Source organism: Diplotaxodon limnothrissa, linkage group LG2, assembly GCF_057381915.1.
Source record: "Diplotaxodon limnothrissa isolate DT_005_m linkage group LG2, D_limnothrissa_male_GT1.1, whole genome shotgun sequence".
Lineage (NCBI taxonomy): Eukaryota > Metazoa > Chordata > Actinopteri > Cichliformes > Cichlidae > Diplotaxodon > Diplotaxodon limnothrissa.
The window spans coordinates 6378193-6666550 of record NC_140597.1 but is presented as its reverse complement, the minus strand read 5'-3'; the positions used below and the strand labels follow the sequence as shown (position 1 = coordinate 6666550).

Genomic DNA, 288358 nt, shown 5'->3' with positions numbered 1-288358 from the left:
ACTATTTCTAATGAAAAAATTCTCTAAAGTTAGTGACTTGAATTAGTAGAGGTGAGACGAGCAGATGGCAGAAGCCTGTGCTGACACATCTGTCAATCAAAATGAGGATCAGAGGATGATGGAACATAAATATATAAACTTAAACTAAAAGAGACAATACAGCTTGACATTAAGGTAGTATTGTATAAAAACGAAACCTTGAACTTTAGTGAAGTCAAACAGCTGTCTGTTAAACAACGTGTTGGTAACCAAATGTTTCTACTTACTGTGACACATCTGGCACATTCTCTCACTTTGTGTCGGATGTGCAACCTCGCAAGTCACAGACCACTTTACACAGAGACAGTCTGAAACCCATTCTCAATGTCTGTGACCTTCATAGACTTTAATTATAGTCACATACATGCTCAGCATTAATGTTTGAGAGCAAAAGAAGGCGAGGGCTCAAAGTGCTGAATCAAAGGACAAACTATCCAGTGTAGGGCTTGATGAGAAACAGAATGTTCATGTGGAGTTGGGCGATTTTCTCCATAGTCCAATCATCTTATCGTCACCCTGCGAGATTGCCAATACCCAATACGATCACCTCTGCTCCCCACCGTGTTTTCTACACACACTCAGAACAGGGTCTTCCACATACACATTGATGAGAGAATCACTACTGTCTCTCCAAACATGCGATTACATTTCGTTTAAATGCAAATTTAACCCAACACACATAAATTCCCTCCGCCTGTTTTCTCTCATTTTGTGATGGATCAATATAGTCACTCTCCAATCGTACAATAATTTTGCAGAAGTTTGACCTTTAACAGTGTGTTTGTGTGAATGTTTTAAGTGATGGTTATATTAAGGGATACAGACCATGTTGTAGCAAATTAAATTTAACATTAATTAAATTACACGCATTTGCTACATTATATGCAAAACTAGTTAAATACACAATTAATTGACAACATTTGGTTCTCAGTTCTGCTGACAGGGGTCTTCTTTTGATTCTACATACCCATCTGAAATCTACAAGGGATTGTTCATTCAAATCCTTAGCTCCAAAACAAAGTATTCTTTAAAAAACAACTTAAAACTCATCTGTTCAGATAGGCATTAGGTAGTGTTTTGTTTTCTGTGTTGTTTTACTGGTTTGTGTTTGTTCATTTTTGTCCTTGCATGAACTGTTTTTATTGATACCTGTGTAAAGCAAATTATGACTGGATTCTTGTCTTCAAAAGCACTATATAAATACATTTTCCTTACTTTTTTATGTTTTATTTGGCAAGCTGGAAAGCTTGGCAACCACTCTGACCATAGCCAAACCCCTAATTTATCTTCTATTTGCACAAAAGGTACAACAGTACAGCAAGTCCTCAAGGGACCGGGCTGAATCTATTCCTCTTTACCTCAAGCTTTCAGTACAACTCCAGGTCATTCCACTTTCAGAAATACTATGTTCAGTGGTTGAGTGTATAAGTGATGGGCAGGAGGATTAAAGAACACTAGCAAATGATTTTGTGGAGTGGTCAAGCAGAAATAATCTGCTTCTGAATGTGAACAAGAAAAGACAGATCCTGACTAATTTCACAGCTACATGGCCAACCCTGGTCTACCCTGGGAAGCGATGCTTAAGTGAGGTGATGGAGGAGTACAGGCTAAACTAGAAGACCAACAGAAAGGCTGTATATAATATAATATAAGGGGAAGAAGAGGCTACATTTGCTGGTGACATTGAGATCTTTCAAGATATGCATAAGAGTGAATTAACTGATCAGGAAGAACAACTTTTTGACCATCCAAATTGTTTTCCATTATGGCCAATCCTAACTACCATCTGCACCACTTACTGGACAAGCCATGGAGTGCTGTCTGATTAGTAAGGACCAATACAGAAAATCTTTCTTACCTACTTTAAAATGCAATACATCCTTGTAGCAGAAAAACACCTGTTTCTCATACTGACAATTTTGTTTTTATGTTTTTAGCCCTGCCCTGTCACAGCACTTTGCACTTTATTATCCTGAGAAACAATTTTTGCCCTTTAAACCATTTTGTTTTGCTTTCTGTTTTCACAAAATGTTTCACTTTTACATTAAAAATCCAGATTTCATCCTTGAAATCATAAAAATAAAAAAAATCATCATTAAAAAAACTTGCAACTATTTCAGGTAAAACACCCAAACGTGCTACACGATGTGACATGACCTTTGCACGTGTTCACAAATTAGACACTACAAGTATAATGAGCAAAATAAACACACAAAAACAGTTTTGTATGAGAACCTCAGTTTCATTACACTGCAAAAACACACACAGTACTCAGTGAGTAGTAATAAATGCATTCTTATTAACTTTGAAATATAAAGATATAAATATACAATTATTAAGTCTGAAATTATGCAAATAAGTAAATATGATCATTTATCAGTTTCTATTACTGATGATAGGCAAGCAGAGACCCCCCCCTCCCAAATAAATAAATTAATAAATTAATAAATAATAATACACACAAAAACAAAAACATCTTCCTCCAATAAGATCATTTTGATTAGATTAAAACATAGCATTTGTGCAGCCTGTCTGCACTCTTCATGGATATCTTCACCTTTCTGCACTCCTTCCTGAAAAACATTTTACTTTTGGTTAAATATCTACTATATTACCAAATATTACTTATTATTAGCTGAAAATGACAAGTGGTAGAAGAATTTTTCAAACTTTTCCTTTATGAAAAACAGCAATAAAACACGTCAGTACACATTAACCTGTATCAAAAGCTAAAATGATTATTCTGCAGAAAAATATCTTTCATCAGTGTTAAAGTAATTAATATTTCTGCTGCATATGATTAAAATGGAGCTCATTTGAAGTACTTTGTTTAGTTTAATATCGTATTCTATAAAGCACAGGCTTGTCCTGTTGCTGTTCTTTTTTTTCTTTTTTTTCGACTGGGGAAAATAAAATGGAAATAATCAGAATGCCTTGGAACACGAGGAAACATGGAGACCCCAGGAAGGATTTTAAGGGATTTGCAGAGGCACCGAAAAGGTATGAGGAAGAAGTGGAAACACATGGAAACACAGCTTGAACGAGTAGACATAGCAAGGGGGAAGCAAAACTGAACAGACACCGATCAAGAGACTGTCAAAATAAAAACACCAAGTGCCACAATGACTGAGACCCAGATAAGGACAACTCAATTTGAGTCTAACTGTAAAACTGCAACTTAAACCATCTTTATAATGCAAAAATTCACAAAAAAACATAAATGCAGATCATCTGAATTAAAAAGCTTGAACGGTGAGTGACATGGTGAACTGTCTATATCTACAGGGGGATTAAAGGCTGGTTGGACATTTTACATTCTTATAGATTTTAATCTGAAAGTGTTGCTCAGCCTGCACCTGCTCAAATTGCCTGATTTGTTAGAGCAAACATGATCAGAGCTGTTCTTCTCTACATCACATATGTTGGCTAAGATGGTTAACAAGAGGAAACTTCCATGAAGAAACCTAATTGAAGCTGGTGTCCTTGTTAATGTTAGCTGTGTTTCCATAGAAGTGCTCTAGTAAAGAAACTCAGAGCAGTGAAAGCAGACCACTGGCAGGTTTTGTCCTCAAAATCTTTTTAAGGACTCCATGTCCATATATGTTAAGCTTTCAGCTAATAGCTCTTTAGAAAACATATATTTTACTGGGTTTTCTTGGTAATTGTATTTATTTATTAATTCATTGATTTGTTAAGACATAACTTAAAAGCTGTTCTTTGCTCTTATATATACAGAACACGGGTTCATGGATTAACATATACAGACAACATTTCTCTGAAAATGGTCAGCCCTAAGGAATGAACTGAAAATGAGCCAAAAAAAGCAAAAAATGTCTAAAGAAAAGGTTTAAAAGAGCCTCAGAAAGCCTGGACAGCTATTGTTTAAGATCACTTTCAAAAATTAGAATAAAGTTTTTCTCTTTGGAATAAAAAGAAAAAGAAATGAGGAGTTTTGACACAGAACTGTACATATATAGATGCAATAATAGTATTGGTACACTAAAGGCATTATACTAAAACAAACTGTCCAGCCATGCAACCCACAGATTGCCGTAGTGTGTGGCGCTCACTTTAAGCAGTTATTCTGAAACTCCTCTCATCCACTCCATAACTCCACAGTTGAGAGAGAGTCCCAACTTAATTTGAACACAGTACAAAGAAGCAGCAGACCAGTGGACCATAAAGCTTTTAGGGAGGGATGTTAGGAAGAAGAAAAATACGAAAGGCTATATAAATAAATAAAAGAGAGTAGTGGAACATCGGCAAATGAAAGCCCCTATGGTCTTGTCTGTAAGTCCAGCGGTACATTTTGAGGTTCCTGACTGGCAGCGAGGTGCCTAGAGCAGAGCTTCAAAGGCCTGTTACCGGGAAAGCAGTGCGTTGCAGCACTGTGCCCAAATGAGCGACTTCAATATGAGCATCAAGAGACCCAAGAAAAACCCATCAAAACAAAACGAAAGAGGGAGTACATTGTGAAGCACAATTGAGTTAGCAAGTCAAAACCATAGAGGCTCGAACAATCTGTCTGTGGCTTGTGTGTTGTTTTCTGTCAGCAGTTCTTGAAAATCGATCCTATTATATATTGATGTGTGACTATATTCAGTGAATTAGAAGACAAAACGACTCCTGAAACCAGTATGATTTTGTCCCCTTCAGAGGGCAAAGATGAATACATCTAATAATTTCAAAGAATTGATGGAAAGGAATTTGAGAACTAAATGTATTTTTCATCTTTGGATCATTTAATTGGGGGATACAGTGGCCCTCTAATCCTATTTAATCATCTCAATTGAAACTGCTCAATGCCACGGTGTATATTTGTTGAGCTGCACTGGGAATACTGTGATAGACAGAGTGGTGCACTTTCTGTCAGTTTATTTTGCCTTTACTTTTCTTCTGCTCTTTTAATGGAGCATGTAATTCTGTTCCAAGTTGTGCATTGTTCAAGATAAGACATTAATCATTTTCCGACATGCAATGCATTCATTTCATTATTTAATGATTTGAATTGAAAATATCGTTAAAATTAGATTAGCAGGGCAACCAAGTGTGGGCAGCACACGACTGTTATGAATCTTTGTATGTATATAAATTAACCTTTTTAATTACATATATTTCAGTAAATGGTTGGCATTATAATGTACTACTTGGAGCTATAGATCCCAACTAAAACAAGTGTGGGTACAAGAGAACCTACGTTAACCTATGTTTTTTTTTAAAGATGAAAGAGAAAGACTGAGACTTTGATCAGTCTCAAAGTTTAAGCTTGTTTCTGCAAAATAGTATCACTGCATACCTTGATAATCATCATATTTTCCCCACAAACGAAAAGGTAAGTGTCTGGCACTGACACACCTGAGCAATACCCGCAAGGCGCCTCAGGCAGTTCACCAGTAATGTAAATATCAGGTTGGAAATATGCACTTCAATTAAAATGCCCCCTGCTGAGATCTGATACGTAAAAATGTAACCACCCAAAGTTGTATAAAAAGTTTAATTTCATTTAGTTTAATTTATGATTTCATAAATCTATATTATTTTAAAATATCCTGTATATTATTTAAAAAGCAGCATAACAAATCAATGCAATACATAAATAATTATAAACTTTAATAAGCCTCATGCTGAGTGTTTCATATGTTGTAAACTTGTTTTTTTGGAAATTGGATGAGATGACTGAGAGCTGGATCTGACTATGAAACCACGGACGCTGTACGACAAGTTTTTAGTCAAAGAGCATAACCTGGATGATCCCCCTTTCTGATTTTAACAATGACCATTGTTTACAATGATTGCATTTTGCCCAGTATGACTAGCAGCGGTCCATAATCTCCTCAGGAAGGTCCCGGTAAGTCCTATTGTAAACAACCAGAAGTTCTTTAAGCAGGCACGAAAACTGTCATCTTCTGGCTATCAAAAATTATTTAGGTTTCAGGCATTTCCATAGTTTGACTTTCATGGGTATCAACGTCCATCTGTTTTAATGTCTATGGAAAAAACAAACAAACAAAACAAAAATGAACAAAAACAAAAAAACAAAACCACTTGACCTTGTTCAAGTCATGTGAAAGAGAAAATGTTCATAGGATTCGATGCTGTAAAAAACTAAGTACACCCAATGATTCGGTAGCTTGTAGAACCACCTTCAGCTGCAATCTTGTAGTAATTGTTTTCTGTCTCTCACATTGGTTTGGAGGAATTCTATCCCACTCTTCTTTGCAGTGTTTCTCTCTTAAGGTTTCACCACAACATTTCAGTCTGCCTGAGGTTTGGACTTTGACTGGGTCACTGCAACAGTTTTTTTCCCTGGTCATTCTGTTGTAGGATTGGTGTTGTGCTTGGGATCATTGTCCTGGACAACCTTTAGTTGTTGGTCTTGAATGTGAGTCTCAATTACTTTGGTATACAAAGGTGGTTCATAGTACTCAGGTCCTGTGACTGCAAAACAAGCCCCAAATCATCACCTTTCCATGACTATTCTTTGTGGTACTGATATGCTGTGTGTGGTTTTGGTCAAACCACCCTCTGCATTTTGACCAAATGTATCCACTCTGGCGTCTGTCCAAAGGACATTGTTCCAGAGGTCTTGTGGTTTTGTTCGGATGAACCTTCAGAAACCCGAGCTAGCCATCGTCTTTTTAGAGAGGAAATGACTTATTCTGGCAACCCTTCCGAACAAGCAATATTAATACATAGTAAAGAAATTCTTTTTTTTGGCTTTTTTTTTTTTTTTTTTTTGGCCTTTTCTCTGAGCGTTGCATAGTCTGACCTGGAGGCGAATTTGCTGGGTTGTCCACTCCAAGGAATACGTTGACCTGAATGCTCCAGACCAGCAAACTACCAAAACTTTTGTTTATGGAGGTCGTCACACTTGATTAACTGATTATTGGTTAATCAAGTGCGTTTGATAAGCAGCACCTGACTGCTACTTCCCCTCTTAATAGCTGTGAAGGATAAAGAGTGCACTTATTTTTATTTTTATTCCACAGGACTGTATGTTAAATGGCAACCAAAAGGGTAAAAACATGACCAGCCACTCTTGTTAATGTGCCCCTACCCTTTACCTTACACTGCATTTTATTGTACAAAAACATAAGTAAAATACCTGAAAGAATAAATCTGGTAATGATCCTTATTTTTGATAGTTTTGGCAAATCCCATGATCCGACCGGCTCTAAAAAAGATTGATAGTACACAGTCAAGTCATTTTTAGTTATACAACTCAATATCGCAAATCTCAATTTCACCTTAGAGGGCTTTACAATCAGTATATTATACAACACCATCCATCTTTAGCCCCCGGTGGCACAGAGGCTATTTTAAAATAAAGTAGTTTTCTGGAAACTCACAAAGTTACTGTTTAGAGGTTAATAAGAACTACACACTCCACATTTGACAGACATCCATAGCTTATATGACACGTTTCACTAAGAAATGGAGGGTTGTAGCAATAATGTAACACAAACTTCTACAAATATTAAGAATGACCATACACTGGTAAAATGATTGTATTTACAGCACTTTTCTAGTTTTATTAACCATTATAAAGCCACGTCCGCGTACATGCAGACTGAAGGAGCCAAAGATCACATGACCAGCATTCAAAGATGACCCTCTCCAGACCTACAGCCACAATTTGTGGTATGCTATTTACCAAATAGGTTAAGTTAATACTAAACCTTTGATCCTGACCAATGTGACAGTGCAAAATTTCAGTTGTTTTGATCACCCACAAAGAATCATAAAAAGAGTTTCTTTGTGCCCATTTAATAGGACACCTACAGGAGGAAGGTGGAGCAGAAGTTGGAGAGGAACAATATGAGGGAGGTCTGGAATGGTGTGAAAACCATCACAGGCCACAACACCAAGAAAAGCACAGTGGGGGGGACTGTGGAGAAGGCAAACGAACTCAACAACTTCTTCAACAGGTTTGACCAGCCCACAACCCCCCCACCCTCACCCTCACCTTCACTACAGAGTCCTCTCCCCACTCTCCTGCCTCCCTCGCTTCCCCCCCTTCCTGACACCATGACACCCCCCTCCTCCAATCCCTCTCTCAGCAGCAAGACATCTCCCCCCCTCCCCTCCTCCCAAACATCTCCCAGTGTCACAGTGGATCAGGTCAGGAGGCAACTGAGGAAGCTTCGCCCCAGAAAGGCAGCAGGCCCAGACAAGGTGTGTCCTAGGATGCTTAAGGCGTGTGCTGCTGAACTTGGGGAGCCGCTACAACGAGTCTTCAACCTCAGTCTGCGACTGGGGAGAGTGCCCGCCCTATGGAAGACATCCTGCATCGTCCCGGTCCCCAAAAAGAACCGGCCCAATGAGCTGAATGACTTCCGACCGGTGGCACTGACGTCACATCTTATGAAGACTCTAGAGCGGCTCTTCCTCAACCTCCTCCGACCACAGGTACAACATGCCCAGGACCCACTACAGTTTGCATACAAGGTGGGTGTCGGAGTGGAGGATGCCATCCTGTACCTCCTACACAGAGCCCACTCACACCTGGATGGGGGAAAAGGCACGGTCAGGATCCTGTTTCTTGACTTTTCCAGTGCCTTTAATACCATCCGGCCCTGTATGCTTCAGGAAAAACTGAACAGGATGGAGGTGGACCCCTGCCTGGTGGCTTGGATCTCTGACTACCTCACCGACAGACCACAGTACGTCAGGCTGAAGGACATCACGTCTGACACAGTGGTCAGCAGCACAGGAGCACCACAGGGAACTGTGCTGTCCCCTCTTCTCTTCACCCTGTACACCTCTGACTTCTGCTACAACTCTGAATTATGCCATATTCAGAAGTTTGCAGATGACACGGCCATCATGGGGTGTATCTGGGATGATCAGGAAGAGGAGTACAGAAGTCTGGTGAGGAACTTTGTCGCATGGAGTCACACAAACCACCTGCAACTCAACACCTCAAAGACTAAGGAACTGGTTGTGGACTTCGGGAGGTCCAGAGAAGGTCCACTGCCAGTTCAGATAGAGGGGGAGGAGGTGGAGGTGGTCAACAAGTACAAGTACCTCGGGCTGTGGGTGGACAATAAACTGGACTGGTCATGCAACACAGAGCACCTGTATAAAAAAGCCCAAAGCCGACTGTACTTCCTCAGGAGGCTGAGGTCTTTTTAACATCTGCAGGAAGCTCCTGAGGATGTTTTACCAGTCAGTGGTTGCTGGAGTACTTTTCTATGCTGTGGTGTGCTGGGGGAGCAGCACAGCAAAGAGGGACTCATCCAGGCTGGAGAAACTGATCAGGAGGGCTAGCTCTGTGGTCGGCATGAAGCTGGACACTCTGGTGACAGTGGCAGAGAAAAGGACATTAAAGAAACTGCTGGACATTATGAACAATGCTGGGCATCCTCTGCACACGGCCATAAACAACCAGAAGAGTCTGTTCAGTGACAGGTTGCTTCTCCCCAAGACAAGAACTAACAGACTTAAAAACTCCTTTGTCCCACACGCCATCAGACTGTTTAACTCCTCTCTGGAGGGGAGAGGGAGGGGAAACAGGAGGACAAAGGAGGGGGGAACAACTAAGCTGTAGTGCCTCTTCACCTCACTGTACAATACCTTGTGCAATACTTTTTGTAAATAGTCAACAGTGCAATAGACTCAATACTTGAAATGTGCAATTCACTTGTATTTTTATTTTTTATTCCTATTTATTCTATTTATCCCCTTTGTATATTTTATTTATATTTGTCTCTGTATTTATATATGTGTGTGTGTGTGTGTGTGTGTGTGTGTGTGTGTGTGTGTGTGTGTGTGTGTGTGTGTGTGTGTGTGTGTGTGTGTGTGTGTATATATATATATAACAGTTCTGTAACTAACTTCGGTCGTTGCTGTGCTTTTTTTGGAAGTCGAATTTCCCAGAGGAACCCACCCGAGGGATTAATAAAGTTCGATCTTATCTTATCTTATCTTATCTTAATATTCTTTCTGGAAAATTATAAACATAACGATGGGATTCATTTTCCCTCCAAACTCATCAGTATGCTCCTCTTTCAGCTGTCACTCGTTCCCTGAACAGAAACTCATGTGCATGTGAGAAACAGAGCCTGGACCAGAGCTATGAACATGCAGTGACAGTGTGAGCTGTCTTATTTTAAAACTGGCTTTTACTTCCGCAATTTCAAAGAAAAACTACAAACACCCTTCAGAAAATTCACAACTCTGACCAGACTGCTGGAGCTAATAGCTAATTACCAACTCTAAAGCAACAGACAGGTTTCTGTCTTGGAATAATGAACATTTTATCCTCATACTGGAGGCTCTCAGTCAGCTGTTGTTGTTGTTGTTTTCTGCCTCCTGCCTGTCTGTGTATCTTAGTGAGAAACCTATCTATAGACTCGGGCTGAAAGGGTAGTATTGTCAAACAGCACTGACAAATGAACAAATAAGTTGTTTCTTTTGATTTTTTCCAATCAACTAAAGGAAATAATATAGTCAGTCTTATCCTTGAAATTCAATAGCATTATACAGCACACATTTCTAGGGTGAGCCAGCTTTAGCTCTCGTGTATTATCTAATAAAGCAGCTACTGTAGCATCAGTAGCTCATCAAGGAGCTAGGAATTGAAACTGACAATAAACTACTGCTGTTTGCAGAAACAGAGGTAAGGTGAATTATTATTTTCAGAGAATTATGTTTTTTCCACTTTTGATGTTAAGGTGGATTTATCAAATATGATCCTTCGACAGGGGTGTGCTGTCTGATATTAAAGTGGGATCAGATCAGCAAAACTCAAGAGGCAAATAATAATCAGAAGTGGGATAGCAAAACTTCAGAATACCCTTTGATCATCAGACTCACACAGGGCTCCACACTTCAGAAATTCATTAGCTATGCTAGTAAGAGAAGATTCCAGATGTGACCCTGGATTATTGCTTTTGAATTTAAAACACCGACTGACTGTCAGACCAGTGACCGCAGGAAGCCATACCTTCAAAGTGCATCACAGCTTACATGCTTAAACAAAACTACCAAGACATGTAGAAAGATAACCTTGTGACTGCCCCCGTCTCACTATCAGGAGATATTAGGACAACACTAAAGTTAAAACTCTTTGTTGCACCCTAGAGCAAGGGTTTGATCTGGCCTTGGCAATGAAAAAGGGGCATGCACAAGGAGAAAGATAATGCCTTAATAATAAAAGGTGAAGTCCTTGCCGTCACTCTCCAGCACATTCATCTGCACAGATATTAGAGCACAAAATCCTTTAAGAGAACCAAAAGAAGCAAACTTAATTCATTTTTCCCCAGCTCGCCTTCTCTCTTATGAACTCATTTAACAGTTCATATCTAAACACTGACTAAATAACTTGTCTCATAATCATTTATGCAATAAATCATCTTGATCTATTAATTTAATGCACTTCAAAATAAAATAAAAAACATTTAAATAAAGCAACAACGCAGAATGACCTTTTTTATAACTGTTGATATAGACAGTGTCTCATTTAATGCCTTTCCAACTAATGTGTTTCCATCTTAAAACAGCAATTCAGCATACTGCTTGTTAGCTAGGGCCTTTTTGCCTGTGCTTAGGTACTGAACGAATCTGATTTTTGTTAAAGCATGAAGCACATGTTAAAACGATGAGTTTTCTAAGTAATCAAAGCCTTGAGTTAGGAAGAATCATATTTCCAAAAAGAAATCAAATAATTATCTCTCAGCACCCGCTACCTGCCCATGTCCTGTCCATGAAAATTAAAGAGAAAAGCTGAGGCAGGGATCAACTTTCAAATGTTTCCATTCATTCTTACACCTCCCGTGCTTTTCACCATTCAAACCGTCATCATTCAGATACTTTTCATGTTTCTCTGAGTGAAAATTTCAGTGTGATAATGTACAGTGTCAGCAAGTTGTCAGACGTCTGTTTTGACCAAAGAAGAAGGAAAAGGGAAGTACTGCCTGAGGCCTTTGGGGGTCTTTCCTAACCTTTTCCCAGGAAACTAACAGCTCCTTTGGAGCGAGGGACTTTGATGCTGACTGCAGTCTTTGGAGAATGTCATCTCTAATTACTTCTGAAATCCATCTCCACCTCCCGCCGCCCCAAAACCTGCCACCTGTATGCACTCCCTGTGTTTGTCAGCTAAAGTCCCGTCCTTGACTACTGTACGTGCCGCAGATTAAGCTGCCTGCTGTTTGTGAAAGTGCAGGGTGGGTTGTTTTTTTTATTTAAACTGTAATGCAGTCATTAGTTTGGCCTGTTAGCTGGCAGCATACTGTCATGCACAAATATTATATAGCATTTTATATGACTTTAATACTCCTATGTTTATTGCTGGTTTATTTCACATTAAATGTTGAATATGCTGGTCATAATTTACTTTTAGGTTAACTTTGAGCAGATAAACTAATGAATTTAACAGGAACTGGTGGGGACCAGAGGCAGAGTACTGGACTTATATTCAATCGGCAGGCAGAGAAACGACACCAAATGACATGAATTTCACTCAACATCTGCTGGACTTTTGAACGACCCCCTATGAGCAAGCACTTGGAGGCAGTGGAAAGGAGAAACTCCCTTCTAACAGGAAGAAACCTCTGGCAGAACCAGATTCATGGACGGGCAGCTATCTGCCATCTCGGTGAAGTGAGGGAGAAAGGACAAACGACACACTGTGGAAAAGAGTCAGAGATTAATAATTAGTAATGATTGTGATAGGAATTGATTAAATGCAATGCTGTTAATGTTTTGTTAAAACATCTTCTGTGGCCATGTATAAATAAATTACTCTGTCTACGTGAAATAGCTACTAAGTGAAGATGTCCCTGGTAATGAATTTAGTTGTTGAATGATTGTGAAAAGAAAACAGACTAATCAACCTGTCTGAAAGTAAGAAAAAAGTGAAAAAAGAAATACTTCAAACCATTAATTGAATCCCTTAATAACTAGATTAGCATTATAAATTCAGCTAAAACCTGGAATAAATGTGAACTGCATGTAGCAAAGAAAGTTGAGGTTGACTATAAACAGTGTTGAGCACAATGCATTACAAAGCAACACATATACTATACTTCATTCAGTAATCACATTATAGTTACAATTATGACATTAATTGAGTTACAAAGGTCGTTCAGTTATCTGCTCAGTAAGAAATCAGCTGATTTGAGGAGCTGAGAAATGGGCATTACTTTTGCTTTTATTGCACGAAAGGACAACAGAGTGATGGGAACATGCAAACTGCACCCAGGACAGAAGCAGCCTTACTGCTGCCAACACAGCACAGCTCTTTGCAAGCATCTGCACAAACAACATTCTAATACAAAGCAAGCAAAGAAGTTAGAGTAGTGTTATAGCTAAGTGTATGCTGACCTGAACCAAGCAGTCAAAACCTGATCTTCAGCAGGTAACAAAGGGAGTGATGAGCAGTCAGGATTGTAGCATTGTTGCCTCTTTTTCTGGCAATACCTGTTACAACATTAGTTGCTGTGGAGTTCTTTTTGGGCTGGTATTAAACTTTGCTGGCTTTATGTTCATTCAAAAAAAACAAAAACAAAAAAAAACAACCACTCATAGAAAAATCTTTTGTGTCCTCACTAGGATAAGCATTTGTGCCAGTCTGTGGGACTATAGTCTGGCTTTAGTATTGTTAACTTATAACTTTAAAGTAATGGATTTGTACTTTTATAGTACTTTTCTACCCTATCAGAGCACTGACAGACACAAAAAGTGATGATGCACTGGGGGATAGGGGTCATTTGGGTGTATTCTGTGTCTTGCCCAAAGATACTTCAATATGCAGATTGGAAGAGTCGGGAATCAAACTGATCTGACCTTCCATTTAGAAGACAACCCACTCTACCTCTTGAGTCATAACCATCCCTGTGAAGAGTAATGTAACAAATAATGTTCCTGAGGGAATAATTAAGTTATACAATGCATTACTTTGTAGAAAAATAGCTGTGCTTAATAAATACATTATATTTTTTGGTAATGACTCCATCACTGCAACATATCTGAATATCATTACCAAAGTGTTGTTGACAGTTATGCATGTTCCTCACTCATCTCCTGCCTTAACTGGTCGATACATTTTTATCTTACATAGTTTTAACCGTCAGTAATATTCCTATATGAAACCTAATAAATTCTGTAGTAAAAGTAGAACTTGCAAACACAAAAAGTAAAGCCCAAACAAAAACAACTACAAAACGTATGAATTAATTCAAAAAGTGATGAGCTGGGGTAAAACAACATGACCTCATCAATGCTGACTGTCATGCTAACATTTTAATGAAAGTAATTTATTCAGTTATTAAAAAATATGCAAAACTGAAGATCACCTGAGGAAATTAAGTTCATTCATACATGGCTCCATTTTCAATCAATCACTGTTGTAATTTTTTTTTTTCAACGATAAGCTAGAACAGATGTATGACAACTAATTAACATTTAATAAAAATGATAACCTGCGAAGCCGTTCTTTATAATGAAATGCAATTATGACACCCCCACCTTATCCAGTCCAAAATGCAGCTCATAATCATAACAGCATCAGTATAATGAGCTCATATTATTCTATACACTGTAGTCAGTTCACACAAATTCATAAGGAAGCTACTTCCTTTGTTATACTTCAGTCTTTCTCCTAACTTAATTTACAGAATTTTATCAGCGTGTGAAGTGAGTTGGTAGTGACAAACTGTCACTAATACCTTTGTCTGTCAGTTGAATTTAATTCCCCATTAAAGTGACTAAGTGTGAATTGCCCCGCTATAGACCCCAAAGGCTCATTGTTCACAGCCGGTCTCATTAAATCTGTCAAATGCCCATTTCCGTGCACAGTTTCCTGCCCTCATATTTTAATGAATAGCAGAAAGATTACAATAGTGTACGGTTATAGATGGTTGTGATGTAGGGTGAAACCAGGGGTCTATACAAATAACTTCATCATTAGGGCTTGGTGGTTACTGCATGGGGAAAATGTGAGACTTGAATGAGATGTTTTGCACCTTTTTTCTTCAGTGGATCTCCAAAATCAAACTGTACACAGTAAACCGCATGAAAGGACAAGACCTTTTATTTTTATGTCCACATTTAACTATATATTTCAAACTGTGTCTCACAACTGGTTACCAATTCATCATGTGCCACATACCTACATAGCCATGCACTGCATTTAAATTGTTGACCCTGTGCAAACTATACTTCACCCGAAACATAATGTCTCACAATATAAACTGTTAATGGTTATTGCACTGCTCACAACAGGTGAGAAGCTTTATGCTTCAAACAAGGTCTAATGACCCCATAAGGACAAGACAAAGTAAAAATTACTAAAATGAGTGCAGAATAATACGGCATATGAGGCTATATCACTGGTTTGGGAAATATACATTTATATAGATTATACATGTGAGGCAAGGGCAATGTTTCCATATGCAAATCTACCGTGGTTACAGTACATCCCATTATACATGATAAAACCAAATAATGTATTCATTACATCAGCTCAAACTTCTTTCCATCATTTAGTTGAAGTCCTGGAAAAAAACATTAATTCTTACATGTTCAATGTTAGGGCTGCACGATTTTGCATAAAATGAGAATCACGATTTTTTGGCTTAGAATTGAGATCACGATTCTCTCACGATTTTCTTTTCCAGTATAAATATTTATTGCACTTATTAACTGCACATCAACTTCGTAACAGTTGAGACTGAACATAAAAACAATAAATAAACATAAAAACAACAAATGTCTCACGTTTTGTTGTTGCTGCAAAATGTTGTACTGCTTGAAATTCAGTCTCCACCGTTGCTCGACACTGCGTGAATAGAGCAGGTAGTGCAACAATAGAAAAATAGTTGCGGACGGCACTGTGTAGCGTTTGTCTAGGGTGTTGATCATTTTCCTAAATCCCTCGTTTTGCACAGTGTTGATGGGAGCCATATCTTTGGTCAGGTGATAAGTGATAGCCTCCGTAATTTCTTTGTGCCTGCGGGAGTTCGACGGGTATAGGGAAGCGCTGTATAAGGTTCCCGTTACTGATGTTTGGGTGGTTGACCGGGACGGATTTTCTCCTGTCACTTTCTCCTCATCCCTGACATGCTCTCCGTTGTTTTTTCCCTGCTAATTTTAGCATCACACGGCACAGCTTCTGTACCACGTGGTATAAGGCTCCGCCCTTGTCATTTGTTGAACAGGAAGAGTGAGCGCTTGTTTTCATGCAGATTACGTCCCGGATCAAAATGCCGGGACGTCGTGGTCGTTTTATTTATTTTTTATTTTTTTGGAAATGAGATCGTACATAAGTATGAATCGAGATCGCGATTTTCTAACGATTAATCGTGCAGCCCTATTCAATGTGATTAATATCAATACAAATTAATACATATTTTAAAAGCAATATTAGCAATATAGGTAGATATTAATGTTTTTATATAAATACATTAACCAATTTTGATAAATAACCATTAAATGTGTTGACAGACTTGGAGATCAGCTCGCAACCAGTTAGCAACCCCTTGAAAACCTCAGATTGCTAGGAAAATACACGTATTAAACAACCAGTGGGTTAGTGGTTGCAAGATGAAATCAGCCACAAAGACGGTGCTGCACCAAAAACTTCCCTGGCTAATTGCCATGGTAACCAACTTTTCACTTTTGCTATTGTTTAGCCTTGAAGTTGGTGAGTATCTGCAGATAGCCTCTTCCATGCAAAAAAAAGACTACCAGAATATCAACCTCACGAGTTAACCCACTGGTAAGGACTTGGACTAATTGGTTTGCAGAAACCCAACATTCAAAATAAGAGATATGACTGCAAAGATTACTTGTAAATAGTGTTCTCCAGAATTTTTGAAAAAAAATTAAATTAAATTAAAAACGTTCCACATTGTACACCAAATGTACTTAGGTGGAAATAATATTCCTGTGCAACAAACCCATACAGTCTGTGTGCAAAATATTACAGTTAATAAAGTAATAAATTATATGGCATAAGTTAAATAACAATAATGTAATAAGATTTGTGATCAAATATCATGAGCCAATATGTAGCAGGCTAACTAATCTAAAGAACAACAGAATGCATTTCAACACAACGTAACCTTCAAAATACTCCTGAAAATCAGCCAATGTAGCAGATGGCAGGCATGATCCAAACAGCAAGAGCAAATAGAGCCAGAGGCTAGTGTGTATTTGTGTATTCTATTCTTACTCAGATGTGATGTTAGACTTTTGTCATCCTCCACTACTCTTTATGTGAAGTTAACTACTGTAGTAGTCCTCTGTGACTGTGAAAGAGTCTCTACTTTCACCTTTTACGCAGCTCCTCTCTCTGTGTACAACTCCACAGGGACTACTTGTGGTGGAGGAGATTGCTGCCTTTGGCCCCTACTTTATTTAAGCTCATGGTTCAATTGCGAAACTTGAGGGCATAAATTTTCTTTTAAGCCATTAAAAAGGCAAATTCGCTTCCTGTTTTTCTCCTCTCCGTGCTCCATTAACTTTATATATACAATGCTCCAAGCCTAAAGAATCCTATCTAATGACCATAGGCACAGTGTTTGGGATGTGCATTCTCACTGTAATCTTCAAACATGGAAAATACTAATAAATATTCTTGAAGCTTCTGTTGAATCCCTGGCTAAAGTTATTCAGTACTGCTGGCCCATAAATATTTTTCTTCTTGACAACACTCTTGGTTGCATACCACTTTCTAGTAGGACCATCAATAAACAACATTGGCCTTGTGCAGGGGGCAGAGTTACAGTTTATTTGTCGACTTCCCACCACAGATGTGAGGCTTCACAGTCCTTTTTGAACGAGACATAAATCTAACAGACACTATAAGGTTGGAAGTGGAGATCATTAACGGCTTGTGCCGAGTGTCAAGTTTACCCGAGAAATCTTCACCTCCAAGGGAGACTTGGCCACAGTGTGCTTTTTTGTTGAGCAGCATTTGTACCCTGTTGCTGCTGGCAGGGGACTAATATCTTGTTCTTGGCACGGCTGCATCCAGATTTTTATGAGGTCTTCAGCCTGCGAAGGCAACATCCCGCTGAACTGAAAATTACCTGCTAATGCACATTGGCTAATTTGGATCTGGGGAGAAGGGAATTATGCCGCAATCAGCTTCAATCTAAACCTCGCTATGTGTGCAAAATGATTGTACAGTATGGGCAGCTAATGGCAATTTACAGCACTACCAATATAATATCATTCTCCCCCCCACCCCATTTTTTTTTTTAAACCAGCAGGAACAGATGCCATGCACATGTGCAACTGTGTGGATGCCAATTTAACTATACTATCATAAATGACACTAAATATATTTATATATATTTTATATTTGCATCTGATGGGATATAAGTCTTTAAAAGAAGAATACTTCTTTAACATCCACACACTGGGTACTAAATGTTCACCAGATGTTGCTCCGTTCTACTCAATACATTTACTGTACCACACAGCAGTGTAACTAAAGGTGAAAATATCAGGCATTTTCAATCAGCTTAATGATAGCATATGGAATAGAAATTAAAATCAAAACACATACAAGCTGAATTGTTGCTTAGAGCTTTATAGACTTTCAGATTGGGGTTGTTTTCACCTCAACTGTGGCCCTTGAAGGAATCAATATGCACTTACCCAAGGACACCCTAACCTGTTATGCACGAGTACAGGGATAAGATGTGAAACAGGGTCTAAGCAGACAAGTCCAGTAACATTAAAAACAAGCCTTTCAGCTTCTTTTAAGTCTACCTTTATTACAATATGCATTAAATTTGATGCTAGTGGCTCAAATATATAAATGTATTTTTTTCCTGAAAACATGCTAACATAGATGGGAGTTTATATTAGTCCAAACTAATTAAAATACTAATAATATTATTATGTTTTTAAATAGGTTTACTATTTAACAAAGGCTCCTACAGAAACTGTACTATTAGCCAATTTGTTAAGTGGGGAAAAAATTGTAATAGATTTTGGGTGTTAGCGCAAACATACAGTCAAAAACACACACATGCACAAACACAAAATTCAGTGCACTGTTTTTGTTTTCATGGAAATTAAGAGTGGACCTCAGCCATCCCAACAACAGACTGTTCTCTCTGTTGAGGTCAGGAAAGCGATTCCGCTCCCTGAAGACCAACACAGAGAGACTGAGGAGGAGCTTCTTCCCGCAGGCGATACGGTCTCTCAATCACACCACCACACAGTACTGACCCACACATATGGTTCTTACACACACACTGGACTTTCTGGACTTTGTTTTTGCACACATTGTTTTTTTGCACAACACTGGTCACTATATTCTTCATTTCCGGTTAATACTTGTACAGCTGCTGTTATTGTGTATATATTTATTTAGATTTAGATTTCTTCATACATTCTTATATAGTTCTACATTGTGTATTGTGTATTTTGTTGTACAGTTATTTTATTTTCAACTTTAATTTATATATTTTATCTTATTCTTCCCAGTTAAATTTACCCTTCATTCTAATTTGTGTTGTACAGTTATTTCATTTTTAACCTTAATTTATATTTTATTCCTTCCTAGTTAAATTTACCCTTTTTAATTTTTCATATTTATTTCCTATCTTATTCATAGCCTTTTCCTTTTTTGTTTTCTTTAGGTCACGAGCAGTTGTCCAAGCATTTCACTACATATCGTACTGTGTATGACTGTGTACGTGACAAATAAAATTTGAATTTGAATTTGAGTGGAAGTAGCAGCTAGGTGCTGTTAATGAAATGCATTTGACTAATTGATCATTAGCAAGCATGACCATCTATATAAAAGCAGAGGTTTTGTCAGTTTATTGGTCTGGAGCATTTAGGTGTGTTTTAAAACAAAACTACATCTTCCCTAGAGGTGGCATCCCAAAAATTTTCTTTCAAGGTCACAAAAACTGCAAAAGACTAGACATGACCCAAATCACTCCACCCTTTACAGGCCACAGTTAGCATTTTAAATGTCCATTACTCTACAATAAAAGAGGAATAAAAGGCAATACATGGCTTGCACAGCTTAGGTTTCCAAAGTTTCAAGACTCATGGAACAGTGTACTTTAGACAGATCCTTTAGAGACCAAAGTGGATTTGGAGAAAACCACCTCATACCAACTACCAAGTATGGAAGTAGACGACTCATGATTTGGTGCTTGTTTTGCAGGACCTGGGCACCTTGCAGTCATCAAGTCAACCATGAACTCCTCTGTATATCAAAGCATTCTAGAGTCAAATGTAAGACCATGATAATCCAAGCACCAGCAAATCTGCAGATTTGAACGTATAAACATGTTATCAGTTGACTGTTCAAGCGTTTAGAGGGATTCTGTGACCTGCCATCATACACATCAGGACTGACATTAATAAATATCATTGTGTGTTCAGTTTATGTTGAAAAGCACTCAGCTATAATACTCTGCATGTTGAAAAACCATCAGGAAATGACGGTCTACAGATGTGGAAAGTCTATTATAGAATTCCTTGTCCTGAGCAGTCGTAAAGCTGCTGCAGGTAAAATTACTGTGATAAAAGTATGCTCTCCCATTATTAGAAAAAAGAGACAGACAAAAAAGAGAGAATTTACTTTATTTTTTAAATATACACATATATTTCATAACAAACGGGCAAACCAGGGATATTCCAAATCAACAAAGCAATTAAATATAATCATGACAAAAACTGATTATGCAAGTACTGAAACATACAAAATGTGCTTAAATCAAAAATAAATAAACTATTTATATATCAATTTAGTGCATTTTCCCTTATGGCCAGAAATGACTAAATTTGCAAATCATTCCATTAAATTTAAATCCTAAAGGTGACAAGGTGCTTTATATTGTAAGGTAAAGCCACTACAAGAACCCAGAGCCCCATCTATAAGCTTAATAGTTAGCGCTATAAACCATTACATGTCTTAGTGATTTGGGTTTCAGTGATGAGCTTCTTAGTGGAGATCCCCTAATTGATGATGATATGTATGAAGGACATGATGAGACAGACAAGGAAAATGCAGTAATCTTTGGGTTATAACTACTTTTGTAATTTTGCACAAGAAAAGATTAAGATATGACAGAACTCTCTTCCTTCAACAAAGATGATCTTAACGAAACTCTCCAAACCAGATGAATACAAAGTAACATTTTTATTTTCCCAAATGTTTGGAAAGACAAGCTGTCATATACATTCAGCCCAAAACAGTAGTGTGTTTACTGCAGACCTCATTACTGAGTACCTGTTGACATCCTGATGGGTACTGCAGCCATGTGCTTTAATGACTTTACAATGTTTCATGGTAATGTTTCATTGCTTTGAGATTGCTTATGTTGTAAGTTGGGAGTATCAGGTTGTAAGTGTGAAAAATACTAATTAATATTATAATACAGCATCAACACCTTTGTGTTTTTGCAGGTCTCTCTACAGAGGCTTTATTAAAGGTTTGAGAGACTGTAGTGTGGAGAAACACAATTAAACAGGCCAGAAAATTAGTTCTGAAACCCAGAAATTTCAGCAACTGGCAAAGCAACTCTAGAGTTATTGGTATTGATCCAAAGTCTGTGTTAGCTCTTGACAGTAATATTATTATCGTTGTTTTTTCTACATTGTTTACATAGAGCATTTAAAAAAAAAATTTGTTATGCCATTTAATAAACTGATTAAAGAATAACTGCAAAATCCTTCGACACTCCATGGAGAACCTTAAAGAAAAGAAAAAAAACTTTAAACTGGCGTGCCACCCACTTTTTTTAATCCATCAGAGAGAACAATGGATCCACATTTAATTTACTTCTCTTATTTTGAAAGTTCAGTCAGTGCTGACAACTAACAGTGCCCTTTGCTGATAATTTTCTTCCCAGATGTCTAGCGATTGTAGCAAGCATTGACCTCATCCAGCTGTTTTATTTAAAAAAAAAAATCATATAAAAGAACTGCACTACAGTGACCACCAGGCCAACAGTAGTCTCTGTTCTGCTGTGGAGAGCGCCACTCCAACCAGACTCTGCAGCAACTTCAAGCTTCATATGCCGAGCTAGCCTTCAGAGCATGACAGTGACAAACGCTGTCAACTGCATTTGAAGACTTTGAAGTTGGAATCAAACTGAAAGATGTGGGACTCACTGAAGAGGCAGCTGTTCCCATGGGAGTGCTTCCTTTTGAGTACACACACACACACACACACATACACACGCAGAGCACATGTGACTGGACATTGGCCTTGGCAGCGATCCCCACAGAAATCTGATGTTTATGTTGTTCCTTTCCCACATCGCAAAAGTATGACATCATAATTGGTCACTTGCAATGTTGAACCTGGACCAACATTAATTATGACAATCCAGGAACAACACCAGCACGAGGATATCAGACACACACACATAAATATCATCTATTTCTGGCAGTTTTGCAGCATGAAAGAAAATTATTCAAATCTACACCAACATGTAATGGGTTGTTGCTTTGCTTATGCTCCACCTACCTAAAAATGTTTTCATATTTGAGTGTCTTTGCATAATCTTGCAGACAAACATAGAGAAGTATGGAAATGATTGCATTCATCACATGAAGCCTTTGATCATAACGAGATGATGACATGATTAAAAAAATATAAATCAATTCACAATAAGGCGTTGCATTTAAAAGTTATCTTCATATTTATTCATACCCATCAAAGAGGTCAAGCAATTATTATAAAATCTTCATCTTAATGAATTCTGTCACCATCTCTTGCAATGCAGTCACTCCATACACATATTTTATGCATGAGCGCTGATATTTTGACAGCTATTAGCAGAGGTGATGTACGTACTTTACCCTGTAACTACAGATGACTTCTGGGAGTTCTCTTCATTAAAATGAGCCTGTGAGGGGAAATGCTGCTCGGTGCTCAGGAGATGCTCCACGTGGATGTTAAATAATATTGTTTTATTATTGTATCTTGCCACTGAATTATTTTGACACATTTCTTGTGACGGCACAGTTGTTATTGCTGACATCCATACCAGTAAAAACGTATTTTAGCTGGACTGGATTGTAAATAATTATTTGGTTGTTGAGGATAATTGTCACTTTTTTTGTACAGCTGACTCCCATCAGCAATTAACAGCACTTAAGGCCAGAGAAAAGTGAGTCTAGTGCCAGAGAGACTTGTTAGTTTTTGCAGCTAGTGAGCTGTGTATGTGGTGGCTGATTGCTCCTGCTCTGTGGAGAGGAGTGTGTTTTATTGTCCAACCATTTTTTTTTTTAACTTTTCAGTTTATTGACCAACTCCTAGGCTTTGTTGTTTTCCTTCTTTAAAAGGTGAGAGTGGTTTTTCTGTCTCTTTTAGTTTGGTTAGTAATAGGGACATTAATAAAACCCTTTAATTTAATCATTTTGCCTCCCTGACTCCTTTTATTTCAACCCAGACACCTTTTGTTACTTTCCCTCATCCCCTGGACTTTTTAGGGGAACAGAATCAAAAACAGCATTTTTATGTAAAAGGTGTGTTCTTCTATCTGATGGGGGAGGAGTAGAAAGTTTCTAAATAACAGGAATTGAGATTCATAGCAATGTCCACATCACATTGGCTAATTAAAAGATCAAAGTGATGTCATCATGAACCATTTGCAGGTTTCTGGATGCTGTTGAAATGGCCAGTGTAATGAATAATTTCATTGCCTTGGTCTTTACTTGCATCATCTGACATTCTTTCCAAAGCGCCTTTAAAGTAAGGGAGGGTATTTTTGGGGAGGCGGGAAACCTCAGGAAGGAGATGATTGTATTTCCTCTTTGCATCTATTGGATATGATCTTCCCCAAAAAAATGTTTGACGTGCTAAAGCTTCTGTGTAAGATACCCGCTGAATCTCCGGTTAAACTAATCCACCCACTAATCTCCTGTACCAAAATGTCCCAAATTCATCAGAACACTGTAACTGCTTCAAGTTTTGCTTAAGTCATTATGATGTCTGATTTCAAGCCTTTGCACCCTGGGAACGGCTGTCCTTGCATGCATGTTCTGACAAAGAAAAATGACTCAATTAAAATCCGTGGTTTGTACTCTATAGAGCTATTAATATCTGCTGACCTGAAATTCTCCAATGGGTTAAGTGAATGTTTGTTAGAGTGGGACACAGTTCAAAGCAGGAGTCATTGCCTTTGAGAAGTGTAATTATGGTGCTTAACATTATTACGGTTTAAAAGTACAGCTTGCCAGCCTGATCCCATGTGGTCATTTTAAGCACTAAAGATATTCTAACAATAACAAATGGTCATTAGTGGGGTCTAAGATATGACATACAGCCTTTGTAATTTGGTGGAAACTTGTGAAACTTCAGCTATTCAACCAGCTAAACAGGTATTATTTTGTCAGATCTAACAGCAGATTTACAGAAACTGCACATCAATGTCTAACTGAACTGTGTTTCAAATCAGAACCTCTTTATATTGGATGTTTTGACACAGGTGTTGACAATTAAACCTTAATGATGGCTGTGGTCCGTTTAGGCAACATGCCAGTGAGCCAGCAAGCATGAGGCTCTAATTTTGAAATGCAGCCACTAAAAATGTTATCGGTTCCACCTGTGTTTGACAAGCCAGACTGTCCGCTGTGAGAAAAATAAATGGCTGGCCCATCAAACATCTGTTCTGCTAAGGCAGTCAACCAGTTTAAGTCTACCACAGGAGCATAATATGGCTGAAATTAATACAAAACAAAAGTAATTGAACATGAGGATGTTCTGAAGACAAAAAAGTTTATTTTTATTATTTCTGTGTTAACATCCAACACCAAGTCTTAAAGTCCTGGTTAAGTTAAATAATATCTTTAAAAACATCCTTAGTGTTTAATAATACTTCCTAGATATGAGGTAAATGTGCACATCATAAAGCTCCCATACAAAGCTTTTACTAGTTCTGTAACATTTCGAGTCCTTACCAACCTTATATGGAAGCTGTGTGCTATGCAGATTATCTTTTATCCACTCCTATAATAACTCCACAGATCATTATCACTCGATTCTGCACCTCTACAGTCTTTCATCTCATAGAATTGGTTTTATTTTAAATGAGCATAAATTAAAATTAAAATCATGTGTTTTAACACATCCGATTTTAACGTGAGTGAAGCCTGGAAAAAAAAAAAAAAAGTGCCACATGTGGCAAGAACAAAGCAAAAGGTTTCTCATGACTAGCACACCAAATTAGCACTAAAAAGGAAACTGAATATTTCCTCACACTCAAATTCGTACTGGATCTAATATTTCTCCCGTTCACTGTTCTCGCAACACAGGAAGCTGGAACCGCAACTTATGTATGAAATGCTGTCTGTACTATATTTCGAGCAATTACATCCCTGACTAACAAAGCAGATTTACATTTAGAAGAAAAACTATTTGCACTTGTACACTTTATCATTTCTAGGTTGGTTCAGTAATGTTGGAGTTGAGTGGCAACCCTGACACTCCTGCTCTGCTGATGATCAATTCAATTTTTATCCAATATAATACCAGGCACAATGAGATTTCATAATGGCTCTATCAGACTAGCATTAAAATAGGATGGCATGCTCCAATGGTGATTGCAGTCAAATTTGTTTGCCAGTTGCCTAGTTTAGGCCACCACTTTTGATCGTAAGGTGGTGTATAGGTCACTTGGTTAGGCGCAATCTGTTTACAAGCAGTTGACATCTAACTGACTGCAACCACTCTCAATGAGATTGGCAAAGGTTTGCAAATACTACAATTTTTTTATGAAGACAGATTTCCAACACGCTACAATCAATCTGAGTCAGTCTGCAGTGATGAATGTAACTCCTCTGCAATGCATCTCTTTGCAATAAGAGACTCAACTCAACTGATTGACAGCCAATGGTTTTCTGGTCATTTTGTAGTTAAATTGCCATCATGTACAAACTAAATCGCTATTTATGGAGGACATTCTGTTTCACATCAATGAGGACATCGAAGGCAAACTAGTAATGTGACTTTCTGTTTAACCTGAATTTCTGTACATTTAAATAGCAAGAGATTTGTGACTCTTGAACGCTTATCACAGTTCATCACTCTTTCATCAAGAACATGTTGTATTTACTTGACAGCTTGACCCCGGATGGTAATAAGATTCCATTTTACTGCCATTTTATCACCATTTTGATACCCTAAAAATCACTTTGAAGACAGCAACTGATTGAGTGGTCACAGACCTGGTCCCTCTCTTTAAAGCAACGATTTCAAATACAATGAAATCACAAATTCATTGCACGCAGTCACAATAATATTTCTCATAGTCAAACAATGTTCCCTCTAATTTTTCACGTGTCTGAGCGAACACACAAACTCCCTGAGTGGTTCCTTGGACCACTGTGAGCAACAGCAGACACTGTGGCCACGCCAGCATCGAATCCATCCAAGTTACATGGTTTATTAAAATAATCAAATTACGGGGCGGGGGTCACGTGATGCGTCGAGCTGAGCAGACGTGAGTTTATGAGCTCTGCACTGGACAGCTGTAAAATATTGGTATTTTAGCTCATTTTTGCCAACAAGTTGCCTCGAATATCTATATAATGTCTCTAGACGAGTTTTTCGCACACCCTGGATCAAGCAAAAAGAGAGAAATGAGCAAACGTGGAGTCAAAGCAAAAGCTAGCAGTGACCTGGTAGCTAGCAATTGCCCCGAAAAGGAGACCATGTGCGACGCTGAGGATGCACTAAGTACACTGCGGGATGACGTGATTGTGGACAAGGTGACTTCTAACATATCTAAGTATATGGATATCAAGATATCCGAAGTCATAAAGCCAATAAACGAGCTCACTGAGAAATTCGACAATCTGATAGAAAGAATGGAAACAGTGGAGCAGCGGGTCTCGGACTTGGAAGATGTCACGGCTACAAATGAGCCACGTATTGCCGCTCTCGAGACCCAGCTTAAGAAGGCCATGGAGCGTCTGGAAAGCTTTGAGAATCAGAGCCGGCGGCAGAACGTGAGGATTGTCGGGTTAAAGGAAGGCGCGGAGGGTAGAGCACCAGTGGACTTTTTTTAAAAATGGATACCAGAAGTCCTGGGCCTTCAACAGGGTGCCATTACAGTCGACAGAGCCCATCGCACTGGACCACCTATGAGGCTTACCGGCACGGAGGGACCGCGTGCAGTACTGGTCCGGCTTCATTACTACACCGATACACAGAGGATTCTCCAGGCTGCCAGGGCTAAAGGTACCGTAAACACAGAGGCAGGAAAAGTATCCTTCTATCAGGATTTCTCCGCCGAGGTGGCTCGAAAGAGAAAGGAGTCGGCGAATGCGCGTAAAGCTCTCCGAGAGGCGGGGATCAAATATTCCTTCCTTTATCCAGCCATCATTAAAATATTTAACCCCGATGGCACCAGCATCTCCCTCGCGACCACCCAGGACGTCAAGGACTATGTGAGCAAATTGCCAAGACCTAAATAAACTGTTGGTGCACGACAGCGTCATTGTAACGTAAGTTACAAACTCGAGGCTTACAGCATTATAGTATTGATAATGAGCTAAGGTATAGAGACTTTGATTTTTGACATAGACTCCAGTGCAGGGATGTTACGCGTTTGTGGCCCCCCACAGCTGTACTTTAGAGTAGGGTACATCTAGATGTGTAATTTATTTTTTGTTATTTTGTGTTATTTGTGTTGGGGAGGGTTGAGGTTTCCAGGCTTTGTGTTCAGGTTTTGCTGGGAACCAGTGTTCTTGTTTTATGCTCAATTATTTTGTGTGTTTTTGTGTGGTGAAAAAAAAGTCCATTTTAAATTCTCTGAAGAAAGATTTGACTCACATTGCTTTTTTGCAAGAAACCCATTTGACAGATGATGAACACAGAAAATACTGTAGAGAATGGGTTGGTCAAATTTTTTTCTCATCCTACTCCACAAATAAAAGGGGGGTTATTACCCTTATACACAAAAATCTTCCCTTCAACATTATAGCCACTCACAAGGACAATGAAGGAAGATATATATTGGTTAAAGGGATGTTGCATGGGGAAACTGTTCTCCTAGGTAATATATATGCGCCGAATGCACAGGATGGCGAATTTTATACGGTATTATTTAGTCAATTAGTGGACATGGACTGTGCTAATATAATATTAGCGGGTGACTTTAACTGTGTTTTATGCCCTAAAATGGATAAATTTCCCCCACAATCTATCTTGACCAAAAACTCCAAAGCCCTTTGGCAAATTATAAATGAGCTTGACCTTATAGATGTCTGGCGACACTATAATCCACTATCTAAGGAGTACACTTTCCATTCTAACCCTCACTTGTCAGCATCTTGTATAGATTATATTTTTATGTCCAAGTGTATCAGTCAGTTAGTTCAGCAGGTAAATATTGGTCATATAGGTCTCTCTGACCATGCTCCTGTTGTCTTAACCATTCAACCCATGAGACATATTGAGCGCTCTAGGTCTTGGAAGATGAGCACACTGTCTCTTTTGGATGAGAAATTTATACATTTCATAACAGAGCAAACAACAGTATTCTTAGAAATAAATGATAAAGAGGAGATAGACATGAGAACTTTATGGGATAGCTATAAGGCTTACATGAGAGGGATGATTATTTCATACACAAGTCATAAAAGGAAGCAACGATTAATAAGGCAGTTAGAGATCGAGAATAATATCAAAAAGCTGGAGAAACAATACTATGTAACAAAATCAGCTGAAACATTAAGTGAGCTTAATATTGCCAGGACATCTTTGCGTAATTTGATAATGCGAAAGGCTGAAAGAGATGTCCTACTTGCCAGACAACGGCTTTTTGAATCAGCTAGTAAGCCTAACCGCTTTCTGGCTCGTCTTGCAAGGAATACTCCATCAAGTTCCTTTATCACAGCTATTGTGGATGTGAATGGTGAAAGACAAGTAGGAAACCGTCAGATTAATGAGTGCTTCAGAGAATTCTATACAAACCTATATCAATCTGAGATGGACATAACAAGGCTTAACTCAGGCTTCTTCCTAAACGACTTAGTATTCCCTCAGCTTTCTGAAGATCAGGTAAGCCTGCTGGAGTCACCCATAACAATGATAGAGGTGGATAAAGCTATATCTGCACTCCAGTCAGGGAAATGTCCTGGGGCAGATGGTTTCCCAGTAGAATTTTTTAAGGTAATGAAAATGAAGTTAAATAGTTTATTATTAAGGGTTTTTAATAAAGCATTTGAAGAATCGAAACTCCCAGAATCTATGTACCAGGCTAATATAACATTGATAGCTAAAAAAGATAAAAATCCAGAGTCATGCTCATCTTACAGGCCTATTAGCCTTCTTGGTGCTGATAATAAGATACTTTCAAAGATACTGGCTCTTAGGCTAGAAAAAGTAATGTGCTCTATCGTGCATGCTGATCAGACAGGTTTTATTAAGGGGAGGAATTCTTATAATAATACTCGACGCCTATTTAATATTATTCATTTTTTAAATTTTCATCAGATCCCTGGGGTTGTTGTTTCTATGGATGCCGAAAAGGCATTTGATAGAATTGAATGGGAATATATGTTTGAAATAATGAGAAGATTTGGGTTTGGAAAAAACTTTCTGGGGTGGATCAAAATTATATACAAATCGCCAATAGCATCTGTGTTAACTAACGGCTTGTTATCTTCCCCATTTTCACTGAGCAGAGGTACAGCACAAGGTAGCCCATTGTCACCACTATTATTTGCTTTGGCCATCGAGCCCTTGGCCATGGCCATTAGACAAAATCCAAGTGTTCTTGGAGTTAAAATTGGGGATAGACAACATAAAATTCTGCTTTATGCAGACGATATTCTTCTGACTCTGACTGACCCGGTTAACTCTTTACCCGTTCTTATTAGGTGCATCAAGGACTTTGGTCTTATATCTGGATACAAAGTAAATTTTGATAAATCTGTTATAATGACTTTGTGTAGTGGAGGGGATAATGAACCTTTATATGTTAAACCCTTTCATTGGGCACCATCAGGTTTTGTATATTTGGGAGTTAAAGTTACACCAAATGTTGGACACTTATATAGAGAAAATATTAATGGAATGGTTCAAGATCTTCGGGAGATGCTGACAAGATGGAGATCACTTCCGATATCATTTTTGGGAAGAATAAATCTCATTAAAATGGTAATCCTACCGAAAATATTATATCCCACAGGCATGTTGTTTGCAATCTTGAAATCAGAAGATATTAAAGTAATTAACAAGGCTATGGTGGATTTCATTTGGGCAGGAAGAAAACCCAAAATTAAATTGGAGACACTACAGTTACCGAAAGATCTGGGCGGGTGGGGAGTGCCAAACATAGAAAATTATGTCCTCTCAATACAAGCGAGGATTCTTTCTTCCTGGATACATGAACATTCTGATCTGCCATGGCTAAATATTGAGGAAGTATTATGTAAACCATCCTCACCTGTTAACTTCTTAGGGAAACGTCTAAATGACTTACCTCACGTAATAAAGCATAACCCACTGATATATAATGCTATGTGGACGTGGGGAAAACTGAGAAAAATTTTTAACAGTAGTCTTCCGTTTAATATCTTGTCAACGTTTATAAATAATCCAGACCTTCTGCCACAAAACATAGGGTCAAGCTTTGTGGGATGGCATAAAGTAGGTGTAAAGAGGTTTTATGACGTCTTTAAACATGGTGAGTTTAAATCATTTGAATCCTTGAAGTCCCAGTATTCTATGTCAAAGACTGAGTTTTATAAGTATTTGCAATTGAGAAATTATGTGTTAAAAAATGCTAAAACATTACGAATCTCAACTGCCTCTTTTCGGTTGGAGAAATTTTTTCTGGATAATAGGGAGCATAAACATTTTGTATCAAAGTTTTATTCCGAGATTTATGCCCTAATCGTGGATAAACTGGCATGGTTGAGAAAATCTTGGGGGACGCTGCTTAAATGTCAAATAGATATACAGGCATGGGACAAAATCTTGCTCCTTCCATCCAAAATCTCTGTTTGTAACCGATTTAAAGAACTGCAGTACAAAATTTTGCACAATGTGTATATTTCTCCATATATTTATAGTAAGTATAATATGGGAATATCTCCAAACTGTCTCAAGTGTAAGGTCAGAGTGGGCACTAGATTCCACTGCTTGTGGGAATGTGCTATTATTCAGTCATTTTGGAAAGAGGTCTGCGCCAATATTAGTACAGCCATTGGTCATCAGGTGACAGAAAACCCATTAATGTGTATATTGGGATATATTCCTGTCTCACTGGTACAACATGAGCATGTAATTCAGTCACTGTTAATGTTGGCCAGGAAAAGCATTATGTTGAGATGGGTGGGGGCTGAGCCTCCCTCCATTTCTCTATGGAAGTCGCTCATCATTGAAGTTATGACTCTGATCAGGCTGGGACATTATATTGATGGGAGCTCCCGAATTTTTGTGGACAAATGGAAGAGACCACTGGAAGCACTGGGAGTAACCTATAAACTGGATCCTAGAGGACAACAGTTATGGACATAATGTTGTAATATTCTAGTGCTGTGTAGTGTTATTATTTTGGATGTGAACCAGTCTTATATTTGTTGGGGAAAAAAAGTTAAATAAAAGTTAAAAAAATAAAATAAAATAAAAAAAATCAAATTACAGCATTTACATTTATGTTAGACTACTTTTAATTAACTGTTTTAGCCCACTTACAATGAAAATTTAAAAAAAAAATCTTGTTCATGACCTGTGTAGTATGTTAACACTATTGGAAGTAAAAGTAACTTGAACCCCAATTTTGAAAACAACTTTCTTTCTTTTCTTTTCTTTTTTTGTTTTTGATGTTTTTAACGAACACCTTTTATTGCTTGTAATGCACAGACACACCAACAGAGGGCAGTAATATCTCTTCAACATACATTGTAAAATTACTATTACAACACTCCCACTTAATTTTACCATGGAGTTCACTTACTTGACTGCCATTGCTTATTTCTTTCAAAAAACAACATTATGCACCTATATCACGGTGTTACTAGAAAATAAACATTTTCTCTTTTGTTTTGAACTCACACAAAAAATGTACTGTGTCCATCTTAGACAAAACTATTATTCTTCATTACAGTTAAATGCTCACCATCTTAACATAAGCATAGTATAGGCATGTTAAGCATATGATAACCCTTTTAAACTGAACACAGTCCAATCTTCCCTCTGAGATACTCAAACTTTTGTCTAGGCAGCGGTTTGGTTAACATATCAGCCTTCATGTTTTCTGTACAGCAGTACTTCAGCTGGATTTGTCCATTTTGCACACATTCACGAATGTAGTGGTAACGAATGTCTATGTGCTTTGTTCTTGCATGATCGACTGGATTTTTTGCGATTGCAATTGCTCCTTGATTGTCCTCCAGGATCACTGTTGCTGTGGTTTCCATTCCAAACTCAGTTAGTAGTCGTCTTAACCAAACTCCTTCTTGTGCAGCTTGGCTCAAAGCAATATACTCAGCCTCTGCAGTTGAAAGTGCAACTGTTGCTTGTTTCTTGCTAAGCCAACTGACTGCACCTCCTGCAAGTAGAAAGATGTTTCCAGTTGTAGAACGTCAATCGTCCTGATCACCTGCCCAATCAGCATCTGAATACCCAACCAAGGTTTCTGTTCTTTGATATTTGAGCCCCATGTTTAGAGTTCCTTTCAAATATCTCAGGATTCTTTTCACAGCTGTCAGGTGTGTAGTGTTTGGATTTGCATTGAACCTTGACACCACACTCACTGCTTGTGCAATATCTGGTCGTGTGGCCATGGCAGCATACAATAAACTTCCAACCATTGACTGATACATGCTTGGGTTTACAGGTTGACTGACATCATCACTCTTTCTTAATTTGACATTTGTGTCAGCTGGAGTTGCTACTGGATTGGCACTGTCCATTCCATACTTTTGTAGTATGTTTTCAATATACTGCCTCTGATGAAGCATAACATGGTTTTTGTCCTTGTCTTGGACCACTGAGATGCCCAGAATGTAGGATAGCTCACCCATGTCCTTCATTTTGTAGTGTTTCTTCAGAGTGTCCTTTAAGGTCTTCATGCTCTCTGCTGATTCTGTAATCAAAATCAGATCATCAACATACACAGCCAATATTTCCAACTCCTGACCTGTTCTAACAAACACACACTGATCTGAAGTACTCTGTGTAAAACCAATACTTTTCATGAACTCTGTAAAAGCTTTGCTCCAGCAACGTGGAGACTGCTTCAGTCCATATATTGACTTGTTTAGTTTGCACACTAGATGTTCCTGCCCAGGTTTGATGTAACCCTCTGGCTGCTCCATGTAGATTTCCTCTTCCAGGTGTCCATTCAAGAATGCAGTCACAACATCCATTTGATGCACATTTAGATTGTTTTGCACAGCAAATGACAACAATGTACGAATTGAACCAAATCGTACAACTGGAGAGAATGTTTCATCATAGTCTGCACCATAAATCTGTGAATAGCCTTTGGCAACAAGTCTGCACTTGTATCTTTCCACTTGTCCATCACTGTGATGCTTAACTTTAAAGACCCATTTTGATCCAACTGCTTTGCGATCCTTTGGTAGATCCACTAAATCCCATGTGCCATTTTCTAGCAGTGACTCATATTCCAAATCAGCTGCTTCTTTCCACTCCTTTGCATTTGGACTTGACATAGCCTCTTCTAGTGTATTTGGTTCTGTGACACAACAGATGTTTGCATAATGATCAACTGTAGCTGCATCAGCAAACTCCTCAAATCCATATCTCTTTGGAGGTCTTCTGATCCGCTGATCTCCTTTTGCAGCCTCACTGGTGACAGTCTCCTCAGTACTTGTTTGTCTTTCACCCGTGTGTAGTGTCACCTCATTCCCCAAACCGAGATCTTTTTCACTTTGTTTGCATTTAAACTCTGTTTCATTGAAGACCACATCTCGTCGAATCAGTATTTTTCCTTTTTCCTCATCCCACAGTCGGTAGCCTTTTGCATTGGTTGCATATCCCAGGAAACGGACTTTCACTGCCTTTTTGTCCAGCTTCTTTCTCTCTGTGTCTGGAACATGAGCATAAGCAACACAACCAAATACTTTCATATGGCTAATGTCTGGGGTTTTTTCATACCATCTCTGATAGGGTGTTTCGTTCTTTAAAGCAGATGTTGGGAGCCTATTCTGTGTGTAAGCTGCAGTAGCAACAGCTTCTGCCCAGAATGTGTTTGGCAACTTTGCATGTGATAGCATGCTTCTAGCTGATTCCACTAGAGTTCTGTTTTTTCTTTCTGCAACACCATTTTGCTGTGGTGTGTGTGTTACAGTCATTTCATGGTGGATGCCTTGAGCTTTCAAATATTCTTGAAACTCTTTAGATGTGTATTCCCCACCATTGTCAGTTCTGAGTCTTATTACTCCCTGTCCACATTCATTTGAGAAGATTCTTTCAAACTCTTTGAACTTGCTCAGGACTTCCGTTTTTTCTCTTATGAAATACACTTTACAACATCTGGAGTAGTCATCAATGAAAGTCACAAAGTACTTTTTTCCTCCAAGTGACTCAGTTTGAAAAGGACCAGAAACGTCACTATGCACTAATTGCAACTTACGTTTTGTTCGTATTTCTCCCACTGATTTGTAAGGTTTTCTTGATAATTTGCCCTCAACACAAGCTTCACAAAAAATGTCCTCCTCTTCATTTGTAAAGCTAACCCCTTTTACCAAGTTTTTGACTTTTTTCAGATTTGTAGTGTGACCTAGACGCTGATGCCACATACTTGCTGGAACTGAAGCAGTTGACGCTCCATGACAGGTTGTGCAGTTTCCCTCAATATCCAGCTGATACAATCGGTCAGATCTTTGTGTTCCCATTCCATGGAGAGCTCCATTCTTTCCTCTTATGTAGCAATGAGTCCTTTTGAACTTCACTGTGTTTCCCTTCTTGGCAGCAGCTCCCACTGAGAAAAGGTTCATTGATAATTTGGGAACATACAGCACATCATACATTGTGACATCTTTTCCATTACTAACTCTGAATGACATTTTCATTGTTATGTTGCCCAGACCTAAAGCCTCAACTACTCTGCCATCACCGAGTTTCACTGTTTGTGGTTCTGAAAACTCTTGGTAGTTTTGTAGAGCTTCTTTATTCCATGTCATGTGTTTTGATGCTCCTGAATCAATTAACCATTCTTCTTGTTGTGCATCACTTTTACATGACTCATTTACAACAAAAGCTCCCTCATATGAGTCCTCTTTGTCCTTATACACCACGCTTTTAGCCTTGTGGGCCTTGTATTTTTTTTTAATGCTTGGACAATCACGCTTGATATGTCCTTCCTTCCCACATTTGTAACATCTCCATGAGTCGGAGCTGTTTGCTCCCACTGTTTTTGATCCACTCTGTTCATTTCTATGCATCTGAGATGACATCGCTGATACACTACTGGACACAGTGGTGTTGTCAGTAAGCACTCGCTTTTGTTCCTCATTTATCAAGGCTTGTTGAACAAACTGTAGTGTCAGACTGTCCATCTTTGTCTCCAAAGCAGTAACAACAGTTGCATAGCTGGGTGGCAAACTACCTAGAAGGGTGACAATTTGATCTTCCTCTTCAATTACAGAACCTATTGCCCCTAGCTGATCAGTAAGTTCCTTCATCCTCTTTAAATGATCATTGAGATGTTCTCCTTCCTTCATTCCACACCGGAAATACTTCTTCTTCAGAAATAGCTTGTTAGCAACAGTATCTCTTTCAAACTGTGCTTTTAGCATCTCCCATGCTTCTTTGGGGGTCTTACAGTTTGTTATCAAGTACAATTGGGGTGTACTTACATTCAGTACCAGCACTGAAAATGCCTTTTCTTTCTTCCGTTCAAATTCAGCTCGCGCTTGGGCATTAGCATCCGCAGCTAACTGCTCCGTCTCCTGTACCATACCCCACAGTCCTTTTGCCTTCAACAGGTGCTCCAGTTGAAATTTCCACGTTGCCCAATTCTCCGGTCCACTCAGCTTGTCAATAAACAGTCTATCTTCCATTGTGAATCCCACAATTCTGTTTATGACTCCCAAAAGAAAACGTGTTAGCAGCTTCCCTTGGCGACCTCTGGGCCCATAACCTGATGTTTTTAACGAACACCTTTTATTGCTTGTAATGCACAGACACACCAACAGAGGGCAGTAATATCTCTTCAACATACATTGTAAAATTACTATTACAACAGTTTTGTTATAAAGCTGTGACTTATGTATTATGAGTCTGTGGTCTGGGAGAGAGTCCTGTAACTCTCTGTCTGCAAAATACAGGATATAATGACCAATGTTGGGCAATTAATTATATAGTTACTACTTCAAAAAAGTAACTGAGTTTTGCAAACAACAACGTTTTTTGCAGCTGTTTACCTAAAAATGAAGCCAAGGCAGTTTTTAAAATAAACAACTATTTACAGAACAATCAGCTGTTCTGCATAACATTTGATGCCACACAAATTATTTGTGCCACTCCAAAAAATTATTTCTGTCCACTATGAGATAAAGGAGAACAACAGCCTGATACCTGCAGGCCTGACAACAGGAGAGGTATCACTCCTGTAACACCTGTAACATTCAGCAGTCGCCTCATTGTTCTGACACACACAACAAAACTATTGACTACACTACACACTAACTATCTCTCACATCTCAAAACACCACCGTCACTCCTAAAACTTCCCCCCTTCCTAAACATCTAAATGCCATGCTGCCATATCATTTTTTGATTGGTCAACATGGTACATTTTTCGACCAATACGAAAGGGTGGGGGGTTTTTTTGGTTTTGTTTTTGCTCACAGGCGGAGAGTGCTTTCAAGCGCTTATCTTATAAAACGCAGTTTTTACCGTTTCTTCCTGCAGTAATATTTAACAACGATAGTATTCAGGAAGAAAACCAAACATTGCAGATATTTTTATCATAAGTCTGGTTTTACATGGCCTATCAACACAATTTAAAAACTGGTATAAAGTCCACACTTTTCCCGTCAGTTGTTCTGTCTGTCCTGCTCACATCTCCAATGGTTGTACACATTGTCATTAACGTGGCTTCACTCCACATCAGCCACGCCGCTTTGCTAGCTAAAACACCGGTCTCGGCACATAAGGACGCTGTCATAGCCTGTAAACGACGTTGATTAGCTGCGTATATACGAATGTATATTGGCTGGACTATGGGATAAGGTGGCATCGTTCTAATCCCATACGGGAGCAGCCTGTCACTTACTGACTAACACTGCAAGACAGAATTGTTAAAGTATTAATTTTAATTTCAATTCAGGTTAGATTATTTTGTGTGTGTGTGTGTGTGTGTGTGTGTGTGTGTGACGCAGATTTTCTGTAAATTTGTCTCTAACCACTTGTTTTCCTTAATGTCACTGTAGTATAACTTATATTGACTTCTATTAGGGTTACGCTTGTTTCTTCTTTCTGAACTGAGTGGTTTGTCATATTTCAGGCCTGCTTCCAGAACAAAATGATTTGGTAAGCAACAGAAGTTGTTGAATGAACAGTTTACTAGGGATACCCTTGGAAAAACTTGCAGTCTCTTCTAATGGTAGTAAAACCACTTCTTTATTGACATACACTGAGGCATCAAAACTCGTCATTAAGGGTACAGGGGAGGCTGTCAAATGTCATCTTTATGGGAAAAGAGTTAAAACTAATGATTACCAGAAAGGTCAGAAGAGGAAAAGAGAAGAACAAAGAATAGTTCTTGTGTCTTAGTAGCTTTACTCAGCATACAAACTCACCTCTAATAAGTTCAGTGTGTCTCAAGCTAACTGCTCTGACAATGTTCCTGGTAGTTAAGACTGATCTATAAAAGAGCTTTCATGCACTTTTAATGAACAAAGAGACAGAAAATGAGTAGAAAGAGAATTGACAAAAACAAATGCACCAAAGCTTATAGAGTGATGACAACAGACCCATTAGCCTTTGCGGGAGCTCTGTAAATGATACTAAAAGCTACTTGGGGAGCAGTTTACTTTTCCATTCTTCAAAAGGTCAAGTTGAAAATTGGTTTAGTTTAAATCATTAGAAAACAACTAAGAACATCTATGAGGTTTTGTGCTGCACTTATAGTGAATCAAGTTATCATGTTAATCACAAATTACAAATAATACCAATCTGTAACTAAAGATGGGTACAAAGTTATTTTCCCCCTAGGAAAAGAGGTAGTGTGGTTCAAAGATCCCATTTTGTGTTTATACAGTGATTCAAGCCTCTTGTCATTCACAGTGAAAGACAGTTAATGAATAAAACAGTAATGCAAACATGACTAAAGCTCTTGGCAAGCAACCAGGAGGATGGTTGGGAGAAGAGCTGGAAGGCTGTTGTTTTTAAAGTCTTAGGAAATACCACCACTCAGCTGCAGCAGATATGGTTTCCCACACATCCCTTACAACATACCAACCCCCCGACCCTCAGCATCAGGCGACATCAAGTGCCTGTTCACCAAATCAGGCTGAAGTCATGTTACTCATCTACAAATATCTAGAATGTAGTAGTGTCTAACTGTGCCTTCCACACTGATATATGAAGCTTTTAAGTTGCTTTAACAAAGTGTGTGTATATAATAAAAGCAACAACAAGATCTCAGCTTTATTTAATCAAAACAGCAGTCACCCTCTTCTCCAACTGTATTGTTTGCAAATGTTTCTGCTGATAACTGTTTGACAAATTTACCCATTGCCCCAAATGTTATACAAGTACAAAATCAAATTACTGAAGTAATATAATAAGAATTATTGGATTATTTCACCACACTAATGCACTCACCTCATGCCTATTGCAGTTCACCTAAACAGCAACAGTTGTGAAACACTGTGTAGAAGAGCCATATCGTTTAGCCCTCCCTGTTGCCGTCCTTTAACAAAGTTCATCTATTTCCAATATTATTTGCAATCACATATAAAAAGCCAAAGCGGTTTGAACACAGCCAAAAGAGAGAGGATGTTACTGCGAAATCAATGGACAGGGCTTTATTGCTTCAACATATGGGAGTTTGGGAGTTAAATCTTGCTTGGTTGCTGATTGAATTTTACAGCTAGAGCCTTCAGGAGAGTGCTGAATGGTAATTACCCCAATGTAGGAACAACCAGAGTGGAAAGAAGTGCTAAAAAAGGCAATGAGAATGAATAGCAGCAGGCCAATCCTTGGGTGTATCCCATCTGCTTTGAAATGTGGCAAGTTTAAAAAAGGACAGGGGAAGCTATAAAGGACAAAACTGCAATGGAGACCCATCGTGGCTTTGGTTCTTAATGGGGTTTTAGAGTCTTTGTGAGGCAGAAAGCTTAACTTTTTTTGTTCACAGTTCACAGGGGCTGGGAGATTCCCAATTTTCCCAGCAATTCTAACAGTTTAACTGTCCAGTTAATACCTTAGAATACAGCCAGACCTATGAATAATGCCATACAACCTGCAAACTAATCCCAAGAATCTAAAGTTGTGAACCCTTTCCTCCATTTTCCTCTTTATGTCTCATGCAATGTTTTTTAAATGGGAAAGTATAGAGTCTGCACAAAATCAATGCTGACAAATTTAAAGACAAGTGGGAAAGACATTTGTTATTGCAAATTTGCTCTTCCTGTGTTCATCATAAGTTATATACACTGTATTTGCTATTTCTATTTAACCAGGAACAATCAAAAGAAAGAAAACCATAGGCTTTAAAATTAAAAACAAACAGCAACAACCAAAAAAAAACAGCAGATTTATCAGTAATGAAGGTCACTGGCTGCAGCCATAATTCTCTCCTAAAACTGAGGGCAGCACTGTTAGATTCTTAATAGGCATTTGAAGCTTTGGTCTCAGTTAATATTCAAGAAGTGTCAGTTTAAACTAACCAATACACCAATTACGAAGCAAAATAGTGTAGTAAATAAAAGTTCATTTTCAAAACATCAAGGTTATTGAGATGTCAGCATATTAGTTAAAGTGGTGGGACACAAGGACTCAGATTGTTTTGTTTTAATCAGCCTCGAAGATGCTTCCAGATGACAATCTAACCCTTTGGATGATAATCTAAAGCTTTTATATCAAACAAATGGTTTGAGGTAGTGATTTCTCCATTTAGATACCAAATCAAATAAGAGTTATAAACAAAATTTAAGGTTTAAGACTTTTCCTGCTCCAAAGAGGTGTGGAACAAATTTGTATTTGGATAAGTGCTGCCTGAATTTAGCACCTGGAGCATTACCTTTGCCTTGAAAAATGACCAACTGATTTGTCTGCCGATTCTTTAAGTACAAGATCATCAAGGTGATAAGAATGGGAGTCACAGATGCAATCCAGACCTATTGCACTCGAAGCAAGGGAAGACTTGATTCTCTTCAAGACCCAAGAGCACCAACCATTTAAGGATTAGAAGTAGGATTTGTATTTTTCTTGCACTTAATTTGTACTGTGACATCATGGGCAACTGAGGGAGAACATTTAATGCAAATGACCCAAAGTGCTTGGGCACAGTAGTCAAATAAATAGTTACTAAAAAAACAATGATCAAAACAATTGGCAATAAATTCTCTGACACATGATATCAGTTATCTAATTGCCAGGCTGTGTTATACATAGTTGTGATTATGTTTTTTTAAAATTATGGTATTGATATCTGCCATTTATTATCTAGTTGAAAAACTTTTTAAATACACTAACATCCCACATATTTTTTTTTTCCAGCTGCTCTCTTATTAGCAAGGAGTCACCATAGCAAAATATTCTTTTCTTTGATTTGGCACAGATTTTTATGTCAGCCACCCTTCCTGAGCCACTAAATCTTTGTTTAATTTATCAGTCATCCAAGTAAAAAGTTTATTTAAGTAATTAAGAATTTCATGTTTTACACTAACAGGAGATATCTGGTGTGAAATCAAATATAAAAGAAATAAATGTTAAAGCACAGGCAAAATTAGTTCTAAGGGAATTATGCAACACTTGGCCTTAATGAAAACATCGAATTTAATGTTGACTTTCAGCCTTGGAAGGATCAGTTGTACAGGGACCAGAATGTTCATACAGTTCAAAATTAGAACTTTATTTGATTTTTTTTTTTTTTTTTTTGGTCATCGTTTCATCTTACAAACAACATGCTGGTTGACTCACACACACCAAATGTATCACTATGCCAAACTGATCAACTCACTTGGCAAAGAAAGACGATTGACTATTCAAAGTTGTTGTTGTTGTTTTAATGCAAACGTAATAGTGGCAACTGTTTTCTCACAATTCATTAGTAATATGTGCTTTGATTTATAAATAAAATAATTTATGTTATGATGGTTCCTGAAGTACAGACAGTGTTCTTTGGTGTGAGTGTTGTGAGGAGGCTGGCCATGTAAACATCAGACACCAGTTATGCCCAAATCTTCTCTCAAAAGGCAATGGTTGGGGAAAGTTGGGGGTTTTTTTCTGTTTTTTAAAATCGTAGTTCTCCTTCACCGTTATTCTGTTATCTTTTGTTTTCTGCCCTTGTTGAATCCCATGTCATTGCATATAGCCTGGTTAAAGATGGATGAACCTCCTGTGAAAAAGCAACTTTGAAGACGTATACCTCGCCTTAACTTAGAGTCAGACCTGGCTGAAATGCAGCAGTGTGGGATTACACAGGTCAGGTTGTGCTCTGGTACTGATGAGCACTGTGGAGACTATTTAGCGTACCCACTGGTATCTCCTAATACCAAATTCAGCCATGCACCCTGCATGGCTGTCCACAGAGAAAGACAATTTAACTCATAGGTTTCTCCTTACTTTAAAGGAAGCAGTTGTTAGCTATTCATCTCCTCTCAGTTGCAGTTGCCTGCCAATTGAGTTCTCAGTGATAGTATGTTTTGCTTTCAGGCCTATCAACTCAACTGGCACCCAGGCAGTTTGTGACTGGTATTACTCTGCGTGATCACAGCCTGACTCACACAGAGTGGAAGATCAGGATTCACACTGGGTAAACCACAGGGTGCAATAGTATTACAGTACTTGAAAAGTCTGGACATGCATGCAACATCTTAATTGTGCAGAAGTGTAGTCATGAATTTTGTGTGGATGTTTTTAATGTAATTTAAAGTTTATCAACAAAATGAACCCATGCACTCTGATAAAGTTGACTTTTGCTATTAAACACAGAAAGCTCTCAGATTCTCTTCTGATGGCTGCTCACCACTTGAGGTTTGCCCAAGCAGCAAAAGCAGCAAGGTCTTTAAACCGTTTGTTAACTTTCTATTCATTTCCCTTTTATATATGATGGTGGAATAGTGCACCATAACAGTGCTGACAGATTTAATCAAAACTGAAGAAAACTCAAGTAAAAAAAGTTTGTGTTTTTGTCAGATTATATTAGTTTAATCCTGTTGTATAAAGATCTGTTACATGATCAACTTTTAATGGGCACAAGAAGAAAAAATGCCTGTTTAAGTTGTTTAAGATGTTATAAGATGTTTAAGTTTGTCCAAAACACAAACGTTCTCTTTAAAAAAAATGCAATGAAGAAGAACCTGCTATCAAACTAAGCTATGAAGTCTTATTTATTCGCCTTGAGTCATGCGAATAAAAACAGCTTTCAACAATTGGTTTTGATGGAGCAGTCAAGGTCCTAGCACTGAAGGTCTCCACACATCACATTATAAACCTCAAGGTTCTTAAATGTGGCCATAGCTTTCATTTTCAGACAACTGCATTGAAGGGAAAAAGAAATGATTGTCGGCGCCCACTTCACAATGCAGCACATAATGTGTCACAGGGAATATGAGTGGTCCCCAGTCTGCAATTTTCCCATGATCCTTATCTTTATTAGCTCATTATTTTCAGCAGAGCCAGCAGAGGCTGCTGATCTGTGGCATTTATGCAGGCAAGCAGAAACAGCCAATTAGTAAGTGCTTATCTCATCACAGATATGGGGGTGCAATAAGAATTAAATAGCAGGGTAAAATTTTGATATAAACACAACTTTAATTGAGCTACTAATATATATGCATATTGGTAACATGAGGTATTGTAGCACCACATTACCACATTTTACCACTGGCTACTTAGCCAGCAAAGCTGATGTCAAATATCTTGGCATATTATAGGATGTGATACAGCTTGCTTTTGGTGAAGGGCTTTGATAGAGGTATTAGTGATGAGAAGTTGCATGGCCTCTCAGAAAGTTACATAGACCAATAGAGAGTTGCACTTTCACTGCATACCGCACTGGCATTAAGGCAACCATGAATTTGTTTTGAGAAGTTGAATTTAAGATTCATCACATTACCGTTGGTATCAGTGAATACTTGTTCTGTCTCATTCCATTTTTTAAAGCCAAGCATAACTTACAAAATCTTCAATCAATGTGTTTTTGGTACATTCACAAGAGGGTTGTAGCAGATTGGAGGATAACACTTTATATAATGTCACTCTGGAAAGCTACACAGTGCAGAATTGCACTTGTTATTTTTCTCAGTATTACTCATGTATGGCCTGCAAAATTGGGGGTCGGGGGGGGGGGGGGGGGGTGGTTCAGAAATTTCCCTCAAAATGCTGAAGATTTGCCTCAAGCCTAAACTGCGGGGAAGTTAAAATGTAAGGAAACCAATGCTGAACAATAATGATATTATTCAGGCTCAAACACTGATAAGGCAGTTTAAAAGCCATGCAGCCTCATGTGGAGTATTACATGGCAAACCCTGAGAACAAATGACATTCCTTGCAAACGAATAACTAGACAGAATAGAGTTCATACATACTTCACAAACCACCTCTAATATTCTGCTTTCTAATCCCAATTAGACAAACCAGAGCCCAGGCATATTATGTGATCCAGAAGCTGCGGCTGTGAGAGCGTGTGGTTCTCTGTGTTAGCACTATGATTACCTGATTCATCTAGGGTGTACTCTCTCCAAGTGTCTGCTGGAATAGGTGCTAGTTCTCCATAACACTAAGTTAGAACAAAAATCCATCCATAAGAAAATGGCAGATTTTTATCTAGCAGGATAGCGGTTTGCACTTATAATGCAGCATAGTAACTGCAACTCTGGGTTCTCAAGCATCTTTGCTATCTTGGTTAAGATATCAGACCCGCTCTGATACTCTACTTTTATTCCCGACTACACAAACATTTTTTTGACAATGGCCTTTTTTTGTAGTTTTACCTCCATATACCACCACAGTGGATTTTAAAATCAATCAAGATGTGATAGAATTATAGATTAACAACAATATTCCATTAACCATTTAGGATTTACAGCCATTTAATGCATAGTTTCAATTTCTTTCAAATTTTCAGAGGAACAAAAGAAACAGCTTAACGACTAGTTTAATTGTAAGATGAGGTCTTTTTAATCACATAACAACTTAAGCTGATGAATATTTTGATATTGCAATATTTTGTTCAACATATATTTGGTAGCTTATGACTGGAACTCTTAATATGAGGCCTGAAGAGATGTCAATACTAGTGAAAGAGGCCATCATTTGGCTGCAGGAGTGGCAAAATCAGCAATCTGATATATTCTTTAAAATAATGAATGCACTGGAGAGCTCAGCAACACCAAAAAGCGCAAAAGTCTACAGAAGACAAGTAAAGTGGATGATTGCAAATTCTTTTTGCGTTTAGGAAAGACCTCTTCACATGATCTAATCAAATCAAGAACACTCTCGAGGAGGTAAATGTATCATTGTCAAAGTCTACAATCAAGAGAAACCTTCAGAGGGTGCAAACCACTGGTTACACTGGAGAAAAGGAAGGCTAGATTAGACTTTACTAGAAAACATCTAGGAGTCTGCACAGCTCTGGAAAAAAAGTCTTTTGACAGATGAAACCAAAATTAACTTGCACCAGAGAGAGAAAAGTATGGAGAAGGAGAGAAACAGCTCGTGATCTGAAGTATAGAACATTATCTGACAAACACGGTAAAGGCAATGTTATGGCACTGGCATGTACGGCTGTCAGCAGAATCTCATCTGTAGTGTTCATAGACGTTTTGACTGCTGAGAGAAGCGGCAGGATGAATTCTGAAGTGGGTACTGAGCTACACTCTGTGCTCAGATTCGGCTAAATGCTGCACAACTGATCAGACAGCACTTCACAGTGCAAATGGATAATGACCCACACTGCAAAAGCAACTTAAGGGAAAGAAATTGGATATTTTGAATGGCCAAGTCTATCACCTTTATGGTAGATTTTTGTTCTGTTTTCACTGTTTTTTTTTTCACTGTTTTCACTGAGATTTGAATTTGAATCCTAATCAATAAAATCAATCAAATCAATCTATCAATCAAATCAATCACCTCATCTAAACCCAGTAAAGCATACTTTTCACTTAGTGAAAGCAAAAAGTGAAGGCAGATGTAATAAAGGCCTAGCAGAGCATCTCAGGGGATGAAACACAGCACTTGTGATGTTACTCCATATGATGTGAGCTAGATAAATTAGAGACTTCACAAAGTCACGACTGCAAATGATTATGCAATTATTAAAACAATGCTTTGATTTAAATTATGTTAGTTTGCCCAGTTACTTATGAGCCTCTGAAAATAGGGGAAAATGTATAAAAATGTCTGTATAACCTAAACAGTTAATACTTTTCTTATTAAATCCCTTGAATTAAAGCTGAAAGTCTGCAATAGTGTAACAGAAGTAAAACTCCAAAAAATGAATAAAATAAAACACAAGTTTTAGAAGGCCCGTTTTAGAACACAATATTCTGTCTACGAAATTTGTCCAAATTGCTGGTTTTCTATCACATGCACCTCTGCAATGGGACAGTTTCACTCCTACTTAAATCAGTTCAATTAATGCTTTCTAACTAGATGGCGTAACGTCTCAAGCTTTACTTAGCTATATGGCATGGTGTTTTGAATCCATCTGAGTGCAAACAAAACATGGGGGACTCACAGCTCAATACTCAAATACCTTGTATGCAAGTTTAAGAGCACCAGAACTGCTGCAGTAAAGTGTCATGGCATTTAGGGCTAAGAGCATTTCCTGTAAATTTCTTGGCTCTCTTAATTAACTGCTTGAGAGAATTTACATTCCTCTTAGAGCCAAACATAAGCAATGTCTGGGCTTGTTATTTGGGCAATTCTGTGATACACAGCGTAATTGGAGGATTCAACCCATTTGCAAACATAGGAGTACTTCAAGAACAATCTCTCTATGGAAATTCATATGCAACCTCCATTTCTGCAAAGTAAAATCGAATGATTCACTGGTTGATTTGGCATTCATCTCATTAAATGTTGTGGAGCATCTGAGGCTAGAGAGTTTCCTTGACATCTGTCTTTGAGGGATTTTCATGCTAAACTGGCCATGAGACATTGTAGAATGTATTTAATTGATTCATTGTTACGGTCGCTGACCTCTAGTGGCTCTCCCTCTGTCGAAGAGTTGTTTTTCTCCTTTTCTTGTGTTGCAGGTCTGCCTCATGAGCCGCAGCTGAGGTGTGTTTCAGCTCGTCAGCCACGGCATATAGTCTGCCGTCCTAAACTGCCACACCCCCTGCTTTTTTCCCCATGTTTGCCAGAGCTGTGAGCTGTAGAGTTTTGGGCAGCGGGCCTTAGTGTGTATGTGTGTGAGAACTTACCCTCTGTGAACTTTGGTTTTTCTTTCTTTTATTGTAAGCAAAGGTGTACCCTTATTGTGTTAATTAGTTTGTCATTGTGGAAGCAGGTAGGGGTTCTCTGCCATTTTTGTTTCAACTGTTTTCTCCTGGTTTGGTTAGACAGGGAGCTCAGCCATTGTATTTTGTTTTTGGTTAGTGAGTACTTGGTTTTGATTTCTAGCTAAAGGGGGGTGTTTTGTTTATTGTTCTGGCCTTGGAGACCCTGAAGAAAAGAGCTTCCCTGTGTTTTCGTACTGTAGTAGTTTTAGGCAATACATCTTGTATACTGACATCTATTTCTCCAGTAGTTCATGTGTTCCCTTTCACTTTGTGTTACCCCTCACTCCAGTCGACACTTCGTTCTTAAGTGGGGCGTAACATAAGTGGGGGCTCGTCCGGGATTATTTGGGTTATGGCACAGTTTAGCCTGGGTGATTTTATAGCTAGGCCTGCATTGGACCAGCTTGATGCATGTCGGAAGGAGGATTTGTGTGCTGTTGCCGCGCATTATGAAATCCTTGTGGCCAAGTCCATGAAGAAGAGCGAGTTAAAGACTCTTGTTGTCAGTGGGTTGGTTGGGAAAGGCGTGTTCCCCTTAGAGGTGGTCTCGGGGGATGCCGCGTCATTCCTCGAAACCTCTGGTCATCCTCAGGTTTGTGCTGAGGAGGGGGCGGGGACACCTACGGTGGTCAAACCAGGTGAGGGAAAGCCACCAACCTCTCTTCCACGGTTTGAGCCCTTCTCTGTCGAATCTAGTAATCCCAGTGTTAGTGCACGCGTAAAGGTACGTTTAGTTCGTCTTGAACTTGAGGCCAAAGAAAGGGAACGTAAGGATGAGCTTGAGTTCAAGTTAAAGTGTCGGGAGCTAGAAGCTGAGACATCTATTAGGTTGCGTCAACTGGAGTTGCAAGCTAACAAATTGTCTCCTGAGCCTTCTGCTCCACCTACAGTGAAGGATGAAGACAACAATAGCAATCCTTCAGATAATTCTCCCCCTGCTCCTGCACCTCCGGCATTTGATGTGGGCAAAAACATTGCCCTAGTTCCACCATTCAGGGAGACTGAGGTGGAGGCCTATTTTAATGCTTTTGAGCGCATTGCTATGGCTTTACATTGGCCCAAGGAGGTTTGGTCCCTTTTGCTTCAGTGCAAATTAATTGGTAAGGCACAGGAAGTATGCGCAGCTCTCACTATCGAGGACAGTCTTGTGTATGACAATGTCAAAAGCGCTATACTCAGAGCCTATGAGTTGGTGCCTGAAGCCTACAGGCAGCGTTTCAGAACCCTGAGGAAATCCGCTGCTCAAACATTCCTTGAGTTCGCAAGGGAAAAAGGGACACTATTTGATAGGTGGTGTCAAGCAAGCAAAGTGTCAGAGTTTAACGCATTGCGTGAACTGGTATTGTTGGAGGAATTCAAAAACTGTGTTCCTGATCGTACAGTGCTGTACCTGAATGAACAAAAAGTGGCCACTTTGCAGGAGGCAGCTATCCTGGCAGAAGAATTTGCTTTAACGCACAAAAGCGTGTTTGTGGGTAAATCCGAATCACACTATCATGAACGACTGGAAAAGGACACAAAGCCTCAACAACCTAGGGGTTCCTTGGGTTCCAAGTCTGATAGACAATGTTTCTACTGTCACAAAGTGGGGCATATAGTTTCTGAGTGTTTGGCTCTTAAACGTAAACAAGTGCCCCAGCAATTAAAACAAGCCAAAGGGGTTGGCCTAGTCAAGTCGCTGAGCTCCCCCTCCCATGTGACCATGAGTGAACCTGATAAGTGTTTTAAACCCTTCATTTTCGATGGTTTTGTCTCCTTAACAGGGTTTCCTGGGGATCAAAAGCCCGTGAGAATACTGAGGGACACGGGTGGCTCGCAGTCATTTCTATTGGCCGACGTTTTGCCAGTCAGTGATGAGTCATCTTGTAACGCTAGTACAATAGTGCAAGGTATTGGGATGGCCTACATACCTGCACCATTACATTGTGTTCATGTGCAGTCGAGGTTAGCCTCTGGTTTGTTCAAGGTTGCAGTAAGAAACTCATTTCCTATTCAGGGTGTTGAGTTTATAATGGGAAATGATATTGCTGGGGACAAAGTACTCCCTGTTCCTGAAGTGGTGGATAAACCCAGCTGTATCCCGGAAGAGGACGAGCTGTTGAAATCCCACCCTGATGTGTTTTCTGTCAGTGTTCTTACCAGGTCGCAAGCTCGGAAGCTGGAGGAAGTGAACCTGAGTGAGACTGTTCTTGGATCTGTTCTAACTGGGGACAGAGAGCCAGCTGCTAGCCCTTCTAAACCAGCGCTCGATGAACAGGGTCTGGCTACTCTGTCTGAGGTTCTTCCTTTGCCGGTCTCACGTGAGTGTTTGAGCCAGGCTCAGGAAAAGAATGAGTCACTCGCTAACTGTTTTAAAGAGGTAAGCGAGTTAGCAAACAATAAAAAGGCACACAGGTTTTATCTTGAGGATGGGTTACTGCTAAGAAAATGGGTCTCAAGACCTGCATTACAGCAGGAAGGAGGTGATGAGGGTTGGGGGGTGGTACGCCAAATAGTCATTCCTAGGGATTACCGGGGTGGCATATTGCAGCTTGCGCATGAACACCCATGGTCAGGTCATTTAGGTATTACTAAAACCTATGACCGCGTTCTTCAGCACTTTTTCTGGCCAGGTCTGAAGAAAGACGTTGCCAAGTTCTGCAAAACATGCCAGGTTTGCCAAATTGTGGGTAAACCTAATCAGATGGTGCCACCTGCTCCTCTTAAACCCATCCCGGTAGTTGGGGAGCCTTTTGAGCGTGTTTTAGTGGACTGTGTGGGTTCTCTACCCAGAACAAAAATGGGTAATCAGTTCCTCTTGACAATCATGTGTGCCACAACCCGTTTTCCTGAAGCCATACCACTTCAAAAAATCACCGCTCCCACTGTGATTAAGGCTCTACTTAAATTCTTTTCAACATTCGGTCTGCCAAGAATTGTTCAGACCGACCAAGGCAGCAATTTCCAGTCAAAACTGTTCAAGCAGACATTACAATCACTTGGTATCAGACACATCCCTTCCAGCCCTTACCATCCCCAGTCACAAGGTGCACTAGAAAGATGGCACCAGACCATAAAGTTGATGATGCGAAAATATTGTCTGGTGACTGACAAGAACTGGGATGAGGGACTGCCATTCCTACTGTTTGCAGCTCGTGAAGCAAAACAGGAGTCCCTTGGTTTCAGCCCTGCTGAATTAGTTTTTGGGCACAGTGTGAGAGGGCCTCTAAAAGCCCTGAAAGAACAGTTTTTGTCTGATGTGCAGCCGCAATCAAATGTGCTTGAGTTTGTCACGCAGTGTCGGGAACGTTTGTACCATGCTTGTGCAATAGCTAAGAAGTCTCTGTCAGCAGCCCAAGGGAAAATGAAGCGGCAGTATGACCGGAAGGCAGTGCAGCGTTCTTTTAAACCTGGTGATCAGGTACTCGTGTTGGTGCCCACATCTGGTCCGTCTCTGTCAGCCCAATTTGCGGGACCATATGTGGTAGAGAGCAAAGTCAATGACACAGACTACATCGTTCGCACTCCGGATAGGAGGCGTAAAACACGGCTCTGCCATATAAACATGCTGAAACTGTTTCACTCTAGGGAAGACGATCGCGAGGGCTCCATCTCACTCATTTCTGTGCCCATAAACCATGATGATGGTTTGGTGAAGGGTAGTGAAGGTCAGCAGAGCGGCAGGCTTGCAAACTCAGAGGTTCTTGGTGCCTTAGACACGTACCTCTCCTATCTTCCTCATGACGAGAGAGACGATGTGAAGGATCTGATCCAAGCGCACCCTAGTCTGTTTGGGGATGTACCGTCTAAAACCCCAGTGTTAAAGCACGACATTGACGTGGGTGATGCGTGCCCTATTAAGCAACACGCATACCGGTGCCCCCCACTCAAGAGGGAATTAATGAAAAACGAGGTACAGTACCTGCTTGGAAATGGTTTGGCGATACCTAGCCATAGCTCTTGGAGCTCTCCATGTCTGCTGACACCAAAGTCAGATGGTTCTCCTCGTTTTTGTACTGATTTTAGGAGAGTAAATGCAGTCACAGTCCCTGACTCATACCCATTGCCTCGCATGGAAGACTGCATAGACAGTATTGGAGCCGCCACCTACATAACAAAGCTAGATCTGTTAAAAGGGTACTGGCAGGTTCCTCTAACTAGCAGAGCCTCTGATATTTCAGCATTTGTTACTCCAGACTATTTCTTGCAGTACACAGTGATGGCGTTTGGCATGCGGAATGCACCAGCCACTTTCCAACGACTTATGAACCTTGTGTTAGTAGACATTCACAGTTGTAATGTGTATTTGGATGACATTGTGGTATATTCTTCTTGCTGGACTGATCACGTGAGTACTCTGAGGGATGTTTTTGCTCGTTTATCCCAGGCTTCCCTAACTCTGAACCTGGCAAAGTGTGAATTTGCCAAGGCGGTAGTGACATACCTCGGAAAACAAGTGGGACATGGCCAGGTGCGCCCCGTGAATGCAAAGGTGGAGGCTGTACTGAGCTACCCGGTGCCCACCACCAGACGGGAGCTCAGACGCTTCTTAGGTCTGGTGGGCTACTACAGGTGTTTCTGCCGGAACTTTTCAACAGTGGTGGCTCCCCTGACTCGTCTGTGCAGTCCAAAGGAACCCTTCGTATGGACTGCTGAGTGCCAACATGCATTTGACTGTGCCAAGTCTCTCCTTTGCAGTGCCCCTGTACTGGCTGCTCCCGACTTCAGCAAGGCCTTCAAGCTGGAAGTGGATGCAAGCGCTACCGGCGCGGGAGCAGTACTGTTACAGGATGGAGTTGCTGGCATCAGTCACCCGGTTTCCTACTTCTCAGCTAAGTTCAAGCCTCATCAACTCAACTATTCCACCATTGAGAAGGAAACCCTAGCCATGTTGCTTGCTCTGCAGCATTTTGACGTGTACGTGGGGTCAACCACCACCCCTGTCATGGTCTATACTGACCATAACCCTCTGGTATTTCTAAAGCACATGTACAATCATAACCAAAGATTGATGAGATGGGCGTTGCTTGCTCAGGAGTATAACATAGACATCCGACATCAGAGAGGTGTGGACAACGTGGTGGCTGACGCACTGTCCAGGACCCAGTATTAACCCCTTAACCCCAGTAACGGACTTGGTGGCAGTTGTTAAAGGTGTCTGTTTACTGTATGTGATATTTTATGTGGGGGGGTGTTACGGTCGCTGACCTCTAGTGGCTCTCCCTCTGTCGAAGAGTTGTTTTTCTCCTTTTCTTGTGTTGCAGGTCTGCCTCATGAGCCGCAGCTGAGGTGTGTTTCAGCTCGTCAGCCACGGCATATAGTCTGCCGTCCTAAACTGCCACACCCCCTGCTTTTTTCCCCATGTTTGCCAGAGCTGTGAGCTGTAGAGTTTTGGGCAGCGGGCCTTAGTGTGTATGTGTGTGAGAACTTACCCTCTGTGAACTTTGGTTTTTCTTTCTTTTATTGTAAGCAAAGGTGTACCCTTATTGTGTTAATTAGTTTGTCATTGTGGAAGCAGGTAGGGGTTCTCTGCCATTTTTGTTTCAACTGTTTTCTCCTGGTTTGGTTAGACAGGGAGCTCAGCCATTGTATTTTGTTTTTGGTTAGTGAGTACTTGGTTTTGATTTCTAGCTAAAGGGGGGTGTTTTGTTTATTGTTCTGGCCTTGGAGACCCTGAAGAAAAGAGCTTCCCTGTGTTTTCGTACTGTAGTAGTTTTAGGCAATACATCTTGTATACTGACATCTATTTCTCCAGTAGTTCATGTGTTCCCTTTCACTTTGTGTTACCCCTCACTCCAGTCGACACTTCGTTCTTAAGTGGGGCGTAACATAAGTGGGGGCTCGTCCGGGATTATTTGGGTTATGGCACAGTTTAGCCTGGGTGATTTTATAGCTAGGCCTGCATTGGACCAGCTTGATGCATGTCGGAAGGAGGATTTGTGTGCTGTTGCCGCGCATTATGAAATCCTTGTGGCCAAGTCCATGAAGAAGAGCGAGTTAAAGACTCTTGTTGTCAGTGGGTTGGTTGGGAAAGGCGTGTTCCCCTTAGAGGTGGTCTCGGGGGATGCCGCGTCATTCCTCGAAACCTCTGGTCATCCTCAGGTTTGTGCTGAGGAGGGGGCGGGGACACCTACGGTGGTCAAACCAGGTGAGGGAAAGCCACCAACCTCTCTTCCACGGTTTGAGCCCTTCTCTGTCGAATCTAGTAATCCCAGTGTTAGTGCACGCGTAAAGGTACGTGGGGGGCGTAACATTCATCATGACTTTTCCTAAATGACTGAAACAAAGTACCATAAAATGTGCAATATGTCTAATATTTCAGACAACGCACACTACATATTAACCAAGAGCTAAAACTTTAGTTGGTGGAGTTTTATTTTGGAAGTTAACACTTTATTACCGTGAAGTCTTTATTACTTTGAATAGGGGCAAAATCATTTTAAATTTAGTTAATTTACATAAATCAGTGAAACCAAAGTTTGTTATTAGATCACTTTGTCATCATCAAAATACAAATTTATCACTTATCACAGCCCCAGATACCATTTTGTGGGGTTCCGAGCATTCGTAGTAATCAGCAGTGAATAATCAAAGCTCACTCCACTGCGTAACAAGGACTTGTGACTGGTTTTAGAACTACAACTACCATACATTTCAGCTGCATGGAAAACAGAAGGTCTCCCACCTTTTTCACTCAGTATTAGAAATTTTCACCCAGGCGGTGGCACGTTGTTGCAGTGGTTAGCAATGTCACCTCTCGGCAAGAGGGTTCCTGATTTTAACCTCCTGGACGGCTAGAGCTTTCGTGTGTGCAGTTTTGACGTTCTCTCTGTGCATGTCAGGGAATCCAGCTTCCTCTCAAAGTCAAAGATGTGCTTGTTAGGTTAATTTGGGAGGTACGGACATGAGTGTGTAGTTGCTTGTCTTGCTGCATTAGCCATGTGATGGGCTAGTGACCTGTCCAGGTTGTCTCACCCAGTGTCAGCTGGGATAGCTTCCAGGCCCTCATGAGCCTTAGCTGTATAAGCAATGAAGAAAATGGCTGGGTGGCTGGAGTTGTTCATGTTTATGAATAAACCAAACAAACTGCATCTCTGGATTCTCTGCTCTATTTGCAAGTTGAGATGAGGTAAATTATAGACTTGGTATATTTTTACAAGAAGCACTAACCATTTTAGGGATTCCCTTATAGACACCACTCAGGGTTTTTATAACGGCTATTGCCAACAAGTGACAACGAGTAAAATCATTCAGGTAAACTCAATGTACTGCATGCAGCTCTGAATAAGGAATGTGTGCAATCAAACAACTTTTTGCATGTCAAATGATGACTATAGCAAGAGCTGCCAATTGGCACTTGGGAAGGAATACACTCATGAGGGAGACACTCTGTCCCTATGTGTTTGGCCTGTGATTGGCTGGCATCAGTTTGACATGTCTTATTACTGGCACATCTGGGGAGCTGGCAGCATTGCGCAGACCCTGCCAAAAGATTATCGTAAACAGATCTCTGAGCCAGAATGGTGACACAACTGGATACAGCAGTAGATGGGTTTATTTATTCACCATGCACATGGCTGTATGTTTATATTCAGTGAGAATCAGCTCTGAAACCTTTAGAGAAACAAATTGGAATCTCGGCAAGATAACCTTTTTTGGGATTAAAAAAAAACCCCAACAAACACAAAGATGCCACGGGTTAAAAGTTTCACTCAATTATGTAAGGGCTAGTATTCATTTTTTTGTTAATCTTTTGATATGTGTGGGAGGTGAGGAAAGAGGATTGGTTATATAAATAGATAAATACTGATATAACAGTCAAGGACAGGAGCTGTTGTTTTCAAAATTCAGGTAAATTAGAAACATGTTGTCTAGTGTCATTTAGGCTACGTTCACACTGCAGGTCTTAATGCTCAATTCCGATTTTTTGATCAAATCCGATTTTTTTGTCTGCTCGTTCACACTACAAATAAAATGCGACAGCAAACGCTCTCTAGTGTGAACGCTCAAAGCGGCCCGCATGCGCAAAAGAAGATGTCACACACAACGCGCTCTGTTTAGACCCAGAGCAACAGTATTGTTTGACTGATGGCCCTTAATATAAAGACTTCGGTCTTCACGTTTCCCAATTTTTGCTTTAAGTTATTTTGTTATTTACATAATAATGTAAATAACCTAATAATTATCCTTATTGCTGTTTAAGAGAGGAGCGGTGCTTCAAAGGATAGCTGTAGATTTCTGTCAGAATCTGCAGATTATACAGTACAAATAAAATGTTTACGTTGTCTTCCCAACAGTTTCACTGACATCTACACTGGATGGCCAGGAAGCGTTCGCGATGTCTTCTCGGGCGCTTCTCTGGCGCTGATAATTGGCTTCAGTCTTGTGTCGGTGACGTAAAAGGCGGATTTAATGCGACTTGACCGTTCAAACAGCAGTCGCTTTCTAAAACATCGGATATGTATCGGATTCAGTACCACATACGAAAGTGACCCAGATCGGATTTGAAAATATCGGATTTGCGCCGTTCACACTGTCATAGCATGATCGGATATGGGTCGCATAGGGTCAAAAAATCGGATTTGATGCGCTTTCGCCTGCAGTGTGAACGTAGCCTTAGAGCGATAGTCCAAGATTTATATTAACTACTAAAGCTTTATTGGGACTTTACTGATTACAGAATTGGCAAGATGAACATAAAAAATAAACAAAAATACTGATTATAAACTGAAGTACTGCCTATATTAACTGGTACTGCATCTCATTTGATGTCATAACATTACATGTTTAACTATGAAACACTGATTCTAAAAATAGAAACTCTTCCCAAAGCATCAACTCATTAAACATCATAGATAAACACAGAGGCTGGCTTGACAAATACAGTGTAAAGACGTTATTTCTTTTAAATGTTTTTGTAAACTTTCCAGAACATATTGGAATATATTGGAATTCCAGTATATTTTGCTCTACAAAGTAACAACCTAACTATTAAGCAATAAACAGGAACTGAATGTGCTGTTTTAGTCTTCATTTCAGACACAAAACAATGCTCTCTTTGTGTAGGGGCTTGACAGCTACGCAAGCAATGCGGGTTTTCACTTGTCCAGAATTCAGAACTGTGTGAATCAATAATGCATAGATTTTTTTTTAAATTTTTTTAAAGGAGTAACATCTTTTTTCTTTCTTTCTTTTTTTTTTTTTTTTTTTTTAAGAGACCCAGCCAGGAAAAATTATACAGCAGACAGACCAAGATACCAGATGTAGTCAGTCCAAACACAACATTAAAGAAAGAACACCGACACCACCAGCAGCATGATCTGCCATCAGTTAACAAGCAGTGGTGGTTGAAACAACTTGCAATGAATACAATTTACCCTTCACTTCACAGTTCAAGTGACCACAACTGACAGCTTGTCCACCTGGATGCATCCAGCTACAAGGCAAATTTACACACAAACCAGAGACCTGCAGCAATTACAACCGGACCGAGCCCATCCCAATTATATCTAATTCATTCAGAGTCAAGCGGCATTTGTTCACCATTTCTCTCTCAGATACACAGGAATGTATCAGAGACAACCAAAAACCTAGCATGGCATGGTCTACAGCGCGTTTAAAAAGATGAAGAGAAGTGGCAGGCCTAGAATCCTACAGCAGATGAACAGCATCTAAAAGTTATGTCCTTAAAAAAAAAAAATCCAACTAAAATCTGTCACTGGATCTGAGTGATGCATTTGGCCCTTCAGTTGATCTACTGTTTGGAGAAGCTTCATATTCATAACGACACGAATCAGAAAGACTGCCAATCGACACGAATCAGAAAGACTGCCAATCATCCCAAACAAAAGTGATGTACTATGCAGAGCAGGAGAGTAAAACTAAACAAAAAACTGGACAAGCAGTGCAATAGTTTTGTGTATGTGCATAATTTCTGGATATTTCTGCTCTCTCTATCTATATATATTAGAAAAGTGGGGGAAATATCTTAATTCATAGCTAGTGGGTTACAGCAGGGGTGGTCTGATTTGCATGAAAACCCTTTTGGACACTTCTTAACCTTTTGCACACTATCAGTGAGCAGAGAGAACAGCGGGCATATCCTGTGAGGATTTGGTTCATGTTAAGTGGGTGTCCTGGAGCCTTGGAAAGTCTCCAGGCTGTGATTTCTTCTGTTAGACAGTGGAATGAGATACAGCTTCCACTGACCAGAGGCGACAACAAAAATAACCTCAACTGCAGCTGGATTGTCTCTTTTTGATGGCAAGCACCCGAAACCTTTCATCACACGCACACTCCCCACACATACCCACATACTTTCAGCCGTTGGCTGTTTGGACAGTGGGGCGGTAGGTCCAGAATCTTATTACCTAAGAGGAGGGCTGAGCAGCTGGCAGCCTCTTGAATTCATGAAATCTCAATATCTGTTGTTTGTATAGTCTGTGACACAGGGCAGCAATGATTTTGGCCAGCTGTAGTTGACTATATGATAATATTCTTCTGATATTCCCCATACACTGCTTTTTTTTTCCCTTTCTTTTTTTTAAAGGTAATATATGCATACATATCTTTACTTATATCTGTAGTTTCTGTATATGGTGTAGCATATGAGACTCTTTTCTTATTTCTGTAATTACACGCCCTAGCAGCACATGTCTTGTCACAACAGCACACAGTATAGTTGCTGCTGCTTCACAAAGGACCAGTTTAAAGGTTGGTGAATTTATTCAGAATTAGAAATAGCTGCTAGTGACATAAGCCATATTTCTGTATTCAGTAAATGCACTCGTTATAGAATCGAATAGAATAAACCTTTATTATCCCACGAATGAGAAATTTGGGTGTTACACAGATAAATTTACAATCTACTGGCAATCTAACTGCTTACGACTGTGATCCGTAAATGTGACAGAGCCGCCGCATACTGCAGTGCCGGAGCACATTTTATATCCTGCTTAGGCCAGCGTGGGACGGAACATTGGTGTTTGCTTTGTACTCTAAGGTGATGTCCAGGATTCGACAAAGGCAACACCAGTACAAGGTAAAGTCTTTTTTCCTGCCTGCTGGATAATGTCCAAGTCTCTCTGCCATACAAGTAATTAGTAAGTAAGTTGACATTACATTGCATATCCGTGTATCAGCACAAATCCCTATCCTACTGAGGAAAATGTGTAGGCTCTCAGCATATAGGTCAGGGTAGTCTTGAGTGCTGTGAAAGACATCTGGACTACTTCTTCCTGGAATTTCTTTTAATATTTAAGTTTAATCACAAATATGCTGAATACATTTAAGAACAATAATCTGCTACATTCAATTAGAAATAAATACAATGCTAATATATTTACGGATTTCTTTGTAGCATGTTATGTGACATTCACTGGAAGTCAGTAAAAATATTTTCCTGGGGTGTCTAGATGTCTTTTTAATTAAGGAACTCCACTGACCCATTAATAGGTTATAGATATAAACCCTGATCTGCCTTCTACATTCCAGTTTAGCTGAATTTTGCAAATGGTCAATAACTGCTGTTCTAATCAAGACTATTTTTAATAACTTCTCGTTATTTGGTGGGAAACTGTCAAAAGTATGGGAACATTTTCTTTGCCATTATATTCTTACTTGCTAATTAGCTGGACCTGTCAAGGAAGTTTCCAGCTCAGCTACAAGAGTTTCAATGAGTTAAAAAAGTTTAAAAAAAAAAAGAAAAAAAAGAAAAAGAAATGTAAAGCAAACCCCATACTCAGGAGGATCATTTTTTGGCCAACATTTATAGCATAAATTTCACTCACCTAGCATGTGCATTTATCTAACAAGAGTGCTCTCAATAGATCACAGTGCAATTCAAGCACTAAGTTTTCTAAGGACATGCAGAGTCTATCTAATAGCTATTGGTTGGCACAGCAGAAAGGAGCAGGTTGAGTCTAACATTCATAGATCCTACTGGGACATAAAAGAAATCACTAAATTAAGTAGATGTACCGAGACAGAATGTAGCTAAATGAAAATGTCAAAAATGAAAATAGTTATAGAAAACATCATCATAAAATATCTTTTGTAATGTACTAAACATCAAACATGGATGATATCTTTTCTGAGTAGAACAGAATGACATTTTCCTTTAAGGCTGACATGACATGAATGGTTTTGTGTTGTAGCTAACTGATGATTCATTTTTAGTCCTAAATCCTAGCAAAAAGATAGTGACAAGAAAGTTCTGAGGTTACTTCATCTTCAAAGATGAAATTATCTACACGTAGTGCAAAACATGTTTGTCGCATAGCTTAGAGGCAGGATCTATCTGCTGAATCGATGAGGCCACCACGTCTGCATTTGTCCAACAAGTAGATCAACCAGCATCTTTCTGGGTGATCCACGTGTCTAAAGAGCTTGTGATATCCACTACATATCAAAGGTGACAAATATTCCCTGTCTAAATTCTTTTATTTCACTTTTCCCTCATTTGCAATAAATAAATAAAATACAGAAAAAAAATCTGACCTGCTTATGTAAATAGCTACTGTTGAGTGGAAAAGGTTCATATTGGTTATAATACTGACTGACCCCATTAATCTGAAATGCAGCACACCATTTGAGTCCGCTTTTAATTATTCAGACTCCAGTCCCGTCTGAGGTCTAGTTGCTACTTGGCCGGAAACAGCTCTCAGAGTACGCCGTTGCAAAATAGGCTTAAATCTCTACTGGCTAGCGTGATGGATGTCACAGTCTTCACTCACTGCGTTGCTTGAAAATGAGACACCAAGGCTTTAATTCTGTGAAGTGAAGAGAAGATTATTCTGAAAGATGTGCCGCATGAAGTGCTGCATGGCGTTTTTATAGGCAGCTATGCACCAGCTTGAGTTCATTTCAGTTTTCAAAAACAGTAAATGAGAGCATGTGAGTGGGTGATGGGGTGGATATGATCACAGTATTACCATGCCAAAACTGAAACAAATTAACACCCTGACATCTTTTTCTGTTGTGACCCTTCAGCATTTCTTATATCTACTAATGTGTGTTTTTGTGACTGATGTAATTTAAACTTTCAGTGCTCAAGCATCAAAGTACTAAGTTTTCAAAATCCAAGGAAAAAATATTGTTATTGAAATTTTTATGATTTCAGCCATAACATAATCAACCCCAAAACAGCCACAATCTGGAGGTATTATATTTTCCACACTTGCAATTAGATCGTTAAATTTGGACTTTGCTTAACTTATCCACCAAATTACTCATTTTGTCCTTGTTGTGCTGACCTTCACTGAACAAAATGCCTTTCAGCAGTTGCAGGCAAGATTCTCACAATAATTTAATACTGGAAAATCCACTGTGGGCACAAATGTGAACTATGCGTAGAAAGATAATATATGAAATATTTCCTTTATGTCCTGAAAAAAGGCAAAAATACATAAATGAATAAATAAATCAGGTTTGCATATGTACAGCTTCCTCCCTACTCCTGCTCTATAAAACAACACCGAGTGGAAATTTAGAGGGAATGGACAAAGTAGGCATCAGCACCCAGATGATTGGAAAATTATATAAATGTGCCAAATTTGACAGACGCCCAATGCATTGCACTTGGATATACATGAGATCATTTATTTTACATTTCATTTTAACTTTTCTCCAGAATAACTGATTCAATCATCATACTCCTTCCCAAAAAGTCTGAGGTACCTGCATGACAATTAAATTAGACCCAAGTAAATACAATGAAGACCATGGGATTGTTGATGCCATTCTAATTTAAGGCAGTAATTAAGGTCTAATAATGTTTGTTGTATGGGAAGGCTAAAGACCTGATTAAAAAAAGGTACATTTATTATAGATGCTAGCGTGCATTATACATGTCCTCATTTCCTGCATTAATTTTTAAAGCATTGCCACACTCGTGGCTTATCAAAAAGCACATATTATTATGTATGATGCATGATGTTACTGGCATATACAAGGTAGAAGTGAGCATTAGGAGAGGGCCTGCATTGTCCTTTCACCATTTCCACTCATTATCCTGATCATATATAATAATATGAGACAACCATCAATATTCCAGAACTAACTCTCCTTGGCAGGGTAAACACCATCCTTTGTGAAACACAACCTATTTCTAACTCTAATAACTGCACACATAAAATTACACTGCTCCATAATGCCATCTAGCCAGGTATAAAAACAGTCTCTGAGCTGGGAAGTACTCTCTCACCACTTCAAGGAACATTAAATACAGATGGAGGGTGAAGAAAAGAGAGCTCCAAAATAACAAGAGGACAGGAGACGTGTCTGCTGTTTACAAACATCTCAGTTTTAAAAATTAAGACTCGTTTGGTTCATTTGTGGTCACACTGCCTCTGAGGTGGACTTTCACTGTAGGCTCAGGCTCCACACACAGCAACAAGGAAACAGGTAAGACAAAGATAACATTTCATTCAAAGCAAACATTTTTGCATTTTGATGGAGGAGGATTATGAATTTGGATTTGCACTGATTACTAAAACTACTTGCACCTTGCATAAGGATCCACACCAGCATCAATTGCATGTTTTTCTAATTGCCAACAAATTCAATTAAAACCCCCAAAACCAACAACATAGTAGTCGATATATCAGTACCTGTGGCACCAAGCACCAAACCAATATCGTTCATACTGGGAATGTAAATCATTACAATAGACCACAAAGGTACAGTTTAATAATGAGAAAAGGGTTTTATTTTTCTTTCCCAGGCAAAACAGCTGGGTGCTGTATTCAAACAAGATAAGTAGTTCATCTGCAGGGGGCAATTTTCAGCTGTGGAGTAACACATGTTTTTTGTGATAGCACGCTTTTATGCCAGCAAGCAATCAGCTTGGTGCATGTGACATTCATGGCAAATAAATACAGCTGCAGTGGTTGTGTTTAATGCATTAAAATATGTTGTGGGGCAGCACGGTGGCACGGTGGTTAGCACTAATGCCGCACAGCAAGAAGGTCCTGAGTTCAATTCCACCATCAGGCCGGGGTCTTTCTGTGTGGAGTTTGCATGTTCTCCCCGTGTTTGCGTGGGTTCTCTCCGGGTACTCCGGCTTCCTCCCACCGTCCAAAGACATGCAACTTGTGGGGATAGGTTAATTGGATAATCCAAATCGCCACTAGGTGTGAATGTGCGAGTGAATGTGAGTGTGAATGGTTGTCTGTCCCTATGTGTTAGCCCTGCGACAGACTGGCGACCTGTCCAGGGTGTACCCTGCCTCTCGCCCTATGACAGCTGGGATAGGCTCCAGCGCCCCCCGCGACCCTGAAAAGGATAAGCGGAAGCGAATGGATGGATGGATGGTACAAGTGTCTGCACAGTAACAGAGTTGTATGATATCAGAGGTCTAAACTATAGTGTGCACAAACTGTGCAGTACATGTTTATCAGTATGGGAACAGGTTAGTGTTTTTAACTGACAATGTTCTGACTGTTTACCAACAGCTATTTGCATTACCAATAACAAGATAATAATTGTCTCAGTTATTAATCTCTGGCTCACTTCCACAGTGTCTCTTTTGTACAGTCTCCTTCCCCTTAACCCCAGTTGGTTGGAGTAGATTGTCTTTATTCTTCAAGCTTGGGTCCTCTATTAGAGGTCTGAGAGCTTGAGGGTCCCGCACAGTGTGTTTGCTGTTCCTAGGATTGCGCTCCTATGGACACAGATCTTGGATGTCATTCCTGGATTCAGCTGGAGCCACTCACTCAGTTTGGAGTGCTCCGATTACCACTGTTCCCTTCACTTTCGACATCTTCTCAAGCTCCTCTCTCAGCCCTTGCCATTTCTTGAGCTTCTCATGTTCCACGAGAAGTTTGAGTGATAGCAAGTGATCACAACATCAGGAAGAAGGAACAGTTGCAGCATATGGTCGCCCCTTCCCTTATCCTGGTTCTGCTGGAGGTTTCTTCCTGTTAAAAGTAAGATTTCTTCAAAGGGGGTCGAATGACTGTTGGAGTTGTCTCTGTTTCTTTGTCGGATCTTTACATTACAAAATAAAGCACCTTGAGGTAACTGTTGTGAGTTGGTGTTGAGTTGAATTAAATGCTCAGACATCCTGGGGGCGTATTCTATTTTGACCTCAGCAGTGTTGGGGAGTAACGGAATACATGTACCGCCGTTACGTATTTAAAATACAAAATATGAGTAACTGTATTCCGTTACAGTTACCGTTTAAAAAGGTGGTATTTAGAATACAGTTACTTTGTTGAAATAAATGGATTACATGGCGGTACTTTCCTGTTTCATATCGTGGCGGATCAGGACTGTTTGGGTTTTGTTTGACAGCTACGTTCTGTTGTTCCAGGCGGCAGCACTACGGTTGCCATGGTTACAGGGTGACGCTCTCTCTCTGCGTGTTTCCTGGGTGAGAGAGCACCTTTTTGTTGTTGTTGTTGTTGCGCTAAGCTAATAGGCAGAATGCTACAGACATAGCCCTAAAGAACGTAGCCTCATGGACAGTGTAGTCCGTGCTGCAGGGAAAATGGACTGCCATACCCGTTATGTGTCTGTGAGCAAGAGGAGGGAGAAAAAGGAAAAGTACGAGCTGTCATCGAGCAAAAACGGGAGCTGGAAGCATGTAAATATAATAATAACCACTGCAGCCAAGAAGAGTGCCTGACCAGGCCAGTTGTAAGTATGTTATTAAGACTCGACTGTACACCGTGTTCGTGTTTTCCTCCGAAAACAATAAGTTCCGTTGGAGCAGCCTTTCAACGCCTCTCTCTGTCTCTCACTAGCAAAGTTGACCCACACAACAAAGTAAAGCTAGTTTTCAGCTACGAGCCCGACAGGGAACCGACGTATTAGCCAGAGGTCCCTTTACTACGGTTCGGAGCCGCGGACCTTCAGTAATAGTAATAAATATCACAGCAATAGTACATTAACGTAGTTGTAAACAGCATGATAATATATTAAGTAATCCAAAGTATTCAGAATACGTTACTCTCATTGAGTAACATAACGGAATACGTTACAGAATACATTTTGGGGCATGTATTCTGTAATCTGTAGTGGAATACATTTTAAAAGTAACCTTCCCAACACTGGACCTCAGAACTTCTAGGCCATACTTGGCCTGCATACTATGCTAGCCACCTGGTTATGGTGTTCCTGTATACCCTGCTTGCTAGCATCTTGGAACCTGCCGTTATGTGCTGTATTGTCTTAGGGGTATCTTTGCACAGCCATCACATGTCGTCTTGCCTTGTGTGGTAGACTCCAACCTCTATTGATCTTGTGTTCAGACTAGGAAGGAGGTTGAGGACTAGCGAGTGTCATCGGTCTCCTTCCTTCCACTTACCATACAGTCTCAGGATGCTGGATTAGGGGTGAAACCCTCCGTGCATGGTAAGGAGCTTTCTTGCCTTGATGTCAGTGGCTTCCATCTCCTTTGACCAGCTTATTATCACAGCAGGTTATCTGATGTTTGGCAGGGCATGGGTATTGCTAGATCTTGTTATTTCCATTCAGCTGACTCCTCAAGGCTTGCCTGACTCTCTGCAGGTATTTGGTGGTTGCAGCTTTCCTAGCAGCCTCTTCTTGGTTAAAATGGGGAAAATTTGCTCATGTTTACATGAGCCAATTAAAGATGCACAGCAAGATTTTGTACCATCTGGAAATTAGCAATGGAGGAATCACCAACCCCCATATGAAGTGCATAACGGTGATCAAATGGTGAGAAAGACATGGATTACTGTCTCAAAGTGCTGCCTAAAAAGAACTGCCTTTAATTTTGTCAGCTGCCTAAATTGCAAAAAGCTTCATCACCCATCTGACTGTAAAGTGTCCACTTTAACCAGGTGATGAAAGGCCTTTATAGCATTAAGACACTTAAGCAACAGTCTAACAGAGAATGCAACATTCTTTGTAAGAGGGACATAAATCTGACTATAATTTACATAACAGTGAAATGAAATGCTGTGCTTCCTAAGTATGGAGCGAAGTGGGAGCAAATATTTGTATCACCATTTATCATGCTATGCAAATAATATTTGAAGACAAACTATATATATTAAAGATATTAACTGTAGGTTTGTGATCCTCAGACTGAGTAGAAAAGAACAGCTCAAACAACAGATTCAAACACTTTTGAAACGGACCCATGCATACAAACTTTGGCACAATGTTTATTTTTTTTCCACTGATTTATTAGATTTTTTTGCTAAAGGAACCTAATGATTTTATACACACGCACACACAAAACGGCCAAATTCATTCCTGACTTTATTTTAGACAGATTTGTTTTAGTGAATTATTATGGATGAAGCAAACACAGACAGCTCCACTATAAAATGATACTATTACATCACCCCAATCCTGTACTGAAACCTTGTCAACTGAGGTCTTAAAATGTCATTCCTACTTGAATCAAAACCTCTATTGATGTAGACTAAAAAAATATATTTCTACAGTTCAAAAGAAAATGTTTTGAAAATCCATTTATATCATCCACTGTATATTTTATATATTCTTTATTGACTTCAAGCCCCTGTGGCATGGTGTCATTTTAATCTTTGTGCAGCTTTGTAAAACAAGTGAATGAAAGTATACAGTGTTCGAAGGAAAAATAGAAGTACAGAAACAAAGCTGATAAATAATAAACACAAAGAAACAAAGGTGTAAAAAAAAATATTTCTGCAAACAAAGGTCTCTCACAAATCCTCATTGCTTGCAATGAATAGGACGAGTCTGATAGGGGAAAAAAAAAAACTAACCAAGCACATCTTAAGCTGTATAGTTCCAATTTAACTTCCCTTAGCCTAAGTATTGTCTGTGGTTATGTGAGGCATACAAATTAAAAAATTTTTTTTACACAGTTACTAAAAAGAAATGTGTAAACCACTACATTACTGAGCTACTTTTTCAGCCATTCTGTTACAGATTTGCTGCTGTGTTCAAGATCATTGTCCTGTTGCATTGCCCATTCAGACAGATGCCCTCACATTTTGTATAAAGAGGAGTTCATGATTGACTTCATGACTGCAAGGTCCCATGGCTGCAAAACAAGCCCACCACCATGCTTGACTGTTGGTATGAGGCGTTTGTGCTGATATGCTGTTTAGTATTCACCAAACGTGTTGGTCTCCATTATGACCACACATCTCCTCTTGGGTCTTGTCTGTCCAGGGGACATTCTTCCAGAAGTCTTGTGGTTTCTTTGGATGCAAATTTGCAGGCCTAAGTTGTGCGGACAGTGGGTTTCTCTTGACACCCATTCCAAATATGTCATATTTGTCTTTTATAATTATACTATCATGAGCTAAGAATTTAGCTAAGAATTTAATGTGCTAACTGTGCTTTGTGGATTCTCAACTGTGCCTCTTGGGTTTGTTTGTTTTTTGTAATTTCTGTAATGAATGGAGGGTCTGGTCTTGGGACAAATTTGGTGAGACATCCACTCTTGCAACGATTCTGCCATTGTGTTAACACACCTGAATGCTTCAAAGCATCAAACAGCCATGTTTGCTTATAATAAATCAATCAATCAAATGAATCTTGTTTGCATTACATAGTTACCCTTGTATTCCCTGTGGAAGCAGTAAGAGTGTACTTTGTTTTTTTACAGGACTGCATAGAGTTCTGCAAGAACTTTTTTCATGAGTGTACACTCACCACCACTTGGATAAATCTGCCTGGTCTGATGATTCTTGATTTCTGCTGTGACATTCTGATGGCATTGTCAAATTTTTTTGTAAACAACATGACAGCATGGATCCATGCTGGCTGGTATCAATGGCTCAGGCAGCTGCTGGTGGAATAATTGTGTTGGAAATATTTTTTGACAGACTTTAGCAGCAATTCAGCATTGTTTAAATGCTACAACCTGCCTGAGTACTGCTGCTAATATGTCCATCACTTTATGACTACAACGTACCCATCATCTGGTGGTTTGCAACTGTAGCAGCAGGATAACATACTAAATGATTTCTGAGGAAGGGGATTAACTGTCGAAAGGCTCTTAAATACAAAGAGGATTTTAATCATTTTAATAATTGTGATCCGTTTTGATTGTTTCGCTACTTTTGGACTAGCCTGTTTTCTCTTCAGTTTGATCAATATTGAAATTTCTCAGTTGTAACAATACCATTTTGAGGATGAATATACTGTAACGAGATGATGTACGTAAAAATTAGTTTAGGTTGCAGATTAACTTCATGGGGTCAGCTTTTACCAACATTAGCTAATCTCCCAGCAATTGGCTCGGTCTTAACAGTTTAATCTTACTCCAGCAATCACATTAAACGCATGCTTCTCAACCACATTCGGAGGGTGATTAGCTTTTAACAGCAGCTTTATGTGTCAGCGTTGCTCCTAACTGTAGAAAATGAACAGAAATAAATAGGACTCCTGCTGTGACAATACCATTTCAGAGAGAGAATGATTGCAGCTAAATGGTATATTAATAAGGCAGTATTATGCACAGGGGATTTCTGCTGCAGTGAGAATTTAGGCATGGTAGGCTGGTATGTGTGAAAGACTACAGCAGAAACTGTCACGGCCTGCGTCGACAGACCGTGGGGAGGTGGGGAAACAGGACCCAAACGCCGGACTCTTCAATGCAAACAGTGTTTATTTACAAGGTGGTGAAGTAAGCAACAATAAATCCCCTAGTGTCCCAGACTCCCGTTCCGTGTCCTCATCCAGTGTCAGTGCTCTGTGTCTCCACTCCTTAGTGTTAGTGTGGTCCGTCTTTGCTGCACTCTCGTCCCGCAATTCTCCTGGGAAAGTAACAGAAGCAGCCGTAAATACACCACTCAGTAACCAAACTCTAATTCACTGACTTCTAACTGGGAAACTAACGGAAGTCTCACGAAACGATCCAGCGTCGGAGAGAGTTGCACCACACTCCTAAGTAGCTCCTCCAACGAGGCTTGTCCTACCAGACACACCCATACACAGACCCATACACATACCTGTAAGCAGGGAAACCAAGGACAGCCACACAATACATCAAAAGTACATATAACAAGTAACATAAATCCAAAAAAGTGGGCCCTGGGTCCCTCAGAAACATTGAATTGGTTAAAGGCTGCAGTGCAAAATTCAGTCATTAGAATATCTTTAATGAATCTAATGAGGGACTGTTAAATGGGTCGATGATGACCGGGAATGAGCAGTCTGTTATCACAGCTGGTCTGCTCATTGACAACGCAAAAACGTTGACTACTTCCATCATCTTGTTTCATTTCAAGGAATTTTTTTAGATTTTGAGAGTGATGCAATGCAGTTGGCACTTATTCACTACTCAGTACTTATTCAGCACACGTTACAATGGGCTGTTTAGAGTGGAGCATGCAAATGTTACTGTTAGGTGTTCTTGATGCCACTGGAGTTTAGAGAACCTTTGAGTTAAATTTGTTACAAATCAATTGTGCATTTCACAAATGAGAGTAGTACTGCAGCAGAGGTCAGTTTAGTAGGTTGGGATTTTTCTTTAGTTTTATTTGCTGTTTTTACTGCCTTACGGCACTGTAAAACCTACACAGGTTTTTCTGTTTTTACTTTCTTTGTTAAGAACATTGAATTTGTTTTATAAAATAAAATTGCATTTACCCTTATCTTCAATATAACAACTGTATGCATTTACACACACACTCAAATATACATAGCTGATATATCTATATGTGTGTGCCTAAGTAAAGAGAAACAACAGCCCAGCATTACTTTAAGAAGGTCAGTGAGTCCAGAAAATCGCTAAAACTTTGAATGTGGCCCAAAGTGCAGTCGCAAAAACCATCAAGGGCTATGACAAAACTGGCTCACATGAGAACCACTCCAGGATAGGTAGACCAAGAGTCACTTCTGCTGCTAAGGATTGCTTCGAGTCACCAGCCTCAGAAATCACACGTTGACAGCCCCTCAGATTAGACCCAGATAAATGCCAGACAAAGTTCCAGTAGCAGACACATCTCTACATCAACTGTTCAGAGGAGACTGCAAAAATCAGGCCTCAAACAGCTGCTAAGAAACTTCTACCAAGGAAAAACAACAACAGATTTGTTTGGGGCCAAGAAATACAAAGAGTGGACATTAGACCAGTGGAAATCTGTGCTTTGGTCTGATGAGTCCAAATTTGAGATCTTTGGTTCCACCTGCCGTGTCTTTGTGCGACACAGAAAAGGTGAATTGATGGTCTCTACATGCATGGTTCCCACTGTGAAACATGGAGGAGGAGGTGCTACAGTGAGAACCTATAACGTAAATAGTCATGAATGAAATGATTATGAAATAAAGAAAAAACATTAAATGAAAACATGTGTCCGAACTTGTAGTGTGAGGTTGGTAGTGCATGTGTGTGTGTACCCCAAAACTGGGCGAAAAGAAAACTGGAATTCCAGTTATCTGTTACAAGGATGTTGGGTTGTCGGGTTTTACCAAGTCTCTAGGCTTGTGTGGCTGGGGCTTTAGCATTTTAAAATCAGATGTTACACACAAAGCCTCAATCAGACTCTAATCAAGGGAAATTGGACATTCACACAGTACCAACTTCTTAATTGTGATGCAGATCCAGCCTAAAGCATACCCATTTGGGTGTAGTGATGGATGCAGACCTAAACTTAGAAAAGCACATTAAGAAAATAATAATATCAGCTTACTATCACCTCAAGAATATTTCAAGGATAAAAGATCTGATGTCTCAACAAGACGTGGAAAAACTAGTCCATGCATTCATCTTTAGTAGGCTTGATTACTGTAACAGCATCTTTACAGGTCTACCTAAAAAATCAGTCAGACAACTACAGCTCATTCAGAACTCTGCTGCTCGAGTCCTCACTAAGACCAAAAAAGTGGTCTTTACACTGGCTGCCTGTCCGTCAGAGGATAGACTTTAAAGTTCTGGTGCTGGTCTATAAAGCTCTGAATGGTTTAGGACCAAATTACATCAGTGACATCCTGACCCAGTATGAACCTTCCAGATCCCTCAGGTCATCTGGATCCATTTTTTTAATCAGTTCCCAGAGTCAGAACCAGACACGGGGAAGCTGCATTCAGCTTTTATGCTCCTTATATCTGGAACAAACTCACATAAAGCCTCAGATCAGCTGAAAGACTCAGTTTATTTAAATCCAGGTTGAAGACTCACCTGTTCTCAGCTGCATTTGTTATAAAGTACCAAATCCACACTTTTAAGCTTAAATTTCAAAACTTATATTTTAACTACTGATTTTATCTACTGTTCTGATTTTATCTACTGTTTTTTTTTATCAATTTTAAATCATGCTTTATTGTTTTTGTTTTTTAATGTCTCTATAAAGCACTTTGAATCACCTTGTTGTTGAATTGTGCTATATAAATAAACTTGCCTTGCCTTACCCTTGCTTTGTCTATTAGGGTGTTTTCACACCTGCAGTGTTTGGTCCGTTTAAATTCAACTCTGTGTCATTTTCCCCCTTGGTGCAGTTCATTTTTGCAGATGTGAACACAGAAATTGCAATTTCAAGTTGTGAAATAAATGAAAATTCTCCATGTTCTCCAATAGCCCAGAACACTGTTGTTGCATTATATAAATTTTTGGACTCATTTGTATTTTCTTTCCTACTGAACAAAACATTTTCATTGACAGGTGTGGAATGCAGTGAGGTCAATTGAGCATCCAGACTCAGAGGCTTGAATTTAAATTTGTGAAAAATGCAAAGTGGGATTGTTTTGGGGTAAGTCCATGAAATCCAAGTTGCACAGTAGCTTCATATTCAGTGGTATGCTACAATATGTGTGCATGATGGTGTATTATTGAAATCTCACTGAAGAACATCTGAGTGCTATATAAAGGCACATTTTTTACACTACTTGCATAAATGGAGAACCAGCTTTAGGCAAATGTTTGTGACTTATAATTATTATTATTGCTGTTATTACAAATTTGATCTTAAGACATAAAATGTAAAACCAAGACTACTCCAGAGTTGAAAAAAAAGAAATGGTAAGAAAAGAACACAAGTGCCTTTAATCACAGCTGTATGCAAATTGTTCTGTTTTTCTGTTAGTGTTAAATAAATATGTAAATAAATCTCACTATTTAAAGTATGTAAATGCTTCCTGTCCTTACAGCTTTAAAGGTCGGAGCTAAAGTGAAAAACAGATTTTCCTCTTCCAACTTTTCTAAGCTCTTTTGCTAATTACAAACTTAGCTTTGAACTTGACCTCTTACATAATCTTACTGCACTCAAGTTAACAGTTCTGAATAAAGACATTTGTGAGAGCTTGTGGCAGGAGAAACTGTGATATCCTAGCATAGAAAATTAATTTAGCTAATTGACAAGTAGAGGAAAACAAGAAATATCTTCTAAAAATCAGAAAGTGATTTTTTTGACCAGCTCACTGGGTAAAACAGAATTAGTTAATGGATGCAATTTAATATGAAACTGGCAAGGGACATATTAAACCAGCAATAAGAAGTTGGTTGAGGTGTGAGGTTTTGGAAATTGGGATGTTCTTACTGCCCACAAAGGCCCTTCTAAAGGAAGGTAGGGTTTGCTAGCGAGTTGGCACTGGATTTGAAGTCTGAAACATAACTGATCGGGCAGTGCAGAGCAAAGTGGAGAGAGCAGTTGGAGAGGTGAGATAGAAAGAAGCAAGCTAGCGAGTACATATCACCACCTCATTTTGCATTTTCAACTGCTTGTAAGCTTCCCAGCAACTGTTAATTCATCTACAGACAGACTGTAATGTCCCTGTTCAGGGGCCACTCTGTAACGGGGTCTGGCAAGGAAGGAGCGGCCAGTAGGTCCAGCAGGCATGTGGTGTGGAGGTTAGCCAGACAACTCGGAGGCCAGTCAGTTAAATAGAACAAAAGACCTTTAGTCAGCATACTCGGCTGTAATGGCTGCTGCTGCACTCATCCTAGGAGACTCTCCAACTACTACAATAATAGGACAACACCCCTAGCAGTGCTATACCATAATATGGTTGTTTTGGGGTTTTTTGTTTGTTTTTGTTTGTTTTTGTTTTTTTGGGGTTTTTTGCGGGGGGGGTTGCGTGTCCCGTTTGGATCTTTAGCCATCAGAACTGTTGCCAAGAAAGATGCCTGGCGGATTTACTTTACCAAGTGTATCATCATGGCCTTGCCATATTGGTCCATTTGATTGACATTTATTTCAATGATGTATTTATTTTATTTTCGGTTGTTACAGACTGGACAGACATGACTGGGGATAGACAGGGAGAAAGAAAGAATGAAAGAAAGAGAGGGAGTGAAAGAAAAATAGAGGGGAGAAGAGATGGTGATAAAGGGGGGGAAGAAGATAAAAAGAAAAACAAACAAAAAAAGAAAAAAACACCTGGATCACCTGGATGGAGAAGAAAAAAACAGAAGAGAAAACAAACAAAAAAGAGCAACTTAATAAATACAACACTATCGCAATAAAGTAGCTAACAGTAAATAACAGTAGATACTAAATATTAAATGTTATTGTGCAGCACGCAAGATCGACAGCGCACAATGTGCTTTGAGGTAGTAGCCAAGAAAGGTGTAGTTTGTGTCTGTGAACACCTGTGTGTACACCTGTGTGGATCAGCACGCTTGTATTCAAAAGGTTTCTCCATGTAACGATCTGCTAGGGAGTGTGGGGAACCATAGCCCTGTCCCCCAGGGCATGAAGCAGGTATGGAGGAGATCCAGGCCCCAGACATCCAGAAGCCCCAGAGTACGAGGACCCAAGGAGGACCACCAAAGGGGTAACTGTGCCACCCTCCTGGGAAGAGCTGAGGAGAGCCCAGAGGCCTGAGGGCACCCCACCCTCCGAAAGGGGCCCAGCCGGGCCACAGGCGCCAGGCCCCGCCAATTGGCCACCAGGAGTGAGCTGGTACATACATGAGTGCCCAACCCCAGAGCATAATAAGGTTGTTACAAGACGCCAACAGAGTCTGATGTAGGGAAGCCAGGACTATATTCCTACAGTATTCCAACTAGAGCAGAGTTGGTGCTTGTAGAACTGAACCATACATACACACCAAAAAACAAACAAACAAACAAAACAGACAAGGTACAGCTTTAAACTGCACTTCATTTCAACAGCAGAAACGGTAACACTAATCAACAAACTGTCAATTGTTCTTCTTTATGAGTTGATACAATACAAGGGAAACACCATCCTCTCATGTAGCTGCCTGTGCAGTTTAGATCACAGTGTGGTTAAGTCAAGTCTACACTGTCTACAAGTGAAGTGCAGTCTTACAGTGGTATTACTAGGTAGTCACCCCTTTGGATGGAAATTTTCCCATCAGATAAAACTTTAAGTGTCTTACTTTTTTCCTTTCTCATGCAATACACAGTCTGGGTGCTCAGCCAGATAGACTGAGTGGTGTACTGTACAGAGAGATGGACTCTGAGCAGAATTCTTGAGCAAGAGAGCTCTGAAAAACCTCTGAAGGCGTAGCTGTCTGTAGCATTTTGGGTTTTTTTTGGCTTTTTATTATTTTGTGGAGAGAACTATGAAACGTTGGTAAATCTTGCGCCACATTCACGTGAACCGAAGCACGATTACTGTTGTGAGTGACAGGTGTCCAAGCTAAAAGCAACATGTTTTGTGATTTTATTTTTTTTATTTTTTTTAAAAGCCCATACTTTAAAATTAATACTGAATAAAAGAATAGATACACACAGCTAAGCCAATTTAAATTATAACATGATTATTTTCATGTTAAAAACTCCCTTCTTAATACTGCATGTAATTCAGCGATTTATTAAATGTCGGAAGAGGAATTTTAACTGAAAAAAAATAAATAAATGATCGCCTTTTAATTCAGAATCTGTATTTAAAGCACTACTGAGTGAGTCTGTGAGAGTATGATTAAGTTATGCACCAGTTCACCAAGTGTCAACGCACTTGCATAAAACAAGAAAACAAAAAAACAAAACAAAAAAATCCACATAAGTCTGTAACAGGTGGTCTCCTTATCTCACACCACGGTGTAAGTAAATTTCACACCACGTCATTTTTTATTTTTTTATTTTTTTATCCTGCAAAATTGGAAATGTATTTGTTTTAAAAAAAAAAAGGCACCCACAACTTAGGGCAGTAATTGGATTATCAGCTTACATTTGTTAGGGCACTGCGAGGTAAAGGGCAGGCAGTGCTTTGTAGTCTTTGGGTCCTTTGTTGAGGGTGACAGGTGGTGAACAACAGCTGGCTTCCCAGGCTGCTCTGCTCTGGTCAGAACTGTCTTGGTCCAAAATTTCCCATCTGCCCTGTCATTGTGCCAGACCACATACTTTCCTCATCCACCTGCCATCACTAACAGGTTGGTTTTATTCAGTATAGCTTCACCACAAGCTTTTCTTTTCATAACTAAAATATCAGTGTTATGACACGGTGAGGTCAATAAATTCAAGTCCCTGGTCTCAAATCTCATATCCAACTACACATGGCCTCTTCCGAAGACAAGCAAAATACCACCACAATTAAAGTCTAATAGGTCACCAGAATTGTTGTAATCCCTGCTATTCAGTACAGCTTTTCAGACCTCATTAAAGTCCTTTCTGTTGACATGCGTAGTTGATATTCCACACATCACAGAGCAGACCAATGAGCCCGGGGATAGAATGTAAGAGAGCCTGAATGGGTTGATCAGTTGCTCATTACACAGATCGGAGCAGTGTGTGCAGCTGTAGGTAATGTTTCTGATTGGAGAAAGTGTTAGTTTGTGGCAGTACTAGCATTTCCAACACCACACACAACATCATATGAAGACATCCCTTGAAGGCATCCTCCAAGGCAATTTAAAAGTATATCTAATTCCCACCTTATTACCATTACTACACACAGCATCGCTAAACATCTGACTCTAGGTCTGCCAACCAGCTGTACGTGGTATCACCTCAACTGTCTGATCAACCTTGTCCTGTGCTGCAAGTACATGTTAAAATATTCCCTGCACCTCACCTCACCTCACTTGCATAGTCCCTGGTTGATGCTATGACGAGCCCATCTGTTGTGGCAGCAGTAATTTTTGGACTGAAGGCTTAAAGCACTCAAACCTCTTAAATGTCATTCGGATTCAAGGAATTTCTTCAGTCGTTCATCACAGGGTTATTTTTCATAGGTTTTAAAACAGCTCACCTGAATATACGTTAATCAAGAATGATTGTATTTTTTGCATTTTTTATTGTGTTGAACAGTATGACTACAAACATTTTATGTTGGGAAGTTTTTAAGGTTCTGGAAGCATCATGGTATATAAGAATATTATCATTCAAATTTCTGCATAAGTGGAGTATTATTTAAGTTTATAATGGCTTTTTTGTCAGGGGTATATACACTCACCACTCACATCTTGCTAGTCAACTGTCCATTTCAAGCTTTGGGGAGACACCCTTTAGGATGGACACAGTGGACTGACATATCTATTAAATGGACTGATTCTTTTATAGCTCTTTTTTACTCTCAGTTTTCTACTCTTTATACAACATGGCTCATTCCCAGTCATTCATAGAAGCACCTTTTTTCTATGTTTAAGTGGTTTCTATCTAACATTTACACTTTGATGGATGCATCAGAGAGCAATTTGTGGTTGGGATCTTGCCCAGGTATATTTGATATTTGGCCAGGGATCAAACCACCAACCTTCTGATAAGTAGATGACTTGCGCTACCTTCTGAGCTACACACTTTGCCATGATAATGGTTGGGCTTTCAGAACTGCCTTCATTCTTCATGGAATAGATTCAAAAAGGTGCTGGAAACATTGCTCATAAATTTTGGTCCATTTTGACATGTTACCATCACATGTTGCAGCTGCTGCAGTTTTGTTGTCTGCACATCTAAAAAGGTGCAATATTGGTTCTATATTGGATTATGACTGCTGACTGTGGAGGCCATTTGAGTACAGTGAATTCATTATCATGATAAAGAGATTATTTTGAGATTATTTTAGCCTTGTTAAATGGTGCATTATCCTGCCGGAAGCAGCAAAGATGGGTACACTCTAATCATAAAGGGACAGATATGGTCAGCAAAAGTAGGAAGGTAGGGGGTGGTTTGAATAATCTTCAGCTAATCCTGAAGGGCCCAAAGTGTGCCAAGGAAATATCCTGCACAATATTAGCCCATCAACACTAGCCTGAACTGCTGATTAAAGGCAGGATGGATCTTGCATTCATGTTGTTTACACCAAATTCTGATCCAACAATGCAACTGTTACAACAGAAATCAAGACCGAGATCAGGCAGCGTTTTTCCAATCTTCTATTGTCTAATTTTAGTCAGACTGTGTGAACTGTAGCTTTAGTTTCCTGTTACTAGCTGACAGAACTGGCACTTGGCGTGCCACCCATCAGCTGCTGATGTAGCCCAACTGCTTCAGGTTTCAATGAGCTGTGCATTCAGAGATGCTCTTCTACATACCATGGATGTAACAAGTGGTTAAGGCATTGCCGCCTTCCTATTATCTTGAAGTAGTCTGGCCATTCTCCTCTGACCTCTGTTATCACCTTTCTTCTCCATTCTGATGAACAATTTGAACTTCAGCAGGTCTTCTAACCATGTCTACATGCTTAAATGAAGTGCAGGTACTGTATCATGCTCTCAGTAGTGACAAGGTCACTAGCTGATTTTTTTCTTCCCTTTATTTCTGAGCAGTGTGTTTTTGGGCGCCTCATTATTTTTTTCATCATAAGATTCCTGAGTGGAGGTACCATTAATACAAGTCCCCTCTCAGCATGCTTTATAGTGCTCTGAATAGGCAATAATATATTACAAATAGCCCTTTTCACAATCAGCACTGTGTATTTTTTTATTCCAATTTTAAAAGATTTGTGCCTACACGTCAATTCAGGACTGTTAGATCCTAAATACCCTTTTTCTGGTAAACCTGGAGATATGCTTGAAAAGAAGTAATTTGTAGAATGTGAATATCAATAGACCAAAGTATATTTTTTCTAGGACTATGACTACAGTACAAGGAGTGAACAATTTATTACTACAGAAATAGAAGAGACACTGTAATCTTTTGGGTATAACAGAACATTATTGGACAAGCTTTCCTGGAAAGCATTCAAAGGACTGCAGCTTAGAAGCCAAAAAATTCAAGTCAGAGTGTACCCATTCTGCTTCCTAACCTCCATGTTGATTTATAGGTATGAGACAGGCAGACAATAGACTGCGAGATAACTCATTTGGACAAAATTGTGGATTGGGCCAGGGATCGACTGGTGGATACCTGTAAAACTACTGGAAATATAAGAGGTCGTGCAGCTACATAAGCTACATAAAGGTTTCCTACAAAAAAATGTATTATCAGGTTAGTTGTAACATCTAATTTTAAAATGAACCGAAACTGATATTAAAAGACATCTCTGTTCATGACCATATAATCTGTTCCCAAACTGTAGCAATCAGCATCAGCCCTGGCACTGGATTTTGTTCTGGGACGTAACTAATATTCATGTTTTGGTCCAGCCACAGCACTATAACAACAAAAATCACAAAGTGTTGGGCTACAGGCCAAACCAGCACTGTTTGGACTGTTTAAGGTTTTAAATATGCTGACCAGAGTGTTTTTACTACGTTAATATAAGCTTGTGCTGTGCAAATATTTAGATAGCTGTTGATACACTAGCATTTAGACAATCTCAGACATTTAATTTTACAATTTGAAAAATATCCGTAGCAAAACTTTAAAGCCAAACTGAGGCATACCAATAAAATGGCAGAGAACATTTGGGTCAGTAATTGACCTTTTGAGATCGAATTAAGAAGACCGAGCCGTCATGCCTTCTGTAATTTGGAAACATTAAAAGGAAGGAATTTTTAATCCTAAAGAGATTCAGAGAAGGTCAACCTTGTTTACCTTGCTTGTGTTCAACTTTCCTTTTGGAGTGTTTATTTTCTTTATTACTGAATGTCTGTTGTTTCAGATAATGGTGTGAAACTTTGTCCCTTCAGTTTACTGGCTGCTTTGAACCAACTTTACTGGCAACGTCATTCAACAGCACTCGGTACCAGAGTCACAAATCAGACCACATTTATTTACAGTACTTTGCCAAGCAGCTATACTATTCTCAGTGTGCCAAGGTCAGGCACAACTACTTTCTGGTTAGTCTGTGGTTATGTAAAGTCCAGCATAGAAGATGTAACTTACACATAATGATGATGATAATGAGAGATTATTGATAATTCATGCTCAATTTAATCATGCTGTGAAGCAGCCCATAAGAACGCCATCACATGCCCCATATGACTACTCTTGGCAACAAATAACCCAAAGTTTCCTGTTCAAATGTTGAACTTTTATCTGTGTTTCATGTCCAACAGATAGGCCACTTACACCATTTAAAAAATGTCTCAATCACAATAATGGAGAAAAGGAACCCAAAATCTCTCACCAAGCCCCCCACCCCCCCTTTCCGATAATCTGTCTGTATCAGAAGACAGAGTGTGGTCAGCTGGGTGCCCGTGCCTCCAACTGCACCACTCATCGATTATGGAAGGTCGCGTCACTAATGAGCGAAGGTCAACCCCTCTCTTCATCCATCACTGTCTTCCTCACCATCCTTCCTTTCCTCAGAGTTTTCATTCCTCTGTGCTCCCCTGCCTTTGTCTCGTGTGAAGCACAATGTGACGTGAGCGAAGGGCATGTCAATGTTATCAGCATGCAACAGACGACAGCTTTGAGGGAGACCGTGACTTTCGGCTGCTGCCCCAGTGGCTAATTACCCAAACCCCCCTTCGGGTGGACCCCCTCTGGTCACTTTGCAAAACAAACTGCTGAGCTATGGGTGGCCATTTTGCATGTCTTGCCTTTTCTTTTTTCTTTGAGACACTTTTAATGTTGGACATTATTAAATGCCGAGAATCTCATTAGAAATTATTCACAAGGGAAGCTCAGAAACACACGTTCATTTCTTAAAAAGAATGATTTTTTTTTTAAAAAAAAAGTTGTGGGGTTTTTTGTTTATTTCCAAGAAACCTTGAAACTATAGAGACCATTATGTCTTGACACGTTAGCTCCCATCTCTTTAACCTCATTAACCCGTACTTGTGAGCCTCACTTCCCTCCCTTTCCACTCCGCAGCTTCTGAAAACAAAATACACTTTAATACCCATTTTTTGTCCTTCCTTGGTGGAAATGGTAAAATATCAAATTAGTATATGTTAATGTCTGAATCCAATTCATGCACTAACATCCACAGCAACAGTGGTTACAGCAACATGTTTCCCCATGTTCACTGGCTGCTTATTGCTTATTTATGCTTATTGCATAAATAGTATAATGTAAATAGGTGGCACGGTGGTTAGCGCTGTTGCTTAAGGTTCTGAGTTCAATTGCACCATCAGGCCAGGGTCTTTCTGTGTGAAGTTTGCATGTTCTCCCCGTGTTTGTGTGGGTTGTCTCCGGGTAGTCCGGAGAAAGGGGGGGATATGTTATTTACTTCACCAGAGAAAGAACTAATATAACTGGAGCTACTGATCAATACCAATAACTCACTTCACCAGGTGAGACCCAGAATTTTTTTTTTTACTTCCCCAAAGGCAAAAACATCCTTATTGGCAGGAATATTACACCTCATGCTTTATGATTAGTGCCACCCTGCTTAAACAGACGATGAGTGGGACAGTTTGTCAATGTTGGAACTTCTTGTTGAAAAAAAATTGTGTATCCCTTACAATAGAGTACTGATTATTTCTATTCAAATTAAAACAGTGTACAACAGCACACAAGCAACAATAAGCCCCTAAAAATGAAGATCCAAGGACCTTTACATTGATCTTACTGCTCATTTGGCAGCTAGTTCACGCTGATCTAGACAACTATCTGGTTGCACTATGAAGTTACCTTTCACCAATTAAGATCCATTCACAGCTTGAAACAATATAAATCAATGAACAGGCACACATAAAGAGCAATCAAAAGCTACAACTCGACTTCCTTTGTTCTATTTTAAGGCATTTGCTTTGGAAGGCAAATAGAAGCTTGGATCAGTAGCATTTAATCAATATCTTGAGTGACAACAAACAAGCTTGCCATACAAATGATAAAAGTTTTGTTTCTAAATTAGTGTTTAAAGCAGCAATAGGTCATTTTCATGGTAAATGGCCTGTATTAGTATAGCGCTTTATGAGTCCCTAAGGACCCCAAAGCGCTTTACACAACCTGTTATCCACACATTCACACACTGGTGATGGCAGCTACATTGTAGCCACAGCTGCCCTGGGGCGCACTGACAGAGGCGAGGCTGCCAGACACTGGCGCTACCGGGCCCTCTGACCACCACCAGTAGTCAACGGGTGAAGTGTCTTGCCCAAGGACACAACGACCGAGACTGTCCAAGCCGGGGCTCGAACCGGCAACCTTCTGATTACAAGGTGAACTCCCAACTCTTGAGCCACGATTGCTGGATCGTGGCTCAAGAGTTGACCAGAGGCTTTGATAGAAATATGAAAGCCTGTGGTGATATTTAATCACTGAGCTGTGCAGCTTGCAAGTTTCATTGGTGCTTATGAAGTAATATTCTGTGAATATGGACCTATAGGGCATAATTGTGTGTGTAATGTTAAACACATATTTCATTGAAAAAATATAGCAAGATTTCAAGTTGGATAAACTAATACTGCTTACTCTGATAAAATCCTTTCACAATTAAGACAAAGGGATAAAACATTAAACAAAAACACCTTTTTCCATCCCTTTCTTTCATATTTCCATGAAAGCCTCTGGTGATATTTAATCACTGAGCTGTGCAGCTTGCAAGTTAGTCATTTAGTACAGTACATGAGTCACGTCATGTAAATCAATCAAATCTGAAGAATTTACCAGCTATCTCAGAATCAATGGATTGTCCTTTCACAGTCTGTTGCTCTGTTGTCCGTTCGGTTTGTGACAATTTTCTTTGCCAAGTCTCTTTTACTCACTTTACTAAAATTTGGAGCGGAGCATGCACTGCTGCGACACTTGTGCTGAAGGCTGAGTTTGCTGCTGGCTTACACTCAGATCCTAAGATCCTCTGTGATCCAGGTCCTTCCATGGTCTGAAATTGCAAGAATTTTGGAAAAATCTCTTCAGGACCTAAAGATGTTTATATTCTGCTATACAGAACATGTAAACACTGATGTTGTTTCGCATTTCACAGTAAAAAATTCACAAAAAATATTTTGACACACAACTAATTGAAGCTACAAGACAAGCCTGCTATCAATATTTAGGTAAAAAGGAGACGAAGTATGAGATGAAGTTCTAACCCGGCATCAGAGTGGAGAAGAAAGGCGATTTGGGCGGCACTAAACGTGCCGTGGTTGCTGGCGCCACATGGGCTGGTCTGAGTATTTCAGAAGCTGCTCATCTGCTGGGAGTTATCCACACAATTATCTCAAGGGTTTACAGAGAATGGTCTGAAAACTGAAAATATCCAGTGAATGGCAACTGTCTGCATGTCAGAGGTCAGAGGAGAAGACTACTTCGAGCTGATAAGATGATAAGAGGTAACACAAATAACCAATCATTACAACCATGGTACACAGAAGAACACCTCCCACCCACTCCATGACATGCTGGTCAGTCACAGGAGCACGTTCAGTGAGAGACTGAGATTACCGAAAAGCACCACTGAACGACACAGGAAATCATTCCTGCCTGTGGCCATCTCCCTGTACAACGCATCCACTTAACACACTGTTTGCTGCTACAGCTACACATGTTTCTTTTCCAACTATTTATTTATGAGTGACTTATTTATGTATGTATGTATGTATGTATGTATGTATGTATGTATGTATATATTGTACTATTCTTAGTTAGTGTATTGTCTGTCTTGTCTTAATGTTGGTTTAAAATGGAGCACTGTAACAAAAAATAATTTCCCCCAGGGATCAATAAAGTATTCTGATTCTGATTCTGATTCTAACATCTCTGAATGTGCCACACATTTGACCTAGAAGGTGGGCTATAACAGCATAAAACCACATTGAGTGCCACTCCTGTATGAATAGGAAACTGCTCACCAAAACAAGACATTCATATTTGATGTCAACACTGCAGGTTACCTGGGTGTAATGTTTTCCTGGTCTGACTCCTACCTAACTATATAAAGAGTAACTGAAGGTTAAATGCAGCTAATATGTCCTGTTTTAAGCCAGGCACTTACACCTCCGCTCAGCTGCGTCGCAGCCACCATCGCTCTGGCAGAAAGGGCTAGAGCCAGAGCAGGGGAGAGCTGGAACAAACCATTTTGGGAGGGGGGGGGGGTTATCTATACTTTTGTTGTTAAAATGTTATGTCTCAACCAGAGATGGGCAGTAACGCGTTACTTGTAACGCGTTACTGTAATCTGATTACTTTTTTCAAGTAACGAGTAAAGTAAGGGATTACTATTGCAAAATCAGTAATTAGATTACCGTTACTTTCCGTAGGAACGCTGCGTTACTGCGTTACTAAAACCGTGATTTTTTTTGCGAGAATGTCTCATGACAGTGACGTAAGCAAGTGCGACGTTGGTGACAGCAGCTGTGTGCAGATCAACAATGGATAATATATCGAGTGCGGGAGAGAGTATGAGCGTGCAGCGTTTAAAGCGTGGAAGTACTGACCTTACTTTGAGTTTGATTCCATAAAAAGTGACAAAAACATTAGCGTCCATCGTGCGTGGGAAGAAAACTTCTTTTTATAGCGAAAAAAACCCCTAAACTTCCGAGCAAGCACCGAGTAGCTACGACGTGATGGGAAACTCACAGAGACACTCGCGCGGATTCTTCAACTGACCGCAGCACACCTACACCAGGGTAACCCTCCGCCTACCCTGCTCCTGCTTTACAGGTGAAAATAGAGCAAAAGGACCGCTGAGTCTTTGACTTTATTTATTTTCTGCTGTGTTTTACTTGCATCTGTTTGAAAGAGTGAGTGAAAACACAAAAAATATTTTATTTTATGTGCTGGAATGTGTAGAAAATAGGTTTAAATGTTAAACTAATTTATTCAAGTCAGAGAATGTTGCATATAATTAAATGTTTTGCTTGATGCATAAAGTTAAAAGATTAAAACTGATAAAACAAGTTAAAAAAAAGAGACTTTTCCATTTGATTACATTTTGTATGATGGATTATGTAGAAAAAGTAGAATTGGGCTGAAAGATCTATCACTTTATCACCTCTTCAGGTTGTAAATCGTGTTTTTAAAAAGTAACTAAGTAACTAAGTAACTAAGTAATTAATTACTTTTGAAAATAAGTAATCAGTAAAGTAACGGGATTACTTTTTGGGGGGAGTAATCAGTAATTAATTACTGATTACTTTTTTCAAGTAACTTGACCAACACTGGTCTCAACCAAGTACAGCTATTTTCTCTGCAGCACAATTACCCATTGCATGGTATGGCCTCAAACACAAAGAGTGAAATGTTACAATTAACCCCATAGTCTGGGTTAGTTGTAACATATCCTGGGGTGAAATGTAACACAATGAAATAAGGGTACTGACAAAATATTAACATGTAATCTTTGTTTATTCAACACATGAATGCACTTAGAGCCATTTATGTAGCAGTGTGTGTGTGACAGAATGCAGAAATCTAGCTTTTGAACATATTCCAGCCCCCCAAAAAAGACAAATTATGGAATTTTCTGCAACTGAATATTTCATTAATTTTGGTTGGTCTTCCTTGAGTTTGGCCTCATTGGCTCAGTGGGCATTATAACCTACAACTCTTGCACCAATTTTGAACATAACAATGAAGCTGAAAAAATGTAGTTGTTCACCAGCATCGCAATTCCATTACTTTTTATCCTGGCTTACCTTGGTGTGGTTTGCAAAGTGCTTCAGAAAGACGAGGAAATCTGTTTCTTGCATCCATCCTGATTTATTTCCACTACCAGTACTTCCTACTGGTCCATCTCTGACACAGTGGTCTGCATAATGTATGTGTGGGGAACACAAACATTGGAGGAATTGTGTTGCCAATGGCATTAACCGCATATACAAAAGCGACCAGTGAACCTCTCTCTGCTGATGTCGTTGCCCCAACTTGTTTAATATAAGTTAAAGTAATAGTGTGGTAAGTTGTAACATCTGCATTATTGTTACAACTAACCCAGACTGTTGCTGTTACAACTGACCCAGACTCCTATAGCCATGAACTAGCTAACATTACAGCCAACGGCTAAAACATTAGCACTAAAGACCTACACAGAATATATCCCCATAGACATATAAATAACATAATTTAAGTTTGATGAGTTTAACTGCAAAGCAGATAATGCTATTAGAAATTGAAATAAAGTAGAAAAACTTACTTTTTGGCATACAAATTACTTTTTTTCATGTTAAATTGTCTGTGTTTGACAAAATGTGCTGATTTTTCACATGTGATAGCAGAACTGAGTTGGGCATGCACAGGATGAGTCACATCATTTGAAACTTAGCCCTGATTGGAGAAATTGGAAGTGTTACAACTGACCCACGTTACAACTATCCCCGGTCTCCCCTACTACCCGGCTTTCTTTAGACCGCGAAGGCCGGGTCCTCAGGTGGAAGCAGCCTCTGAATTTGGACACCCCCGCTGTTTCCGGGCCGGCCAATAAAAACGGTGACATTTAATGTATTTTATCCGATAAATAAACACTGTAAAATGTATTTATCACCCCCCACACCCCAACAGCCCTTTTGAATGTCTCCCTAATTCTGAGATCTCAAGGTTGGCAAGTATGGCCACAACACCTCACTTTTTTGCCACATGTATCGCAAACCACGTCTCAGCTGTTTGTGGAGGTAAAATACGTTCGCACATGACTCCAATTACGCTCAGCCATTGTTGTGAGCGGCTGCGAGACATTTATACAGCCGTATTTCGCACAGTTTCTTATGAAAGGCAGAAGAGGAAGTAGTTCCTTTGAATGTAGCCAATCCAAATGATATAGTTTCTTTCCACTGTTTTCCTGTTAATGATAAACTACAAATTTACCCTAGATTACTAAAATATTGATATTTTAATGTGAGAATCGATTCTAGAACATAAATGATTGGTATCGGAGGAATCGATATTTCAGGATCGAACCGCACATCACTAAAAACAAAACGTTTAGTTGTTTTCAAAGATTTTAGTTGGGACTGGTCTTTAAATTTAATCTTGCATTATATCGCTCAAAGTTTACAAACTGCTAAAAAACTGTTGACTTCTACAGAATCTTCAGTCAGGCTGACAGTGTTTGGTAATTCAGTGCAATGTGTTCACAGTAGTTAACACACCTGAAAGCACAACTGAAAAGCTGATGCTTTCTACTGTTTTCTCTTTCTTTTGTTTAGACTATGAAATAGAGTAAGAAGCAAACCTGCCAAGGGAGTTTTTTTCTGCATTCCTCCAACAAAGCTCGAGTATTACCCTTTATCCAGAAAAACAAACAAACGGGGTGAAAACATCCAAGCTGTAGCCACAGGGAGCTGTCATCTGGTCAGACTGAGGTAAATGCAAAGAAAACACTTAATAAGAACTAATGGCTTCTTTTACACACTCTCCCTTTTTGTGTAATTTACCTCCCTCATAATGGTCACAGCTGACAGCAGCAGTAAAGATTAGATATGCTTTCCCCTCACATGCCCGCACACATACACAATGGCAGAGAGTGGTGTGTGTTTGTATTGTATTTTGTACATTTTTAGGCTCAGTAGTGTCAGAGTTGTGCTGGAAAGGCACCAAATTGTTTTTAGGATTGCACGTCTTTCCAAGGGTGGTGACAGGGTTACATGCTGGCTTCTACATTCTACTGTGTAAAACCACATTTACCCACCCTGCTGGTCCAATTGAATTTTTTGGAAAATGGAAAGACATTACGCTTTACAGATGGTGGTTGTCATATGTGGAAGTAAAAAGTGCAATGTGCCATTCACAAGTCAAGAAATAGTTACATAGACTGTAGAGATGTGATGTGTACTGTCTGTAGCCTGAGCCTTCTGTTTTTTCTTATGCCAATCTTCCATTCATTGGTTAGCCAGAAATATGAATGTGAATGCTAGTTATGCACTGTGAGGGATGTGTAAACAGGTAAGTGTTTGCTGATATGTCAGCAATGATAATTCAAGTAAATAAATAAATCAGCCTCATATTGTGGCTGCATTTTCTCTATGTTGTGGAGGAGCGCATCTGTCTCCAGGTAGAGAGGTAATCAATTTATGCAGGCTGTTGAGTTTTCAAGTTTATATCAGACATTTAAATTCAGAAATGTCCTCTATAGATTTGATGATTAAAAATCCATATAACCCTGCGTTATATTAAAAACAACACTTTGGGAAATCAGGCCAAGTGGCTTACCAACACCAACATCAGACTGATTCAAGTCCCACTTTTTATTTGTGACTTTGTAGCTGTTTTTACCACATATAGTGATGTTTTAAATTAAACAAGCTTTAGCAGCCATTTGAATAAGTGCATGCTACATTTGTTTGAAATGGGTTTAAATTACCTGAAACCAACATTTTCCCCCACATAGACATTACCAGGGCAGGTCACTGAGGTATATTGATGGATCTACATACAGAGTATGACACCACTCGCAATTGACTTTCAAATTAATTCGTAGTTATTTATACACCATGAAATCACAGCATTTGCCTCAAGGTTCTCTATATGATAAAAAGATTGTACAGTATTACACCAGATCATCCACTGTGAGCTGGCACTAGGCAGTGTTGGGAAAGAAAAACTCCCTTTCAACAGTAAGAAACCTCCAGCAAAACCAGGCAGGAGTTCCATTACTCACTCATTTCTAGTGGACAACTGCCTTGCTCTCACTTTGAAAGCTTAGTTGCTGCTAATCCGCTAGGTTAGGCCCTTCCTGTATCAAGTTCATCAACCATCCTCAGAATAATTCAGCTGCATCCCCAAACACGGCCTCGTCACACAGTCTGACACCAACTCCACTATATTAGACTACAGTTGGCAGCAGCAGTCCTCCTTCTGCTCTAGGAAACCTTTACCAGCTAGAAATCAGACCTGTTATCAGTGACTTCAGCTGGAGTGCATCTGGCTCAATAGGGATGGGTACCGGTATCGGCACCGGTTCTGACATAAACGGTAGTAACCAGACCGAAAAGCAGCACACATTACGGTGCTTCATTTCGGTGCTTTTTTTTTCTGAGATATCATACACTTTGGATTCCAGCCAATCATTTTACCTTTGCAAGCGTAGTAGGTGGGCCCAGGTACGTACGTTCTTTTAGAGCAGAGCTACAGATTAAAAATGCCCAAGGCGAAGCGGTCAAAGTCTGGCTGTACTTCACAGCAAAAGATGCAAACTCAGCAGCCTGCATCAAGTGCTTTAAGGTGATACTGTGCAAAGGAGGTAACACCTCGAATCTGAAACACCTGGTGACGCATAGCGTTTTTTTAAAAGCCAAGAAATGCACTGATAGCTTGCTGCAAGACCTCACACCAAGCACATCTACTGCTGGTGTGGTGCCTGTTATTGACCCGGAGATAGCAACATGAACCCGAAGAGGAGCGTCCTGGCCCCTAGCCCTGCCAGTGTAGCAGAAATGATGACGGATGATGATACAGCAGCAGCCGTTCTTCTCTGCGTGAGTAGCTTAATGTTGTTCGTGTGTAATTTACGTTGAATAGGCTAACCACGTTATTACATTAATGCATGTAAGGTGAACTAGCAAACACCGCCGTAGTTAAATTTTTTTATTTTTTATTTATTTCACACTTGGTACAACAATTCAAACAAACCAACCACACTTTCTATCAAAAAGCACTACAACCATGTGTGAAAAGGAGCAGGAAGAAGAAAATATTCTTATTAAACTCTGCCCCCTATCTACAATCCAATTTATATTAAGAGTGGGCACCAAAAATCAGGGAACAAACTAACATTAACATTTATCTCCGGTCCTAACTCAAACCAAACAACAAATTTACAATCAGAATATACCACTCCACATAGTAACAAGGAGAAAAATCAAATTAAAATAAATAAAACAAAAAATTATAATGGATCCTTTTTCAATGAACTCCAATTTCATTCACATTCTTCATATTGAGTTATCATTTTAAGCATGTAACACTTTTTAAAACAATGTAAATTTACACAATTCTTTAAATTATAATGAAGAGAGTTCCACAGTCATATACCCCTAACCGTTGGACTCATCAATCTTTGTGTAGTCCTAGCTAGCTGATGCTTAAAATAAAATTTCCTTCTGCTGTCTTCTCCCCCTGAGCACAATAAAAATACTCTTTGTAACTTAAAGGGCAAAATATTATTTTTAGCCTTAAACATAATTAATAGTGTCCGTAGTTTCACTAAATCTCCTAATTTTAATAATTTCGATTTTTTAAATAATTTATTTGTATGTTCTCTATATTTAATGTTATGAATCATTCGTATCACTTTCTTCTGTAATAAGTTTAGAGGTTTTATAGTATTCTCATATGTAGTCCCCCAAACTTCGACACAGTAACTAAAGTATGAGAAAAACAATGAAAAATATAAAATGCGCATTATTTTATAGTCTAATAAATCTCTTACATTTCCCAAAATATAAATGTTTTTAACCATCTTCTTTCTAATATACTCAATATGTGATTTCCTCGTCAAATTTTCATCTACTATTACACCCAAAAAACGAAATTCAACAACTCTATCAATCAATTCTCCATCATGCGGCTGTCCTCTTGTTTGATGGCAGATGCTCCCTTCACCCTGGCCAATAAGGCTAAAATGACCAAAGAAACAGTGGAAAACAGCTAAACATGAGAGGTTTTTGGACAACGTTGGTGTGTTTTTTCCATTGTTTAAGCACTGCTTCCAACCAAGAGTGATACCATATATGCCCTATAGCTGCAGAAAAGGCTAACATTGTTAGCTTTTTACAAAAAAACAGCTGAATATGAGAGGTTTTTGGACAAAGTTTGTGTTCTCCATTCTTTAAGCACCGGTTCAAGCACTGTTTAAGCTCCTGCACCGTTTCAAAAGTACCGGTTTGGTACTGGTATCGGATAAAACCTAAACGATACCCATCCCTATGCCCAGTCACCAGAACCTTAAATGTTTACCCAGGAGCAACGGTTGTTGTTTTTTCCATGGTTAAACTGAACCAAACAGAAAGTGAAGGACTTCACTTTCTGTGCGTCACTTCAATCCCATGGGTCACACCAAGTCACTTCTATTCATGCATAACATTTAAAAGTGTTTTCCAAGCAGAATAACCTTAGTTGAAAAATAAATCATCATCATTCACATCTGTTAATTTCTTTTCAAATTAAGGAATACCTTTTCTCTGCTACTAGTGCCAGCTTTTCATCAACACTAATGGTAACAAAGCTGAGGCCTAAAAGTGGTAAAAAGACCTTGAATTCATAAAGCAAATTTTAATATTGAGAAGTTATAATAACTGAAACCCTAATTGCACCATTAATTCTTTTCATTGGTGTAAAACTGGTCCTTTTAACTCTTCAAACACTGTTCTACGTCATCTGAAAGTGCCAAGTGAATGGAGCTGCTATTCAGGTAAATATTCATTTGATTATTTGTGACACTTTGGAGCTGTTTTACTATGGCCTGAGACTAATGGCATCGAGGCTGCAGATGGCAATACGGGTAATTTGGACTCTTATTAGTTACAGATAAAACCCTCATGCGGAGCAATTAAACTGAATATAAAGACAGAGTCAAGGGTTTAAGCTTTATCAGAAGTTTAGTTCATACAATGACCTTCAGTTGCAAAAACCCAGAAATGCCAAATGTTATTTAATTAGAAATTGTAAAGTTAAATAATAAAACAGTTTTGAATTGAGCTATCATCTTATTGAAACTGCACCCTGCACTTTATCATGTTCACAGCAGAGCTTTTTTTTTTTTTCTTTTACAGACTGGAGCAAAAATGATTATCCTTATTTCACTAAATGATTTTCCAGCACACAGGATTTATATATGCTCCATTACTGCCATCGATGCATTGCTTGTTTGTTTGGCTTTTTTAATCCATTTCATTTTTTTGTTAAAGTATTTGAGCCACATCACTTCTGTCAAAACAGCTGAATTGAGTAGCTGCATCCTTTGACAGTTAATGAGTTAAGCTGGAAGGAAAAGCATGCTCCCAGCCTCAATAGATTTATTGATGCAATAAAGAGGCATACGAGATCATTTTAAGGTGAGTTATCATTTGCTTTTCCTTCAGCTGTTTATGCAGTAAATACTTGATGTCTCTACCAATATAACTGAACAGGCTGTTTGGGCTGTTAAAAGGGTTACATCTCACGCTGGGTGATAAAAGAATAAAGATAATTATCGTGAAATAACTTTTCCTCAATAGAAATATGAGACACGGTCAACATAAAGCCAACCGGAGTCATACATCCTTGTTTTGACAGACAACACAAAAGGCCAATGACAACAGGAATAATGCCATGCCAAACCAATCTTGCTTGGAATAGACTTAGAGCTACATCAGGTCACATACACAGTGTATGAGGAGCACTGGGCAGCAACACAAATGCTAATACTGGGCTACTGCAGTCATAAAAACCAGTGCATTGGGAATGTGAGTGAGATAACAGACAAAATGATCTTCATACCTGACAAAAATAGAGATTCGATTTATAATGTGATATATATCTATACTGACTGACATTAAAAATTCCATATCGCCCAGCATCCTCACATCCTCAAAATGTCAGGTTTGTAATTAGCCGGGCCTTTTTAGTGTATTTAAAGTGGCTTCAAGATTCAAAAGTACACCTGGAGCTTTAATTTTCTTAAACCCATTCATCCTATTCTTTATTAGAAGATGAAACTCTAAACAAGACTTGAACAAGGATTTTATCTGGCAACAACCTTCAGTTCTACTTATGAGCTCTTCAATATCAGGCTACAGGATCAAAAAACAAGAACAAAATTCAATGCAAATCCTCTGTTCTAAAATAGATAAAGTTTTCTTGACATTCTATATATATAAACTTATTGGTGTTTTTCCCTGTGTTCTTTTCATGTCTCCGTGTTATTTTTTTATATTGATTATTTCTTCTTTATTTTTCAGTCTTCCTTCGTGTCCTTTGTTTGGATGCTTTCGACACCTCATGAAAGCCTGATGTGAAATTGCTTACAGAAAATAAATAAATGTCATCACAGGATTATATGTGGACCTGTGAAAAACTAAGCCTTACATCTTTCATAGAAATTAAGAGGTAAAGTAACAGCCAGATGCTGATAATCAAATGCACCTGATTAACTGATCATTGACAAGTTTGAACAGTCTGCTCATCCACAGCATCCAGAACGACACAATCTTCAAAGGAGTGGACGCTCCAGCAAATTCAGGTCAGGCTGTGCAAAGCTCAGAGAAACTACAAAAAACCCAAGAGCTCCTTCTCAGACTCTACAGGCCTCAGTTAGCATTTTAAATATTAAAGTTCATGACAGTTCGATTAGAAAAATACTGAGCAAGTGTGGCTTACTGGGAATAGTTGCCAGCAGTAAGGTTCTGCTAAAAAGAACATGGCTGCACAGCTTAGGTTTGCAGTGTAAATTATCTTGTTTTAAAACTCCAAACACACAATATACTGAGGGCATAACACATTTTTTTCCCTCTGTGACTAGAAAAAAATGCCTAACAATCATTTGTTAATGTTATTACCTGACACTATCATTAGAAATGTTTCTATCCTAATGCATGGTATTGGTCTACAGCTTAGCTGGATGTCTTCTCAGAAAAAAAAACAAACAGCAATAGCGTAATTAAACATCTGCATAATTATTCGTTTGTGCAATATCAAATTATTCTCTGCTATTTGTGCAATTACTGGTTGTGTTGTGTTATTAATATGAAATGTTAGACTGAAAAACACTGCAGCTCCATAAGCAGTTTCAGCTATGTTTAATACTGTTTTCCTCATTATGCTCAAAGCTGCAGGGTGTTGTCTGCTGCAATAGTTAATATAATGCCATCTTGACTTCTTAATGTTTTTTCTTTTTTTCTAACTTTGAAAGTGCTCAGTTGGAGGATTGCAGAAAGAGAAAGTGGAGTTTCACCTATTATCACTTATGACCGCTGCAACATTGTGGGGTGCTCCAAAGTTTGTATTGTTGACTGCGAATGAGCTCAAAAAGGAATAACAACCTGCCTCTTCACAGTGGAAAAGATAAAAAAATAAATGAGAATATGAGAAAATATGAGAGACATACACAGAACCTGGTTCAGTGATATTTGTCTTTGCTGTAACTGAACATTCAGGATCTTTAAGGTGGTTTCAGCAGGGTCGAAAAGTCATCTACACATGCTGATTAATTTCACAGATTTGACTCTCAGCTCAAGAAAAATTATTTTGTTCAGATCCATTTGTCAGACTCCACAGGCCTGTCTACTATTCTGATACAGAGATAAATGAGAAGTGCAGTTATGTATATACTGCACTTATTTAATTCTTGCTTGGAGGCATACAGTGTACACACACATTTTTCATTTTCTCTTCCTTTTCCTCTTTCTGTCTTTAAATTTGAACTAATGATGTTGAATTTACACCTATGATTTTAAAGGCTGAGTTAGACTTTGGAAATTTTGAAAATGAAAAACAAAAACAAAAAGCAGACCTAACTAATTCCACTGATAATGCTTTGAATGTAATATTTCCTGAATTTGGCTTAATGTCGTGTGAAAGCGGCAGCCTTGATGCTAATGGCTCAAGATAACTCAAGTGGACACCATTTAAATGCACATGTCGACTCAGATATTTGGTGGGCAGCTGGTGAAAATAACACAAGGCAGGATACAGGAATACTAATATCAGGAACCTGATTAGCTGTTCTCCAAAGACAGCAAGGAGGAAATGGCCCAGTGGGTCTTACTGTGGATCCTTACCAGCCTTCCACTCCCCCCTGCTGTAAGAGAGGTCATATGGCATTGATGCATGCCAACCTCTCCAACTGCTATAAATTATAGCCAATTAATCATATTTTATTTTCTATTGCTATGTTGTCTTTCAAGAGAACTAAAATGAACAAAATAAGACTGGCACTAAATTGCATTTTGCAATGATGCTCCTGCTTTGTTTTGTTTTATAAATCAATGCACTTTCATGCCATCCTAAAAGCCCAAACCCACTTCCTGCTAGGATATTATTGATTGAATTCGGAGGATGACAATTCAGGTCACATTTATTTAACATAGCACCAAATCAAAGCAAGAGTTACCTCAAGGCACTTTATACTATAAAGACCTGACAGTATTAAAGAGAAAACTCAAGCAATCAAACAACCACCTATGAACAAAACACTTTGTGACTGTAGGAATGAAAAACTTCCTTTTAACAAAAGAAATGTCCAGCAGCACCAAGGTTCATGGACGAGCAGCCATTTGCCATGTCACCCCAACTGTCACCCCAACTGGTTCGGGGTGATGTGGGAGTGAGAAGAAGAAGTGCTTAATGTGATACACTGTAATGCACAAAGTCCTGTAGCAGTTTGAGCCAACAGAAGCGTAACTATGGAGCCATTCAGGGTCACCTGACTAAATCTTTTATCAAAGGGGAAAGTGTTAAGTCTGATCTTCAAAGCATTGAGGGTCTCCATCTCCCACATCCAAACTGTGAGTTGGTTCCATAGAAGAGGGGTCTGATAGCTGAAAGCTCTGTCTCACATTCTATTTTGAAAACCTAAGTAGCTCTGCAGTCTGAGAGCAAAGTGCTCTATTATGGCACTATGAGGTATCCAAGATGGGATGTGACCTGGGCCCTATTTCAGGAAGCCGGTTTAGTGCAAAGTCTGACTAAGTATACCCTGAGTTAACGAAAACTCTGGTTTTTCGGTTTCACAAAGCGAGTTCAGCTGAAGCCTGAGTGAGTCACTATGACGACACACTCCGTGAAGCTAACCTGCCCCCTAGCAGGTTTACTACAACTAACCCTGACTGTCCCCGCCTCTTTGTCGGAAACCTGACAGTAGGAAGTGTCAGACATGGCGTGTCCCTTCCTTGAAGAGCCAGTAGATCTTGAAGCCCAAATACTCCGCAGAGCTCTCCGCCGGGAGAGAGTGATCAGAGCGCGTATGGACATTTTATCATTACCTGATGATTTCCTGTGCGAACGTTACCGTTTCTCAGCACAATCAATAAGTTATTTGGATAACATCCTCAGGCCATATATTGCGCATGTGACACATCGCGGACATGCGCTCAGTCCATTACATATTCTCAAATGGTACATAAATTTCCAGGGTTCCCAGGCGTGATTGGCTGTATAGATGGCACCCACATTCCAATCATTGCACCCTCAGCAAATGAAGGAGACTATGTGAACAGGAAGTCCTTCCACAGCATCAATGTACAGGTACATAATTCCCTGTAGCATTTCACACCAACAAGTGATGGCATCATGGTAATGGATGCCAATATGTGTTCTCTGCACTGTGTAGATCATATGTGATGCTGCCAACATCATCACAAATGTGGAAGCCAAGTGGCCAGGCTCTGTACATGACTCACGAATCTTCCGGGAATGTACACTGAGCACCAAATTTGGACATGGTGGGTCGAAGTAACTGTGAAATATACAGAGACCAATTGCCACAGGGACGTTTGCACTGACATGTATTCTTCTGTCCTAGGAGAGTTCACTGGCCACCTGCTTGGTGATAGGGGGTACCCATGTCTACCCTATTTGCTCACCCCTTACCCTGCCCCTGAACCGGGCCCACAGCAGCGTTATAACCTGGCCCATTGCAGGACACGGGCCAGAGTTGAAATGACCATCGGAATGCTCAAGGCCCGGTTCCAGTGCCTTCGTAGACTCAGGGTCACCCCAGAAAGGGCATGTGACATCCTACACAACATTGCCACGATTAGAGGTGAACACTCTCACGGACAATAACCATATCCAACTTCTTAATAGCAATGAACTGGTCTGCATTGGTGCATCATATCTTTATTCTCTTCCCCCTCCTGCCCCCCCCCCCCCCTCTTTCTTAAATAGATAACTATCATATCTGATATCATATCTCACAGTACAATAATATTGAATGGGTTGCATTGTTGTATTTTGTCATGTTTCTCAGGTCTTTGTCTGAATTTCTACGAACATTATTGCTAAGGATTGTCTTATTGCATTGGAGTCACACTGGGTTAAATATGTACACTTGGGTTTTAAGGGGTATTTATGATTTTCTTCTTTTTTTTTTTTTGGGTTGTATGGAAGCCCCAAACGCAATTTCATTGTTCTTGACAATGACAATAAATAAATAAATACTAAAATACTAAATACTGTCCAGCTGAACCAGACATCAGCAGTGATCCACACGATGAACATCCTGACCCACCCACGAACGTACAGGATGGAAGAGCAGTCAGAGACACCATATGCCACAACCATTTCCTGTGACCCGTCACCCCAACATGTTACATGACAAATACACAGATACTGTGGTCAACTGGCTTTATTGGTCACCCTGTATGTCCTGTACACAAAGTATAAATGCGTATATTAGTATGTTGTACAAACACTGACATGATTCGTCCATCTATGATCACTCCACCCACCCTTAACTGTTGTTCCAGCAGTACAATCTCCAGCTTCGACTTTTGGATCTGCAGCTGGAGGTGCACCATTTCCATGTCGCACTTCTGTATCTTCCTGGCCAGATATGTCTTATACAGCTGCTTTACAGGGAGCTATTGCAACAAAGGACATAGCATTGGCATCCATAGTACATGCCTACTTAGGTTGGTTGTAAATCAGTGCTGGACAACCCACTGTGGTAAGGTTTGTTGTAGGAGTGGCTGGACCCTCTTCCTCTTCATTTCCAGCATCACTCTACCAGGGACATAGTAAGTCCATGGTGTCATCATAGTACCACATTGTAGTCAGTTGTTATATTTTCCACTGTACGCTGTATACCTCATAGTGTGGCTCTGTTGCGGCCTCCTCTGTAGCAGCTGTCACTGTTTCGTCATCATATGCCTGTGGTGGAGACATTTAACAACATTGCTGTTCTACTGTTGACACATGTAGTCTGTGGAGTATTACGAGTACTCACGACTGCATGTCCGTCTGGCTCAACAGGGGGCTGCACCAGATGCAGTACACCATCACCATCAACTGGAAGTATATGGGGTTCATACAGGTCACTCATGACTTATGTGGGCGCAAATGGCAATTACCAGACATACCAATCACCATATACCTCATTGTCAGTATGCTCTCAGAGACAACCGACACTGAGGGAAGGCAAAATCAGTAGGTGTCAGGGTGGAAACGCTTTTATGAGCTTTATGTTGCATTAAGGTATATGTTCATATGTTACTCTTATTGGGAAAAGTACGAAATGTACTACTCGCTCCGTCTCTGGGAACAGGGAGCTCACCCTGTGAGAGGTTAACACACACACACACACACGTATGCAAAATTAAAGGACACTGCTATGCTCTTCATAAAGACGTACCACTGCAGCTCGGTGTGTGTGAGTCTCTCCCTGGGCCCTCACCCGTGCAGCACGTTAACAGTTTCCAAGTGTCTCAGTGTTGTTTATTCACCTGACTGTTTGATAACTGTCATTCTCTGACAGTAGGACAATAACTTCACTACGACATAGTTCATTTTGGTCAAGGTGACTGTGCAGAATGGATGTATGCACGCCATGTATTGTTTTGGATTTACCCCTTATGTAGGCACTTGTGTCTTGTGGGGTTATTGCCACAGAGGATGTCCCCGCAGAGATGCCTTCAGCCACAGGGCGCCCACTGTTTTGGCTGAGGGCCAACTGCTCAGCCTCTGTGAGTGGTGGTGGTGGAGGACCCCCACCTGTTTGTCGGGCCTCCGCTTTTTTTCTGTTGGCTGTGACGGCACACATTTGGGCATACAGAGTAGGCAAATGTGTACTTGTGATGTGCTCAGATAATTTCAATATGTGCTTACAGGAGGTATATTACTGTAGCCTCTAACTGCAATTGATTTACATAGGACACACAGACCAAGCACTATGGCTCATAATACAATTGCACCTTACCTGTTTGGACTATGTTTTTATACTTCATTTTTACTTGCTGCCAGGTACGTTTGGGGCCTGTTGGGTTGCACCTGCGCTCACATCACATCACAACATAAAATGTATGACATAGGCAATGAAACGACATATACTGAGATGACGTGTTAAATGGGTGGTGATCCCTAGATCAATGTTTAGATTAACACTCACGCATTGACTCTGTCGGTTATGTTTTGCCATGCATGCTCCCTTTCCTTTGCAGCTGCGGCTGTGTCACTTTTTTTCTGCATGATGTGCATGCTGTCGGCATATGCTGCCATCAGAATTTCCGCCTCAAGCGCTGTGAAATACGTCGACCGCGCCTTCTTTCCCTCCGTCTCCATGGTGACTCGCTTAATCTGTGCTCCACTAATCGGGGCTTTATGTATCCTCGTGCGCGCGCTTGACTTGGGGTTGTAGCAACTCCGCGTTGATTGAACTAATTGTTATCAGCCTTTCTGAAACCGAATATTCCGAGTTGGACAGTTCGGGGTTACTCAACCGTGAGTATCGTTTTTCACTCAGGGTTTTCTAAACCAGCTTCCTGAAATAGGGCCCGGATTATTCAAAACTTTGTGAGTAAACAATTTCAAATTAAATTCTTGATTTAACAGGTAGCCAGTAAAAAAAGGGAAGTATAAGCTGTCTTTCTCATCCTCGTTAGCGCCCTCTCTGCAGCATTCTGGATTATCTGAAGGTTTTTCAGGGAACTTTTAGAATAACCTGGTAACGAATGACAACAGTCCAAACTAGAATGCAATGGAATCCAATGAATGCATGGATTATATTTTCAGCATCACTGTGAAACATGATGTTTCCAATTTTAGAGATACTGAGCATATGAAAGAAAACAGTCCTATGTAGCTGTTTAATTTGTGCACTGAAGAACATTTCCTGGTCAGAAATTACTCCAACATTTTTACAGTGTTGCTGGAGGAACAGGAAATGTAAAAAGTGCAGCCCCCAACACAGAGCCCAGTGACTAAGTTTCAAGTGTGTACAAGAAAAACAGAGTAGATGGGAAAAGAAGTATAATCAACTTGCAGGAGGATCTAAACATAGGATATATAAGTGACCGTCTTTACTAATATCAAAGATGTAGACATGATATGTCTATTATAAGTAAACTACTCTGAATAAACCTATGTATTTATTATAATTTATTATCATTCTGCCATCATAATATATCTAATATTATACTGCCAAAAACACAGACGCATTAAGATCTGAGAAACTGCTAAAGTGCATAGGTGTCCCTATGAGCAAACTCCCTTTTAACTGGAAAAAAACTCCGGCACTGCCAGGGATCCATAGCCTGATGACTCAGCCTGAGATGGAATGAGAATAGTGCAAATAAATGTTTTGAATAACAGATGCATTTCTTTACTTTTCATTTTGTCTATCTTCAGTTCAATTCTTGGTGTATCTATTAATTTTTTTTTTTTCAGATTAGGAAAGCAAGGTGGTTTTCAATGCAGCACAATATACTTCTTTGCGACTAATTTCACACTAGCGACTGGTAGCAACCTCACCCCCAGGAATCACTTGTCAGCTAGTCACAGAATATGCGCTTTTCGCTAGCAACTGGTGTTGCTGACCAGTTGCAAGACCTGCATGCATGGGGCTTTGGAAAACAATTTCACAGCACATCCAGCAACTTCCAGGGAAGCAGTCAGTATATACACATATTTCTCTAGCAATTAGTGGTTATCAGAGGGTTGCCAACCGGTAGCCAACTCACATTTTATTTAGACCGGAAAATTGATTACACGCCAAAGAGTCTCTACCCTTCTACTCGGATCTCAAATAGATGTTTGTTCAAATGCCCAATAATAACAGGAATATGCATAGGCTTCTGTTAAATAAGGTAGCAAAGATACTTTGCCTTAATCTAGGGTGATAGTGGGTATGTGCCTGCCACAGCTCATTTTGAGACCAGAAAAAGTCATCTTATACAAAAGTAAAATACACTCAGAGTTGATCTTTGATCTTGACAATGGCAATAATACATTTTCCAGCCTACAGAGTCTAATATTATCTAAACACTAACTACAAGTAGGTACAGCTTAATAAAGCAAAAAAACAAAAGAAGTAGTTTCCTATATAAACCAAGAAGACCACTTGAGTTTTAAGTATATAATAGTTAAGATAAATAAAGATAATCACATACAGTGAATCGCATATCTACAGCTTGAATTGTATGTAATATAATGAACAAATGACCTTTAAAATGTGGTACAGTTTAATGTGGCAGCACTGAGAACGCAGCCGCTCTGTCTTTTAGATGTAATTATGATATGCTGAACAGTACAGCATTCTGTCAATGTCCTTTGAGCTATTTCTTTCCCTTTAATAGTATGCTAAATATAAACAGTGTGGTGAAAATATTAACATGGGTTCCTATGCTATGACTTGACAGATGGTATTTGGGGATTTTCAGGAAGGCATGAAAGTAATTATCTGAATTGCTGTATGCAGCCATTGTCATTCTAAAAGCCAACACAAATTCCAATAATAGCCCTTTACAAAAGACCTAATCTTGCAATGAAATCCAAGCCCCAAAACAATGGCAGTTGTCTACAGGAAATGTGCTAAGGCAGTTCTGTTGATAATATTTGACTAGTCATATTTCCACTATGTAAACAATCACAATGCATCTGCCAACCACTAACAAACAACAAGCGTTGCCACAACAAAATAGGCTCCTTCATAATTAATACCAGTGCAAACAAGCACAAATGGCAAAAGCAGCAGCATCCAAACAGAAATTAGGAGCTGACGGAAGACAAAAACAAAAGGTGACCCGAAAAGTAAAGAAACAGCCAGTCAGCTGTGTCAGCAGGAGATTAAACAGTGCACAAATAAACAAAACCAAGACAGGAAGCAACACAAATGAAGAAAAGTAGCTGGATTACTTACCTTGCTGAAAAGTGCAGCAGTCCCTGGTGTCTGAGGTGACAAAGTTTGGTCAAAAGGTGAGAACGGTAAGACAGGTAACCTCAGCTTTCAGGTTTCAGTGCACCTTTGAAGAGGAACTTCACAGCTGGACTGATAGCTCATGTGCAGTTAAACCTCTTGGTGTCTCTTTAAGATAACAGGTTTAGCAGTAACCAGTAACAGATAGTTAAGGTTCTTGTTTACACCACATGTTTGTTTGCTGGTTCTATGTTGAAGCCAGGGAAATAGCTCACAATCCTGACTGTAGCTGAACTTTGCTGAACTTTACTTTGCTTTTGAGGCCTAACATAAAACAGCCACTCTTGCTTCACACAGTGTTACTAAAGTCAGCATGGGGTGGAATCTGGTGGAGGTGCATGGGTCAGGTGATGGGGAAACAGGTGCTCCTGATTTTTCATCAGGTGTGCAGTGAAGCAGGAGGCACGAGGTAACAACCAAAGTTACCTTTAGATTTTCCTTTTAAGTAAGGAACGTACTGAGCATGCTTCAAAGTTGTCGTAGTACACTGAAACTAAAGTAGAAAAATAAAATAAAGGTCAATAACAGAAAATGTCCCTCTCCAAAATTAACCCTTTAAATCCAAATGTATCAGATTTTATAAATAATTTTTTGAGACTTCTACATCATCAGTCTGAATCCCAGTACCAGATAAAAAATAAATTACAAAAAAGGCAAATGTAGCAAATATGATACAAATTAAAGCTAATATATGCAAAATTATGATTTTATTTAAGAGTTAAGTAAAATCTCTTTCCTCAGCCACCTCCTCCATTTTATCTGTCCAGCGTGTCCTGGGTCTACCCTGAGGCCTCCTCTCAGTAGGACATGCTTGGAACAGCTTATGCAGAAGGCGCCTAACAGCATCCTTGCTGATTCCCAAGCTACTACAGCTGGCTTCTTTCAACACCTCACCCCATGTCCAACAGATAGGAAACTTGTCCCTAATCATTAACCAGGTTAATGATTAGGGACAAATCAGGCAGGCCTTTCTTTACAGTCACAAGTCCTCTGATCTCAATGTCATTGTCCACATGAGAAATGAGGTCTCCCAGTGGACAATGGAGTCATGAGATGCAGCATCCAGCAGCACCCCACCCAGCTGAACAGAGTAGTTACTCTGAGCTGTCATTCAGCACATATGCTCAAATAAAAGTCAGGCCCCAGTCCTGTACCAGAAGGTGCAGGGAAACATCCCCTCTCATTCACTGGGATAAAAGTGGATCTTTGCTACCAACAGAAATATGCACTGCACTCGACTCCTAGAATGCCTCTTGGTGGTCCTACAGGACAATAAATATGTTTCTGTAAAATATAGAGGAAGTATTTTGGGGTTTTTATTTTGTTTTGTTTTGTTTATTTTAAGGTAGCACTTTATTGATCGGGATTTGGACATCTACATGAAGTGAGACTTAAATGTCAAGATTTTTGCCTAAAGTAAAGCACATTAGTAATGATCTCCATCTGGGTGTGTTAAGTTTGGACAAACATTTAGATTGTCTTGAAATTATTATTATATGTAAGGTAAGTTATTGTTTTCAATTGATCATTATTATACTCATTATTTGGGGAAATTAAGTATCATTTTCAGAGTTTCAGTGAGATTTCTCTGTCTGGTTCTTTTATCTTTAAACATGCAGGTTACAGTAAAAACTCAGAATTATGATCAGCTATGAATAGAGTAGAATTCCAATACATTAAAACTTGCAAGAGAAACATTTTTTTGTTGATGTTTTTAGTGTGAGAGCAAATTATAAGTATATCTTAACACACAGCAAATTTGGCAACAACACGTTTATTAATGTAATGTAATGAATTAAAGAAACAAAACAGGTTTGTGTTGTAAATCACTGTATCCATGGCAATGTTATACTTCCTGTTCACACACATACACAGTGGTGTGTGCTGGGAAAAATGTCTTCGATTTGTATTCGAGCCCTTTTCAAAGCAGAGACATCTGCTTTACATCTATCAAGAGGCAATATGCAGTGCTGCAAAAAATAATTTTCCCAATTCCTGTTTTCTGCATATTTGTCAAATGTAAATGTTTTACATCATTAAAAAAAACTTAAATTAGGCAAATACAAAATGCCTTTTTGATATGATTATGAAATCTACTGGTCCCAATGCAAAAAAAAAATTTTTAAGATACTTTCAACCTGAGATAAAATTCCTCCTTACAAACACTTGACTGCAGTTCAGTATTTCAGTTCAGTTATTTAAAAACTTCATTTTGTTATTACTCATGTTATCTTTGTCTAATATTAAAAATTGTTGACTTATGACTTGAGGATTGATGACTTGAAACATGCAAGTGTTTCAAATAAGCAAAAAAAATAAAAAATCAGAAATCAGGAAAGGAGAAAATATTTTTCTGCAGCACTTTATAAACCAAGTGCCTGACTATATTTAGATGCTGCATATGTCTCTGGCCATGCTAGAGTCACAGTTGTTCATAATTGTCAGAATTCGTGACCCTCATTCTTCTGTGCCTTAGAGAAACAAACTTCATTCAGTCAAAAAGATTTCAATGTGAAAAACACACCAAGACAAGACATTAAGCAGAGCTAAGAAGGCTTTGAAAAGGGTACCCGATATAATGTTTTTCTGTATTAAATAAACATCATATACACTCTGGTATTAAATTGACATGCTTATGAAGTGCTGGGAAAAGCTTACAGGGTGATTGTGTTACCATTTGCTAAAGCCAGGCTTGCTGATTGCCAGTTTTGAGTCTTTGCTAAGCTAAGCCAAACAGCTGCTTGCTGTATCTTTATGTTTATTATACTTACATATCTAAGAATTTAATGCGCTCATCCAACTACTGGCAAGAAACTGAACTGGCATAATTCTCAAATGACAAGCAATTTCTTTCTTGATTTCTTTCTGTTGACATTTTGTTTCTGTTGTAAATCAATTGAGCTGAGTTTGCTCTTTGCTTACAGGCTGAGACTGCATGCAGTCTTTTTGATGGTAACCACTGTAGGAGATAGTAGGAGTTTGCTGTTATACAAGATCAGTTGCAGCACGCTGTCTAAGCACTGTGTGATGCTCTGGTAGAGGCTGGAGATGGTCTGTAGCTCTCAGCCCACCACAGAGGAGGTGGGAGTTGCTTAAGGTGGAGTATAGTTTAGACTTCATCCTCCCTTCTGTTGATGCCTCCAGGCTGGCCAAAGATTTTTTGTTTTTTTTCTGACTGGTTTGTTTATCCTGCTTGCCTCCCCCGCTGTGGTGCTGCCTCACCAGCATACCGCTGTACACAACACTGACTGCTGCTTACTGCAAAGAGAGGATTGCGAATGCCAGTCTAATCAAAGGAAGAGATGTGAAAAATGGTTTTCTTAATAGTCTGCCCACATGTCGTAAGCATTCAAGGCTTTCTGCAAAACTGGGTTTTGTAGAAATCTCTCTCAAGATGATTGCAGGAACAAAATCTGACTGCGGTAGAAGAATGTATGCACATGCTGATGCACAGAGTATATTGACTGGTTAAACTGCCAGCAGAGAGGGTAAGGTGTTCAGCAGACCATACACAATGATTTTCAGGTATATTGCTTCAGAATATTCTTTCGGCATTCAGCTCACTGTGCATACCAAACCAGCTGCATATCTCTGACCTTTTAAGCAAACTTTTACTCCATCTATTGTGCAATGACTCGGTGCTTTCTCTTTTTTTAAATTTATGTGCATTACATAAATTTGAACAGTTTATGAAATTCAGATGTGCTCCGTCACCTCATGCTGTTAATGATGAATTATTGACCATCTGTGTGAGAAGCTTTTGAAGTATAAAATTGGTGCATAATGAGAATTTGGTTTGGAGGCAGTTTCAGCTCCACCTCACCCTTACTTGATTACATGTTGAATATTGATTATGCAAAGTATTTTAAATGACATTAGAGTTTAAATGAGTTTTGCAGAAATTAAGCTACACCTAGATTTGCTTCTGTTCCATCATTAACACAAATGTGATCATTTGTATTGACTTTACAGTGCGTGCTTTCAACTGGGTTTCATATCACTTAAACAGAGCTATCACAAGCTTTCTGTACTAGCTAATTTGTATGAATGTGCTGCAGTTTTGCATTTTCAGAGAAGGTTAATACAGAAGTATCACCAAAATGGGGTGGAGATCAAAGCAAAGTCATAACAAAAACAAAGTACAGAGTCTTCTACTTCCATGGATTTATACATCAGGACATAAAATAATATGATCCTTATTAGGTCTTAAAATTCAGGAAGCACAACCTCAGATGATGTAAAGGAACCTTTACTGATTTCATATGAATTTTAAGGAAATCTAGTAGTCTGGGGCTGATAATCAAATGCACTTGAATAACTGATCTTCAGAAAGTGTGACCAGCTGTATAAAAGCAGAAGTTATGGCAGTTTGCTGGTCTGGAGCATTCAGGTGTACCTTAACACAACGCCAAGGAGGAAAGACATCAGCAATGATCTCAGAGAAGCAATTGTTGCTATCCATCAATCTGGGAAGGGTTACAAGGCCATTTCCAAACAATTTCAAATCCATCATTGTGCAGTGAGAAATATTATTCACAGGTGGATAACATTCAACTCAGTTGCCAGCCTTCCTAAGAGTAGACATCTCACTAATTTCATCTGTAGGTCATACTATGCAACCCTTAAAGAAACTGCAATAAACACAAGAACTCCACCTCAGACTCTACAGACCTTAGTTAGCTTGTTAAATGCTAAAGTTCTTGATAGTGCAATTACAGAAAGACTGAACAAATATAGTTTGTTTGGAAGGATAGCGTGGAAAAAGTCTGTCATCTCCCAGAAGAACGTGGCAGCATGACTTGGCTTTGTAAAGCTGAGCCTGAACAAACCACAAGATTTCTACAAGGGGGGATTTGCCATCACAGAACCTGGGGATGTTGCAGTCACTGACTCAACCATAAATTCCACTAAATACCAATTCTAGTTAAATGTGAGGCCTTTTTTCTCACAGATAAAGCATGACCACAGCATGAAACAGGACAATGATCTCAAGCACAGCAGAATATCTACAACAGAATGACTTAAAAATGAAAAAAATCAAGGTGTCGCAATAGTCCAGACTTGAACCTGGCTGAAATGCCGTGGGAGGACCTTAAGAGAACTGCAAACATGAATATCTGCAATGTTGTACAGAAAAGGGAGCCGAAGTCTCTCCACAATCATATGAGAGACTGATATAGTCATACAGAAAATGATTATACAAAGTTACTTCACTTCTATTTAAGTCATCGCTGCTAAAGATGGATCTACAAGATAGTGAACAATGAGGTGTACTTAATTTTTCACATATCACTTCAGGCAGTTTGCTTAGTTTTTGTCAATGATGTAATATGCAATATTATTGTAAATCTCTGGTTACAATTACCCAAGTTTAAGACTTGCTAACAGTTAGTTGTTGTTTTTTTTATTATGTCCTGATGTGTAAAACCTTAGAAATGGTACTGGATGCCCTTTCTTTTCACTATGACCTAATGTTTATCTATCCATCTATATCTCAGGTATCTTTTATGTGAAGTCATTCATAATTTTACTCATTAGCTCACATACATCTATTTGTACCAGCATACCACTTTGAAGCTCAAAGGACCACTCAGATAATAAGCCTGTAATTAAACCTGGCTGCAGTGGTGTTGCTTGTCCGTGGAGGGAAACAGAAATAGTAGCAGAACTAATGCCATTTTTATGTTGTGCAGAAAGAGCTCCAGATTAATATGGCTAGTTTTACTAAGAAGCAGTGACAGTCAGGACAGTCCCTTGGTGTGGACCAAATTCTATCTCTAAGCAGTGACTAACATGAAAGAGTCGTCTGATGTTCTGACCTGTGACTTTGTGGTGTTTTAGATGTGGGCTTTCAGTGAATCCGACCATGAAAACAGTATTGTACTGACTCTCCATCACTGTCTGTCCAGTGTTTGATTTTCTCATGTTTGGATCTCTATCTGTGACCTTTGTTTTCTGTGAAGCATCATGTGAAAATGCATTTGTTAAAAGTGGGTTAGAAATAAATGGGACCTGACAGTAACTGCAACCAACTTTAAGTTGTCACATGAAAACACATCTGTACCCTTGCATATTGAAATGGCTGGCTTGGAAAATAATAATAAAAATATAACGGCAAGTCATTTTCACAAAATTATAAATAATATAATGCTGCAAAATATGTCTGGACACCTAATAATTGGTTAAAAACCCTCTGAAATGCAAATAAGCATTAGATTTTCCCAACTGATGTTGCTGTAGCATCTTAAACGATGCATCTGTTATCAAGGTTTTCTGTCGAGCAGCTAATGAATCAAAGAGCCACAGAGAAGCAGGAAAACAAAAAGGCACCTGATGTTTAGCAGGTTTTCCCACTTATTGTGTGGATGCCTTAATAGGCATCCACACTATTGAGTTCCTGTTTCTCTTTATTCTTTATTATTCCGGGTGTTTCCGTACACTTTTCGCCGTGGATCTACTTCCACAATTTTTGTGCTATTTTCACCGTTCAAACTCTAAACTGTTCTGCTCTTTCTGCTTATGCCGGCTATGACTTTTGGTGTTTATTACTATTATACTTTTTAAAATATTACACTTTTTTCCTTTAATTTGTCCCATTGAAATGAATGGGAAACTTCCACAATTCTGCTAAAACTTTCTTGTCTTTGAAACTTAACTACTGCCTCATACTTTCACCTAGAAACTCCATTCAAACTTTAAAACGTTCTCAAATGATTGGGCTATTCCTGTGTGATTCAACTTTTTCAGATCTTCTACCTTTTTCATCTTATCTCTCTTTAAGTCTTCAGTTGCAAAATTGTGATTTTTCAGAAAATACATGCGTTGCTATGGTTGCTATGCAATTAACTCAGAGGGGACAGTGAAACTGTTAGAATTTTCTCTTCATGTCCAAACAACTTCTTGCTACTCGCTCAATTTCCACTCAAGCCGCACAAATTATACATCAAAACGTAGGTATTTTTGCTGGCTTTCAGAAAATGTCCCTATCATTGTTGTGGGACTCATAGATATTTTGCAAATCTCCTCAGAGTAACACAAAGTGTGAAAACTCTCCATATAAACTCAATGGAGAGTTTGTTCAAAATCACCGCTGGATTTCTGTAATGAGAGGCATTTTCAAATTGTCATATCTCCTTAACGAAGCGAAGTTAAGACATGAGGCTTGTCCCCGTATATCTTCAGACACTCCTGATGCTCACAATTCAAGAATTATTTTCTCACCTATTACCGTTCTGAGATGAGTTAGACTTGTTTGAGGGTAGGAAATTTGTCCCTCGCTCAGATTTCATCAGATTTCAAATTCTGGAAATGAGTCACTTTTTTCTCTCATCATATCTTTTTGATGGATTTCCACAGAGCCCTGAAAATTTCCATGACTGTTCACCAAAGCCTGCTGTTTCTTACGGTGAAAGAATGATTTTGATGCTCCATATAGATTTAGAGTTACCAAAGGTTGTTTGAGAGCAAGTCAATGCAGTTTTTGCTTCGCCTCTACTCAGTTACAGTGTATTACAAGTCATATATCTTTAATAATTTATATTTTATCTCTGAATTATGAAGACCTGAAGATTCCCCCATCTCTTCTGAACAAAACGATGTCTGAATGACCGTTCTAGCCTCTACGGTTAGGAAATTATGGCCATTTGTTCGAGGGGAATCCTGAATGTCAGAAATACACTGAAGAAAACTCACACCTCTCTCTGTGTCTGTGTGTGTAAGGGCTGACTACAGCAGGTGCAGCTAATTTAACTGACCTACATATACCAAGCCCAGACTCTCCACAGCTCCTGTTCCCTTTACTCTCTGTGTATGTGTGTCTGTGTATCAATATTTCTCCTATGTTTAAGTATTACTCCTCAATCATAGTATTTCTGCTAAAGCAAAGTACTTCTACTACATCTAAGTACTTTTGCCAAATCATAGTATTTCTGCTAAATAATAGTATTTTTGCAAAAATCATGGTATTTGCGCAAAATCATGGTTTTGGGGCCAAATATTTCTGTTATTTTATAATGTATGTGCTGAATATATTATATGTGCCAAATCATAGTATTTATCCCAAATTATAGTATTTATGCCAAATTACAGTATTTCTGCTAAAACGCAGAAATAGTACCTTTTAGCAGGAATTTCTACCAAAAGATAGTACTTCTGCTAAATCAGAGTATTTCTGCTAAACCAGAGTATTCCTGCCAAATCATAGTATTTGTACTGAAACATGGTACTTCTGCCCAATCATAGTATTTGTACTAAATGATAGTACTTCTGCCAAATCATAGTATTTGTGCCAAAGCACCGTATTTGTATGGAGTCATAGTATTTCTTTTAAGTCATAGTATGTATTTCAATCAAATCTCAGTAGTTGTTGTTAAAACGCAGTATTATTGCCAAATCATAGTATTTGTACCCAATCATAGTATTTCTGCTAAATCATAGCATTTGTGCCAAATCATGGTATTTGTGCAAAAACATAGTATGTCTGCAAAACCATAGTATATCTCTTATGTTATAGTATTACTACTAAGGCATAGTATTTCTGCCAAATCATAGTATTTGTACTAAATCATAGTACTTGTGCCAAATCATAGTATTTGTTGAACATCATAGTATTGGAACCAAAACATAGTATTTGTCCCAAAGCATCGTATTTGTATTGAGTAATAGTATTTCTTCTAAATCATAGTATTTCAATCAAATCTCAGTAGTTGTGTTAAAATGCAGTATTATTGCCAAATCATAGTATTTGTACCCAATCATAGTATTTTTGCCAAATCGTGGTATTTGTGCCCAATTAATAATTCTGTTATGTTATAGTATTACTACTAAGTCGTAGAATATCTGTTATGTTATAGTGTATCTGCGGAATATAGTATGTGTGCCAAATCGTAGTATTTATAGCAAATCACAGTATTTGTGCTAAAACATAGTATTTCTGCCATATTGTGGTATTTGTGCAAGAACATTGAACTGTTATGTTATAGTATTACTACTAAGTCATAGTATTTCTGCGTTGTTATAGTATTTGTGCTAAAACGTAGTATCTCTGCCAAGTCATAGAATTAATGCAATTTCATAGTTTTTTTTTAGGAAATCTGTTATGTTATAGTATTACTACTAAGTCATAGTATTTCTGCCAAATCATAGTATTTGTACTAAATCATAGTACTTGTGCCACATCATAGTATTGGAACCAAAACATAGTATTTGTCCCAAAGTATCGTATTTGTATGGAGTAATAGTATTTCTTCTAAATCATAGTATTTCAATCAAATCTCAGTAGTTGTGTTAAAATGCAGTATTATTGCCAAATCATAGTATTTGTACCCAATCATAGTATTTTTGCCAAATCGTGGTATTTGTGCCCAAATAATAATTCTGTTATGTTATAGTATTACTACTAAGTTGTAGAATATCTGTTATGTTATAGTGTATCTGCGGAATATAGTATGTGTGCCAAATCATAGTATTTATACCAAATCACAGTATTTGTGCTAAAACATAGTATTTCTGCCATATTGTGGTATTTGTGCAAGAACATTGAACTGTTATGTTATAGTATTACTACTAAGTCATAGTATTTCTGCGTTGTTATAGTATTTGTGCTAAAACGTAGTATCTCTGCCAAGTCATAGAATTACTGCAATTTCATAGTTTTTTTTAGGAAATCTGTTATGTTATAGTATTACTACTAAGTCATAGTATTTCTGCCAAATCATAGTATTTGTGTGAATTTGTATACTGTAATATCACTGTATTATGTAGTGGCTAAGTAGGGGCTGTTTACTAAGTGCATCAGTGTAAATAGGTCATCTCTTGTGTTGGAGTGCCCTCTTGTGGCGCCTTTTGGGTAGTGCCTTAGTAAACGGGAACCCTGTAAAAAGTGGCATCAGACTGATTTGTAGTGGAGGAATTTGTTGCCAGTTTTCTTAATCTTTAATCTGTATGCATGTTGTAATGCATACCCTGTTCTTAATCATAGAAACCACACCATATCACCTCTCCACATCCTCCTACTGTATGCCATACCTCCCTGTACCATCCATCTGACCGCAATAAACTCCACCTGTGGTAATCTAATCCCTGGATGTCAGCCTCTCCTTCTGACCGAGGATAGTTATAGTATTTGAGCCAAATCATAGTATTTGTGCTAAAACATAGTATTTCTTCCAAATCATAGTATTTGTGCCAAAGTATAGTATTTCTTCCAAATCATAGTATAACTGCACAATAAAGGTTCTTGAGCCACATCAGTGTTTGTGCCAAATCTTAGTATTTCTTCTAAATCCTAGTAATTCTGCTCAATGATAGAATTTCTGCTATGCTGTAGTACTTTTTTCCTAGATTGTAGTACTTCTGCTAAGTCAAAGTATTTCATGTAAATCATAGTATTTCTACCAAGTCCCAGTGTTTCTGCTTAATCATAAATAATGTTTTAGTACAAATTGTATGATTTGGCAGAACTTTCTGTGTTCCAGCACAAATGCTATGATTTGGCAGGAAAAAAATATTATTTAGTATAAATACTAAGTTTTAGCAGAAATACTATGTTTAAACTTTAAAAAATTCTGCTATTTCTGCTGATGTGTGTTATGACTTTTGACCATTGAAATGAATGGAACACATTATCAATGTGGTCACTGATTTTGCATGATGGGCTGAGCTGTGTTTTAGCTCAGTGAGATAAGCATCCGTTCTCAGACTGGGAGGCCTGGGTTCAAATCCAGCTTATGGCAACATTTCTTTCACTTAACAGTTAAACTTTTTTTAAACTCTTTTCAACACAAATTTCATCTTTTTCACCCCTTTTCAGCAAAATTTTCAGTTTTTTTTAACCCCTTTTCAGCACAAATCCAAACTTTTTCAACTCTTTTTCAGCAAAAACCTCTTTTCAGCAGAATTCTGCTCATTCAACTCTTTTCAGCAAAATTTTCAGTTTTTTCTGCTGTTTTCAGAAAAAAACTCTTTTCAGCAGAATTCTGCTCATTCACCTCTTTTCAGCAGAAATTCTGCTGATTGAACTCTTTTCAGCAGAATTTTCACCCCTTTATTTTTGCCCAAATTCTGCTTATTCACCTCTTCTGAAAAATTTTCCGCCTTTCCACCTGTTATCAGCACAATTCTCAGTAGCTTCTGCTCATTTCAGCACAATTGTCAATCTCTCCACCTTTTCTTGGTGAGAAAGTGTTTTGCTCAGTGAGCTAAATAGCTGCCCTTTGACCAGGAGGGCCAGGTTCGAATCCTGCTCAGGGCATCTTTTTTTTTTTTTTGTTTCAACTTTTTCAGCTTTTTTCAGCAGATATCTTCAGCCGTTAAGGCATCCACACTGCATTTTCGCAGGAAATGCAAATTTTTCTAGTTCCCAAATGACTTATATAGCATATACTGACCGGCATGACTGACTACCCTTATTGCCAGAGGAGCAAGACAGTGTGGGGGTGAGAGGTCAGACGTGATGTGAGAGGGAAATGTTTATGGCCCTTCAAACCAAGTTAGGCCTAATATTGTTTTGAGGTCTGTCACACCAGCTGGATAATACAGCACCTTGGCCTGGTGGAAGAACATTAAAGTTCAGTTATAGCGCCTGCTTTCAGTTCCGCCAGAGCCAGTCTAAGAGAGCCATTCCACTTTCCATTAATCATCCCACTGACACTTATACTTTACTTCTTCTTACATAGAATTTAACTGGTAGCATTCTGATAATTCATGCAGATTGGTGTGATAAAGATTCATGGCAGGACACACACCACTGATGCACATGATTTTACAACAATTAAATCAAAACATCTATGCCAGACGAGTTATTCTGGATTCTGATCTCATGAGGACTCCCCAAACCAAAGCGTGTTCTAATCCTTTGAGTTAATAACAGGAAACTGAGGCTGAAAATCGAAGACTGGAAATACGCTGCCTGGTTGGATGAATCGTGATTTCTTTATTTGGATGGTAGGGTCAGTGTTATTTGAAAATGAAATGATAACAACATTTTGGTTCTTTAGAACAGACTGAGCATCATTTAAGTGTCACAGCTGACCTGAATATTGTTGTATATCATTATGACCACAGTAAACCCCTGTACTGATGGCTGCTACCCACAGGGTAATGTGACACGTCTCAAAGCTCAAATCATCCGGATTTCTTGAGCATGAAAGCAAGTTCACAACACTCAAATGGCTACCAGAGTCAGCAAATCTCAATCCAACAGAGCACCATCGGGATGTGGTGAAATGTGGGATTTGCATCATGAAAAATCGGCAGCACCTATATGATGTTGATGAGCTGTGGTTTAGCTCACTGAGCTAAAAATGCATTCTGAAAGCAGGCGGCATGGGTTTGAGTCCTACCCATTTATCTTTGTAAAGAGTGTTTGCCCCATGATCGGAAGGGCAGGGGTTCAAATCCACCGAATGGCTACTTTGCAATACCTTTCAGCAAGATACTGTCTCTACACACTGCTCCCTGGGTGCCGGATTGATAGCTGCCCACTGCTTCACTGAGTGAATGGGTTAAATGCAGAGGACAAAGCAATTTCCTGGAGGATTAACAAAGTTATTAACAAAATTAACAACAAAGTTAATATATAGATGAAAATCTCTGAATCTATGCAAATAAAAGGTAAGTCAGTTCTGAAGGCAAAAGGAGGGGGGGGGTCCAACCCAGTCCTAAAATTACACAAGGCCATCAGAAAAACAGTGAACACACTGATTTGGCAGTTTAACAAAGTAATTCATTAAGCAAGTTTAAGTATTTTAAATACCAAAGTATTAGTGCATAAAACACCGCATAGAAACTAAAGATGATGGATGACATGATAGTAACTTGGTGAGCGAGACAGAATGAAATGCCAGCACCAGCTTTATATTTCAGGATCACAGAGCCCAGCTGTTCCCTGTCATAGGTTTCCTTTGGTGCACAAAATAAAACACTTCAGCTTACAAGGTAACAGATATTAAACATGCATTATAGTCCACGAAGATGGCTTGAAATTTTGACTGATTTTATATTGATTGAGGCTAGGCTAGCATCCAGTGACTTTTTATCAAGAAGGAGTTTGGGGTTTTTTGCTGTATTTTTGCTACGTTGTGCCACCGTTTTGCAGTTAACAACATCACTGACACTTTTACATGTCTTTGTAGCATGTGGACAGTGTAAACGAACATTTGTACATTCTGTACTGTGGCAGTCCAGTTATTTCTGTATTACTGTGACTGATTATTAACCATGCTCATGGTTGGGAATTAAGTGTAGGTTGGTCAGTAGGCTGAAATAGCTTCTTGATGTCATGTTAAGGCATACATATCCATATCCCTCACTTAATTAGTCTACCCATTGTCTCCTCCAGTGCCACAAATTGATGTCTACCGAGTAATTTCCGGAGCCGCCTATTATGCATCAGCAGGTGATACTTAATGTTAGCGAGTTCTCTTAAAGTACTGTTTTGTTTGCTTGCAGCTATATATAAATTCTGAACGGCTCATTTGCCCATAAATGCTGTAAAAGAGTGAAGAATTCAATAGTACAATAGCAGTTTCTCACCTCCTCTGAAAAACATTAGATAACAAACAAAATGAACACAGAACCCCAAAACTTTTTTTCTGCAATCCCCATCTGTAACATGGGTGTTAGTTGTAAATGTCACTGTGGATTATCACTGAAGTAATAAATATTAAAAGAAAGATATTTGCTTACACTGGCGAAACATAAAAAAGGAGATTAATAGAACATTAATGATCCCCATGGAAAAAGTGGATATTAGCCACATTAACGGTTTTACTTTTTTACATTTTCAGCAGCAATCCCCAGGTATCATTGCATTATTCATAGATTCAATACAAAACACGTGAAATTCACATGACTACATAGACCGTGTGTCTTGTAGGCTAGTAAGCCATGGCTTATTGCCTTATAATGGACTTCTTAAACCATTTCTCTGTTGTTAGAAATATCACCTCTCAGTAGGGCGAGGCCTTTTAATCACACTCCGGCAATGCAGTCCATTGAAATGGAGGGCCAGACTCTCCCCTTCAGCATGCCAACTAGCTTATTGTGAGTCAGGTTTGTAAGTGAATCCATGGGTGGTTGTTCCCTTAAAAGATCTATTTGAATTCAAAGCATCTCAAAGCATGGCCCTCAGCTATATTTACAGCTTGGATAGCGATCAAATGGGATCCTTTGGGTTCAATAAAAAGGAGAAGAAAACAGCATGTGAAAACATATGAGGGAATGAGTCACTTATTGAGTTTCATGCTTCCTACACATTTTCTGTAACAAAATATATCAGAATTTGTTAACAGCATTATGTTTTTGGGTTAAATGTAAAGCTTCGCGTTGATGTGGAAAATCTTCAGTATGCAGTTTAGTGACTGTACAACAGCAAGAATGCGTATTTCAGTTTTGAAGAAAAACTACATCTGGCTCGAGTGCAAGGAATCTATTAGGAATCTATTACTTCTTTTCATTGCTTCTTGAGTCTAATCTATATACGGTTTTCTACAAGTCAACAAGTCAGCTTTTCTCTCCTAACAATAAAGTCATGAAAGAAGTATTTCTATATTTTTTCCAGATAGGTTCTGCTTATTTTGCTTGGTGTATTTTAACCTTGAAATTAACCATTTCTAAAGGCCAGAGACTCCAGGATGATAGTAGTGAGATGTGACTGACAAAGTGGCCGCTGAGTGAATGTTGTTTGCATATGTGAGGCTTTAATTCAAGTTTCAAGAAGAAAAATGAAATAATTGGTGGATGTGTTTCTGAGAGCATTTTATTTGATTTCTTGCCAAGAGTCAACTGAAGAAATGCTATACAAGCTAGCTGTCTGTTAGCTTAGCATAGCAAAAATTCCAAATCACACATTAGTACATTAGTATATGTGAAGGGGCAAACTCCTCAAGATGGGTGGTGACCATGGTGGCCATTTAGAAATCGGCCATCTTGGATACAACTTTTGTTTTTTCAATAGGAAGAGGGCCATGTGACATATCAAACTTATTGGTAATGTCACAAGAAAAACAATGGTGTGCTTGGTTTCAACGTAACTTTATTCTTTCATGAGTTATTTACAAGTTTCTCTTTGTTCACAGCCATTGACATGTCGAAGAGGTTAACATGTGAGGAGCGGATCGAAATTGTATTGATTTCTGGTGAACGCAGAAAACGGGTCATTGCAGCAGATTTCAATGCAAGACACCCTACGAGACCACCCATCTCCCATGCTACAGTCAGCAAACTGCTTGCTAAGTTTTGTGAAACTGGTTCAGTGTTGGATTTGCCAAAATGTGGACGCAAGAAAACTGTCACTAATGCAGAAACATCAGTGGCTGTCCTAGCTTCATTCAGCAAGAGCCCACAGCATAGCACTCGCCGCTGTCACTGGAGAGTGGCATTAGTCGAACATCCCTTCGGTGGATATTAGCTACTCACAAATGGCACCCTTACAAACTCCAGCTACTGCAGCATCTCAACGAGGATGACCCAGATCGGCGCACAGAATTTGCAGAATGGGCAAAACAAAAATTGGAACAGGACCCTCAGTTCATGCAGAAGATTTTGTTCAGTGATGAGGCAAACTTTTATGTGAATGGTGAAGTTAAGAAACAAAACCAGTGCTATTGGTCTGACACTAACCCACATTGGATGGATCCCTCAAAGACTGTTGGGCCAACAGAAGTGATGGTTGGGTGTGGTATATGGGACAACGATAGTGGGTCCATTCTTCATCAATGGAAACCTCAAGGCCACTGGATATTTGAAATTACTACATGATGATGTGTTTCCCTCTATGCACTGAAGCTGGCACGTTTCCGGAGTTTTTCCAGCAAGATGGTGCACCACCACATTATGGGTGCCAGGTCCGAGCATTCCTAGATGAACAGTTTCCTGGAAAGGAAAGTCGTGGGCCAGTTGAATGGCCCCCAAGGTCTCCCGATCTGACCCCCTTAGACTTTTATCTTTGGGGTCATCTGAAGGCAATTGTCTATGGTGTGAAGATACGAGATGTGCAGCACTTGAAACTACGAATGCTGGATGCCTGTGCTGGCATTTCTCTTGCGGTGTTGCTATCAGTGTGTGAAGAGTGGGAGAAGAGGGTTGCATTGACAATCCAACACAATGGGCAGCACACTGAACACATTTTATACGTGGTCAGAAACTTGTAAATAACTCATGAAAGAATAAAGTTACGTTGAAACCAAGCACACCATTGTTTTTCTTGTGACATTACCAATAAGTTTGATGTGTCACATGGCCCTCTTCCTATTGCAAAAACAAAAGTTGTATCCAAGATGGCCGATTTCTAAATGGCCACCATGGTCACCACCCATCTTGAGGAGTTTGCCCCCTCACATATACTAATGTGCCACAAACAGGACTTTAATATCACCAACCATTCCCATATTATTACGGTGTATCCATATAAATGGCCCACCCTGTAGATCCTTCATTGCATGATGACTCTTGAACAACTGACACTGGCCTCACTCAACCATTTGGGAACACATTGTCTGTTGTGCTGACTTGATCTTTGGGCGAATGGGCAACTTTTCACGGCTTAATTATACTCAGGATTTCTGGATATCTGATCAATTTCTTGTTTTCTGCACTGCTGTTTAAAGAACTATTAATTAAGGTGGGGAAAGCTAACAAAAGCCCAATAGCATATTGCTTCGAGATCAAATTTTGGCAGATGCTATCTGTTTTTGTTTCCCCATATTGACCGTTTACCTGCATGCAACTAAAGCCTGTTCGGTCGTGACTGATCAATAGGTGTTGTATATTGTTAGGCACAATAATAAATTTACAATATTAGAAACCCAATAATTTAAGAACCTGCTATGACCAAGCACTTGGCAACACTGGGGAGAAAGAAGCAGAAAACTCCCTTTAAAAAAAATTCAGCAGAACCAAGCTCAAGGAGGGCAGCCATCTGCTGCAACCAGTTGGGGTTCAGAGAAAAAACTGGAGAGAAAAGATGAGAAAAGGAAACAGGGAAGAATACAACACACAATAGAATTCTTGGCTCAGGTAACTGCAGGCATGCAGCCCTACAGAGACTCACACCTGCAAGAAGCTACTGGGAGACCGAGGGCAAGGAACAGACCATGAAAGAAGAGAAAAGACACAGTGCTAATGGCATGCAACAGTGACATATAAATGCATGCAGTAAATTATTACGGAGAAAGCTTCCAGTCTGCATGTTAAGCTAAGCTAACCGTCTGCCAATTATACCTTAGGACTTGAAAATGGCATCTAGAATTGAGTTTGTTCTCCCACTAAGCATTGTATGAAAGATTGTTGTGTTTTCTATGTTTTCTTGGACTAAAGCCATTGAATCTGAACAATTTTTATTGGGCCTCCTCCATAATGACTACAGACCTTTATACTCCTCCACAGCAGATAGTGAGAAGATATTTTCTCACTCTGTGATTTCTTCTGCCAATGCCATGAATGACAAGAGAGTCATTACTGCATGAGGCGTCAGGTTCCACCGAATCACTTCTGCAAGGCAACAGGGAGCATAAAGTCACAGATTTATTTATGGGAATAGTGTGTGAGGCAGAGGTGAAAGAGCTTGCACAGATAGATAGAGAGATAGATACTTGATAAAAATTCCAAACTATGAATGACTTAAAAAATTCAACACAGCTGAATTATTGTCAGTCCTGAGAGTGTTGCTTAAGTGTGCACTGCTGGTTTTCTACTCTGTTTATAGGGTGGCTCCCTCTTCTTATCTCTGCACATTTGCAGGTGCTCTGTCAGAGGCGGATCTCAGTATCTACTAATCTACCACAGTGGCAACTCGAGAGCCGGAGCAGCAGAGTTGAGGGCACAGCAGCACCACCGGCACAACACAAGAAAGCCGCTCTTCTCTGGCAAATAACCAAACGATCGATGCAAGATAATAACAGATCTGAGTAGTTCTGGAACCGCTTATCTAAAAAGAAAATACGGTTGCTGTTGTTCTGATTTGTTGTATTGACATTTTTTTTTCCTTAAAAGGCATCATAAAATATCAAAATGTATTGATGCACCTCAAAATGTACGGTTTTGACAGTGGCAATTGCCTCTTGGAGTGAAGTTTGAAAAGCTGAAACCGCTAGGGAATGTACACTATCTATTTTTTTATAGAGAAATGGTGGATTTATATCTAACCCCATATCACCGTTAGACATCTTTCAGAGATAACTGTGATATAACACTTATTGTTTCCAATTATGTATGAAATATCTGAGAAAATCACAAAATGTAATAAGCCCAGGTACATGCACCGACAGTAATTAAAGAACCTCACGCTGATATTGAATTACCGGCTCTCTACAAGAGGCTCTGGGAGTGAAGGGAACAGCACGAGTCCCTTTATGAACCGTGTGCAATGAGAACATTCTTCTCAATCAAAACAAAAAAAGAATGAATGCGCTTTAAAGTGCTCTTCAACCCCTCCCTTCAGACCCACAACCTTCACTGGATTTTACCACAGCAAATTGCAGAGGAAAGCACCTGGGCAGAGGAGCGTATACAGCTTTTATTAATCTTTCTTTTTCTCAATTCTTTGACTCCGACAGCTTTTAAGTGAATAGTCTGCTCAGGCCTATGTAGCCTTGTGAAGTCCAGACATAGCCTGCTGAACACTGTGACATCTCCACTCCCTTCAGCTCTAGTGCTGTAGCCTTCATCCAATTTACCATGAAAGGAATCCAGACAGTCCCATAATATGACCCACGGCTGCCTCGATTGAACACGGTCGACACTCTGGGCCCAGGCTTTGCACACATAACCAGCCCGGCTATCTACAGAGGACCAATGGCTGCCTGCTACCCATTGATAAGGCCCATTGCCCAGGGAAAGAGTGGACACGTCTATCTGGCGGCATTTTACAGGAAAGAGTGCCCCCTGGTGCCTCTGAGCATGCTGCACACTTCCAGAGCCAAGCCAGTAGTAAACATATGGCCTTTAACTATATTCGGGGGTGGTGGTACTGTCGGACACAGATTACAGCAGCGTTTCCTCTGTAATTTCATGCAGCAGCAGTGCTTGTTTTGGGTTTTTTTTTCCTTTTTGGGCATGTGTGGTTCCACATCGATTCCCATGTCAGTCACAGTTATCTTTCTAATGCAGGCGACTGCAGTGAGAATATTTTAACTTCATTTTATCACAATAAAAACATGACTTGTCAGCATTAGAGCTGTGCCTCTGTATGATGGAAATTAGGAAAAAAATATATACATATAGGCACTTTTTGTGTCGCTTACACTGCAGTTGTTATGTGACACCACACCCCATGAATAACAAGAGCTCAACGCTATGCAGTCTATCGTTCTCGAGTCCTCTGGTCCACATCTCTTTCCTCGGAGAGTCAAACAGACATGCATAAAGGCCACGACTTTAATGTATTTTTTCCAGACTCATAACAGCTGGGAAGAGACCAGTGTTTTCTGTCACTAACTGGTTCTATAACACCCGAGATAACAGAAATCGGCAGCAGTTAATAAAACCTGTGTATTAACTTCTTTCAGTACTGTCAGCTAAACGCTGCCACAGAGCCTTTGATACCCTTGAGAAATATGGTAACTAACCAAAATACCACAGGCAACTTAAGCATCTTTGTAGCCATTTTGACAGTTTAATTTGAACCAATTTGAAAATGGCTCAGTATTGGAATTTGGCAAAAAAAAAAAAAAAAAAAAAAAAAAGGGAAAAAAAAGTTGCATCTCCCCTATCCTCTTGTTTCTCTTTATCTATGAGAGGCTGAGAATAGACACAGAACTGGAGCAGTGAAACAGATATTTATACCTTTATTTACCAGTCTGTACATGTGTGTGGATGTGAAGGCAGCTCCTCGACTCTCGTGTTGGGGATGTGCATCATATTTTGGATAGTGTGACAAATTGGGGCCCTCGGCTCCATGATAGCAGGAACCAGGACCATTGAGCTTGCATTATTCATGAGGACTGGAAATGTCGAGCTGTGATATGGTGCCGACTAGCACCGCAACAGCCGGAATAATCTCAGACTGCATGAGCACAGGGAGTCTCCCCACCTGAACCGAGGCTCTGGGGGAAAAAGAAAGAAAAAGAAAAAAAAAAGAAGATGCTATTAGGCTATGACGACACGGGTTAGTTACATTTAAGTTTGATTTCCCCCACAACAAAAGGGCTTTCTTTTAAACTGGGTTTCTAATAAAAATCATTCTTCATTTCAAAATCTGAGCAATTACAATCAATTTAACATATTTTCTATGCATTACAACACTCACTTTAATGTCTGAGCAAACTGAGTTCAGATCTTAACTGTTAGAGTGCCCTCTTGTGGCCATTAGGTACATTACTATTACTCGGTTGGATCCGCTTTGGCCTTCAGAACCATTTAAATTTTTTTGTGGCTCAGATTAAACAAGGTGCTGGAAACATTTCTAAGATTTGGTGTCATGATAGCATCGCACAGTTTCTGCAGGTTTGATCTCCCATTCCACCACATGCAAAATGTTCTCTTTTGCGTTGAGGTCTGGTGACCCATTTGAGTAGTGTTTTGTTAAAAAACGAAAAACACCACCAAACCCATCTTCTGATGCATGACACAGCTGGATGGATGGATGCATGCTTTCATGCTGATCTTACCATTCAAATGTCACAACAGAAATCGAGCCTCATCGGAACAGGCAATGTTTTTCCAATCTTCTATTGTCCAGATTTATTGACCCTGGAATGGCACACAGTGTGGTCCTCCACCACTATAGCCAGTCTCCTTTAAAGTTCAATGTGTCTGGCACTCACAGATGCTCTTCTTCACAGCTTGGTTGTTACAAAGTTATTTTAGTCACAGTTGCATTCCTATTGGGTCAAAACAATCTGGCAATTCTCCTCTGCTCTCTTGCATTGCATCAATATTTTTACTCAGAGAACTGCCACTTACCAGAGATGCCTAAATGAGTTGCTGCCATGTGGCTGATTAAATGTGCGCAGTTGAACAGCTGCAGCTAATAAAGTGTGTATATAGCCTCTGAGTGTATATTCTGACAATCCTATCCATTATTCTAATTCTTATCTTGCCATCACACATTTCATGAAAACTAAACTTAAAAGTAACTTAATATCACTGAAGAATGCATAAGAAATGAACAAAGTCACTCTGAGAAGTATCAAACTAAACTGAAAACAACAAAAATAGAACTGAAGTTAAAACAGGACGCACAGCTAACATTTTCAAACTTCTGAACCACCAGAGTCCCTTCCAGTCCCCTTGGAAAATAACTAATTTTATATAACGCTGCCTGCCATTGTTGTGTTGCTTCATCTTTCCATTTTTCCCAATTCAGGAAAAATATAAATCTCAGCAGTTATCATGAACAACGAAGGGATGAATTAAATGTCTCAGTTTCAAGAGAAAAAAAAAAAAAACCCGCATCATTTCCACAACACTGGTCAGATGTATTGGCATCAATTTACTTCTCTTATTATGGGAACTGTAGAACTTTATTAGAAAAAGAAACGGGTAATTGAAGAAATGAATGAGGAATCAAGTAAATTAGAACACCAAGAGAAAAATTAGAGTGGGGACTTGTACTATTCTCAGAGTAACAAGATAACACAAGATAACACAAAACAAGTACATAAAAGCAAGAGGAGACTTCAATATCTCTTTTATTAACTCTGACACTCTGTGGTCAGATAGAAAAGGATGAGCGTTACACTTTTCAAGTTGCTTCCATGACTTGTGCAAACACTAGACGGCATCTGGAGACAAAAAGGGGAAAAAATCCTTAGAAAGAAAAATGAAAAGAAAGACATCTAAATGCAGAAGAAATGAATAAGTGAATTTAAACCTAGGTGTTGATTCTTTATGCAGTTTTATTGATTCCCAGCTTCATATAAACTGGATGTTGAGGCATAAACATAGTACATTTGAACAAAAATATAACCAATATTTACAATTATTGTATTAAAAATACAAAAAACAACCGATACGTACTCCACCAATTGTCTTTTTAAAAGACATACAGGTCAAAGTAGTACAAGAAAGAATGAAGAAAAGAAGATCATCACCAGCTAAATGTACATTTCTCACTGACATCACACATCAAACGGAGTAGCAGTTCTACCTACTACACTTACTTTTACGCTTGTACATTGTTGTGCAACGTTTTGTTTTTCGAACTAGGACTCGGCCCGCTAATATGCACATTATCTTCAGAGTTGAATGAACGTGAATGATGCATGTCACCACTGTATTACAAACAAATTATTAACAATCCATCTGCAACCATTACAAAAAAAAAAAAAAATACAATAACAAAAGAAACCCTAGGGAAAAAATGATTAGAGCGAAGTCACAGAACACAGTGGAAAACACTGCACTCATTCAAAGACTGATCAATGTGATCAGTGCCACTCTGAAGAACAACAAAAAGTTTACGTTTCACAAGAGGATTCTTAATCGTTTAAATTGGCAGCCTTGGATTAAAAACAACAACAAAAAAAAAGTACTTCATTCGTCAACTACCTCACCGGAGTCAAAGAAAAAAAAAAAAAGATCAAAACTTTCAGTCGCTTCCATTGATGCTGAGATATGATGTAAAACTGGACGCAGGCATTAGCGATATACACACAGCATCCACTGAGCTGATGTCTGTAACAGATGAGGAGAGTTTCTGAGGATGTATCTGGTAGCACGACAACAGAGGGAGGGAGGCAGGGTCGCTCTATGCCGAGACAAAAAGATCTACTATACTGTAACACAGTCTGATAAAACCACCTGAAGCCACAAACACAACCAAAAATAAATGCCCGACTTCCTGGTTCTATATATATATATATATATATATATATATATATATATATATATATATATATACATATATACACACACACATATATATATATGTATATGTGTATACATATATGTATACATATATATGTATATACATACACATACATACATATACATATATACACATACATACATATATACATATACACACACACACACACACACACACACACACACACACACACACGAAATAAAACAACAACAACAAAAAAAAAAAAAGCCAGGGGAAGTATCTTGAATAAGGCATTTCATTCCACTACTGCTTGATTCAAGGTTTGCTCTTGAAACAAGGTGATTCACATTGGGGACAACCGCCGAATGAAATGTTTGCAATCATGGCATCATAAGGCGCTTGGACATTCATGAGATGTGGCGTGTGTTTGTGTCGGGAAGAAGCCAAATCTGAATCAGTGGATATTTTCATTTGGAAGGGAAATGGGTGTATATTCAGACTATTACAAGATCATGTTGCAAAGGTAGAGTCACACTGGCAGCTTTTAAAACAAAATCAGCCCTGCTGCTGGTCTGTGATCCTTTCATCAGTAAAAATAACGGAATGAAAGGCAACTTTTCTAATATTAGTGCTCGATTGCTGCTCACAGTTTGTACTATGATTCTTAGATTTCTCGATTTAGCTCGCTTGTGTGCCTCTGATGCACTGTAGAGACCAACACCGTTAAGCCTCATGTGATTCCCAGTGGGTCATCTCTGTGCTTTTTCCTATAATCGCCATCAAAAGTCTCAGTGTAAAACAAAGCAACTAGATGATACAAAGACTGAGATATAACCAGACACACTCTGCTGATATGCTTCACTCATACCCTGTTATCCGGGGGGGTGGGGGGGTGGGGGGGGGTGGCAGCAAGCATCTGGTAAAATCTGATATTGTGCTGAAAGTGCTAGCTTTTGAATTAAACTGTGATTTTGTTTATGCTTGGGTATGCAAAATGTATTGTGTGTGTGTCTCTGTCTGTTTGTGCATGTGTGCACGTTGGTTCTCCCACCTGAGTCCTCCTCCTAGCTCTTTGATTTAAACCAACAAGTGATTAGCTTTCATATGTGACATGAGATAATACTGGATTCAGAGTTCAAACCCTCAGCAACAGATGGGTCATTTCAGTCCAGGCAGAGAAATTATGGGCTGACTTGATTTCTCTTTTCGGTCCCCCAGAGTGCAATCAAAGAAACAAAACTCAAACAAACCAAAAAAAAAATCTAGTGGGAAGTTGAAAATTAAGAGTCAAGTCAACCGTTTCTCTCCGTCTTCAGCATTAGTCTGTTTTGTAGTTTTATTTGTTCTTGGGTTGGGTGTTTTTTTGTTGTTGTTTTTTTTTTTTTTTTAGAAAGTAGAAAATGAGAAAGTGCAGATGAAGCTCAACACGTCATGATGCTGTGGTGTCAACAGCAAGGTCTGGGATTTTGTTACTGGTGGCGGCGGCGGTGGTGGTGGTGGGCAGTCTTAAGAAGTCAGTCCTGTTTGTAACAGTAATATTTATGTGGTTTTGTGTGTCTGTGGCTTGGGTGAAGCCCCCCCAAAACCCAGTGCCAGTCAGCGTTCTGCAGTCTTATTTTTTTCCAAAGTGCCAGGCATTTTTTTAAATCGTCTTTGACCTTCTCTCCATCTCTTCTTCACAGTATTTTTATCTTTTTTTTTTTTTTTTTTTTTGCATGCAGGGTCATTCAACCCTCCATGATGCTTTAAGGCGGAGGAGGGAGATGAGCAGAGGAATCCACCAATAAGGAGGGAGAATCAAGTGGAGGAGGCAGGCACGTTATGTCACGGATGTGTCTGTTTGCCTGTCTCTTTAATCCTGTCCACCCTGAACAAGGGGCACTTCAAGTTACTGCAAAAAGATGTCCACTGTTGTCCCTCAAACCGCTGACACCTGTTCATCCTCTGTGGAGAGAGAAACAAAGATAGGCATCGGTTACCTTGAATGAATGCATGAGCTAGAATGTAATAAAGTTGAAGAGTTAATGAGGTCAGCAGTGGCAATGTGTAGAATGAAAACCTGCCTGAGACACCGCTCAGGAAGCTTTTACTTAATGTAATGCCAACAATATTACCAAAGAATACCATCATTTTTTTGATCAGCTTTAACTCACATCAATCTGAAGTTTTCGAGGGAAGTTTTCAAAGCTTGACTAAACTTGTTTGATTGGACACAAACACCGCAGTACAACAGTGCTGCTCAGTCATCTGAAGGCAGACTGTGGCGTTTTCGAAATGTAAAGCAATAAAGGATTTTCAAAGCATTTTCTCCAAGTGCATTTGGCATGGTGCTCGGATAGTTTTGCCTGAGATACTGCCCAGATAATTAACAACTTGCTGATGCCAACTCTGCCATGAGCAATGTTAGATTGCATGGCAGATGTCACAGATACATTCACTACTCCAACACTTCACTTTGCTGCAGATGCTGAAACCTCTGACATACGAAGCCAAAAAACAGCTTTAACATTTCCATGTGCTTTATTTAAGCTTCCAGTTGGAAATGTCCTCCACTGGAAATGCACTGCAGTATCTATTTTTAACAGGTTTGAGATGATTTGTTGACATCGGGATTTTTTTGTGTATATTAGCGGCAGGAATTTTTTTTTACCGTTTCTCTCACTGTTTTCCTTCCAATGGCCTTCTTTGAGTCATCACTCTCAAAAAGTTGGAAAAATGTTTGTAGTTTTGGTCTGTTTCAGTTCCAGTTCTTGATTTCTTGCATCAAATCATGGATGAAATCAAGGACAGGCAGCTTGTGGGTGGAAAAAGATTCTAAAATGTCAATTTTGGTAAAATATTTTCATGTTGCGTGTCAAATTTCTTTTTGTGGCTGCTTTTAGTGTGTAAACAAACAGCTGTTTATTAGGCAGGCATACTGAACTACCTAAACTAAAACCTTTTTTCAAGCTTGCACATCAGCCTTTCTTTAAACTAGCCTTTCATGTTAGTCTATACATTTATTACTTAACAAGTGCACATCTATCCACATTTTGATCTTTCTTCGCTACACCAGACCACTACAACGACACACAGTATGTTCAGAGTCACTGCAGGCGAGTCAGGGGTGTGCTGGTGCAGGTGAATGGAGGTGCATGTTTTCAGGCACTGACTGCATGGGTGAGAGGATCCTAACACCGTGTCTGCTGATGAATGCTGTTTGGACACGGTGTGTGAGAAAGTGAGAGAAGAAGAGCAGAATGCGTGGTGGCAGAGAAGTAGTGAGTCTAATCCAGTAAGTATGACTCATGCATGATGACATATTGCGGGTAAGAGGTGAGGGTCCCACTCCAAATCAAGACTTTCCAGATCAAATTTAATTTCCACTGACTTTTGGAATTTGGAGTGGGACCGGTGCTACTAGTGCTGTGGGGGTTGTATGCATCTCTGCTGACATGCAGGTTCACTGGTGTGGAGGGGGCAACCTGATAAATTAGTTTTTACCTGCCTTGGGGAGTCGGGCCCTGCCTGTTAACCCCCGTACACACACTGTCATGGTCTGGGAGTCTCTGGTGTATGCTGTGCCACTGGCTTCCTCAGAGCGACTAGTTTGGAAGACAAGGACTCACCCTCCTCTTCCTCTTCAGGCTCTTGCTCCTCGGCGGGTGAGCGAGTGCGGTGGAGGCCGCCTGCCCGGTGCTTGGCCCCCTGGTGGGCCTGGTGGGAGTCGGGCGACTGGGTGACCATGCGCGAGCGCTGCAGAGCCGTAGTGTAGTCTGGTGGCCGCCGGCCTGAGTGGGTCGCTGTGGACATGGGAACAGACTGGGCTGAGTGCTGTCCCTCAGCGAGGTCAGAGATGGTCAAGGCAGTGTAGCCGGGGGGAGTCGGGGGAGGCTCACGGTAACGGCCCTCTTTTCGGGCTGAGGGGATACAAAAGAGAGACACGTGATGATGTGTTTTATGAAGCTTTTTTGGCAGCGACAGCAGAAGATGACAAATCAAAAATTAAGGGAAAAAAAGGATGAGATGCAACATTTAAAGATGCTGTCATTAAATGTTACCATCTCAAATCTGGACTGCTCTGCTGCACAGAAGAAAAACAATCCTTCGATAGGATGTAGGATTACCTCATAATTTTGGGATCAATGCCCATTTCATTCTTTTTTTTTGCCAAGAGTTAAATGAGAAGCAATCTGGGAACCCAACAGCTATCCTCTAATGATTTGGCCTGTGGGTTGACTGATATTTGGGCCCCATTCAGCGCAGCCAGTGGACATCGCGGCCAAAATTCTGGACCCGAGTCACTGTTCAGGAATGAACAACAAAACTGTGAAAAGCAAAATGCTAGCTGATGGTTTCCAGATACATTTCCCTCTTGGTCTTTGCAGGGACAACCACAGCCTGCCCAAACATCATTGGTTAAAATGAGCTGGATTACAAACTAAAGCCACAAAGACATTTGTTTGTTTAATCCAATGTTTCTCAAACTGTGGGGCAGGCCGCAATAATGAGACACTGAGCTGCTGCAGGATGAATGTATAATGTTTAATATTTATATTAGGACATGCCAGGAAAGAATTCAGCACCACTGGAATCTGTACATTATTTTAGGTCTAAAATGTGTTATATAGCAGGTACGTGTAGGTTTCTTTGTGAGGTGCACAAACTTGAGGAGTCTCCTCATGACTGTGAGGTAACAAAGACTTTAGAAAGTCACTGCAATCAAGTCAGTAAACAGTCCGACTCGTAATGGTGCATAAAAAAAACAAAACAAAAACTTAGCAGTCACTTACAAAGGCCGCCTTTATTTCCGACAGTGATGGGTGATGGAGATGGTCGGCAGAGCTGCTTTGCCTCCTCTGACCCGGTGGATGTGATGCTACTTGTTTCTGGGTCGGTGCTGACGTCCTTTCCTCCTCTCCTCTTTATGGTGCCAGTATCCCCCTCGGAGTCCTCCCCCCAGTATGCTGCTGAGGACGAGGAGGAGCTGGCAGATGCCCAGCTCCCCCTTGCCTGTGCTGCCCACAGTGCAGCTGATCCCCCTAATATGGCATCTGGCCCGCCAGGAGGGAGCCCTCCAATGCCGCCTCCACTTCCACCACCGCCAAAGGCCAAAGTTTCCCAACTACGTCCTTGCTGCATCGTCTGGATATTATCGTGGGAGCCAGAGGAACAGGATGTCCAAGAACCGCGGCCGCTGTCTGCAGCGTCGAGGGAAACACGGTCTCCCTGATCCTGAGTCAGTTCCTCTGAACTGGGTGAGGAGAGTACTGTATGGCCGCCAGCATAAATGCCCCGACAGTCCTGCATTGATGAATATGACCTAGGATATGATGTTTAAAAAAAGAATAAAAGATGACGATGCTTCACCTCAGAAGGGAAAAAAAAACAAAACAATGATTCACTTATCAAGTTCTCAGTAATCCTACCCAAGACTGTACTGATCGGGGTCAGTTGTGGCTCTTCGTTCCAGCCTTGATCCTCCAATGTGAGAATCCCCGACTACTCCGGAGTGACGAAGTCTCCTCTCCTCCTGGGCCATGTCGAAAGAGGAGTTACTAACGAGACTGGAGCGAGAGGAGATCTCACTGTGACCAGAGTCTGAGTAGGTGTCTCCCATCCTGTTGTAACCTGGAGGAGCGAGGAAGAAGTGGAAGACGATACATTTATGTACTTGCAGTAGATCAGAATTTACAGTTTTTAATTCATAGTCATTGGTAAAAGTAGTGCGTGATTATGAGAAAAGCATTCAAATTCTAAGTGCTTATCTCTGTTTTTACACAACTTAAACCTGGCTGACTAAATTAAATCCATACAGTATCTGTTTTATAGTATAAATCAACTCTTATTCACGCATCATCTGTCAACTTTAATATCATATTGGTCTCTCATACTCTGAACAATGAGAGCCATCATGCAGTACATAGCGGCAGCCACTAGGTGGCAATTGTAGCTCACCATGACTGCAGTCTGGAGAGTGGTGTCAGAGGGAGGGAGGATTATTGGCTTACCCTTCTTGGGCGAGCTCTGGGGGGAGGTGGGAGGGGAGGAGAGCTGGGAGGAGGCATTGGACATGGTGTCCTCTGGCTGCCTCCGGTGTCTTTCGCTCCCCTCCTCTGAAAGAGCGAGGATCTTCTTCAGAGACTGCGGGGAACTGGTGCCTGTGGACATTTGCAAAAAGATGAGCAGAATTAACATGAGGAACACTGCCAGACCCCAAGGGTGCTGGGACGCTAAGCAGCATTGTCTGGGATTTTTTTGCATTTGTTTATTGCCAGCCAGCCTCTTGGTGGCAGCACTGTCACAAAGAAGCTGAATCAGCCATTGTCTGCAAATAAAAAGATGAGGAGGACAAGGTAATAGGAGCATGTACAAGGACAAGGGAACAGAAGATCTATACAGAATGCTGTTCATGCAATCATGCACCATTACTGTATCCACCTGTACGGAAAGCTAAACCAATTAAAAAATAAAAAGATTCACATCCCAAGAATTTTACCTTCATAACTATCCAATGAATGTTCACAATCATAAAGCTTTATTCTAGAATAACACGTATCCTATTCTCTCAATGATGGGAGGGGGAAATACCATTAAACTCAAATGATACTTGAATACTGACGGTTATGTGTAATCTTCATCTTACCGAATGGTGGCAGATCCTTGACTTGCACTTTCTTTCGAGATGGGTAAAGGGCCACAGCGGGGACCTGGAGAGCTTGGTTTCCTTTGGCCAGCTGACCCCTTTGTTGACTCGCAGCTCTGGGCACAACTGGAGAAGTGTCTGGTCGTTTCCCACCTGCATTTTTGGGCACTGAGTAGTGGGAAATAAGTAAGTATTCTGTATAGATATACTTTAAGTTACATTTAATAGGTAATTGTGTTAAAAAGGGCTTAGAAGGAAGAAATTTGCTCTTAAGACTTTTGTATCGATCAAAACTGAGCTGCACGGCTCACAGAGTCTCTCTGACCACTACTCCCCAGTGCAATGACAACAAAGGAGGTTTGGCATCAACAATGAGGAAATTGGCTAAGTAACTCAGATTTTTATTTCATGCCAGTGAGTCCTTGAGGATCTGATTCTGAGCAGTGAAGTATGTGTGAGGGTATGAGTATGTCTCAGGAGAATTGCGCTCAAGCTTCGATCTTTTGTAACTTCATATTTTTCCCTATTAAACTCCCCAAACCCCAAAAACTGAAAGAAAGAAGAAAAACTGCAACAAACTCACATGTGCTAATGGAGGGTTCACACTGTAGGGAGAGTGTCTGAAGACTCTCCTCATTCGTTTCCAGGCTGAGGTTGGACAGGTACTGTTTGACCTTCCTAGCCATCTGGGCATCCTCGTAAAGCTTTTTGGCGTTTAGGAAGGAACTGCGTCGCACCCGCTTCTTGTGCCCACCTGTCTGTGTGACGTCAAGCACGGCGGCGTTGGCGCTACCCTGACTTAGCGACCTGCTTGTGCACATGAACATAGAGAGGAACAGAGACGCACAAACAAGAAGACAAAAAAAAAGGTGTGGCTTCAGACTGTAAATGACTTGATTTTGAAGTAAAACTGTATATTTGACACTATGAGGCTACATAGGGAGTGTGGTATTTAAAACTCGAACATGCAGAGACCAGCTTTAGTCATTTCTCCCAACTCCAAAACATTCCAGACATTCCAGACGGCAGAGGGAGAGGTTGAGCGATGACGGCTGCAGTCAAACAACAGGGCAGTAGAAAGAGGGGCTAGTGTAGTGCAGTCATAGTTTACATTTCTGTGGTTTGAGTCAGAGCTGGTAGTAGTAGTAGTAGTAGTAGTGAAAGCATGTTTTTTTGCACATGGTCTCAGCCAAACAGCACCCTGGCAGTCGCCTGTGGTGTTAGTCAATGAGAAGCCACATTTGTTCTCGATGGTGGAAACAAATTTATCACGTTTCAATAAAAATTTTCAAGTAGTACCTTATAACAACAACAAACCACATTTTAGAGATATTATTACGAGACAATCTCACAGCTACAAGGCATGGATGTTGTATTTACGAGATTAAGGTGCTAATCATGAGCTGCAGATGTCAAACTGCTTTCTTTTGTTTTTGAGTGAATGAAATGTAAATCTGCATGTTTCCCATTAAATGTTGGCTGTGCACAATGGTGTCCCATTTGACCACAAGAATGTAAAGCATGTTGCAGAGTATTTCAGTTCCAGAATCTCTGGCTGTTTGGAGCTTTGATAAGCAGATCGACCATCAAAGACAGGCAAAACTTTAAAACAGAAGCTGCATGCATTATGTTGGGAAACAACATATCAGAAAAAGGTCGCATTTGCTACTTGGAAGCTGGATATAATCCTTTTATTTGTCAAGCGTGTGTTTATCTCATGTCGTAAACAGTATTCCAATTATTCCCATTATTTACTGATTCTCAAATAATTCACTATAACCTCATGTTGGCATATGTGACCTTTGTTCCACTGAATATCCATAGGTTAGCGTCAAGCAGAGTTAGAAGGATTTAACTCAAAACGGATTTAACTCAAAAAAGCAGGCAAATCTGCAGGGGAAAAAAAGGGTGCATGGTGCAGAGAGGGCAAAGGTTGTAGGGTCACCAAACTTACCCTAAACTTCTCCATTTCTTCTTCCTAGAGGGTGTGTGCCATGAGCAGAGAAGCATGGAGGGCAAAGGGTGGATGAGTTGAAAGAGAGAGAGGAGACAAAGCTTAGGACAGGAAAGACCACCAAGATCACCAAAGAGAAGCAATTTCACCAACAGACCCACATGAAAGTCAGCAGAAAGGAAATCAAATGGTAACACTCGACTAAGAGGAGACATGATTAGACAAAGAGACTTTCACAGAAGCACTGAGCACATCTTATGCCAACAATGTGTACAAGGAAACAGTTGCTAGACGAAGCAGTTGTCAAAGAGAACAGCTGCTTAAAGGAAAAGCGTGAGGCAGGAATTGGACTCAATCTACGTGAACCGGCTAACCCCACAGAGCTGGTTAGTCAGCGTAGTGCCGGCTGGTCCTACAGGGAGAGTGAAGGGTCCTTAAGAATCTAAAGATCTAACTTTGTTTCCTAAATATCTTACCTTGTTCGGAACATAAGGGCTGGGTCCATGTTGACAGACGCCATGCGACCAACATGGCGAATTTCTTTGGCAATCATCCGCAGCTTTTCAAAGTTCACCAGGCCGTCCACTTTAGAGTCATTGCCTGAAAAAGCCAAAGAAAAAAAAAGATCAATTACAGAGTTTAAAAACTACAGCAAGTGACAGAGGACTACGGAGATAAATATGGCTAACCGTGAAGCATTTTTACCCCTTGAAACAATTAGATTCTGTTTGTGGTTACTGCATTTATACAGCAAATCAACACAATTTGTTTTGAGATCACTGGTGGTCTGTACATAAAGAAGTTGGTCAGAGAGGTAAACTTAAAGTTATGGATAATTCCATGTATAGCAGATGATAGGAAAGCTAACTGCAATATTTAAAGAACCACACTGAAACCAAGAAGCAGTTACCTACTTATAGTTGGCTTTCACATTGAGAAAAGCTTACATGAAAAACAGCCAGTTGTCCTGTATTTCAATAACAATACACACTTTTTAAGATTAGAAATATATATAGTATATAAATGGGTTGTATGTGTGTGCATGCCTGGGTGTTCGACTTTGCAAAATGGATTGTTATTTAGTTTGCTTTTAAATGATAGGTGATAATGCAAAAGTGTTTGCCTGCAAACCGATAGTAAGAATAGTTTTTTGTTTTGTGTATGATTGAGCGCTAGTGTGCACTGCTCTTGAATCTGATGCAGTGCAGTGGTGATTAAACTCTGTGGGCCTGTGTGCATATTGGCAGTTTTTGAATAGATTTTGAGCTGGAAACTATCAGCAGTATCTGGCAACACTGACTCTTTTCAGAAAAATTGTGCAGAATCTGCAGCTGTGTGTGTTGTGTAGTGTCTAATATAGTAATGTTTACCGAGTGAAAGATCTGAGCTAAACAGATATAAAATAATGTAAAAACACTAGAGTAAATCTGCCACACAGGAACTTTGCAAAAATACTGCCAATCACAAAAAATTGAATCCATAATTATTTTATAAAGTCGGTCGTTTCATTTTGTTTTACCTTCATGTAGAAAGGTGAGGTCCTTCTTGATGACAGGGAACAGGGGGATGATTGGTGGCTGGAGGTTTTGATTGCTGAGGACATTCCTGTACTTGGCCATGTTTCTTGAAGGGTCGAAGAGGTCCTGCAGGTCCCCGAACAGTTTCTCATATTTGCTTGGCAACTTCTCCCATGTGCCTCTTAGTCTGGAGACTGGAGCCAGGTTCAGACCACTATAGGGAAAGCCGTGGCAGTGAATATATAATCAGTACAACAATTTGTACAGACATCACAACACAGAAGAACTTCTCTATATTAATATGACTTAAAAATATGACCCAAAATGTAAAAGAAATCAGTTTATTGCACATTCATTGTCCCACCTGATGATTGCGAACATGGAGCTAAAGTTCTTGCACTCGCGACAGTGCAGGGCTATCTTGATGAAGTGCTTGATGATCTTCATGCGTTTTAGCTGGTTCGGTTCCCGCGTAACCTCAGTGGCCACCCAGAAGGTCTCGTGGTTAATTGCCTCCTCGAAGCGCTTGAGGCTGACAGAGCCGGTCTTTGAGCGCAGCTTAAAAAGGTCATCAATGTATTCGGTGGGCTCGATGGCGCAGAAAAGTTCAAAGGCCCGCATGGAGAGTTGTGTGGCCACCTCCACGGTGCTGAGCTGTAACAAAGAAATCTGTCCTTCTCGAAGGAGGTCCTGGGCATCCTCATCGGAACATAACGTCTCTGTCTCCATGTTGCTCTTTAAGTAGTATCTGATGGAGGAAGATGGATTGCAAAATACTGGTTAAACATTTGCCATTTTTTCTCTCTGTATCTATGAGAATTTTCTGCTCGGACTGTAAAAAGCTTAGGATTTTTTAATGCTGTTGATAAAACAATGAGTTTTAATCCACTGGGATCTTGAAAAGATGAACTGAGGTCAATCACTCCATCCCAATTCATTCTTATTTATCCTTTCTTTAATAAGGATGGTTTCTTGGATTTAAGATGTTTTGTCCTACTTAAACGGCAATAAAAACTATACTGCACATCACCATCCATGTAAAGGAGACAAGCAAGGAATGGTGGAACTGGTCTTTTCAAACCCGTCTTTATTCCTACTCTTTACTTTTGATGTTGCAGTTTGAACATCAAGATAAAGAAGTCATTACCTGCCGCTCAGCTGAATCCTGTCGGCTAGCTTAGAAAGCTGATCCGGTAACCGTCTCTGCTTGATGACGCCCTCAGGTGTGACAGACACCTCGCACAGCGAATAAGCCTCCGGTGCAGCAGTCAGGGCGAACTCCCTGATAGCCTGGGCCACCACTTCTTTAGCGGTTGTGTCCTTCCCGATCATAATATACCGAGACTGCTGGTCCGCCTTGAAGACTCGCAACACCTGGTCTGACATATCTGGGAGAGACAAACAATGGTAATTGTGGTATATGTTACCATCAGTCTCCTGAAATCTGAAGAGCTTGAATCCGATTAAGAAACAGTGATTGATTAACTGATTGACTGTCAAGCTTTATCAAGAGCTTATCACCAATCCCACGCCCGCAAAAGCCAAACCAGCATCTTGCAGATCAGATAAATCTCCATGAGCCCAGAGGAAATATAAAATTGCACTGCTGTTTTACTGAATTAGCTTTGTACTACTATGACTCCAGATTAAGCGACTGCACTCTAACAGATTAATGTCTATAAGTCTGACATAAAGGTTGAAAGCACTGCCAAAGATATGATTTTTCCAGGAGAAGCAGGATCACAAGGAGAGACGATACTTACTCATTATCAATGGGACTGAAAGGATATAAACAACATAATGGACAGAAGTTAATATAAAGACCATATTACTGCATTTTTCTTGTTTATTTTGTGCTATGTGTGAGCAGTGGAGGAACAACTGTTTAGGTAGCTATTTTATTATGTTTAGTCATCTGACGCCATTTGAGTGAGCGGTTCTTTGTTTGTTCCCCACAAATGACATAATGGCAGAGTATTTTTGAACATTCTAAATGTGTTGATGCCACAAACTTCCCGAGCTCCATGTAGTGGTTAAATACACACCAGGCTGGTTGTTGAAGTCGAGGATGCGGTGGTGTGACTGCAGGAGGTCTGGGTTTGACGACGAGAGGTTTCCGCTGACTGGCAGAGCTGGTGGGATCTGTTTGGACTGCTTCATTCCCACTATGCTGTCATCCTGTGATTGGCCCACGCAAACGTCGCTATGGAAACAAGAGGGCGAGCAGAGGGGAGTCTGTTATAGATAGCAGTTCTGTTAACAACAGGCAGAGGGCGATATTTGTGTTTGGAAGAGAAGGAGGATGGAAACACATTTGGCTGTGCAGTCCATATGATGTATTCCATGTTAATTATCCTGGAGTTTCACAGCAGTGAAAGCAAAGGTTATATATGGCTCAGCTAAAAGACGTTTTCAATGGTGCCCTGTGGGAAATGGACACCTGCTCTCATTAGGAACTAAATTTATATGAACAAATACCTTTTCTTTCTTATCTGCGGCATTTCAAAGTAATTCTGATTCAGCCTTGCATTTGATTGGCAGACTGATAAAAAAAATGCAGGTGCACGTTGCATAACCGTTCAGAGCAACATGTCAAAGTGTCAGGAAAAATCAGAAACGAAGTTTCTGCATCTAATCAGCTCCAATCAAGAGGCTTTGATTTCCTATTGATATTAAAATCACAGAGTTCAGAGTCTACTGAATATAAATGCTGCACAGAGTCCTAAATATTTATTTCTCACTGAAATCTAGACATGCAAAGCTGCTTTTATTGGTAATTAAGTCGTGACAGTTAAAAGTAATGAGGTCTTCTTACTTGTATGGTTTAGGGGGCAGGATGCTGGTGAGCGTCTTATCAAAGATTTTCTTCAGCTTGTTGCGTCCTCCCACTGTGTTGGTCTTTGCTTTCTTGCTGACCTTTTCCAGACTCATCACCTGCTCCACATCCACCGCCAGGTCGGGGATCGAGTAGCGACTGGCCTTCTTAATGTCCCCAATCTTTGGAAGGTGGGGTGCCCCATTCTTTCGATCATGTTCCTCCTCACAATCCAAATCATGGTCGTGTTCTGGCCTTGTTAGCAGCTCTTTAAACACTAGACAGGTGTTAATGTAAAAGGAAAGAAAAGGGTCATTAAAGACACTGTAGTATTCCTACATCTACTCTCAGATCTTAACCTTTTTATTAGTTTATCCACATGCTTTTTGTTCAGTAATAAGCTTTAACATTTGGACAAGTCAACAAAAACAAGTGATTGCTGTTGACATAACTATAACTCTCTCTCTAATCGTCATAGGATCACCAGTGATTTGGTGGATGTTGACAAGATATCATAACTTATAATATGCTTTACCTAAAAGGTTTGTCTTCACAGTTATGGACAAATGGGTGTTGTTCTTCAGAATCTCATTAGCTTTGCTGAGCTGGACATTCTCAAAATTCTGTCCATTGACCTCCAAGATCTGCAGGAAAGACGAAGAAAGCCATGAGCACAATTTTAAGCAACTTAAAGGGTTATACATCTGATCGAGAACAGACTGAGGAAAAACAATAGAGCTGATGATGTCAATAGCGTCCTCTTTTTCTAACCCATAAAGAAACACAAAAATTATGTTGTGGCTCCAAAACTGGGACCTTGACATTTTGCATTCTTTTGTTGACAACAAGAAGAGCAAAAATAATGAATTGAACACACTGCCAGCTCCTTGTTAGAAAAAGAATCATGTCTAAATTAGCACCTTATGCATAATTATTAAAAATCCAACCTCCTGCTGTGTTTGATGATCATATCTGGCCCATGGATTTAAAACACAAGAACATCATTTGACCACAGAGTGCCTTTTAAATTCTGACAGAACTCCAGCACAGGAAGTACTAAAACTCATCTGTTATCACCACATCAGGCCAATTTGCAGGCCGCGTTATATCACTGCAAATATTAATCTCTGAACTATGCAGTTTAACTAGATAATAAAGAGGCCCTAAACTCCCAAGCTCATGCATGTTCTACAGGATATAAATATCATCAACATATGGTTTTGACATTAATAGGACTCTTCCTTTTCATTTCCAAATAGCCCCGTCTTTGTCTTCATAACCTGACCATTGTATAGGTGCCGGATATTTGCATTTAAATGCGATCATCTAACTGAGCTGCCACTTCCTCTTTGGCAGAAGAGGAAGTCGCCTTTAACCGTAATGGACACACAGGCCATCATCTGCTCTTGTGAGGCCAGTAAATGCTTACTTTTTCAAAGTCAAACTACTCTTTTAGGATCAGGAGTGATTAGCGAGTTCACTACTGAGAAGATGATAAAAACCAATAAGATTAATACTAAAGCTCTGAAAGAGCAGGTACTGGGTGAATGATGACATTAACTACAGCTGTATAAAAAAGAAAGTATGAAGAATATATGAGAGAGAGAATGTTTCCTTATGGATGTCAGTTTCTCTGCTTCCTTTTGAGGAAACAGCTGCAGGGGATGTTTGGAGTCAAGAGGGCTTAACTCGCATCCAGACGCTCTCAAGATGGTTTCAAGGATTAAGGGACTTTGCTTAAAGCCCTAAGGACTGCAGAGTGTGAAAATAGTTGAGCAGTCAAGTTGTGAGGAAAAAAAGCCAACACAGGGTGCCCAGAGCTACTGGCAAGTTCAATTTGAGACTTTCAGAAGAGGCCTTTTAATGCTAGTTAGAGCAAAATGTAAAACCAATTTCACAACAAAAATTTACTTAAACAGGAAAATTGAAGTGTTAGTCTGCACAGCTGTAGCCTACAGAGAAAAAGTGTTCTGCAGCTAAATGAGCTTTGAATAAAAACGGCACTACCAGGAAATGTTCTGCTCAAAATTTAAAGTGTATGATGTTGGTGACGTTAGAAGAGGGAGAGAACCAACTCACTTGATCTCCACGCTTAAGGCCAGCTTCTGCTGCTTTGCTTCCAGGCTCCACAGCATCGATGAAGATGCGGAAACCTTTCTCCTGACCTCCGAGAAGGCTGAATGCCAGTGGAGAGTCCCTGGATGGCTTGGTTAGTGTCACCAGCCGTGGCTTGGCTTTAGCAGCACATGCTATGTTTAACAGTCTTAGGTGCCCACACATTTTCTTAAAGAAACACAATGAGGAAAATGAATTAGAAATCTGAATTAAACATTTTTTCCACATTTCTTTATATTTTACACTTACTTCTTTTTCCAGATTGTTTTCAAACTCTTCCAGAAAGCGAGTCATGGCAGGGTCACCTTCAAAGTCATTGAAGTGATTGTTTACCCACAGCAAGACTACCCGTGTAACCTGGAGAGATCACATGATCGACATGCACACACTCAGTCATGTCCAAAGATTTCATGAGGAATGAGTGTAGAACTGTTTGTACTCTAAACCTACTGACAACTAATTAAATACAAGTTCAAAAGTCAAGTATGTCTGAGGATTTTATGTATGTGAATCCAACATGTCTGAAGAACATTCAAGTCTTTCAGAATTCTGTGAAACAAGATAAATTTACACCACGTCTGTGAGTAAATGGACAAAGTCTAGCTGCCTAAAGTGTATCTGAACAGATATACCAGAGTCCTGCTGATCATACCTTGTCCCTGAGACTTGGGTCGTGGAACCACTCCAGGAGCTTCTTGCCCACGACCATGGGGCTTGAGAGGAAGGTCCTGTAGGTCAACAGGAAGTCCTCGATGTATGTAGGGTCCACCACTGAGTGCTCCTCTACGAGGTGCATGGTGAGACGCTCCGGTGTGCCCTGATGTTTAACAGAAAGACATTACAAGTGAGTGGCAGATCCTTAAGATGACTGCAACTGCAACTGAAATGCTAGCCTGCTTTACTCTATATGGAACCATGTACTAGATGGAACTCCTGCTTTATTAAAAAGCCTTAAAACTAGCATCAAGTACATACGGCTCACTGGGTTTACTGAGGTCATAAATCAAGTGTGAAATAAGGCCATCATCTAATGGACTTCTTTTTTTGAGATTATGGGGTTTAAAGAAGCGTAGATTAATTGATTTTTAATGGTTACCTTGATGACAATGTGCCCTTTCCTGGTGCCGGTGCGGTCGAGTTCACGGTGTTCCTTCACCATAACAATTTCTCCTTCCTCCTCAACCTTCTGCATGTTCTTCTCCACCTGGTTGAGGATGCAGCAGTAGTCCTGCTGGGCTATACACACAAACTGGACACAACAGAGAAACTCAAATTAGTGGGTGACTGAAAGAAACTTGTAAATTTACATTAATTATATATGCTTAATAGTATTCAAACACAATAACTGGAAGATAAAGTGTTAAAGTAATATAACCTATAACATCTGATGGCATAGCAACCAAATGAATATATAAAAATAAGATAATGGGAACAATTTTTTACACCCCAGCCACCAACTTTAGCTCAGAGTTAGAAGAAAACCTTATGATCTTCCTCTTTTCATGAGCTGGCCTATTTTCTTTCATAATAGCTGCTCCGCACATTTAAAAGGATGCTATTGCCTGCAGCAACTTTAGGTGTCACGAGTGCAAACACTTTCAGCACAAGTGGGTCACAGTGGGATTTAAAAACTGAACATGGCAGGGTTTGTACCCATGTTTGTCACATGGAAATGATGCAGAAGAAACTGACCTGTAAACCCAGGCAATACATTTGACCAACACCTAGAGCAGGAGTACTTAAAGTGAGGCTCTTACCTGGCAGTCGTCTACTTTGGTCTTCATGACACCTTTCATGTATTCTTTCTCCATGGTTGGTGACACCCCAAAACTATTTCCCATGCACAGGATTTCTGTCCGGCTGTCAGGGTACGTCACCTCCACCGAACCGTTCAGGATCACCGACCATGAGTCCAGCTGGAGCCATAAAAACAATCACAGAGGTCAGATCAAAAATAAATAAATAAAAAAGAAAGAAAGAAAACAAAAAACTAATACACTAACAGCTTCACACATCAGATTAACTTCAGTATAGTAACATTCCCAACAGCTGGTGTCCTTTAATGAGTCAAAGTTATTTATCAAAAAGAACCATATGTAGCGACTACAAGGGGACTGTTGCACTAACAGATGGTTTCTTATTTTCCTCAGAGGAATACAGCAAAAGCAAGAGGCTGTTGGTGCTGCCCAGGAAAAAAAACAAGACTTAAGTAAGAAAAAAGGAGTTTCAAAGTATTATTAGTAGGGGCACATTTAGGTTTAATAACAATAATAAGAGTATTTTCAGGATTTTCTGAAAAGCTGCCATTGTGGTTTCCTTAACCCTGACAGCAACAATGCACTCAATGAACCTTAAATTATTTATGACTGGACATTTACTAATGTGGCTAGCCTTAAAGGCATCCTATTGTATGGCTGTATTACATCGAAAGAAGCAAACTGCCACTGAAACAGCGTCCTGAACAGAGAGATGAAACAACTGAGGCCTGCTTTGGACGCCTAAAGGATCCTAGAAAGACCCGTCGATAAGCAATGCCCACTATTCAAGTTTAATAGAGCAGAAAAAATATCAAATGGACGAAGAAAGATTCATTGGTGTGAAGAGGTGAGACTAAGGTTCAGTACCCACACACATGCACGCACGCACACATATATGAATTAAATTTAACAATCACAAGACAGGATTTACGTGTGCATGAGTATGCACCAACACACACCTCTTCTCCATCATTGAGAACGATGGTGCCGGCGCGTTCGACCACAGCGAAAACCATGACAGCGCAGAGTTCCCTCCTCACTGACATGGTCATGTTGGCAAATGCTGGCAGTTGATGCATGAACTCCAGTAATTGCTCTGCGAGAGGAACAAAGGAGAGACAGCAGAGGAGTTTAGGAAAGGCATCAAAGAGACACTTGGAGGAGAGAAAGAGGGCGGGCAGCGTAGCGTGCACCTGGCAGGTCTGCACTGCCCTCAATCCAGCATCAAAATGGATCATCACCACAATTATATCAAGCCAACGGAGAAATCATTATGTGGACAAGACAAAGCCAAATATCAATTCTATTGATAAAAACTTTAAGGCAAGCGAGGAAAACTGCTGACAATTCACTCAACGACCTCTGTGCGACTTAAGGGAGTTATTGAAGACAATGAACCAGAAGTGAAATCATAGTGGGTGTGCTGTCAGGGAGGATCAGGCTTACAGCCAACTGTCCTCACACATCTCCATCCAGCCATGAACAGACATGTACATCCTTCACAATGTGCTTTTAACAGATCTTTATGTGAATATTTTATTGTTATCATAAAGTAATCAATTAAATTTGTCCCCATCTTCTAATATTCAATGTTTTCAACCTTTACATTTGCAGAGGTTTTAATTAACTTAAATAGTTTTGTGGTTCTTACAATATAACCCAGCAGAAACCCCCCCACATCTATATGCATAAACAAAAACAGGTTCCAAATGTCATATGATGGCTAGTATGACTGGCATTATGAAACAACAGATGAAAGAGGATGTAATATAGAATCATGTGGGAGAAAACCAAAAAGAAAACATTTTCCCATGACTCCATGCAGGCCTGTGAAAAACTAAGCACACCCCATGAGTCAGTAGCTTGTAGAACTGCTTTCAGCAGCAGTAACTTGAAGTCATCCTTTTCTGCAGGACTACCAGTCTCTCAAGACATTGTGGAGGAATTTTGGCCCACTCTTCTTTACAACATTTCTTTAGTTCATCGAGGTTTGTTGGCTTCTGTTTATGCACAGCTCTTGTAGCCTAACCTAAGATGTGCTGCCATGCTTTTGTTGCAACGAGAGGTTTTCCCCTCGTAACAAACAATCCATACTTGTTAAGTCTTTTTGTATTTTTACTATCACAAACTTTAGTTTTCTTATGTTAACTGTGGCCTGTATAGTCTGAGATGCAGTGCTTGGGATTCATTTATAATTCTTCAAAGTTTCACTTGGCACATTCTGACCTTCGGGTGGATTTGCAGAGACGTTCATTCCTTGGAAAATTGTGTTGACACACACCTGAGTCCTCCAGACCACCAAACGACCTAAATTTCTGCTTTTCCAGAGGTGCTCACACTTGCTGATGATCAGTCAATCAAGTGCCTCTGATTAGCAGCACCTGGCTGCTAATTACACCCCCGCCTTTTTTTCCTGGACTCTATACAGACCTTTGAAAAATTTTCTCACTACTGTAGACCAAAAACTCTAAATTTCATGATGACGATTGGAAAACAATGAATTCTGAATTTGGTGCAAATGTATAGTTTCTCATTATTGAATATGTGATTGGATGCAAGTGCTAGATGCCCATGCTAGGTTTAATACAAGGTGCAGGACTTTCTGCAGCACACCTACACTGATGCTCACAGAAAGAAAACACACCTCTATACGCCATCTACCAACCAGCAGCAGTGTGGTGTACTGGTTGACCTGGGCTTGGCATGGCAACAGCGTCGTGTGAGAAGCTGCGGAAGCACTAAAAGTTTAATGCGCAGGGAGAGGTGAGGCGAGAGGATGTGCCAGCGTGACCTAGAAAAGCCTGCTGGCAAGGGGAGGGGGTACAGCAGGGAGATAAGTGAAGTGGGGGAGGGGTTGGCACTTGTTCTTACTCTCTCGCAGTCCACAAATGTATCATCCTCCCCAAGTCCACATCTGCCGCTAAGCTGAGTGTGCACACTTTTTTTTTTTTAAACAATGCCTATCATTTTCATTTGAGAAGAATCGTAGCCTTAAGAGTTATGATACTGCAAGCCTGATGGGGCTTTGAGAATTACTCGAAAGCCTCGATCATGAGAGAAGCACAGACTTGAGATAAATGTAAATTAATGGCGACGATTTAAATAAGAAAGCAGGGAGTGGCTTTTTATAAAGCATAAATTAATGTAAAAATGGGACAATGGGGCTTCTGTTTAAATTGGTATTTTTCACACCATTCTCTAAAGAAGTCTTCAAATATAGAACTCTCAGGCATGCACAAGAATAGGCAGGATATTTTTTTCACAATGAACACTGCACGGTTGAATATTTACACTAGTGCTATTGATCAGAATAGTCATGAAGAGCCAAGTAAATTCAATCCCTAGTTGGGTGCTCACCTATGTCATCATCGGTCCTGTCCATGGGGTCCTTCTCCAGACAGTCCCGCACAATGTCCCGGCTCATGAGGGGGTCGGACGCTCGCTCGATGTCCTCTTCATCGTCGTCCTCCTCAGAGTCCACAGCGGTCTCTGGCAGGCCACTCAGGTCCATGTCACCTGGTTCGTTTTCTGTGGCCTAGAAAGAAACAACAGGTAAGCCATGAGTCAATGATAAACACGAGCAGGGACTCTGCGGCTCGGTGCAACATCAGCAATCCCGCCACCACAAGGCCAAACGCGTTCATCTATCCAGCTCCTTGTTCGAGTTCGAGAGTCTACTAGCGACACACTGAATGACCAACCTCCATGCTCGTTACAGGGAAAGCTTTGAATTATCAGATAAAAGCTTGAAAAATAAATCCCCACCCATGTCAGCTGTCCAAACGGGGACAGAGTAAACACATTGTAAACAGCCAGTGAAATATTTTTTCATTTTAAGCAGCACATTCAACACACACACACACACACACACGTCATTTTACAGTAAGAAAAAAAAATCAGCTGTGACACAAAAAACAAATTCCTTTGTGCACATTTGACCCATTTCTTGAAACTGATAAGAGGTAATCAGTACAGTAGCAGAAAGACAGGCGTCAACACTGCATACAAAACAGTCTGCTATGCATAGTAACAAGCTAATTAACTCTCAACTTTCCTCCCCTCTTTTCTCCCCCACAGCAAACGCCACAGCCTGCCTCGCAGCCAGATCCTGTTCTTTGAAAGCAGAAGATGAAATATGTGCGAAGCCGTGAAAATGAACTAAGATGAGAAGCAAGCGTAATGCAATTACTTGTGCCTGAGCGATACCAGCGGAGTTCATCTGCCATCATCAAAGAAAGTATTTCTATAAATGACAGAGGGGCCAGATTGCCTGGTTCACACTCACACAACATGAAAACCATTTAAAGAGCAAGTCAAAGCAGTCACAAAAAAGGCAACACAACATCGGCTCTGCTACCTCCCAACAGTGAACCCTCTTACCCAAATACGGTTCTCAATCTCAAACCTCTTAACAGAAAGAGAAGAATAGGTTGCCTTTGCAAACTGTCCGCAAAATCCCAGAGATAGACGCATCTTCATCTCCCAGACTGTCAGTCTGCTTCTAATTTTTTAATGCTCAGTCTCCCTGTGCTTGGTCTCTCTCAGAAACCCTATGTCATTTCTCCTCAAACGCCATGTGCAAAGGGCTCTTTAATGATTCAGTGTCTGAATGGCCGTTTGGGCATCACTGGTCCACACCCTGGTGGGTGGAGCCTGCAAACACGATGAAAGTGAAGAGTCACAGATTAGGTATGGAGCAGAACACAGTACAGAGGAAAACTTCTTGCATAAAACTACAGAGGATCATGTGACCAGTGTACTTTAAAAACACTAGACTGGTTCACAACACTTAACAACCCACATAATACAGCATTAGAAACTCAAGGTTATATACAACAATCAGTTCATAGCCAGCTGTCAAACGTGTGTATGCTTTCATATTGCATTTAAATACAGAGGGCCCGGCTGCCTTTGTGCTCATGCACGGCCCTTTTTTCATGCCATGCATGTATCAGAAATCCATAGATGTGCAGAACGCATTAAGAATCAGTGGGCAAGTCAGGTGTTGTTAATATTTCATTAGGGCTATTCTTGGATCAATGCTTTCAAAGTCCTTCTGAAGGACCAATTTCATGATTTATTCAGATACAAACAGTGCGCCATGTTGGCAGTGACGTGGGAATTACGTGGCGATAGCAGTGGAATAGCCTGGTGGTTCGACTATTCAGTACTCCATCCAGAATCTAGACTCCAGTATGCTCAGCAAAAATGTGTACAGTAAAAATAATGTTTAACACAAGCATATTTCACCAACATCAACTTCACATGATCTCAAGTGTAAATTATGAAGTATCCTCTGATCCATTTATTCAACACCAGCCCCAGTGAGCACTGCAAACATTCCTTGTTTCTGATGTTCTGCACATTTAAAATGTTTTTTATTCTGAAACATGCAGGGTGTAACTTTATCTAATAATAAAAAAGCAATGTTGCATAAACCAACAGTCTTAGAAATCATGCTGTGCACTCATGGTTAGAATTTCAATGTTTTCTGTCCACATTAAAGGCATGTCTGCATGGTGTTCATTTTCTAAAAGTTTGTGATAAAAATGAGGAGATTCTTGTAGACTGGATAGCAAAAAAAGCCCAACAACTGCTTTATATAACAATTTCCACTTAAGCCAGGAAATGATTAGGAGAAGATAGAGAGCATAGAGTGCTCAAGAACTTCAACAGAAGCAGACAAAAAGAAAAATCCAAAAGCTTCAAAACCACAGCTTCCCAAATCACAATCTGATGGAGCATCCATAGAATGTGTCTGTTCAAGCCTGATTGACAGACATCCCAGAAATTCAGAAGTGAGTAATCTCATGATTATCCTCTTGATTGACTGATTGATTAAACTTTCTGCTTGTAAAGTGCCAGAAAATACAAGTTTCTTAAGCCAAAAGAGACAGCTTCAAATAGCCTAATGTGTCCAACTAACAGTCCAAATATAACAGTGAAATACAGAATAGAGCCAAACTTTGACTCGAAGGTATCTGAAGCATTTTGATTGCTGAAACGGTTAAAACAGAGGAAGCACGTATGAAGCATATAAGAGGTTCGTCATCGAAGCTAAGGAATTTAAATACAGTATTCTGAGCCAAAGTTACAAATAGCAGAGTAGAAGTTAAACCAAACATTATAGAGGCTGAATAAAAAAAAACAAAACAAGAGAAAACAGAACAGTGTCTGTGATTCAGTGAGAGGAGAAAGAGACTGAGAGGGGAAAAAAAAACCAAGAGGCCGCCACAGAGCTGCTAGCAGATGGTGCTAAGACCAGGATCACAGACTGGGGACAGTAGAGCCTGTTCAACCTGCCCCAGCCAGCCACAGCATGGTCAAAACATATACACATACACACACAGAGCTCCACAATAACACACCCCTCATATGCAATTAGACTGTTTGTATTGAGCATACTGAATGAGTGCCCTGATGCACACCAACCACAGTCAGTCGAAGCAAACAGCACAGCCACAATCCTGCTTACAAACATAACACACATTTACAGACACACAGCAGGTGACAGAATTAGGAGCCAATGGGGTGGGTGTACTATGCTAAGCGGATTAGTTGCAGAGTTTGGGGCACGTCCACAATCAGTTGAGTGCACATACTTGAATTGGGTTTTAAGGGTTCAAATGTTTAACTTTGATTATGTTTTCATAACTACCCAGCAGAATTGAAAAGGCTTGGTGAGGGTGGGTGGATGGGGGTTGGATTGCAAGCAAACCAAACACTTTTGGTGCAGATCTTTATAACGTTATTTATAAACTGCTAAATTAAGCATTGGCCTTGATGAAGGATGGGTTGAGGGAGCCCATCCTTCATCAAGTTACACATATCTCAACACCACTAAACAAATTATGTGAGGCCTACACGTGCTAATATTTTTGCACAAAAATGCTCATCAAGTGCCCTCATTACATGAGACTGTATATCACAGGTTTGTGGGAGTCCTGTACTTCTGCTTTGAGGTGATGAAAGGCAGAGCTGGAGTCAGGATGTAGGCTGGACCACCTGCTTGCAGCCAGCAGCCTGTCTGCTCATCCCCTGCTGCGTAGCAAAAGTCTCCCATTAGTGTCTTATAACATGTCTGGCAAAAAAGGCTTTAAATTCTTCCAAAGAAAATTAGTCCTCCTTAATGAGACTAATGCACATTCCCAGAGGTATAGTCATCATTTCACAAAAAGCATATGTTTTTTCCATTTTTTCCATAAAGACTTGGTCTCAGATGAGGTCAAAGTTTGTTCTATATCACAGATTTTAAATGCTATGTTACATGTTAGATCACTGAAGCATATATATATACCGGTACACACACACCCCAAATCATGCAAATCAATGTTTTTTCTCATTATTTACAATTCATCACAAGGTTATGTCGAAACAAACCAGCTCAATGAGTATTTGTTAATTGAAACTGCAGGAAAACACACGATAAGTCTGCCTCGTCTAATGAGGTGAACAGAAAACTAGTCAGGTTAATACAAACACTGCAAAGGAGAGGAAACAAACTCAGTCCCGATCAGAGGGGAACAGCTACACTTTTAATGCTTAGCAGTTGATGCATTATACATTTGGTTTATTATTACCACACAGACTGAATATAAAAGATGGACCTTGCCACTGTGATGAAGTCTCAAAGTGAAAATTTTGATCATTGCTATTTATGTTCACATCAGTAACTGAGAAACCAGACACAATAAAACGACATGTTTCTATGGTAGTGGTTTGCCAATCACAGGTATGCCCAGCTTGATTTATTGTTTACTTTAGATGTAAAGTAATCCACAAAATGAACATGATACTGTATTAAATATGATTTGAAACTGGAGACTGAGAATTTTATCTGATTAACAAAATGCTAACCTAAGCCATAAATAAAGTGAAAAGTAGACTTTCATAGACTTCTATATAATCAGATTTCTCTTTGCAACAGTCATCACCCCCAGCTGATCTTTGTAAAGAAGGCAAATATTAAACTTGTCCACTTTTGAGACATGGAAATTTCATCCATCTTATTTATTAAGTCTACATGGCTGCAGTCAGGTAAACTAACTGGCTGTAGCTTCATATTTATGGCATGCTCATGAGTGGTAGTGTTCTTCTTATCTAACTTTTGTCAGTAATTCCAAAAAGGCCCTAGCTAGACTGATAAATGTTTTAGCATCTTTATGATTTCCTCTTGCTCAGCTATGGCTGCATTAACTAGTTAAACTACCATGCACCTGCTTAGCTATCCAAGGGAGTCCAAGCTGGGGATCCAGCACCAGGGATGGGAGGACTTACCTGGTAAATGTCTGACAGGCTGCTGCTTCCAGAGTCGCTGGTGATACTACATCCTGAGTGGCTTGAGGAGACGTGGGTCACCTGTGGGTGTAAGCCGTCGGCCAGGTGAAGTCTGCTGAAGTCTGCGGGGAGCTGCACATACACACACACAACATACACACAGATGGTCAGTATCAGCCAGCCCAGCAACCGCTATTGGTCATTCACACCAACACTCGTGCTGACTGCCAAACATTGGATGCAGACTTAGCAGCATGTGTGTCTAAAAATAGGCGGTTTAGCTTTTATTCTATTTCTTCATTTTTTAATTATGTTTCCCCACTTCATTTGATAATAAGCAAAGACAGACTTTCTGCTGTAAAACAATAACATATCCACTTTAATTTTAATTGGAAGGCAGTCTGAAAAACATTCAATTTGTTCCCATTAATGAATAAAAAGGGGTTTATCGTCTTCTTCGTAGCAAAGCAGTTATTTCACAAGAAAAATATTAATCAGAGTTTAAACAAGAGCTCAGCTTTCCTTTAATAATACATTTTGTGTAAAGGAAAGGCAGAGCCAAAAAGATTTTAATTAAATAACCCAACATTTACAGAATGTGTCAAAAATATTTAGTTTTTAAGTCTCATTTTTGAAATCCTTTGGTTTACTTTAGAAGAATACTACACGTATTAGACAAAAGCATGTAAGAAAATGGGTTACAAAACTGAAAGGGAGTAGAAACTCGGGATTAAACGATAAGATAATCATTGTTTTAAATACAGCAAAGGAGCTCCTTTCCTGAGACCAGCAAAAAACAAACATGCCCTGCATACATCAAGAAAACACCCTCATTAAGGTACTACGAACTTGAGTAAACTAAATGAATACTGGGCAGTAATGGGGAAAACCCCTCTGAGTAATTCATACGGTATAAAGTGCTAGAAAGCCCAGCCGTAATTAGCCACATTGTAAATGAGCCAACCCGCTTCTCCATGGAAATGACCCCAAAATGCAAAATACATCCGAAATCCTCCCACTGCTCAAGTTTTAGGAATCAGATGAATTAAAAATAAGAAGCAGTTTGAACTGCTACAACTCAGAGGTTTATTTGAAGTCTGCAGATGCTCTATGGTTTCTGTATGTGTGGCGTTAGAGTGGAGACAGTCAACAGCAAACACAGCAGCACAAATTTCCATAATTGGTAATGATTTAAGGCCTAAACTTATCAGTTTAATGTCCTGGGACTTTGGAATCTTGATCCATTTATTGAAAGTTTTTCTGCAATTTCTGTAATTCTATAGATAAAATTATTCAGGTATTAGCTCAGAAAATTATTATTACACTGACATAATTAGTGTTCAACTGCTGTCCTATGCATTTAAAATCCAACCTGATGGATCAGTTGTTAAAATGTATGATATACTCATTGATTATAGACCACCTGAAGCCCATAGAACATAGCTAACATTTGTGGCTTGACATCTGTAGATGTCAAGTACACATTGTATTTATTTCAAATGAAATAAATGAAATGTGTTTGAATCACACTCATCAAATCCAACTAGAATGTCAGAGTGGTGAATTATGGATTTAATCAAACAGCATAAACTGGTTCGTGGTGTCTCTAGACTTGACTATTTGATGGCTAAATGTTTTATTTACCAATATACATCGGATACTCTTCAGGGAGACTGTTAGCTCTGGGGCATGCTTCAACTCCACTTCTTGCTGTGGCAGAGCATTAATATTAGATTTTTAAACTGAAAAGTCAAAGTGGGCCGATTTAACTAGTCTGCTCCACTCAGGAAATCAGCCAAATCTAAACATCTTGAGATTGGGTTTGGAGTTTTAAATTTTGATAGTAAACAAGATTTTTTTATTTTTTATGTTCAGTGATTTTTTTTCCCCCCCAAATGTTTCCTCACTTGACAGTAAAAACGTTTTTACTCAGCTTTGATAAATGGTGATGAATTAGGGTGAGACTTTGAAATTTTAAAGAAAAAAACCCAACAACTTTCCTTTAACAGATCCTGACGTATAGGTGACAAGCAACGCTTTCAGCTCTTCGTTTCTAAGCTATGAAAGGTTAACTCATCTCTGAAATTCAGAAGTCTGGGTATCAACACCATCCACCAATTTGGGATGCAAATAACATCTCTGCCTCAGATTATTTTGGAAATCAGCTTTGAAGTCCCACTTGGATGACAAATGGAATAGATTGGATAGAAATGCATCTCGGGATCTTCATTTGCAAGTAAATAGGTCTGAGCCATCATCTGCTCTTGAATGTACTCAATGAAAACATCCATCGTCACAGCTCCTGAAGTGCTCATCTGCATTACGGCTTAATGAAAGAGTTTTTGAGAATGGAAGTGTTTTGCTGCCAGAATGATCGTTGTGTGATAGATAGAAGAAACTAGTTTTGACTAAAAGACTTCTTAACATTCATGAGGCAGAGTCACAATAAAACTGAAGGGCTTGAATATGTTGGAGCACTGAACTGATTTGGAAGTTATTTGGAGACCTTTGTGAGTGAAAAATTTTAACCTGAGACATATCAATTCACAAAGCGCCTTCATGTGTCAGTGACAAGAGACCAAGAGCCAGACAGTGCTGCTCCTGTGGCACCGAGGTGTGATGTGATTACACTGTGTCAAAGATTGCCATCACGATTAATTATCTGGCTGGCTGCACCAACCAAAATGGTCGACCGGAGGGCCTAGTGGCTCTCTATCCCGCCTTGGGCTGCTTTTTTTCACTCCCTCGTCTGGTTGACTTCACCCTGAGTGCCTCCAGCTGACTTCCACAATATTACTGAACAAATATTATCTGATGAATCTCTTTTGTCTGTTTGTATCTGTAATGATAAAGCCTCATCACATTTCCTTTTGATGACTTTTATGGCGTAATACGTCACTCGTTGCAATACAAATTTCAGACATAAGGTTATATTGGAGCTCTAGCAATTTATATTTAAGCTTAGACATTTTTCGCTAGAGTGATGTAGCCTTGAGGCCTGCCATCAACGTCACGTTTATCCCAAAGGAAATTTGTACTCTGGGATTACAGCAAAGCTGGAAGCGAGGAAAGCTTGGCCTCAATACACACCAGTGAGGTACATTGTTGCTCTTACATGCTCCATTATCATTAACAAAGCAGCACTGCATTTTATTTTGAGTTGATTTCCGGGAGTACTGAAATGCAGACAGCTCTGCACCTGAAAACAGTCCCTGAAATATGAACAAGTTTAGGTTTTTTTGAGGGGAAAAAAAGGCTTTAAAATGTCTAAAGACAATTTGCAGGAAAAAACAAACAAACTTAGGGCTGAGCACCACAGAGAAACGAGAAACTAGTGGGAAGGGCTCTGATGCATTCTGGGTTTTGTTACAGTAACGGAAACACAGAAAAATCTAAACCCTATTCTTTACAAATACAGATTATTAAAAGATAACAAAAAATCTGCAACTGGAAATATTTTTAACATACAGTTAGGGAGAGTGCACAGAGGTTACGTGAATATTGTCATTTCTGCGAGTACAAACAAAAATGACCATGTAAGATTTGTCGATATGATTATCCCAACTGGTTTCCACAACCAGGCAAAAAAGCCCCCCCTCCTCCTCCTCCAAAAATAAATTATAGGAGAATTAAAAATTAATAAATAAATGAATGAATAAATAATAATAATGCACTTTAAAAAGGGGAACACCACAAGCCCCTCCCCCTGGAAAGACCCAGAGATAAAGGGAGGACCAGAAAGCAGGATAAAGGGAAAGGATAATAAACACTTAATCCTTTCTCTACACTCATTTAGGTCAGCTGTCTGTCAGTCAATAACCCAGGGTCCATGCAGTCCATAAGCATGTGATCCATCGACTTATTTGGCCCAATGGCATCCACGAGACTGGGCCAAGATGGATGACAGAGCAACAATAATGACTGACTCATTAAGTATTTTCAATTAGCAGCATGATGATACGGTATTGTACATACATGGGTTGTTAACCCCAACGGATATGCACAATCCATAGTAAAACATTGTTTATTAAATTGGTGTATATTGGTGACAATAAACATCTGCCACAGTGTGAATGTTTCTATTCTCCTACCTTACTGTATATAGGGCTTTCTGTGCTCCACATTCACTGTTCTCTGGCAAACAAATGAAGTGAACTCTGCAGAAGCGCGAGCCGAAAATACGTACAATCAGCTGTCACAGGAGGATTAAGCGTCGCTCTAATGCTCGAGCCACAACACTGAACTCTGCCTACATGTGAGCAGATGTGGTGCTCCTTAAATTACACTGCAGACCTAATGACCTAGATTGCTGGGTGGAAACCCTGGCTGGCTCTCAATCTCATTACTGCCTTTATATGCTGGGAGTGAATCACTGCTGCTACACTAGACTTCCGTTCTAGAGGGTCACCAGACTGCCACAATGGAAAATGCAGATTTTAACTTCCACTGAAAACAAATTTCAGTGGTTGGGTTTAAATTTTGGACAAAAAACAAACAAACAAACCAAAAAAACAACAAAAAACAAAAACAAAAACAAAAAAACAGGGATTTTTTTATGATTCATTTCTGATTTTCTGCTGGTGAAATAGCTTGAAGCTGTGCTGCTCCTTTATACATTTGACATGGGATTTAAAACTTTCTCTGCTTGTTACAAAATGGAAAACCTGGATGCCTAAGAGGCAACAGGCACATCCCAGAGTTTTCCCTGACCATAGTGGCAGCTTCTCGCTTTCCTGAGCCTCGCGGATCAAGAGATTAAAATCCTTTGGGCAGGGTGTCCGATTAAATGGGTTTGATATGCTCTCTGTGCTTTCCCTTCCCCAGATACAGCTCCACCAGTCAGTAACACACAAGTCAGCAGTTAGATAGGGAGAAAATATTACCTACAATGAGGCAATCCACTATATTGTCATTGGAATAATTTTTTACCAAATGTCAAACACTGTGAAAGGTTTTTTTGCCGAAGTGCAATATTACACTTCTAAAAAAAAAATGTTTTTTCTTCACGAAAAGTAAAAAAAGAAAAGAAAAAAAGACCAAGCTTTTTTTTTATTTATTGACATTCAAGATGAATAAAGGCACAACGTATTATCTGACAAAACGTTTGGATATTGCTTTTCAATCCGTGGAAATCAATTTTTTCTCTCAAATTTTGTGAATGAGAAATGCTATTCTTCCATCACCAAAAGATCCAGCCATAAAGCCTCTTCAAAGCACAAGAATTCAACATGAACTATTAGTTAACATGTAACTTGTTGCAATAAAGATAAATGAAACCATACGTTTTCATGGGAAAGATAAGCAATGGTGATGATAGTGTGATTGCTGTAATACGATCTAGTGGCTTTTATTTGGTGGGTTTCCTGCTGGGATAAGGGACTATTTACACAAGCCTTCATTTGTTTGCTAAGAACATAAGAAAACAAAAGTCAAATGAAGGGGGTAAGACAGTAAGAAGAGATAAGGGCAAGTTTGATACCAAAGCTAAAGATCTTTTCAGAGCTTGTGAAAAGGAATACAATTAAATTAACAACAATTAGTCTGAAAATTGGAAGAAAAAGAGTAAGATACAGATGATGAAGATGATCACGATTACTGCAGTCTACTTTCTGTAATTTTCCATTCTTGCCCTTTTGTTAACTTACTTAATTGTCTGTATAATTTGTCTAAGTTTTCGGTTAGACAAGTAAGTGCGATGCGCTCCAGACTCTAAACATGTTTTGGCACTTGAAATTCTTCTATCCTGCCAGCAACAATGCTTTAATTAGAATTATGTGCTACTTGACAGCTGTTTGGCCCCTTCCTCATTAACAGTGATTACAGCAATCCTATAATAAATGATTTAAGATCATAAGTGTGTAAAGCACTATTTTTATGCTCTGTGGTGTTTGCTAGATTTCTGGGAAATTAGTCAATTTATTCTCTCAAAATTAATTTATATGCAATGACTGAAGTGACAATGAACATGTTTATTTGGAGAGATTTAAAAAAAAAAAAAAAGAGTATAGGCCTAAATATATGTGCCAATCATTAAAATATGGAAAAGTGCTAAAAGGCACGGCAGCCATAAGGTGCTATACTGTGTATGCATTGTATTGGCTTATATCCTATTAAAATGACAGTGTAGCTATAGGTAAGACTTCAAAATGACATAAGCTTTAAGGATCTGCAGATGGATAGTTGCAATAGGGGGGGGAAAAAAAGAAGATGTTTAATATGCCACATTTTTTTTTGGGGGGGGGGGGGGGGGGGGATCGATCTTGTATAAACAACTTCATATGAGTATTGTTAGGGCCTTGGTCACCTACAGGCGTCCCTGAGGGAAGCAGCATAAACTGAGAGGGAAGAAGATGAGCCATCTCATCTAGGGTGACATGTCCATGTCTATTATAGGAATATTAAGGTGATTTTTCGTTAAGCATCTGTGCTCTGCAAACCAGGAAACGTCCATCAGTGTGATTTACGGCCTTGTCTCTGTATGTGTGTGAATGGATGTGTGCGGTCGTGATGTGTGAGTGATGCCAGCGGTGCTGACAGTCGATCTATCTGCTCAGGCCTCCAGTGTCTGCTGGAGCTACCGGCTGCTTCCAGCACCACGGACAGCGCCACCAGCAAGAAGCCGGTGGTTCAAACTAGAAGCAACTTTACCAAGGTAATAAGGGAGGGAGGAAGGGAGAGAGGGGGGGGGGCACATTAAAAACACCCAACATCCTTTCTGTGTGTTCTCGGGCTGAATTAACCATTTTATGCTTTAAAATAACTCATCGTGCATCAGTCTCTGTAATGCGACCCGGCTGTAACAGCTCCTGGAGCCTAAAAGGTGGACTAACTGAATTTAGGGGAGCTCTCTGAACACATGACATCATCTCCCAGAAAAGGGAAGAAAAAAAATACACCCGGGATTCAGGATTCACTGCTTGTATCTCCGATGCAAATAATACCTGGCAAAGCTAATTTCACTTTAGCGACTTACGATTATTCTTCACGTCCACTGCGTCGTTAAACGTGATGAGAAAGATGTGTCGGTCATTAAAACACAGACACAGGCTACATCTGCAACGATGTGTTCGTGTTTGACCACAGGAAAATAAGGGCTACTGGTTCAAGGGCCTTCGTGGGTACAACGTGGCACTGAACCATTACTGACCTCGCTCTGATTTTTTATTTTTAGAATATTTTACTCTAATGTCCTGGCAGATCGATAATGTAAGATTCACGCAGTTGTGCGCGTGTCTGCGCGCGTAAGTGACAGCAAGCACATGGCGGCCGTTTCTAGTACAACACACTGACACACATCGGAGGCTCGACGGGGCAATAATCAGCTTGTGATTCGGGTTTCTGATGCGTCCTTGGTCTGCCCTGCGTTCATTCATCTTGTGCAGGCTCGATAGAAATCTGATGCACATCCATTATACGGCCGGTAATCATATCTACGGGGTCATAAATGAGGGCGAAAGACAGAAAAAAAGATGGAGAAAAAAACGCTGCAAGTCGATAGGCTACTTACCGGGGTTTTATCTTGCTGGCTCGGGACTCCATTGCTGTCTGATGCTGCTAATGGTTTCATAATGAAAAAATGTTCACCGGGCTAAAATCTAACATCCCGGACCTGCTCTATGCTACAGCATAGACCCTCATTTTCATCCAAAGCGACCTGCCCTTTCCCCTCCCTCAGCTGCGCCGTCTCCCTGGAAGGAGGCGGCGGCTTGTCAGTTTTGGGAGTATCCGCTGTTCCTTGGCCTGATTTGACACTCCAAACCGACACCACCTTCTGCGTTTATTCCAGCCACCCCGCTTCTTCCAACAGAAATATCTTAAAATCACCGAAAAGGAGGAGGAGGACAGAGGGGGAAAAATCCTTTTATCCAAGCGAAGAAAAACAGCCAGCGTCTTCTCTCCGCGCAATTGACAATCACATCTCCAAGCGGAGAGCAGCGGCGCGCGATAAGAACGCAGAAACAGGGGAAAAGATGGGAAAAATGGCTGACAACACTTTCACTCACGTTTACTCCCTCCGCCTTCCTTCCCTCTCTATCTCTTTCTCCCTCCCTCTCGCGAAAGTAAAGCGACACACGCGAAAACACACACGCACGCCTTTATGCACCATTAGATTATTTGAAGACCGAGACGCCTGCAGCCTCCGCTGAGGTACTGTACGTTAAACCCAGCGGTTTGTTTGTAACGGGAGCAGGGGGATGTGTGTATGTGTGTCCGTGGTGGTGGAGGAGGGGGAGGGAGGTGGTGGTGGTGGTGGAGGAAGAAGAGGAAGGGGGGTGGGGGGATAAGGACCTCCTCCCTGCCTGAGAGTGATGCTGTCAGAGCAGCCACTATGGCTGTGCTCATCTGGAGGACTTACAACACCTCAGCTCTGATAGAGAGATAGAAGAGGGTGGATGATTAAATAAAAATGAGGAAGATGGATGAAAAGCAATGTCCAAGGAGAGATAGAAGGTGATACACAGCTGAGAAGTGGGAGGAAGGCGATAAGTCCAAAAGGTAAAAAGAGGTAGAGGGAAACAGAGGGATGAAGAATTGGTTGGTAGAGAAGAGCACAGTGGAATAATGCCATTATCCCTCACTTCAGCACCAGACCATGGCTGGAGCTTGTTGGCATAGAAACGGAAAAAGGAAAGCCATTTCCTGGGTGGAGAGATGGCAGCACTTCCTCCTGAGTGTGAGAGTAAAATATGGAAAGAGAGGAAACAGTAGCATTGCTTCTCCGGAGAGGTGAAAGCATTCACAGGGGGCTCACTGCAGGAACACAGACTGGCAGCAATGATGTCACACTGTCACTCAGCTGGAATAGCCATAGCAACTGGGTGAGCACGAGCCCCCTGCACCCACCCACTCATCTACCCATCCAGCCCGCTACACACCCTCTAGGGCCTTCAGTTGCTGTGGCGACGGAGGCAGCAAGACATGCTGAAATGGAGGCAGGGAGGGGAGAGAGTGCATAAAATAGAAAAGTGGCAATAGACTCTTCCACTTCACTCAGCTGTACTACAGCGAGCAGCAGCATCACCAATCAAACACACAACATTACATTTTGCTTTCTGAGAGGAAGAAAAGTACTTCTTATATGTGTGTGTTCAGGTGGGAGGCCATGCCTGTGGAGACTCTAGATACTGGATAAATAGAAGGCTCTCTCTCTCTCTCTCTCTATATATATATATATATATATATATATATATATATATCTGCTGACAGACTGAGATATGAGGAGGACTACACAATGACAGAAACTGCACCACAGGGAACAATGAGGATTTAGACAGCAAAACCAAAGGCAACAAACTTGCTACTCGCCACAAAACAACCAGGAATTAAGCTTAGAAACAACACGCAGAGCACAAAACATTAAAAGAAGAGTCGTGTCTGTTTACACGTTATCTATACTCAACATCAGATTAAACTATAAAATCACATAGAATCTCGAATAGTAGATATACCATTTATTATCATTTATTCTTTTGGTCATTGTTCAGTTATCATATTCCTGCATTGTTGCAGGTCTCAGTCATTTTGTCACCACTGTCTGTTTTTTAGCATTTTGCAAAACTGCTGGAGGAGGATGAATCAGTTCCCTTTCGGCATCAATGCATCACTTTGTTACACAACATGAAACGAGAAATATTACTAACAAATTTATTTTTAGGCACATTAACTAAAACGGTGAACCTTTTTTGCACTTTTTTTTAACTTCACTTTAATATAATGTGTATTTTTTGGTTCTGGACTGTGGCCAAAACACAAAACATAACCTGCAGGTATCATGCAGAAGCTGTGACAGGCAGTATCTTTGGCATTTCATAGCATCACAAATGAATCAAAAATGAAGCAGTGCTTTGCTCCAGCTCTATATTATTCACATCCATAAGCAGGAATCATAATATGATTTTAGAGCCTCATACTTAAGATGGATCTAAATGGTGCAAACAACCATTTGTAAAGCCCGTGCAATATAAACTTAATTTCTGACAAAGACTGATGAACATTTGAAAATGAAACAATAACTAATCCAATAAAACCACTGACACATTATTTTTTCATGTATGCAGACAGCTGATGCTGTAGCCTTTTAGTAAAGAGTCTGGCTGCTCCGCTTCAGACAATGCTTAGAAAGCAGCGTACTACACGCTGGTTTTGGAGCTGCTCCAGTCAAAGCAATGGGGATGTGAGTGGGAGGCGGAGAGGGGGAGGGAAGCTGGAGACCCGGTATGACATCACCTCTCCTGCCCCGGAGCAATGATGTAATGTATCAAAACAACCAAAAAGCTCAGGTGCTTGGCTGTGCAGCCCAGTCATTAATGTCTCCAACAATTGCCGGCGGGGGGAGGACCAGGGCATCATTACATCACCTCGGCAACGTGGTTGCGTCTGGGGAATATCAGACCCTCCTGCCCAGCCCCCCTTGTTTAAAGCTTTCATAGCAAGCTCATTTAAAGGAACAAACAAGCCAATTAATCATTTTTTTAGTGACTAATCACAAGCTCAAGGTAAAGGGAAAGAGGCAGGTGAGCATCGATCTTGGGAGATTGTCAGAGTGACATGAAAAATGCTACTTGAAACACCAGTAATGAACTTGATCTCAATTGCAGTGTGTGCTAAATGCATGAGGTGGGTGAGGGGCCTCATCTGCCATTTGTAAACCGCCTGTGAACCCAGTCAGGCTTCAATTGTTCCATGCATTTATAGGGAAAGGCCATGTGATTGTGTTGTGCCTGCTGATATGTGGCATTAGGGCACTAAAAAACTCATTACACTGCTGGATCAAACACCCCTGCATAGACATGACACACATGCACAGCCAAGTATTTCAATGGCGATAGCAGCATAAGGCACTCATAAATCAAGCATTTTCTTGGCACCAGCAAAGCAGGATCAAATTGTTCAGTATTACAGCAACATGTAAGAAAAAAATAATGCAAGAGAAAAATGCCTTTCTTTGCCAAATCCCAGACATACATGCACAAAATCAAACCAACCAGCACTGCATGACTGAGCTGTAGTTACTCAAACTTTAATGTCATCACCTCATGATCTTTCTTTTGGGATAGTTGAAAGCAGATTGAAGACACATGGATAAAACAACATCACTGGTATTGCAGATGACTGAGCAATGGAGGATTTCACAGACATTTCTGTCCACTCAGCTGATCCCACAGTAAATCCTAGTTGTGGAGGAGTTGCCCACCCAAGAAGTTAAAAAAAAAAAAAAACTTTATTAACCTGATTTACTGGCACACAGTGAATTGAAGGTTGTCACCACAGACCACTAACCTCCTTTAATGCACACAAACTTATATTTTTTTTATCAGAAAAAAAAATCAGAACAATAAATATGACAGGAGTTATTCTTTTTAACAGATTACTGTGTGTATGATGCATTGTCTTTAGGACACCCTTGATGCTCTAGAAAAATCTGAAACAGACATCTTACTTAAGTACTACACCTGTTAATGTATACTTGTCTTTTTGTCTTAATTGATTTATTTGAACTAAAAAAACAAACAAAAAAAAACAACAACTTGCTGTTATGCTCATAAGATGACTAAAAAAAACTCCATAGGATCAATCAGCCACAGACACCTTATACATCAGCACTTTGTGGAAGACACACAGTGGCCATTAGAGGATCAAACTCAACATACTTTGATTTATTGATCTGTCTCTAACCTTGTTCGGTGAATTTGTAACCCCACGTGTAGAGAGAACACAGCGCATTAATCCTTGATGCCAGTCCCATTACGCTGGCTCTAAATAACTTTGTTAGAACGCAAAAGATGATCTAATAAAGAGACTCCATTTTCATACTTGCTACAGCCCGAGGGATCATTTCATTTTTCAAGCTGTTATCACCTCCACGCTGCTCTGAAAATAATTTGACAGAAACTCAGGCAACCAGGCACATCTGAAAGATTACACTTGTAGGTTCACAGGGGCATAACATCTGTTGTGCCCGTGCACCTGCTACAAGGTGCATAAATAGGAAAAGTGAATCAAAAGACATGTTTTCAGAGAATAAGCAACAAAGTGAGATAGTTTCCAAATGAGTGACAGGTTGATCAGTGACTAGAGGTTTCCGGATCAAGTTAACGACTGACTGTAGAAGCGAATGAACTGGAAGTCGTTAGCACTGAATGCTGTCGGAGCGAGCCGAATTATGTGGTTTTAGTGTCACAGTTACAACTGCATGTGTCGACTCATTCTTAATCAGTGGAAAGAAAAGGAAATCTTTAACCACAAAAGTTCAAATGCACCTGAAAAGCTAAAACTATACAATTAACAACTGATGGACACCATCAACTCATTATCAGTAAAATCCCAAATGCAGCATACAACGCTATTAGGATCAGCTAAATTCAAGATATTCATAGGGTCTTTATGTACCAATTAGCAAAAATATTCAAATCAATCAGTGTTCACCTGGATAGGATGGATCAGATGGATGGACTGGCATTCATGTGGCTATTAACTTGACAGTCTATAACATCATAAAGCCTTTGCAGACCAAGCTCACACCCTGATGGCAATGACGTCAAACTTGTTTCTCCAGGGACAATGAATTCTGCCACACCACAAACACTGTTTAGAAATGAGTAGAAGGAACATGACCAAGACCAAGGTGTTGGCGCAGGGCTGTTAAACTCCCACTATCTTATCAAACATCCCTGCAAAATGCGGTGACTGGCACTGGCCAAACAAAGATGAAGCTGACAGGAATCCGATTAGCTTTGGAAGTATTTAGTCATAAGAAAAGACTATCAATATTCCTTCTATGGAGACCATCAATGTTTGCACATTTTTCCAAAACAATCCATCCAAGAGCAGTTAAGATATTTCAGTCTATACCAATATGATGGACAAACAATCTGGCTGACACTGACGTTAATTGGGCTGAGAATTTACCGTGAGATCTTCAGTAGACCTGCAAACTGTAGCAGATGATACAAATCACATTTGTACAACTACCTTCACTGTGAAAACTATCCTAACAATTTCAATCTGTTGATGAGTTAGAGGGAAGAGTGCACAATGACTAGTTAATAGAACCTTAATGAGACACATGGTCATTATGTCAGGATTTAAAACCGGCTTCATACTTTAAATTGCTGGAAAGTGTGCAGAGTCAGATACAAATGGATTAATTGTCCGTATGGAATTTAATGCACCTTCTGAATTACCTTTTAGATTTCAACACTTCATTGCCTTTTACAAATTTACATAAGAAGATATTACCTTATGCAAGTTCTATTCTTCAATTTTATTGACGGATCATGGTTCATATCAGTATCAATTCAGTACCACTGACATTTCAATATGAGGAGTTTCAATAAAAGGCTGATTTCATGTCTGTATGCAGGTCTGTCATTTCAAACAGAGCCAAGAAAAATAACACTAAAACACAATCATCACATTCCCACTTTCTCAGCTTTTTGACAGCTTTAGGGAACTTTGAGAAATGAGTTGGTGAGATAAGTTGTCATTTTACCCCTTATTTACCCGGTCACTACAGTAAACAAATCTAACATTTGTTTCTAATTGTTTGGAGAGATTTTGATCAAATTTAAGTGATAAACACCATTAAAAAGACGCCCAGAGTACCATGTTATCATCGCCGTGCAGGCTCATTACCATTGAAATAAATGTCATCTGTCAAGCCTTTTGAAAATACTCAACTTTCAAAAAAGGTCTTTGAATGTCAAAACTGACATGAAAAGCACATCAAATGTCAGTAAGCGTGTTCTAGCACACTGGTTGAGAAATGAGGCGCAGCCTGTAAATGAGTACTTGATTTTGTTCACTTGCACGAGGCAGCGTTTCAGCTGTATTATCAGGTCTGAACTCTCCCAAAATATCTGCTCTATTTCCATCAAAGCATAATGTTTGATATTTGGCTATTAATAACTATAAACACTGATTGTGTCTCTGTAGTCCATGCTGGGAAAAGAGGCGTGGGTGTTTCATTTCAAAGAAACAAAGGAAACTTAAGCTGCAGCTGTAAATGAAAATGCATATTTATTACATTACATATATACATGTATAACACTACAGAAAATAAAAGGGATGATCATTTCCTTCAGCAATGACCATAATCAAGAGACTGTTGAGATTTTAATTACTTTAAAATAAGCAGAACCTTTGGGGCTGAAGCGGTGTGCTGAATAATCAGCTGCTCAGAGAATAAACTGGAAACGAGGATTTATTATTTGTTTCAGGTTAAAACAATTATTTGCTAGTGTACCAAGTTTATTATATAACTCATAACATTATCTGTCTATATTTTTTAAAATCTGACAACATATATCTTCAATATTATGACTGATCTGTATATTTTATGGCCCAAATGATGACTGAATCAATAATTGATAAAGAACATAATTAAGTCAGGAAGGAGATAAGTGTAGGAAACTGTTTCTCTACTCCTTGGTGTAGTGCCTATACAATGCCTATTTCGACACCGGGGCTTTTGTGTCCCTGCACAGCTGAAGCGGAGCAGGTTGTCACAAAGGACAGCTCTAAAAATAGGAGCTCGGCTTTTCTGCGGCCGAAAGTGGCAGGTTTTGTTCTCTCTGCATTTATCAGCAAGTCTGACTGCTCAACACTTTGAGCCCTGATCTTTTCAACCTCTTTGTCATAATCCATCTCTGCTTAAACACTGCAGGACTCTGTGATGAAATACTGAGATATGGTATATACCCTTCCTCACCTATTGGTAATGCTATGTTTGTACACTTTGCGCTGCATAAACTGCTCTTTTAGAGGTTAGATAGGTCTCGAAATGGCTGTTTTACACTTTTCAAAGCCATCATGATCGAGCAATCCAGCAGCAATGGCAAGACCAACCAGAACCACACCCACACAGCAGGAATAATAATCCAAAATTTGATCATGCTGATGTTGTGATAATTCAATTGGAGTGTGTGTGGTGCAGACTTCACCCTTTATCAGCCTTCATGCCAGGAAGTCGATGTATTTATTAAGGAAGTCTACTACTACCTACAGATATGAGGGAAGAGACGCAGATAAAACCACCAGGAGAAGCACAAACACAGACATCTAGAACACACAGACAGAAGAAGAAACACACCCACACTAGGAAACAAGACATAACACTGTTAACAGATACGGTACCTGGGGTTTATTGCATTCCTGGAAGCCGGGTTAAGGAGAGCGCCGTGGAAAAAGGAGAAAAGATCAAAGTTATCAAACATGTCACTTGCTAGTCGAGTGAGAAAAAAAGTTGGTAAAAGCTCCACGGCTATCTATAAATCAACCATTTTCAAGTTTCTATTGTTCTGTTACTTGTTATGACAAGAGTTCCCATGTTAAGGCAGATAACTTCAGCCAAAGTGTATCTCCTCTGAAAACAAAGATGATATCGACCTACATGGCAAAATCTTTCATTGTTCCAGGACTCGACAGCCCAATTCATCTTCAAGGTGAAAATATAACTTTTCTCTGTACTCTTAGACAAGGACTGTTATAAAGAACACACATTCACTTGCATCATTATTCTGCCTTGCACACACATACCTCAGCATGCCTGTAGACTACTGAACAGATCACTTCCAACTGCTGGGTTTTTTTCCTTACCACTGCAGGCTAATTTGGATCTCTAAGCAGACAATAAGACTCACTGGGTTTTCTTTAAAAATTGCATTTGCTAACCATGCAGCACTCAGTACAGCAGCTTATCTGTGAAGCAAGCTTAGCACAGGCAGGAATAGGACCACATTTTTCGAAAACCAATACAGGCATTCACTCTCTCACACAGAGTTAGGAGAGGTTGACAACACACTCATGTTTGTTCAATAAATATCAAGCTCCAGCTGATTACCTGGATTAGAACAGCTTTAGTATAAAGACCGGAAACGAGGATAAGGGCAACCTGGTGCAATAAAGCTACACATTGTTGTCCACACACTTGGGTTATTGTAAGGATTAAACAAGATGTGATGCAATAATGGATGAGCTTTAGGAGTGGTGGTAGGAGGACTTATTACATTTGAACAGTGCTAGCAGTTTCTCTTGTTGCCAGTGTTTACGCTAAACTATGCCAGGCTAAGCTAAGCTAACTGCTAGCTTGGTCCAGCCTCTTAAATATTGTAGAGGGACGAGTCTGTACACCAAAGTCACCAAAATACAATATTATGACCTATGAAGAAGACCTGAAAGAAAAAAAATATATTAAGTCACATCAAAAAAGCTTTTATTGTTGTTTCTTTTTTAAACCTGCCATCCACAAAGTGCACCGATGACATATGGGCCATCTGTAGAATCTCCCATATATCATTTTCTGAAGTGCTTCTGAAGATCAATACATCTCGGAGAAACTGATAACATCCTCACACAAACTTCTTCAGTGTGTAATGCAATATTTTTGTTCAACACCTTAAATTAAAGCTGAGAGTCGTCTGCCCTTCAACTGCAACTCGAATTTCTCACTTCACGTCTGCTGTGGTGCGGAAAATGTGAAAACTGCGTCACTGCTTCAATATTCCTGGGCCTCACTGTACATCTTAAAGCGGTCAGTGGATGAGTGAGCAATGTCACTGTCAAGGACACTCCAACAGAGCACATGATTGCTGATGGACACATTGGCTGTTTGGGATTAAACCTGCGACCTTCTGATTATAGGGCGGCCTTGCTAACCACCAGGGCTCCTTGGTGGAGAAAAGGAGTAAAAGGAGTATTGATTGCCTGCCTCCTGCTGCTTGTGTAATTATAGAACATCTGTTTGGGGCCTTGGATGTCCTGCTGGACACCAAGTAAACCCAGAGGAAGGAATATTATTCATCCACACAGAGAGTCTGGGGTGTCTACAGGGGGTCTGAGGAGTTTTATTGGAAGGGGGGGGGGGGGGGGGGGGGACAGATGGTAATATGTTTAAAATCTGTAATGGATAAAATCGGCAGCGTGGTAAACACAAAGCCTTAACAGGAGCCATATTGACATTTCATTTCAGAGTGAGTGACAGAATCTGCACAAAGACCTCTAGCAAGTGCCTGAGTGAGAGATCAGAGACACAATCTGTGTGTGCATGTCGGTATGTGTGTGCGTCAGGTCGACAGCAAAAATGGCTGTTGATATTAGCGGAAGAGATGGAGCGTGTGAGATTAAGTGCAAAATGGAGAGCGACTGAGAAATGGAGATTATGAGCATTTGCTACAGAGAATATATAAAGATCAAGTGTGTGCGTGTATATATGTGTGTGTGTTTTCATTCTGAACAAGGCACACAAGTGTCAACTCACTGCTCTGAGCACGCAGGAGGCATGTGTTGAATCCTAAACACGGCCCTCTTTCACTGCCCCGATTCATCTCTAGAAGCAGAAATGTGTTTTTATATATCTGCCTCCATCGATTTAAATAACAGAACTGTCTGCAGAGTGTCTAATGATGGAAACTTGAATTTTCAGAGGAGCTTTTCAGATGAGAACACTGACTGCATATAACTTTACATTTCCCGTACCAAACTACAGGAATGAGAGCATGACTCCGTTTTGATATGTAGCCTTACATCATACCTTTAATCAAAAGCTTTTAAAGGTACCCTGCAGAAGAAAAAAGTGTGGTCACCAAGTCTGACAGTAAATCAGAACAGTACTTAGAAAGGAAGCCCAAACTGCCATCTTTCACCATAGAAATACTGCAAAGGGCAGTCCGTTTCTCTACCTGCAGGAAGATGAATTACTAACGCCAGCCGACACACGGCGTCTGCATTGAAGCAATGCAAGTTTGAAATGTGGTTTTAGAACTCCAAAGGTGTTTGGTGTAGTGCTCATAAAAATATCGTCGACAACTTCTCATGTCAGACTCAGACTACACAAGAAATATGTTCATAACAGATATTTATACCTGCAGAATACACAGTGCCTCGACTAATCACGACTTCCATCGTTCATTGTCTGTTGCTGACTGCCGTCTTTTATGGCATCAGCGGACGATAACAAACAAAACTGTGCATGATGCTGGCAGTTCAACCAAGCAAACATTTCGCTTTCACGTTGCCATTTTTTTAAACTGTTGTCTTGTTAAGATTAAAACAAGTACAACTGTACAAGCTCTGTAATAGTGTGGCGTATTTTCCACCTACACCATCAATTATTAGTAGAAACAATTTTCCAGGTTGTAAAAATAATAGAGCCAAATAAAGCTGTGCAGGCAGATTTCAAATTAAGATCTTCCTGTGCCAGAGCCAAGCCAATTATGTGTGAAATCTGGCCACAAAAACACAAGATTAATATCATATGGGCTTCTTTACATCAACTTATAGATATGACCAGTCCTAAATGCACATATTTCCCAATTAATATGTCTAGCATTTAACAGCTTCTGCGTCGCAAATATATGCAGATGAGAAAAAAAGATGGCACTTATTCTGATGATTCATCTATTTAAGTGATTCATTTTAAACTGACCCCTTTTAGTCTAACACTTATTCTTTGCACAGACTAAAACAGCAGCTCTAGTCATCTGTGCTCTCTGAAACAAGACATACAAGTTCACTTCCCCAACAGTAAATTAAACAATTCTGTTTTTTATTTTAAATGCATGCTGTACATCTTTGTATTTCCATTTAATTCCAAGGCACGCTGTATGGAATTGCATAAAGTGTAGCAAACAAACCAGTTAATGAGATCATTTAAAGGAGCAGTTGCATATCTTCCACGGAATGTCAATCCCAAATAAGTCATCCAAATGATAAATGGGGTCCAAACAGGTCCAAATGAAGCCATTAATTTAAAGCGTTCTGAAACTATCTAAATCTACTTGATCAAGGATTTGTACTTTCTTTGAACTCAGAAAATCAAATAATCTTCTCTTCATACAGATGATAGCTCTACTTCAGACTGTGGGGGAGAGTGGGGTCTGCATGGAAGTGTCAGCTCTCCCACTGGGAGTTCCACTACAGGGTTAGCATTACTTTTATATTTTAGCTATGAAGCCGGCACTCTGAAGAGCAACTTACAGTGGAATGTCCAGGTTGTTGTAGAGGGGTCAGAGAAGCTCACACAGATTCTGTCTGCAGACGCTGTGTGACCTGTGGCCAGATCCTACTCATCATTCTGAGGCCTGAGCACTAAACGCTCACAGATTTAATCAATGTACCAGGTAAATGGCTGAAGCAAGAGGATGCAGGGGCTCATGTAACATAAATACAGGAATCAGTTAACACTTTTCAGCATATGTGGTGTTTCCTTGATCATAGAAAAAAAAACTTAAGCAAAGATTTAATGGGTTGATAATTAAAAAAAATTCTCCAGATTTCATAGAAACTGAATGTTAGGACTGGCTGCTCCTGCCATAGTTATCCTTTCCCTCTGGACTTGAACAGGACTATGAAATCCACTTCATTCTGTTGAACACTGTCCAACATTGGGAAAAATGTACAAACATGGGCCAGAATGCCTGATTTTTCATAGACGAGATGATTTGACGCTTTCAGCGGGAACACGCCTTCGTTTGTCAGTGTAAAGACTGGGAACGAGCCAATCTGTCACTAATAACGAAGGATACTTATCCTACTGGGAAAGCATTAGCTATTTCAGGATCTAATGCAGCACCAAGGACAGTGGCTGGGATTGGCACAGAACATCTCATCATGCACATTGAAATACGAAAATAGAGATTAATGATGTGAGGAGAGTGAACGGGCAATGTGAACGGACCTCTAAATTTGTTCCTTCTGATAATTTTTTGCCAATGAACCAAAACTATTTTATCAAATACTAAAAATTCCTCAACTCTCGAGATGACATTTTCAAGTACTTCCAAAAAAACAAAAAAAAAACAAAAAACCCACAAATGCAGCACATCAACAACATAGTAGCTCATCTGGCCCACGATCCATCACTGTTCACATATAATTGTAATGTGTGAAAAACAGAAAGAAAGTGATAATTTTTGTTGTTATTGGTTGGTTGTATTGCACAAACTAATGAGAATTAAAATCCACTGAGAAGTCAGAGAGGCTCAAACATTCATATAGATATGTATTAATCTTGTTTCACTAAAATCTGACCAATACCTTAAGACAAGGAGCGATTCTTGTGAATTGTGAAGGCGTAGACTGATGGGCAGCTCGTAATCATCGTCTTCACACTGGAAAAGCTATGACTAACAATGTTTGGAACCATTGCATAAGAACAGAATACGCAACTCATGAGTTATCAAAACATTCCAATTAAGGTAATTTCTTGTTTGACAAATCATTAAAGCTCTAAAGATAAGAGTTTACAAAGTCAAATACTGTGAAAATGGCTAATAACCAATGTTCAAATGTAAAGGACTAATCGATTTGGCTGTTTTACAACTTAGTTTATGAACTGGTGGTGAGACAAACAGGTAGTTTAAAGCCACATTAGGCTACCTTCAGTTTTACAATTTATGAACAAACCTACGGAAAAATAAGTCAGTTAACTTATCAAGTATAAGCAGAATCAGCTCAGCAATCAACAGATTAGTTTTCATTCTTCTCCTAGAAGCAGTTTACCTTCTGAGGTTTTTGTACTTGGTTCCATATTTGCCTTCATAGCAGTGACTAAGCTGAATGAAGAAAAAGAAAAAAGAAAAAAAAAACCTTGCCTGCTGGAGCGATATCCTGTCTTCAATCCCAAGTTTTTCCTCAGTGCATTTCTCACCTCTTAAAAGCGCCTCGGGGAAGGAGAGAGGAAAATCTGAGCGGTGTCTGGCATTCTAAATTCTGGAGATTAGCTTGCTATGTCAGCTTAGCATCCGCCCAGATTCAGCTTCTCTGTCACTCCACACCCCTCCACCCCTCTGTCAGCAGCAGCAGCAGCAGCGGCGGCAGCATGCTGCACTCTTGTTAACTTAGCTCCCTTCCCTACTGTACTTCTAAGTGCACTCGAGCACAGCCCATCTGGGACTGCTGGTTGCCATAGCACCCGGTCCATCCTTCCCACAGGAGCGGTACTAGAGTGAGGAGAGTTGGGTATGTGACAGGAGACGTCGGGCCATGAGAAAGTTCAGTGCAGTCTTTTGAATCAAAAACACTGCGCGTCTATATTTAGGATACTGGGTGGGGCTGGATGGAGGCAGGAAGACTACTTTGCCGCATTTTCCCATTTGGAGCTCGATTGTTTCACAGCAATACAAGTTCAAAAAAACAAAAACGAAACTGGTACACTGACAGAACGCCCGGGGGAGTGTCAGGAATGAAGGGAATGCAGTGAAATTGTGCAGAACAGGTAAAACTGTGTGCAGCAACTGCATGCTGGGTATTTGCATCATTAGTGTGAAAATGCTTCACTTCCTATTCCCAGGGAAAGAAAGCATGAAGGGGAGAAGGCATGGTGCAACACAATGGGCAAACTTAGTCCTCTGCTGTCAAATCGCCTCAGATGGGTAAATTCAATACTATATGGTACAGTAATTAGATCAGACTTCTTCAAAAAGTCAGCGTTGCAAACAACATTTCTCCTTTAAGCAATTAGCAATGGAAGAAAATGTGTAGTTTGAAACAAGCCCTTCTGTTTAGCATGTAGTCTTCCATTTTCTCTCCTTGTACAGTGCAATAACTAAGAAAACGATCTTAATGTTTTTATTACGAACAGCCGTTCTGTGCAACACCAAATGTGCTGGAAAATTTATATTGTGTGGAAAAATATTAAAGGGTGAGTACAATGCTAAATGGTAACATTTGAAACTTCATGCAGGTCACAGGAAGCAAAATTGATTGATGAAGGGTAGAAACCTATCCCAGCTACACTGCCTAACAAAAGTATTGGACCACACCTCTTAACCTGCAGAGCTTCAAACCTTCTCTGGCATTAACATCAGTGTGCTTCATGGAGCGGGTCTCCATGATCAAGCAGCTCCTGTGGCTATATTGTGTAGGCAGCCAGTACTATTGCTTGTATAGTCTATGTAATAAGCAACAGATTTGTGATCTTTACCAGTTTGTCACACAGTTTATTGCCATATTATCATAAACAGACTGGAATTGCCAGCTTTACCCTTTTCAATCACAAACTGATAGACTGACGAGCAGGCTGACGGGATCTTATCTGTATCTTGATGGACCAAAGTCGCTTTGAGGACGGTCACCAATTGTGAGCAGTAGCAGACCTAGTGTCCATCTCTCAAGCAAATATTTCAAAGGGAACAACATTGTATCACATCTGTGTTTTAAAGTCTCCAGCCACTCTTTTCCATAGTGAGAGTGTAACAAAGGTATAGCCACTGACTCAACCGCTAATGTTTGCTCTGAGATTCAGGTGTTTTATGCTTGTAGCAGTTAGCCTTGAACTGCTAGTTTACCAATGTAAAACTCATTTAATTCCCTCTTCAGTAAAGTATCTCCAATGTTTTTTGTTCAGCTTGTTTCAACAAGGTAAAAAACAGCTCATGATGCTTTACAAACTATAATGATGCTTAGATTCACCAGCAAACATGACAACTTAAAATTATTGATGTAAAATGTGGATCTTACCTGGAAACCAAACCTTTTATAAGTTATCAATGTGCACAAAATATATGATGTGTGACAGCACAAACAAACAGTCTGAAGACGACAGGTACAGCACAGATAAACTGTGATGCTCAAAAAAACCAAACTACAGAAGCGTTTATCAAGAGAGGACTAAGGAACAGACAAAAGCCAGAAAGAGCTGTAAACATCACACAAAACATTGCAGCCACTCTATTCTATTTTTCCAAGAAAGGTTAAAATAATTAAACTCTACAAGGAGTAGAGGGAGACTAAAAAACAAGCTTGAAGTGCACTCAATGAAGACAAGAGCAACCTTCTCCAGGAAATAAGACATCACAGTACACCCAGCTACAACCAAGGGTCAGCAAAGGGCCTCAAACAGAGTGAACACACTAATTTTCAGCTAGTATCCGAAGCAGAAACACAACAGGTTTGGAAGAAGGAGCTCGACACACAAACAGAGCATAACACAGTGATAGAGCAACGCTGATACCGCCTCCGGAGCGCGCAGCGATCTGCCACAGCGAGGGTAAACAACAACAAAACTGTAGCGCAGGATGCAACTCACCGTGTGGTACCCGCGGGCTATGGGTGGCTTTCCTGTAGGGTACGGATCCACTGTGTCGATGATTGTTTGTCTCTCCCCTTTCTGGTTGATCTTCCGAAAGCGCCGACGGGACTGTCTGTGCGAGGCTTGTCGCTGAAAGTACTCCTCATTTTCATCCATATAGTCCACCTGGAAATGATAGAAAGGGAGGGAGATGGAGATGAGGGGAGTGACAGTCTTCGTCTTCATTCACGCCCCCTCCCGAATCCCCCACCTCCCTTCCTACCGCCCCGCTCATTGCGTAAAAATAGAAGCGTGTGTGGGCTGTACGATGCACACCTACGTCAAAAGGGTGCTCACAAAACAAAAGGAGAGACAGAGAGAAAGAAACAGAGGGCTGAGCGAGGAATCTGGATGGAAGGAGTGAGCTAAGGAGTGAAAAGCAATGGGGAGTAAACTGATTGACAGGTAGAGATAAACAGAGATGGAGCCTGGCAGAGTTGGAAATAGAGATGCTCAACTCTCTCAGTGTCTGCTAGACATATTAACCACAATGAAATTACAAGTTCAAAAAAGATAAAAATCCATGTTTCCATTTTTAATGAACTGGGAGGAAGAAAAACATTTTCCATGTGGAAACTGGCACAGTATGCCACTTTAACTAAGCCATCGCTATAGTCAAGCGGTACAATTTTGTGACGCTTTTTTGGTTTTAGACTACTTAAACTGTGCTCTGGTGCCACACGGCTTTGTGCCATGATGGAATGACATATCTGACTTTACATTTTTGGCCCATTCCTTCCCTTCCCTCTCCTCGCTCGCTACTTTCACTGCGGCTTCACATTTCACAGCGCTCAGCCTTTGGGATTACACCACTAAAATCTCTCTCTGCCTTACCAACTGCTGCCATGACAACGGCAATGGAGCTGTGTGCGAGCGAGAGCGTAAGTGTGATTGTGTGTCTAATTGCAAATCTCGGAGTGAACGCGTGTACAGCACAGACACGTGAGCAGCTTTGCTTATGTTTATAACGGCACGTCTGCATATCTCTGTACACTCTTAACATGTAGCAGAGAGGTTCATCCGCGTGCATCACTTCCTCGGCAGCATAAGAGCCCCTGTTCAGTAATTACAGGGCAAGCTAGCAACTGTAGCAGCATAAGAGGCAAAAGGCTACAAAGTGTCTGCAGCGAGCAGAACAGAGGGAGGTATTATTAAGGAGTGTGTGTTTATCTGATAGAAGCTCAGTTATCACAAGCCCCCTCCACCCACCCACCTACACAGCACACTCACAGAGAAGAGGCAATTACAGTGAATGAACAGTGCTGTGACTACAGCAGTGCAAACCGGTTGTTATTATGTGTGTTATGTTTTTTTATTTTACGGCGATGATAGAATAGGGTGGATATGCGCTGCTAGAAATGGCAGTTGAGGGTGTGTTTCTGTGTTATTATAAGGTGGGGCAAACGGTGCCATGAAGCAACCAATCATTTTAGTGGATGAACATTATGTTATAATTGCCACAGGCAGGCAAATTAGCTGCACTGCACTGTTTCTTACCCCTCAACACAACACTCAATTTGACTAATATCTTGATAGCATTAACCATGTTTTACATGTGCCCTCTGATTTATTTCTCTAGTTTCAGTTCCTTTTCCTCACGTGTTCCTCTTTCAAAACAAATGAAAAAAAAAAAACTGTGTTTACTTGATTATTAAAGCAGGTCACAAACTTTCTGTTTCTCTGCATTATGTGGACCAGTCATTTCCAAATTTCGTGAAAGCAAAGCACACTGGTGTTCTTATCTGTCGAAGATAGTCATGCTACCTTTTTTTCTTTGCTTTAACATAAGGCCAACTAGCATATACCTGATATCCATGTCCTTATTACACATGTACACCCCGCATTGAACCACAGGACAGGCAGTGTGCTCAGTTTTTGTATCAATCTTTTATTTATCTAGGTAAAAATCTCACTGAGATTTAAATCTAATTTCCAAGAAAGACCTGGCATCAATCCAGTTAAAGACGTAAGACGGGTCTGAGGTTGTGGCTTTTTTTGTTCGTTTGTTTAAAAAAATATTTTACAGCAATGGCAAATCATGGAGCCTTGCAACAGTTTTGAAAATTAGCACTACATGCTAGCCACACGTAATATACTGCATATACAGCTGTCACAGACAGCTGTAGAGAAATGTCAATAAAAGGCACTTAAAACAATCCAATAAAAAATAAATAAATAAACTAAATCAGCGACACTCTGCTGTAGATTTTTGGTGATCGACATGGAGTCCAGCTGTTTCACAGATTGACAGAATTACAAAATCAATGATTACCATAATGTTTCTTTTTGTATCCTATACATTAAGGTGAACTAAAGAAAAACCCCACCTGTTTGTACCCCCTTTGTATTGATGTTTGAGTAACTTACATTACATCAGAAATGACAGGTGGATGGATTAGAAAAAAACCAAAGTCTGACCTTAAAGGTAGTAACTAAACGGTGGCAATTTTAATATTTTGTAGGTTTAAAAAACTACAAGCCGGGTGTGTGGTTTCAGCTTGTTAAGTATACAAAATTATCATTTGTCAGTTCTCTCTGTTGCTGTGTGTTATTTTTCTCAATTTCTATGTATTTTTATGCATTTCTTACAAAGAAAAAAAGTCATAATTGCTACTTCCAATTTGTGCTTGCTAGGTGGTGTGTTGGTGTGCATGCAAGTAATGCTTTTGACACAAGTGTGCTAAAAGTCTGAGAAATACAACTCACCACAATCATCTCTGATGGTTCCAGGACGATGCACTCACATCCACGTCGAAGGCTGCCAGCTGATCGCTTCCCAAAACTAGAGAAAGGAGGGAAAAGAGAAATATTAAATCTTTATCTAAAGCCAGCTGAACTCAGTCTTATTCAAGCTGCGCATAGGCAGCTGAAAACTCTTAAATATAAGTCCTAACCTACAGGTAACTCCTTGTGCAGCATTTTAAATATGCAGTATGGAATATCCCTATATAATGTTGGATTGAGCAGCAATGAATGAACACTTCTTTTCAGCTGTGACCCATCAGAAGGGAACCACCCACCTCTGGAAAAGTCCACTCTCGCTACGTCACAATTTGTACAGTATGCTTCCCTCCTAATGAGGGGGAAGGGGGGGGGGGGGGGGGGGGGGCAGCAGAGACTAAAAGGTCTCGAAGACGACGAGCTGCAGTGGAAACTGAGCATGAAGAGATCCAAGTTGTGGCTTTGGGAAAGAATGCCGCCTTTGTCCAGAATCAGACAAGGGCTCCCTTGTTTGTTATTTTTAAACATCTCTTGGTTGTGAATGTGATCCACATCACTGTGTTTTAAGATAAACTCAAGTGACTCCAAATAAAAAGATTGCACGTTGAGTTTATGTGCCAGGTTTGACCTGTTTTGCAATGCTGAGCTTTAGGAGATGAGGTTTTGTAGTATGAAATGCATTTCTAGGTAGGTTTGGAAACTAACATTTTTTCCTGAATTGGTAAATGGAGCAAACAGTCCATAGAAAATTCAATCCGAAACAAGTTCTAATTGTCAATTCATTGTTTTATTTTTTAAACAAATCTTACATGTGACTTTTTGTTTTCTTAATGCTTTTACACACATAAAAGCCATGAAAATAATCTGTGCTTCAAAAATATTTTTCTGATTCACGCTGTAGCCGTTCACACCGAGCACATAATTACGCTGGACGAACTTACGGCATTTATGTTTTTCAAACAAAGTTCGATCTTTTCACTAAATTTGGCCATTGAAGCTCAAAACGCACCTCAGCGCTGAATACACAGTGATATAAAATAATACCATCTTCCCCCTGACAAACAGCCAAATGCTGCTCTGGGTTATTCGGTTTCTGAAATTATTATTCTGTCTCCTCAGATGTTCTTCTAAATAAGCTAACAAGAGCTCAGCCTGCCCCACTGACATCCTGAAATATGTGCAAAAAAAGCAGTCGCGATACATCTTCAGCTCCTGGATCAAACCAAGAAATTCTCCGTGCTGCTGCCTTCTCATGAGAATTGAATGAACTCAAATTCTCAGTTTCTTGCTTTAGAAACATCAGGAAAAACTCATCAGCGCTCTATGCCGACCTGACCACAGTGTGTTTTTCTTTAAGGACAAATGATTTATAAAAACACAAAACCTTTGGTGTGTGCACGTTTATACACGTTACAGGACAAATTCAGATGGAAAAATTGGAATTACAATTTCAGTGGTTTCAATAAGTCAACTGTTGTAAAAATGTGAAAACCTCTTTAACCCAACACACTGGGCATTTTACACCATTTTAAAACTCCTGCAAATATCTGAGGTCATTTTGCTAATCATAAAGTGTGAGGATACGCTGCTTATTGCTTCTATAACTGACAGTGACTCAAATGCATGTGGTTTCAGACTGTTGATTAAATCATTTAAGCCCACTGTTAGGCTCTGGGAAGTTTTCACAAGTTCTTAATATTTCAATGTCTAAACTATTTCTTGGAAAAAATAAAAAAATATATCTCTGGGCAGGTTAATTAATAACAGTGGTAGTCAATGTGACTTGCTCTGTTCGGGCAACCTGCCATCTACTCAAACCTCACCCTGCGACTGACACAAACTGAGTAATTCCAGGTGTTCAAGTTCTCCTCAGCACCCACAGATGAAGTGAGCAGCGGTAGTGGTGTGAGCCTATGGACGTGCCAGCCTGCATCAATCATTCCCGACAGGAGCAGACCTCCAGCGCAGCATGGCCTAAATGCTTTAGAGCTTTGGGCTTGTGGCTTCATGTTGTGGGTGTAGCTTGGTCAAGTCAGGGAATAAACACCAGCCAAGAAAAACCTGGTGATCCTCTACCTGTCAGTTTGGCAGAGAGCGAGTAATGATTTTTGTGATGCTTTTGTTTTCTACGAGTTGATTTAGCTGGCTTTGCTTTCCCCTTTCTACTTCCTTTTGTTGACTTTTTTCTCTTTTCTTTGTGTTTTTTTCCTCCTGTCAGCTGTTCTGTTGTTTCTCTGCCAGAGCTGCAAATTTTACTTGAGCTATTTGTCGACTTTATAATTCACACAACTCCACAGTAAAGTTTTGCCAAGAAGCACAAACTGAAATCAAAGGCAACATGAGTGACTGGCTGGGCCACACAGCCTTGGTGAGCAAAGGCAGCGAGGGGGTTAATGCTGATTGTCACTGTTTGCTTTGCCTGAGCTTCTGTTTAATGCCTACTAACTCTGCTCGTATCCCTGAAATACACAAGCCTGAATTCCACCGCAGGGCCAAACAGAGCCACTGTAAGGACAGCTTACTCAGTATTTTCGCTCGTGTTCTCGCAAGACAAATGCTGTGATTTTTTTTTTTTTTTTGGAACTTCCTTCCACCAAAGATGATTTGTCAGCTGGGCAGCGGCTTCAGAGAAACGAACAAGTGCTTTTGATCTGGTTTTAGGGACGTTTGCGTTGGTGCCAGCTATGATCCTGTTCAGCCTCCTTCGACTCATGCTACAGTGGAAAAGAGATAGCGAAAACACCCAATGAGCATCACAAAACACGTTAGGCCACCAGAATACAAACGGGAACGTGACATGTTCAATCATGTTCCTCCGTTGCATTCCTGACTTTAGTAATCCATTCCTCCATTTTGCAGGAGGCGAGGGCCACTGGCAGTGTGCAATATTATAGAAGTTGAGTGTGTGGGGGTAGGAGCGTGTTTTCTAACAAAAGTGTCTTGTTTGTGGATTAAAGCCTCCAGTGCCCTATGACTAGTGCTGAGCAAATATTAAGTAGAGGGCCTGCCAAGAGGGTAATGTAAATTAGAAAACAAATAATGCATTCAGAGCAAACACTGATTGTCTTAGCTAATGCTTAGGTGGACTGGGATGTAAGCAACTCTCCAGCAATCAACACTGCCACACAGCACACTCTGCAAAGCCTACCCATGCAAATATTCAATTTTTATTAGCTATAACTAAAGAGGCAGAGGTCTAGGCACACACTACTTGGTATGAATTATTTATCAACAAGGAATTCAGGGCCACAAGTTAACGTGAGGTTGTTTTTTTCTTTCCAGAGAACTACAGTGTGTGTGTGTTGGCTGATGAACCTACAAAACCAGATAAAGGAATTTAAAAAAGGGAAGGAAAAAAAGATAGGAAAGGTGCCAGATGCTTGAGCAAGTATTCAGAGCACAGCACAAAGAAAAGATGATCACTAGTAAAAGTACCAAAATATTGCTACACTTACTGTGTAAATCTGTAACCTTTTATATTTCCGTCACCTTTTTATTTTGCTTGAATTTATTGTTTCTTTAAGAAAAAATTCAAGTTAAGCTGTGAAAAATACAGGACAAAAAATAAAGACAATGCATTTCTTTTGTTTTTGAACAGTTGAAAATTTTGCTGTTTCCCCCCTTTTTTTTTTGTTAATGTGACAGCTTATATGTTTTGTTTTTAACTTGAAAAAAAGTAATTCATTTCAAACCACTCATGTCACTCAAAGTATGCCATTCAAATTAAAAACAAAAAACACATTTAATCAAGTGCCACATTAACAGTACTTTAATCCTCAGGCAAGCTCTGCAAAAATACACTTACTACTCAAATGAAAGCAATCGCTCCCATTTCCTTCCATCCATCTCATGTAACAAAGGTCTGAACCTGTTCTGTCTTTTCAAAGCTTACCATGGCCCATCTTTATGCGTGCACTGCAGTTCTCAACTTCTTTAGACCCAACAGAGGTGAAGCCAACAAACGCCCATTGGATAAGACACCAAGGGGTCTTTAAACCAGCTTCCTAGAACAATGTCTGTGTGCAGTCCAAATGTGTCTCACAGTGAATTCATAGCAAATAAGTGTGAGAATACATCTATAGCAAATTATGTCCTATTTTGTGACACATATGATTAATAACACATATTGAAATTCAGTCCTTTACGTTCTCACAAAGCATAAAGCTTCTTAAATAAGCAAGAGATTACCTCAAGTTAAAAATTCATTGCCCAAAAGAAGGAATGATGAAAACCATACAAGCAAAAGCAAATATTGTTATTTCAAAATCACATCAGCCAAGAATTTCACTACAACTCAAGTCTATGTGAAACAAAACAAAACAAAGAAAAAGAAATTGATGGTGAAGAGAACATCCCCATTTTTGCTTCTATGCTGTCATTTGACAGGCAGCCAACATCTCAACTTCAAATTAAACCCTGAAGCTCCCAGTCGACTGTCTGACATCTCCCCTGCCTCGGCAGCCTTGCATTCCCCTCCGTTATACAACAAGCCTGGGCGTCTGGAATGTCATTCCACATGCATCACCAGCTTCTCATTCTACCAGCCCGGCAGCCCACCGCCTTAGCCTCGGATCCACTCTGCTGCCTGTGTGAACCAACGCAACACTTAATCTGTACCCCTGGTCTGAGCTGAAGGGGGTGGAGGGGTGGGGGGTCTCCTCTCCTCTTTTAAGCTGTTTAACTGAGTAAGTGGTAAGAGGGCACACTGGCTTTTTTAACCCACCAGACCCTTGAGAAGGACAAAGATTAAACTCCTCAGATATGCAAGACTTCTGACCCAGCACAGAGAAGGAGGGAGTGGGGGGTCAGATGGATCTTTGGCTACAACTGCTAAAGTGAATGAAAACCGCATCCAGGCTTTGAAGCCTTTACCAACATCCTGTCAGAGCCGAGTTTGATGATCCAACCTCACCTTGCAAAGATAAACAGAATTCCTTGGAGTAACAGCGTGGTCCACACCACATGCATATTCCAAACCTTTGCCCGAGCACATCTGAAATAGGCACTGACAACGCATCCAAGAATGTGTAACTGACTCGTGACTTTTGCTTCCCAAAATACAGCTTCACTGACATTGTAAAAGGCAAAGAGAAAAGGGCACTGGAGACACGAGTGTAGAGAAAGAGCGACTACGCTAGCCGCTTGCAACTTTTCCAAACACATTCATCAGTCATCACTGCAACTATCACTCATTTCTAACATGTTCTCACCACAGCAGGGGCTCCATCTTTGTTTTGGTTTCAAAGTTGCCAAAAGTTGTTTCTAACCCCCTCCTTTATATACCCCAAAAGAGCACACACCCCTTTTGCTGGCAGCACACTCCTCACACTGACAAATCCAAAATAACATCAAAGTCATACTTCACATTCCAGACTTGAAGGTTTTACTGCAACCAGCTCCCGGCTTGGAGAATAGTCAAGATTTTTAAATTACAACCAAAAACAAAGGAGTTTCTAGGCAAAACTTCAGTAAGCCGTACGCTCATGTGTTTCTAGGTAAGAGTTCCATGCAGCTGTACTTTGATGACTCACCCCCGACACGCCAATCTGCTCCTAGAGTGACACAGCCACCTGATAAGATGAACCCCTCCTTCTGAAATATCCCTTCTTGTTAGTTCAGAGTAAGCCAAGCAAACATGTTCCAAGTCCCGAGACTTCGCTGTAACTGCGGCATATTGTCCTGTACACAAACCGGCACTGCTGTCGGAGATTTGTGTATGAGAATGGGAGTGTGTGGCTCAAAGTGTAGATCAGCTTCTGTCCAATGGCCCTGCCCCCTTTCTCTCTCTCTGTCTGTCTGTCTCTCTCTCTCTCTCTCGCTCTGTGTAATGTGGTGAGCTGAATACGGCCGCATTCCAGCGTACGACTCACTTCCTGTTATAAAGCACGAGTGAGTGAGATGCTGGACTGTATGTTCCCGTGTGCACGTATAAACAGCGCAAAGTACACTGCTTGTAGAAGTTACTCAATGAAGTCAGTCAACTGAACTCAAATATTCTAATTACAGTGTTTAGATTTATTTTAGACATGAAAAATATAAGACCAACTCACAAGTTGCCTCAATGTCTAGTTGTGTCCTGTGGTTCAAAAGCTCGATTGCTAGTTTCTAAACATTATTTTTAACATTTTTCCTCAGCTTTAAGCTGGAATGATCATTTTACTCTGTTTTCAGATAAGCGGCATCATCGCATTTAAAATTTTAAACACCTAAAGCTGGCATTTCCAACAAAGAACTGGAAATATGTTCAGTGTCATGCAATTTAAATTTTCCTTAGCTCACATATAACCTGCAATAACTCCAGAGCTCATCCCGAGGCAAGACCATGCAATGCTCAGAGAATACACAAAAGACCCAAGAATTACATCTCAAACTACAGCCCTGTGTTAGCATATTAAAATCCATGACAAGCCAAACCAACCACAACAAAAAAACATTATGATGGCTTATATGGTATATATGGAAGGGCAGGAGAAATATTTGTCCCTCTTAAAAAAGTAGCACAGCTTAGGTTTGGTCGACTGGATAGATGAGACCAAAGCGGAGATGTTCGGTCATAATACAAAGCGCCATGTATGGCAAAAACTAAATGTGGCAGGACAAACAACTCACACCAACTGTTGAGCATGGAGGAGGTAGTCTGATGATATGGTCCTGGCTTACAATCACAGGACCTGAGACTACTATAAAAAAAAAGATTTAATCTAATTCAGATGAATTCGGGATTAACCCTGGTTAGGGATGAGAATCAAGAACCAGTTCAGAGTAGTCCAGTTCCTTGGTCAGTCTGCCTATCGATCCCGTTCATCAGTTCATGCACTCTCGCTACGATCAGCTGGATCGGAGGAGGAAAACAGTGGTGCAGTTTACAGCGTGGATGTAGACATTCCTTTTATTTTACTGCACAAAGATTGGGAGCACGATGGATACTGCTCCAGGACGAAACAACTGCATCATACTGTTAACGCAACTTAGGCTCTTTGCAAGCACCTGCACAGACAAAACAAGTTCGGCTCTTTGCAAGCACCGGCACAGACATAACGCTAACGCTAAGCTAGCCAAGAGCCCAGACTGGTGTTGAATTTGAGTAAATGCTGACCCCAGCCCAGTACCGCGATAAAGTGAGCAGTCATTTGCGGTGAAGCAGCTGCTGAACTTCAACAGGTATCAAACTGATGAGCAGTCAGGCTGTAGTCTGAGTTTCTATCTTTTCATGTTTCTACATTAGAATCATCGTGACGACCACTTTAAAGTCTCTTTGTGCTGGTTTCCATCTTTTATTTGTGTTGTCGGCTTTGTCTTCATACATAAATACTAAGAGATAGATCGCATGTGTCTTCATTAGAATAGGGATTTGTGTTGGTGTGTGGGGCGGGAAGTTTATATTCTTAACTGGTAATTATGAGACCGTAACATCAAAGTAACTTAACGAGTAGTGTAACAAATGTCTTTCTCCCGGGTGTGATTAAGTAATGTACTGTGTTACTTTTAAGAAAAGTGTTCTCTGTAACAACAAACAAAGAGGGGAAATACCTCCAACATGCACAAACATGTGACAACTCAGCATGAAATGAATTTACATGAATGTAATGACTTTCATATGCTGCTTAGAGATGGTGGTGACTCTCAAAGTGGAGCTAATGTGAATCAATAAGGGAACTGAATTGTTAAGTGATATTGATAATGGAATCGGAATTGCTAATTCTTATCAATCCCCATCTCTTACCTTGAGTGTTCTGTAGTATCAATATGCTAGAAATACACACACACACACACACACACACACCTTCACTAGCAAGATAATAACAAACATTCTGGTAGCACAAACAGACTTCATAGCAAGTGATCAATGTTTAACTTGAGGGTTGTTGGGTAAACTCAACCCAACTCGCAGCTTGATGGGGTTTTATTTATTTATTGCATGATTGATGCCAGGTTAATAGTCAGACTACATGTCCCTGGATTTAGAGCAGACTTTCAGTTTGAACAAAAAAATAAAATAAAATAATGAAAAATAAAACCTCCAAGCCAAAGGCAAGATAACCCCGATGATATGATAAGTGTTATTTTGTGGAGTAGTCCTGTTCACATGACTGTGTGAGTTGTATCTAAGAACAACCCCTTAAAAAAAGAAAAGAATAAACTGAGGACAAAAAATATTCAGCACAAAGTCAAAATTTCATGTCAAAACAAACCAACAGTACTGTTTCACAGTCTGTGGCCTGTCGCTGGCAGGACCTAGAAATGTTTATTTTTAAACATACTATTGCTCTAAAATGAGAAAACAAGACTTACTTGTTTGTCAACAACAACCACCATTAAAATCATACCAGATGAATGAGCACCTAATATTTTAATTAAAATTAAAAAAAATAATGACATGCACAAGCACAGTAACCATTTCTAGTCATGAAATGAATTAATAAAAAACAAACACACAAAAAAAAAATCTCTTCAGCCGGCAACTGTTCCACAGAATGGAAATGAACATCAGAGGCGTTGAGAAACATCTGTATTGTGCAACAAGAGAATAAATCATCACTGGATTATTTTGTCATCTACAGTCACAGATGAGTCTGCCTGTCAAGAAACAGTCTTATCGGTACCGGCCCTTTTTTTCCCCCAGCAGTTCACAAGATGTGATGATGCAAACATTCCTCTGTTACCAAAAAATGCAATTTTCCCACACGGGATGAATATGTTAGGAGTTGTGGTATTGGTTTACCCAGTGTAAGAAGTGACTGATGATGAGAAAACAGTTTGGAAGTGGATGAACGAAAGAAGCTTGATAGCAGTATGTTGAAAATGAATGCACACAGCACCGTGGAGGAAGGGAAGTAAAATCGGTCTGGGTTTACTAAAGGGTGTTTCAGGGTGGAAGTCCACAGTTCCATGCAGTTACTAGAAACTATGGCTAAAAATAGTTTAGTGTTGAATGCAGAGTACATGTGAAAATAATGATTGTCTTTAGCCTGTTGTTAACATTTGAAAGTTGCAGATTTGGCACATCTAATTTAAAGAACACACTGGAAAATCTTCTGAAGGAAAATTCATCCCTGAAACCATTAACAGCTCAGTAGTTGAAAAGCTTTTAAAGACACTCGCCTAAAACACAACCATCTCAATAATGGCCCAAAAAATAGATGTGTAACATCTGAAAAATGGCAGCTACAAAAAAAAGTGTTATTCTGTGCAGAGTGATATAGTGGTAGACAACTGTCACAACAGATCACCCGTTCCAAATGTTTTCATCCCATTAAATGGTCATTATCAGTTGTAATCACTTCCATAGATCTCACTAGGAAGCACCATCCTGTGGCTGCTAACAGGCTCGGTAGGCAGTTATCATCTGATCTCATCAGTCATGCACTGAAAGCACATTTTAAATCTGCAATGTAGTCATCACCCTGGTAACCTGCATGTGGCTAACAACGTGAAAGTGTAGATTTCTAATCAAACCATTATCTTATAACCCGAGCCAAGTAGCTTTGGTATCTTAACCTAAACAGACGGTGTGTAAAAGAGAAATAAGTGGCAACTAAAAATGAAAGTAAACAAGTAAACAGTCAGTTAAACTGAAATGCCTTCCTGTCTCTTTGTCATAAATGCTGCTTTTTCCTCTGTCCTGTTTTTGAGAATGTCCATTAATTGGAAAGTTGGTGGTCTAAAACCTCCTTAGGCCAGAGGATACTGTATCCCAAATGGCCTCAATGCATTATGTGAGTTTCTACGATAGAAACACTGAACATAACACAAGCTGCACTCAGTTTAAAGCTCCGGGTGGTCACCAAGGCTCAAGAAGTACTCTGTAACTCTTATTTCATAAAAAAATGTATTGGCATTTATAATCTCTGCAGAATCATAAATTATACAAGGCTGACTGCCACTTTTAAAACTGACTAAATCAGTAGTGCACTTTGGTCACGGCACGCTAAAGTTAGCCTTCAGTGTACCGTGACTAAACATGTATCTATTTAGGTGATATTTGATTTTGGGTTTACGGCATACAGTTCCAGCTTCTACGATTAATGACTGAGCCATTCATCTCCCCCCTGGATCAGATGTCACTACAGCTACCAGCAGTAAGAGAGCGAGAGAAGCACTGAGAGAATGATGGAGACGTATCAGGTTTTCAACCTTGCTGCTAGTGTAGATATGAACAGCCATTTCTGGGTAGGGCCTGTCTGAAACCCAATTCCACCACATCTTTAAAAGCTTTAGGAAGTCCCACTGGACTCCATTCAGTTACTCGTGCCACAACCAATTTCCCCTCCGAGCCATTTTACCTTCACCATTTGTCCTCTTTATAGACTAGGTGAGGCAGTGTGTCTGGATCTTTTCTTACCACCCAGTGTTTTGCCCCTATAGGAAAACCGTTAATAAGAACAATCCATGTAAAAGACAAGAAAAGAAAAAAACAAAAGAAAAAAACAAAAAACGACAGAAACGTTCATAATAAGATGATAAGACAAACAAATGCTTTAATACAGAAACTATGACAGTCACGCTTTCTACCAGGAAAACAGGAAGATTTCAGTTAGGTTTACAGCTTTGCATCACATTAAATGATTGTACAGAGTTTCTCTAGCACTGTTACAGGAATACAGCCACAACGCCGCTGTCAGGAAAAAGTCTTATTCTTCTCCTTTTCATTCTTGAACTGAAAATGCAGACTGTCATTCAAAACCTGAGTGAGTTTCATGACCCAGGAGTCCTTGAAACGTTGACTTAGAATGTGCCATTGAATGTGTCATTTTGAAAATGTCTGATTGTCACTGAGGAAATAGGTTCTGCTTCATTTCCCCCAAAACACCTTTTTTTGTTCTTTCTTTTAAATAGAGCCAAGTGGCTTACAATATACTAGGGGGTTAATACAAAAATTTCATTAATGAAATTAGTGTATGAATATAAAAAACTACAACAACCAATGACAGTTGGCCATAATCTAATCAGCCAGTGCAATAGTAAATTACCTTGGTAAATTTAACATTGCATATTTTTCTCTACTTCATTGTTGGCATGAACTGGCTCCTTTTGTATAACTGTTTTCAACACAGTGTATGTGCCGTTTCACTAAGATTAACAAACCTGTGTTAGTCAGGTAGGTAACTTTATATAATTCATGTTTGTCTAACTCTGGGTCTTGATGTAGGCCCACTATCTGAAACAAATGGTCTCAGCTGCATTAAAGCTGCTTTAAACCTTTTATTTTGATTGGGTGCCGCATCCAGAACTGTGTCCCAGAGAAACACATTAAGCCTCAGTCAGGCCTACAGATTGGTTGCTGCCTTCCTGGTAACCACCAGTCATTAGCGAAAGATGTATTTCCTGACTAGTGGTGAGTGGTTGCTGGTGAAGTTGCTGTTGTTGTTGCAAAGAGAATACTGCATCAAAAACCTCTTTGTCAGCATTCTGTTGGTTAGTGGATTGCTGCAGTTACATGGAAGACACTGACTTCCAACAGCAAAACTTGGAAAAGGTGCAAAAAGCGGAAAAGTAGTTTGCTTTCAGAATTAAAGCGTCACATTTCTCCTGCAAAATATCAGTTTCAAAAGCAGCTACTTTTAGTTTGAAGGCTGATGCTCACAGCTTGTGATTTCTTAGTTTTACAGTCAGTTGGCGAATAGTTGGAGTGTATTTTTTTGTTATTAGATAACAAGTCAATATCATCCAGGCAAACTGTAGAAACTTAGATACCTGTGTTTGCTAGGAGATTGCTGGCCAGTCTCTAGGACCGTATGAGTGAGGCCGTACGATATCCATATTTGTATAGAGGAAAGAGAAACCAGCATCTGAAAGTTTTTGTTTAAAGTAGCCTGAGCCTACTTTTTGCCATGTTTAATATGCTGTTGACCAACAAAACACTAGGGGTCATTCTGCTTTCTCACCGATGGAAATGTTACCCTTGGATTAAACTTGGAAGAGTGTGGAGGGTAAAATGATAAAAGAAGCTCACAGACATTTACCTGCTCTATTGTTACATAAGCTCAATCAGACATCACACAGACTTCGTTCTAAGAAGCTTGTCAAGTTTGATCCAACTAATTCAGACTTTTGCATTCTACACGCCCAGCATGTCTACAAAAGTCAGCGCTGTGGTGAATGAACAGCTGTATGTTGCGTGCTCTGTACAATGCAATATTCCCATTTGACTATTGCCAGATTGCCTTCTTTTCATCTAGCTGCTCACATGAATCTCAGCTAGTGGCACTGAAGCACATTCTCGCAGAAACTAAAACCGCTCAACGTGCAGTTGGTGCTTCATATGCATAATTTAGCAGAGAAAACATAAATGTGACAGTCCTGAATAAAGCAGTTGGCTTTATTCTGAACATCTGAGCTAATTATCAACCCCATACAGTCTCACACAGCACAGCGGATCCACCCTCCACAAGCTCCTTTGCAACATATGCTTAGTAAACACTTTCAGGGCCTTCTTCTCCTCTGTGACTGTGGTCAAGCATTAACTTTAATCTGCCAGTACCTTCAGATCCCCTTTCGGCATCTCTCTCACTCACACTCACACACACACACTCACACACACTTTCACCTTCGTAAAACTGAAAAGGTTATATTTAAGAGGGGGCTAGCTTTTTGGCACATTTCCGATCAACTCTTCCGTTTTAAATGCATCCCACGTTCGGACAAACCCAAAGAACGACCTCAGTGGACTCCCGCTGTACAGCCGGAACAGTTCTGCTCCACGGCCTAAAGTGACGGCCTCGAGATCAGAGTGGCCGTAGGTGTGTTATGCAAGCCTAATGGATAAAAAGATCATTGTTTTCAAGACGCCTACAGGGATATTTCATGTAACAGATCCACTTGTGAAATCGCAGCTTTTTAACATTTGAGTCTTGGCTTCAGAGGTGGTGAACACTGCTGTGAGAGGGGAACATGAGTCTTAAGTCCTCTGAAGGTGCCATAAATAATTATTTTCAACCCTCTTTAAAAAACTAAAATAATATGCAATATGGTTAAATCAGAAAAAGCAGGAATTATCCAAGAGATAGACTAATGAAATGGTTTGTGTTACTTGAGCTTTTCAACTATTCTAAAATGGTGATGATGATAACGCTTTCTACCCAAGGTTATTGAGCCTACTGTGATACAGGTCAAAAGCTTTAAAAGGACATGACTTATGCTAATCTTTTAATTATGATGAGGAATCCATACAATTTAGTCAAGGTGTCTCTACTTGCAAAGTACAAGTGTTACAGTGTAAGCTACTATAATGTGGTTTTACACAGCTTCAAACCATGCCTATGTATCCCGCTTTTTACCCTATGACAGCTGGGATAGGCTCTAGCTTCCCCTCTATGTAACCCTTAATTGGATAAGTGTATTAGGAATGGACAGATGTACATTCACCTTTTTGCAGTGTTGGTGATATAGTTTGAGAATTTCAGAATGTAAAAATGTATTTTAATAAAAACTGTTTATAATTTTTAAAGGCGACATGTATTTTATTCTCGACCTAGTCACCTAATGTATTTCTCTTGAACTGCAGAGAAGTCATGTTGATGTCCCAGCAACATTCTTGTACATGAGAATTAACCAATTTGCAAAGGCAAATGTTAAAATGACTATCTGTATTAAATAACTGATTTTAAAAAAAGATATAAATTAAAATTAAATAGTTATGCCAAAAACAAGTAAAATCTGTTTTAGAAACCAAAGGAACAATGATAAAGTTACAATTTTCTTTAGTGAAATCGCATAACTGCATGCAAACATTTGCTGCTGTGCAACATTTTTACAAGCCAATTTTAATAAAAGTTAAGAAGCTGATAAGACAGGAAACAAATCTTGGTGAGAGAGACATTTGTCTCTTTATTTTAAATTAGCTTGGAAGGAAAGCAGATGCTTGCATGTTACTGCCAAAAATCACACCTTCAAACAGCATTCAAAATGGCCGATGATCTTACCTGCTTCTGGGCAGGAACATGGATTCTTTGATGAAAACTGAGCCAGACAACAGGATGTACCAGCAGCTTCCTATGTCATCAGGGCTGAAAGACAGAAAGAGATACATTAGTTCAGAATGTATTAATGGTGATATTTTGACACGAAGCAGCCAAAAATATAATTAAGGTTGATGAACGAAATGAGAATTTTTGTAGATTTGGATAGATGAGCCTATAACTGATGAAAAGAACCCAAAGAAACCCAAAATGCTCTGGGTCTCAATCTGTTATTTGCAGGATGTGTAAAACAAACAGGATCCAAAGGGTCAGCAATTCAACATCCTACTGGCATCGTAAGACACCGCCAGGCATCCTAATGCATCACAGCTATTCTGGCTATTAAAAACAGATTTGCAAGTAAGGTGAAATATTTCATTTGATTTGTTGCTGTGGATAATAAAAAGAAAAAACAATTCTTGACAGAAGTTCCCAAAAGGGCTCCCTGCTTAATCTATGCCACTACATGAGGGGCATGGATTCCATCATCAGTGGGTGTACAAGGCTCTCTGCAGACTTGTATGCACAACAACTACACTACAAGGCCACCAAAAGCACAAAGATCCTCCAGGTAGACTACAGAGTAGTATAATAAGAACAAGTAGTCTTCTGTGGAGTCTGCAACTATCTTTGTGAATGCCCACAAGGCAGAACACTTCCTGCTTTTACCCTCTACGACAGTAAATTGAAAATGTTTATGTACAAATCAATATATTGATGGAGCTTATTTGCTGTGTCAGTTTACTTATCACCATTTTCTGTGCAGGTACTGTGACTTAATGCATCAGTGATGCAAGACTGCTCGCTGCGCCAAATGATTAATAAAATTACAAAAAATGTAAAAAAGCGAGAAACTGAAAGGAAGGGAGAGAGAGAACTGTGAATGAACTGAAGACTCATTTCTGTCCCCACACAAACAGGAAAATGGGCCTCTGAAATAAACTCACACTGACCTCTGGATGATGCAGCTGATTGTCAAGTCATTTTCCAGGGAAAATGACAGGTAAAAAACAACAACACTAAACATCAAGACTGTGCACTTTTTTCAGCTTTAAGGATTGTGTGGCAGTTCATGTGAACCACAGGCCTTACTAAGGAACATCAAAAGACTCCACTGAGGAGAATTTGCCTACAGATAAACAACTCACTAAATATAATTTTCAGAAATCACATTTGGTACGTCAGTGTTAATAAACTACGCTGCTAATGTTGAAAGGATATCCTCAGATTTTAAAATTCATCAGTTTTGTCTCTGTAATCATCTCGCTTATCCTTGGGTCTTCACAGGTACCGCAGGGATTGCGCCGAGATAATCTCAAAAGGCTGAACCTCTATCAGTGGTACATGCAGGATTATCAAAGAGACATACATATTAACCTAATGAGAATGTAAACAAAGAAAGAAAGAACAATAATCATAAATAATAATAATGCTTGCTTTCGTCTATACGCAATCAATTCAATGCAGAGCGCTTCAAGGGGAGTCAACATATATAACTGCTGTGCTGGTGAGATAAAGTATAAGGAAGCAAAATGCTGCTGTACCAGCATAAATTGTGAGTTATGTGTTACTGGATTTAGTTAAGTATAAGCTTATATCAAAACAGATTACACCGGAGACACTGTGCTGCATTTTTCAGGTAATTACAACAGTGATCAGTGAATTTTTTGACTGCTTTGTGAGTCCCAAAAAAAAGCCATCGCTGACAGCCTTGTCAATCAGACGTGTTGGGAAACGCACCTCTGACAGTAAAGAAGCAAAAATCCAGAGAAGGAAATATTCCCGTCACATGTAACACTGATACCAACCTTCAGCAGTATGGGAAATCTGACATGAATCATGAAGTCCTAGCAGTTATGGGCAAAACATGCCAGTACTTGTAAACTGCTGTAATTTATGCTACCATAACTTAATTCACCATAGCAGTTAATGGTTACTTTGTTAGTTAATATCTCTCGGCTGGCCTGGGAACGCCTTAGTGTTCCCCCGGATAAGCTGGAGGAGATGGCTGGGGAGAGGTCTGGCTTCTCTGCGTAGGCTGCTGCCCCCGCGCCCCGGATAAAGCGGAAGAAGATGGATGGATGTTAGTTAATGTTTCCAAATGTATCTGTTAATTACACAATTTAAAGCTGGTTGAACCCCCCTACTTGTTCAGTCTTTTTCCTAGCTGGGTTGTCATGAACTTTAACATATTAACTGTGGCCTGTAGAGTTTAAGATCTACCTCTTGCGTTTTGCGCAGTTTATCAAATAACATTTTAAGAAACCTAACAATCCCATATAAGCACAAGTTTAAGTGACACTGAAGTTTATGCTTCATTAAAAGGCAAAAAACGTAATTCTCTTTGCTATGAATGCACAAAATGATCTTAACAGCAGGCTAAAATAAATGCTTCTCTATATGACGCCTGCCTCCACCAGTCTGTTTATTAGTCTGTACTTTAAAATGTCACCGTCTCACAGAAGCTGAACGTCTGCAGAAATCAAATCTCTTACTTGAAGTTTCTCTGGTGTTAATAAGACATCAGCTTGAGTTATTATTTCTGAGCATAATCCTGGTTCAAGTAAGACGTTTTAATTGGCAAGATAATGGAAATTAATAACCAGTCACATCTGCAAGGTGGGACTGGTTTTTACTAACAGAAAGGTAAAAGATGGGTGCCCTTATTATACATCTTGTTCTTCACAGAAATGTATATCCACACTAGGGCTGGGCCATATTATACCGTTCACGGTAATACCGGTATAATGTTAGGCAACGATAGGAAAATGAAATATCGCGATAGAATGGGAGTAAAACGCGCGTGCGCAGTGCCTTTGTTTTCATACGCACATGGCCGATTGTTGAGTGAAACAGATGAACCAGAATTGGTTTGTAAAAATGGTGCAACTTCCGTGATGTGGAACTGGTTTGGTGTTTGTCCATCAGATACACAACAAAGCACATTTTTTTGCAGAACATGCAAGCGGCCGTTGTTATTGTCATATTTGTCGGACTAAGATGCTCTTAAATCTGGGAGTAATCTGGGTCCTAAACTCCGTATCCTTCAGGTCAAACAACACTGCAGCATCACTTAGAGTTAAAAACTGTCTAAATTCTTTCATCTTTAATAAAACGATCAGCATTGCTGCTTTACCAGGTGTAACTATGAAGTTTAACTTCCAGGCATCCATGAAAACAAAAGTTATTACATTTAACGGAGTTAGAAGTTAGCAGGAAGCTAGCGGAAGTTAGCTCGCTAGTTTCGCTAGTTACCTAAGCATGATATTGCATGTTCTGACTGAGAGATTTCTGAAAAAAATCAAACGTACAGCTCTGCTATCACTTCCAACATAAATGAAGACAGGAAACTAAACAGCAGTGACGTTTGTAGGGTTACTGAAGTTTGGCTAGCTGGTATATAATGATGTGCTACGTGATCGCTAGCGACACAGCTATGTTAGCATAACATAAACAGTGAAGCTGGAGGACGAACACTAACACTTTTCCACTTATAAAAGTTAACGTGAAGGTTCTTCATGGTTAGAGACAAATGCAATCGCATGGCAGGATGCTGTAAACGGACCAAACTTCAGTCAGGAGAACAACTGAGATAATCCATCCACAATACGAGGTTAGTCATTAATATACTGCAACAACATGGGAATAGAGCAGCTACCAGAGAATTCAACATTAATGAATCAATGGTACAGAAGTGGAGGAAGCAAGAAGAATGAGTTTAATAAAGTTTGATTTATCTGACTGCTTTGTTTCGCTTAATGTGCCTTATAATCCCGTGCACCTTATGGTCCGAAAAATGCGTACTGCACACTGCAGTTTAATGTTGCAAAGCACCTCTTTTTAACTTCAGTGGATATTATACATGGTTATGCTCAGGATATGTCAGCCCATTTCTACTGGAAATGCCTTTTGGTTAAACTGTCAGCAAGGAATTTGCATTTGCACTGTTATATTTTTATAAAGCTTTAATGTACATAAAAACCAGCTTCTTGTTTAAGTGAAAATAAATGGAAGGTTGTCTTTTTGCGCTAGTAATGTTGTGGAGTTGTATTTTGTCTCGCATCAATTATATCGTCGGTTATATCGTTATCGCAAATTTTCAAATATATATCGTGATAAATATTTTTGGCCATATCGCCCTGCTCTAATCCACACCCACCATCACTGTGCTGACTGAGTTTTTTCCCCTTTTAATCAAAGGGAACAAAGTCTTGCCCCTCCTTCCTCCTCTCCACATTTTCCTTGCACAACTAATGAGGCTGCAGACAGCACACCCTACTGACACACAGCAAATTCTTCCTCCACAATCATCCCTTCTCTTTTTCCCCCTTTTCTCCACTGATCTCCATCTGGTTCCCTGCAGACTCGTTCAGTCCTTTATATGGTTCTTCTTTACATTTGGATACGACACGAAATGAAATGTTCAATTATTAATTGCCGGCATGTAGGGAGGGAAGCGAGGGAAGCACCTCACATGGCTGAGAAGTAGGAGGAGAAGATACAACACCAAAAAAGTAGGAGATAGAAGACTCTTATGTGGAGCGACAGCTTGACTGAACTGGGTCATGAGTACTGGAAGCGGTAGTCAAATGCTAAGCATCATCCACCAAAACCCTCACAGGGAAACCTTTAACAGTGGGGGATCTGGTTGATCGCCATGGAGGCAGCAGCAGGGGTAAAATGGGGACAAAATTTTATGACAGATTTTCACAAAATTAGGTTTGACTTTTACAAACTGTTTCATTAAAGAATAATTGCCTTTTGCAAATAGTAAAGGGAATCATAGTTGGCTCTTAGAAAAAATATTTTACAGGCTCAAAAATTCACGGTTTAACTGTTCTGAACATTATGGTTTGGGGGTTTTCCCGTTTTCCTAGTGTGCTACAGATTTTTTATAAAAGAGTTACTAAGCCCAAAGTCCACACCAACATTTCAGTACATTTCTTTTATTAGATGGTCTGACTTTATAACACACATTACAGTTGTCAAAAAAAGTCTTTACATTTCTGCAAGTGTAGTTTTTGACTTTCATTAAATTAACTGCAAATGCAAGTCTTTCTATGCAACAGAATATTGTAAAATAAATGCATAAAAAAGGCCAATTTTCAATATATATTATTGCACATATTATTACAACACACACACAAACAAACAATCAGGAGTTTCAAAACACTAGAAGTGTTTCTACACTCGCATTGAGGGACATATAAGCAACTCTGACTATTTTAACTTGTCATGCTGCTTTCACCATGGACTCGGGAGACTGGCAGTCTCACAATGTTGTGTTGATATTTTGAAATAAAGCATTCAAAGTTTTCAACTGTCCAACAAACACAAAATTAAAAAGAAAAAGAAAAAAAAAAGGTCAGGAGACGACAGAGTCTACTGGTTAATGTCCAGCGCTTAAAACTTTTGACCAAACTACTTTTTTTTGCATAACTCCAAAATATTTCCTTTCAACACAGGATATAACAAAAAAAAGAAAAAAAAAATCTTATTCTAAAAATAAACATCCATCTGTCATTTTTCTGTCATTAAAAAGCAGCTCTACCAGATACTTAGCAAATGACTAACGTCTCCATGTCACTGCCACACAAGCTGAACAGAATTTACTGGAATGAATAATTATATAAGCTGACTGGTCGCTGTGATGAGTTTTTCAGCTCTTTCTCCCAGAGTTTTCCTTCATCTACCTTCCCATGACGCCGTTTATGAAGGAAAGCAGCTTCACGCTGTCACATGGAACAGGAGCTGCCTGTGAGGGCAACTTTCCGACAGCTGCTCCCTCTGAACCTTAGCCAGGGGTTAAAATATCAGTCTGTTAAGTGTTCTTCTTTAATATTGTCAGAATATATTGGATAAAATGTGTTTTCTCCTCGACAGAAATAAGTTGCTTCAGCAAATCATTTTTAAAAACACTAATTAAAACAAAAAAATAATTCATTGATTTACAAAAAAAGAAAAAAGACCTCAGTTCATTATGACAAACATTATCTGCTTTTTTACAATTACTGTCCATTCAAAGTCCCAAGGCAATTTTAATTTGTCCAACCAAAAACAAAACAAAACGCACAAATTGCACAGGATCAGAAGTTAATGTGAAACCACATTAATGGCTTCAAAATATATATATATAATAATATAATGCTTGTTTTAATGGTACTGTAGTTGTGTTAATTTGTGTAGGTATTTGCCTACAGAGGGGAGATTTCAACCTAGACTATGTTCACCATTGCAGTTCTCCAAAAAACCTACCAGCGCATAACTCAACTATACCGCTCGAATGCTGCCTGGTTGGCAAGTGGGTCAGACTGGGGAAGGGAGTGACAGCAGTGATGACTAGTAACAGGAGAGGTATCACACACACACACACACACACACACACACACAAAAAATCCCTGAACTTCAGCTCTTTGCATGTTATAAATCTGCTCTTCTCCACAGTGGCTAAAGGACCGACAACAGCACAACCAAAGTAGCCCATAAACCAGCTGTTCTTTAGTCACTGCCTCTATCTGGCAACCAATGCTCTCTGCAGATAGCTCCCTGTGGTCTGCAACGCACAATGCCCTGCAAATAAATACAGTTGGATTTTTCACTCAGCAGAGGGTCAAAAGTCAAGGGTTTCATTTATAGAGCTGACATGGAAGAGGTTAAAGACCAGCCAGATGATGCTAACCCTCTTCACCAGCCAATGTGCCAGGTCAGCCACCATCGAGGGTTTAGCACTTTAATCTTCGGATGGTAAATCCAGAGAGGTTCAGATTTGCAGAATGCAGGATGCGATGTTTTCATGTGATACCGAATGTGTCTTTATGAGTGTGCAGCCCAAGGCAGTACTTTTTAAAACTATCACCCTTATCATCCAATCGTTACTGCAGGCCTGCCAACAGCCATGCAGGGCCTGCAAAGTTATAAGCGTGGAAGTCATTACAAAGGTCACTTCAGCAGGACTGCATGTTTGCTGAACAGAAATAAATATACAAATAGACAGCTGGGATTCAGTTCTATGTAAAATGTCCTTTTGAGGCAGTCAACTTTAGCTCCAACTAAAAAAAATGCATAAATACATAAATAAAGTCTCCTAAATGTCTTGGAAATTATTCTGACATTTGATTAATTGTCACTGTAGACCAACTTTAAATGCGGTTTACATTTTTTTTTTAAACTAATTTCTTTAGTATTGCAATGCTTTACACTATATGTGGTTTTCTGGGATACAACTTAATATTGATACTATCAAAATTTAATTTCCCCATTAACTTTTAGAGCCCTCACTTTGCAGCCTATTATTGCCACTGTTATAAACAGATGAGGAGAGAAAGAGACTGGTAAAAGCTTGTGTTTTCAGTATAGCAGGCTGATTAAAACCCTGCAGAGAAAGCTCAGTCTGATCGTCTGCTGTTTAATACACAGCTCTTATAAGGGAGAGCATTGACCATTTTTTATAGGTTAATACAGCTTGGCACGCATATACAAATACATGCAAACACACAGCTGTACACAGACGCAACCAGAAACACTGGCGTAAGCGTGCACAGTTGTGCAAATCAAATGAGGCAATTTCCCAAAAACAAAATAGCATGCTGCGTTTCTGTGCTTTAGCTCAGGGGTAAATTAGCACACTACCTGCAGTTATGCTCTCCGCTTTATTTGTGACCACACCAAGGAGCTAGTGCTGAAAATGACAGTTTCATGTGAAATTTTATCCACATTTTTTTTTCATTGTTTTCATTTTCATAAAGATGTTTGACAACACTGAAACCATAGAGAAAGACAGCAGCTCAAGAGCTTCTTTCCCAGTTCAGTGAGAAAATACTGTATTAATGTACTTTAAAGGTCCTATCTAACAACCAACATTCAGTAGACTTTAAAATCCACACTAATTTTGTAATTTATGTCACCACCACCACTTAAAGTGCCTACTCATACTCAACTGCAGATTTATGTTATGTTAACAGTTTTATGTTAACAGTTTTAACATAACCTCACAACCAACAAAGCACATAACAGTACAGTTACCTGCAAAGGCCTACACAAAGACAAAAGTAAGGAATTCAAAATGTACAAGACATTTCATTTTCAGCAACACTTCAAACTATTTTAGACAATTATTGCTATTTAAATAGCATTAGCACTACTGCAACCTCTATACTGTCAGTCCAGTCAGAGAATGTGTTAACCACACATTACTAGTAATAATAATAATTTGGTTTTTCTGAAGCAATAAAAAGCAGTCAGGTTTAACATTTATTAATGATGACTTGGCAAACAGTTACTGTAAGGGGCTATGATGACATTAAAAATACATTTTAACAACTTAGGTTAAAAGTGAACGAGCTAATTAACTGCTTATGTCAATATAAAGTTACATATATTATACTTGAAAGCTATATTTGAAAGCTGCGTTTTCATCTGAAAACGCTCCTGTCATGGTCCTGGGCCATGTGGGCCCAGTATTCTTAGTTTTCATGTATTTTTGTATTTTGTTCTTTATTTAGGCCATGCTTCCTGGGTTGATCTGTTACGTTGTTCCTTATGTGTTTTCCCGTTGTGACTCTCACCCCCTGTGTGCCCCTCTGTGTATCTGAGCCCTCGTCCCTCCTTATGTTTTATTCCATGTTTCCCCAGCCCGTTATGTCTGTGTTTTCCCCGTGCTCTCTCTCCTCCTGTCTGAACCTCTGTGCACTTCCTGTTTACTTTGTGACTCTCACGCCTGTACATGTCATGTTCAGTTCACCCCGCCCTGTCTCGTTATGATTATCAGCGTCACCTGTGTTCCCCGTGTGTTCAAACTTTCCTCGTTTACCCTCTGTGTATTTCTGTCTGCGTCTCCCTCTGTTCGGCGTCGCGTTCTCCCTCATGCCGTGTGTGGTTCTCCCCGTGTCTTCCGGTATATGTTACTTTAGCTTTTCCCAGTTTAGTGTAGTTTTGCATTGCTTTTGTATCATCGTTATTGTTTATCACCTGTCAGCAATAAAGCTGCATTTTGAGTTTATCCCCCGTGTCTGTGAGTTTGCAATTTGGGTCCTCATCCTGCCTGCCACACGGCCGAATCATGACAGCTCCACATTACACTATCGTTTTCAGTCGTTTTCACAGAGTTGTGCGTCCACATCGAAATGGCCGAAAACGTTCCAGCGCTGCGCATGTGTGAAACGCAAGACGATTCGACCTGCCTCATTTCTGTCTGCCGTTTATTTACTTTTCAGGACTTTGAAACATCGCGGCAAAATGTTGAGGAAAAGCACCGAGTTTTTGAAATGGACTAACAATGAGGTGGCGTTGTTGCTGCGAGTAACACAAAAGTACAAAGTTGCAAAAGCGATTGAGAGTTAAAGAATTTGAAGAAAAGCTATCTGGAGCATGTACAAACTGATATTCATCTTTTTTAGGGCTGTCAAAATTGAGAGGAATCAAAACAACCGCTGTATAATGCCCTCTGCTATCTTTGTTTATTTGGTCACATGACTGCATCACATGACTAAAATATGTCATCGTTTTAGAAAGTCTGCGTTTTCGTGTGTCCACACTGCGACGGGACAGCTGCGTTTTTCCTTGAGGAGTGTTTCTGAGTGTGTGTACAGTAAGTGTTGTGGGGCACCTAAAGGAATCTTGCTGAAGCTGGACTGTACTGTGGCCACCATTTAGTCTGCATTCCTATTGTTTAATCAGCTCCCCCACTGCCAAGTGGGCTTCTAATGAGGTGTTGACTCTTCCACACCATCCATCAACACACACAAACACATACACACACGCACGCACACGGGGGATACGAAGGCAGGAAAAGGGATGTTGTCCCCTCTGTAGCCCCCCGAGACACTGACAGAGTTAATTAACTGTCTTAATTCTCACTCTGGGTGTTTGGAAGACTTCGATACGTGACAGCAGTCAAACACTGTGTGTGTTTTGTGCTTACCACAGTTGTGCCAGCTTTTTCAAAATGGATCCAACACACACACACGCACTCTCTGAAAGCTGTCAATGCAGCTTTCTGATCACATTAACCCTCCAAACAGATAGCTCACAGGAGGAAGCATGTAAGCATCACCACTAGTGCCTTGCTGGCTCTCTCCAAACTGAAGAAAATGCTTTTAAGAGCTATTCCAGCTTTTGTTGACAATTTAGATCAGTCACTTATTGAATCGCACTGAAATATGACTGGATATAATTTCTATGTTCGCTATCCTTCAGTTGTGCTATAGAGGGATCTGCCTCATACTGCTTCTGCACTTTAATGACATTTATTTTTATTAAGTCACCGGGGTTACTCTTCTGTACGCAGTTGGCATGTTTCTTCCCATCAATAACACCGATTTGTATCCTGAAGCAAAGGGTGCTTTGATTACAAAGAACTGAAAATACTGTTACTTTGTCTACCCATCGGTTTTTTGCTTTGTTCATGCGGCTCTGGACAAATATTATGAATACCCAAGCAGACAGAGACAGTACTTACTAGTATAGCACTTCATTGGCCTCATGTCTCTCATAACGCACCGTCTCACACATGATCCTGCAGAGAGAGAGAGAGGAAACAGAGGGAAGAAAGAATCACAGTTAGGCCTCATATTTGTGTTTGAGTGAATTTATGATCAAATGTTATCAATGTTATGTTATTATAAATCTATAACTAGCAAATTTCTGCATATCCTAGAGTCACCTTTAGCAACAGTCACTGACAGTCAGAAAGCCTGCTGCTGATTATAATTAAAATTTAGAGTGCTGGGACTTATAAAGAGTTGCAAGGTTGTCCATGTTAACTGGTTCACAGCGTATGGTTCTGGTTGTTGCAGTGCATCGAGGCTTTTGCTGATAGGTGAAGTGAGTTGTTTTTGCCTCATTATTTTCTCATTTTTCTTGGTTAAATTACACTTGGTATATAACCGTTATGACAAATCTTCTTTTCTAGGCAGATCTACAACATAAAGACTACAGTCCTTGTTCCTTATAAAATATGGTGAGCTTTATCCTCAAACTGCAGAGAAACATTTGTTTATGTCAGGGCATTGAATTTGCTGAAAATTAAAGCTTTACAAATCTCCTTTTTTATTTGGGTATGCTTTATAGTATTTTAACGTATTGATCACCAATTACATAATTGTTACTTCTAAACTTAATTCAGTAAAATATTTACATTTGCATCTGGAAGATTCCTTTCTAAAGAGGTAGGTTTTACGCATCTACGTTTAAGCTAAGCCACTGCAGTGATTTACTTTCTTACTTAACAAAAGCAGAGTGAGTATGTATTGGTATGTCCTCTAAAATAAAGCACACATTGACTATGTGGTCCCACTGCACCACTGGTTAAATGGTCTTTTTCTCAATTTTTACCCAGTTGTACTTTTACACATTTATTTATTAATTTTTTTTAACAGTGTCAAACATGATCTGCATGTCTTATGCACGATTTATAGTCCAAGTGGATGTCTGTAGCAAATATGAAGGAATTCCCTGAAGGAATTCTGATATATCCAGCTTCTGGGCCTGGGAAGAACAGACAGTCTGGCATTCTTGTTGCCTGTACAGAGGCAAAAAAATATATTTGATAATATTATAATCTGTAAACATAACTCTGCCCTGAAAAATCCAGCCTCACAGCTTCTTGTATTCTTTTTGTGCAGCAAGTTTTTTTTATAACTTTATATATATTTCATTTTTTATGTTCTAAATTCTGGAATCGAAACATTTTCACTTTAAGTCCATTCATGTCAGGCTTTCCCCAGATGCCTGTATAGAGAAGACAAACGCTCTTCAACAGTACATGCAAACCACTGTAGTAAACAGTAACTGATCAAAACACAAGCGCTTTCAAAAACAGCTGCGGGTGGACAGCATGTTGTAGCCTCTTTATACAAAGACCTAAAAACAATCCCAGCTCAAGAAAAACAAGTTACTGTGAAAAAGGATCACAGAAGAAAAACAACACATTCCTCCCAAAATGTTCAGACAACAGAAGTATAATATAATCCCATCGTTAGTGGGATGTCTGGCTAGAAGCTTTTTTTTCCTTTTCTTTTTTTTTAAAGTTACTGAAACTGAAGTTGGCAAAAGGGGTTGGTCTGTGGGACTACGGGGACATTTCTTTTCTGTACGATCCAAAACAAGGAGGAGGGAGAGGGGTTAGTGCTGGAGGCCTCTGAGGGGTCACACAGTGGAATGTTCTAGCTCGCGGGTCATGCACCGCCACATTGTTCCCTTGCTAGTATAATCCACATGTATGCACACGAGGCATGCTGGGAACAGACTTCTGACATGCAGTGTTTGGAAAGTGTGTGCCAGGCAGAGAAGATGGAGGAGCCAAAGGCAAACTGACGCATGAATAGTAGAGCAGGGAGGGCTCATTGCTTCAAGGTTTAAGCAGAGAGTATGGCCTCACGGGGACCCGGTCAGGTATAGGTACAGATTATTAGGGGAAAAGTGCAACAATGACTTCGCTTTAGTCATTTAGTCAGTTTACAGTTTAGTCATAGCAGATATTTTAGATGCTGGCTAAAGTTTCAAACAGATTTATACAACTGGGAAGAGAAAAAATTACTTCTGCAGTTTTAGAAGCTTGACATGGATAAGTGGTATTGAGGCTGGTAATAATCAAGATTTAAGAGTCTGGTGGCAGGTATCATTTATTTTTATCTGGAGGAGAAAAGTCCTTTTATTTGTTCTCTTGAGAAGACAGAGGAGCCAAAATGGCTCATTTCAGCTGGTGCACCAACTCAAACCATCGAGATCTATCATAAAATAAGCTGTATGTCAAAAATTGAAAATAAGAAAAGCAGGTCAACTTTAAAGAAATATTACAAAATACATTCTTGACTGAAATGAGAAGCTCACTAAAATGTAGTGATATTTATGTCCATTTGTTAAAAATGACGTTCCAGCCAGTTAATATATGAAGAATGAACATATGTTATTCTGTGTTATGAAGAAAGACTCAAAGGTCCAGAAGTACTTAAAACTGAATAATAAATATGCTGGTTTAAGATGCTAGAGACCAACCATATATTATAGTAATAACTGCACTTGTAAATTATAGTCTAAAAAATAAATTCCAATAAGTATGCTGCTGGACGGTACACTGGCTCCTGGATTACAAAAAAATAGAAGTAGCTCAATAGCATACAGCATAGCTAGTGGTTGAATGTTAATTTTCCCACCCCTGACAACAATGCAGCATACACTGAGGAGTTGTCACCACGCATTCATTTGAATTTTAAATTCATGCAATGGGAATATCAAGCTTCAGGAAATGTTAATCAAGTACAGGGGAGGTGTGCAGAGACTCACCTCAACTGGTGCTCTCGCAGGTTGGATAAGGCCTCCATCCCATGGAGATAAGAGTAGACGATCTCCAGGTCCTGAAAAAGAAGAACATACATATTTTAGCTTATTGATCAGAGAAGTGATCAATAGAAAATTAACTGGCAGTAGCCACACCAAACAAACAGTTTCTACTCATAGCTCCGCTAACTTCAACTCTAAGTTGTCCAGGGTTTGGACCAGTGCTCAGATAAAATATGACTTAATGTCTCTTTGCACTCTGGAAGTTGATTAATTACAATTTAGCGTTTAATGCATGAAAATGTGAAATAATGTGAAAATAAAATGGTAGTTGCAGCTCTAGCTTCAAAGTGATGGCACAAAAGGGTCGTTCATCTTCGTCATCGGTCCATTCAGCCATCCTTTTCTTAATAACACCCCTCTTCCTATTTTCCATTTCGTCTGTAAAATATTACAAAATTATGAGAAATGCTCAAAACTGTTTCCAAAAGTGACAGTCAATGTCTGTTATATCAAGAAAATAATCCAGAAGTCAAAGAAGCTTTTACTGTATAAAACACAGAAAACCAAAAGATTATTGAAACAATGGAACCTGTAAATTATTGATTTCCTTCTTTAACAAAGGCTTTAAAAGCTCAGGCCACACTGATTGCTTAAAAAGAAGCCCTTACTCAATATTCAAATCAACCAACCGCAACATTACTTATTTTTTTAACTGAATAAAATTGAAACAGATTTAGATACAACAAAATTATTCACCATTATTCACTTTCAAGTTGAAATTTCAAGGTAAATTCAGACCTTTTTAAGGAAAGTAAGACAAAAAAATTGTATTGTTTGGTTAAGTTTAAGAACATTATTGTTATGTAAATTGGCTAGTGAGGCTAGCGAAGCCTCCTTTGTTATCCTCATCCACAGGATTCCTCTCAGTATATTACAAGCCTGGCAGGCCACAGGACAAATCGTCATAACTGCTTTTTCACACATATAAAGAACATGAAAAGGGAATTTTTGATGTGTAAAGCACAGCCTCAATGATGCACTCCCAGTGCACAATCTAAAATGTGTACAGAGGGACAAAACAACAGCATTGTGTGCTGGAAAAATCTCACAGTGGTGAGACTAAAGACATTTGAGACTCATCCAAAATGAATTTGAATTTTCTATGGCTTTTTATTAGTAAATGCATACTTTGAGACATTTTAAGACTTTTTAAGAGCCCATAGACACCCTATTAAAATGCTGATCATTGATGCTGCAGCAGACAAACAGGGTACTTGAATGGCAGACAACATTTCACACGGGCAGTGACATTGACTTGCATAAGCGAACACTGGAATAGAAAGCAATAAAGCACCTCACATAGGAAAAAAAATGATAAAAAGAGCTCCACTGAATAACTATAAACTCCCAATTCAATTACTTCATTAATTGACCCAGTGACTGACTCTCAGATTGTCTGGCATGAGTCCAAGCCAGAGGTGAAACAAAGTGGCCCTCACTGAGAGCTGGCAGGCTGCACAGCTACTCCACTGTCTACTGGCACACACTGGGGCACGGACTGTGAGTGCGTTTGTGGTGCATTGCTGGTCGAAGCCACTGGGAAGCCTTTGTCGGCGGCAACTGGAGGTGGATATGCCGACAGCAGAGTGACGGGATAACAGAGAGCCTGTGTTAAGACCCGGCCAGACACACAAACATGCGCATGAAGCGACACAGAATGGACACACTGTGTCTGGGTTATGTTTCTGAGAGCAACAACGATCAGCTTATTGAAAATTTTATGAAATACTGGTCACAAATACTGAATGACACAGTTTGTGCTGAATTGGTGTCACAAAATGTGTCAGCAGAGGAGGAGGGGAGCGTCAGAGGAGCCTCAGTGTTACAAGCCTTTGTATAAACATTTCTTTTGTTTCAAGTGAGTAATTTTAGCATTTTTACCATCAAAACTATAAGCAAAATATAGAAACTAGAGTAGTTTGGCCCAAAGCTGGGCTACTAGGTAGAGTTAAGTCGGAGCAAAAATTTACAAAAATAAAAAATAAAATAAAAAATGTATAGCAATAAAAAACAAAAAAACATCCATCCATCTTCCTCCATTTATCCGGGCCAGCAGCCTAAGCAAAGAAGCCCAGACCTCCCTATCCCTAGCCACCTCTCCTCCAGCTTCTCTGGGGGAAAACAGCCATATGGGAGGGGCTTGGATGGGGCCGTGAAAAAAAAACAAAAAAAAAAAAAAAACATAGGTAAGCAAAAGAAATGGGGGGGAAAAGGAGTAATTAAACTCTAAAAAGGAAAAAGAGCCAAAATGTTCTGCTTTTTAATCCATTTATTAAGTTCCAAGTTAAGCAGCTGATCCCGAAAAGATCCAACTCTCAGCTAAGAGAAAGTGAGGTTAAGCCTGCAATCTTTACTTACAGTGATTCCCCAGCGCTGTCAATAAATATTCAGGCTTTCATGAAACACCACATATATATCAAGTCAGCCCCAAACTGTTTTTAAAATTTGGGTTTGGTCTTCATAAAACGGACACAAACAGAAACTCGATTTACCCTGAGGGTTGCCTAGCCCTATTACATCACACTGATATCCCCGCTAACCAAATCCTTATGTTCACTGTGTCTGTGGTCAGAAACACAATGAACAGGAGTCACGGCATAATGATCAGACGTCTACTGCCACCTACTGGCTGGAAGGAGAACCACAACTTTGATTCACCAAGTTCACCGAGGGCACAAAGGTACACCCTCATTCAAATAACACAAATCCGCACTTACTTAGTTACTGAAGATAATAAAAGTATTTTCTGAATTTGGCCTAAACCAAAACAAATTTTTATGAAAAAAATAATTCAAATCTTCCCAAACTGCACATCCTTGTCAGCCAAACTCATCCTATGCGCTACCTGCACAGCACAAAAGCAGCAACACTAAAGACATTTCTTTACATTACGTTAAAGAAAACTCTAGTTTTCTTATACAGCCTTTTGTTGCAAATTCTGTAACATTGGGTGTGTGCATGACCTTCTGACACATTAGGTCATTATATTTATAATGCATGTTGGTGGCTTTGCAATGGTAAAAGCACAAACCCCGCAACAGCAACATCGCCACTACAAATACCTCTAAACAGGAACTTGGTTGCATTGTTTGCATTATTATCTTGGTTTGGGGAACATTTAGCATATACTGGGTTAATAAAAAATAAAATACTAATAATAACTGCTCTAACTTAAGCATAGACACAGAATTCAAACCAAAAGACACCACTAGATGGCAGGGTTGCAGGGTTTTCTTAAACCTCCTTTTCACAGTGACATAACCGTGAATAAAACAGCGCCACTGAAACACCGCCTAGCAGAAAGAAATATGCAGAACCATCAATTGTGGCTTCAGTCTCAAATATTTTAGATTGACCGTATGGAAAGAATGTAATGGACCCCATCTTTTCCACTCCCTGAGCCTTACATTTTCCGGTTGGATTTTCTTTCTAATACTGGTCTCTATTTACACTGAGCCAAACACGATCACCACAAAGTACACAGGAAAATGATAAATGAAAGTTTCAGAGTGTGGACCATGGCATCAAATTTAAACCAAACGGTGCTTTTTAATAAAATTCATTTGTTTTATTTCACTATTTGAAGCCTTTGCACAGACTTGTAAAAGCTGATTTTATTATCACCCTTTCTCCTAGATCCAAAATCAAAATGAAGGCCCTTTGATATAAACTTTCATCATTTAGGTGATGCTTGCTTCATGCTCTTTTACTGCTCTGTTGATGCTTCGTCTCAGCCACTCTCTCCTCAAACAGAGACAGGAAGGAAAGAGCAGTGGGCAGCAGAAACTAGGACATGCTGATGAAGGCTGCGTCTAGCCAAAAATTCTCCTCATTGTTTGTCTAAAGACAAAGCTTGTTCATTTTTTTAAAAAAAAGAAAAGAAAAAAAAAACCTCAAAAACTTCTGGCAGCTCAAACTCCCAGGCTGCACTCAGTGACGCCATCTAATCCCTCCCCCTTCCTTTTCAAAACTAATCCTTCCAAGAACACAGGTGGCCCCCACAGGAGGAAAAACATACCAAGATGCTGTTTGTGCTCTATAAAGCCCCGGGGATGCTTCAAAGCTGTTTGTGCAAAACTAGCCACGACGTTCCTCACATACCATTTACATACTGCCACTGAACCTCTTTGTGAAGTCCCTCAGTTATTTCCCTGATGCAACACAGTATGTCATCACTCTACAGAGTCATTTGTAAGACAGATGGTAGCAGTGCAATGCAGTAAGACGAGTGGAGGCATTTCCTATCCAGGATACAAATTAAACAATAGCAGGCCTTGTCTCCCTAGTTTTAGGCTTGCAAACACACACACACACACACACACACCCCGCAGCTTCAATTTTCCGCCCCTTATGTAAGGCCCCAGAGGGAAAGGGTGCACTGTCGGGCCTATTGCCAGCCTTTTGAGTGGCAAAGCATTCAGTGTGCAGAGGGAGGTCAAGGAAGTTGTGATGTTTTTCCTGCCTTATTTTCACTGAGGTTTCGCATAGCCTAAAACAACTGGAGGTTGCAGTAAAAACAAATGCAATACGTTAGGAAAAAGATAATTCCGAGAAACGGCTGTATCGGTGACCTGAGGGGTAAAAGAATTGTTTTGCTGCATAACACACATGACACGAGTGACGGGAAAGCAAAACACAATTTATTTTAGACCTAAAACTCTTGAAAACTATGCGTAGCACGAGACGGTAGTGCGTACAGCATTTCCTTGATATCAACCTCATGTCTTTGGCAACAACAGTCGAGACGCCATTTATTTATTTTTTGTTAATCAACAAGTCAATTAAAGGACTAATTTATGCGCTTGCAAGTCTGACAGAACAAATTCCTTTCTGACAGGTTTTACCACATCAGGTACCATCTCATGACCTCATCGTGAAGGAATGAGCTCATTCCTCCGTCAGACTGAAAGAGCAGGCATGTCACTGGTGCTTTTTGTTCTCAAAAACAAAGATGCTTAAATTCATTAAAATGATATGATAGGTGCAGAATGGACAAAAGAAGCACCCATTAAATTTTAACATGGATCTGGGTAACTCCATAAAAATAAATAAAAATCAGTACATTGACCTCGGTGAAAGATGTTCTCAGGTATTTTAGTGACTAAGCTGTCAAATGTGATTAAGTGATTAATACTACAATTTAAATATCTTTTGGATTACCTCAAACAGCTCTGCATCCGAAACGACAGTTAGGGAAAACCTCCACCTTTCTTATCTCTTAACACCACAGTGTCTGTTCAGCACACAGGAAGCTCTCCTTTGGTCAGGCCCTTTCACTGTGACTAAAATGGCCAGTCCATTTATTCAACTGGCTCTGGCTGAGTGCAGATAGCAGACCTCTGCATTCATCTATCACCCACTGCAGAGAAACATCAAAGAAAGGGGCTGAAACATTTCAAAAACAATGAGACGCTGTGGGAGAGGTAAACAAAAGAGGCTCTGGTAGGGAAGCAAAGGACATTTCTGATGCCCGAGTATCCTAATGGATGTTCAGATAGTTTTTTTTAACAGATTCATGTTTATGTAGAACCCGTTTTTTCAAGTTAACAGCAAGTGTCCTTCTTAAAAAGGGAACCTAGTCTTTCCAGATCCATATTCTTGAGTAGCATTGCATGATTTCATGATGACAGTTTTATCCTTACTTATCTTATACTTGGTGCTGCCCTTTGTTACTTCTTTTAAGATGACACTTTTCTGACTATCGAACCACCCTAGATGAAGCTTAGAAGGGCAGCTCATTTCTCTCAAAGCAATGGATTTCAGACAGCTGCATAATATCAGAGTTTTGGTTATAAACACATAAACACATGCAGATGATTCAAACTTTCAAACTCTATGGTTAGAAGCATTTGTTATTACAGGATAAAAGAAATCTGGTTATATGTGTCAACAGAGTGAGCAAACTGTAGATAGTGATGCTATGTTGATATATTGTAAAGAAATGAGCAATTAAATGTTGTAAACCCATAAAACCAGACACACGACTGCTTGTTCAGTGCTTCGCTGAGTCGCCCAGCACAGTAAATCAATGATAGAGTCGCCTTTGTTAACATTTACATCTTCAAGCTGTCGCTTTTAGTGCCCGCAAGCACTCGTCTTCACTGCCCGACAAGAAAAATGTTTTGCATTGATCCTCAGTTTATTTTGTTTTTATGCTTTTGTTTAAAGGGAAGAACTGTTCTGTGATATGTTGTTTAAATACAAAAAAAGTTGAGAGAACTGAGATTTCTGAAACTGAAATGTGGAGCAATACAAACCACAAAAAAAAAAAAAAATTCAATTCATGTACCCTGGCATTCTGAGGATAGCTTTCAGGTACCACAGCATATTTCTGCTATTTACCTGTGGGGCAAAACCCTGCTTGCAAAGTGCATATGTGACAGTCAGGAACATGCCTTCTTCCTCAACTTTCAGCATTGTTTCTGTGTTAACTTGCCCCCTGTTACACAAATCGCAGATGGAGCAAGCATCTATTCTACTCTGATTAGTTTTTATTATTTGGCATCAGAGGATTACCGTTTTTTGATTAATCAGTTAATCTTTTACCAAGCCAAATATCCAAAATAAAACCACAAGCTGTTCTCAAATCGTGACACATGAATTGTGTTTTCTGTGATGCCAAGTTGAATGTAAATCAATATCAACCAGAAAGGAAGCAAATCCTCATATCTGAAAATATTTTTTGTCATTTTCTAACCCTGTAATTAAAGTAACCGACCATCTTACCTAAATTTAAGTAAAAGTACACTGATTAAGCAACTTTATAATCAACTAACATTTGAATGGATTATTAATTTAGTCTCCAAACTTGTGAAAATGCCAAACAGGTATGTTTTTGTTTTGTTTCTTCTTAGCCAGTGTCTTAGCTCTTGTTATCAAGCCAATGTACAGAGAAACAGAGGCACAGCGAGTGTGAGAGAAATGGCCACCTGCTGTGGAGCATATGTACTTTTGTCAGCACTGCCAGGCAACTTGTAAAGAACATGTCTGAATAAGTTTTCACAGTGACTAACATCTCACTGGCAAGCTGTGGAATTTGGCAAATCCTGATCTTTCATTCTGTCCTGGGTGGTAGTTTCGAGGAGCAACCCGTGCTCAGAGTACAAATCGAGCTGTACGAGCACACCAACATCTTAATTACGGTTGCGATTAGTCGCTATAATCAATGATGTCGACCATAAAAATTCATCGACGTGGAATTTTATTGTCGATGCGTCATATGCTAAACCGATGTAAATGTGTTTTTCACTTACCAAGAAAGAAAACTTTCCCTGGAAAGTGCTGACAAAGTGTGTGAAATGTCAGAAGAATCTGAATGTGAGATTTTAAATAATGCAACTTCAGACCATCAAGACTGCAGTTTCTAATGTGCAGGCGACAAGCTGCAGCTCTGTTCTCTCTCATTATGCTATCCCTGTCTAAGATGCTTACCATCTTGATCCCTGGCAGCCAGAGAAGCAAAGGCTGTCCTAATCACAGCACTTTGCGCAGGGAGGATTTGTTGTTGTTCTGTTTCAGAAAATAGCTGCAAAAAGCACAAATTAATCCCCCACGACTTGGGAAAGAGGACGACCTAGTTTTATAACAATCGCTCATTTGTCACCACGGGCTGAGCTTCTCTCGCCATACCTTCACCCTGTGAACTTTACTGCGACCGCTTCAAGGTTGGAAGCAGACAACAAAGATTTAGTATGCAAAAAAAGCCCATCGGGGTTGGATACCATAATGACGACGCAGGAATGCAACTCGCAACTGCTCGAACTGTGATACAACTTTTTTCTTTCTTTTTTTAAATTTATTTTAGACATAACCAGATAGCGTCTTTCCTAAAGCTTGCTCTTATTCAGTCAGTCATTCAGGTATCAGTTCTGTGTAGCCGCATACCACATCATGATCCGCAGCATTCCTTGGAAGTTTTGACCCATTCCAGGTTTGCCCCGCTGTGTCCCCCCACATTGAGAGAAGAATCAGTTACAAAGACTTTGCAGGGGTCGTCTTATGTGTCAGGTCGGGGTGAGGCTTGCATTCCTCACATGGCGCTGGCTAGATATCTCAGTGACCACACCACACAGACACACACAAGGTTCAAAGAGGCCATCTCAGTCATGCCCCTCATCCCCTACTCCTCACTAACCTATGGCAGGTACTATATGGCATACAGGAACCATCTGAGTAAACCATCCATGAAGGCAGAATTAAAGAATTTTAGCATATTTTAGTGTTAGATGTGTTAAATGACTCCAAACCAACTGACTTAATACGTTTTCTCATGTTTAAATACTACTATATGTGTAATTGTAAACAAAAATGACACAAAATGCTACATTTTGGCTTTTGAAACCATGAAAACATGCAAATCAAATAGTATTTTGAAAATCATTAGAAGACTTGAAATTTTAAAAAAGAAGAAAATAACAAAAAGAAGACAAGCTACCATAAGTAACAAATGAGTATTAATTAAAACTCCATAATTTCAACAATATAAATCACATTATAACATTATTCAACTGGTTAAAGGGGACAGAAAACAACACCAAATCTTAACAAAAGGAATCCAATTTCTTTTGACTATTTTCTGCTATTTTTAATTACGTGTTTAACTCAAAATAATATTCTATTTACAGCCCTAATTTTCAAAACCGTGTCATGTCTTTCAGGTCTTATTTTAATAAAGTATTGAGCTCAACAGCTAAATGTCACTTTCATTAAAAACAAGCACAAAGACAGCAGCACAAATCCTGTTGTGCCTTTTATCAGTTCTTTTGGACAATAATATGGCGTCGAATTAAATTAAATGTTAGTCTTATTGATGTGTGGCTGTCAGATAAAGAGCATACGTCTGCATTGCAGATGCAATAACAATTTTCATTGAGTGCTGGAGAATGATGCAGTGGACAGGCCAGCTGAATGAGGTGGTAAATTGCCTAGAGTAGTGTAACAAGGTAAAGAGGCCACTGGGAGTCAGACAGCCACTGCTGAAGGTTGGAGGGTCATGTTGCCTACAATGCAGTATCTGCTAATGGCAATATATTGCATTATATTGTCTGCTCAGCACAAATGTTTGTGTCAGTGGCAACTGGGACTGAGAAAAGCTGCCCCTGACAGGCAGACAAAACACCAATGAAAACTGCTCATTCCAAAATGTGCACAACATTCATCATACTCCTCAGGGCTGCTGTATGATGCTGTTTGCGTTAGTGTGTGCATGTGTGTATTCTCTCGTCTTTGTTTGTACATTCCCTGTGTTAACAGGGTGGTCAGCAGCTGTCCTTGAATCTGTATTGACAGAGAGTATGGGATCTGCTGGGTATTTTTATCCATTAGCCTGTGTGAGAGAGCAGGTGGAGGCTTTGTGGGCTACAACAAGGTCACACAGTGACGAGTGACGTTATGCCGTTATCGCTGACTGCTTTGGCCAAATGCTAAAGATTGAGTGCCTGCCCCCCTCCCTCATGGAAAGACATTGCATGTGGCAAGAGTAAGAAGTGAAACTAGAGAATAGAAGAAATATTACATTACTAACTTTGGACAAAAAAAGAAAAAAAACCCAAAACAATCAAGATGAAGATAAGGCTGGAAAGATGCTACTCAGTGTAATTTAGCAAGTCCTTCTTCACATTGTCGACTAATGAAAAATGGTCGCTTGTACAAAAGGCTAAATGTTGAATCAAAAGGAGGAGCTAAATCCTCAGATTACCAGTGTTGTACCACTGAGACTATATTAAAACCTTGTGCCACCGGAATGAAGTTGGCACATGTTACACAAAGCTAATTAGCAGTCTTACTAACATTAAGCACTTGGGGTTAACTTAAGCTAGCAGAGCACATGGTCCATACCTTCTTCCTCTTTGCTTCTGATGCAGATTTAAGTGTTGCACAAAACAACTACACTTCCACTGCCACCTGTTCAGATGTGCCTGAGAAGAAGACAGGAGTCTTTTTTTGTCAACAGGAAGGCATCTAATACACCCACACAGCCTCCACTTCCACTTTTACACCAGCTTGATGTAATTTATTGAATAGAATTACACCACTGAATGATGGTGGGAGGTTGAAGGCCCCGTGGAGCAGAACAACCCAACAGTCACAGAGAAAATTTAAAAGCATTTAAAAGCACAATTTAAAAGAGCTGCTGTTTATTTCCCACTGTGGTCAAGGCAGCTGGTGGACACGGTGACTGGTTGGAACAGGACTCAGGGAGCCATGTGAATGAGCTTAACAGCACCTACTTGAGTTGCCTGCCAGCATAAAATCCTGAAGAGGTGAAACACTCTCAGTCTCCTGATGCATGCAAATCAGATGCAAGCTGGAGTGCAGAAGCAGCGGGACATCTGTAAGTTTGGTTACGAGTTGCAAGATGTCAAAAATAGGAAGTGTGCCCACTTCACTGAACTCTAGCAAAACTTTGTTAGCGGTAAGTATGTCAAAACAACAGATGAAGGGTAACTGACCTTTCCAACCCTGCTTTGATCAATACTACAGCCTACCTACATGGATGTGTGTTTTGGCAGTGGATGTGTGCAAATTTATTCTGGCCAGCACCTCCACAAACAGAATTGTGCACTAAACCTCAAGCAACCTATTCTAAAGATAAAGTTATATAAAGAGTGGGCTTGAGTATCACTGCAGCATGTTAAAATATATCTCACAATGTTGACCATCTCATCTGATGGCTGCAAGACAGCACAATGCTGCAAAATAAATACCTCACCCACCCGAGTGTTTTATTAAATTGAAAGAACAAGAAGTTTGTTTTTTGCTCAAACCACATTGAGAAAAACCTCTAGTGATTAAAAAAATTAATGTCAGCTGATTCAGTCTCAGTTGATAACTTATAAAAAGGCGTCTCATTACCAAGGTGTCACACAAGCAGCATTTCGTGATGAGTCATATAAAGAAAAAAACACTTATTAACACAAGTGTTGTCACAAAGAACACAAAAAAAACTTCCCGTTTCTTTTTTCTTTAAAGAGTGCCAACTAGGTTAAATTTTTTCTCATCTTTAAATAATGTATACAAATAGTTTTAGAAGTTCTTATGGTCAGCATTTGGGAAATAACCAATAGGAGTATGATTTATCAGATGAGAGTTGCACAAGGTGAGAAAGGGGTAATTTCTTGCTTTGCACACACACAGCAATTACTTATTCAGAAGCTGCAGTAAACACTGCAAGGACAAAAGACTGCACTGCTGTCCTTGAGGTGATCAACAACATGATTTCTTCTTTATGTGAGAATTCGCTTTCCTGCAGCAGTCTGCTAGTGCTTAATATTATCCACACAAGCCACACTGATACAGGATCTCAGGGCTATCTAATTAGCACCAAATGTTATTTGCTGACTCAGCTGCACCCCGTAACACTAGAGAACTGCCACACAGGGCAGGAAGTCAAAGCTATCAACAGCATCACAAGAATAAGTTCAAGGATGTGGGATTACAAATGAATGCAATTAAAAGCTTTGAAACAAAATTCAACACATGCTCTGGTATAAGTGGTCACAAACTGGCAGAATTTTAAATCCTGAGGTGAAAAGTTCAGCTATTGCGCTTTTTTTCTTGTCATATCCACTTCTATCTTCATAAATACAGTGTTGTGTTAGAACCCGTTTCTCCAGTTACGTCACTTAACATGACTTTGGATGAATATCAAACTTGATATCCATCTGGGTTGCCCACAGGGCCAGATTTAAAAATCAGGACCATCTTCGTCACTGAATCAAACACTGTATAAGCAAGCAACAGCCAGTCTGTGGTCTCCTGACACAGTTTGTTACCACAGTGATGTGACTGACCACAGACTTATTCAGAGGCAACCACTGTACCAAACTCCAAACACAGCACTGACACGTGCTGGCTCTCCTGGAGGTCTCTGTATAATATTATACGTACATGCAGTTTGCGCATTTTCTTATATTTGGAACTTCAAGTGTTGATCAATTAATCCTTAAACCTTTTGACTACTAATTACTCACATCATTTTGGAGCAAAAATGCCAAATAAATCGTTGCATGTCTTTAAATGTGATAATATGTTTCATAAAAGATAATATTGGGCACAAAATCATGCTTAATTTAATCAATGGCATATTTATCCCGATTAATATGAACCAACTTTGAACTATGGAGGATCCACAATATTCATTTGTTCATTTTACAACTACAAAAAAACTCAAGTATATCTAAATATCCATTTATAATCAGTATTAATAATCCTAATGTCTTGGGTGAAACCATCACACTTCTTTTAGCTAGCAATAAGCACCACAATGGTTTAGTGTGGACTCAATGGGGGTCTTTGACCAATACTTGATACAAAGGGATCTCTCTGCTCTGTCACTGAACCTCATCGTAGCAGGTCCATACCCGGGAACAAAGCCAACTGTCCAGCCAAATGAAACCTGCCCCATTTCTCTCAAACAAAGGCCTCAAAGAGGTGCAGTGCAATCATCACAGACTTACGCAACACCATATAAAGATCAATCCAAGGGCTTAAAGCAAAAGCGAAAAGAAAAGGATAGGGTGGATAAAGTAGGGTGTAGATGGGCTTTAATCTTTTTGAGCCAAATGGCTTGCTTGGTGGCCTAAATGATCCAGAAACACTCAGTTCCAGCTTCCCTCCTCTTCTGTCCAATTAACTTGACACAAATAGAAGCCCAAGGCAGGAGGAGAGTTACTAATAAAATCCCCCAGACAATGGGAGGAGAATAACACTGGTTCCCCAACTGCCTGGACTCAATACTGTGCTGTTGATTCCTAAACCGCAGAAGCATTAATCCCAATCCTCCCCCTGGTGCATTTGAAAGAATTCAATAATCAATCTTTTCCATCTCCGCTGCTTTCTCCTATGGCTTCCTGCAGAAAGTAATTCCTACATTGCAACGCTACTATAGCTGCTGGTTGCTAGGGAACAACCAGTGAAAATCTCTAAGAAAACAGCTTTCACAAAGATTTCGCATATTAGCTCTCCAAGGCCACAAACATGCTAAAGTCACCAGAGGGACGATGGAGTTTGTTTGTTTGAAATCTCATGTAGAATCTCATCGAAGGATTTCGATGCTGTTAAGTGGATATCATTTAAAGCCCACACCCATTTAAAAGAAAGAGAAACTGCCAAAAGAATAGCTGACTAAACATGTTTCAGTCTTACGGTCCTGATTTTTTAGGCATACTATAGTGAACCCAACAGAAAGCACACAGTTCCCCTCCCCAGTACAGTACTGAAAGCCTTCAGGAAAAAAAAGAACTCAAGCTTTTAAAGTGCTTCTTAGTATAGAAGCCCATTAAAGTAAAATTGACACTATGTAGCACTCAAGGTGACATGAAACACACGTTTGATATTTTAAGAGAAAAAAAAAAAAGAATCAATGTCTTAATTGACTTACTTTTTCACTTAGCAATCCTATGCTTTCAATTCCTAAATTGATTTTAAATGCAACCTTGGATGTGTCAGTGCTCTCATGTTTGGAGCTTTTCCAGAGGGTCTTCAGGCTGCAGGATTATCAGCACATGAAGAGCAAGTTCCCTCTGAGCTGGGAGTGAGCCAGCGCCATTGCCTTTGTTAGTAGCTAACAACATTGTCATCTATGCTCTTTCATCGTCTGCCATCACAATGGAGCAGGGTCTAGCGATTGCCTGTTTTAGGTGTGATTTCTCATCTTTTTTATCTCAAAAGCTGTGACCATGGTGCTGAATCCAAAGGAGACAAAGAAACAATGCTGCCCCCTCCCCCATTCCAATAAAAGCTACAGGAGGGAATAAAACACTTTAGTCAATGAGAGCTGACGATGTATCTGCTGAGGTGCCACTTTAGGTCACAACAGCTACAAAGCAACAGCAGAGAGACACTTAAGCATACAAAGCCAACAATGTCTCCTGTGTGAAAATAGTGGTATCAGCATCCATTCACAATTAAGCTGTACATTAGTGTCAGTTCTTGAAGCCCAGCTTAGGATTTGCAAATGTTTCGCAATTTAACAACTGATTTTCTTGTGTGTGGTATATGCACCACATTGGTTCACAACAAGCCCACTTAAGTCCTGAATGGAAATTTCCTGTTTACAGAACTGACTTATGATCCCACCCAAGGCCTTTCACTTCATACTGAAATAGGCCTCCACTCCAGACGGAAGGGGATTTCAGGCTATATCCTGAGGAAGTTTTACAAAAGAAACATGGCAAACCATTGTGATCTTTAAAGACTTCAGTCACAAGATGAAATTCCCCCCTTTTTCTTCGCCATATTCAAGTTAATCAAAGCTGAAGGATAGAAAACTCCAGTTAATTGGTTTTTTCCAGTTCACAGTTTCAATTCATTGAGTCTTCTTGGAACATTGGCTTATAGCAGTCTGTATTTGCTTTAATTTCTTTTGTTGTGTTCCACCAAGTGGCTATAGATGTTCTTTTTTTCCCCAATATTAGGATTTGTAAGACGGCTTTAATCTGCCTATAACGGCACTAAAGTAAATCTTATATACACGTTTGTAGCACTTAAAAAAATGAAGATATTCATTTATTTTATTGGCTCACACATCCTTATTTGTATAAATTAGCTTAAACCATGAGTTTATTGCAACTCATAGTCTATAACACAAGCCCTTTTTTCAGTCTACCTGGCATGTGCACAACTGCAGTTGGTACAGTTTAACTAAAGTGGCTATTTCCAATGTAGTGACAATATGACTGGTGTGATTTTAAACGCTTTTGACAAGCACAAGCTGCTTGCAACAGGGAGTCATTGTGTCTACACTATACTTGTGGATCTGGTGGAGCCAAAGCACAGAAGCCTATAGCAGAGCATGCAACATGTAATTACATACAGTTTTCATTTAGTCAAGTATAAACACAGTTGCAGACATTCTACATCAATACAACCAGTAGTAAAAGAAACCACAGGAACGTGGCACATTTTAAATGAACATTGTACAACACAAGAGCATTTTTTGAAGTGACATTTTTTATAAATTGGCTAACTGAACAAACACCATTTTCTTAACAGTCATATGAAACTTTGTAATATTCCATTAATGACTCAGTGAGGAAACTATTAGCTTACAATGTAAATAGAAACTAAAGACAACACAAACTGCTGAAGGGTTTTCCCGTCATTGTGCACAAGTAGTATTTAACTGGCTAGCAAGCTCTTTAGTCCAAAGGTACAATTAACACATTTTTAAAAAATTAAGCACCATTAAGATTTTCACCATCAAGTAATAACACACTGATATCAATTAAAATAAGATGAGGAATCACTGAAACTTTTGCCTCTTTAAACACACTCATTTTCACTTAGACACTGGTAGGGCTATTGGAAAATAACTATAAGAAGTATTTATAGGGTATCGTGGCATTTAAAAAGCTCTTCTAAAGCATCTCATAATTGCTCAATTTAAGATCGATCTTCAGACTGGGAGTGACTGGAAGACACAAATTACAACATTATTGAAACAATCTTCAGCCGGATGAAACTTGTGTTTGAGGCTCATCATCTTTAGTTTCATTTTAACCTGCTGTTTGCTTTTGGATTTCCGTGTTTACTTTTACATCATGGTTACAGTTTACACACACAAACCCTTTCACACACGAATCACAAGTTAGGAAGTTCCAAGGATTTCACATGCACTTTATTCACACAGTCACTGAAGATCCTCTAGATCACCTATGCAGCTATTTCCCCAATTAGAATGGAGGATAACACACCTTTTGCACTACATGCTGTTACAGGAAGGTGCCTGCTGCTCTTATCTATGGGACTGACAACAACTGACAATGGCCATAAAATAAAAGTTGAATTGAATAAAATTATTCAATCTAAACAAGTGCACAAATCACCTTTAAACAGATGGTAAATGAAAATAAACAAGGCCACGATCTACTAAAAAGAAAAAAATATTAACGAAAAACATTCCATTTAAACATGCTAACCAGTCACCTCCTGTTGATAAGAGTCACATCATGTCACCTCACCTATCAAATGTTTCCTCACAGAGACCTAACATAATGATCGCTTTAGGGTTAACTGAAGGGTGCTTTTCACCAAGTAGTTGTCTTATAAACATCTGACATATTGTGCATCTCATTGGTAAAGTGAGGCTTAGATCCATAGCACTCGCAAAAACTTGCAGAAATACCCTGTAGAGAAGCCTTTATATATTGTGTTAATGACACGTACTGGGCCTACTGCATAAAAATAACAAGAAAAATGTTTTTCCTGTAGAAGGATAAGAATGAATTGCGGTAATGTGAACAAGGTTCAGGACACCACCTACTATGCAGCTACCTTCTAAAGACGCTGAAGGAGGGGCTGCTAGCAATGCAAAAGACAAACAGTCTCCATGTGGTGGTAAAACTGAGATTTAAAAAAATGCCATTTAAAACCACCTGGAGAGGCCAGTATATCCTGGTGAAGGATGGTAAAACTGAATTTCCACTAACGGCAGACTCAGTAAATATGTCAGTCCTTGCCTAGAGTTTAGCCTAGCTTGCTTATACAACTCATAAAATCTTTAAGGGACATCAAAAGTTATTCTGTGCAATAAAAACCCTGTAGCCGAGCCACAATACATAAGCTACATGTATGTCTGAATTATTTCCCACCCCAAATATGTGCATTTTTTAACCAAGTGGGTAAAATACATTAACACCAACCACTACTCCCCATGCTAGGGTTGAATCACTTCTCATTATCTTGAGTTTTCACTCTTGACACAGAATCACATTAACAGTATGGATGAAACGAAGCACCAGTGAAAATGTACTCGCCTGAGGTTTTTACAATGAATAAACTTGCAGGAGCATCATGATTCTGTCATTATGACATGCTAGTCACAATGACAGAATCATGTTTCTGTCACCGGCTTGTGCTCATTGTGTTGTGCCGTACAGTTCAGACTAACGCCCCTTTTCTCAACAATATTCCCTTTCTTAGAGAGTTATGTATGGCCCTTTACAGTCCTTGTTTGCTTTCTCATTGGAGGGAACCAGATTACTCAATCACAAATAAGCAAATACCACTTTAAGAAGATTGCACACACATTAGCCTCTCAAAGGAACTGCTAGTGCGGTGTTATGTAAGCCTATTTTTGATACTTGGCCTTTGTTACATTGAGGCAACACAACACCTAAGGAGATCTGCATACTAATCGTGGCAAGGATGATTAATGAAAAGTGTTTGCCCTCAACAGGAGTGGCTTAAGTGTGAAGGAACTATAGGGCCATATGGGAAAACGCCTGGCAGTGGATTGCCGTTTGAGGTGAACCAAGTCAAGTGTCAATTAGCCTGGTCAAAGTCTGAGACGCTGATGACTGAATAAGTAATGCTCAGCTATAACTGACGTCACAACATTTAAAGAGAGGGTATTGCTGTAAGAGTGAGGAGGGGGGGGGGGAAATGGCGCCACAATGTCAGAGTGAAATCAATGTCAACAGCGCTGCAAGGGAAATGTTGCATCACAGCAGTAAATGTGTTTACACAAACTTCTCCCAAAGGAAAGAGCCTAAAAATTCAAAGCACACTCACAAGTTCTTTAGTTGAAGACCAGGAGAGACCATACTGATAATCTCAGACTGGCACCCAAGCAATCTTCACTCTGAGCCGTTAGAAAGAGGATGTAATTGAAGGTTCAGATCAAGCAAGCCAAAGATAATTATGCCCCTTCTTTCCAAAAGCAGGAAGCAGCAAGAAACTGTCAAACATTCCAGTGAGAATCAGATTACGTTGAGGCCTTGGTAATAAACAGACATTTTCCCTGATGGTTAATGGAAGGATGGAGAGCTGCAGAGTTGGAAACGTGACCAACCACAGGTTAGTCAAACCCTCAGGGACCAATTACAAAGATAAGGTTGCAACAAGACATATATCGTACACCAGTTTCCTCCACTGCACACAGGAAGTGGAACAACAGTATAACTAATCGTCGATTTAAAAATGGGGAAAATGTTTCGTTTTTAGGTCGTCCAGTTCTCCTTCCTGCTGGCAGAACTCAAGGTCTGCTGCAGCAGCAGTTTTCACTTTTGACAACAGCATCCATTAACCCAGACAGCTGTTTTTGCTCACGCTAGTGTTGTAATGAATCGCTTCTCTTAGCTCACATGGCAAGTAATCACCTGCCTACCACCAGCACAGCTGTTGATAAACCACAGTTTGCATGAGGCATGACAGGCCACATGAGGATCAAAGACACATCCAGCAAAAAGTGTTACAGCTGAACATTACAGCATCAGGCTCACTACACAGTCACACAGCCTTGTGCGTATGCCTCTCACACCAAGCCACTTCCCATTATCACTATGCATTACTTTGCATTGTCTGTGTCATTCAACAATGTGACCAACATCCAACCCTGATGATTTCACTTTTTCTTCTCCCCCCCATTTATGTGCTCTAAGTGGTGTAGAATTATTATGGAATCTCATTACATGATGTTACTTCACATGGCATCACAAACTCAGTAATTGTGTGCGTGATGAGACAATGTTATCACTACTGTAACATGTCATTACAGCACACTTTCATTTAATTTGCAGTATGTGTGTGTTTACACTTTTGTGCTTGGGTTGGCGGGGTTTAAAGGCGCCATTTGATTCTGATGACTGAAGGTACCACTGTCGACTGTTCCCCTGTTTAAAGGGGTCACTACTGTAGGGAGGTCTGTATATTTCACTCCTTTTAAAAATCGTATATGTTAATTAAGCCATGTCAAATCTGCGAAATAACAAATCTAGATCATAAAAACAAAAAGGAGCTTTAATTACCAAAAAAAAATCAAAAAATCAAAGACACCTTCTCAATTACTACGTCAGCTACGACGGTGCTTTTTGGTGCAGTGAAGCAGGCTGGCAGTGTCTCACTGATAAATATTTTAAACCATCAGCTTAGGCAGGTGAACCATCACTAGAGGCAACGTGTTAATAAAACAAAGTACACAGACACACTGAGCGATACTATTATAGTGCCTGACTAGTTAGAGTAAAAGGATGCATTTTCGTAAGGGTGAAAACATTCAGACAAACAAATCTGAGTGAATGTGTTGCACTACAACTGATACAAAACTCTCCAAATCAAAGCATTCAAAAACAAATACAGCACTATGGTTTGTTCATATGCAGCTCCACTAAGAACATTTCCCTGATTTTTATCCATTGCTGCAATAAGAACTGTCCGGAACCGCCTGTGCCATTGTTACAAATAGTGTAAGGTATTAGCTACGTGGCGAACCAGTATAGTGGGATTTAGAGTTCACTAATCACACAAATTAATCAGCTCTCCATCTGATCCACGTCATGTCTGAGCAGTTCACCACGAGGAAGGATTATACAGTAGATTATACAGCAAAGTGAGCCTGTACTGTGTGTGACTGAAGCTAAGCAGCACATTCACTCAAAGTAGTCTGGCACTTGTTTACAACAAGGATAGTACAACCATCACAGACAAAGTAATTGTTGCATAATATAGAGCTTTAGATTATATCCAGAAGTACTCGGTGTTACAATAAGGCAAAGATCTTGGATAACCTTGGATTACCCCAGAAATTAAAACCGTCCTCAAGCAGAAGAGGAGGGCCTTCAAATCCAGAGACAAAGAGGAGTTGAAAAGGGTGCAGAGAGAGCTGAGGGGACTGATAAGGAATGGGAAGGAGAGCTACAGGCAGAAGATGGAGAACCAGCTTCAACAAAACAACGTTGGTGAAGTCTGGAGAGGCCTCAGAACCATCTCGGGCCACAAACAGCAGAACTCTCTGCCTGGGAGGGATGTGAGATGGGCAAATGAACTGAATCATTTCTTCAACAGATTTGACTCAGCCATGAGGCAGTCTGCAACATCGGCTGCAGACTCACCCACCCCCACTGCTGCTGTTCCACCTCAGACACTTCACACCTCCTCTATTCACCCTGCTCACTCCCCCCCACCCCCAACAACAGCATCCAATACACACTCAACACAAGGCTCCAGCCTGTCTCTCTCAACCACCCAGGTTAGGAGGGAACTGAGGAGGATTATGGCAAGAAGGCAGCGGGTCCAGATGGCATCAGCTCGAGGGTCGTCAGGTCCTGCGCGGACCAACTGTGTGGGGTGATGGAGCACCTCTTCAACCTGAGCCTGAGGTTGGGAAGAGTTCCACAGCTCTGGAAAACCTCCTGTGTTGTACCAGTGCCAAAGACTTCACGCCCCAAGGACCTCAACAGCTACAGGCCGGTGGCTCTGACATCCCACCTGATGAAGACCCTGGAGCGGTTGGTCCTGGCTCAGCTTCGGCGCCTAATAAGCTCATCACTGGACCCACTTCAGTTTGCCTACCAGCCTGGCATTGGAGCGGATGATGCCGTCATTCACCTCCTACATCGTTCCCTCGCTCACCTGGAGACCGCTGGAAGCACTGTGAGAATCATGTTCTTTGATTTCTCCAGTGCCTTCAACACCATTCTTCCCTCGGTTCTAAAGGACAAGCTGGTGAACTCTGGAGTGGACCATCACCTCACTACCTGGATCCTGGACTACCTCACCGACCGACCACAGTATGTGAGGACTCAGGGCTGTGTGTCGGACAGGGTCGTCTGCAGTACGGGGGCCCCACAGGGAACGGTTCTGGCTCCGTTCCTCTTCACCATCTACACTGCAGACTTCTCCCACAATTCCACCCAGTGCTTCCTGCAGAAGTTCTCTGATGACTCTGCAATAGTCGGCCTCATCACTGATGGGGACGACAAGGAGTACAGAGGTCTGACCCAAGACTTTGTGGACTGGTGCCAGCTGAACTACCTCCAGATCAACGCCAGTAAAACCAAGGAACTGGTGGTAGACTTCCGCAGGCTCAAGCATTCTCCACTGCAACCACTGAACATCCAAGGTAGGGCTGGGCCATATTATACCGTTCACGGTAATACCGGTATAATGTTAGGCAACGATAGGAAAATGAAATATCGCGATAGAATATGAGTAAAACGCGCATGCGCAGTGCCTTTGTTTTCATACGCACATGGCCGATTGTTGAGTGAAACAGATGAACCAGAATTGGTTTGTAAAAATGGTGCAACTTCCGTGATGTGGAACTGGTTTGGTGTTTGTCCGTCAGATACACAACAAAGCACATTTTTTTGCAGAACATGCAAGCGGCCGTTCTAAGATGCTCTTAAATCTGGGAGTAATCTGGGTCCTAAACTCCGTATGCTTCAGGTCAAACAACACTGCAGCATCACTAAGAGTTAAAAACTGTCTAAATTCTTTCATCTTTAATAAAACGATCAGCATTGCTGCTTTACCAGGTGTAACTATGAAGTTTAACTTCCAGGCATCCATGAAAACAAAATGTATTACATTTAACGGAGTTAGAAGTTAGCAGGAAGCTAGCGGAAGTTAGCTCGCTAGTTTCGCTAGTTACCTAAGCATGATATTGCATGTTCTGACTAAGAGATTTCTGAAAAAATTCAAACGTACAGCTCTGCTATCACTTCCAACATAAATGAAGACAGGAAACTAAACAGCAGTGACGTTTGTAGGGTTACTGAAGTTTGGCTAGCTGGTATATAATGATGTGCTACGTGATCGCTAGCGACACAGCTATGTTAGCATAACATAAACAGTGAAGCTGGAGGACGAACACTAACACTTTTCCACTTATAAAAGTTAACGTGAAGGTTCTTCATGGTTAGAGACAAATGCAATCGCATGGCAGGATGCTGTAAACGGACCAAACTTCAGTCAGGAGAACAACTGAGATAATCCATCCACAATACGAGGTTAGTCATTAATATACTGCAACAACATGGGAATAGAGCAGCTGCCAGAGAATTCAACATTAATGAATCAATGGTACAGAAGTGGAGGAAGCAAGAAGAATGAGTTTAATAAAGTTTGATTTATCTGACTGCTTTGTTTCGCTTAATGTGCCTTATAATCCCGTGCACCTTATGGTCCGAAAAATGCGTACTGCACACTGCAGTTTAATGTTGCAAAGCACCTCTTTTTAACTTCAGTGGATATTATACATGGTTATGCTCAGGATATGTCAGCCCATTTCTACTGGAAATGCCTTTTGGTTAAACTTTCAGCAAGGAATTTGCATTTGCACTGTTACATTTTTATAAAGCTTTAATGTACATAAAAACCAGCTTCTTGTTTAAGTGAAAATAAATGGAAGGTTGTCTTTTTGCGCTAGTAATGTTGTGGAGTTGTATTTTGTCTCACATCAATTATATCGTCGGTTATATCGTTATCGCAAATTTTCAAATATATATCGTGATAAATATTTTTGGCCATATCGCCCTGCTCTAATCCAAGGTATGGACATTGAGGCTGTGGACAGCTACAGGTACCTTGGTGTTCATCTGAACAATAGACTGGACTGGACTCATAACTCAGACGCCCTCTACAGGAAAGGGCAGAGCAGGCTGTACCTGCTGCGGAGACTCAGGTCGTTTGGAGTGGAGGGCCCACTCCTGAAGACCTTCTATGACTCTGTTGTGGCTTCTGCTATCTTTTATGGTGTGGTCTGCTGGGGCGGCAGCATCTCTGCTGGGGACAGGAAGAGACTGAACAGGGTGATCCGAAGGGCCAGCTCTGTTCTAGGATGCCCTCTGGACCCAGTGGAGGTGGTGAGTGACAGGAGAACGGCGGCTAAGCTGTCATCCCTGATGGACAACATCTCCCACCCCATGCAGCAGACTGTGACAGCACTGAGCAGCTCCTTCAGTGGGAGACTGCGGCACCCACGGTGTGGGACGGAGAGATTTCGCAGGTCTTTCCTCCCCACTGCTGTCAGACTCCATAATAAAGACTTTAACTGATCAAGCACACACATCCATACATATGCAATAATACTAAGTGCAATAATCCTTTCTGTCATCGTTGTATTTTTACTCAGTTGTATATAGTATTTGTATTTGTATTCTATTTTTATCTTATTGTATATTTATTTTATTTTATTCTACTGTATATAGTATTTTATTTTATTCTATTCTGTACAGTTGTGTACTGTATTTATTCTTATTGTATTCTAATTTTTGCCTCATAACTTTTGCACTGTCCACTTCCTGCTGTGACAAAACAAATTTCCCACGTGTGGGACTAATAAAGGTTATCTTATCTTATCTTATCAGATTAACTGTGTTACCCAAGATTTGAGGAATTGCAAAACTTTCAGAGTACTAGATTTTTCTCAGCTCATGCTCCCTGTAATGTAGGCGTCACTTTTTCCCCTCCAAGTCTCCCCCAGAAAAGAAGGTTTTAATGGGCGCTGTAGTAAGTAGTGTAATTCAATAGCAGTCACGCAAATATCGCAGTCAAGTGGTTCTCATGCTAAGTTATGTAAAGACTGTGGTCACTCAGTGGCATGAGGTCTACTGCCTTCCGCTATAAAGGCCAATGGAATTCTTGGAGCCTCGACTCCATGACTGGATTGCTTTGCTTTAAAAATATCTCATGGAATGAAGCACATAAATTACTAAAACAATGTTTTTCACTAAGGTACAAATGTATAGCGCAAACCTGAGAAACCCAGGACTACACACAATCATTGAATTTTCCAATTAACACTAAGAGTGAGATAGCAATGATTTGAGACAATGCATTTTTCTGTAAGTACTGCAAAGCAGTTCAAAAAGAGATGTACCTGTCAACTGATCAAAGCAACCACTGTGATAACCTGGAGTGAGCCCTCAATGCAAAAACATCCAAGAGCACAAAATGAAATTAGCAACCACAAAGTGCAGAGTAAGCAACTCAAAAGCCAGCAGGGGTGTCTGGATAAACATTTCAGCCATTGTGTTGCATTAACTTTCTCTCACACTCCATTGTTGTAAAAGGAACACAGTTTAGCTCAAGGAAATCGAGGATACTTTCAACTTCTGTGAGATAAAACACTTTTTCAAGTGCCTCCCCTGAAGATGAAGTCTACCCACCACACTTGTTTTCGTGGGTCAAAGACAAAACTGGGTCGAGCTGCTGACAAGCTCCACAACAATGATATTTGATATGATTAGTGCTAAACCAGAAAATGAGAACAATTGATGCACCACTTTCCCTAAAAACATATTTCAAAATCTATTTTTTAAAAAAAAAACAAAAACAAAAAAACATCATAAACTCGTCTCCAAATTCACCATCGCCGTTTAAGCACAGAAAGAAAAAGAAAACAAAATAAAATCAAATGTGCATGTCTCTGCAGCCTCAATGAACCAGAATGCAATGCAGCCACAACTCACATTTTTGCAGATCTACTTCCAAACAACTACTGAGCAAAGTACATCATTTCTCCCAAATTCTTCTCAGCTGGAAAAACTATCCAGACAAAATATAAATAAAACAAAGCAAAACCTAAAGCTAACGCCAAATCAGCCAAGTTGAAAACCAGCTGAGAATACACAAAAATTTAAATGACTTCACATATTATCACAGCTGGAATACAATCATCACCCTAATTAATGTCAAGCATTTCTTACAGGATTCATTTATACATCCCTAACAGTATTTTACATGTTCGCATAACTTTATTGTAGAAATACACCCCTATTACCCAAAAGCTGAAGAGCTTTAGCTATGGTGCTTTATAGAATAGTCAAAGCTGTTGTGTGCTTAATTTGTTTCAACCTTTGTGGTGCATTTAAACAAACTACTCTGGATTGCCATTTTCATTATTAGATTTTAGGGAGTAACTGGCACGCAGGGCTACACAAACATCCTGGTGTATTCCAGTAAGTAAAACCGCCTCAGGAATGTAAAACATGCCTGCCTTGTATTCAATTACGATATCAGACATTTATATGACCGATGGACTGTATAACATCTATAAATGTCATCTTCTTGCAGTAAAACGGGTTATAAGATCAAACTTTTTCATCAGCAGCATCCTATACAGTCATGAGATTTAAGTCTTTTATGATATATTCAATAGCTTTTATGAGTCTACCTACCAGCAGACAACGCTATGCTTTAGTGCCATCGCAACATCATAAAAAAAAAAACTAATGGGGAAAGAAAAAAAAAAAAAAAGAAAAAAAGATGTGCACGTATGATTTAAATAAGTGAGTAAGAAACTGTGCCGGTCTTCTTTGAATGCATCATATGTTGGGAGGTCCCCCCCCCCCAGTCCTTCCTGAAATCATCCCCTGTATTTAAACTGGGAAATGTACGTCACTGAGACCGCGGTGTGTGTAACCACTTCAGTCTGTATGCAGTCTCCGCTTTCAACACAAGAATAACATGTGACATCACTTTACTTCTACAGGGTTACTGCTGCAGAGTGCCTGCAAACGCCAAGGCAAGCAGCACCTAAATATACAGGACAGACTGGAGGTTTGGAGAATTAGGAAACCTTGTGCTGCCTAGGAAGATTGCACCATTAAAACTTCTGCATATAAGAAATCGAAGGGGAAAAAAACACTACAGAAGTTCATCCTTGTTTTTCAACCAGTGATTGGGATTTAAATTGATGTTTCCATAATTCTGACATCGTTACAAAAATAGAAAGGTAGCTAGAAAACAACACCACACTTCAAAAAAATAAAAACAAAGCTTTGTGGTTCTCAGACATTCTTCCTCCTCTAAAAGCATCCTGACGACTTTCCTCTTCCTGACTGCGCTAAGCAGGATGCTGAGCGCCAGGGTGGGTTTGTCCATATTAGTCATTTTGCAGTCTGGCAAATGCTTTTATAATCAGCCATAGGTAAACTGGTTAAAGTGGTAAAAGCTTTGCTGCATCAAAAAGAAATATTTTTTTTTTAAAACTACTGTTTGTACTTGCAAAGCAATCGATCATAAATGTACACATTCAAGATCATAACACATTCTAAACTAGTGACTGGACTATTTTACAATCAGAAACACTGAAGATGTTTGGACTGGATTGACTGGTTCTTTACCTTACTAACTGCAATTTGCGAGGCTAAATAATGGCCATTACATTCACCCAAATTCATCCATCTTCCCCCTAGTGTCTCTTATAAGGTCACTGCAGGTCTTCTCTGATCTCTTATGCTGATCCAGAATATGTGGAAACAATGCAAAGTAGGCAGCGTGTCCTTCCAGCTATGTGACTGCGAAACGGGGTCACAACAGCAGAGGACTGTTGTTTGTGGCCTTTAGCTTTGCCACCTGGCTAAACAAGAGGAGAGATGTCAGTCCTGCATCCATCTACTTGCTGAAAATAAACCAGAGCCACAACTGCGCACCACAGAAAGACACGTATGTGCACATTTTGGTTCCAGCAAAACTAAATGAAGTGATATCACTCATTAATTCATTTTCAGTCTGTGCAAGCTGTCTTTCTAAATCTTCAACCCAGCTAATTTCACTGCATTTATAACCCATTTTAAGTGGCCAAACAGAGACACTGAATCCACTTAAATGAAGTTTGCTCTTGAAGATTTTGTTCAATTTAAACAAAAACATAACAGAACTTTATAAACAAATGAAAATCTCACTTCTTATTTAAAGGTCAAAATATTTAGGAATAAAACTAAAGAAGAAAATGTTTGAAAGTCTTACAATAACTGAGTGATGGTGTGCGTATTAGTTAGAATATACTGGGCAAAAAAATTAAATAACACAATGATAATGAATGGAATATTAAAATTGAGCTAATTAGCCAAGCATGTATGCCTTTGTCCTCAAAGACTTACACATCAGTATCTCTCCTGAAGCTGGCTCGCTGTCATTTGTACAGAGATCAAAAAATAACAGACAGTCATGAACTAAAGCAGTAAAACCACAGACAAACCCGCATTTTATAGTGTGTAAAGGAAATCCGTCAACAACAGAACTAAATCAAAATGCCTGGATTGGGAGAAAAGTTAGGATCATATGAACAGAACTAACGGAAACAACACAACAGTGCCACTGGGAGCAAGTCTCAGAAAAACAACGCGAGTTTCAGAAACAGTGCTTTAACTGAAGGGAAGTAATTCTCTGTGTAGCATAGGTTTGAATTTGTATATAAAAGATATCAGATTAAAAAAAAGATATCACAGATCAAATATCCATGTCATATTATCTTAATTTATGTCACTGCTGGAAAAAAAGCAATGCTTCAGAGAGAAAAATGCATCCTTGTCCTCCATCTCCTTCCCTCTTGATTATTCTTTGACCTTAAATGTCAAAAATTCAGGGCTCTTCCTTCCCTTTACAGTGCAAAAATATATATAAATAAATTGTGCAAAGGACAGAGAGCAACAGTGCCGGCCAGAACACTACCTGTCAAGTGGTCAGCTATTTAACCTGCCGTATGCTATAGGTCAAATCCGACTGTGTGGCGAGTCATGAGCGATAAAGACAGATCCCTCTAACTGGTGGCTAATCCTGACAGAGAGGTCCTGCCAACACCATTAGGATAAACTGCGTGAGCCAGCACAGTCCCGAGACATTTGAAAGGAACACTTGGGAAAGGTGCTGGTACAGAAAAACAATGACAATGTAGCTGCAGAGTCATAAGATTTCCATATAGTGGTTTCTGCAGAAAAAGCAGAGGCTTTCCAGGAGCTTTTATTCCTTTGGACTTCTCTGTAACTGTAAAACAACATGGATGCATTCAAATCCTGTTACAATGTCCCAAATGACACCATCATTCTCAATCACAGTCGCTGTTAAAATTGCCCTAGTCAGCCTTGCTGTTCATTTTTCTTCATTGCAATGACCTATGGGATCTGGGAAGCATTTTCCTCCTTCCAACCTGTCACTCACTCACTCAGAAGTGCAGAGACTTCCTACAGTAAAGCCCTCTGGGATGAAATGTTTGCATACTTACACAGCATGATTTGATACCGTGGCTCCAAAGTGCTCAAGGACCAGAGCCATACCACTGATTTCTTTTTTATTATCATTTTACAGAGTCTTCCAGAAGGTCATATTTTATTGAAGTATTTTAATCTGACACTTTTCAAGCCAAGAAATTCCAAGTGCTTAATATCTTCTCACATACTCTTGGCAAGTTAGGACTGCCTCATAAACAGCCCTTTGAGATGGCCATAAATAAAGCTATGCTGATGTAAATTCTTACAGGTGGGGTTGCAAGTTGAGGCGGGTTATGCTTTAGACATAGATCTTGAGAGGATGCCAGATATAGGAAAAATGTTTTTGTTTTCGTTTCCTGAGAAATTTTTCAGAAGAAAAAATAGATTGACACAAATTTTTAAATTAAAGCTTCTCAAAAATGTGAAGCATTTCTTTACAGACAAGAGAGTTAATTCAAAATATACTGATCAATAATAAATGCTTATCATTAAATGGTAACAAACCAATCTTAGATGAGCACAGCTGCTAGTGAGACAAGCCAAATTCTTTATCCAGTTTCCATCACCATGTTGGCATCTGTCACCCATACAAATTACAACTTGCATAAAGCTGTAAAGACCATGAGCCTAGGGCAGTTAATGTGACACCAGTGACACCATAATTGTTTCCTTAATGTCAGACAGACATGGGCAGAGGCTGTGCCACTAACTGTAGCTCTCTGGTTCAAGTGATGGACTATCGATTGTCCATTATGTGTAAAGCTTTTGGCACCGGAGCCGTGGAGACGGCTCAAATGAAATGATTTCAGCTTCACAGCCAAACTGGATTTATATTTGATCTCTGCAAAAATGCAAAGCATAACGTCCTATATCTGATACCTTACCAGCCTGGGTGTGTACAAGCATGTGCAGCTCAAAGGGTCACAACCACAGCCGACAGGATTTGCATGTTCAGGCAGGATATGGATTGCACTACAAACTTCTCAGAGGTAGGACAAAAACGTAACAGTACTGAGCTTTAGACACAAGTAGCAGGGAACTGTTTGGAAGATTTTTTTTCCTCCTGATTTTAACTGCAGGACAAGAAAAGCACCAATGTCTGTCCATTCCCACCACAGAAACTGTGTGACAAAACATTAATGGACCACTACTACTAGTCGGTGAAGCGGTATCAAAAGTAACCTATAGGATAGTCATCAGAAGCATTAGTCTGTCAACGTCTACCATAAACCGGGGTAATGTCCAAATTTACAGCCCAGTATCGTCCACGCGCTATCTGTGGATTAGCCTCTTGTCCTTGACTTTCATACAGGGATGTGCCTGTAGAGTAGGTATGGGGCGGCACTGGCCCTCAATGTACTTCCATCTCACTTAAGTATTTGTAAGTTATTTTGGATGCATCTTTCGTTCGTTTTAAAAATAAATCTATTATTATACCATGTTGGTGTTTTTTAAATTATTATTATAGCGCTAATGCTGCATCTCCACCTGCAATGTTAGTGTGATTTACGCATTAATGTATCAATTTAAAAAAGTGTATATGATTCAGCACAAACATGTTTTATTTACTATTTTAAGGCTAAACCTTTGTAATATTACAGTAGAGGATAATGCATTTTACATATGTTCTTAGTCTGAATACTTCCTTCCCTACTGTAACATTGTTTAAACTTTTCATGTGCACCATCTGCATCAGGGCAGTGTGCTGTCTGACTTTCCGCCCAATCACAGATTTTCTACATCCTATTCATTTCTGATCAAACGGATTTCCTCTGGGCTCCCTTGCCCTTTTCTTTGTCTCCTTTGTGTTATTCTCTTTTAAAACCCTTACATATATCTCTGCCACCCTTATTATTTGGATTTTGTTGCATGCAAAAAAAAAATCAGTTTTGCAAGAGACGACGTTTGCGACTTGCAGAGATGTAAAACCACAATACACAGAGCGATGCTATACGCCACAGGCGGGTTAGAGTTCCACCAATGGCCGCAGCTCCTGTTACATTAAGTAGCCTTGATTATCTCTGCTGATAGAGGGCTTAGCGGGATGTAGCCGCTGAGACGAGCTGAATGGCAACAGTTGCACTCAGAAACACTGTTTAACTGTTACACTTTAAAATGTTGCAATGCTAAAATGTTGCAACAAAGTGACAAAAAACGGCGGAGGCTACTAATTTCCATGAAAATCCAATTAGCAACAACATGCAATGAATAATTTCTTCTGACCTGTTGCGTCCGTTCAGCCGGATTCTTCATCACAGCCTGCCGAAAGCTGTTATCCACGTAAGACGCCATTGTTTTGGAAGAAGCCGTCTAGAGGATGTGGAATTCCTTATCCTTAAAATTACCTCTATCCAGGGGCAGGATATATACAAAACAAGTCCCCCTATTGTCTTGCTTTATTCTCGTCGCCTGTGCTCAGATGCTAGCGGGTAAGCTGGGAGTGCCCTGAGCCAGGCCACGACTGGAGCCAGACAGCCGAGCAGTCTCCTCAGAGTGTCTGTCTTTCTGCTGCCCGTGCCGAATCCGGCTGCCAACACCGGTCCCCACCGGGGAGGAAACTTCCTTTAAAAGCGCCGGTCAAACTCCCCCTCTTAAGAGTTATTTTCTTAGCGTAGAAAGTGTTGTCCCTTTATTCAAGCCAGCGTTCATTAAAGCCATTCCTTGTCTCTTCAGCATTCTGCTCTGCTAGCGACGGGGGAGAAATTCCATGTAAGGATCCAGCAAACAAAAAAGTGAGGAAATAGCAAGCGGCTAACCCGTCAGCAACCAGCTCACGCCCATTATCAGAGGAAGACTCCCGTCCTCTCACTGAGAAAATCTACTATGTTTGCATTTTGATGGAGCTAAAAGTCAAGATAGAGCCGCCGCCGCTCTGCTCTGTTGTATGCCACCATGGTGACTGACATACCGAGAGCATAAAGACCAGCGGAGTTACCAGTGGACGTTACTTACAACCTTTCAAAATAATACCCCCAAATGACGCTAATAAAAAGACAATGAAGGCTGTGGAAATTTTAGGCAAAATATACATAAATAAATATGCATTTGGGTGTGTTTTGCATCATTTTCCTCACTTTTATGCAAGGCTTCAATGCAAAAATTACCTTTGTTTATGACCGTTTTTAAAGAAAGAAAATCAGTCGAGTCCACCTATATCAATATAGTAAGCTGTTATAGAGAAATATTTTAGTTTCTTCTTTAAACGTGCAGGTTTTTGAACAAGGTTATTATTTTCCCTACAAGTCCGCTTTGGTTAAGAAATCGTGCTGTTCTGTTTTGAAGGGACCACCGTGGCATTTCCTGTCTGGCTGTTGTTGTATTTCACTTGACAGAGATTATTGTCACAAGGAGGCGGCTAATCATGGGCGAGTCCATTTAACAAAAAAGGGAACGGAGGGCGTAATGTGGCAAAAAATTATGCTTTGGCTCCACCAAGTGGCTCAATGAGGGATTACAGCTGTGAGAAAATACGAAAATATGAACCTTGGTGTATAATTCATTGTTATTTGATCAATGCAGTGTTTCCTTCCTGTTTTAAACAAGCAGCTGTACCACCCTTATTGATGAAATCTAGCACACACCCTGAAGACTGAGTTGCTACCTAGGTTATTCACTCCAACATCCTTCAAAATTAAAGTCTTGTTTAGACCAAAATCCAGAAGACAAAACATTTTTCTGTCAATTTCAGGCCAAAGCTGATCTGCAGGTTATGGTTGTACTCCAGTGTCAGATGGGACATCTTACCCTATTAAATGTGTTATCCCCCAGGGGTCTGTGTTGGGGCCACTTTTATATTTTCCATTTCCCTCCCCTTTGTATCCATCTTTGAAAAATATAATATGGCATCACTGTTATGCTGATGAAACATAGTTTTACCTCTCATTTACAGCAGACTGTCTGTGTTCACCAACAAGGATGTTTAGCTGCCTTGATCAATGAATTGTGAAAAGTTTCCTTAAGAGTTCCTTCGCTCTGTTAATAGTCTGAGGAAAGTGGTTTTTATGCTTTACAATTGGATTACTGTAACTCCTTGTACATGGGGTCAAGCTTTTTCAAGATTCTGGCTTGATTAGTAAGCCCTTAACATTTAAGCTTTACAAAACTTTTCTGCCTTGGCGTAACTTAGATTATTATCTGCTCTTTTTCAGTTCCCCGCTCACGTGGAGTGGACTTTTTCATTTGCTTTACAAAGATTCTGAAACAGTTTTTCTTTTCATATTAAATCAAACTGTAAAGACTTTTTCAAGTCCACTTGATACCCTGTTATTTTTGCATTCATGGTTGGTAGTTTAATTGAGTTTCCGAATAAATGAATACATTTATTTATTCATTCATTCATTCATTTCATTTCATTGTGTAATTGGCTTTTCACTCTGTTATTTGCAGTTTGTTTATCTCTGCTGTTTGCGTGGTTGCTATGTGCTTAATAACTATTCTCTTTTCATTTGGTATTTCATTGCTTCATCAACAAGGTTTTGTTTTTATTATGCAGCAAATGGAAAGCTGCTTTTTAATGTACTTAATAAATAACAATTAATTTACTTATAACCAGGGACAGGATATATTTTACTTAATTTTACAGGGCTTGACATAAATAAATACATAAATACTTCATATAAATAAAGGAGTGAATGGGCATAGTTCAACACTTAAAGTATAATCTGCCTTTAGGCTGTAACTAGGATACAAGTAATGATTCCATGACAACCAGCCATGGCCCTGAGGACAGAGCAGACTGCTGGGCTCATGTTATCACCCATGGGTGGCCATTATCTAGGTGTATCTAGTCTGCAACTAGTCCAAACATAACAGGAAGAGAAATGATGCAAAACAGTGAAACAACTGCAGGACAGCCACAGTATGGACAGAGGATGATTTTTACAGGTAGGCCGATGTATGCAGAGAAGATGCTTTTATTAGTTTCTTCAACTCACTAAAGTTCTGGGGGATCAAATTATGAAGTTAAAATTAGAGCTGAAGCAATGTCTCTGCTGCCATATCTATAATACTTTATGAGTGTGAGTGTGTTGGAATTAATAAGAAAGTATTTGCTGCCAGATAACTGTAACCCAGTTTTCTGTAATTGTGCTTTAAACTGCACACCATGGTTGATCAATTATTAAATATTCAAGGAAATGGTGCATGTCCAAGCAAATATAGCTGCAACTGGACACATGATGGCACTATAACCTGAACCAAACTGACTATTTGTGCCTGTCTGTGTTTGTGTATAATATAATAATATTTATTAAATCACCTTAAGTTGAATATAGACTACATTTTTACGGTACTTAAGTTTATTAAAGCTGTGAATAAAAGCTTTGAGTTTGTTTGTATTTTTATTTTTTTTTACCTGCTTTATCCACTCACCAGGTCCAGATGGAATCGGAGACTATAGGCCAAGATCCAATTACTTTACCCGGTACATCGGTGTGGGTGCCACATCACCTGAGGCCACAGGTGACCTCAGTTACCTGTGCCGAGCTCCACCAGATGCCCTCCCACCCATTCCCAGGCAGAGCTATGTGGGGGAGGTGGGCTGGGGATGGCAATATAACCAGCTGTTAAACAGTGGGACGCTGCTCAGCAATATGCAAATTAAGGTGCAACTAAAATCTACCGTGTGCGGCTTATGCAAATGAATAAGCAGAGGCAGCATCTTCTGTTAATGTGCCACAAAGTCACATTGAGATTTAACTTTGAGAAACTGATGGACAGATGATTTATCAGCCTTGTGACATCATAAATATTTATTGCTATATTTTTGTTAAGTCGCATATTTTTAACCATTAATGAATATTTTTCACACAGTCTTCATTGTGATCAATTTATAAATTGAATCATATACACGTTCAAAAAATATTACATTAATCTTCATTATTTTTTTAACAGAAAACAGACATACGGGCATCGTTGGAGAACAGAGTCACTCAAAAGTTTCAGAGCACAAAGTAAGATAGAATGCCTTTTCCCTTTGCTCAGAGAGCTATCACACATGTGTGCTTTGTTATGTGGATACGTGAGAACATCTCAGGTTTGCACTGTGTTGAGTGATTGTAAGTTATCTACCTCCACATTCATAATGTAACACTTCCACTTCATCAGGAGCATGCAGCTCCCCAAGCTCTGTAAAAGAAGTAGGCCAGACATAAACAGACACACAGACGTCATAAAAACAAACAGGAGGTTTATGTTATTCTTCAGCATTTTTGGAAACAGTGCCGTATCAAAAATTCAACATCTTTGCATTAACTGGCTTAAAATTATATTTATTGGTACAGTAGATAATCAACTATTTAAGAGCCAAAACAGTGAACAGAATCCTGTAGATCTGCTACAACCATAAAAAGTAGGGTGACCAGATCTCAGCAAACTAAATGTGGTGCAAGGAGTTGGTTTGTGTGGGACACGTTACTAATACTGAAGGGTAGACTGAAATGACTGAATGTCACATTACAGGACACCATATTTTACTTTGTGGCAAATAAAAAAAAGTAACTATAGCAAAAACTTAATGTGTTAAAAAGGAATTTAAAAAATGAATTTTCTCTTATCCGCTCAGGATCAAAATGACTAGAATACTTTGGCAATTCAAGGCTTACTCCCAGACGGCAAGGTGTTCAGGTTCTGCTGCTGCAAAACAAGCCCAAGGCTGAGGCTGCATTTACCTAATTTTAACACCTGCAAAGGACCATGTGATTTTTTTCTGTTTTCATATGTTTAATGGGATAAAGCAAGACCTTAAAAAGTGCATGTCTCCCACTGTGGGCTTTTGTAAACTAATGGCCATTAAAATGTGGGACATCATCTTTATTAATGAGACTGAGGAATAAAAATGCTGTGCAGTGCCTCAAAGTAGATCATCTCATCTTTGTGAAAGGCCCAGTTTGAATATATGATTGATTAAAGCATCTAAACAGTTTGCTAGATGTAATAAATGCAGAGAATTAGACTATGGCATAGCCATCAGTTCAGTATTTACAGGAGAGTTTTAGTGGCATGATGGCAGTGGTTAATATTAAAAAACAGGACAATACATTTGAATAACAGTGTAATATGAGAAAAACTGTATTAAAGAGTACAGTTGGAAAGCCCCAACTACTGTCACCTGTCCATACCTGAGGCCTTGGAAACTGCCAAGCAAAGACTCACAGCCTTGGCCAGCCGCTTGAGGAGGTACACCAGAGAGATAGAAGGCAGGAGAATAAACCAGCTGTTCTCCACAGAACCAGCAAAGGTGTACTCTCAGTGGCAAGGGAACAATAAGAGAACAGCACCACCAAGGCTGGAGACGGAGCAATACTGGAAGAGCATATGGGAGAAGGATGCAACCCATAACGGCAATGCTCAGTGGCTAGTGGATCTGAGGGCAGACCACAGCGACCTCCCTGAACAGGGTCCAGTAACCATCACAGTGGCAGATATCCAAGAAAGGGTCTCCAGTATGAAGAGTTGGACAGCACCAGGGCCCGACATGGTTCACGCCTACTGGCTGAAGAAGCTGACTGCACTCCACGAGCGTCTGGCAGCACAAATGAACCAGCTGCTAGTTAACGAAAGACACCCGGAATGGCTAACTGAAGGCCGGACGGTCCTGATCCCCAAGGACCCCAAGAAGGGACCGGTCCCCTCCAACTACCGACCAATAACCTGCCTCAGTACTACATGGAAGCTCCTGTCAGGCATCATATCGGCTAAGATGAACAGGCACATGGGTCAATACATGAGCGGGACACAGAAAGGAATTGGCAAGAATACCAGAGGTGCAAAACACCAGCTACTGGTAGACAGAACAATCAGCCGAGACTGCAAGACCAGACTGACCAACCTGTGCACTGCCTGGATTGATTACAAGAAGGCCTATGACTCAATGCCCCACAGCTGGATACTGGAATGCCTAGAATTGTACAAGATCAATGGGACCCTAAGAGCCTTCATCAGGAACTCAATGGGGATGTGGCGTACAACACTAGAGGTCAACTCCAAGCCCATAGCACAAGTTACCATCAAGTGCGGGATCTACCAAGGAGATGCTCTGTCCCCACTGCTGAACCCCCTCAGTGAGATCATTAACAAGACTGGCTACGGATACCGACTACGGAACGGAGCAGTTGTCAGCCACCTCCTGTACATGGATGACATCAAGCTGTATGCCAAGAGTGAACGAGACATCGATTCACTGATCCACACTACCAGGCTATACAGCAATGACATTGGAATGTCGTTCGGACTGGAGAAGTGTAGTCGGATGGTAACAAAGAGAGGGAAGGTAGTCAGAACTGAGGGGATTGAACTACCAGAAGGCAACATTGCAGACATAGAGGACAGTTACAAGTACCTGGGGATCCCGCAGGCAAATGGGAACCACGAAGAGGCCGCTAGAAAGGCTGCAACCATCAAGTACCTGCAGAGGGTCAGGCAAGTCCTGAGGAGTCAGCTGAATGGTAAGAACAAGATCCGGGCCATCAACACATACGCCCTGCCCGTGATCAGGTACCCTGCTGGGGTAATAAGCTGGCCAAAGGAGGAGATAGAAGCCACTGACATAAAGACAAGAAAGCTCCTGACCATGCATGGAGGGTTTCACCCCAAGTCCAGCACCCTGAGGCTGTACGCTAAGCGGAAGGAAGGGGGCCGGGGACTGGTGAGTGTCAGCACCACAGTCCAGGATGAGACAAGGAACATCCAAGAATACATTGGGAAGATGGCCCCAACTGACCGAGTGCTCAGTGAATACCTCAGGCAGCAGAAACCCAAGAAAGAGGAGGGAGACGAGGAACCATCATGGAAGGACAGGCCCCTGCACGGTATGTACCACCGGCAGATAGAGGAGGTGGCTGATATCCAGAAATCCTACCAGTGGCTGGACAAAGCTGGACTGAAAGACAGCACAGAGGCACTAATCATGGCAGCACAAGAACAAGCTCTGAGTACAAGATCCATAGAGGCTGGGGTCTATCACACCAGGCAAGACCCCAGGTGCAGGCTGTGTAAAGATGCCCCAGAGACTATCCAGCACATAACAGCAGGGTGCAAGATGCTAGCAGGCAAGGCATACATGGAACGCCATAACCAAGTGGCCGGCATAGTGTACAGGAACATCTGTGCCGAGTATAACCTAGAAGTCCCGAGGTCAAAATGGGAGATGCCCCCAAGGGTGGTGGAGAATGACCGAGCTAAGATCCTGTGGGACTTCCAGATACAGACGGACAAAATGGTGGTGGCTAACCAACCGGACATAGTGGTGGTAGATAAACAGAAGAAGACGGCCGTAGTGATCGATGTAGCGGTTCCCAATGACAGCAATATCAGGAAGAAGGAACACGAGAAGCTGGAGAAATACCAAGGGCTCAGAGAAGAGCTCGAGAGGATGTGGAGGGTGAAGGTAACGGTGGTCCCCGTGGTAATCGGAGCACTAGGTGCGGTGACTCCCAAGCTAGGCGAGTGGCTCCAGCAGATCCCGGGAATAACATCGGAGATCTCTGTCCAGAAGAGCGCAGTCCTGGGAACAGCTAAGATACTGCGCAGGACCCTCAAGCTCCCAGGCCTCTGGTAGAGGACCCGAGCTTGAAGGATAAACCGCCCGCAGGGGCGTGCTGGGTGTTATATATATAGACAAACGCTAGAAAAGCTGCAACCACCAAGTACCTGCAGAGGGTCAGGCAAGTCCTGAGGAGTCAGCTGAATGGTAAGAACAAGATCCGGGCCATCAACACGTACGCCCTGCCCGTGATCAGGTACCCTGCTGGGGTAATAGGCTGGCCAAAGGAGGAGATAGAAGCCACTGACATAAAGACAAGAAAGCTCCTTACCATGCATGGAGGGTTTCACCCCAAGTCCAGCACCCTGAGGCTGTACGCTAAGCGGAAGGAAGGGGGCCGGGGACTGGTGAGTGTCTGCACCACAGTCCAGGATGAGACAAGGAACATCCAAGAATACATTGGGAAGATGGCCCCAACTGACCGAGTGCTCAGTGAATACCTCAGGCAGCAGAAACCCAAGAAAGAAGAGGGAGACGAGGAACCATCATGGAAGGACAGGCCCCTGCACGGTATGTACCACCGGCAGATAGAGGAGGTGGCTGATATCCAGAAATCCTACCAGTGGCTGGACAAAGCTGGACTGAAAGACAGCACAGAGGCACTAATCATGGCAGCACAAGAACAAGCTCTGAGCACAAGATCCATAGAGGCTGGGGTCTATCACACCAGGCAAGACCCCAGGTGCAGGCTGTGTAAAGATGCCCCAGAGACAATCCAGCACATAACAGCAGGGTGCAAGATGCTAGCAGGCAAGGCATACATGGAACGCCATAACCAAGTGGCCGGCATAGTGTACAGAAACATCTGTGCCGAGTATAACCTGGAAGTCCCGAGGTCAAAATGGGAGATGCCCCCAAGGGTGGTGGAGAATGACCGAGCTAAGATCCTGTGGGACTTCCAGATACAGACGGACAAAATGGTGGTGGCTAACCAACCGGACATAGTGGTGGTAGACAAACAGAAGAAGACGGCCGTAGTGATCGACGCAGCGGTTCCGAATGACAGCAACATCAGGAAGAAGGAACACGAGAAGCTGGAGAAATACCAAGGACTCAGAGAAGAGCACGAGAGGATGTGGAGGGTGAAGGTAACGGTGGTCCCCGTGGTAATCGGAGCACTAGGTGCGGTGACTCCCAAGCTAGGCGAGTGGCTCCAGCAGATCCCGGGAATAACATCGGAGATCTCTGTCCAGAAGAGCGCAGTCCTGGGAACAGCTAAGATACTGCGCAGGACCCTCAAGCTCCCAGGCCTCTGGTAGAGGACCCGAGCTTGAAGGATAAACCGCCCGCAGGGGCGTGCTGGGTGTTTTTTATATATATATATATACATATATATATATATGTGTGTGTGTGTGTGTGTGTGTGTGTGTGTGTGTGTGTGTGTGTGTGTGTGTGTGTCTATTGCAGTTTCTGTATCAGCACAGCTACTTTTCTAGCCATTAAAGGATGTTTTGTATTGATTTTCTTCTTCACTTTGTCATCCATGTGGATGTTTCATGATTTTTCCTTTGTTCAGGACAGTTTTGCTTTCTGTTCTGAAACATTGCAGTTTCCTGGGACCAGTATGAGACACAGTTGACAAGGCTGTAGATTTTTATTCTTGTTGCAGGCGTCATTCACACAAATATTTTTCACCATCTTAGAAAATCAGTCTGTTGTTTTCCCACAAGAAAGCCAATAAAAGCTACAAATGCAAGATAGACAGGACTCTGTAAACCAGATGGGAAGGCACACAAAAAGCACAAAGCAAAGATGAATACATTAAGTCAAGAATGAGAAACAACAAAGGAAAAACAAAACCACTGTGTCGTGATATCTTAATGACAAGCTGGGAACAGACAGACACACATTAAGAGGCTAAGCCAAATGACACTTTTGATTTCAGCAAGGAAATATTATTCATATATAATGGAAAGCCATTCCAAATCTGGAAAATACTTACAAAGAAACTGTAATATTGTAAAAACTAGCTGAACAGCATCCATCTGATCAGCCACTGGAGCCACCCAGATTTTCCCTCCTTCATTGGAAAAAAAAAATGTAATGTTGAAATGATCATTCCAACTATGAAATGTGCACATTTATGGAAATTGTTCCTTCCACAGCTCATAATCCCTCAGAAATGTCTGATAGCTAGTTTTCCGAAATCTGCCAACCAGTAAGAGAAAACATAAACTGTAACATAAAAACAAATCGAGACTATACATCTGCCCAGGGAGTGGAGTGAGGACACATTAGGAACCTCAGACATGAACTCACAACTTCTTAAAGGAGCCATTGTAGAAGAATACAGCAGACCAGTAAAATGTACTAAAAATTATATTTGAAAGTTTTAATAAAAAAAAAACAAAAAAAAAACATAAAACAAAAACAAGAGATAAGGTGGCATGTTTTCAGAAGCTTCAAAAAGACACAAGCTCTAGGAGATGAGAGGGGGCGAAGTAAGTTAAAGATCTCGTTTAAAGGAGAATTTGATATGCTAAATGATTTGCAAAGCCAGCAAACAATATGTCAAAATGCAGAGTGCAAGACACAGCTGATCACATTTATGACCATTGATGCAGCTCAAAAAGCTTCTCTCGGCTGTGCATGCAGCTACTAATCCCTTCCTTGAAGAATCCTTTCAGTAAAATATGTGACATGCATGAAATATTTGTAGGTGGTTGTTCGAGGAGAAATTATCATTTCAGAGTCAGGCTTTGCTATAGCACTGCACACTGGAAATGTGCATAGTCCAAGCCACAGACTGTATATAATACAGAAATAGTTTTAATTACAACAACATGTTGGTTCAGGCATGCACCAGTTAAATTCTGAAAAGAAGGGCATGCTTTTATTTTTCCTAAGGCTGACAGTCTGAGAACTGGCACATCTATAAATGTGAACTAACTCATTTAATACAGAAAATTGTGCTAGTGACCTTCCATGAGGCTCCAACAGCTCCCAACCATTACATGTAAATGTTGCTTCAAAGTAATTTTCTCATTTTATAATTTCATCTTTATACTGCTAGAAGTTCAAAATATGAACAATTTTTATTCTTTCTTTAGAAAATTATTATTTTTCACCATCCTACTTTTTAAAATTTCACCCTTTAATAAAAAAATATTTTCATATGAACATCCTGTGCAGTGACAAAAACGACTCCCCAGGGATTTAATAGGAGTTAAAGTCAACCACTTTAACTATTAGTCTCCTGCCTCAAACCTCAAGCCTGCACATGTTTTTGTAACAAATAATATGTTCTTTTTGAAGCTGTATGTGATGTAAAAGTGGTTTTATTAGGGAAAATCAATGGCCTACATGCAGTGTTGGGGAGTAACAGAATACATTTACCACCGTTACGTATTTAAAATACAAAATATGAGTAACTGTATTCCGTTACAGTTACCGTTTAAAAAGGTGGTATCTAGAATACAGTTACTTTGTTGAAATAAATGGATTACACGGCGGTATTTTCCTGTTTCATATTGTGGCGGGTCAGGACTGTTTGGGTTTTGTTTGAGTGCTTCCTTTACATGTGTGTGTTCCTTCTTTTTCCCTTCAGGCTTAGAGGGAACATGTTCTGCCCGGTGGTGTAGGGTCCTAATTACTCCAAGTTTGTGTTCCAGATGGTGATGGGAGTCAAAGAGGAGGTACTGGTCCGTGTGTGTGGGCTTCCGGTAAACCTCGATGCTGAGGTTGCCATTCTCTTCAATGTGTGCAATGTGCACAGCGCAGTCCAGGAAAAATGGTAAATGGCCTGTATTTATATAGCGCTTTACTAGTCCTTAAGTACCCCAAAGTGCTTTACATATCCAGTCATCCACCCATTCACACACTGGTGATGGCAAGCTACATTGTAGCCACAGCCACCCTGGCGCGCACTGAGAGGCGAGGCTGCCGGACACTGGCGCCACCGGGCCCTCTGACCACCACCAGTAGGCAACGGGTGAAGTGTCTTGCCCAAGGACACAACGACCGAGACTGTCCAAGCCGGGGCTCGAACCGGCAACCTTCCGATTACAAGGTGAGCTCCCAACTCTTGAGCCACGATCGCCACGGAAAGGCAAAAAGTTGTCCTTTGTGTCTTCCCTGGTGAACTTGATGTTTTTATCCACAGCGTTAATGTGCGCAGTGAAGGATTCCACTTCTTGTGTCTTGATTTTGACCCAGGTGTCGTCCACATATCTGTACCAGTAGCTGGGTACTCTTCCTTTGAAAGAGCCAAGAGCCTTTCTTTCCACTTCCTCCATGTAAAGGTTGGCTACAATAGATGACACGGGGGAGCCCATGGCACAGCCATGTTTTTGTCTGTAGAAGCCTTCGTTGTATTTAAAGTATGTTGTGGTGAGGCAGAGGTCTAACAGTGTGCAAATCTGATCGGGTGTGAAGTTGGTCCTGTCTTCCAAGTCGTTTCCTGACAGTCTCCGCTGCCTCCGTGGTGGGTATGCAAGTGAAGAGAGAGACTACATCAAAGGACACCATGGTTTCATCTGGGTCCAGGGTAAGTTTCTGGACCTTTTCGGTGAAGTCGGTGGAGTTCTTGATGTGTGTGGGGTGTTCCCCACAAGAGGGGCAAGGATGGTAGCAAGGTGTTTTGCCATGTTATAAGTGGCTGAGTTTATGCTACTGACTATGGGTCTGAGTGGGACAGCTTCCTTGTGGATTTTAGGAAGTCCGTAAATGCAGGGTATGGCATCCCCTGGGTAAAAGCGGTGATATGTAAGGCGGTCAATGATTTTGTCCTTTTCAAGGTCCTGAAGGCAAGTTATAACTTTCTTTTTGTAGCTGCTTGTGGGGTCTCGCTTTAACGCTTCGTAGGTATTGTTGTCACTGAGGAGAGTAGTGATCTTTGTGTGGTAATCTGTAATGTTTAGGACCATGGTGCATCTTCCCTTATCAGTTGGTAAAACAGTGATGTTGTGGTCTTTGCTCAGGGAAGCGACGGCCTTCTTTTCTTGTATTGTGAGGTTGGACGGAGGGACTTTGGCACTGGAGAGGGTGGCCGAGACTTTCATCCTGATTTGCTCTGCTTCTGTCTGTGATAATTTATTAATCCGTATGGCGGTTTCTGTGGCTGTGATAAGGTCCACTATGGGCAACTGTTGCGGAGAAATGGCAAAATTGAGTCCTTTGGCTAATACTCTCTTTTCAGGTTCAGTGAGATTCAGGTCTGAAAAGTTATACCCGTTATGTGTCTGTGAGCGCAAGGAGGGAGAAAAAGGAGAGTGGAAAACTACGAGTTGTCATCGAGCAGAAACGGGAGCTGGAAGCATGTAAATATAATAATAACCACTGCAGCCAAGAAGAGTGCCTGACCAGCCCAGTTGTAAGTAAGCTATTAAGGCTCGACTGTACACTGTGTTCGTGTTTCTCTCCGAAACAATAAGTTCCGTTGGAGCAGCCTCTCCAAGGAGAGAGCCTCTCTCTGTCTCTCGCTAGCAAAGTTGACCCAGACAACAAAGTAAAGCTATTTTTCGGCTACGAGCCCGACACGGAACCTGAAGTATTAGCCAGAGGTCCCTTTACTACGTTTCGGAGCCGCGGACCTTCAGTAATAGTAATAAATCATATTCATGTAGTTGTAAACAGCATGATAATATCTTAAGTTATCCAAATACTCTTATTGAGTAACGTAACGGAATACATTACAAAATACATTTTGGGGCATATATTCTGTAATCTGTAGTGGAATACATTTTAAAAGTAACCTTCCCAGCACTGCCTACATGTGATTTTCTGTTAAAATGACAGAAAATGTTATTTTCAGAAATAATAATATACATGAAACAGCGACAATCTGAGTAAAAGGAAATGACATCTCACTCTTAGAATGAAGGACCTCACTGTTAACGTTTGATTAAAAAGCTTGTGAAAAGGTTACACTTTTCACAATCTTGAGCTTAAAAGAATCTTGCGGGAAAAACAGTTCTTTTATTATAGCAATGTACGCCTTTACTCACTGTAATGCACAATGAATTTATGAACATCCTTCACAGTGTAATCTGGGATAGAGAGCTTTAAATAAGTTTCTCTGCAAAAGTTCTGACAATCTGCTTCAGGCATAAAAACTTGTCTAACGGAGGGTTCCATCCAGAAAATAACAGTAATCACAGGTTTAGTATTGTTTATCAGAGGTCCCGCTCCCTTCTTAGAGTGTCACAGATATAGACTTTTGATTCTTATTTGAGCAGCACCTGGTAATCTGTCTCTATAGCAAAAACGATCACATCCTTATATCTGGTGTAGATAACGGTACAGATTGTTTACTGTAAGAGAAAACACCAATTTTTCTATAACAAGCCACACAGACATCAATTTCTTGGGGTCAGCTGCAATTTTCAGGCAATATCATCGTTGCAATAGGATGCTCTAAGTCTCACACCCACATAAAGCCATGTGGCGGTTGAGTTCACTTGAAAAAGAAAAATGTATGCACACTCCAAGAAACAAAACACTCCACATATAGTAAGAGTGGAAGGCAGAGTCAAAATCTTCAACATGCAGGGGCTCCAAAAGGTCTTTTCTGGTTCAGAGAATCTTTGAAGAGATCTTTGATGTGATCACCAGTTAAAAACAGTCTGATCAGTTTTTCCCCATAGGTCTAATTAAGTGGTTATTACATTTCAGGGTTATGATACATAAAATAAATAATTTCTTATGAAGTTAAAATGTATCATTTATACATAAGACCCGAATCACACTGTAGAAATGACTGGAAGCAGATTCTACCCACGCAATTAAACATTAGAATCATCCAATAAAGAACTTATGAGAAACATGCAGTATTTATATGAGTGTAACAGCCAGGATTAAATTACCCCTGTCTATCGTGACATGTCAAAACTATTGCGTGGAAGAAAAAAGAATATTTTGCCAGCAGAATGATAAAGCATCATGTATCATTTTTTGAATCATTTTTTCTAATTCAATTGCAGAATTGGTAAGTAAATTAAATACGGCAACATACGGTAGCCATCTCATATCCATATAGCAGCACATATGTTTAAAATGTATTTTTAAAACAAAGAAATGAGAATGTATGCATGAGCACACATAAATCAAACTGCACTGTGTATTAAAAGTTCATCTGTGGATTATGCATTAATGAATTAGTAGATTTTGGACTGTTAATTGATGGAAGATTAGACTAGCAAACAGAAACAAATAATTAATTGTAAATTATTTTAGCATGATGTTTTCTTTTTTCATTCACGATTATGAAATGAAAAAAACAAACAAACATCAAAGTGTGACTTTTTGTTCAGCTGATTGAATGAAATATTAGCTTAATATAATATTATGGCTGGTGGTTGTCTGATCTCTTTAAACAAATATATCCAATGAGTGTGACCTAATATGATAAGATGATAATTGCACTACAATCAGGCAAATAGCTATTTTTGTGATATATGGCTATAAATTAAGAGTCGGAGAGCATATCTGAGAAGTCCATAGTATAAATAGTGTTTTTAGGCTCAATGGTCCTGTTGACCATTAACATCTGTTATCTTGTAGCTCAGCTGATAGCAGAGGAGGGACAAAAGTGAAGGTGAAGGGCCCAAATGAGACTGGAAACACAAGGTAAGTTTAAATGTATATACTCTGACCACAGGCAATGATTGTACACCATACATCTTTAATAATGTTAAAAATCAGAAATGGATGCACACGTTTCAATTTATTTTAGGTTTTTTTTTATCCACAAAGTTTAAAGAATTATACATACAGGTTGTTGCCGGTTGTTCTGGTATATTGTGCAAAGTGAATGAAATAATGAAAAAAGAAAACTAGCTCCAAATTTTTCAAATTCACCTCTAACCAATAGGTAGACCAGGGGTGGGCAATCTCAGTCCACGAGGGCCGGTGTCCCTGCAGGTTTTAGATCTCACCTTGGGGAAACTCACCTGAATCACATGATTAGTTCGTTACCAGGCCTCTGGAGAACTTCAGGACATGTTGAGGAGCTAATTTATCCATTTAAATCAGCTGTGTTGGTTCGAGGACACATCTAAAACCTGCAGGGACACCAGCCCTCGTGGACTGAGATTGCCCACCCCTGAGCTAGACCATTGAAACTTGGATATTGGATCTTGTCCAATTGTCCAACAGGACAATGATCCCAAACAGACATCTGAACTGGTTTCAGAATGGATAAAGCTACTGTTATAGTTTTCTGGTTATGATGTCCTTGAAGTCTGTTCCTCTTCTGTGTAGAGGGCCAGGGTCAGTTGAGCTCCTTCTCCTCCCTCTGGGGCAGAGCTCAATCATCATTATGCTGCCAGATATACCGGTTCCTCATCAGATCTGAATTAATTCCCAGTACTAAAGGACCAGTCGGTGCTTCCAGAATCTGCCAGATAGTCTGCTTCTACCAAGCATTATCCTTGTCGGGCTCAAGAGCCAGTACACTACCTGTCCCTTTGAATTAGTCCACTCACTATGCTCTGTCTCTGGGTACCCCCACTTGGACAACCTCCCAGCAACAAGTAGGAGAATCACTATGACACCATCCGTTAAACTCCCTGAAGAAGAAGGTAAAAACAAGGAAAACTGTGACTCTTATCGCCCAATCTCTATCTTAAATGTGGATTATAAATTATTTACATCCATAATCACAAGACGCTTAGAGCTGTTTCTCCCAGATCTGGTGGATGAAGACCAGACAGGGTTCATTAAGGGGCGACAGACACAAGATAATATACGACACACATTGCATATAATTAACGAAGTTAATAAAGAGAAAATCCCAACAGCCTTAGTGAGCTTAGATGCTGAAAAGGCCTTTGATAGAGTCTCTTGGATATTTCTTTTTGCTGTTTTGAAAAGAATGGGCTTTAACAGTACCTTCATCGAGTGTGTACAATCCTTTTACCACAGGCCATTGGCTAGAGTTAAAATAAATGGGGACCTGACAGACAGTTTTGAGCTCTTCAGAGGAACCAGGCAGGGTTGCTGCCTGAGTCCAGCCCCTTTTGCTCTGTATATCGAACCTTTGGCTCAGTATATACGGCAAAGTGCAGACTTAAAAGGGGTTTTAGTTTCTAAAATTGAACAATGAATAGGTCTCTTTGCTGATGATATAATTATATACCTACAGGATCCTGACACGACCTTTCCTCGGTTGATTAAAGCATTAAAATATTCAAAACAAATATAAATTAAAATGGGATTCAAATAAGATCAAATATTTAGGTGTCTATCTAACTAGCGAAATAAGTACACTATACGAGGAAAATTGTGTAAAGATTAGTAATACAATCCAAAAAGATTTGATTAAATGGGCTCCACTTGTCATGGACCTTAGCTCAAGAATAGAGGTAATAAAAATGAATGTGCTTCCTTGACTACTGTATCTATTCACTTCATTGCCAGTCCATATACCAGATGCACAATTTGGTAGATGGGATAAATTAGTTAGTAGATTTATTTGGAAAGGGACAAAGCCAAGAATAAGATTTAAAATACTCCAATTAAGTAAAGAAAAAGGAGGACTTGCCCTCCTGAATTTCAAGGGATATTTCTATGCAGCCCAGCTGAGATATATTGTTTACTGGTGTTCACCGGATTACAACTCAAAATGGAAGCATATGGAGATAAATTATTGCTCATCATGTCATCCACAAGCAAGATTGGGAGAAGAAACTATCCAGTCTACGAACACAAATCTCATTACTGAATTCACTATTAAACTCTGGTGGATTATAGTGAAGAAATATAGAATTATAGAAGACTGTAAATTGCTGATTTGGCCTGCATATTCTTGAAAATTCCAAAGTGGACAATGGGATAGTACATTTTTAAGATGGGTCAATAAAGGAATTACAGCAATGTGCACATTAATAGATGGGAAAACATTCAAATCCTTCGAGAATCTACAGAGACAATTTGGACTGGATAAATCAGATTTATTTAGGTATTTTCAATTAAGACATTTTTAAAATACAGAAATTAGGAAGAAGCTCTTGAGAGAAGGAAGCCATATAATATAAATAATAACAGGTGCATATAAAAATCCTCCATTAAGAATTTTATCGAAATTATATAATGGCCTGCAAAATTTGAATAGGAATGAAACATTATATATCAAACAAAAGTGGGAATCTGAATTACATCTTGAGTTGTCAGAGGATGACTGGCGATCCGTATGTCTCACACAGCATAATTCCACCAGCTCTAGACGATGGAGAGAATATGGCTGGAAAATGTGATTAGGTTCTTTATTACTCCTTATATCAAAAGCGAGCAGCTGAAAACACCCCAACGATGCTGGAGATTATGTGGAGACTGGGACGCCAATCATTCTCATGTGTTTTGGAAGTGTAAAAATATCAAACCTTACTGGGAAAGCATTGCAGTAACAATGAAGAAAGTGCTGGGGTATGACGTGCTGTGTGAGGCACGAGTAATGTATTTTGGAATATGGGAAAATGTAAGAAAGGAGGACCATTACTTGTTTAAAATTATGTTGTTGTCAAGCAAAAAGGTAATAACAAAAAACTGGCTGAAAAGTGACCCTTTAAAATTGGAAGAATGGACTGATGTAATCAAGGACATATATATAATGGAGAAAATGACTTACACTTTGAGACTGAAATCTGACAAACACCGAAAACAGTGGACAAAATGGATAGCCTATAAGACTCACTCAGCCCCATAAGGCAGGGACCTCTCCTCGTTGTTTTTTTTTCTCTCTTCCACAGATTAGGTGTCCTTTATTCCTTTTAGTTTGTTTCTTTTGTGTTCCTTTTTCATATTTTTGTTTGCATGTACTATAAAATTGGAAAAAAGTACAAAATAAAAGGTTTAAAAAAAAAAAAAAACTCCCTGCATCTCCCTTGAAGGACTGAACTAACTTCTCTCTCCTCTCTCTCCCTAGCTGAATCCTCTCCATGAAACCAGCATCCTGTTCAATTCCCCCTCTGGCCATCCTTTCCCCAGTGCTTCCGTTGAATTAATGAAGTCCAGAAACCTGTACCACTGTCCATATCATGTATGCTTCAGAAACCTCCACTATGACAGTAGCTTCATATTAAACTTCTGGAATGGCCTCAACCTTATTGAAATTGTTTTGATTTAAAAGCAGGATTGGTGCCAGGATACTAACCATTTAAATAAATTCTACCAGTTCTGCCAAAAAAGGGTCAAATATCCAGCCAGTTTTGCCAGAAGCTTGCTGTTGGCTACTGAAAGCAAGCAGTTGAGATGAAACTTGCTAAAGGACATTTAATCAAATTTTAGTGTATATTTGAGACTGTAATCTAGACCCTGTGTGGGAAATTCAGAGTAAATTCAAACGTTAATACCCATTTCCTGTTTGTTTGTTTGTTTTTAAATGATCAGAGATGTATGCTGTACAATCATTCCAGGAAAAGGAACAGTGGAAAGAAATCATTAAATGTCTGACTATGACTAAATGTAAGGCTAAATGAGAAATTATACTAAGTACATGCCATTATATGTTATCACTTTAATAATGTATTAGAGTACTAGTCCTCTTTACAGAAATTCATAATAACAATGAAACTTGTCACACTTTCTTTAACATAAACGATGTATTGTAATACTAATACTTAATTTCCATAATTTAAATTAGATACTTAAAAATGGTTGCACAGTCATTTCTAACTTCCCGTCTTCTCTCTTCTGATTCTTTTCCCTCTCAGTACAGGAACCACAGGAGGATGCAGCTCAAAGAGTCACTGCAGTGAGACAGCATCCTCCCTCTGAGTCTCATCTCCCTCAGTTTTTCAGGTGTTAGCCACTTTTATTCTTAATAAACCAAAGATATGCTTATGCCTGGTCTTTGTGGTGCTTTATTTATGCATTTGTTGTTGGTCATATGCATATGTAACAGAGTCATAAATAACATTGTTATAATTACACAAAATGTGTTCTAAACCCCCAAACTTCTCCTTTTATACCTGACTTTTAGGACCTCCAAGCCTGTAGTTGTGTTCATTATCAGTTAGAGCCCCTCCTCATTCTTTTCTTCTTCTTTGGTGCAATACTATAAATACAGTGTACCCCTTTTGCCTCTCCCCTTTTTCTACAATTCCCCTGTGGGAGAGGTGGGTGTCATTTCTTTCCAGCACCTTAAAGCACACATAATTCATATTTAACCACCCTGATGTTTATGATTGCGATTTTAATTCAGTTATTGTCATTATTGAGCCTGTTTTTGTAAGATGTTATAAGTGTGTAGTATGTGTGTGTCATAAATGTGTTTTAGGCACCATAAATGATAGCATGAATATGTATTCCTTGCTAGCTTGGGAGCTGTGGTGGGTTGAGCTAATCCTCTTCCCCACTGTCTGTATTTGGTCGTAGGAGCTGGAGTGGGCAAATTATTTACTTGGAGGTCTTTCTTTCTTTTACCTTTTTTATCAGGTATGTCAGATTTCATTTTGTTTTTGTTTTATCTTATGTCAAATATGTTACGTGTAAATGCATATTTTATGTTTAATGTAAAAATAAATGCCAGCCCTTTTTCTACAATTCCCCTGTGGGAGAGGAGCTGGAGTGGGCAAATTATTTACTTGGAGGTCTTTCTTTCTTTTACCTTTTTTATCAGACACAACGCAGAATCACACCGGTTACACATAGTTATAGTTAAGATTGGCTTTAAATTAAGCCAACTGTTGGTGTCAGTGGTCTGACTACACATGTATACTTTTATCTCTGAGTGCTGAATCCATGTGCAGCACAACACACAACAGCGGAGACCGGTGATCTCGTCTTTTTGATGTTTTACTTTGGAAATCGCAACCGGAATACGCGTACAGTCATACTCACTGATCTTCTGTTCTACTTCTACCTTTGTATCTATTATTTTGTATCTGTTATTTTTGTTTTGCCAGTCATAATTACATAAACACTGTTTGTTTTTAAAACCGCGTGAGAGTCACTAGAAATTAAGTGAGAGTATACTGTTAACATAGACCGTAATCAGCCGGCTTTTATTTTGAATTTAGTAATCGGAAGTCGTAAGTCTTTCCCATTCATCCCGTGCAACCTGCTCCAGTGCACCGGTCGGATTTAGCTAGCATCGCTAGACTTAGTGTTGATTTTTATTAAAACATGTCTTACCCAACACCATCCGACAAGCCTTCAAACCCAGCAAACCCCCGCGTCTTCTTGGACGTAGACATTGATGGGGAGAGAGGTCAGGACATCTGAAATCGACTGTTGTTTAACATCTATTTGCGCCACTTTAAGCCTTAGCTTTGTTAGCTTAGCACCATCCTGGCACGTTCTAGTGACTTCTAGAAACTGATTTATATACCACATGCCAAAGACGCTATCAACTAGAAATAAACCAAGCTGTAAATTACACGTGTTTGTCCATTTAAGAGCATTAAGGCAAACTAAAACGTTTTGTGAGCCAGTTTTGTGAGTGTATGCACCACGTGTGCTTTTGTCGAGTGTTACCATATTCTTATAAGTGAAACATGAAAGGTTAAAAGAGGAACGAGTACACAGTCTATTGTATTATAATTATAAGTTTGGGTCACTTAAAATGTTTTCAATCTTATTATTTCAATTTACCTAAACAATGATGATTTTTCAATATAGAAACTGACGCTTGATAACATAGTCCAGATTAATATCATTGGTGTTGTAACTGATTAAACCGAGCTGCTTTCTGTCCTCAGCTGGCCGAATTGTTCTCGAGCTGTTTGCTGACATAACCCCAAAGACCGCTGAAAACTTCCGGGCTCTGTGCACTGGAGAAAAGGGCACTGGCAAATCGACTGGGAAACCACTGCACTTCAAAGGATGCCCGTTTCATAGAAGTAAATAGACTTCTTAACTTTGGAAGGAGAGTTTGAAGATGAATAGCTGAGTAGTTGAAAGGACATCCAGGGTAGCGAAGCATTTGGAGAATATATCGTTTATTGAATATTCAGTACATTTCCTAGGAGAAAATCCCAAGTCATGGCATAATCAGTGGCTTGGAAACTAGGTCTATGAGTACTTTTTTTTTTTTTTTTTAAACTGAGTTTAAATAATACTGCTTGCATGGCTAAATTTAATATAGACAAGTAAGAGATAATAAATATATAATGTTAATGCCTACAGTTTACAAATTTACACAAAGTGTAAATGAATTGTTTTTTGCTCACACAAATGATCTCAGTTAATAGTTGTGCGACAAAGCATTTAATATGCAGAGTAAGTACCTGGATTCTTTTGGGATTGTTGAGCCCTTGAGAGTTCAATTTTAATAATAAGAAGCCTGGAACAGTGTTAATATTAAGTTTGTTTATTATAGGAAAAGTAATGTGGCTGTAAATTTATTCTTGCCAGTCATCAAGAAGTTTATGATCCAAGGAGGCGACTTCTCAAACCATAATGGCACAGGGGGTGAAAGCATCTATGGGGAGAAGTTTGAGGATGAAAACTTCCACTACAAGGTACACGACCTGTCACCAGGACTGCAAATTTGTAGCCATTTTCACACATGCACTGCAGCTCCAAACTTTTCTAGGACTTGCCCAACAGAAGTGCATGAGAGAACATTATCCAGTCTTTAACCTGCCAGCTCTCAGTTACAGAGTATGTGCAATGTTGGATTGCAGCAAAGGACAAATAGACATAAGATAAGATAACTCTTTATTGTCATTGCACACTCATATATAGTACAGTAGTACAATGAAATTGGAAAACTGTCCTACGTCGGCACTACATGTAACACAACACGACACGATACGACACATCACAACGCAACACAAACAACACAACACAGTATAATAACTTAGTAATAAAAAAGAAGAATAAGTGTATTTGTATTGCACACTGTTATTATTGCACATTAATTATTATTGCACCTTGTTATAAATATAAATATAATTATTTTTTGCATTGATCAGGGCTATTGCCCTGTTGTAAAAGCTGTCCTTGAGTGTGTTGAGTGTGTGTTGCCTCCTGCGCACTATTTCCTGGCATTTAGCCACCTGAATTCAGCAAGACATAAGTAAATGTTGCTTTATACATAGTATAAAGCTGGTAGAAAAGGTAAAATTCATTGACTGGATTTAATCAGCATCTCTAGCTTAAATGTAAATTAATATCCGCTACCTTTAGTGTAACTTAACCCGTACCATTGTGACATAACATGTATTACTGTAAACTTCACCACATTGTGGCAAACTGCCCAGTGCAGTATTTTTATGCAATTTGAATAACACAAAGTTAGCTTGTTTTGCAAGACTTTAAAAAAAAAAACATGGTTGAGCAACACATGATGTATAGATCCCATATCTGATTTAAAAGCTCTAGGAGGTCACATGTAATAGATCAAATTTCCAACTTGTTGAACAATTCTTACCTTTAAAAATAATCTTATCTTCCCCTCCTGCTCTCTCGTTTTACATCTGTACACATCTCTGAGTGTTCCACATAAACATTTTTTCTCTTCCTGGGAAATCACAGATGAGATCACAGAAACACTTTGTGTACTCGTAATGACCTCCCACCTAAAAACATCTAAATGTTACTTTATATTTCTCGTCTCTTGTAGCTAATTAGATGTTGAATAGTGACTGCAGTTTTATTTATTTATTTTTATTTACATCTACTTCATGCATGCATCACAGGGGATGTAAGGGCTATGTGGGATGTCGTTATGTTTGAGCAAGTGAAGTAACGTCAGGCTACAGCACATGAAAAATGACCTCATTCAGCAGTAATGCCAACAGTAATGTTTAATTACTTGTGAAGCGAAGGTGCCGAAATGCCGTTCCAGATCGTTTCCGGCCTGCTTTAACCCCTCCTCGTGCCACACGTGAGAAAGGAGAACAGTGAAAATAATCCGAACCTGATTCTCTTGAAATTGTCGGATGCTCATGTGTGAGAATGGCTTATGATTCTACATCTGGCGATTTTAAAAAGTTAGCTGAATTTCCTCATGCGCCACGTTGATTTGTGAAGTTTTATCATTTTAAAAATGCAATGCTTGGCTTGGATATTTGTGCCCTTAGTGCTTCTTGTCTTTCTTTTGCCTTCATTATCTACTGAAGCAAAGCAAAGAAATTCAAAGTTACTCAGAAACGATGGCTATGTTTATGGCTCATGTTTGATGTTCCAGCTGCTTTATCCAACCTATTTTCTTTCTCCATGTAGCATAGCAAAGTGGGTCTTCTGAGCATGGCTAACGCAGGGCCAAACACCAACGGCTCGCAGTTCTTCATCACAACTGTCCCCACGCCACACTTAGACGGAAAGCATGTGGTCTTTGGACAAGTGTTGAAAGGGATCGGAGTGGTAAAAATGCTGGAGTGCATTGATACTACAGATGATGCCCCTGTGAAGGTAAATGAGTCTTTACTGACATTTACTATTTAACCAAGATAACACCTGCTCTTAGAAGTTAATGATACCAATCTGCTCATTATTTTTCTTTCGTGTTAAGTCCGAAACACATTTGGTCTGTTAAGCTATCTTAAAGTTTCTGCTAACATGCATTTGCAGCCATGTATCATAGCCGACTGTGGTGAGCATAAGGATGGGGACAGCTGGGGCGCTGCACCAAGTGATGGAACAGATGCCCACCCAGACTTCCCCGAGGACTCCGACATCGACTTTAAAGATGTAAGTATCAGCGCTGTCTTTGATCTTCAAGGACTCAGGTTGGCAGATAACTGCTCTGCAAGGAGCACTGTGGCATTTTTTTTAATATGCTTGTTTGCTGGCTCATCCAAAGCCAAATGAGAGTGTGGATTAAAAAAAAATCAATATCACAAGGTCACATTTAGTCTGGTAAATAATGGAAGCAGGGGGAAAAGTGTTCCCAGTAATAATGAGTCAGATTATTACTGAGGTCATTGTTGTGCATGTTATCAATGTTATCAATTTTACTTTGAAATAAAGTAGTTTAGAAATTCTGGAGGTTAGACTTTGTGTTTGTAACGTTAGCAATGTCTCCTTCTCCTTGTTCTTACATAAGCAAGAGGAATGATGGCAAAAACTGCAAATTAAGATCAAAGGTTCCAGTTTCACTTTGGCCTGTGCTTCTTTTCAGATGGAGAAAGTTCTGTCTGTTGCTGAAGATGTGAAGAATATTGGAAACAACCTTTTTAAGTCTCAAGACTGGAAAGGCGCGGTCCAAAAATATAGTAAAGCTTTCAGGTAAGGTGGTTTTGATTTACTTGCAGTCATAATCACCTTGACTTAAAGAGAAGTCACTTTGAAAAGATATTCCACAGGAATTAAATATTACTCCCAGTAACCCAGAGATGATTTTCATCTGTCAAAGTGCTCTGTGAGGATTTTTGTGGTGTATAAGCCTGATTTTCAAACAAAGGAAACGGTAGCAAAGAATAATTCCAAAAGCTAACAAATGATCTTTTTATGTTCATAGGTACTTGAAGGTGTGTGGGGAACAAGTGGAAGAGGAGGCACAGAAGAAGCTGGAGCCCACAGCCCTCAGCTGCTATCTCAACACAGCAGCCTGCAAACTGAAGATGCAGCTGTGGCAGGAAGCTCTGGACAGCTGCAATCAGGTGACATGAGCTGGAACAAAGCAGACTGTAGCACATATCACAGATTCAGCCGAGTGCTCCTGTGTGGCTGTTAGGGTTTACCGCTGGTGAACTTATCAGGCTTCACATGCTAAGCTTATGTCCTCTTACCTAAGATATCAATCAGTACCCAGTTTTTGTTGCTGAAGATAGCACCCACGAGTGCTTAGCCTGATTCTGTCTACAGAGGCTAAAATCTGTCTACCAGCACCTTTAACAAACTTTGGGACTTGTCATCAGTCTGGAGTTACAAAGGAAATAAAAGAATTTGTCAAACCGATTATATATTCCTTGTAGATTACATGCATTTTAGGGAAAAAAGTGTCTATTTAGTCTCTTTGATGTTTTATTTCTGTCTACTTCAAAAAATCATGTGGAAATCTTTTAGATTCTGTGAAATGTGACCTTAAAATTTTATCAAATCATCCAAAGAATCATTTTTCTTGTCTTACAGGCTCTGGAGCTGAGTGAAGGAAACACTAAGGCACTTTTCCGCAGGGCTCAGGCCTGGCAGGGGTTAAAGGAATATAACAAAGCCATGGTAATGTCTACAGAACAGCCTCTTGTGTTAGAGACTGTACAACCCAGCAGCACAACATGAACACACTGCCTTTTATATGTCAGTTATCTAGTAGATTCTCCTGTAAACAATTGCAGTGAAAATTAAATATGAAGTTTAGCATTTCGCAATTTGGCATTAACATTAAAAATATTTTAAATCAATTAGCAGAACTGATTTTAACTAATTATTTTTATTGTGCTTCTAACTCGATAGTCTGATCTGAAGAAAGCTCAGGAAACTGCTCCAGAGGATAAAGGTAAGGTCTGCAGTGGTTTTGTTTTAACTAAAGTCTTGGTTTGATTTGTCCTCATAGCAAGAATACACCAAGTTTATGATCAGTGGTTTTTGATCAATAGTTGTTGGTCAGTGGTCATGGGAATTTGCATATTAGTGATCAAGGAACTGACCTCACAGCCCATTGTTCATTCAGTGGGCTAGTTCCAGTCACTGTGCAATGTACTGTTTATAAGATTGGGGAAACCTGCAAGTCAGCTGAATCTGAAGAAGGTTCAAGGTTCTTTATTTGTCACATGCATAGTTATACAAGTATAACACACAGTGAAATGTAACCTGACACGCTCCTCGACATGTGCAAAAATGGGGGGTAGAGGAAGAACATTTTATATATATATATATATTTATTTATTTATATTTATATTTATAGTATATAGTATATACATTGGGTGAATGTGCAGTAGTAGCAGCAGGAACGTTTCTCCCACTGAAAACGCTACGTCCGGATGAACAGAATCGAACTTTTGGGACACTAAGTTTATGTTTTATTTTTCAATATATGTTCGTGTTATTCAAACTTAGCAAAGAGGTCATAGTCCTGCTGGAGAAAGACAGTAGTTTTTCCCCAAAAGATTTCTGTTCCTCTTAATTTGACTTTTTGCAGAAAATGAAAAAGTATGGTCCCCTGAAAGGTCAACTACAACACACCAATGAATCAGTTTCTTTAATGGTTGGATTTTGCATAGCTAGTAGGAAAATAGGATGCTGTAAGAGGGAGGAGGGAGTGTTCAAGGAACCACATCCTCACTATGTACGTTTAAGTGTGCTGGGTGCATCAGGCTCACTGCAAAACTGCAGCTTTTTGACAGTGTTTCATAGCCCTTTTGATATGTTAAGCTTCAGTTCATTGGCTGCAGGCTAGAAGATAAGAGCTATCAGTGTGCTTCATGCTCTCTCTGTGCCTTTAGGAGCAGGCTGTCTTTTTAAACTCACTAGCCGGGCAAAAAGTGGATGTATGGGAACTAAAACTTGCTCTGAAAACTGGATATTTGAGGGGAAATGTTAATAGAAACTAGAACCGATCTATAAAATTTCAAATCTCTTCTTTTTCACAGCAATCACCAATGAATTGAAGAAAGTCCATCTTAAAATCCAGGAGGAGAAAGAGAGAGAGAAGAAAATCTATGCCAAAATGTTTGCCTAAACTATCTGACCTCATGATGCAATTGGCTGTCATTATTTACAGTGGAAGCTGTACCCACAGATAAGGAGTGTATCCAGGTGAAAATGTTCAGTATTTTCATTTCATGGGTCCTCTCATGTTTTTACACCATGCACATTTCTTAATGTCTGTAAGCTTGGACCTGCCTTTACTGTAATGAATATCGTGAACATCGGTCTAATTGCACGGTGCTGGAAAACCAGGTGGTTTGAAGATTAGCAAAGCAATTTTGTGTGTGTGTTATTCCATGGTAGGAATTTTAAGAGTGCTCTTGGCTACAAGCAGGATATCCATTTGTGTTTATTTATGTTGTTTTTTGTGTTTGTTTTTTAAACTGAGGTCAATAAAACAAGAGGGACAACCATCAAGTTTCTTTATTAGTACTGGGACATTATCATAATATATACAATACTGTATATACCACCAGTAGTGCTGATATGAACCTGAGGTGATCATATATACACTATTACAATTGGTCAAGTACTTCTTAAAAACAAAACACTTTAAAATGCCTCCAAAGCAGCAAAAACTGCAAATTCTGACTTCAGTTTTACACGGCCTTGCAAAAACAATTTCTCTAACACCAAGTTTTTAAACATCCTTTGTCCTTTTTTGTACCCTCAAATAACTACATAGTTACTTCAGCTCTATATACTCAGGCACATTTTCCATATTCAAGTAATCTTTCAACACAAAAAGCAGAAAAACACCCAAGATGGTCACATTCCATTGTAGGCTGGTCCGCCACCACCCTCGGGCACAACCCAGTTGATGTTCTGGCTCGGGTCCTTGATGTCACAGGTCTTACAGTGGACACAGTTCTGAGCATTAATCTGCAACCTCATCCCATCACCTGTGTCCAGGGGAACATACTCGTACACACCTGAGTGTGGGTGAGAGAGTAAACGAGTTAGAAAACAGACCCAGAAGAAAAGCTGCTTGAATGACGTAATGACATGATTATCTATGTGAGATACTTTTTATATCAAATCCTTACATGGATACTGAGGAGTTCTTCCTTTTATAGTTTCTGTTATGGTTGCTGCACTGATAGTGTTCTGTCTAGGTGCTTGCTTTTACCCCTCTGACAGCATGTTTGGGATCACTGTCATTCTGAATAAAGAAGCCGTTGTTACATTCTTTCCAGATGGAGGATCAAAATCTGACAGTACATGTCTGCATTCATAATTTCATCAGTTTTGAAAGGATCCCCAAATGTGACAGATGGCTCTAGACACTGTTGTACTCTCTCCTGACCTCCCCTGTATATATTGACAATCATTAAGACTGGTTGCCACTAATTTTTCTTTCTTTCAGCCTTTTCTTCTACTAAGGCTTCAGCAAACAGTCCATGGATAAACTGAAGGACCAGATGTGTCTTTCAGGTCTGCATATTATTTCCTATTTCTTAACACTAGAACTGCTTTAGCTAGAACAGACCCCCTTGCATTTTAAAAATCTTGTGAAAGTTGAAATAAAACACCAACACTTATATTTTATGACTTTTCCTAAAATATGTCCATTCAGTGAATGTGATGAGGTCAATTATAAACTATTTATGGGCAATGACTAGTTCAGTATGTTTTTACAGTGAGACTGTTTTTATGCCTTTTTTATTTTAGCCTAAGTAAGACCAGCCATTATCCATTATGCTAGGTATTGTAGCAGCTGGATAGCGTAGTGATAAGACTACATGCCTTGGGTTTGGGAGTGGGAGTTTGATTCCCACCTGGGGGTGTCTGTATCCAGTAGTCCTAGATCCCCCACCCCAGACATGAGTGCGATAAATATGAGGATCCAGAGTGCTACGGCAAGGGGGAGCCAGGCCGACAGGTCAAAGGGGGAGAGATCTTGTCACCCCAAATGCGATAGAAGAAAGGATTGTTGAGTGTGGGAGTAACTGATCTACACTACGGCGGCAGCCTACAGCATACATCATTTGGACTGTGGAAGTGTAGTTGGATGATAGCAAAGAGCACACTATTTGGCATTTAAGTTCATCCCTTGAGTTTGCACGAATGACTCACGGGTCAGTTTAAAGTTGCTTTCTGAAAATAGTCAAGTCATTATGTCTGCTTCAGGTCTTTCTTTTAATGGTTGCCCCACCTGCAGGCAAAATGTCTTAATGTTGCGGGTTTTTATTTTCATAAGTTTTCATAAATTATAAATCTTTTTAATGTAGGAAGAACCATTAGCTAAAATTGGTCGTTTTTTTCCCACTCATTAAAAGAATGTTTTGTTTCTACCACAAAGGTTAACAAGATGAAATAATGAGAGTAAAAGTTGATAGTTTAATCAGCTTTTCATCTAATTTTCCCCATCTCCTAGTTACATTACTGCTCCCTGCTTTAATTTTAATAGCACATAGACCTAACTATTACCAAACCCTATAAAGCCCAGTGATAGACTCCAGCCCCACTTCTACTCTGAAGACGTGGAAGATGATGGATGGGTGGATGATAAAGACCAAAGGTGCACATAGTGATGGTAAAGTTGTAGATTTTTTTAAAAACCATATTCCTAATGCGTGCTTGCAAAATTAGTTAGACTAATCATGGTTAATGAGTGTTTGTGCCCAGATGAATGTAGGCTGCGGTAAATATAATAATTTAAGCCTCCAAACAACAGCCTGAAACTGGTAATGATGAGTGCAGGGCAAAACCTAACAGTGCTTCTGTAACTACATTTTAAATTTTAAACATGTAGCAGGTTCTAGATTTTGTGGCCTTATTATATGGAACAGTGTAAGGCTGACTGATTATACTCCAAACATAGTTGTGATTAAAAAATACAAAAAAACAAAACAACCTCAAGGATAGTTTATAGGCTGTAAGGTTGGAGGCAAGTAATAGATTTAAGCTGTGTTAGTTCTCTGCTGCTTTTCGCCAGCCAACCCTGGTATTCCCATAACTATTAAAAAAAGCATTTGGACCTTGCTGACCTAAAGCTGCACTGTGTACAGGGGTATTAATGTAACTGCTGGCCTTTCTCCCATGCTCTTTAGGGCTTGCGTCTGTGGGTCTCAACTTGTGCTGCATTTTGCTTCTCGTAGACCTCACATCATTAAGTTTCAGTTTCCAGAGAATTCAAATGGAGCCACAGTCTGAGAGACAGAATAATGAGTTTAGCTTAACTTAAATAGAGATAAACACAAAGAACCTGAGCCTGTCTACCTGGCTTAAACAAACTCACTCATACCCTAAACCTACTGATAATAATGTCATTACATTTGTTGTGAGATTTGGTTTTAAATGGAGGCTGAAGCTTTTAAAAACAAGAAAATGTTACTCATTACCACAGAGACACCCAGGAATGCTGGCCTCAACTCGCTCTCTTTTTTTAAAATACTTAGCTTGCTTGCAACATTGCCTGGTGTGCATGCAAAACCTACGGTACCTATAGAAATTTACAGTCTGTCAGTTTTTGCAAATGACCTTAAAATATTTTTGGGGAAGAAAAAGAAAATCAGGATACAAGATTTTTGACAGCCTCCTTTTTCCACATGTAGCACGCAGAAGGAATTGGTAAACTTGGGTGTGTGTGTTTTTTGTTTTTTTTTTAAATCCTATGGTTAAGGTGTGGAAGTTTCCTGGAAAGAAATTGTAAGAAGCAGCAAACAAGAGGACATAATATTAGCTGCTACTTTTGCACATCACCGCAATGTGATACCACACAGGCATTCACCTAATATCTGAGCTTACTGCACCCAACATTTGTGCCATTAAAGCCTGCATATGTCAAAATAGCTTAAGTTCTCAATAAGACATTAACCCATCAGAACATCTTCAATGAGCCTTGGAATTGAATGTACAACTCTCATGAACTATATTGCAGTGATGTACAACCAGACTTTGCTTCATTTGCTGTTTTAATCATTGTGGGTAGTGCTTCATAATTCACCGGTCCAAAATCTCCTAAAGGTATTCAACTGTGTTCAAGATCTATTGAGTAGGATGCTCACAGGAATAGTTACATAATTTTCAGACTAGTAAAACCAGGATAGAGATGTTTTACTTTAAGACAAAGGTGATAAATTCAGAACAATGTTTTATTGATTAGGAGAGACTCTTCCTTGGAGGGTAAAAGAGGGGCCGGAATCCCTTATTTAGAGGTCTCCATTGTTAATAATTCAAAGGAAGAGGTTATAAGTGGGGCTGAAGCTTATGCTTGCTTAAGTCAAGTGAAAGGCACGGCTAAAACAGAGAGACAATCACATCATCTTTGAATTAATGTAACAGGAGCGAAACCAACAAAAACTTACAGGAGAACATAAAAACTCTCAAAAGCCCCCAACCAAACTGGACGTTTCAATCTAGTGAGGTAACAATGCTAACTAGTACATGTGTGCTCCATGTTTGGTGAAACAACTACACATAACTGGTTTAAGAGAACACTAAATGAGAGCAATTCTGATAAAGCATTGACCATTTAACACATAAAAGAACTAAATCATTGCTGGTTCCAGTTTTCAGGTACAAGTGTTTGCTTTGCTTTTCTGAACAGACTGAATGTCAAGGTGACTATTATGTTTAATAAACTACAATGATTAGATTATGTAACTCTGTCCTCTAAGCACATTGCTTCTGTGTTACTAATGTTAACATGCCCTGTTTAATTTGATGTGGATATGTATGCAAGAACTCAGTTTTCACCTTCTTACTTTACTATGTGGAAAACATGTTGCAATTCTCTTTAGGGACTGTAGTGGCGTTACCTGCGGGGCAGAAACGTTGCTCGGGTCCATCGTAAATACCCAAGTTCCTGGCGACCGGGATGCTGTCATCTTTTAAGGTAAGATGTGGGGGTTGGTCCCCCTCATGGTTGGTCCCACTCAACGCCACAGAGGAGAGCAGGTCAAAGCTTATCTTGCCATCAGGCTTGGGGTACTCAATCGGTGTACATTCCTTAGCTGGTTTCAGCTGGTTTGCATCAGTACCTGAGAAAGATTTTGCAGAGTTGGTCACAAAATGCTGATTTATCCGCTAGGATAAGATAACCTCAGACCTCAGGTAAAGACAAACCACTGGTATTTTGCGGTTTCTGCCGTTCTGCAGCAACAAACTTGAACACAGTGGAAAACCTACAGTAGTCCACTTTGCAATCTTTGCACATTAAGTCAAGGTCACTGGCAATACAGACTTTTTACAGCCTGGCAAAGAGTTAAAGTAGAGCTGCAGCCACCGATTATTTTAGTGATTGAGTAATCTATCAATTAATCACATAATTGGATAAGAAATACTTTTGTCTTATTAATGAGCAATAATAAATACTCAAAAGAGAAAAAGCACAGGTCTTTCTAAATGAACTGCTCATTGGTTTTCTATTTTAGTAATTGTAATGTTTTAAAATTTTAAAACATTGCACTGCCTCTCACCCTATGGTAGCTCCAGCTCCCCTGTGGAAAAGAATGGATGGATGGAAAAAATATATATAAATACTCTCAAGTACTCTCTGACGAGGTAGATTTGTTGTGTGTTCAGGTTCATGTGTTTTTGTGCTTGTGTTTAAGTGTGAAGAAGACAAGCGAAGAGTGTTTGTCTTTACGCCTTTAAAGGAGAATGTAGTGGCTAAAATGAAGAAAAGCGAGCATATCTGAAGTTTGCCCCATGCTTTGATGCAAAGTTTCTGTGCTGCTGAAAAGAGATCTTATAATTGTTTAGAACGCTCGCGTTTTCATGGTGACAATGATGCGCTACAGAGCCACGTGTTAATCGAAGCATCTAAGCAAAAAAATGTGTCAAGAATTTTTTATTATCAAATTACTCGATGAATTGCCGCAGCCCTAAAATAAAGAATCTGTTCTGCAATACTCACCACAGTGTTTTAAGGTCCAAGGCTCTTTTCCTCTAAAGATCCAATAGAAAATGCCAGTGTAGATCATACCACCGTAGAGGCCAAAGTAATTGTGGAATGATGGCCTAATATTTCTTACTGCGTACAGCTCCTTCCACACCCAAGAATTCTTTAGGTTCTCAGCATACTCAGGTACATGAAGCCCTAATGAGGAGAAATAATAAAATAGAAATGATAGTTAACAATAACAAATTTAAGGACTTTAGGCTGAATGAACATGAATGAAAGTGGAAAAAACAATGTTACACCAAACCCTTGCATGTAAATCTGAAACCATCTCAAATGGGCACTACCATTAGGTGTAAAAAAGCAATTTGGTTAACTAACCATTTAAAAAAAATGTTTCTTTCCAGAGTACAAGATTTGAAACATAACTTTTATTAACTGAGTAAGCACTGTACTCACGAGATCCATTTTGTTGCCTATGCAAAGGTTTTGTTTAGGCAAGTGTATATTATTTCCCTTTTGGTTACGTTGAACCTGTGATAAATCGTTGTCAATGAATTCTGTCCTTTCAGAAAGTGAGTTATGACCCTTGAAACTGCTTACACTTGACATTTTTATTGATACTGCAGTTCCCTGATTGATGCACCTTCAGTTTGAGCACAAAGATGATGCCCCCTTAGGAAAGAAGTTTTCTCATTGTGTATTGAAAACTCATAAGCCTTTATTGCCTGACCTTTTCAACCTTTCAGAATTGCTACCTGCCATTCAATCTTGTGCAACCCAGGTTTGTAGGGTCTCCCCTATGTTGTTTCAGAATTTGATTTAGAGAGGTAGAATCCTCAACATCCCATGACTGAGTAAATGTAATACATACAGGTGCTGTAGCTACCATGACCATTGCTAGGTCTTAAACTCTGTACCTGCTGTCTCCGAGTCCAGAGTCTCTGCTGTGAGTTTGGAGAAAATGGCTTCAGCAGCCAGCATGCCACTCTTCATTGCTGTGTGGGTGCCTTTGATCTTTGGCACATTCATGAAACCGGGGCTGCAGCCGATCAGCAGTCCTCCAGGGAAAGTCAACTTTGGGATGGACTGAAAAGAAACAGGAAGTAGTTCATGTTTAACTTTCTTCTGTTCTACTTTTAAGTAAACTTTTAATTGGAATTTTTGAATTTGGCCATTTAATCAGATGTAACCTGGGAAAATGTGTCACTATGTCTAAACACATTTCTGGCCCATGACAAAGTAAGACTTAATTAATATTCAGGCATCTATTTATGTAAAACCCCCTCAGGGATGAGCAAAGGCCCCAGCTTTCCTGTCTATGTGAATGAGGAGTGGCTGAGCAGTATATTATATATTATATATATATTTTTACTTTTTTTTTTTCTTGCCACCCCAGGTGATCACTTTTGCTGTCCATATGGATTAGAGAGCAGTGTTAACTTTCCACCTTGTTCAGCACTTGTACAAGTAGAATGTAATGCTTGGTCAATATAGTAATGTTGAACATTTTTTAAACACATTAAGCACAACTGGTCCGCACACAGTTAAGGCAGTTACCAAGGGTAACAACTTAGCCATCTAGTGTTTATGTTAAAAGCCAGAGGGTGCCATGGAAAATGGACAAAAGAGCTGCATGTGGCTCAAAACCCCTGCCCCATGGAAAACAAATGACAATTATTACTAATTAAAAAGCTGTGTTTATATTATTAATATTCTACTTTTGTCCTCTCCATATCTGATAGCTCAAGTGATATTACCTGATCTCTTTTCAGACCTTTTATTATTAAAATACACTAATACTAAAATTCTAATTGACCAGGAAGGAATCATAAACAGAAAAATCAGGACAACCACTTTACAGACTCACAAATGCAAATGCTTTATACAATTAATAACCAAACGCACAATATTGTAATCAATTCTTTGTTGTTGTTTGCTGTTAATATGGAGTTAACAACTTTAATTTGTTTACTCTTGATTGCTCATGACTTTAATTAATAGATTAAAACAGTCCTTAGAGTAAACCTAAGTTGTGATGCACATCTTGTGATGAGCTGTACTCACTCTTTGGACATTCATTATGCAATTACGCAGAGTACAAACATACCTGACATCCTCCCTCATTCAGGGCCCTGGCTCCATATGCAATCCTCTGGCCTCCCTCCAGTGTTGGAGCTACAAAGGGATGGTGCTTCCAGCGTTGGAACTCTCTGAATGGGCTCAGGTAAGGATTAGTGTAGTCTAGACCGACCTGACGTGAGAGAAATTGTAACTTCAACAGACTGAGCGGAAAAAATAATAATAATAATCATTGAAGACAAATGCAGGCTGAAAACATTTTCTTCCACCAATCTATGCCTGCCAGATCATTTAAACTTAAAATAGAGACCCTACTTATTTTTGTACCTGTTCAGATCATTCTGAACCTTATACTGAACTTTTTTGAAAGTTCCAGAGTGAAACTATGGGAGGAAGTTTTTTGGGTATGAAAGCTCACATTGGACATTGAAGCAAAAAAATACCAGGACTTCTAATGTCCTCTATAACACAACACAAGGTCACCTTGTGTTGAGTTGTCTGAAGAAGGATGAGGCTAAAGTTTAAAGAGTGGCAAATATGGAAACAGACTCCTCTGTGCTTGATGTGTGGCCACATTCACTGACTGCACATGAAAGGCATTGGTCATAGATGTGAAACCTGCCTGGCATTCATGGCAGTAGCTCTGAATATCCAGGTAACAACTCAAAATGGCATCATGCAATCAGGACAAAATATGAGATCAGCCTCAAGCGAGACTGTGTGCGTGTGTCTTTTGGTGGTAAAATGAAATGCAAAATGAACTCAATTAATGACCAGTGGAGAGCTTCATAATCCAGTCTGACAGAGTTGGAGAAAATTTGCAAAAAAAACCCAAAACCCAGTGATATCAACTGTCTCAGTGCATGTGTGCAGAAGCTGTGATCACATCAGGGTTGCTTTGAGACCTTTTTTTCTTAGTTTATTGCTAAAAGCATGATACATGCGCAATTTAAATTTCGAATTATCTCTACATCAGATACAGCACACAGACATAATATGTAATCCTACAACACATATGATCTAGTTGGAAGAATGAATGTTGAGAATGAATTGCTTTTATTTATTCATACTCTACAGACTGAATAATAAAAACTAATAATGTAAAATGCCAAAGCCTTTATTGAAAAGCTCAAACAATATCCTGACATTTTTTTACTGCATGGAGCATCCAGCTATCATGTATGAATTGGTAAAATGTGCACAAAACCACTCACAACAAAGCCCAAGGCCACTAGAGGCTCTCCTTCATTTAGATGATACAGAAAGGATCCTCCATATGTGTTTCTGTCCAGGGGCCAACCCACAGAATGCTCCACTCTGCCTGGCCTCCACTTCTTCTCATCAATCATCCACAGCTAACGACAAAAGACACAAAATCAAAAACAAATGAGATGTTACAAATCGTGAAGTATCTTTACTATATTATTCCTTTAGTATTATAGTGCCATATTATAACCTTTAGTAACTCTGCATAAGTCAAAGTTGAAAATGGTAATTATTTATTTTATCCTAGGCCTTAGTAAAGAGCCTCAGTTCATCCATTTTCTGTTTTAGCACTTCTTCCTTTAAAGTCAACTGTCATCATCCTCCTGTCAGTTTGCTTTTGTAAGTCATATGACCCCAGGTGGAGCTAAGGAGGCCTAGCCCAGCTTTTTATTGTCAGGGACTGATTGTATCCTAGACTGTGACCTCTCCTCAATATGGCAGTGATACTTCTAGGCTGATGGACACAGACTCACCATTCACTCAGGTAAGCACACACATCAAACAACTCATTGCATTTTCCTTTGTAAATAAACCAGTTAAACCCCAGTAAACTTGAGTGGACTCCGTCTTTTGTTGCAAGCTGAAGCCACCTATAACAATGGCTTTATTCTGATTGACAATGTCTCGAAAACAAAAGGTTTGTGGCTAGAGCCAGTGCTATGTTCCTGTGATGACCATATTAAGAGAATCATAAACAGACAAGAAAAGAAAAAAAAAACCCTGAAACTAAGCATTTAGAGCAAGCCCGATGAAGCCTGAAGCTTATAGTGACTTCTTATTTATGTTTATAGAACCACAATGTCATCCAGTCTTGAAATACTAAGCTGATAAAGACAGTGTATGGTATTTACCTCCTTCAGGCCAATGGCATAGGTTTGGGGTTCACAGTTTTCACGCAGGTTGAATTTGTTGTACAGCTGCTTGGCTAAGTGGCCGTGACAGCCCTCACCAAACAACGTGACTTTAGCATGGAGCTCCATTCCCCTCTCAAAAATATCCTGATGCAAGAGAGGAGGAGGATTCGTAGATGAAAGACAAGTAACTGAATAGATTACAGAGAATAGTTAGGTTGTCCTGGTGACAAACACTGAATTGCTTTTTTTGTAGACACTAATGATGCACAATGGGGGGAAAAAACCCTTGAAATAGATCAAACCCTACACTCTCAGAGCCAAATATGATTTTCTACATGAAGCGTATGAAACAAAAACACCATATATAATGCTCTATACTGTTTTGTAGACCTTTTCCCCAGGTATAAATAAAGAAACGGCATATTTTTATGCCTGATGGTTCAGTTTGTTTTATATATCTTTAACATAAAGACCTGATAAATCAAAGCTATTCATGTGTAGATTACAAGAAACTCCCTAAAGGTTCTAATTTTCATTAAGCTAACACACCAAAGACAAGAGTGGAACAGTATTATTAAATGAACTTTTCACAGAACATTACCTTTGGTGATCCATCCTTGGCAATGCCTACATCATTGGTGGCAATTCCTTTTACACTTCCATCTTCATGAAATAAAACCTTAACATAACAGAGTTAACAATGAACACTTTACACATTGAGAGAGCACTAACCACTACATGTTCAATTAATTAAGATGGTTGAAAACTGGATGTCTATACATTCCTAATTCTGTAAATTCCTACCACCTTTAAGCCTATCATGTAAAGTAAGACATACAAGGTTTGTGATGTCAGTCTCTTGTTATTCTTTTATAACTCATAAAACCAGACCAGTAGTGTAAGCAATAATAGTAAGTTTTAATTAAGTTTGATAGCCTCATAGAAGCCAAAAAAACAATTTCAAGAGAATAAACAAGATCAGCAAGGCACTCACCAAGTTTCGTAAATATCTTACAACTGGTAATTCAGATACCGTGTCTCGTGAACAAGACATCAATCACACAAAGTTTTGAATGCCAATGACATATAGTACATCAATGAAAAATCAAAGACCATCTTACCTCAGCTGCAGCATAACCAGGGTACAGCTCAACACCAAGCTCCTCAGCCTGTTCCCCCAGCCAGCGCACAAGGTTCCCCATCCTGACAATATAGTTACCATGATTTTGCATGGGCAGGCCTACGAACGGTAAGAAAGTTCATCCACAGATTAAGTGAGCACCTTGGATTCTCCAGAGTTTTATCAATAAGCTGAATTACAGGTTTTTGAGTCTTTGGACTTGACAATCTCAGTGCAAAATAAAAAAACAAAACAAAAAAAAACCCATATCAAGTGTAAACCTCTGTGTCTTTTTGTGAAGATATTTTGGTCAAAGTCCATTTTAAGACCCTTTAAAATTAACCTTTAACCTTAAGACTAACAAACAGGCTGGCTCATACCATTAGGGTTCCAACCATTCTACTGTCTCAGCTAGACTTTTGGAACCACACCTTATATTTATAGTGCAATTGTTTTCTTTTAGGCAAGTTTGCTCATGCACATCGTGAGCCTACCATGAAACTTTCTGCAGTGACGTGCCCCAAAACCATTTAAAACGCTTCTAAACAGGTAGAGATCAGGAGTATAGTTTATTATACTTTTTAAGGTCTTTTATTACATTTATTGTAAAAGGGCATGTAGACACCCTAAAGATATAAGATTTGGAATGATATAATCTGGTTTTTAAGTGATGACGTATAAACCCTGCTTCAGAGTCCAAACTACTCTGCATTTATTAAGGCTGTTGTGTTTTTATAATGTTTTAATTCTTTGTATCTTGTTCTATTTAATCTAAACAAGCCCCTTAAAAAAAGTCAGTGATCACTGTTGGTGTCTCTCGGTGTTATTGCCAATATTCATTTGCAGCACATTTTAAAGCTCAGTTTTTAAAACCTTACGATGGAATTACAGCTCAGCCCATGCAGCAGTATATTAATGACTAACCTCGTATTGTGGATGGATTATCTCAGTTGTTTCCCTGACTGAAGTTTGGTCCATTTACGGCATCCTGTCATGCAATTGCATTTGTCACAACTTCATCAATTCTGTTTTTGTGGATGCCTGCATGTTAAACCTGGTAGAGCAGCCATACTGGTCATTTTATTAGAGATGAAAGAATTTAGATAATTTGTAACTCTCAGTGATGATGCAGTGCTTGTTTGACTTTGGGACCTGAAGTGGAGTTTGGACCCGGAAACAGCTTATGACTTCAGACTTAAAGACCGGATACTTGATTAAAAAAATATTTTCACATTTCTATATGAAGCAGCATGTATAAAACAAACAAAAAACAAACAAATAACAAAAAAAAAAAAAAAAAAAAAAAAAAATTAAGAATCTATGAACATGAATATACACAAATATACAATTAATGAATCAGTCTGTTATTGACTACATGAAGATTTTTGGTGAAAATAGAGTGTAATCAAGAAAGTCCCAGAATTTACCAATTTGTGCAATTCCAATTTCTGCCTTCAACCACGTAACCCTAACTAAAATATCCCTTTGCCAGTACTCTATTGAGACATATAGCATAAGACAGTGTTATAACATTTTTATTAAAAATTAATACGTGCGGCTTTTACCTGGCAGTATGGGAACAGGGATTCTGTATTTCTCTGTTAAAATGTTGAATACATCTTCAGTCACCGGTGTGTTCAATGGTGCCTGTAGTACAAACATTATTATTGATGGTTTGACTTCCAAAGGATTTCTAATAATATAAACTATAATAACAATATAATAAAACAATTATAACAATTTCTAATATTCAAAAATTACATTCTTATACCTGTACTGTACTCTAACATTCCAAACAATTTTTCAAGCTTCACAGAATTGTACAAATTCTGTTTCTGTCCCATATACTGTATTTTCCAGTATTCCATGTATTTCCATGTTTGCACATTTAATAAGCTGCTGCTCATATTTCCTGTTTTCCTAGAAAAATATAAAGAAATAAGGGGTGGCTCCCGACACCTGCAGAGTACTGTATGTGATAGTATGCACAATATGTTGCCTTTTTTAAATACAGCGTTCCTTACATGCAATCATGTCAGATGCATTACACAATCTACAAAACATCTATACATCAATCACATGTTTTTTAAGTCACCTACCCCACGCTCCTTCCAATCAGGAATGAGCTCAGTAAGGGCACTGGGCTCCAGACAGGCTCCTGACAGAGTGTGTGCTCCAATCTGAGGGGCTTTCTCCACAAGGCACACTCGCAGCTCCTTTTCATGTTTGTTGGCTAGCTGTTTCAGACGAATAGCTGCTGCAAGACCAGCAGGACCTCCACCAACTATCACCACATCTGCCTCATCTGCAAACCTCTCCATTTCGACACCTGCATGAAGAACATTAAATATGGAAGAGATACTCAGACCAGACTCCAATGATTACTCATGTGGAAGAGAACGCCGCTCAGTACTCAGCTAGTTTTAAATATCTAGGATGAAAACAGCAACTCTGTGTGCCCAGATGGTCTTACTTTGGTTAAAGCCAAAGTAATGCCACCCCAAACCAAAAATTGAGAATTTTTGGAATCAATGTAGCTACAGAAAACGCGAAAAGTGAAAAAAGCAACAAAACTATTTACTGAATGGCAATAAATGAACACAGTGAACTTTAAATTTGGATTGACATTAGAACAACGATAAGACTTCACAAAAAACAAAAATAATTTTGTTTTATTCATGCTTAAGAGTTGACAAGCATACCAAATCCACACTGCAATTTCTCTTTGAGAGTACTCAGCTTGATTTCTTTTTATGATTGCTGCATGCAGTGACTAAGACTTTGTGCACTCAGCACCAGACTCCAATGATTCCTCAAATACAGCTGCCTCTGGAAAATTTGCTTTAACTAATTAGAAGATATACAAATATAGTGTGCCACAAAATCCATGAAATCATTAACCTAACTGAAGTCTGCCAAACTGCTTTTCAAGTGTGTGTCAGAAAGAACGAGTGCAAGAGGTGTGATGAAATGCTGAGAGAAACTGATGACAAGAAGAGTCCCTTTTCACTACCTGCGGTTTCAGTTGTTTTCTATTACAACTGAGTACCACCTAATTGAAAAGTCTAAAAATTGAGTCGAGTTGAGCCAATCCGTTTCCAGTAGGTACTAGAGATGGCACGATACCACTTTTTTATGTCAGATACCGATATGAATCCGATATAGTGTATTTTTTAATCAATAATACTGTTTTTTTAAATATCTTGCTGCATTTTGTATAATTTCATACTCAAGTTAAAAAACAAACAAACAAAACACTCAAGCTATTCTGTTATACCTGTATGCAAAAAATACACTGCACCCAAAATATTTCATAGTTCAGCAATACTGATCAATCTAATAAACTTAAACCTACACCACCCTCCCTATCCTGGTATTTTAAAAAGATACTAAGCGGAAATATTAAGCAACCTAACTAATAGGGTTGCCAACTCCCAGCAAAAAAGAAATAAAATAAAATAAAATAATATAATAGGGAACCACCCCCACCCTCCACCTCATGATGCTTAATCGACGTAATCAACTTTAATTTGATGCAGTGTGGGAAAAAAAGTGGGCCAAAAACAAACAAGAGAGACGAGAGTTGCGACAGAAAAGCTGATCAGCCGATTATTGATCAGTTTCATGATTGAAGTAGCAACAGAAGAGGGAGGGAGAGAGGAGAGGCAGTCGCTCCATATATCGGTTGTTAAGCTTAACGTGGGAATGCTTTGCAAACATTCAGAGATGAACTTACATACTTGCTTTACTTCTCTCTGGGATAACTTTCTCTGAGATGAAATGCTGGTTTGGTAGTGAAGCTGCAAATGCTCAACCAGACCGCCGAGAGGTCACGCACGCCACAGCCGCTCTATCACGTTACGCATACTGCTCCTACGTGCTAAGGTTATGAGTTGAGTTACGCCATGTCGCAAGTTTTGTGAGGTGCTTTCATGATATTTAATGAATCGGATTACATTTTTTATTTCTCTCCAATATCCGATCCAGTAATTTAGGTCAGTATCGTAATTTAGGTCAGTATCAGTACCGATACATAATATCGGATCGGTCCATCTCTAGTAGGTACTAGTGGAAAAGGGCTATTAAAAAAAAAACGCTTCTAAAACTGATTGCCGATGCGGAAACACACTAGGAGAAAAAGCTGAAAATGGATTTTGACAAGTACGTATGCAGTTTCATTTGAAAGCTGTACAAAAGATTTCTACCCAGTATTTCAGTCTTTATTTGTGTCAAAGGTAGGACGAGGGTACAGTGGATTGAACGTATTGAATACATGGATTGAAAATAATGATTTATCAGCATATAACTCAATAGCATTTAGCTTGGGGGTTGGGGGCAGGCACAATTCTGTGACTCTTGCAAAAACCAGACTCCATACAGCGGGCAGAAGGTGTTTAAAAAATAATTATGTAAATAATTAATTAATCACATGATTCTAACTTCTTAATTAACTTATAACAAAGTTACTTACCTTCCCATCTCGGATCTTTATCTCGAGGATGGATGGTGTAGTGTGTGGTAATGCGGGGTGTTGACACTGTAGAGCATGCCCTTCTGTGTAGTGCTGTGTAGAGCTGAGGGGTAGCATGCTCTGTTTTTATTTTCTGTAATAACCTGGCACATCTGTGGGCTGCAAGACAGAAAACAGCTGCCAGTCAAGACCAGTTTCGGCTGGTGGTAACGTGAACAAAAATACTGTTCTAACTTGACTGCTTTCAGCCTGCGTGGGTTAAAAAAGAAAAGACACAAATTAAAAGACTTCCAACCAGCACAAATAGTCAAAGCCTATGGGTTTAGGCAGGTTCATTAGTCCTCTTATGTAGTCATAGGACTTGTGAAACAAAACACGTCAACAATTAGATCATGAAGTAATTACCCTGCGCAACCGCTGCACTTCTAAGTGCCAAGCTTGCAGAGCTACTCTTTAACTGCTGCAAAGATAGACTGCGATTTATCATCGGTCTCCCGTTAATAAATAGCTTGTTAAGTTTCAAAACAATGACGGGACCTTAAAATAAGTACCTAAACCTCTGAAAAGTCGTAACAGTGAATGTTTCTTAGGCCTAGGACTCATTTCAACTGACCTATTTACTAGTTCAACTTTAACCTACTTATTAGCTTTACGCTAACACAGGAGATGGTGCTAGGCTGTTTGGGCTAATGCTAAGCTTAGCATTTCTAAAAATAATTGCTAAATGCATTTAACAACAAGGAAAACATATTCACGACTTAATTACGTACTAAATGCTAGAGTAAAAAAAAAATGCTGGTGAAATCTAACAGCGGTATCTAACGTCAAACAGTGCAAGCTCGAAATGTGTTAGCTAACCGGCTATTAGCTGACGTACCTTGGCATGAGTATCTGCTAGCTGGAAACATTGTGTGTCTGCCAGTGCAAACTCACAAGCAGACAGCGGGTTGTCTTTTGAAAAAAAAAATACAGCCTGAAGAGAAGCTATTACGTCCTTACTTTGCTGCCAGTTTAAACGCTTATGAAACCCGCACACCTGCTACGCGAACTACCAGTGAGGTATGTAGCTTACAAAAGGGCTCTCATAACACCGATACATTCAGGAGCGTCAAAAACTGCGCTGCTCTTGCAGCGGCGCCGCTTACTTAAGACAGCCACAACTACGCAACTCGCCCTCTGTCAGAGCAGTGTTATGAGATTGTAAAGTGTGAGTCGGGCATTATTTAAAGGTGTGTCCTCAGGCCAATGTCCAGCTGGTTTAGTTTTTATTGGCACGTACGTGTCTAAGTTAAACCAGTCTGAGCCATAACTCCCCTTGGAATATCATCATCTTATCTCATACAATTTAGTTAATCCATAGCTGCCGATGAATGGAGAGCCAAAACTGCTGGGAGTAATTTTAACCCAGCACACATGGCTTAAACATTAGCCTTTTCAGCCAGGTTTAGCCAGTGTGAACTTTCAAAACACATGACCATTTAATTCCAGTTTGGACAAATGGCTTACCTTCTGTCTTAGGTTTGATTGACAGGTGTAGAACTGTCCTGCAAACTCCCATAAACCCCAGGAGTCATCAGCAGGAGGAGCCAAAGCAAATGAGTCAACAGATAGTTTGTGGATACCTTTTGACAGCCTGGTTAGCAAAACCCAAAGAACACCTGCTGATGGCATTGTAGAATTCATGAGATACCACAGTGATGCAGTTGGTCTGAGAATACATGGTCCACTGTCAGGAATGATGTGTATCTACACCTTTATGTTTTGGGAATAAAAACAACCCCTATGTATACCAATGTACTGCATATCACAGAGTTGTTATGCCTATTGTTGATATATTCATGTAGTGGCTATTAGGGCTGAACGATATATCGCATTTGCGATAATATCGCGACATGATCAAGTGCAATTTTCTAACCGCAAAGGCTGCGATTATACTGCGATTATATTATACAATTCATGGGCTGCATCCTCCTGAGGCCGCATTTGTAGACCGATTACGTCACAGCGACGCGCCGAAGGCTGTCCAAATTACTACCATATCCCAGAATTCATAGCGCGGCCCAGCCAAACTCCAGTTTCCAGCAATGGCGGCCGCTACTAAGTTTTAAAATTACTCATACTAATCTTTCTGGGTCACAAAATAAACTTTTAACATATTTTCAGGCGAGAAAGTAGTTGTGTAAACATCAAATATCTGCTCGGTTTATCAAGATATCCCATATTTGCAAAAGTGCTTCGACGTTTTCAGAGGCGTCTGCTACCCACCAGCTCGACAGCTAGCCGGGAGCTCGAGGGTTACTGATGCGGCCGAGAACGGCACAACTCCCGGCACATCATTTTCAGATCACCGCGGAGTTTCGCTGCTCGGGTTAAACGTAATATATAAGTCACTTAGACAACCTAAAAATGTTATTGTTGGGCTTTTTTCAGTGTTTTGTTTGTTCGTGAGTAAATCGGTTTGGCTGAGATTAAAGTTATTAGATTAGATAAAATAAAACTTTATTAATCCCCCGGGTGGGTTCCTCCTTGGTTTTCACACAGCTGACTAAACGTCAAACAGAAAACTTATTAAACAGAAGTATGAGACAGTCGAGAATTTACACCAGTGTCTGGTTATATTTTAGATAGCAAGAAGCAGACGGCCGAGTTTATTAAACTCCACCGAGACAGCGGTGACGCTAATCAGAACTAGACCGTCCAATTTCACGCCTTTAAACTTTAAAGGCGTGTTTGTGTGTGTGTTTATACAATTGCTATTATGTTTGCACTTTATGTGTAATGTTACTGACTGCAGAGATCAGTAAGATGTGTGTATTTTTTATTTATTAGTTTTATTTATTTAATATTATTTTTTAATTGAATGACTGTCTAGTAGTTCACAGATGTCGAAAAACTGAGTGTGGTAAAGCCACTGATTTTTTTTATGTATATTTCTGCAATCTGCACATTGTACTGACTTTCATTTTAATGTTTACACCAGGGTTCCTTGTCAGCACTTTATGCTCAGATGTTTGTAAGCTAAAAATAAACTATTGTGTATGTTCAAATATACTGTTGTGATTGAAGAAGTTAAATAAAAATGTCAGTCATCAATTCATGCATCACCTCATGTCATCATAACAGAGGTCTGTCTTCCAGGAAAGAACAGTTTAAAATTAATGTAATATAGTATTGGCCATACTATATGATGTATTGCTTGTCTTTGTTTAATAATACAGAAGACAAATACCTTAAAAAATAACCGCATATCGCATCGCAATCGCAATATTGGGGCAAAAAAATCGCAATTAGATTATTTTCCATAATCGTTCAGCCCTAGTGGCTATTCTAGAGTCTGTTGGAGCCCTAGGCAAAAATTCACAGGGGAGCCCTCCAACCAGCATTCTTTACCATTATGTTGTGAATAATCTGACACTAACTAAAAAAAATATATGTATTGCACTTGACACCATCACATCACAACCAACAGAGTGGGACACACTATGCTGCTTTGCTGCTAAGCTAACTAATGTTAAATTCCAAAGTAAACAAAAGAAATAAGACAAGTAAGACAATTTAGTTATTTAATATTATTTGGTCATTAGTTGTTTCACTCAACTTTGCCTTGTTTTTTTTTTTCGCTCCTAGAAGATGAATCTCTTCATTTCTCTTCATTTTTATTCAGTAGCTTTCCTTATTGTCATTGGGTTTGTTAAAAACTCACATATATTCTTTAAAAATATATATATATTTTAATATTTTCATCTTGAACTGAATGAGTTTGTCACTCCAATTTGTGACTCTAATTTATTTTACTTAAAAGTATTTAATTAAATTGTAGTGAAATTGTAGTGCCATAATCAACATTTTGAGGTTGAAAGGTTTTATGGCTAGCTCAAATTACTCTTAGCTACCTCTTCATATTTCATCTGAGATATGCAGTTTTACACCTTAAAACACTGAAGTTTAAGAGGAAATGGTTAGAAAAACATGCTACAACTTTTCTCAGTGAGGACTGCCTATCCTCATTGCTCCTAAAATACAAATGAATTTGCGTTATGAGTACAACAAACATTAAGATCTCATTCAACAGATGCACAGCTTCTTTACTCTTTTCGTTCTCTCTCCTGTGTGCTGTCTGTGGCTTTGGATCGTTGAACCGATATTTAAACTCAACTGGTATTTAAACTCATCTACCTTCACTATCTCAACTCCTTGGATCGTCACTGTTACACCTGTCTACCGCTCATTAATACGTCTTGCATTAAACTTTCATTCATCTTCTCTCTAGAGAGACCTCCACCTCTCCATGCTCTCCTTTACTTGCTCTCTGATAGGGCTGCCACGATTAGTCGACTAGTCACGATTACGTCGACTATCAAAATCGTCGACGACTGATTTAATAGTCGACGAGTCGTTTGAAGCTTTGTAAGATCACAAAAGATGCAGGAATGAGTAGTAGGATTTAAGAGTGTAATAACGGACTGAAACAGAAGAGGGCAGCACTGCATGTACAAGGATGCCAGCTGCCGTTAAACCCCGAAGAAGAAGAAGCTGTCCCAGAATTCATAGCGCAGCCCAGCTCAGTTTCCAACAATGGTGGCAGCTAGTTAGTTTTAAAATTACTGTTATTATAACACAATATATAACACAATAGTGCCCTGCAGACTGTTCACAAACCTGAGGGATCTGGGACTTAACAGCCATCTGTGTGCATGGGTGTTGGACTTCCTCACTGGCAGAACTCAGGTGGTGAGGGTGGGCAGGTGCTTCTCCAACAGCATCACCATCAACACAGGAGCACCTCAGGGATGTGTCCTCTCGCCACTGCTCTACTCCCTCTACACTTCAGACTGTGTCGCCACCCATGGCTCCAACACCATTGTGAAGTTTGCTGACGACACAGTGGCGTTGGGTGCCATCTCCAACAATGATGAGACGGCCTACATGGATGAAGTGAAGAATCTGGCATCGTGGTGCCAGGACAATCACCTCCAGCTGAACGTCAGCAAGACCAAGGAGCTGGTGGTGGACTTCAGAAGGGGTCAGCACAGAGACTACAAGCCCATTATCATCAATGGAGCTCCAGTGGAGAGGGTGCAGTCCTTCAAGTATCTTGGTGTCCACATCTCCTCAGACCTGACATGGGCTGCCCACATTCAGGTCCAGACCAAAAAGGCTAGGCAGCGCCTGTATCACCTGACGACACACACACACACACACACACACACACACACACACACACATATATATATATATATATATATATATATATATATATATATATATATATATATATATATATATATATATATATAATGTTCTTCCTCTACACCCCCCCCCCCAATTTTTTTGCACATGTCGAGGAGCGTGTCAGGCTACATTTCACTGTGTGTTATACTTGTATAACTATGCATGTGACAAATAAAGAACCTTGAACCTTGAACCTATTATTCTTTCTGGGTCACAAAATAAACGTTTAACATATTTTCAGGCGAGAATGTAGCTGTGTAAACCTCAAATATCTGCTCAGTTTATCAAGACACCACATACTTTCAAAAGCGCTCCGACGTTTTCGGAGATGTCTGTTACCCACTAGCTTGATAGCTAGCCGGGGGCAAGGCTCACTAGAGCCCGTGAGAACACCGGACTCCCGGCAAATCGTTTTCAAACCCACCGCCGTCTTTCGCTACTCAGGTTAAACATACATAAGTCACTTAGATAACTTAAAAATGTTATTGTTTGGCTTTTTTTTGTATTTTATTTGTTCCTGAGTAAATCAGTTTGGCTGAGATTAAAGTTATAATTTTTACTCAGCTGAATAAACGTCAAGCAGACAGCTGATTATCAGAAGTGTGAGACGCTTGAGAATATACTCCGGTGTCCTGTTATATTTTAGATAGCAAGGAGTTTAGTAAACTTCACTGAAACAATCTGTAAATTTCATTAAAATTTAATAAACTATCATCTTGTCTTTATTTTTAGTTAGCACATACCTTAAACACTTAAAGCTGTAAGCTAATGATAGTTATATAAGAGCAGATGCATGCTGGTGCAATAAGCTGTATGTTTGACGTCCAATGGATGATGATCTGATTAGTCTACTAATCGCAAAAATAATCGGTGACTAGTCGACTATCAAAATAATCGTTTGTGGCAGCCCTACTCTCTGAATATCATACTCCATAGAGGCTCTTGCCTGTTGTCATCTGTCAAAGTCTCCCATCACCACTGCAATAAAAAAAAAGGCGCTCAGAGCAGATCCATGATATAATCCCAATCCCACTCACATACTTTTTTGCTACTCCAACTTCCTCTCTGCAGTATCACAGATCTTCTCTTGGCAACCTATTACATGCTTTCTCTAGATCCACAAAGACACAGTGAAACAGACCTGCATAATTTCCATGTCAATTCTCAGAGCAAACATCACATCTGTAGCACTTTTTCTTAGCATGAAGTCATACTGCTACTCACTGATCATCATCATCATCTCTCCTCTTAACCTAGCTTTTCCCATATCTTCGTATCATCAGCTTTATCCCTCTCCTTAAAAATCCTCTGCCCTTCCTGATTCATTAACTGTCCTCCAGCTGGCCTCTTCTTTTTCTCAAAGTATTCTTTCCATCTTCTCAGCACACTCAGTACATTTGTAGATGTTATATCTCCTTAACCAAAAAAAAAGGACATAAATTGATTTGTCAAATAGAAAAAAACCTTTTTGGGCCTGTTGAAACTTGTGCTAATCTAATTCCATGTTTAATCTAATCAGTTTTTTATTGTTGTGTAACCACTAGGTTTGAATATGCCACGCTTTAATTGGTTCCATTTTCACAGATTTTTTTTTTCAACTTGTAACTCCATCTTTCATTTCATTTCATTTATTTATTTATTTCACACTTGGTACAACAGTTTCCACAGTTAGTTCTTTCAGACAAACCAACCACACTTTCTATCAGTAAAGCACTGCAACCATGTGTGAAAAGGAGCAGGAAGAAGAAAATATTCTTATTAAACCCTGCCCCCTATTTACAATCCAACTTATATTGCAAGTGGGCACCAAAAATCAAGGAACAAACTAACATTAACATTTATCTCCGGTCCTAACTCAAACCAAACAACAAATTTACAATCAGAATATACCACTCCACATAGTAACAAGGAGAAAAGATAAGTAAATAAAATAAATGAGGCAAAAAAATAATGGATCCTTTTTCAATTAACTCCAATTTCGTTCACATTCTTCATATTGAGTTATTGTTTTAGACATGTAACACTTTTTAAAACAATGTAAATTTACACAATTCTTTAAATTATAATGAAGAGAGTTCCACAGTCGTATAGCCCTAACCGTTGGACTCATTAATCTTTGTGTAGTCCTAGCTACCTGATGCTTAAAATAAAAATTTCTTCTGCTGTCTTCTCCCCCCGAACACATTAAAAATGCTCTTTCTAACTTAAAAGGCAAAATATTATTTTTAGCCTTAAACATAATTAATAGTGTCCGTAGTTTCACTAAATCTCCTAATTTTAAAAATTTCGATTTTTTAAATAATTTATTTGTATGTTCTCTATATTTAATGTTATGAATCATTCGTATCACTTTCTTCTGTAATAAGTTTAGAGGTTTTATAGTATTCTCATATGTAGTCCCCCAAACTTCGACACAGTAACTAAAGTATGAGAAAAACAATGAAAAATATAAAATGCGCATTGTTTTGTAGTCTAATAAATCTCTTACATTTCCCAAAATATAAATGTTTTTAACCATCTTCTTTCTAATATACTCAATATGTGATTTCCACATCAAATTTTCATCTACTATTTCACCCAAAAAGCGAAATTCTGTAACTCTTTCAATCAATTCTCCATTAATGGACATAATGACGTCTTCCTCCTTGACACGATTGCCAAATATCATGAATTTCGTTTTTGTCAGATTCAAAGATAATTTATTTACATCAAACATAAACCTCCTTCCAGTCCACTTCCATGAGATCTTGTCTAAACTTGTTAATTACCTCATTATTTCTTAACCTTCTATTACTCACGAAACCAACTTCTTCCTTTCTTTTCATATTTAAATCAAAAGTAAAAAAGACTGGTAGATGATCGCTTATATCATTTATGATGAGGCCACTCATAATATTACTCTCCAAGCTATTAATGAAAATATGATCAATTAGTGTTTCTGATTTATCCATTATTCTACTCGGCTTTATATTTAAAGGATAAAATCCTTTTCCAAATAATAATTTAAAAAAAATGTGACGCAGCCTTCTCATTTGCCTCTTTACAAAGATCAATATTGTAATCGCCACACAAACATAAAGTCTTATTTCCCTTAGCCTTACTCAATAAGTTTTCAACTACCTCTGTAAATAACTCAATCTGTGACCCCGGTTTCCTATATATACACGTTACAATTATATTACTTCTTCTTTCTATGTCCAATTCCACTCTCACAGACTCCATTAAATTGTCTATAGCCACAGACATATATTCAACTTTTTTACATTTCAAATCACAATTAACAAAAAGTGCCACCCCTCCTGCCTCCTTCTTAGTTCTATTCACAAAGTATAAATCGCACCCTTCCATACAAAAATGACAACCCCTAGTCTCATCTAACCATGTTTCAGACAGAGCAATTATTTGGAACTTGCCTCTCAAACTATACAGAAAATCTTTAATCGAAGCAAAACTTCTATAAAGACTTCTGCAATTAATATGAATTAATGAAAATGTATTAGCTATTTCAACCTTATCCCTGAATTGCTCCTCTGTATAATATTCACATGTGACATCCTTTCAGGGTCAATAGCTGCTTCAAAATCATATGGTTTATGATCGGAGTCGTCGAGCATTATCCATAATTATTCTAAGAATATCTATTGACCTCAAAAAAGAAAGGGATCCTTAACAATTGCACATTTATTTATCGACATATTTTAAAGTCTGTTGATCTTATCTTCTTCCATGTCCAATTTACAACTTCCTCTTGTCCTTTTCCACCCGAAGTAGCATCTGTTCTTGTAAAGGATGAACCAATAGTTTTTAAGCTCATAGCCATGGTCATAACCGTCTGCCTATCTTGGTAATGTTATCTCATATAAATGTCCAATTCCTCAAGATCCTTAACCGTTTTAACCTTGGGTTCTTCTGGTGTTCCATTAAGTTTAATCATCACTTTACAGTTCCTGGTCCAGGTTGCTTGAATCTTTTTCTCCTTCCGTAATATGCGAGCTTGTCTAGCAATATCTGCATTTCTTTTTGTAAGACGTTCATTCAAATATACTCCGCTTCCTCTCAAAAGGCTGGACCGCCTCAGCAAGTCAACTTTGTGTTTACAGTTTTCAAATCTCACTACAATTGCTGGAGGAGCATTAGTGTGCCTTCTAGGAATGGTATAGCATGCAGATATATTATTCTATGCAGGGGAAGTTTTTTTATTCGAAAAGAATTCCACAACCTGCCGTTCCAACGACTGTAGCTCCTCCGTCGGGGGCTCGTCTTCTCCTCTTCTTGCATCGGTCCCAGACTTGGTGACTCTCGCATAACTCCTGTGTTTAGTTTCCAGACCCGTAATAATCACTTACCGTCCACCTTCCTTTCCAAAAATGGGATTGTCTTGTCTTTCTCCTTAATCAGGTTTTTTAGTTCTTTGATTTGGTCGATCATCGATCATCATCGACCTCGTTGCTTACTTTTTCAATTTCAGACGTCAGCGAGTTAAGTGAATGCTTAATCTCCTCCAAATCTTCTTCCACTTTCTTCATCTTTGCCATTTCGTCACTTATAAATGTCAGTCTTAGTTTATTTATTTGCCCAAACAAGGTCTATAAGCACTTTGGCGACAGTGGGAAGGAAAAACAGCCTTTTAACAGGAAGAAACCTCCGGCAGAACCAGGCTCAGGGAGGGGCGGCCATCTGCTGCAACCGGTTGGGGTGAGAGAAGAAAGACAGGATAAAAGCCATGCTGTGGAAGAGAGACAGAGGTTAATAACAGATATGATTCAATGCAGAGAAGTCTGTTAACACATAGTGAGTGAGGAAGGTGACTGGAAAGAAAAACTCAATGCATCATGGGAATCCCCGGCAGCCTACGTCTATTGCAGCATAACTAGGGAACGGTAGTAACCAGACCGAAAAGCAGCGCACATTTCGGTGCTTTATTTCGGTGCTTTTTTTTCCTGAGCTGTGATACACTTCTAGCCAATCATTTTACGTTTCCGAGGATAGTAGGCGGGTCCAGGTACGTACGTTCTTTTAGAGCAGAGCTACAGATTAAAAATGCCCAAGGCGAAGCGGTCAAAAGTCTGGCTGTACTTCACAGCAGAATATGCAAACTCAGCAGCAACAAGTGCTTTAAGCTGATACTGTGATACTGTCAAAGGAGGTAACACCTCGAATCCGATGAAACACCTGGCGACGCATAGCGTTTTTTTTAAAGCCCAGAAATGCGCTGTATTTGATAGCTTGCTGCGAGACCTCACACCGAGCACATCTACTGCGGGTGTGGTGCCTGTTATCAGACCCGGAGTTAGCAACATCCCCAAAAACACGAAGAGGAGAGTCCTGGCCCCTAGCCCTGCCAGTGTAGCAGAAATGATGACGGATGATGATGGCAGCAGCAGCCGTTCTTCTCTGCGTGAGTAGCTTAATGTTGTTTGTGTGTAATTTACGTTGAGTAGGCTAACCACGTTATCACATTAATGCATGTAAGGTGAACTAGCAAACATCATCATAGCTACATGCGGCTGTCTTCTTGTTTGATGGCAGATACTCCCTTCACCCTGGCCAAAAAGGCTAAAATGACCAAAGAAAAAAAGGGAAACGGCTAAACATGAGAGGTTTTTGAATAAAGTTTGTGCTTTTTACATTGTTTAAGCACTGCTTCCAGCCAAGAGTGATACCATATATGCCCCATAGCTGCAGAAAAGGCTAACATTGTTATCTTTTTACAAAAACCAGCTGAACATGAGAGGTTTTTGGACCAATTTTGTGTTCTCCATTCTTTAAGCACCGGTTTGAGCACCGTTTGAGCACCGGCACCGTTTCAAAAGTACCGATTTGGCACCGGTATCGGATAAAACCTAAACGATACCCATCCCTAAGCATAACTAAGGGAGGATTCAGGGTCACCTGGTCCAGCCCTAACTATATGCTTTAGCATAAAGGAAAGTTTTAAGCCTAATCTTGAAAGTAGAGATAGTGTCTGTCTCCCGAATCCAAACTGGAAGCTGGTTCCACAGAAGAGGGGCCTGAAAACTGAAGGCTCTGCCTCCCATTCTACTTTTAAATACTCTAGGAACAACAAGTAGGCCTGCAGTGCGAGAGCGAAGTGCTCTAATAGGGTGATATGGTACTTATGGTAGATAAGATGGGGCCTGATTATTTAAGACCTTGTATGTGAGGAGCAGGATTTTGAATTCTGGATTTAACAGGAAGCCAATGAAGGGAAGCGAAAACAGGAGAAATATGCTCCCTCTTTCTAGTCCCTGTCAAGACTCTTGCTGCAGCATTTTGGATTAGCTGAAGGCTTCTCAGCGAGTTTTTAGGACATCTTGATAATAATGAATTACAGTAGTCCAGTCCAGTCTTAAATTAGGTCCAATTTTAGACCTAATTTAAGAAAAATGAAACCACAAAGGCAACTTCATAACTAATTTTATTGTAAGACACAGTCATTGTGCAATGTAAATAGAAATTGGCCTATACAATGTATCCACAAGTAATTGTTATGATGTATTATGTTTATATCATACAGTCATAGGTTTGCTTACTATTTATTTACTACAAATAAGTCAGTTTTATAAGAATCCACACTGCACTGAACAAAGTATGCACAGAAGAATTTATGACTGTATCACTCATTGTATCATATTCATCACTGTCCAAATATATTTATAGATCACAGTGTAAAAAAATGATGTAGGGTTTGTGGAGACGGTTCAAAGTTCAAACTCCCAGACCAGCTGGGGAATTTCTAGACAAGATGCAGAAAAGATGACTTACCACTACTCCCTGTGAGGCTGCATCCCGCTCACAAATATACAAATTAAATACATTCTTTGTTGAACATACTGCAAAGAAACTATATAATACAGTATATTACATTCAATATTTTCCCAAAATTATTTTATGTGACAGAGAAAACACACAAGGACAAAACAAAACCCCCCAAACAAACAGCAAAACACAAAATGAACTATAACGTATCACTCTTGAAAACTGGAGGACATTTTTATTACAATACAATACGAAACATGAACATTTCCCCTAAAGAGCACTGAACCTGGCATTTGCAATTGACAAAAGAATGAATGCAACTTGTGGTCATCGTGATACCAAAGTTTTGGGTGGTACATTATTATCAACAAAATGGCAAATTTTACAGTAAGAAATGTATCAAACACGTATTTATAAAACTATATGACAATGTTATTACAGCATTTGCATTACAGTCAGCTGCCACAATATACTCAGTAAATTTTGCAGGAAACCACTGGCTACAGTAAACATGTAATAGCTATAACTAAACACACAAACATTCATACATTACCCATGAAACAATAAAGCTTCTTGTAGACAATGAATAAACAATAGCAAATTGTATTATTTATTAAATAGAATGCTTTGAAATGACTGGAATTGACAATTTCAGAATGCATTATTGTCAGTCAACAAAAATACTTGATTACAATTTGCAACACTAAAGGAAACTTGCGCAGATATCTCTAGCTAGTTTTAAATTCTGCGTAAGGGGAGCTGTGCCGTTATTTTAAGAAGAGCTTTAAGCATGCCAGTCTGCCGTAGCTACAGGAAAGAAAATGATTAGCAGCCAATCTAGAGATATATATAATGGCTCCTAGACGCAAAGAAAATTTTTGTTGCTGCACTTGGACCGCCCTTGAGCAATCATCTTTAGCAGGAAATATGCACAAGTTCAAATCACAGATCTATTGCAAGTTTTAAGTTGCACACTTGAAAATGCATGCTCACAGGCCAACACCACAGCAATGTTAACGCCTAACGTTAGGCTTTATTTAGGCACAGTGGTGCTTTTTGTCTTAAATGCATCATGTCAACATGCTAACTTGCTAACAATATGATGTGCGATGTTTGATTAAGAAAAAAAAAAAGGCAATTTGGCAGTAGTGCTGGAGAATCACAATATTAGTATTCTCAGCCTCAGTGCCAGTGTCCACATCACAGCTTCACAGAATTGTGCTCCCACACCTCACACTTAGGCTGTCTCCCTGGCAAATCATGTCTTCCAGAAATAGTCATAAGAGTTAACACAGAATGTGCTAGAGACAATAGAGATTATTGCTTTTGATTTTGAATTTTTATTGTTGTAAAATACCTTTTTAAGAGGGACAGACACCTTCAGCTACTTTACAGCACGTGTCATTTTGATTTCACACATGAAACAAGCAGCAGTAGAACATTTCTCAATCTGCACAATTGATTTAGAAAAGATTTTACACTTGACGCTATTTCTGATGAAACCCTAGGAGCACACAGGCTTATAGCCTCCCTGTGGAACTGCTGTGATGTAATAACAAAAAATAAGAGGTTGAGCTAGAGTTTCAGAGTTAAAGATGTAGAGTCTTTAATTTTGGATGGACGGGGCTAGAAATGAGTACATTGAAGGGACGGGTCAAGCTAAGAGTTTTGGAGACCAAGATAGAGAGGCAAGGCAGAGTAGAAATAGTGAATATGTTGAACAGTATGAAGTATGAAGCTACTAGGGAGGAACAAAAGAGGAAGTCCACTCCACAGAGGAGTTTCATGGATGTACTGGATGAGGAAGGATGAGGTTGGTGTGACAGAGGACAGCGTAATAGGAGGCAGATGATTCACTGCGGTGGCCTCTGTTTAAATAAATATGCAGTTTTTGTCTAAAGGAAAGTGCAAATAATTATTTTAGGTCTGTAGCTCCATTTGTTCCTGTTCATTGTGAGCTATCTTGCAAATACTTCCAGATGCAGCCTTGGTGGGATTGCAGCCACGTTTTCTACAATGGGATTAGCATGAAGGCTCTGCTTTGCCTTAAAGGAATTATCCATAGTTAACAACATACAGTTATGCTCCACAAGGTTTCCAGGGGTACAAGGAAGCATAAAAAACTAAACAAACAGAACAAGTACTCCAATAAAAGTAGCTTATTGTTGTCGCATTTCTCTATCTTGAGCCACTGTGAGCTAAGATTCCTAATCAGCAGCATATTTCTTCTAGAAGCAAGTGTTGTGCCATCCTGGCAGCCATCCTGAAAAGTCCAGGACTTAGTGGGGGCAGTTATTTTGGAACATGTGAATTCAGTTTGTGATGTCAGTGAAACCTTTTCTGTTTATTTACGTTTAGGGTGGACACCAGTATTGTCCTCTGAACACATCAATGGCTGTACATAACCCATTTCTCACTCTGAGTGATGTACCAATAAACTGGAGTCTTGACCAAGAAACATTGGCAGCCTCCAACCCATGATGTAACTGTAATGATATAAATACAAATAACCCCAAACAAAACCAAGCAGTCCAGGGTTTTATTTTGCTTGTAGATTTAAAATGGCATAACTGCAGCACAGATACGTGCTTCTTTATATCAGAAAGTAGAAGTTTAGTGAGTTGTTTTTGTCTCTATTTCATCTTATTTTGACCTGATCAATCTCATTTCCAGCTTTCTGACTGTTACAAGCTTAACTTGTTAATGCAAACCTGAAAGGTTTGCTTCAAGCAAGCAAGCAAGCAATTTATATAGCACTTCCAGACAACTCCCAGCTGAAAACAAAGTGTCGTACACCTAACATGAAAAACGAAAAGCACATTAAAATAAATTAAATAAAAACAATAAAATCAGCACCTTAGATCGAATTAAAGCAGTAAAACCAGGGTCAAACTGTGTCAAAAGCCAATGAATAAAAATATAGGCAACTCTTCAGTTCATACAATAACAAATACCAAATCTCTCAGCGACTAAGTGTAAAATCACAATCACTGTGGTATAAGTGAGGGCATGTACAGAATGACATTGGGGATTTCTCTTTATTTTGATGGCACATCCCAGGGAAAAAGACACTGGGACACATAATAATGAGGAGCTGACTAAACCTAAGAACAGTGTGTGAGTGTGACAGACTCATGGGGACCCAGCTAGTTTTATATATATCATACACGTATGGGGACTATCAAATTCACATTGCATCACAAACCACTCATCGCTGCATGAGTGGCCTACTTGAGCCAAGAAAATAACAAAAGGACTGCAACACTCAGTGAATATGCTTGGAATACTCATCTCCTGTTTCATCTGAGCAAAACAAGGATGCAGGTTTATTTTCATCTCATTTATTTGCAGTCCAACAGATGCTCATCACAAGAGATGGCTCAAAGGTGGATGCAACTCTGAAAAAACTTGTGGAGTATGCAGTATCTTTCTTAGTTGTCACTGGCACCTTAGACCTGAAGGGAAAAGGTATCGAGACACATAATAACAATGACCTAGCTACACTTTAGAAATGTGTGGCATGCCAATGGGTCTTAACCAAGATAAATCTTGAACGAGG

At 39.7% G+C, this 288358-nt stretch overlaps 5 protein-coding genes across 6 annotated transcripts; 2 read left to right on the top strand and 3 right to left on the bottom strand.

The window, feature by feature from the left end:
- Nucleotides 1–94968: 94968 nt before the first annotated feature.
- LOC146638143 (uncharacterized) lies at nt 94969–96374 on the bottom strand. The gene is made up of 5 exons (XM_085366340.1): nt 96182–96374; nt 95562–95623; nt 95423–95485; nt 95279–95338; nt 94969–95196 (listed from the first exon to the last, which is right to left on the bottom strand). Exons 1-5 carry the CDS (start codon nt 96372–96374, stop codon nt 94969–94971), a joined length of 606 nt encoding a protein of 201 aa, XP_085222466.1.
- Nucleotides 96375–123976: 27602 nt separating this feature from the next.
- On the bottom strand, nt 123977–231040 carry rapgef2b (Rap guanine nucleotide exchange factor 2b). 2 transcript variants are annotated; one of them, XM_085360249.1, is made up of 30 exons: nt 230377–231040; nt 200381–200451; nt 197556–197612; nt 187064–187147; nt 173127–173202; nt 170379–170546; nt 162488–162505; nt 147353–147484; nt 142433–142610; nt 140035–140171; nt 139076–139234; nt 138415–138567; nt 137971–138135; nt 137568–137675; nt 137283–137486; nt 135739–135847; nt 135204–135480; nt 134434–134591; nt 133536–133776; nt 132753–133136; nt 132391–132602; nt 131348–131471; nt 130872–130895; nt 129501–129724; nt 128918–129085; nt 128283–128432; nt 127701–127902; nt 127065–127594; nt 125901–126191; nt 123977–124236 (listed from the first exon to the last, which is right to left on the bottom strand). In XM_085360249.1, exons 1-30 carry the CDS (start codon nt 230443–230445, stop codon nt 124211–124213), a joined length of 4899 nt encoding a protein of 1632 aa, XP_085216375.1. In that variant the 5' UTR covers nt 230446–231040; the 3' UTR covers nt 123977–124210. The 2 variants fall into 2 exon arrangements, with proteins under 2 accessions (XP_085216375.1, XP_085216374.1); XM_085360248.1 differs by lacking the exon at nt 162488–162505 and having other exon boundaries at nt 125776–126191.
- Nucleotides 231041–232973: 1933 nt separating this feature from the next.
- Nucleotides 232974–234108, top strand: spmip2 (sperm microtubule inner protein 2). Its single transcript, XM_085374685.1, has 3 exons — nt 232974–233037; nt 233527–233756; nt 234046–234108. Exons 1-3 carry the CDS (start codon nt 232974–232976, stop codon nt 234106–234108), a joined length of 357 nt encoding a protein of 118 aa, XP_085230811.1.
- A 16587-nt stretch (nt 234109–250695) lies between these two features.
- Nucleotides 250696–257569, top strand: ppid (peptidylprolyl isomerase D). Its single transcript, XM_085360247.1, has 10 exons — nt 250696–250841; nt 251332–251472; nt 251987–252093; nt 253802–253990; nt 254150–254269; nt 254700–254806; nt 255039–255180; nt 255653–255739; nt 255974–256016; nt 257110–257569. Exons 1-10 carry the CDS (start codon nt 250757–250759, stop codon nt 257196–257198), a joined length of 1110 nt encoding a protein of 369 aa, XP_085216373.1. The 5' UTR covers nt 250696–250756; the 3' UTR covers nt 257199–257569.
- An 11-nt stretch (nt 257570–257580) lies between these two features.
- etfdh (electron transfer flavoprotein dehydrogenase) lies at nt 257581–273995 on the bottom strand. Its single transcript, XM_085360246.1, has 13 exons — nt 273686–273995; nt 272809–272967; nt 270437–270666; nt 269903–269984; nt 268339–268457; nt 267819–267896; nt 267215–267361; nt 266312–266452; nt 265126–265269; nt 263936–264104; nt 263031–263213; nt 261931–262152; nt 257581–258099 (listed from the first exon to the last, which is right to left on the bottom strand). Exons 1-13 carry the CDS (start codon nt 273714–273716, stop codon nt 257936–257938), a joined length of 1869 nt encoding a protein of 622 aa, XP_085216372.1. The 5' UTR covers nt 273717–273995; the 3' UTR covers nt 257581–257935.
- Between the last annotated feature and the right edge of the window lie 14363 nt (nt 273996–288358).

Coding starts and splice junctions, on each gene's coding strand:
- LOC146638143 (XM_085366340.1), bottom strand. CDS start 96,374: ATGTGTGCCGTCACAGCCAACAGAAAAAAAGCGGAGGCCCGACAAACA. Junction 95,339..95,422: donor CAACAGAGCCACACTATGAG/GTATACAGCGTA, acceptor TGTCCCTGGTAG/AGTGATGCTGGAAATGAAGA. Junction 95,197..95,278: donor CTACAACAAACCTTACCACA/GTGGGTTGTCCA, acceptor TTGTTGCAATAG/CTCCCTGTAAAGCAGCTGTA.
- rapgef2b (XM_085360248.1), bottom strand. CDS start 230,445: ATGGCGTCTTACGTGGATAACAGCTTTCGGCAGGCTGTGATGAAGAAT. Junction 200,452..230,376: donor CGGCTGAACGGACGCAACAG/GTCAGAAGAAAT, acceptor CTTCTTTTTCAG/GACCTGGAGATCGTCTACTC. Junction 128,433..128,917: donor CAAGGATCTGCCACCATTCG/GTAAGATGAAGA, acceptor AAATGTCCACAG/GCACCAGTTCCCCGCAGTCT.
- spmip2 (XM_085374685.1), top strand. CDS start 232,974: ATGATGCAAAACAGTGAAACAACTGCAGGACAGCCACAGTATGGACAG. Junction 233,038..233,526: donor ACAGAGGATGATTTTTACAG/GTAGGCCGATGT, acceptor TCCACTCACCAG/GTCCAGATGGAATCGGAGAC. Junction 233,757..234,045: donor TCAGCAATATGCAAATTAAG/GTGCAACTAAAA, acceptor TTTTTTTAACAG/AAAACAGACATACGGGCATC.
- ppid (XM_085360247.1), top strand. CDS start 250,757: ATGTCTTACCCAACACCATCCGACAAGCCTTCAAACCCAGCAAACCCC. Junction 252,094..253,801: donor ATGAAAACTTCCACTACAAG/GTACACGACCTG, acceptor TTCTCCATGTAG/CATAGCAAAGTGGGTCTTCT. Junction 255,740..255,973: donor AGGAATATAACAAAGCCATG/GTAATGTCTACA, acceptor CTAACTCGATAG/TCTGATCTGAAGAAAGCTCA.
- etfdh (XM_085360246.1), bottom strand. CDS start 273,716: ATGTTTCCAGCTAGCAGATACTCATGCCAAG. Junction 267,362..267,818: donor CCAAGGATGGATCACCAAAG/GTAATGTTCTGT, acceptor CTCTTGCATCAG/GATATTTTTGAGAGGGGAAT. Junction 258,100..261,930: donor GCAACGTTTCTGCCCCGCAG/GTAACGCCACTA, acceptor ACCCACACTCAG/GTGTGTACGAGTATGTTCCC.